This window comes from Polyergus mexicanus, unplaced genomic scaffold (genome assembly GCF_030449975.1).
Source record: "Polyergus mexicanus isolate NDT 795.1 unplaced genomic scaffold, iyPolMexi1.0 SCAF_15, whole genome shotgun sequence".
Lineage (NCBI taxonomy): Eukaryota > Metazoa > Arthropoda > Insecta > Hymenoptera > Formicidae > Polyergus > Polyergus mexicanus.
In genome coordinates, this window is record NW_027223335.1 from 4,110,389 (window position 1) to 4,377,829 (window position 267,441).

Genomic DNA, 267,441 nt, shown 5'->3' on the forward strand with positions numbered 1-267,441 from the left:
TCACACACACTCACACTCACTCACACACACTCACACTCACACACACTCACACACTCACACACACTCACACACACTCACACACACTCACACTCACTCACACACACTCACACACACTCACACACACTCACACTCACACACACTCACACACACTCCCACACACTCACACACACTCACACACACTCACACACACTCACACACTCACACACACTCACACACAATCACACACACTCACCCACTCACACACACTCACACACACTTACACTCACGCACACTCACGCACACTCACGCACACTCACGCACACTCACGCACAATCACGCACACTCACGCACACTCACACACACTCACACACACTCACACACACTCACACACTCACACACACTCACACACACTCACACACTCACACACACTCACACACACTCACACACACTCACACACACTCACACACACTCACATACACTCACACACTCACACACACTCACACACACTCACACTCACACTCACACACACACTCACACACACTCACGCACACTCACGCACACTCACGCACACTCACACACACTCACACACTCACACACTCACACACACTCACACACACACACTCACACACACTCACATACACTCACACACACTCACGCACACTAACGCACACTCACGCACACTCACGCACACTCACCCACACACTCACACACACTCACACACACTCACACACACTCACACACACTCACACACACTTACACACACTCACACACACTCACACACACTCACACACACTCTCACACTCACACACACTCACACACACACTCACACACACACACACACACTCACACACTCACGCACACTCACGCACACTCACGCACACTCACGCACACTCACGCACACTCACACACACTCACGCACACTCACACACACTCACACTCACACACACTCACACACACTCACACTCACTCACACACACTCACACTCACTCACACACACTCACACTCACACACACTCACACACTCACACACACTCACACACACTCACACACACTCACACTCACTCACACACACTCACACTCACTCACACTCACTCACACACACTTACACACACACTCACACACACACACACTTACACACTCACACACACTCACACACTCACACACACTCACACACTCACACACACACTCACACACACACTCACACACACTCACACACTCACACTCACACACACTCACGCTCACTCACTCTCACTCACACACACTCACACACTCACACACACTCACACACACTCACACACACTCACGCACACTCACGCACACTCACCCACACACTCACACACACTCACACACACACACACACTCACGCACACTCACACACACTCACACACTCACACAGACTCACACACACTCACACACACTCACACACACTCACACACACTCACACTCACACACACTCACACTCACTCACACACACTCACACTCACTCACACTCACTCACACACACTTACACACACACTCACACACACACTCACACACACTCACGCACACTCACACTCACACACACTCACACTCACACACACACACACTCACGCACACTCACGCACACTCACGCACACTCACGCACACTCACACACTCACACACTCACACACTCACACAGACTCACACACTCACACACACTCACACACACTCACACACACTCACACACACTCACACACTCACACACACCCACACACACTCACACACTCACACTCACGCACACTCACCCACACACTCACACACACTCACACACTCACACACACTCACACACACTCACACTCACACAGACTCACGCACACTCACGCACACTCACGCACACTCACACACACTCACACACTCACACACTCACACACTCACACAGACTCACAGACTCACACACTCACACACACACTCACGCACACTCACACACACTCACACACACTCACGCACACTCACGCACACTCACACACACTCACACACACTCACACACTCACACACACTCACACACACTCACACACACTCACACACACTCACACACACTCACACACACTCACACACACTCACACACACTCACACACACTCACACACACTCACACACACACTCACACACACTCACACACACACTCACACACACTCACGCACACTCACACACACTCACGCACACTCACGCACACTCACACACACTCACACACTCACACACTCACACACTCACACAGACTCACACACTCAAGCACACTCACACACACTCACACACACTCACACACACTCACACGCACTCACACACACTCACACACTCACACACACTCACTCACACTTACTTACACTCACTCACACACACTCACACACTCACACACACTCACACGCACTCACGCACACTCACACACACTCACACACACTCACACACACTCACACTCACACACACTCACGCACACTCACGCACACTCACGCACACTCACGCACACTCACACACTCACGCACTCACGCACTCACGCACTCACGCACACTCACGCACACTCACGCACACTCACGCACACTCACGCACACTCACCCACACTCACCCACACTCACACTCACGCACACTCACGCACACTCACGCACACTCACGCACACTCACGCACACTCACGCACACTCACGCACACTCACGCACACACACACACTCACACACACACTCACACACACTCACACACACACACACACTCACACACACGCACTCACACGCACTCACACACTCACACACACTCACTCACACTTACTTACACTCACTCACACACACTCACACACTCACACACACTCACACGCACTCACGCACACTCACACACACTCACACACACTCACACTCACACACACTCACACACTCACGCACACTCACGCACACTCACGCACACTCACACACACTCACACACACTCACGCACTCACGCACTCACGCACACTCACGCACACTCACGCACACTCACGCACACTCACGCACACTCACCCACACTCACACTCACACACACTCACACACACTCACACACACTCACACACACTCACACACTCACACACTCACACACTCACACACACTCACACACACTCACACACACTCACACACACTCACACTCACACTCACACACACTCACACACACTCACACACACTCACACACACTCACGCACACTCACGCTCACTCACGCACACTCACGCACACTCACGCACACTCACGCACACTCACACACTCACGCACACTCACGCACACTCACACACTCACGCACACTCACGCACACTCACGCACACTCACGCACAGTCACACACAGTCACACACACTCACACACACACACACTCACACACACTCACACACTCACACACTCACGCACACTCACACACACTCACGCACACTCACGCACACTCACGCACACTCACACACACTCACACACACTCACACACTCACGCACACACACACTCACGTACACTCACGCACACTCACGCACACTCACGCACACTCACGCACACTCACGCACACTCACGCACACTCACGCACACTCACCCACACTCACACTCACACACACTCACGCACACTCACGCACACTCACACACTCACACACACTCACACACACTCACACACTCACACACACTCACACACACTCACACACACTTACACACTCACACACTCACACTCATTCACACACTCACACGCACTCACACACTCACACGCACTCAGACACACTCACACACACTCACACACACTCACACACTCACACACACACTCACACACACACTCACACACACTCACACACTCACACTCACACACACTCACGCTCACTCACTCTCACTCACACACACTCACACACTCACACACACTCACACACACTCACGCACACTCACGCACACTCACGCACACTCACCCACACACTCACACACACTCACACACACACACACACTCACGCACACTCACACACACTCACACACTCACACAGACTCACACACACTCACACACACTCACACACACTCACACACACTCACACTCACACACACTCACACTCACTCACACACACTCACACTCACTCACACTCACTCACACACACTTACACACACACTCACACACACACTCACACACACTCACGCACACTCACACTCACACACACTCACACTCACACACACACACACTCACGCACACTCACGCACACTCACGCACACTCACGCACACTCACACACTCACACACTCACACACTCACACAGACTCACACACTCACACACACTCACACACACTCACACACACTCACACACACTCACACACTCACACACACCCACACACACTCACACACTCACACTCACGCACACTCACCCACACACTCACACACACTCACACACTCACACACACTCACACACACTCACACTCACACAGACTCACGCACACTCACGCACACTCACGCACACTCACACACACTCACACACTCACACACTCACACACTCACACAGACTCACAGACTCACACACTCACACACACACTCACGCACACTCACACACACTCACACACACTCACGCACACTCACGCACACTCACACACACTCACACACACTCACACACTCACACACACTCACACACACTCACACACACTCACACACACTCACACACACTCACACACACTCACACACACTCACACACACTCACACACACTCACACACACTCACACTCACACACACACTCACACACACTCACGCACACTCACGCACACTCACGCACACTCACACACACTCACACACTCACACACTCACACACACTCACACACACACACTCACACACACTCACACACACACACTCACACACACTCACCCACACTCACACACACTCACACACACACTCACACACACTCACGCACACTCACCCACACTACCACTCACACACACTCACACACACTCACGCACACTCACGCACACTCACACACACTCACACACTCACACACTCACACACTCACACAGACTCACACACTCACACACTCAAGCACACTCACACACACTCACACACACTCACACACACTCACACGCACTCACACACACTCACACACTCACACACACTCACTCACACTTACTTACACTCACTCACACACACTCACACACTCACACACACTCACACGCACTCACGCACACTCACACACACTCACACACACTCACACACACTCACACTCACACACACTCACGCACACTCACGCACACTCACGCACACTCACGCACACTCACACACTCACGCACTCACGCACTCACGCACTCACGCACACTCACGCACACTCACGCACACTCACGCACACTCACGCACACTCACCCACACTCACCCACACTCACACTCACGCACACTCACGCACACTCACGCACACTCACGCACACTCACGCACACTCACGCACACTCACGCACACTCACGCACACACACACACTCACACACACACTCACACACACTCACACACACACACACACTCACACACACGCACTCACACGCACTCACACACTCACACACACTCACTCACACTTACTTACACTCACTCACACACACTCACACACTCACACACACTCACACGCACTCACGCACACTCACACACACTCACACACACTCACACTCACACACACTCACACACTCACGCACACTCACGCACACTCACGCACACTCACACACACTCACACACACTCACGCACTCACGCACTCACGCACACTCACGCACACTCACGCACACTCACGCACACTCACGCACACTCACCCACACTCACACTCACACACACTCACACACACTCACACACACTCACACACACTCACACACTCACACACTCACACACTCACACACACTCACACACACTCACACACACTCACACACACTCACACTCACACTCACACACACTCACACACACTCACACACACTCACACACACTCACGCACACTCACGCTCACTCACGCACACTCACGCACACTCACGCACACTCACGCACACTCACACACTCACGCACACTCACGCACACTCACACACTCACGCACACTCACGCACACTCACGCACACTCACGCACAGTCACACACAGTCACACACACTCACACACACACACACTCACACACACTCACACACTCACACACTCACGCACACTCACACACACTCACGCACACTCACGCACACTCACGCACACTCACACACACTCACACACACTCACACACTCACGCACACACACACTCACGTACACTCACGCACACTCACGCACACTCACGCACACTCACGCACACTCACGCACACTCACGCACACTCACGCACACTCACCCACACTCACACTCACACACACTCACGCACACTCACGCACACTCACACACTCACACACACTCACACACACTCACACACTCACACACACTCACACACACTCACACACACTTACACACTCACACACTCACACTCATTCACACACTCACACGCACTCACACACTCACACGCACTCAGACACACTCACACACACTCACACACACTCACACACTCACACACACTCACACACTTATTAGTTGTCTTAAATTGAAATTTAGAAAATTGTATAATTTTATATTTGCTCTCTGTTTGTTGTATGGTTTTATTATAAAATACTATGAATACAATTATAATTTTCTGAAATATTAATTATTTTTAAAATATTAATCATTTTTGGTTCTGTTACAATTTAAATTCTTTTTATGTATATTACAGATCAACGTGTCGCGGCTTTACAACCTGAGATGAAGAAGAGACTTAGGGAAGAAAGGCATCGGATTCTGGGATAAGAATGGAAAAGAGTATTATTTATATATTAATTATATTAAATCGTGTATGCGTATTAATTTGGTTTGTATATTGGAATTGTTTAAACAAGAAAAAATGATAAAGTTTTTTATATAAATTCTCTAAAAGTTTTTATTTAAACAAACAAACAAAAATAATAATAATTTTTTTTTTTTTTTATTTATAAATTTGTATTATTATATATTTGTGCTTATTATTGCATGTATTAAATATAAAATTCAATAATTCTTTTTTTTAAATATAATCTCGAATCTTCCTTTATGTATTTATTATGCATGAAAACAGGAATTCCTTAACACTTGATTTTAGATGCACGTTAATGTACATGTATGTAAGAAAAGTGCATATATATTTTGATATATAAATAAATTCATGTAAGTTTTCTCTCTTCGTTTATATGTTCTTGTATAAGCGCTTCAAAATTACCATACCACTTATGAAGCAGTATATCCACGCAAATATATTTAAAATTAAAACATGCAAAAAACCGCTTATTTCTTTTTTTTTTCCTTTGCATATAAAATTCGAATAAAAATTCCGAGTGCAACTTTATTCGAATAATGTTTCCTTTGTGTATAGCATGCGCCGGTTCATCAATAATGAGAAAATGTTGGCCAAGTGGGAGCCGCAGGCCTTTGAAATAGGTTCCGGCCCGGCCCCGTCCACTTTTAACCCTCGTGAGATTTCAAGGCCTATGGTTGGCTCCAGCACACGTATAATTGGGCAGAAATTCGTCCGATCTGATTATTTCAATCTTGCGAGCTAAATGGGGCCCAAGGGCGCCAAAACAATTTAGATAAGGCCCGTTGAAGTACGCGTAACAGATGCTGTGCGATCTTAAAAGAAGGGCTTACGGCCTTTCAGGGCCGACCGATTGTTTACATCATTTGGGTTTTCGTAATGAAATAAGTCCTCGATGACACGGTGATAAACCGAAAGCCAAAATGATGCCACAGTATCTGCAGAGGAGGATATTCCATCAAGTAACTATTTGCATACTTTTATGTTTAAATATAATATTTAATATGTTTAAATATTCTATATCCTCTCTCTCTCTCTCTCTCTCTCTCTCTATATATATATATATATATATATATATATATATATATATATATATTTAAATGTTATAAAATAAATTGTTCTTTTTAAGATAAAATAAGAAGCATATTTTGTAAATCTCAGATTACATATCACGACGAAAAAAGAGATATAAATATGAAAGAGATTTATTGTGCTCCAAACGTGACATGTCAAATGCAATGGTCATAACTCATAGGCTGTTTAAAGATACAAAAGTGAACGAGATTGACAGAAATTAAGTTTCCATATTATCAATATACGGAATATCTGTCATCGGTCAGAAATTCCTTAGAAAACACTTGCTCTTTCATTTCGAATAGTAGCCGATCTGCCAAAGACGAACCATTTAATGAGAAACGAGAGAAGAAAGAATAAAAGAGAGAAAAAGACAAGGAAAGAAAATAACAAAAAAAAAGAAAGCCAAGAACGAGAGGAAATAAGTGGCAGGTGCTCAAGGTAGACACGGCATACCACCGCTGCGGATCTTTGTCGGCCAATACTTACCTCCCGCGTATTTTCAATCTTGCTGAAACATCTTTTCTTCGAAGTTTCTTACCTCGGTGACGTTAGAATGATTTTGTCGGGATATTTATGCTTTTTCAACATGTCGAAAAGACAATAAAAAATTTTATCACTGGGATTTTTTCAATGGATATCTTGTGGAGAATGAATATGGTAATACATATTCTTGAATTTTTTTGAATGATCTTGTATTAATATACAATAATAATCTTAAATAAAAATTTAATTAAGAAAATTTTAATCGAATAAAGATTACTGAAAAAAGATTAACTTTAAGAACATGCATAGTGTAAAATATAATTAACAAAAAAAAATAAACAGTTTAACTTTTTATTTCGCATACACATTACCTATTAAAAATTGAATAATTTGATGCGATAGCATGTCAAAATTCAATTTAAGATTTTATTTATTTATATTGTATAATATAATGCCGGTGCTTAATAATTGCAGTACCAAAAATAATTTTTTTTATATAGTTCAAATAATGACGGTAATACAATCACATGCGACAATAATGATGATGATGCAAGAATGATTGCAATTAGCCATTGTAAAAGCTTGAGTAAAAGCTAGTTGTATAATTAACCAACGATCTCTCGATGAGATTCGCGAAATCTACAAAGTAATTAATCGACTGATTCTGCAACAAAAATATTTTTTCAATCCCTTTAGCAATGATTATATTAAATATTTAGGTATATTTTCATCTCTTCTACACAGATAAAAGATTATTCTCTTATCTTTAGAGATTTATATTTTGATCCATTCAAAAACATTGTGAAATATATATGAAAATATATCAATACATTTAATATATAATTATATATATTGTTAAAACATTATTATACACGAATAAATTATTACCAATGTAAAATTTTTTAATAGAACGGATATATGTTTCAAAGACTATATATTCTATAAAGAATATATGTAACAACAGCCTTTAAAACGTAACATTTATTCTCGACTTACACAAATGATATTAGAAACTAATTTTCATAGATTTGTATTTGATTACGTTTACTTGGTTCAATAAAAGACAATACGTGTTGCAAAATCAAAGAACAATAGCTTTTTTTTTTTTTTTTGACAATAGCAGAACGAAGATAAAACCAGAACCAAAACAGAAACTATTAAGAGAAACACGATTTTTTACATCAAAGCTATAAAATTTTGTTTAGCTTGTGCAGATTTGAAGGTAAATGCAACACGAGAAACTGGAAATATTATAAGGGTTTATCCCTCGCAATAGAAAGGAAGGAATTGTATCGTGTTGGTCAACTCCGAAGAATGACATTCCAAGGAGACCATGCGTTCAATATTCAACAGCATTATTGCTCTTTGGCCTTTGGCAGTTAGTTCCGAGAGCAAGGAAGGATCGGCCACTGTTCGCTCTACAAATCTGTAACCTGCTACCGTAACCGTTAGGTGAGTTTCCAGTCTCCTGCCTTTTCTTACGAATCTCCAGCGCTTCGCATAAAGCATTTTGTAGTCTCGTCGGATTCCGTTGTCAGATCCGACTACGAGTAGAAGCAAGAAAATCAAGAAGGGAGAGAATCTAGATACGATACAGTTGTTGCTAAGTGTTACGGGATAAATAGCATGTAAATGCGAACATTTTTACAATTATTGAGATTATTACTTGATAAAATATTTTATTTTTTATTATAAATACAAAAAATTTCAATCTCCAATCCCCCACTTTTCTCTTTCTCTTTCTCTCTATTTCTGATAAATATCAGTTTTGAATTTAAATTTGGATAGTCGCGGTACCCAATTTCCCGTTGAATACTAATGAGAGAGATATATACCTCCCAAAAAATCTTTTCCAAGAAATATTTGAAAATTCTTCAACAAAGATGTTAATCTAAGAAAGACTTCTCAGTTTCGCGATAACATCTCGATTTATTCGATAAACTTATTATTTTTTTTCTTTAAGAAAGACATATAATATATCCTACTATGTAGAGCTATTTCGGATAAACTATAAGCTTTTACATTAGTATCGATGCTAATCTTAATACGAATTTCTACAAGTCATAAAATAATATTTAAATTATTTAAATACGTCAGAGACAATTTTAATAGAAATAATATTATTTATTTTTTGACATTTCATCATTACCAGAACAGAATTGCGAAGGAAATGTGATATGACAGTGCTCGATGAATTGCGGCAGGAAATCCTTTGCCTTTACGGATTCCAATCTTGTTGTTCATTTATGGCACAAGGCATATCGAAGGGGTTGAGAGAATGAGAATGGAACCGGGATGAGGGAATGGGAATGGAATCTGAAGCTCCCCGCCCATCCTTCCCCTGTCTCATACGGATACGTCCGGTACGTTCATTCACTGATCCTGTCCATTCATATTCTTCGTGTTCTACGCCCAACATTGTTGCATCTAAACTTACCTGAGCCATTCGATTCAACTTTCCATCGAGATGCTATAATAAGATAATTTTATATACATAATAACTATCCCCTTCAACCTATTATTTAAAAATATAAGAAAAAAATATAAATAAAAGATAAAAAATATAAGTAAAAGAATTTTACTTTTATTTCTATATCTGTACATATGTTATAAACGTATTTATATACTTATATTTTATTCTTGTCGATTAACGCGATATAAACTAACTAAATATATACAAGATATTTTATGCTTTAAATATTAATATTAATTTTTTTTTTTTATATTGCAGGAGAATGCGAATAAGATAAAAGACTTAGATTACAATTATTTTATTATTATATTATAAATACCATGCATAAATATTGCAATTATTGAATTTTTTATCGCTGAAAATTAGTTGGTCCGAAGCTGTTGTAAATATTTCTTTGTCGCTGGACTATCCTTTATCGACGAATATCATATTTTTTCTATATAATGTATATCGTGTATCGGTGAACTTTGTTTCGTACACATACCACATGATCAATCCTATTTTCCAAACCATTTCACGGAACCAATATATCGCCAGGCAGACTTTATTCAGGCGGAAGTTATAAATATAAATTGTATTTAGAAACTGAAAAATATTTTTAATTATAAAGAAAGAGTTTATTTATAATTGGCTATAATAAATTCCGCGATTCGAACAAACAGATAGCTTTGAAATAAAATATCTCTCTTAATAATGTAGTATATAATAATTAATAGATATAAAAATAGTAAAATTATAAATAGACGCACGCAATTATACGTATTTTTAAGGATTATATAAAAGTAATAATAATCCTATTAATTTTAATCACTTGAATCTCTTAATGATTATTAATGTCATTAATTACATTAAAAAAACATTTATTACAATGTATTAATCCTTATAGGCTACGGTTTTGATTTCCCATCACGCATCACAGTCTTCAACATGCAAAATGCGTATGAAAATCGGAGTGACATTGATTGTCGATTCAAGTTGTGGGCTGCGAAGTCCATCATTAATTATGTCATAATCTCTTACGCATATTCTTTAAACTCGTTCAGCATTTAATTCGACAGAAAAGCTGCATATAATCATAAACGGTATAATTATTTATATTTTTGATAATAATATAAGAGTTTTATTCTTGTAATTGTAAATTAGATTCAAAAGTGATAATTATATATAGTTTGCCTTAAAATATGTTTTATTTGAATTAGTTTATAGCTGTATACTTTGTGCGCGATTGTTAAAAGCGTGATAGAAAGATAAATAAACAGAAAAATAAATAGCGCTCTCTCTCTCTCTCTCTCTCTCTCTCTCTCTCTAAAGGCTTTGTTTTGTTATTGTTCATGGAAATTGTTCGCGTAATTTAACTCTTCGACTGTGGAATTTCTTTATCAGCGTTATTTTTTTTTTTAGTGTTGAAGACAAAGATTGTAAAGCTGATATAATCAAAGAGATAATACGTCCAAGAATTAAAATTGCAGCTTATCATTATTTGATAGTCAATAGCGATTATTTACATTCCGTTATCGTAATCTGAGTGATGTCAAATAATGTTTACATACTTGATTTTCAATATTTATCTCACGAAAAGAATATATTAATAGATTTATATATAAAATATATAACTTATAAAAATAATATATAACATATAAAACTTTATTTATTGTTACAATTAATTAAATGTACAATAATAATGTTTGATTAAACGTTCTAACAATATTTTATACACGTATATTCTCTCTCTTTCTCTATTTTCAGCGACAATGTTTGAGAATGACAAATTTCATCAGGTACAAAAGAACAGAAAAGAAAGAAGTTTTTCGGAAACATCGAACGAGAACCCTTGATCCCAGCACCGCGTCGACTCCAATTCAGACATAATTGATGCGTCGACCGCACACGCGCTCAGTGCACCGGGGAAGGGAGACGACGGAGTGGGGCGACGGAATCGCCTGCCGAAGGAAGAAGAGGAAAGGGGGATCAGTAGCGGCTAGCGGCACGCATGACGCGGAACTCGGAACTCGGAAGAGTCCCGTGCTCGCGCATTCATTCTCATTCGCCTGCGAGCCGCTGCGCCGTACGGTCGCGTTCTCTCTTTTACCCCCAGTAAACTGACAGCGTACGATAGGCAGGCAGTTAACTAACCGGCTTTTTGACAAGCGCCATCCTCCCCCGCGAGAGGGATCGATGATTTTCGCGCGTATGAGCCGACAGACGGCCTTTTCTTTTCCTCACGTCAACTATCGATAAAAAAAAAAAGGACGGGTTGCTATCAAGGAGACGATTCGAACTGACAGTCGTCGTTCCGTTATCGAGGGAAACTGGCGTGACGCTGCTCGTCGTCGGAACGATACCCTGCACGCTTCTGCACGGTGAAATTAGCGTGGAAAGTGCCTGCACGCTCCGTTTCATCTCGCGAAGATTGAGGATAAAAGAGAACGGAAAACGGAACGCTCGCAAGCTCCTAAACCGAAGCTTTCTCTCGAAATTCAAATTCCACGCGATATATCGCTGTGACATCTCGGCTGCGGTTATATTCGTCCTTTTGACTACTCGTCGTGTAGTGTTTGGGACTGAGACAGTGTGGGTTAAGTGTACTGTGACAGCTGCGGAAACACTTCTGGAGAAAATGGAGCCAACGAGAATCCTGCTGTTGATCGTCCTTCTGCATGCTGCCAGCTGTCAGAGTGAGTACCTTTTTCAATCTTTACGTATATGTATACACAAATCGCTGTTAAGTCGAATGTCACGTGCCGCCGAGGATTATTACATGATTAGCTTCATTCTGTAGCTTAATTCACGTGTAAGCTCGCATTACGGCGAATCGGGGACGATCAATGTTTAAAGCTCGAGTATTCCTACGATTAGTGAGATGAACTGACAAGTATATTCAGCGTTAATTCAGCGTCAAATTTAACGAGTGGTTATACGAGTCGACATAGTCAAAATAAAACGATCAAGGTATAATCGTACAATATATTATGAAATTTTTGGTTGGTTAAAATATTTAAAAGACGATTTATAATTGTGGGTGCGCGTTTTATTTTTGATCTCATATTTTGCCAAAGAAAAATAATTATATAAGTTTAAAAAAAAAAAAAGAGATTTACGCCAATATTTTTTTGTTTTTATCTCCTTTTTTTAATATAAGTTTGCATTGACATACAATATAATAATAATATAATAAATTTGCGGTTAATTGTACAAAAATAGGCATTATTATACGAAATTTATAGCAATGTTAAAATTAATTGGATTAATTGCATTTACGCGATGAGAGGAGAAAACTTGCTGTATATTATTATACTTTATTATATGTATACTTTCGGTTTTGTGATATACATAATAATCGTGTCATTCGACGAAAAGATTTCATTTTTCTTAGCTTTCCAAAATCCCTGTTTAATTTACGCTCCGAAAAGTATCTAGCGTAACGAGATCAGTATTCGGTTCGCGATATATCTCCGTATACATTTTTCTGCTGGCTGTCCATCGATTGACGCAAATTCACGGTAATTATCTCGAGGGACGTAGGATGCGTACGGAAGCGCCAGCATCGTAATTTGCGTGATAATGACACATTTTCGCTCGTGTCGCGGTTCAGTAAACCTTTTGTGAGAAGCATCGAGGGAGCCCCTCCCCCCTCCCCAACCCTCGATTTATTCCATCTACCGGCGCGCCACTCCCGTTGGGGTGGATTCGTTCCTTTCGGTTTCGAGATATATCTATCTATCCGCTTCTTCCTCATCGACCAAACAAATTTTTTTCATATAGGAACGACGCCATATCGGCGCATTCCTATCAACTTTTTTTATTTCGTCACTTCGAAATGCGCATTGCGACCAGCGCAATTGAATATCCTATCACTTAATTGAATTAGGAGTAGAATATCATGACGAAATTACTTAATTGTCTGGGTAAACAAAAATCATGATGATGCGCATCAGCATTTTATCAATGGAATAATTTAAACTTGAGCACAGAAGCGATATAACTGAATAAATTCTCTTTCGATTATACCTAACATTTAGAGGCATTAACGATAAGTAAAATATAATTTAGATATTCTGTCAAAGTACGCGAGAGAAACAAACTTTGTATATGAGATAATTTATATCTTTCTCTTTTATTCGAAATTTTTAATCTTTTAGAGATTTAATGATAACTGTTTTTTAAATAATACATATAGAGTAACGTTTTTTTAATCAATACTTACCATAACCCATAACATTTAAAAAATTGTTTTTTTTTTTTTTTTTCCCGTGTCAACAAACGGCGACAAGAGAATAATACATGCGGTGATAATATATTTGCTGTAAAGAAAAGTCTGTAATTATGTAAACATGAGCTAACGGTATTGTAATTATCGCACTTTCAACGAGAGGCTTTGCTTAGCGAGTTCTTATTCGTCCCGCGTGCGCCGTTAAAAGGAGACTAGGCGTAAAAGAACGGACATTGGTCGGAGTAGAAACGAAGTTACGAATACAGATTGCAAGTCACGATCGGAATGTCACGGTGCGCACGTGGGTTGCACCTTACGTTGCACCACAGCAGTCGATCGAGCCACGCCAGTCCAAGTCTAAAATCCGCTCAATCATTATCGTGTTTATTCCAATAGTTTCTATATTATTCCTTAAACATATATACAGACCGTTGTGAGCGATAAAAAATTGTTCTAACATTAGAAAAAGAAGTATAATTCTTATACAGAATATTTCTGAAACAAGTGGCTTTTAAAAATCTTCTACGTAATTTAAAGATAAAAATAATCACAGGTTTTTGAAAATTTCTTTTCTGAATTAACATTTTTTTTTTTCTCTATCTCTATCACATCACAGTTTTCAAACTATTTGCAATTTAATTTTCTATATTGTAACAATATGTATCATTGATACATACAATATAATATGTAGATGAATTATTATATTATTTGATCTGTTTGTGAGATAATACAATATTATTAACATCGAGAATTTTTTAATAAGTTTGATAGTCCGTAATAAGTTTTTTTTTAATGGTAACTCTAAAAATATTTATGATCTTTTCTAGTTCATGTACAATTATCATGTACGTTTAATTTTATAGATCTATTTATTCATTTTTTTTCTATCCACATAAATATATTATATATATATATATATATATATATATATATATATATATATAAAGCATGAAAGAGATAAATTTTCACATTTGTAGAGTCGGCAACTACTATAGTTTTACTATCAAAATATTTCGTGACTATTTAAGAGTTTATGAATTTCACGGTCTTGAATAATACGGAGATGTTAAAGTGTGTCAGAAAAATAGCGATAAAAGGAATATTATTGTATGTGTTCCAAATCCTCTCTTAAGAAATAGATTCATTGTCTCCCTTAAAAAATAGACCCATAAAAAGTGGCAAAGTGGAAAATCTCAAAGCTTAAACTTCATAAAGATTTGCGCGCTACGTTTTTTGGGGCGATCTGTGAAAGAAATATCACAAGTGATTATGCGGGAAGCGATTTATGGGCGAATTTATATATACTATGGAATTGTGAAATAACAATGGTGTTCATAAAACGACGAGGTATTTTTCTGAGCGAGCAAACCTGCGATGTAAACCTGCAAAAATTTTAAAGAGACCTTTAAAACGAGCTTCGTAGACTTCCCTCTCTCTCTCTCTTTCTGTCTTTCAGCACATTATGATCTTTAAAGAAATACGGCATGTTTTTACACCTTTGACACAGTTCAGGTAAAAGGTTCGTTTGGTAATTCTATAAAGCATACAGAAAATCCAGTGAGATGCTGGAAAACAGAGAAAAGCTGCTTTCTTTCGTCAACGACACGTTTCAGTGTCGCTATTATTATCCCGATGTTAAGAAAGTCAAGTGCACTTTTGAGTACAAAAATGCAATAATATTTTATTTATACAATGCAGTAATACAATACTTAATTTTTTGATCAATCATATAAGTGTATTATGCGTATTATATATGATTAATTTTATTTAAAGATTCAAAAATAAGAATATTAAAAACCAGTGTCTTTAAGTATTAATAGATATTTTAAAATATTTAATTATACACGCGTTTTGAAAATGTTAAAATTTTCTTTATATACAATAATTTTTTGTTTTATATTATAATATTTAATTATTGCATTACGCAATTAGAGTTTCAATGATATCCGCGGAAAAAACTGTCCGTATTTATCCGTTTTTATAAAAAGCGAGAAAAATTGACGCGTAAGTCAATCTTGCTTTTTTTCTTCGAATTCGTGGATCCGTGTATTGGAATAATTATAACTTGATTTAACTAACTAAATACTTTTCCGAGAATGAGGTTACGGTGAGAACACTACCTTGTCAATTCTTCATCGGATTAAGTTAACGAGTCACGATCGCGGCAGTCATTCTCATACACGGTGAATAATCTTGATTCATATAAGATCCTACCTTTGTGATCGTAACCGCCAAGGAAGGCAGGCAACACTTTAGAAAAAAAATGTATGATAAAAGAGAATGAACATCCTTGAGATAAACGTGTAAATTTTAATTAATTATTTTTACATGATTATTTTTATCTACCGTATATTTTTTGAATTTTTATGTACAGATAAGCTAATAAATTTTGGGGATTGATAATATTTAAATTTTTACGACATGATATTAATTATGATATTAATCTAAACAAAATATTTATTAATGCTATAATAGAGAGTGTGCTGCAAAGGAATTGAGAAAGTATCAAGAACATTACAAGCGTAGCTTCGTCTGCGCGAATATTAATAATTCTGTCGCCCGATTAATCATGCTTAAGACTCGTTTTCGCAGAACTCTCAGGTGATTCTGTACACAGTAAAGTCTTTATTGGCGCTCTTTAGCGGTCAATGTTTTCTAATTCAAGTTGTCTGATCTCATACCGTGGGGTGCTAAATTTACGCCTGAGTCGTCGATCACCATCGACGAGCTGCAGTTCAATGTTCAATATTAACAGCAATTCATCTGAGTCCATTTTAATCTTGAGTGTTTATGTTACGCTTTTAAATCAGAAGAGATGTAGAGAGATGTTTCAGAGAAATACCGTTCTATACTTAACTATTAAATACCTATAAATATATAATTTTTAAATAAATATTAATCGAAAAATAAAATCGATAGTGATATTCTTTCGGGGGAAATGCGATTCATATTTTAGAATTTATACATAAAAAATGATGACAATTATATAAATTTATATATTATTTTTTATTAAATGTTACGTTTCTTTCGTAAAATCATTTTATTTGAAGTTTTCGATTTTAATCGACCAGAATATATTATTGCCTATGAATAACATATACGATTATCACATAGATAAATGTATATGTATACCTTGTTTTATAAAATGAATAATGATTTATTTCGTTGTATATGAGAATAGAAATCGAAAAGATCATATTACATATTGTATCACTTCTTTAGAAAGCAATTCTTCTCTCAGCTATGAACAAATAGACGATGTAACGATAATTTATTTGTCACTTTTTTCCATGTAGCGTGATAACTTGATAAAAATATTCGTGATTATCATCGACACAAGGCAAAAGGCACTTGGCAAAGGTAACTTTTTTTTTTTTTTTTTTTATACGTTGAAACGAGGCGAGATTCTTGCTCGCCGCCGTCAACTCAATTTACACCTTCGTGTATCCAAACTCGGTAAAAAAGGGCTCTCGAGAAACCATTAAGATGAACCCGAAAATGTTGCTCTTCGCGCGCAGGGATCCGAGTCCACGCAGGTTATTTCGATCCTCTCCGATTCAAGGATGTATCAAGGGCGGCTGCAGCATGTTCGAGAGATAACGATTCGTTCTCTCGGCGATTGTCGACGATGACTCGTCGGCGAATCGGCAAAAGGGAAGAATAAAACTGTGCGACGTGTATATTTTAAGATTGTCGACATAGGATGATTCGCTTGAATATCGATAAAAATATAAGACAAATATTTATTTTTTTAATATTTAGTAATAATATATACAATATTTTCACTATCTGTTCTCATATATATCCGACGATTTGAAAGTAACAATCAAAATAAGAAAAGTCGAAACCGTCGAATAAAATAATTTTTGAGCGATTTTATAAAACAAGGCACATTTATTTAACCTATGAGTAATCGTACATTACTCATAGACGATAAGATAGTCTCGTCAATTAAAGAAAAAGTCGAAAATTTCAAACAAAACAATTTTATAAAACGAAACATTTAATTGTGTGGTAATTATAGATTGGTCATAGACGATAAGATAGAATTTTGTCGAGCGAAAACAATGATATTCCATCGATGCTCCTACCGTACGGTAGATGAGGATAAAAACACGCCTATCCGTAAAGTAATAATTATTCAAGGTCTGGAAAGGCCTTCCTTGTCGAGAGAAAGAACGAAACGATATCGTCGAATGATCTTAACCAAATATCTAACAAATGATGTAGTTATTGGCTGCTTGGCAAGAAAATTTTGACCACCCGGCTGTCTTCGAAGGCGCCTAATTTATTTTTAAATTGGATCAATTAAATAAGCCTTGTCAGAGAGGTTTGGTTTAATTGACTGTGTGTCAAAAGGCGATAGCATCTTCAGCCGCAGATTTATTTAATGAAGTATAGTCAAATTAGAAACTTTTAGACCTAAAAGTTTATCAGTCGAAATCTTTTTAAAAAAATAAATAAAGTATAATATATGATCAAAATACATATATATGCAAATTAATCCATTATATTTAAAAAATAATATTTTTATTTCTTTAACTGTATCTTTCTTAAAATTCCGAAGTTATATAAGAAAAATAATAAAAGAGATTATTGGGATAATAAGCTCTATAGCGCGGTAAACGGTGCGCAAGTCGATTGTTTATTTATGTCTTTGGTCTTGAAGTACGTTTCGGTTCTGAATTTGAACCATATTCTACAATATATAAGAAATATTTTTAAATGACAAAAGATGGATTATCTTGTATTCTTTAAATATAATAAAATAATTAATAATAAAACATAATTGAACTAATAGTAATGTAATAGAAAATAACAAATTCTTAAAATATTCTTCTTTTTAATTCTAAAATATATATATATATATATATATATATATATATATATATATATATATATATATATATTTACTCTAGTAGGCAAGTAAATTTTTTTGGCGAAAATATATCCGCGAATTTCGCGTTATAAAATGTTCATAAGATAAATCCCGTATAAGATCAAATTGGACCGGTTTTACAAGCGCGACACGATACAGCAATCAGACCAGGATAACACGGGACAAATCAAAAGTCGACAGTACGGCGGAGTCGCGGGTTTAATTTGCCCTTCGCTGCCTTAATAGCACCTGTCGTCTCCGGCCGACGGTGAGATGACTCGCGGCCACAATGTTACCGCCATTAATCACGATCGTCGGATGCATCGCGCGCCGTCTCGTCGTCGCCCGACGTGGTGGTTTCTCACCTTGACGAGCCGATGCCCCTTCCCTCGTCGTCGGACCCCCTCGTTCTTGCCGTGTGCTGCTGCCGTCATCCATCATCGCGCCGGCGACAGCCGCGCGGTATCAAAAGCTGCCTCGTTTCTGGTTGCGTACACGAAGAGTAAAGAGTCGGCTGGCGTAGAATTTTCGAGGTCCGCGGGTCCTGAAGGCAAAACGCGCGAGCCATTAGAATGGCGGTTCTCAAATGCTGAACCATTCAGGCTGTAATTCAGAAAAATATTTTTTTATAGAGCTTTCATAAATTTCTCATAATGTTTCAAATTATTTTTATAGTAACACACACAAGTGTGCTGCTCTTTAATGCCCAACTGAATATTAGTTGCATTTTCCACATGAAATATAAACTTGATATCGCCATGTAAAATTAAAAATTTTTGTTAGGGAAGCTGATATGATTTGCACAATTATTTCCGCATTAGTCTAAAAACTTAATCAAGCTTGAGCACCACTATATTAGGACGTATGCCAACCGAGCGGCCATTAAGGAAATGGACCAAGTTCCAACTCTGAATTGAGTTCCCACCCTACGCGTATCAAACCATTTCGCGAGAAGTGGCGCGGTGTAAATCCTTTGATCAGATGATGAGTTTCAACTTTTCGATATTTTTCAGACGCGAGATAAACATCTACTTGTGTTACATAAAATTTTAATATTAAAACGTTGAATATTATCTATTTATCGTTTTTTTTCTCGAATGCAATCACATCTTACATTTATAACAACGTGATTTGTATAATATTTGAGATATCTTATGGAAAAAATTTATTTTTTATAATAAGATAAAAATAAAGCAATACAGAAATCCTAAATAGAATAGATGATTGAAACATATAACTCGATAGAACCTGTTGTTCGTGCTTTAAATGAGATCTGCATACCGTCACGTTGCACGCGTGTAGCTAGTTGACTATTTATATGCAGTTTAGACGATGAAAAAGCAAAAATCGTGATCCGATCGATTAGGACGGATTAATATCAACGAAACAGATCAGAATGCAGACCGCCTGGTATTTCTCCACGCGGCCAGGAAATTAGAATCATTTCCAGGGCAATTTCCTGCCTTCTAGTATATATGCCCTCACTCCGCCCTTTTATTCTCGCACGACGAAAGGGCCATCGTAATACTAATCTAGCCGATCTTCAGGGTGGCGTGCGCGGAAACAGCAGATGCAACATGCAGCTTCTTTTTCGATCAATCGATATAAGTGCACCTCATTGAACGTGAAAGCGATACATTAATTTTTGTTATGTTTGCTTGTTCCCTTAAATATTGAATTTTTATTGAAATCTGATATAGATATTTTAAGATACTTAAATGGTTATAAATTATTGTAAATATTAAATCGGGATTTCTCATAATTATAATTGAATTTTAATTCAAATGAATTTAGCAGCTGTATTGATTTAATATATAATTTTTATCCATTTAATTTAATTGTTATTTCTATTCGACTTTATCTTTTACTGTATCTTTAATTTGACTTCGTTTTTTTTTTTATATCAGTACATTATTCATTACACATGTTATTTTTATTATATCTCGTTAAAATAAATATTTAATATACAATAGCGGTCGGGTATATTTCCATATGGTTTAGAATGGAGGGCCATCGTGGGCGGCCAAATTCTGGTTCGCGTATTATAGTGTACATCCCTACCTTGAAGAAGCTCGGATCGCGTATCAGGACTCTTCTTTGGAGAGTCAGCCCTTGAAAATTCTAAAGAATATCTCGCGCGGGAGGTCCTCCGTTTTCATTGGATCTCTAAAGTGGATCCTGTTTTGAATCGACTTGATATTTTTGAAGCGTTTAAGGAGTTTAAAAATAGAGATTGACTTTTTTATTTTGCATAAATTAATAAGATGAGATTTTTATGACATATGCCTGTGCATGCATATATCATTTTAAGACAATCAATTTCAATAATAATGATTATATATTGATTTCAAATTATATTAAAATAAAAAATATTTTAAAATTATTAGGTTTTTTAACTAAACTGATGAAATCATTTCTCTTCGATAATGATATTAAAGAGGCTGGAATGTTCTAGGTTTCATTTTATTAGAAACATCTACAATGTTTAGAAATTGTCGTGCGGTTTGATTATTAACATCTTATGTAGAGTTTCTTTCCGAGAATAGTTTCCGAGACTAGCTTTTATGACCCGCGAAAGCATTTATGTCTAGAAACATAACGTGATGAATCACGTTTGAATCGATGCCGAAGAAAAACGTGTATGCTTTAAGTGCCTCTTGTCGCTAATCATAGTTATTGGACAAAGTCGCTTTTATATACAAGCATAGCTTACAATTTTTAAATAAAATTTGTTAAATATTGTAAAAAGACATTATAAAAAGATTATAAAAATTTAGATATTATTTAAAAAAATTAAATAATTTGTCAATTCAATAAATCTATGATATTAAATAATAAAATTTATGTAATGATAATATTAATTAGTAATATATGTATTATAGTAATATAATTAATATTTTGCTTATTACAAAAGTTGTTAAGCAATCTCTTAACAATTGACAACAGGCGACAACGTTAAACGCGTGATAAGCGGAGAGATACTAAACAACATCTCGATATAATAATTGTAGGTTAAATTATAATTACGTTTACACAATGTATGTGATCATATAGTGACTCAACGACAAGAAACTTTTGAAGGAACTGTGAAGTTTATTGCGATAATCTCCGGGAAATTTCCAAACAAATATATATATATATATATATTATTATCAGCAGTATAAAATCGGAATAAAATGCTTTAAACGAATAATAAGAATGTTTTTTGACGAGATAGATAACGCAAATTATTAAGATAAATAGATTTTCTGTAGAAAAAATTCAAGTGATTTCTGACAAGCAAAACCGTTGCGGTTCGATCGATAATCGTAGGTGGAAAAAATTATCAGTGCACAATTTTCTAGCGAAGATCGGTATACGTTGTTGCGTCGCGAGTGGGCTGCGAAGGATTGATATGCAAATGCATCTTTTACGCCTCGTAGACTTCGTTGGGTTACGGGTTACGTGGTAAGTAGATCGCGTAGGAAAAGTAAAAATTTATTCTTTAAATGCGAAATTTATTTAATCGGAAAAACAACTTATATTTTTACCGTTTTTATTTAACTATGCGATACTGATTTAATTTAAGTTAAATTTTAGAATTATGAAGATAAAATTTGAAAATTTGAAATCTGCAAATACAAAATTAATTTATAATATTCATATAATGGAAAGTCCATATTTTATCTCTCTTAAAAATTTAAAATACTTTTAAAATATACAATAACAAAATTCCATATTACAAAAACTATATCTAAAAATAAAGTTCTTTGTACACAAATCATAGTTTTTTTTTTTTCAGATTAATCATTATTACAGTTTATTTCATTTAATATACATAGCGTACGTAAAACTGGTTGTGACTAGTATTGACAGTTTCGATTGGCTCTACCGTAATTACATTTCATTTACACTTAGACAAGTTTTTGCGAGTTCGTCTGATTCGTTTCCTAGAAGATCTCTATCTTTCTTTTTTTACGACTGGAAAGCGATTTAATTTTAAGTGTAACGTTTTGATAGACGTGGTCTTTCATTAGATACACTTGCGATGCAAATAACTTTGCGTGTGCGATGGTTTTTGTCGCTGGCTTATCGATCCTTAAATGGCATGATTTACGAGCGAAGATAGTGTCGTTAATTTCTTTCGACCTGTTTGTAACGCCGATAGACGGAACTGTAGGATCACGTGCGTATCGGCCCTATTTCCCCGCGCTCATTCCCTTCTCATATTTCTCATATGAATCACGCACGGATGTGAGGCGGGATTGATTTTCGTTGCGTGCAAAGGCGCGCGTCTTTCTCGACGACAGCTATTTGAGATTAAGATTATTATGTTGGATTCCGATGAACTTATTCTAAATAGAGAAAATCAATCAAATCTTTAATTACCTTTAAGTGTATTACATGGTACTTATAATTCCAGCTATAAAATAAAATAAAATTACATAAAATTATATATAAATTTAGTTTTAAATAAAATTTTATACCAACTTAAAGTAGAAATTAGATAAAATTGAATTATATTATATTAAACTACATGAGTGTTAAAATTTTTAATTATATATCACAAACTATAAATTTATATATGATTATTGAATTAAATTTCTCAACTTGATTTATTTCAATTACTAAATATATACTCGTGCCTTCTCTCGCGGAGGGGGGGGGGGGGGGATTCGAGGCATTCAAGCTCGATCGTGAAACAAATCCCCGCGTCCCGCCCTACTGCTCCCTTTGTCTCAGGGAATTCAATGGCTTCGTCATTTCGTATCCCGCGAGCAGCTGATAGCGAAGCCAACGACGGTTGCTTTCCCACAGTTGCCGCGGAGGTTCCCGTTCCCATCTTCTTCTCTCGTTCGTTTCGGGCAAATGTTCGATCGCTCGGAAAATAACGGATATACACTTCAACATCGTTTGTTGTCTCTTTCCGAACAATAATCTTTGAACGGAACGCGAGCGGAAAACCGCGAAGATTGGCATCTATTTGCGAGAAAATCGATGTAAAATCAATTCCGATATCGTTTCATAAAGAAGACACAAAGTCGAAATTCTGATTCTCCTTTATTGAGATTTGTATCGACATGTTACATATTTGATGCTTGCAATATGATTGATTCTATCATTGTTTTTATTATGCGAGAAATTAAATTTTAATCGTAAATATAAAACGCCAATTACCGCTATAAATAGCAGACTCTTTCTAATTATATAATTTAAATAATTCCATCTTTAAATTGTAAATAAAATAAGCCCTTCCGCCAATTTCTATAATAGATTTATCTAGTATTTGTATTTATATTAATGAAAAAAAGACCGAAGAAGGATCCTGAAAGGGGAAGTTTGGCTTACCTCGCATCATATCGCATCGCGTCTCTCGTGAGTCTCACAATCAGCAGAAGAACACGAATGAATGTTCTTAAGAATGAAACAGAATTGAATAATTCAGCAAATACTGGGGAGCGAGAATCCACAAGGAGAAGGTGTGCGTGAGCCTTAGAAAAAAAAGAAGAGAGAGAGAGAGAGAGAGAGAGAGAGACGCATTCATCTTCGAGAGCTTACGCTGGTGCAGCGCACGCAACCTCCGGCCGTGTCGCCCGGCCCCTGAAAGAGCATCAGACTTTAATGCCTCGGACTCGCACTTTGGGGAGCCTAAATCACTCCCCCAGGACTCTCGCGCAGCAATCGATAGAAACCTGCTTGTTCGAAGAGAGATGAGGGAGAGTAGGATGGGCACGATACGCGTTTCGAGAGTTGTAAGTGCGTTGTAGTATAATATCGCTTCGTTGAATGGCGGTTTCACTTTTCTCTGCCATTTATTTTTTATGCGTCTATGATCGATTTTCTTTGTTTGCTTATTTGTTTTAGCAGTTTGAATAGTCGAGCGGAAGTCGAGCAAGTCACAAAGTATAAATATAGGCGTGCCACATTTTTTTGTCTGTTATTGCTGAAGTAAACTCCGCACTCGGATTTCGTCTATAAATTAAAATATATAGAGTTGGCCTAGGAAAAGTCAATTTTACACTCCGAATATATTCTTTTTTTCGAAATTTTCATTTTTTCCTTCGGTTGATCTTGAAGAAGATACGCTTTTAATATTCTGAATCTCTAATTGATAAAAATATTATACAATATCTTTAGAACTGTAACAGAATAAAAAATATATCTTTCAAATTTAAATATCGATGGATCATCTCGAATAATTGATCTCTTCCTGTGCTCTCGCGACACGCTTCGAAACCGGAATACCTTCTTATATGTAATCTCGTGTATCGGTGCAGTTTTCGAAATTGCTCGAGTTGAATTTTTTCTCTTGTTTTCAAGACTTCAATATGTTTAATCTAACATTTTTAATATTTTAAGCAGTCAAATCATCATATTTTGAAATTATTTAATCTATAATTTTGCCGAAAGTTTCTCCTAAATTTCTAAGTGAGAAACTATTCGTTTACTATTTATTCGAGAGCTATAAAGTAGAAGCTTAATGTAATACAATTCCTATATATAAGTGAAACTTGTCGCAATCTTCCAAAATCTATAAACAACAAAAAAAGGTTGAAAATAAAAGCAAAATTTCGATTCGGGTTGTGGGTTGCGTATAGTTGATCCTTCTAAAGAGCTTACGCAATATAATGCGTTTCGTGGAAACGCGTATGGAACTTACATTTCGCAAGTGGGCCACGCACGCGTCTCTATGCTCGAGCGCTCATGGCCACGGGGATAGTCACTCCCATTATGGTAGCCAGCGATCGGGGTCGTATCGCACGCGTAATTACATCTCTTCGTGTATATACGCGGTTACTCTTCTCGATACGTGAAGGCTTTGTGTTTGCGTAAGCGCGATTTCTCGCGGAATCAGTCAGCTACGATTTGTTTTATGTATGTGACGAATCGTCTATTTTTATTTTGATGTGAAACTAGCAGCTGATATTTTTGAAAAAATATGATATATATATATATATATATATATATAATCCCATATATTCATAGTTAGAGCATATGTATTATAATATATCTTTAGACTATGCACACACGACTAAAATCTCAGAATCGAACAGCCGTATCGATGCTGAATATATGCGCGACCCTATATATTTTATACCCCGCATCTACTCCTTCGCGTGGCACGCGCATGCATTATTATATCTCATCTGCAGAAGGATTGAATGGCGCGGCAGATGTTCAATTCTTCTTTTGATCTGCTTATAATATCAGCCGCACGTGTTTATTGTCGTTGTAAAAATATTAGTACGGTAGAAATTTAATTATATGGCAAAAAATGAGGGATGGAAATGCTTCCATAGGACATAAACTTACATAATTTGAAAATTATGACCCGAGAAATATTATTACATAATTTCGCACACGCGAGAGAAAAAAAATATATTCCAAAAATTTGTTAATTATTTTATCAAAATTTATGACAATACTATTAATAATTTAATTTTATATCTCGTGTAACAGATTATAATCTTCAAAATAGCATAAAGATCTTCTTACAAGATTATTTTATAGAGAAATTTTGAAATGTAAATGTTAAAAATATTTTTATATCAAAATAATTTTCAAATTATTCTCTTCATCTCTTTATTCTTCGAAATAAGCGCCCTCGAAGCGGTTAAAAGAGATGCATTTTATTTTACTGTTAACTTCCTCAAACGCTAATACGTTCTAAGTGCACCTCGCGCTCACGCGAGTTCGTTGCCCTTCCACTCGACCATTTCTTCCTTAACAACTGAGCCAAGGACGAACTCGTTCCAGAGCGCAAAAAATTCTCCCAAAATTTCTGTTCAACGTGCGCGAAACCATGTACTGCGAAAGTCATCGTCGCGTCGCACAGAGGAGGGATCGACCGCACAATAGGGTTCTGCAGACTCCCAGGCTCCGCAGTAGACGCGGTCCGGTTCCTTCTCGTGAGAAGATAAAACCGGCGTCTATGCAGGATGAAAAAAAGAAGAAAGACTCGACCCTGTTCTATACGCGCGCGACAATAAACGCGTGCGCGTGTGCCAACGTATACGAGAATCAAGAACCATTCGCGAAACGAACATCTGTCACGCGTGCGAGGCGCGTACTTCCGATTTCGGCTTTTCTTATCCCTCGCTCTCTTGCGACGAGAGAAAGTTACTTACCTTTGAAATACCATCATCCTTCTAGCAAAGAAAAATTGGTCCATATTATGTACCATATATTGTATATTTGTTTCATTATTCTCTAATGCCATTGAACTTTACATGTGTCCTCGGATCGTCTAACAGTGTCTCGATTGAAACGTTAACTACATTTCTTTTAAAATTGCCGATTTCTTAATCAATCGTAAGTAAACTTTATTTACTACGAAAAAATATTAAGATATAAATAATTTTGATCTTATAAAATAAATGTTTCTAATATATTATAGAACAGAAAAGTGCTTGCATATTTTTTGCATTCGCGCGTGACTGACAGACACAAATACATATAAAATACCACGGGTTTGAAAGTTCGGCACGAGCTACTGCAAGACTGGTTTTTCATGCTTCGCGATTTTGGACAATACTCAAGTATTCGCATACGAGTGTATTGCGTGCGCGATACATCGTTATACGACGTTAAGCTCGTGCCATTCTTATATAGTGCCTTTTCCTAAATATAGCGAGTTTTATTCATTTGTTTCGTTTCGTTACGCCAGCATATCGTGATTGTATGTAAATATGTTCAATGTATGTAAATAAGTGACCACAGTTTAGGTTAATTATAATAATCAGAAATAATCTCATCTTTCGGCCAGAAATAATCTTTATTACATACTCTTTAATAATGTTAAAGCGATATATATATATATATATATATATATATATATATATATATATAATAAATAACTTATACATTACACTTTAATAATTTTAAAGTTTAAAATTTAATTCTTTTCTGTTACGATCTTATAAATAATGATAATAATCAGTTATTTTATATATTGTGTTAATATAACTTTTTTTTAATATTCAATTTAATTTATAAAGATTACATTCTAAAATATAATTTTAACATTATTCAATATTTCTAAAAGATTTGTTGCGTGATTGCTTCTTCTCGTAGAAGATATTGAATGAGGGATGTTGCAAACGGAAATGTGAAAAGCGCGTGTGTAACATGACAATAAGAAAAAGGAAGTAAATTCTCCATTATCGTTTGCTCACTCATTTCTCGGAACATTCTCGCATACGTCGATTACATGTGAAGCACGCGATAGGCTTTGCACGAGTAAAGTGACTCCACGGTGAAACCTTAATAACCACGCGGGACCCCCAACAAACCAAAACCATGACCCGTAACCGGATAGATATTATAATAAATGATAGCCTTAACTAGGGTTCGAACCACGAACGGTCTTCCTTTCCACGCTCAGATTGCGGAACAGAGAGATGTTGGAGCGTATATAGTTTATACCAAGAGACACTGTAAATATTTATGCGGATGTAAAGAGGATTCTCTGGATGGAGAAGCTAATATTTTTAATAAGCATTTATATGAGATATTACATTAAGCGAAAATAAAAATAAGAATAATGTTTTATGATTATATTTTAAATTTGATTGAAAGTTCTATCAAAAAAATCAAAAGTATTAAAGTGTTATCGTATGGAATATTAAATTATTAGAGAAAATTCGTGTGTCATAATTACGCAATCTCATGAATTTTCGAGTTTCTACAGCGCTTTAATTAACACTGGATATTCACAATCTATAGAAAATTAGTTTTGAAGATATAAGAGATGTTCTCTATAACTAAAATAATAAGAAATTGTCGTAATTTCTGATAAAAATAAAGCTACGTTACAAAAATTAGCTAACGAAAATATTGGTTTATATTTTCAACTTTTCAATGATGCAATTCAAAATCAGTCACGTATCCAATATAATAGAGAGAAACCGTCGCGGTTATGTTCACGCATTGCACGCGGAAATTACGAGTCACATCGGGGCATAAATTAAGGTTTATTGAGGTTCCGAAATAATATAGCCTTTGGTGGCATTATTGCAGACGACGACGCCGATAATGATAGTCAATATGGCCTTCTAAATACTATAGTCGTCGGAAAGAGGATTCATTCCGACTAGACTATCGAAAAAACGAAGAGAAGAGAGGGAACAGCGAAGAAACAAAGAGAGAAAGGAGATACGAAAATGTATGATATTTATAGAGGAGAATCTATTATTGAGAAATCCCATTGTCATTCTTCCCTTGCGAATTTGAAAATTATTAGTAATGACAGACGAGACGGCGGATCAAAGAGGATCCACAGAACTTTAATAGACTTGCGGTCTGATCGGGCCCGAAAAGAGTCGCGGTTTGTCACGCGAGATGTCTATTTGGAGCTCTCCATATGGATGACGAACTCGTCATAGAATTTCCGTTCGAAGCGTCGAAAATTCAGTGGAATTCCACATGATATATGTGTTATACACGGTGGCGTATCTCGCACGCGATCCGGAAGAGAGTCTGGCGTCGACCGCAAGAGAGTACCAGATGTTATCGCATTGAAAAAAGATCGCACTGTAATTTGTGATCCATTTCGTGACAACGTAAACAGTTTCTCGTAATAACTCGACATCCTCCGAAAATCCGCTTCTGCGAAACATGTCGCGCCCCAAACTCGCGAGGATTCGAGTTATTCCGGGCTCAACGAAGTGGAATTTCGCTGTAGCTCTTCAACCGGAAATGTCTTTCCGAGAAGGAAATTAAATTGCCAATATATTTCTTATTTTTATTGATATTAATTATTTAATTATGATATTAAAAATTAATATTATTATTATTATTATTATTATTATTATTATTATTATTAATCTTAAAGAGACTATTAGCATATCATACATTTCAGCATATTATTAAAAATTGTAAACAATAATGTGAGACTTGATTTTCTATAACTTGACTTGTTTAATAATTAACTTCATTAAATAATTGCGTAATCAACGCAATATCTCGCCGCTAAAAAAACCGCTACTATCCTTAGCCTCGGTCTCTCTTAGTTTTCATAGTTGAAAGAACATCCGGTATATATGCAAAACGAAACATAACGTCGACTATTTCGCATCGGCAATCGCTGTCTCCGCCCTGAATTTCAAGGCTTCACTTTTGTGCTGCCGGCTCGTTCTAGATATAAGAAGAGTCGCCGAGCTGCACACAGCAATGCAGGCATTCGCGGATTATAAGGAGCTTCCGGCCGACTCTCCTTCGCCTCGCTCATTCCACCGGTCATTGTTGCACCGCCACGCCGAGTGTGACGACCTGACAACCTCGATCCGGCCGCTTAGCATGCGCCTCGATTACGTTGTCGGACGTGAAGCTGCACACACCCGAAGGAGGACGCGTCACGTCAGCCAGCTCGATTCTTTCTCCTTCATTTTCTCAGCTGTTGATGAGATTACTAAACGCGCGAGCAACTGAGCGAGCGAACGCGCGATGGATTCTCGGTGTCGAGTGCTTATAACAAGTTTGTCGGGAAATTGACTCATGTCAACGCCACTCTGCTCCATTGGCGTGACAATGATTGCTGACCTAAACGCAAGAAATGGCGCTAGCATAGGGAGCTATTCTTGATATAAGATTTTTGATTTTAAATAATGTCTCTTTATTTACTATTTTAGAGATTTCTAAGATTTACAAATTACGTTTTAACACGTTTTAATACATATGATTGTAGGAAAGTCCGCAAATTTTTATTGCAAATCGTCTGCAATTTATTTTAATAAATAATTAATTTAATAATAATATTTTAATATTTGAGAAAAACTGCTTTTCTTTAAAAAAATCAAGATTTTAAATTTATATAAGTGAAAGAAATGGAATGTGTAATAATGTATAAGTATAATATTTTATGTACATTTCAAATGATTTTAAATTACCTTTTTTTATCGAGTATTATTATACGATAGTTAGTATGTCAAGAATTATGAAACTCTCCCAAACGATACAGACAGGATCGCGATGCTAATTTTTTTTCGTCGTGCTTCGCGTCATTCGCTTTCGCACAGATCGATCTTCTATGCAGATTATTCCAAGTGAAGAAGAACGGCGAGTCTCGTTACAAGAGCCAACTTCCGTCAAGACAATCTCGCTTTCAACACGCACCCTCTACACATTCGTCTAAAGTTGCTTATTCGCTACCTGGAAAAATGGAAATTAGTTCACACGCGATTAGCAGCAAGACAGTTGTAAGCGCGAGGGCCGATTCGCATTCAATACGCGCGGGCTGAGGAAAGCGACAGTTACGAAATGCGTCTTATCGCGAAAAAAGTCGCGTTGACATTTCACAAACAAATGCATATATTCGCGAATTAGTTTGCGAGACGTTGACGTATCTTATATTTTGATATTTTACATGATTACTGATATTTTGATATATAAAAATAGGAAAAAATGGGAAAAAATCATAAAGAACACAAAATTTGATAGAAATTATTTTATTATCCTTACACAAAGTTAGGATATTTAAAATGATCTTCAAATAATTTTCTATATATATTGTTGTCAGGTTTCTCTCTACTTTTTTCAATCTTTTCGATATTCTTTTCAATAGGAACATTTAAAAAAGAATCGATTATTTCTAATGGGAGACATGGATGAGACATCTGACACGTCACGCCGATCTTTTCTTGTCTGCTTTTCTTTCTTCCAGAAGAATACTTCTTATGACATAACAGCGTCTTTCGAATACGTTCTTCTTTCACTTTCTCGTAGGCGTTACGCGTTCTATCGAAATGCTATTCGCTCGTGCGTGGATGATGATTCACGTGGAAATCCGATGAGTTATTCACTAAAAGTAATAATAGAAAATTCATATTGATTACTATCTTAATAGAAGACAGGAGTCCTATTGAATTTGTTGCATAACGTTGATAATATTATTTGATGATCATACGATTACAATACAATTGTGGTATATAAATGCTTTTCTCAGAAAGAGACCGTGTTCTTCATTATATACAATGATTAGACAATGATTAATCTTGCAGTGCGTTTTTCTATTTCTAGAATATTATGAAATGAAGATCGGTATGAAAAACAGGGCAATAATAATTGTATTCAATCTTTAATAATTAATCGTGATTTGTGTTGTGCTATATAAATTACGATTAATTAAAGATTAATTAAAAAAATAGTATATATGCGTCTTTCAGGACAGATAATTATTATTTCTTCTCACTTCTGCGTGTGTTGTCCAAGCGTACTTGCATGCATAGTGCAAATTTCGCGTTGCACGTTCGTCCCAGCTGGCTGACAAATTTCCGTGTACCTCCTGGCGCGTCACACCATATGCGATCCGGATGCATATTCTCTTGCAAGATCGTGCGTTTAGCTGCTTCCTTCTTCCTGGCCGCGAGGAGCTTCGCGAGTATCCTTTTCCAATGATTCAAATGGCGCATATGGCGCACACGCGCGTAACCTCATGTGAATCCTGTAATTCTGCGATGCCATCTTGTCATTGTGACTGCGTTATGATAATATTTAATAAGCATTCTTGCGCAAAATTAAATTTACATTAGACCGAATTTATAATACATACAGACACAAAGACAATTGCACATGGCATTTCTTTTCGCAGGATCTAAGATTATACAAAAATAATGTACTTCAAAATTTTAATATTACACAAATTTCAGAGACAATTTTAATTTTGATTAATATATATATATATATATATGCATATAAGTTTTTATATTAAATATAATAGAGAAATCTTTTTCATGATTTTTTTCTGTTCTGGGAAATTAATTTCGCGGTGAGATTTGTATTCGCGCTGTGATAAATTTAATGTTCTCTTTCCTCTCTCCGATTTATTTTTTCTGCGGTGTATCTTTATGTTCTTAGACAAGAACGTCATTCATAATACTGACCGCTTAAAAGCACCATTACATCCACAGTTCTATTTTTGAAAGCCGACGCCTCAAGGCGATGTTTCGGAAATTTTAAAACATAAGCGGATGTGTTTTCGAGACGCATGGTATCGAATAACTAATAATTTTCGACATGAAAACAGGAAACGCGCTGTTTTTTCAATCTTTCCGTTGTTCAACGGACTTTTCATTACGCGTAGATGAATCTGTGTTGTATGAATATTAAAATCTATATTGTATGAATGTTAAAATCGTCATTCGGGAATAAAAAAAAAAAGAGATGGCAAGGACCAAGCAAGGATTTTTAACATTTATTATTAGCGTGTAGTAATTAATCCATGCGAAAACATAGATCGATGACCAATAATCATAATCGTTCTATTCGTATAATCTAATAAAAAAATCAGAACTTGGGAGATTCATTGTATTTTGCGAATACGTCTTATTTCGGTGTGGCGTCCTGAATCTCCTGAACTAAACAAACCGTACGGACTGCTGTGTTAAATAATCCGCGTGGAGTCATCGAGATATAGCCGATAATCGTGATCTTTCGATTTTCTATCCAATAAAATACTCGGCTTTCGTCGACTCGCGAAACATCTCGCGTTTTATCGATGCTCCGAACTTTTTTCTCGCATCCTTCTCGCATCCGCATTGCATCCTTCTCGGATTCTTATCTCTAATTCCTAAAAAGGCACGTCCGAGCGGGCACCGCTCGGCTTCCCCGAACTCGATACGCGGACAAAAACTAAAACAAAAAATATACCGATACTTTTTTCACAACTTTCAGCCGTTTAGATGTCGTGCATCACATCGAAAGTATGAAATAACATGTTTATTTACATGTCTACTTGTCATCGACTTTCTTAACGCGTACAAGTGATTTATGTCTCAATTTATAAATATTTACACAAATATTTATTTTATTTATTTACACACGCGCGCGATTATAACATCGATGTAGTTCGTATCGGACGTTTTCTTGAAAGCCAGTTTATTGAAAGCGCTTAATATATTATTGATATATATTGTAATTAAAGCAATCAACATTATTTGCATAACTCAGCTATAAAGTGACGTTATAATTAATGTATATATTAATCTTACAATTAATCCAGCGATGATTTCTATTTATTTAAAGTGTATTTAAAATATCTTCTCTAATTATATTCTCTAAAAAAATATTTATTTGGAGATTTAAAAACATATTTATATCTATTATAAATAATTTGCAAATAATGTTATAACATTTGACATACACGATACTCTCTTAAATGAAATCAGTATCGTTGTTTTAATCGGAGATATTTTTAACGATTCAGTTTAAGATGGCATGTTTTTATATTTAGATGTGTTTCTTATACAGGCTCCTTTTATACCGGCCGTGCACGCAAATGCGGAAATAAATAATAAATAGAAGAGTTAACGGCAGTTTATGTATTAACATCATTAACGTCATTAGAAAACTATAGATAGCAGTAATTATTATATATCAGTAATTTTCTCATTATCATTTATTATCGTAACATCTGTGTAAATTAGAATTTAATTTTCACTTAATTGAAGAAAAGAAGCGTCGTATATTATAACAAAAATTCTCTAATTGCAATTATATACTTTATTTTTAAAAAAGATAAGATAAATAAATATTTAAGATTTTTCTTTCCTAATTAAATTAATTTTAATATATACGATTTCAGACAATACTTTTTAGCTTGCGTTCCATATAATGCATCAGATAAAATTTTTGCCCCTTGAAGAACACCCACGATCAGATTGTTCTCTCAACGAGCTAAGATTGGCGAACGTAATTTTAAAGTATGTATTTACAAGCACGTTTTAATATTAAAGTAATGTAATGAGGATATTAATTTATGATACATCGTAGAGATTAGTACGCATTTTCTTATTATATTTAAAATTACAGTTGATTTTCAATATCCTTAATTATTACCACGCACATTATTGTCACGCCTACGATCTGGATGACTTCGTATTATCGGCTTTAAACCGATCGTGTCTATAAAATATATACATACATATTATTATGCTTGGCTAAAAGTAGAACATACATAATTCATTATACTTGCAATCACTTCACTAATTAAGTTTATCCAAACATTCGTTTATATTATAAGTTATTTAAAATTTAACATTTTGAACTCTCGTGACATCTGATAGTTTGATTTGCTAATAGATCGTTTCATGTTTTTAACCGAGATTATATATATTTCTTATTTAATAAAAGATTAAAAAATTAATATTAATTTGACAATCTAATGGTATATAGTCAGAGTTCATCATAATCTAATGTCTAGTTCATAAGATTCTCATTATAAAGATGTAAGCGGAAGTTCATTGGCGAAATAGATTGTTGTGGCTCCTTTCTAATACAACTTTCTGACAATTAGCCGTCATCGAGGTCGCAGGAAATTGTGGAAACGATTATCACTATTTCCTCGATTTTTAAAAATTGCCTTTATTTATACACTGAGATCTTTATAATAGAAAATTAATCTTCTGAAGACGATATTGTGAGTAAAAATTAATGTGCGATTATCGTTTCTTGTTGCTCCAGTAATTCAGGATTATCTTTATAGATCCTGATCAATTAAATCAAGTTTAAAGCAGCGAGTCGACTGAGAATTCTATCATGACAGATATTAACGGCGGAGCACAATCGATAGTCTCGGGATAGGACGTCCGGTGTGTAACGAGACGTGCGATAATATTGATACATATTTTTTGCATTTCCAACCATGAGAGGCTCACTAACGAGATCGCGCGTCACGGCGCGATACTATAACGAGGAAAGGAAAGTGAACGCGCGTTCCGCTCAAATTTATATCCCAGTAAAGAGGAAGCGTTGCAATCTACCTGCCTATCGCCGCTTGGCAGGATTTCCAATCTTGCATTATGTCCTGCCGCATCCTTATCATGCAATTTTCTCCTGCAGCAGCCGTCTCTGCGGGTTTTTTTTTTTTCAGAGCAATTGCCGTCGAAAATTCGTTCGAGAGAATTCGCAAATGTATAGAATTCTTTTACGCGAAAAATTAATGCGATTTGACTAATAATTATAATAAAAATTAAAACTATTTTAGCGCTTGATTAATACGATTTATTGGGAAACGCGACGGTACTGTAGCTGTAGACGGTCTTGTAACACCTTAAACGCCATGTTTCAACGATGATGTGTATCGAGATGGAAATTTATTTTCGTGATGCAAATCAATACGATTAATTCGACATTAGACATCTGATCGAAATTCCCAGGATGATCGAAACAGCATTTCAATTTTCGACACGCGTATTTATTCATCGACGACCACCACACGCGTGTACTACATGCGTTTACATTTCTACGTGCGTGTAACTTCCTGCGGTTACGCATGCTCAAACTCAGATATTTATAGTTAGTAGCTTCTGCCGTCTGCACGACGACCGGAAACGGGTCGATTATATTTAGAGAAAGACTTTACCGATCATAGTATAACTAATTCTGTTCATGTCCGCGGCCGATTGCTATTGTAAAGTGAATGATTCTCTTTTCGAACGAATCTTATTCATGATACACGCCATCGATGAATAGATTGATACAATGATTGTAATGGTTCAATATGCGATTATTTGACATAGACAACTATAGAGCTACACTTTAGCTAACAAAGGGATGACTTAGTAAGAAATACTCTGGCATCTTTGATTAAATATGGAATGTGCAACATTTTCTATTTGACAAAATTAATAATATGTTATAAATGATTGGAATTTTATCAAAGAAATTTGATCAACAATAATCGTCGATATTAAAAAAATAATATGTAAAGAATGATTGTCAAAGAATCATTTTTATAGGATTGAATAAAAAGAAAATAAAAATATATAGAATATAATAAGAAATTTATCTTTTTAATTAGCAACATTACTAGCTATTTTAAATTCTGAATGATTTTTTGAAAGTGAATTCTCACGAATATCTATAAGATATAATCTCTGCGTTAGTACCTGTACGTAAAACATTATATTGTTGACAGATTTGATTGCTTCGCGTATTCAAAAGTTTCCAAATTTATATTTCTCTATCGCAGATAAACCGAGATTTCAAAAAATAAAAATGTGAAATTTAAAATGTAATGTCCTTTAACATCGATAAATTAATCGTTACTCAACAACGGCTGTACGCGAATATAACACTCAATCAGATTGTCTTTACGCAAATCGTTTTGCCGACTCGCTACTTGGCCCGTGAAATGAACGTCGAATGTCGGTGCAGCTTCTCATCACGCGGACTATAATGAGCGCAGGTATACGGCACGATGATGAGCGGAGAAAATGAAGGAGCGAGGAGAAACAGTTGGAGGAAAGGGCATACAAAGGAAGAGAAAGAGGAAGAGAGAAAGAGAGTACACGCGCGTACACGCGTGCACGCTCTTTAATTGACTCGGAGATATCCACCCTATCCATAATGCATCCGGGGCTTCTAAACGACCCTAATCGCGGCGAAGAATGCCAAGGTGAGGCCTCCAACTGCTCTCAAGGCCTTCGCGCGTGACTATTCGTTTGCGCCGGTTGGGAACTGTATCGCGCTGCCCGATGATAATGGCGCGAAGAGAGACCTGCAACACGATGTGCATAATGCGTTTTTGCGCGCGCGCGTAGGTTTACTGCACGACTATATTGAGAGAATTGCATCCCAGAATCGCTCACGCGAGACGATCGCTTTTTTCCCTCTCTTTCTTTCTTTCCTTCTCTCTCTCTCTCTCTCAAGCCTCGATTCTCTTAAGCACGTCGAAAGGTGATGCGATTTCTGTTTGGTATAAGAGCTGGTCGCAAAGGAAACAATCTCGAGCGAAATAAGCTCGGTCTTGGCTTCGTTTTTTTTTTTTTTTTTTTTTTTTTTTTTTTTTTTTTTTTAATTTTAAAACAGTACGCAGCGCGTATTTTTTCGTATACAGATCAGCTTGTGAGTGAAAATATCGAATAATAATGTAAGAAGATGTGTGCGATCTTATAAAAAGAATTAGAAAAGCTCTGTGAGGCTACACACTTTTTTATTAAGCTGATGCGGATTCTGTGTAGGTTAGCGACAGAGAGTCGTTCTTGCAAACCTCTTTTCTCCCTATTTCGCTTCCCAAGCTGATCATGGTCTTTTAGGTTGACCGACTTCCGGTGAGGCTTCTTCATCCAGCTGAAAGGTTCGCGGGAAGATTTTTGTGGTAGCTCACTTTTCTCTCTCTCTCTCTCTCTCTCTCTCTCTCTCTCTCTCTCTCTCTCTCTCTCTCTCTCCTCTGTCTCTTTTTGTCTGTCTCTCTATTTCTTTCTTTTTCCCTGACGGTGCAGTCGACGTTCCACACTGTCATTTGAAATTTTAACTTTGTTGTCCGACATCGGAAGTGTCTCATTCTCTGCCTTTTGCTTTGTGCCGCAGTTAAATATTCCAAAGCAATCGTGAGAAATCGATTCTTTTTGTCACATTTCCGTTTCTTTAATTTGCAAAAAGCTTCTTTCTAATCTATCAATAACGTTTCGATAATTGCTCCATATTATAATATTTAAGTGTAAATAAACATTTCATTTTATCTAAAATATTTCTTGAGATAATTTATATAATATATTATTCAATCAGTTTAATTTCTTTTATTATTTTTAACGTAAAGACGTAAAGACCAGCATCAATTTATAAAATCTAAAAGAAGAAAAGAAAAATATATTATGTATGCAAATTTACATAAGTCTGCAGGCATACAGATAAAAAATTTCTGAAACGCGTATTGATACACTTTTTTTCAATTTATAATAAGATAAATAATATATATGTATACGCGTTAATACAATATTGTTGAGTTATAGATAAATCACTCGAGAATACGAGAAAAGAATCAGGTTTAATTTTTCGAGCTCAATACCGCTCAGATAATCATCGAGTGTTCGATCCGATTCGTGGAAGCGCAAACCACCATAATACCCGTGCTTTGTCCCACGGAAGCTCTTAATTCTGGATCCCGTCAGAGGCGATCGATAATTACAAGGAAGGAATCGAGAGGAGGTCGAGATGGGAAAAAAAAAGTTGTGTAAAGAGGGAATCAGGCATCTGCCAATGGTTGCCTCGTATTAACGGTGATGAGCCAACGGAAGGAGACCATGGGCAGACCATGGGCGTCCAGAGGAATCTTTATCCTCTCGGTGGAAGATTTTCGCATGCCGTATATTTGATCATGTCATGTATTTAAAGCACACTCTGTGACACATATCGTTAAAAAATAATTTACTGTAATTTAATTTTAATATTTATTTTCTTAATAATATAACATGAATAATGATATATTTAATTAACGTAACGCAATATCGTATTCAGTTTCCCGCGAGTAGAGGTGAATATAGGAATATATTGAAAGAATAGATAAATTCTGTTCATAACGTAATAGCACGCAAATTGCCTTTTAAATTAGTTCTATAATATTTTTGCTTTCATTCCTTTCTTAATTACAGCCATTTTAATTTTATTACTGTTAACTACAAGATATATTTTACGATCTTGTAATATAAAGATCATAATTTTATAAATGCAAAATAAAAGCTACAGAATGATATATTCCATGCGATCCCCGCGTGAAATAAAAAAAAAATGATCTCTATTCGAGTACTTATTGTTAGAGCTATCGCTCGTTAATGAAGCTATGTATATAAGTAAAAGGTTATTAAAGAAGCTATTTATTTTTTCCTACACTAACTCATTACGGAGATAATTATCGGGAAGGGACGACAAATATGAGCCCCTTTTGATGGGCGCCCATGAACGGCGATGGGCATGGTGTTTTTTCAGGCCATATGGCGCACAAAGTCTGGCCAATTCTAGCTAGTGAGGATGAAATCCGATGAGGATGTTGTCAGGATCGAGGAAGGTCGCTTTTTGCAAGCTCACCGACCTCGAAAAACGCGGCTCGGTAAGCGGCGAAACGAACGGGGGGAGAACGCTGCTGGACCACCGAATCTGGATCGTGATGATTGCTTCGATACACGAGGGAGCGGATTTTTATCGCGCGTCTCAAAAAATTCTTGACGGTCGGACAATGTTTTGTGATACACTTCAGTGAGCCTTCAAATGGGAACATTGTGGACAAGATAGGCGGTGGACATGGGGAAAGGAACGCGTCTGTTCGGATATAACTCTAATGAGAATGTCATAGCTATTCTTTTTTTATCGTTTCTTCATATTTGATGACGAATAGCAAGTGCAAAATACATTCGAGAAACGCGATTATTAATTATATATTTTATTATAATTATATATATATTCATTACTATTTCTTATAATTTCGAAAACTATCGAGCTAACATTGCTCGATTAAATATCGAGGTTACTTTATCAGGCAATTTTATCTTTCAGTTATTTGCAATAATCATTGAAAAAAATCGTTTTTTATGAATTTCTATATTTGAATGGCAATTAGTGAATTATTCTTTTACATTCCATGTAGCAGGATTTCTTTCGCGCATAGTGGGTGCTCGGCCGTTGATCAGAAGGAAACAAAAGATTCATTCTTCCCCGCGCTGCTGCTAGTTTTCGCCTCGTAGACCATCTTCAGAAAGCGTAGAGCCGCGCGCCATGCTTCGCTGCCATTAATTCCCCGTAATAGTTACTTAATAAACAAGAACGTACGGATCTCCCGCTGTTCCCTAATTACATATTAGTAGCCGTCATTAATTAAGATTTTTTTCGCCACTGATATAATCCATTAAAATCAAGCATATCTTAATTTAAAGTCTGAACCAAATAAAGAAATATAAAGTTGATTGAAAAAAGATAAAGGAGAAAATGTTTGGACGAATAATTATATTTTGTTATATATTTGAAAATTATTATAATAGTATTAAGTAAAGTATAATATAAAAGTTTTCGAATTATAAAGAGATATTTGCAGTCATATAATATGTCAAAAATAATCGAAAATAAATTTAGTTTAATTGTCTGTATTTTAAAACTTTCTGTTTAATCCGAGCGCGTTTTAAAATTATTTAAATCATACACACACACACACACACACACACACAGACACATGTGTATATGTATATACATATATACAATATGTAATACAATATGTCAAACTTAGTTTATAAATTAGACGTGCATTGCTACACGACTGTAAATCTCAATTTTACGGTATCGCATAATTATGAAATGAAATACTATTGCACGCTCTCTCGCCTTTTTTTTACGGCAAGAAATGTTTCTCGCCAACCGGAAACGAGAGTCGTTTGATTCTTTGCGCACGTCGCGGCGGTGATGAAACAAATCGTCATGCATCAAGCGGCCTAATATAATGACTCGGCAAAAAAAAGGAATATTCGTATATAAGGAGATTAATCAACTTTTTTACCAACACATCTATTATTGTTGCTTTTTCGAAAGTTGATTAATCCCGTTTGATTATTAATCTAATTCTACTTGAAAACGACAATTACACTTTAGCAGATTATAAAATAATTTCTCGTCTCGCGAGTGGATGTGAGCAAGTTTATACAAAAATTTAAGATGCGAGTTTAATTATTTCTTCGGATTTTTAATCTAAAGAAATACTAATAAAACTGCGCAAGTCATCGACCAGCAATTGTATTAATTATTAATTTGTGCGCGACATCCAGTCTCTTGTATATATATTTTTTTGGATTTTTTGAGAGACTTTGCTAGTTACATATTTATTAAACCATGATATTCCGTAAGAAATGAAAGACACGTCGCACATCTCTCGTACAAACAAAAATAAATAAAAATTCGAGCGAGAGAAATTGAAATATCGCCTTCCCATCACGTACATAGATATTTTTTATCTTGCCTCTTTCCGCTCGGAATTCACGACGGACGACAGGAAATGGGAGTCGGTTAAAGAAATAGACCGACTGAGACGAATCGGCGCAAATTAAACGGCACAATGGCAATCGAGCGATTCTTCTCTTCCAGAAATCACGTTATCAATGTTTCATCGTACAGCTCTCAGTTCAGCGTTGAACATAAAAAACTCAAGACGGTAACATCCAAAGACACGATCGCGGCGGAACAAGGTCCCGCGGAGTCTGTTAATAGCTCGCTTCCGTTTTTACCATGTATATGCGTAAATACCCATATTAAGTTAGCCCTCCCCACCAACGCCAAATTAAATCAAATACATCAAATAATTTAGTGCTAATTATGTGCTAATTAATTGCCGTAGTCCGAATTTTGTTGCTCAAACCGTTTAGCAGGAATTTACATTCAAAGTGGGGGGTGCTAGCTTGACATTAAGCCAGCCCCCCACCCCCCCTAGTGAAAAAAATATATATAAAGCTCGAATCAAAAAATAAAATACACTAGAATTTGTTGCTATTTTGTTGCTCTAAAATAACATAAAAATATTTTTAAAAAAGTATATAATTTAATTAATATCACTATATACTCAGTCTCGCCGCGCCGTACCATTCACTTGCGCGAAGTAAAAGTAAATAAAAAAATGTATCGCTCGCATGTATTTGGTACTGAAATAATCTGTGGACAATATACTGTCGAAATATATGAGAAACTGAATTTGTTGCTCGTCTTAAAGTATTAAAAATCGATACTTTGTTGCCGCGGACCCTATACGACGCGCTATTATATTATATAAACTAACTAAAAGAATTTGTTGCTCGCATGTTTTTGGTATTAAAATAATCTGTGGACGATGTACTATCGAAATATATAAGAAACTGAATTTGTTGCTCGTCTTAAAGTATTAAAAATCGATACTTTTTTTTCACTATGGGTGGGGGGGCTGGCTTAATGTCAAGCTAGCACCCCCCACTTTGAATGTAAATTCCTGCTAAACGGTTTGAGCAACAAAATTCGGACTACGGCAACTAATTAGCACATAATTAGCACTAAATTATTTGATGTATTTGATTTAATTTGGCGTTGGTGGGGGGGCTAACTTAATATGGGTCGCCCGAGGATCGTGCGAATCTCGGCCTAAGACGAAATTAGAGAAATCGTTGATGCACGGGAGTTCGCTGATTATCCGAGAGCATCAATGACGATATTCAAGTATCCGTGGATTACTGAGTAAACATATACCGAGATCGATCCCCCGACAATTTTACGCTAATAATAATTATTTTACGATTCTGAAATTCATTAGACGATGAAATGAGAATTGAATAATTAATTCGAGGAGATCATAATTTTTCCACGCGGCATTTCGATAACTTTTCGCGCGATGAGCTCTTTAATCACGCGAGCAAACGCGAGTTTTCGTTACGGATGAATAAAGCGCAAAGGGCCCGCGTGCGTTCATTCCCGACAAAAATGAGAATGAGAGAGGTAGTTACCCCCAAAATTCACTTTCGATGGATGAAAAGATGCGAGAGATACGGAACGCGACTGTAATACGTCTCGATAATCGCGCTTGTGCGAAGAGCGTTACGGAAAATTTAGGCTGGACGGATAGGTGGGGGGAGGGGAGGGGAATGTCGTCGAATATCTCTTCCAAGAACAGGAGCGAGCGAGTTTTTTGCGAGAAAAAAATCGTGCGCCAAAAAACCTTCGCGATACGAACAAGGATAAGATAACGAAGCTCGAGCGATACTTTTGCAATCTCGCGATTATTTTCTGGCGAAATTATACATATAATTGAAGAAGAATCATATATTTTAAAAGAATATTAAAGTATATTGAATTACGAAACGTGTGAAAAACGCGACGCGAAGCTTCACCAATTGTAAAATTTCTCATTTAGCTGTTGGTACTCGTGGTTTCTCGCGGCATTTCAGAGACATTGATTAACGTTGACACGTCACCCTTAATTGGATTTCAGTAACATCCATAGTTTTAAAACTAACCAATCACCAATCAAGAATCGAATGACCGTGATTGGTCAATTTTACAACCATGAATATTATTAAACCTGACGTGTAAAATTAGTCGACTAACTGTCGACTAACCGAACACATTTTTTTTTTCTCTTAAATAAGAATATTTTATTAGGAATGTTCATATGTGGTGTGTGAGCTGCTTTTCAGATATATTCCTCCTCGAATCTTACACATTCTATTCAACGATTATTCTCGTTGTATTATCGTTTCGCCATGAAAATTGATCGAGATTTTGTAATATAAGCTCTCTCTCTCTCTCTCTTTCTCTCGAGCCGCGCTTCTTTGTTTATATCTGAATGTTTACGATCAACTTTTTTGAACGCTTTTGTACCGAGACGTTCGGCGACGCGGTCCTCCCCTCTCCTCGCCTACCCGTCCAGCCTAAATTTTCCGTAATCGTGTCAGTCTCTTCGCACAAGCGCGAGTCTCAAGACGAATTACGGTCGCGCTCCGTGTTTCTCGCTCTCCGTCTTTTTATCCGTCGAAAGTGAGATCCGCGTACGAACGAGTGTCGGGGGGGTCTTGTATCGAATAACAGGCGATTATCCGAGTGTAATATATTAACCCGTGTAATCGTGATTAAGGCATCTTTCGATATATATATACTCGCAAACGACAAGATTTTTCCCACGCATCTTTTATCTATCGAAAATGAATTTCGCATCCGAACGAATATTCGAAATATCCGAATCGAGAGTAATTTGTAGTTTTGGTATATCGACTTTATAATACGATACAACGATCGATGAATACATTATTTAACATATTTTTAGGCGCTGAAATAATTTACTCGCTGTCGTATATAATAATATCGCGTTGAAAATATAAGCGCGTCGCGTTCCACACGTTTCTGCTTTAATATTCTTTAATATTGTTTAAAAATGTAATCCTTTTTTCAGAATTATATTCACAATTTCATAAATCGAGATCGCAAAAGAGCGTCGCTCGAGCTAGTTTGATTTATCTCGCGCAGGATTCTTCGCGTACGGTTTATTTCTTGGAAGAGACGCGCTCGCTCCTTTTCCTGGAACGACGACGCGTTCCCCCCTCCCCATCTACTACTACTCAACCTGCCTAAATTGTCCGTAACCGTTACAGTAACCGTCGTATTGCATTAGCGTGCGAGATTGAAATATTCTTTCCGTATTTCTCGCCTTTTTTTATCCATCACAAGTTTATCCCGTGTATAAAGTGGATGTCGTGAGTATCGGGAATGTCGATTAGAATCACGGAAAATCGTCTCCGTCCATTTATTAATACGCGATTATATGTTCTTTCGTGTTTATAATCGGCATGGAAATAATTTTCCGCGTCATTGCATATGGCGGATTTTGGACTACGAGTGAAATAGTGATTATGAGAATAGTGATTATGCATGAGTGGACAAATTGATAGACTGTCTCGTCTCAATTTGAAGCGAAGGGAGCAACCGGAAACGGAAGGGATCTCGTGATGACCAGATGCGGAAAGAAGTGAGACATGCAAGGGTGGTGCATCGGTCGGTCAGTAGAATTTATTATTAAACATTTAAAATTGTCAATATAATTTTTAGTTTATGGAAACAATAGTATTGAAAAATCGGGGGGTTTTTTTTTTATTAATGATTTATAGCTCATGTATAAATATTTAGAATTATAACTGACCATATTATCTTTGCCTTGATTATTTCTATTATTCGTCATTGATGATTACTGATGATTTCATAATTATAATCGTTGAGCGCATTAATTTTACTATTTTATTAGCATTCGAAATCATCATTAATACGATTACATTTTATTTAACTCTGATCACTCTGTAATCTTAACATCCTTAACGCGTCATTTTTAGAGAATGAAAATTATCAAACATGTGCATTAACGAAATTAACAATATGCATGTCAATTTATTTTTTAATTTATGGAAACGATGGTATTGAAAAATCGAGTTGTTTTTTGATTAATTATTTATAATCTGATAATCATATAAATATTTAGAATTAAAACTGACCATATTATCTTTGCCTTGATTATTTCTATTATTCATCATTGATGATTATTAATGATTTCATAATTATAATCGTTGAGCGCATTAATTTTACTATTTTATTAGCATTCGAAATCATCATTAATACGATTACATTTTATTTAACTCTGATCACTCTGTAATCTTAACATATATCTTTAACGCGTCATTCTTAAAAAAGCAAGAGGAGCAACAAATTCAGTTTCTTATATATTTCGATAGTATATTGTCCACAGATTATTTTAATACCAAAAACATGCGAGCAACAAATTCTTTTAGTTAATTTATATAATATAAGAGCGCGTCGTATAGGGTCCGCGGCAACAAAGTATCGATTTTTAATACTTTAAGACGAGCAACAAATTCAGTTTCTTATATATTTCGATAGTATATTGTCCATAGATTATTTTAATACCAAAAACATGCGAGCAACAAATTCTTTTAGTTAATTTATATAATATAAGAGCGCGTCGTATAGGGTTCTCGGCGACAAAGTATCGATTTTTAATACTTTAAGACGAGCAACAAATTCAGTTTCTTATATATTTCGATAGTACATCGTCCACAGATTATTTTAATACCAAAAACATGCGAGCAACAAATTCTTTTAGTTAGTTTATATAATATAATAGCGCGTCGTATAGGGTCCGCGGCAACAAAGTATCGATTTTTAATACTTTAAGACGAGCAACAAATTCAGTTTCTCATATATTTCGACAGTATATTGTCCACAGATTATTTCAGTACCAAATACATGCGAGCGATACATTTTTTTATTTACTTTTACTTCGCGCAAGTGAATGGTACGGCGCGGCGAGACTGAGTATATAGTGATATTAATTAAATTATATACTTTTTTTAAAATATTTTTATGTTATTTTAGAGCAACAAAATAGCAACAAATTCTAGTGTATTTTATTTTTTGATTCGAGCTTTATATATATTTTTTTCACTATGGGGGGGGGGGGCTGGCTTAATGTCAAGCTAGCACCCCCCACTTTGAATGTAAATTCCTGCTAAACGGTTTGAGCAACAAAATTCGGACTACGGCAACTAATGAGCACATAATTAGCACTAAATTATTTGATGTATTTGATTTAATTTGGCGTTGGTGGGGGGGCTAATTTAATATGGGTTGCGTAAATCGCTAAGGAACGCGGCGAGAGTATTGAAGAAGCCGCAGCTCGCTCGTAACGCGCTTCGCGGAGATCTTGTATATTCCTTCTCTCGGACACAAACCATGCACCGGCCTATTTTCCACAGTACCAAGTTGAAGCTCACCTCCGCGGCTCTCCGATCTGATGACTTGATAAGATGACGACAACTCGCTTTCGCGGAAACTCGTGTATTGTAAAACGCCGCGATTCTTCTCTGTACTCTCGACGCGCTCGCAATCAGCTCGCTCCTATCTACATCTCGCTTCTTAGCCGTGCAAATTTTGCATTGTTGTCAGCTTTCGTAACACAAATTGCCTTAGATTAAAGTGGCAAAGGAAATTTCAACGTTAACTGTATTGCGAAACGATTACTATTGCAGATTTACGTGAAAAATTATCTCAGCTCAACAGCTGAGATTGAAACGACTGACAATGAGAAGAATCTAAAACTTTTTCAAATCTCGTATAACATTTACAAGAGAAGTTAAACATTTTTTATCGTAACAATTTTTAAGAAAATAATTTCGTAATAATTATAATTAATTTTTATATAATTTTCTTAAAAAACTTTCTTCCTTTCCCTTTGTCTTTCTCATGGAACGAAGAGCTGGCTACCAGCGTGATACAGAGGTCCTTAAACCCGACTGACGGAACGCGCCCGCCCGCTCTCGCCTTCCTTCGTAAGGAAGGAAAGCGAGATACGCGAAGGTTACGTTTCCCATGGCTCGATAAACAGAGGACGCGGAACGAGAAAGGCGAGGCACCGTCGCCGCCGGAAACGCTCCTTTTCCAACGAAGATAGCAAATATCTACCACGTCGCGCGCGATCTCGACAGGTATAGCGGGTATTATATAGCGCTCTCTCTCTCTCTCTCTCTCTCTCTCTCTCTCTCTCTCGCTTCCGCAGGTCGGCGCTCCCTTAAGTAAGGAGGGCGTCGAGATAGCGTGACGGAGGTGCTGGTACCCGCGCGCAATCGGCCCGCTTGTGGTTTTAAGCAGATAATAGCGCCGTTACGACTTTGTTACACTGTTTACGCATTTACGTTCGCCAACGCCGGGAAAAAGAGGCGTGCACCTCTCTTCTCCCGTGAGAATTCTCACCGTGATTTATCCCAGTTACTACTCTACACGCGTTTCTCGCATTGTGGTCCACGACCTAATACCTGATCCTTAATCACTCACTTCGAAACTTATTGTTAGTATATTTGACAACACATTTTCGATGTCGAAACATTCTTAAAGTCTTTGCTTGCAATTACTTTTATTAAAATTAAATACAAATTTTACAGATTAGAAAAACGAATTAGAAAAGTGCGAAGCAATAATTATTGACACATATAAAAAGTCATAGATCGAATCTCTAATTATCGCGGAATTGTGTAGAATGTGTCCGTAATTATGAAGAAAATCGAACACTATATGCGCGATTGGGTATACGAAAGGGTATGTGTTCCCTCTCATCGAATTGCAATCGCAATTGCACAGACGAGCGAGTCCGTGCGCTACGTCGGTGCATCACCGGTGCATCCGTCTGTTATCCATCGATTGAGGAACAATGAATGAGAAATAATTTATGATAACCATGAGCCGTACATCCAACTGCGCATGGAGTCGTTATCGCGAAGGCTCGTTTATATATCACAGCATTTATATGCCGTTCTGGTCACGCGAATAATGCAACGACGAGAGAGAGAGAGAGACGACGATGAAGTCGCGCGGATGAATTTTAACGCGAGCGCAAGAGGCGAGATTTGTACAATAATTCACGCGTTAGCTCAAGCTCAGCATCTAGGAATTCTTGATGTAAATGCGTTTGCCGCAAATATGCACTTTTAATGTCTTTTGATAAAATGTCTATATATTTTTTCTTTTCAAAAGAAATTAAGTTAAAGTCTACATGTCTTTCGTGGCATAAATAATAAAAGCATTATTATATAATTTTCTGAGAAAATATTTATATAAATTATAACTATCATGTATTACGCAAAGTTAATCGTGGAAAAGAATATGTTCAAAAGAATTCGTTATGAAAATATTCAGAGAAATATGAGCATTATAAATTCATATAAATGTTAGCATATATAACGTTTGTTACTATTATCGTAATGTCGTAATTTATTGAATTTCGATATGAGAGGTTTGTGTATGCGATCGATTAAGAGCTTCTCTCGCTCGCTCTTACTTTCGATTTATTTTTGCTTGTAATGCGATTTATGTTCGAATTCCTCTCTATCAGTCCGATATCGGTTTACTCGGGCGGCTCTCCTTGTAAATATGCATCCAACACTGACACGAGATCCTTTTACATACACTCGGCCACAGGCACGCGAATATAATTGTACAGGGTGCTGCAGAACTGTCGGCTCTCGCAAAACAAATGTTTAACGAAGATGCATTGCAACGAAGATGCATTGCAACGAAGTAACATTGCATAACAACACGATATTATAGATTTTTTATGTTTTAGTAAAATCACCGTTAATGTTATAGCAGGAAAAGGAATAAGATTGTATTTTCATGATTTTAGTGCACTAGATTTTTTTACAAAACTTAAGCTTTTTTTGATGTATTAAAATGTAAACAATTTTTATTTATATTATGATTACACATTTAAATTATACAGTTTGTACCATCTCATAAATTAAATAGAATGATTTATTTTCTCTCACACGCAGAGAGAAACAATTTCGAAGTAATTGAATAAAAGTATCTATTGCCGTATACAAATGAATCAATTTCGAATCGGCCTGTATCTCTCCATATACATATACATAACTCTTTATCTGCGATACAGAGCTCTGATACGGACTCGTCAGAGGCTCAGGTGACTAACACCAGAGCGGTTCTGGAAGATCTCTTTAGCATTCTTTCTTAACAATAACCACAAGTCCAGATGATAAACGCAAATGCGAGGAGCCTCCCTCCCCTGTCTTCCCGCGCGATGACTCCGATTATTTATACTCATACCATTTTCTCCACACGCCTCCGTAATCGTATTCCTCTACGAATTACTTCGACACACGAGTATGTCTGAATTATATATATATATAATTCATGCCACTCGGAAGCTAGTTGCAGCAGTTTCAATTTTTAATTCGTACGAATTCTGATTTATCTCGCGTGGCATTTGCAAGAATTATTATTATTATTGTATTATCGAGATTTGTAAATTTTACGAGCTAATTGTTGAATAACAATTAGATATTCTCTTTTGCATGAACTGGATATAAAGAAGATGCGAAAGGACTTGGACACAAATTCGGTCAAAGTAATTGGAAAAAAAATTACACGATCCACGATCCTCATGTGTCACAGAAACTCTTTACGCGAAAATAATGGACTTAGCGATCACTTAGGTGCTCATTAACCGTTCCCAGGAATCTCAGAAATACCTCCCCGTAAGATTGGCGCTGTCGTTGCCAAACCGGTGATTAGTAACTGTACCTGGATTCGCGTACTTTCTTAAGTAAACGAGGCGTACAGGGACCACCATTAACGGGTCGCGAATCACGGTAGTGATCTCGCTATACGGTACGGTATACATATATATGCCGTTTATCCCGTGCATCTACGGCACAGCTCGACGAGTCTCGGGTGATCAACAAACATGAGACTCGATGCTTTGTAGCTTTCGCACTCGGCATTCTTACAATCGAGATAACCGACGACGCTGATGTCACCCGACATAAATGTGAGATTTACCGTCGAAGCAGCCGCTCGACTTCTTCCTTCCGTGATAACCTGCGGGATAAGAAATCGTGCTAGACATAATAAAACCTGTCGTGCCCGCGTTTGCATCATGTGACCTGGGAAGGCATATCTTCATTCATCGTTACTAAATAAAGCGTGATGTTATTCAAGCAAATTTCTCATTATGCTTCATTATACCTTCCATTTTGAGCGTTTAATTAAAAACGACAAGTCATACTCGTTCAATAGCGTTTAATTAAGAATAACTTGCGTTGTAATTACGTTCTCGCAAAAATTATTTTGGATTTAATTTGACACATGTTTGCCAATTACACGAGTTGTATAGAAGTTGGAAATTGGAAGTCGAATCGACAGTTAAAAATTTTCAATCGCCAATCGCAAGATGCAAGAGATTTAAAATTCTTTGAAAGCAATCTTTGATAATTTTAACTTTCATCGTGTAGATATATATATATATATATATACGATATAAAATATTATAATATTAGTGACTTATCGTGAAATATTTTCTTATGGATTTATGAAATATAATATAGCTGAAACAAAAAATGCTATAGAAGGCCGTTAAATTTATTACGATACGGTTTTCGTAGCGCGAAGATAAATGTCTCTTAGTTCACGCTCCTCCCTGCTTGTCACGCATAAACGAGATTACAGACAGGATTATAGTCTCTATAAGGGTGTTCGGTCGGGAATTGTCTTCTTCCTCAAAAAATTATTGGCGATATAAAATGCGGCCATGTTTGTCATTATATGTCGTCCTACCGCACTCATCGCAAGCAAGAATTATTACTTATTATATTCCCAAGTTTAATGTAACTTTTTCGAAGAAAATGAAAAAATTTTTATGCGATCCGAAGATCCTAAGGTTCTTTCTCAGAAGGTTCTTTCTTAGAGATTTCGAACCAGAAATGACAATTCCGCTTAGAACAATTCGCGTCGCAATCTGAGCAACGAAAGAGGTTGTCGAAATGCAAGTGATCAACGAGCGATCCTTGGTAAGACAAACAGAGACAGGCATGTGGAAGGAGGCTGTAAGGCGAGAATTGAAACAGGAGGAAGAGAAGGAGAGGAGAAAGAGAAGAAATTGGACTTTTCTTTTGCTCGCTCGCTTGTCGCTGCTCATCGCGCTTCCTCCGCGCTCTTCTCCATGCATTATATGTATATATATATATATATATACGATTGAACTCGGTGGTCTGGGGTTCCTGAGAAGCGAGAGGCCTCGTAACTCTAGGACCCCGTGCCGTATCGCGTGCCACACCTTTTGCGCGGCTTTGAAGTCACCAGCTAGCACGAGCGCCGGCCAGGTTCGAAGAACGTGTCTTCCTCGTCCCCCGGAACGTCGAGAATCGGCGGGGGCGCGATTATACGATGGAACCGGCGATGCCGGGGATTTATCGAAGTTGTCGCCGAGAGTTTAGTTTAGCGCAGCCCGTCTTTCCGTGTGCCTTTTTTGCCATAGATAATGGTGCGAGACGTGGGAGTAGACCGCGGGGCTGGTCGCCAAGCATCGTTTTAGCATATAATTTTAGTTCTTTCCGACAAGGGAGCAAGTATAAGAGCTGTGCGATACTAGTATAATAAAGTATGATATTTCACGATAGCGTATGTACATGGAGTAAATATTTTTATCACACATTCTTATAATGCAATGAAAGTATGTCTTGTAAGTCTTGTGTAAATCTATTATGAACTATTTTACTTTAATAATTTTAATTTCATTTTATATAGATATTTATAAAATATACAATGTACAACTATATGGTAATTTAAAGAATTATGTTATTGAATCGTGAAGAAAAATTTATTTCTAGAAATTTTCTAAAAATGTCATAATTAAATTAATGAGATCTATACTTAGGAAAAGTTTTGTTTTATTTTGCATTTGAAAGTTTAACTCTTATTATTATCTATATAAAGATATGAAATATTTGACGATCACATATCTATAAGTATTTAAATACAACCTAAGTGTTTTACATGTACAACTTTCCCTTATATGGTTTAGCGTATTATTGCTCCGAGCATTTCGATCATTGCGCGCTTTTGATAGTTTGAAAATGATAGACTCCGTTTACAATAAATCATCGTGAAATTGTGATAGCGGCGCGACATGCACACATACACAAATACAATTCGTGTCTCTCGAGCCGTTATTAAACAGCATTAACCGCAGCGGTGCACTCGATATAAGCGGGCCACACCTTTCGCACGGTTTTGAAGTCTGACCCCTCTCGATCTAATGGAAAGCGCCAGTGATCTTCTGACAGATATTACAACCGTAATTTCAAGACCTTTGTCTCTCTTTCTCTTTCTTTCTCTCTGTCTCTCCGAGTCGAGCTGTGCCGTGCGATGTAGATTTCGATGCTCGGGATAGGATCGAGCTTGGAGATGTCGGGTTAAACGCCGAGAAATCACTGATTCGCGCGTAAAGGTGAAATTCAACGATCGCTGATATTTCATAATCGAGACGGTCTTGGCCTCGCCGATTTCCATTACACGGTTTAAGATCGTCCAATCTTTGATCTATCCTTCTATCATTCATGATAAATGTTCGTGAAATCATTGCGTCCATCTTCGCGTCAAGTCAGTTTGTTCACCATTGATTTTCCAATATGAAAAAGAAGATTCGATGATTTCCCAATAATCCCTTAATCTCGTGATCGTTGATTTTTAATCTCCTCGAATGGATATATTTTATTGCTTGCGAACAGCATTTTATTTTACGATACAAATTTTTTTGTTTGATTATATTTTTATATCTGTGATAATTTATTACAAATTTGTAAAACTACATTACTAATAATTCTTTTACATTAATAATAAAATTAATTGGATCATAATATATTCCTTCTTCGTAATTAATAAATTTATAAGGTTACTCATATAGGAAAGAAACAATTAGTTTTTAAAAGAATGTTGCGTTGTTTTATCTTTTGATTCGAGAATCGTCGATATGAAGGTAGAGATATAGCGGAGGCAGGCCCGTTCTTAAAATAATGCGTGGTTGCATCCCGTACTCTCTAGACTCAAGCCTCTAATTTTCAGAGCGATCATTCGGCATATCGAGCCTGTTGCATTCATTAAGAATTCACCAGGAGTTACGGATTAAGGACCCTCCTGTGTACGCGAACACCTGGTATCTCTTTACGAGGATGGAACTTTAATCGTCCAGCGAAGGAATGCGTAGTGGCGAAGGAAAGGTTGAAAAAGAAATGTCGGGTAATCATCGCGGAGAGATGAAGGGCACACGAATGGAAAGAAAACTTGACGAGAGAGAGCGAGAGATACACAGAGAGAGAGAGAGAGAGAGAGAGAGAGAGAGAACAATACGATAGTTTGTCTAGTTTTCGTAATCGAAACAATCTTATAATTGAGATATTTTTCAAATATATTGTTGCCATGAAATTGCTCAATTTTTATCATATTGCTCTAAAAAATCTTTTGATGAACTTTCCTGACTGAGAGAAAGATCATTAAAGCTAATTTAATATATTTAAAATATCTAATATTTCTCTAAAATAAAAAAATTTCATTTTTTCTCTAAATAAAAATCTTAATAATAATCTTCTAAATAAAAATCTCAAATTCCTCAAAGTATATTTTTAGAAGTCATAATTCATACAATATTTAAACAAAAAAAAAAAAAACTTTTTGCGAAGCTGTTACATTAATCTTGCCGAGGATCTTAACGATCTGAAATCTTCCGAGAACTACAAATGTCAGTTATTTTCAGTATCTAATTAATTATCAATATTACATCATGGAAAACTAAATTTCCATTACCCGTAATTATGCAGATATCCACATAGGAATTTTTTCCCAACACCTTCAAGTATCTCGAAGTATGCTTCTCACGTAGGCCATAAGTGGAAGACATGACAGCGCGATGCATGACGCTCTCTAATTATAATGTACGATGATTCTTAGATAAGATTAAAGATTCATAAAGAGAGCAATGAAATATCGATTACACCAACTATCCACCGATAATCCCAACAAATGGCTATATATGCAAACACCCGATCCGAAGATGTGAGAGAAGATCGCCCGATGGTGGAGATTTTAAAGGAGCAAAAAGGAATAAGAGAGAGAGAGAGATTGAATAGGGAGGATGATGAGGGAATGAAGGTCACGTAAGAGGGGCAGTTGATCGTCCTTTATGCAGATGAAAGAGAGCGATAAGATGAAGCGCGGACGCATGCACGCGAGAAAGAATGAGAGAAACGCCTTCTACCGGAACCAAAAAGTCGTCCGAGTAATTGCGACGCATCGACCGACCGGCACCCATGGGCGATTGCGCGCGAGGAATGTACATCCCTGAGGGACGAAACTGCGCGCAAGACTTCGTCGTATCGTCTGGGGGATTACATCCCTCGAACATGCGAAGACATTGAATACGATCGAGATTGCGCCGATTTCCTCGCGCCTCTCTGCATATTGATGGTAGTCCATTAGAACGGAAATTACGCTTGGAGATAAATTAATGTTACGTACGCAAGTGTATTGCACTAACAGCGTACACATCCGCGGCAAGATCTCGACGAATGGAAGAAATTTATACAGATACAATTCCTTAGCAAAAGTTAAATTTATCAAATTTACCGTAATATAATTTTTAATTTCAATGTTGGCTCTTTATTTATCGACAGCCATTTCTTTCAATATTGAAAAAAGTTTTTAGTGAAATATAATCTATTTCAAAATATATAGCAAAATCTACAAATTTAAAATCTCATTAGGAATATCAAGAAATTACATGTTTTTGTAAAAGAGATTTAATTTTAGCGTTTTTTTTTTTTTTTTGTCAAAAATAAGATAAGAACGACTAAAGGATCGAGATGAGCGCGTTATTCGCACAGATTGTCGGAAGATACACGTGTGTACAAAGGTACGCCGCACTTAAGTGCTACTGGGTAAGGTTTGTGGTAAAAACTTGATCTCACTTCCGTCGCGTTTGTGGCCCTTAATAAGATGAACGTACCTAAGTCAATGATCGTCTTTTTATTCTGTATCGTTTATTTTTATGCACTGTATGATATACATATCGTGCCGAGGCTTTTGTGTCGCTATGCCGACTTTAATTATCTATCGGTCAATTAATAAGATCCGGAATCTCTACATGTTCGTGGAAAGAATTAAAAGATGCCGTTTTCGAGATTTTCTTATTTTACTATAACAATTTAGAATTAAAAGACTTGTATTTGGTTTTTTATTATATACGATTATCTCTCTATGTCAATCATCATGAAGAACTTGATATATATATTTAGAATTATGAAATTCTATTAAAATAACATTTCTATTTGAAGCTAAATAAGAAATAAGAAATTGCGATCTTCTTGTGCATCATTGAAACTTATTCGTAGGCTTTCTACCTACCATCAACTAACATTTAATCATTTAATCAACGACTCTTCCTATTTTCCTACCTATTTTATATTCTGACAAATACTGTCACTATGATTACACATTTGTGATTACGCTCCAACAGTTTTTGCAAATGCTATCTTCTTTTTATGCAATTTATGTATTTCCTCGAGCACGGAATATACATATCTTGCTGTCGTTCACCTCACGAGAAAGCTAATTATAGTTTGCAGGACAATAATAACTGAGAAGATACGTTTTTTTATTCATTATATACACTATACACATTACGTACACATTATATACACATCCTGTCTGCTAGAAATCTTTTGCGAGACCAGGTTTTCAAACCGTTACCTATTACAATGTTACACGATTTATCGGACGAAGGAGAATCTATTCGCAGTATAAAAAAATATATATATATATATATATATATATGTATAATATTCCTCGTTAATAATTACGATAAACGCGTGGACTGCGATAGCTTTGATCATGATTCGGCTTTTATTATGGCGTAGATCATGCATAAAGTAATTTACGATGGCGCTTTTTGCATGAATATTGATTGTAACGAGAAGAAGAGAAACATGAAAAAAAAAAAGACCGCCAGAGAGCCGTCTTGACTTTTGTTCGACTTCCAATTACACATGCATTTCAATGTTTTTCAATCAGCACTCTATCAGCATTAAAAGGATCTTACGAATATTTTTCTGACATAAATAGACGGAATGTCCATTGCAAAATAAATTTTCTCATAAAATCAAACTTATCAAATTAAAGTGGAAGAAAAGTAAATTTTGTTTGAAATTTTTATTGTTTTATTAAAACCAGCTTTGTGATCGAAAATAAAAAAAATTTTAGATTGCCCGAATATATAATAAAAAGAAAGTACTAGATAAAAATATTTCTAACGCTTTCAGATTTATTATTGAAAAAAATTAAAATTAAAATTAAAAGTTAAATAAAAATTATGCGTTACAATAATCCTGTATCTTTTTTTGCACATTAATGGCGCCAACTTTCATATCTTATAGATATGTATATGTAGAAAGAAGAAAGCATAATATTACTCGTCTCGCGAGTTTGATGGTAATCCCACCTGTCATCGTTACACCTGTCTCTCGCGATAACTTAGTGGTAACGTTAATGACCTTTCACGGATTGCTGAATGCAGGACACGTGAGTGTCCGAGCATGAATTTAGTTATCACTTTGAATGCCATAACTCTCTATACAGTTGCAGTATTATATCCATCTGATAAAATATGATGTTGTGTGTGTGATATATTATATTTATAATATAATTTCAAAATAAAAATTATATCTAAAATTATAATTTATGATATTTTATATTTTGTGTGATTAGAAATGACAAAATTATTTCGAGATAAATTATGCTTAAGATTTATTTTTCATTAAATGAATTATTTAATATTCTTTTTATTAAATTGTTTGTTTTAACGAAAGTGATATTTTATAAATAGATGCAAAAATTAGCGCTCAATTATATTCAATAAAATTTTGCATCTCTCGTGAAATTCAACATTCAAAAATTTACATAGCTAGCTCTAATAGAGATTCATCCTCTCTATTTCAGATGGCACCGTAATCATGAGCGAGATTCTCCAAAATTACAACCCCCAGTTCAACGTGGGCTGTTACTTTCCTGCGGAATTCCAGGGCGAATTCGTGATGCAGGTGAGCGGAAAGGGTGTCGGAAGCATGGCGAACGAGCCTATTCAGTATTCTACCATTAACATCACCTTCAACGCGATACCGGTGTGGGGCTATTGCCACAAGAAGATCGGCGATAATGTGCTGTTAATGGACAGGTCAGTTAATTCAACAAATTGCGAACATTTCCTACGTCAAAGGGAGTGTCGAGATTCCATTTAGCGATTAAATTCCGTTAATATTTAGAAAAGTCGTGCCTACAAACGATTTTATAGGATCTATTGTTAAATTAGCAAATTAGTGAATTAATGTAACAAGAATATAATACTTATAGCTCGATATACTTTCTTCGATGAAGAGTTAATTAATATGTGAAATTAATTTAATATGTAAAAAATTAAAGATGATATTCCCAAATTAAATTTCAAGTTCCGAATAAAATTTTGAAAATTTAATTTGGGATTTAATTAATAAAATATTTAAATGATAAAATATTTAATGGTAAATTCTTGCAATTTACGATAAATAATAATCTCTGATTACACATACACGCACGCAATTATCAATTCGATTTATTTGACAAGATATGTAATTTATTTTTATCACTATTTTTTAAAAATAATCTCTACATTACCATCATTTTTATTTCTCGTACATCTTTATTATTGTATTTTACAATACATTCTGTGTAACTAAAACAATAAGTTGTCAAGTGGCACATGACTATATTTTTAAATCTTTATCAACCTCGCGCGTTAAGATCTCCAAACTAAGGTGTTGAAGTCTTAAAAACCGCGAACGATCGTTGTGAAAGTTTACAGATACATAAAAAGTCTTGAAAGCGCGGCACCATAAACACATTAAAGTTCTGATTTATTGATAAAACAAGAAAGAAGTTTTGGTTGACGCGTTCGAAGAACGATGGTATACTCGGTTCAAAAGTAACGGTATATTCATAAAACGATGCATTTATAACTAGGATATATATCTGCGAAACTTGTCACACATGTAAATGCTGTTAAACGAGACAGCGAAATAGTGGTGAAAGAACGCAGTGCCCGTCGTTAAATATGTTTCTAACGATATCGAACTTTAGGATTATCTCGCGTCTCCTTATCAAGATTCGAAATGCTCTGATGCGTTTGCATTCTAAGGAATATTTAATGCTGAGATTATATATGAGAAAAACTGTAATGCATTTTGTATACATCCTAAAGTTATGTAGTTTGCATATGATTTTTCCGATTTGCCAAATGGATACTTGCTTTTCACAGAATTTATTTTGAATTGACAATTAATTTGACGAATAGATTACATCGTTACAACGTTAAACTTTATTTCTACTGAATTTTATATTTTAATAGAATTTTAATTAAACAATTTAATTACTAAGATATATAATATGATAAACGCAATTGAAACAATTAAACTTTCGTGAAAAATCGAAATTTATCGAAATATTTATAATCGAGAAGAAAAAAGTGCATAATTTTTATTGCTTTCTATATAAATCACTGCGGGTCTAGACGGGAGAATGTAGGCAGATCATTCGCGCTTAGAAAGGGGTAAGCTCTTTTTATCAAAAAGGCAGAGAATTCGACGACGACGACGACGACGACGAAGGGATATTGCCGTCGCGGAAAATGGAAAGGGTGTGAAGGGGTTAAATTTAAATTGGCTTGCTGATGTCTCTTGGGATGCCACGACGTCTGCGGTTCGTCTGAAACAAAAATAGCCGGTTTTCCAGACACTCGTGTCGCGTGCGTATCGCGAACCCGAGCTAATTCTAGAAAGAGGACGAAAGTCGTAAAACAAAAAAGAAATGATGAAACATCGAGTCGTCTTTGCGCCCTAAATCGACATAGCTTCAACATTGTTCCTTTGAAAGAAGAGAGGAGGAGGAGGGGAAGAAAGGGAAGAGATCTATTATCGGAGGATACATGGAGGAAGGCGAGACGCGATTAAATGTTAGATATTATTTATAAAACTGCGGTTACCATTCTTAGAAAGTCTGGAAAGTTTTTATTACAATTTTTATACATTTTTTTATTAATTCATAAGTATTTGATTAAAAAATATATATAGATCTTCGTTTATTATATATATTTTAAAAGAACGGAATGAGAAAATAGATAAAAATTGTCCAGCCATTTTGTTAATCAACAGATTCGCGGAGAATTTCAATGTTGCATAGAGATCCAAAGTTCGAGAACCTCGTCGCGCCAATCGATAGAGTTCTTCGATGCATCTGGACGATGCTCACGAAGCTATGTGGGTGTTGTCCGTTCAAGTATGCATAAATTGGCATATACGTGAGAGCCTACCCCTTTATATTCTTCTTTTTCTTCTCTAGACACGATCCTATACTTGGCGATTCACGTTGAATCGTTAACGAACTACCACGCTATGAATATTCCGAGAAATCATATTGGACTGTCTTTATTATCATCAACGTCGCGCATTTACGATCTGGAAAAGATCTTTTTCGAGTTTGCAATGTGATATTATATGCTCAGTGTTGCGAAAATAAATTTTATAAAAACGAAATATAAAAACAAAGATACGATAAATTTTTGATTTTTAAAATATTCGTTGTATTTGATATATAAATATAATATTTAATTCGTGACAATTATCATAAATTTGATTCTTTATTTCTCGTCATTGATTAATCGACTAATTCACTAATTCATCATAATATGGATATGGATAATGATAATAATATATCGCAAAATTTTCTTCGAAGGATTTGTTACACACGGACAGATAGGCTGTGATAGATGTAATTTGAATAATAAGTAAATGGCTCGCAATCACTATTACATATGTATCGCTCGAGGCAACTCGTTAATTGCTTGAGGTTTGATCGTGGTTTAATTGCCGTGCATCTTTTTATTCTTTTGCAAATCTTTCGCAACGTTCCGTTTAATGGATCGTCTGTCCTATGATTTTTACGAATCGTAGTCGTCACGTATTATTTAAATAACAGTGACGTTTATGCGTACATATGTCGCGTACGATAGTCCCTTAGGAGCAAGGCCGCAGCCATTAAGCGATAATCGCAGCTTGTAATTTGTAATAATAATTTACTGGAACGACGAGCAATACCCCGCGAAAATTGTGTGCAGAATTCGCGTAAATTGCCACGCCCGCGATTGTCGGCAATATTCTCACATAGATGATGATCGCTATATTCCACGTCTATCGCGAAAGTCTCCTCGGTAAAATTACCGACAAATATGCGACGAAATACGGTTGGTTTGTCTGTAAGAATTATAATGCACGCATCGAGCCTATATGATTATAAAACTATAAACATATTAATATTCAAAATATATGTATTATTATTATTAAACATAATATAATTATTAAAAATAAAGAAGATGTCAAAGTTATCTATATTGTTATCTCAAAAAGGAGAAAAGATAAAAATTGGATATTTTTTATTCTCACACACATTTATTTCTAGAATATTTATGAAAAATATTATTTATTTCTAGTCTTCTATTTATAAAAATATAATTTTTTTTTATTTTTTTTTTTTCCTTTTGTGGCATAAGAATCGTTCTAAAGCCCGTTGAAAAACGGCATCGGAAGAGAATACATCGTCGCCGGGGATGCTGCAAGCTCGCGCGCGCTCAATGAGCCCTACCTCCAGCGATTGGATAGAACAGAGGGCCTGTTGCATAACATCTTCTACCATTAATCTCCGTGAAGACGGAGGAGTGACTAGCCGAAGATGGTACGAGCGTCTCTCCTCCAGTTTCCGTGTATCCCGCCTCCGTATTCTTCAAGTTCGCGTTGACGACGCTACGAGTTGGCTCTCCGGGATCACCACGCCGAGAACAATAACGTGTCGCATATTTCTTAAGTTCTGGCTCAACACACGACTCATTTGTCATTCTAATTGTGAGACGTAGAGATCCGGATTCCGACTCCGTTGACAATCGGTTGAATCGTTCATTAATAAAAGCGTATATAACTCGCACAGATTCGTGAGAAATGAAATCTACAAGGAATGCTTTTTAATACGCTAACTTTATGATACAATATTATTATAGAAAGATATTAAATAAACATTTCTTTATGCTAAATTATAGAACTTTTGTACCATTACATTGCGTTTACGTGACGATTTGCCGCTCGTGCGAGCCTTACGGTGCGTGTACAGCTATGTAAATTTGATTCAAGTGCAATTTACATTTCGGGTCAGTGGGATATCGCAGTTGGATAATGATGATGATGATGACGATGATGACGACAGTCTCGCAGAGAGCGAACGCGATTTCAATTGTATGTAATTTGGATAGATAGCGTAGATAGCAAAATAAAATAGCGCTCAAACGCTTGTAAAATGTGAATTTTTCCAAAATAAATAACAAATGCGACGGAGAGCCGTTATTGATCTGTGTGTTGTGTGCATCGTGTCCTCCACTTTCGTGTTTCAAACTCGTTTCACAAGTTTGAAGCAGCGTGGCTTTTAACGTTCGGATTCGCGTGCGATCTAAATTGCATTTTGCTTTATACAAACTCTGTTGCATCGATCGCATGAAATAAAAAAGTCAGCGATAACGCGTTAATTATTCCGTTAACATTCCGTAGACTATTTATAACGGGAGAAATCTGAATATAGTTTATTATCTTGATAAGAAAGTATAGATCTAATTGTTCTAATCAGCAAAACAAATAATCATTATAAATGAAAGATAAAACATATTTTAATTGTCAAAGAAATAAAGGTCGACAAAAAAGATCAATAAAATTTTTTTTTGTATCAAATATAAACTCCAAACACATTCTTTAACAAAGAGAAATCAACTGTATAAGTAATTTTTGACACTTTATTATTAAAACTATAGAGAAAAGAAATGTAGAATTTCAGTTATAATTTAGAATTTGGTTTTCTTATATTCCGAAAAATTAATTAGTGAAAAACCGATTTCATAGAAATATGTTCGATAATTTAATTAGTTTAATTCATTAAGGTATTCATAGCAATGTACAACTGTGTACTGGAAATAAAAAGCTTGAAAGAATGACGCCATCAAGACGGATATCATACGGCAAATACTCCGAATTCAGACAAGAATGCTTGTCGTGCACTTGCATAGTTGTTGGTATGGACAGAACTTATCATGTAACATTCTCCAGTTGGCGAATATATCCGGAGGGTTCCCAAGCACGCGTTGCTCTCTTAAAAGTCGTTTATACGGGCGAGTCTAAGGATCCTATATACGGCTGAGAGATCGAGGTGACCATACGCGCGACCGCGAGCCCACACGCTCATTCCAAGTTGCATAATATCGACGCATTATAGGTATTGCCTCGGAGTTAACAATTATAAGCGCAGGTATGCATTGACGTCGTAAACACGTGTACATTTACGTTCGTCGGGAGGTACCACATTGTAATTTACACATCTTGGCATCGTTGCGACATTCTACACTCGCCATAATCGGAAAATCGATCGAGATATTTATGATTAATTATGTTATTATGTTAATTTGTAAATACGATTTTATATGCCCGCGCGTAAAGAAGGAAACGCACGTTTCACAAAAGAGAGAGAGAGAGAGAGAGAGAGAGAGAGACAAAGAGAGAAATTATAGAAAAATTTATTTAATTGAAAAATTTCAGAATCTAAATATCAAATCTTCGATATTTATTATATTATACAATTAAAACGAAAAATGATTAGATTAAATTATATATAACACTAACAATAAGTCAAATAAAATTCAACTCAATGCGTAACGTGAATGCGTGCTCTCGGATGCACGCGCCCCTATGTAGTTATCTTAATAACTCGCAATTATTTAAATAACATCTTTTTATCGCGATGGCGATTTTGTTGCGTGAACGCACAGTACACATCAGATACCGTTGAACAAATGACTCCGTTGCAACCATTATCATTTTCGTAATTGTTTGTGAAAAGGTATATCCAGATAGCGGCCGTGCTAGTGCGATAATAAAAAATGTATCTCTCTTCTTTTCTTTTACATATAATGTTGCGATAAAATTACTCGTCTTAATATTATAGAATGGATTTTCTCAGATATTTACAGTGTCTTGAACCAATATCATCTCATTTTCTCTTATTTTACTTTGTCTTTTTTATATCTTAATCTGCGTTCAAACACCATTTAAGAATCAATATCGTCGATATTTTTGACGTTATGCATGGTGTTTCAGAGTAATTTCTTTGGCCGTAGATACCTTGAAACCAATTAACAAAAATTTGAAGAAAAAATTCTCTCTCTCTCTCTCTCTCTCTCTCTCTCATCTTTTCACCTATTTAATTGTTAACATTTTCTCCGGTGAAATTTCTTACGTCTTTAATTTAGCTCGTCTCGAGAAATCGCATGCTGCTACATCAAGTCATTGGCACCGCACGGAATAAGAATGATCCTTGTTCTTATCCTTTTTTTTTCTTTTGCACTCGTCATTGTCCATTTCCTGTGTCGGATAAGTCGAGTGTTAATTCACGAGAGACTCGTCACGAGAGAGCTAATATCTATTCTAATCGAGACGCTATCGCGTCGCTATTATACAGCCATTAATGTCGTCTTATGTCTCAGTGTACCTTTATTTCATGAGAAAATTCGTAGAGAATATTCAAGGATAGGAAAAAGAGTCGGATATAAGATCCGATATTTTACGATGACAGTTCAAGGATCGATGTCATTTGCCCCGCAACATGTCACTCTTTTGCATTTTTTATTTGTATGAAAACAAAATATTTTTAATTTTTACAGTTTTAGTTTTATAGATATAAAGTTCTCGGTTTAATTAATATATCAAGGAGTTTTGAAGGCGCAAAAGAGTTTTTTTACCTTTGAGATTACGAAGACGAGATCTTTGATTTAATACAATATAAGCTTATGAGAACGACGTCGACATATACCTGAAATCCCAAGACTGTCAAAGCAGAATGTGCGAGTTCCAGACTGTACAGATTTTAATCAAAAGAGAGAAAGCAGAGTGAGAGAGAGAGAGAGGGAGGGGGGGGGGAGGGGAAGAAGGATTTATTATCTCTTGATATTATGGCGCGGATATCGTCGTTCCGATATTTTATAGTTGATATTAATGGCGTTCCCATCAGGATATCATTTTTTATGTTACTTTACAACCCGCAGTTAAGTTTTTCCTGCGGTTTTCAGCGCTTATTAATTTTCCAATCTCTCCCCTCGGCTTCGCGATTCGTGCATCATAAATTCCGTAAATAATATTGCATTTCCGTTTATGATCGTAAGTGTATAAGGCAACAAGGCTAGTGTATCATATTTATAAAGGATGTCTCTTAACTATGATTGTCTTCCGATTTTGTAATCAAATTAAAATTAATTTCAGAGAAATTTTTTCTGATTTAAACGCTTAAAAATGATGTTGAGAAATTATATTTCAAAATTATAAACAGAGCAAATAACAGAACTCTATCCCCCGGTTAATTTCAAGTGTTCCTTACTGCGGCAGAATCTTAATCTGAGACTTAAATATATCAAGATATTTAATGCTTATACTTAAAAACTGCAAATAAACAATGATATCTCATAAAAGAATAATTTTCTATCTGTTTTAATATCAAAAGATGTGGCATGTGAATATCATAACACCATATATTGTATCAATATTATGATTGTAATTTTGTAGCATTTGTTGTTGCACAGGTATGATGATAATAAGGACTGCATAAGGTGTTTCCGGTTATTGCGGAGGTCGCGAAATGTCATCGAAGTGTTCTCGGAAGCTCTCAACAAGTGTTATATATACGAGCCGACTGCCTTGGCCTCCTGCGACACACTGAACTCCACCTCGATCCTGTACCGTAAGTAGAAGCCGGATTTCTCTCGATAATCACGCATTTGCTCGTAAGACAGAGACCGCAACCTATGACGTACATCGGGCTAAATATGAGACATACTTATGGTAATGAACATGACTTTATGCTAGAAATGCAGAGCGTTTTGTCTCAATAACTGCCTTTTCTCACGGTTAAAGCAAGTTAAATTATTGCTAATGTGAATTACTGCGAGTTTTTGTATCTATCGAGCAAATTGCGATTTTTCTTAGGCAATCGTGAAGTTTATTTCGCTTACAGCCGAAGAAATAAAGCGAATATAGAACACGCGTATAGAAAAGTATATCAATGCTTGACAATAAATTAGAATTAGAGATAAGATTTATTAGCGATATTTTATTTAATGCTAATATTATTTCTAACAAACACAGAAGAAAGGAGCAAATAACTATTAAAGATATTAATAATGATAAAATATAGAAATATGAAATAATATGATTAAATGAAAAGATTTTACACACAAATTATGGTATATATAATATAATAAAACAATACGTACGCTCTTTTATATTTTTAATAATTTTTTAATCAAAGACATTTTTATATAACTTAATTTCGATTAAAAAGATATTTTCGCGAAATTTAGGAATCATGAATCACGTCTGTTTTATTTTTGCGTGCTTTCTTTTACCGAAGAAGAGTATTATGAAGCACATAGCGTGTCGCAAAATAACGTGCATTCACTTGACGCGAATTATTAATTAGCAGTCGCATTCTTATATACGTGGCGTGCGTATTAGCGTCCTCGAGGAATTTGCGGACTTCCGGTTTATCGAACAAACAAATTACAACGCGACCTCCGGAGGGAGGAAGCAGAGTTAAGTTCGGCGTACTCGCGCGTCGGCGAATTAATAGTTCTCAATAATTAGCGTTAATTGGCCGCGGTCCCTAGCGACCGAAAGGAAGTGATGAAGCTTGCGGGAACAATGGGCCACTGCGCCGTGCAAGAATGCACTATATGCACGTCGCGTGCAGAACGCGTACACGCGTGTACGTACCGTGATTTTCTCACATGCGTGATAATTAAAACGCTCTCAAAGATGATTGGAATGCATTTGTATAATCGTTTATATTATATCGCGGGCAAATCAAGTTAGCCCGAATGTCGTTGAATCTCGAAAAGGATGAAGGCGCTGAGACTGAAAATTATACAAAGCTTGCACGCAGTTTTGAAATAATTTACGACAAAATATTTTATTATTATTTTCCATGTATTGAGATGAATTATCGAATTATAACATAAAAAATTGAGTACGATAGTAATTTTGTCAAGAGTTAACGGAGAATAAAATGTGTATAAGAAACTTTCAAACGCGTAAGATTCGCACATATTAACATATAGAGGTATGCGCATAATCACGTACCATACATCGTTATTAGTTGCTTAATGAAGATTACTGATGAGCATTGATCCTCCTCGACTTCCGGTATATTATCACGTACGTTCACCTGTGGCGGCTCCCAAGAAGCTGCACCTGTCGCGAGATCGAGATAGCCAGGTCGATTCCCGCTTGTAATCTCGGTTTCACGCTTTGATCCGTGTCGTTGCACGCGAGAAACTTCACGGGAACCGAAAACCTGGATCGGTGGTCCGGCGGAAGAAACATAATCGAACATCCGTGCGTGAAGTCTTTCAACGAATCTCTCAATGGTGCCGCCGGTGAACTCAGGGACGTCTTGTCGCCTATAAAAAGACCAAAGCGACGACTTCGCAATCTCATAGATGTGCAAGGAATTCACATCCGGCAAATTTGCTCGCGAAAACATACCGTTCTCAGCTCTTTCAGGCTCAAAAAAGCTAAAAACGATCGATAGAAATTTATTCACTCAAAATAAAAAAAAAAGATACTAATAATAATAATAATTTTTAATAATAATTTAAAGATTAATGAAAGAAGTAAAAATTTAGAAGAAAAATGATAATTAATTTTTCGTTTGTTATATCTTTTGTCTTTTTGACAAACATTCTGGAGTATAAAAGAATGCTGGAAGAAAAAACGCCGAGATTTCGTCGAAACGACCTCCCGCGTTCCCATCCATTCTTTGTCATGTTCTATTCCTGTTTCCCTTTTTTTTTTCCTGAACCGTGATCCATGCAGCAACCAGGTAGGTATTCGTCGTCGGAAGCGTGGGAGTGGCCCAAGAAGGTCCTCGTCCTAATCGTCCTGCAATGAAATAAGCAAGGGAAACTACATGCGCCGATGGTCGGTCGCCAATAAAGAACGAGTATGTTGTGCGTTTCTTCGTTTCGCTAAATTATACCGTGTTGTCTGGCGTCTGGGAGGAAGAAATGTTTACACATTCCTAACTTGATAAAGACGATTCTGCCGTCGCGTTCCGCTATTCCTTTTCGTATCTCATCTCGCGAAATTATGATATACGTTTTCTAATATTCCCCCTTTTTCAATTGCAATACATATTTCATTTATTCAGTCGACGAATTTATATTTGTGTTGTAAAACGAATACTTGTATACATTGTAAACGACATATTTCAATTCCTATATAAAATACCTATATAAAAATTCCTATACAAAAATACTGGCAATAAGTGCGGAATCAAAAATTCACTGATAGCAATTGTGTAACTTATTTTGGCGTAAGATATTATTTTAAATCTTGTTTATTTATGAAATTATAAAAGATATACCAACAATAATAACTGGATTATTAATTGGAAAATATAACTAGATTATTAATCAGTTTCACATATCCTTTTTTTCTCTTTATATATTTTGAGAAAAAATTACTTATAGCTCTATTCTCCATTGTCTATTCCATACAATGCATCATACGTAAAAGCCGCTAAGACCAAATAAGGAGAACTCAATCGTAGAAGCCCCCAATTGCGATGCGACAGAAAGAAATAACATTTTGAAAAATAAATTTCTAAACATTTTATCTTTTGCTCGACAAACTGTATAGTCGTGAAAAAGTAGAATTTAAAAGAGAGAAAAAATGTTATGACTGAAAATGTTTGTTTATATGTATGCGGGAGTTATGATTTTAGCCGCCTAGGATCACAGTAATCTTTCTCTAAAGTCATTTTTTCGAAATTCTTGAAAGAAAATAAAGTTGTTGACATTTAAAGGATAAAAAAGGTTATTAACATATTTTCAAAATAAAGGCTATTGGTATTTACACAAATAAATATATCGCTAGCAAAAATTTGAGTAAGGTGCGCATTTTGAATATTGCAATGTTAAAATCCTTTAATAGGAGCTAATATACATAAAAGACCGTTAAAATCCAATTAAAATAAATTAAAAAATAATAACAAAGTGATATATGAAACATATTATATATCATTTAAATAATAATTATCTTTACACATGAAATCTACGCATTTCCAATAATTCTAAAGGCACCGCCGGTCCTTCCCTATTTTTTTCCTTTTGCATTACCGTCGCGAAGAAAAAAAGATGATATGACCAAGTGATTTGACAACAAGCGAAAAATGTCGAAGCTTTTAGATGAAAACGTGGTGTGGAATTTCAGTTACTTCCTGCTTATAGATCGGGTCTTATTGTAGCACCGATGAAAACCGCGGGAGAGCTATTTTTTGAGATTTTTGTGAATAAAGGATACCTGCGAATTTCATCCTTTCGGGATTCATGAAAATCCCGGCCACCTTATATGATCACGTCCAAATATATTTTAATAAAACTCACAACGGAAGGATCACATGTGAGTTGGAATTGTCAAAAATCGAGTGTAATTCTAAAAATATTAATGATTGTACTATTTTTCAGAAACTTAAGTTATATTTTCTAAGTAATAAATTTCAAAAGATTTTATTAAATGCACTGTATATCACTGTGTTTACGAAAAAATATATACACAAATTTATAAATTTGGAATATATATATATATATATTTAAAATATGCAGGAAATCATAAAAGTCACTTAATAATTTTTTTTTTCTTTTTGTTCGATAGGCACGAAAGAAATCGGCGGTGTGGCGATCCGGAATGAATACTGCCCTATTGCTGGTTTATATCACTTCAAATACAGCCTCAACAATAATTCTGCGATATCATTCGAGTGCAACGCATTCTCTTCCGAATTCAATAATTGCCCGGATGGCTCGATCTTACATTTGAACTTCAAACGATGCAACTTTGAAATGCACAGTAAGTTTTCCTTACAAAACTTCTTCGCGATTTTTAACATAAATATGACAGAAATGAAAAATAAACGTATTATTTTAAATATATTTATAGTGAATATATATTATTTTATACGTATATATTTGTATGTGAGAGAAACATTTCATTTTTTTTTTTTTTTTTTTTTTTTTTTTATGAGTCTTTAATTTGAATAGTAAATAACTAATAGCACGTTTGAGATTTTATAAATTAGATTCAACTAACAAATATTATTATCAGTAAAATAAAATGTGTTGTGTGTTAAATACAATGTATCATTATTGTTACCAACTGATTATCGTAACAGAAAAGTTGCGAATTCGGAATACATCATTATAATCTCGTTCTAGCAGATCTCACATACAATTGTTTGGGCAGTTGGCCTGGACCAAATGGTTCTAATTATCTGGCTCTCTGGAACAAAAATACTGATGATGGCAGGCCTCAATATAGATGCGGAGTACGTTACACGATAATTAATCATCTCATTTTATAAGACGGCATTTTAGTTTATTCATAAAGAAATATTTGAAGAATTATTTGTCTATTACATTGCAAAATGATAAATATAAAATATTTATTGTCAATAATTTAATGTAATAATTAATACTTGAAAAAATCTATATCATAAACTTGAAAAAAATCTATATCATATTATTATAAATTTTAAGTTTTATTATATGTGTATGCATATACGATTTGCATAAAAATTATCGATAAAAAAAAATGTGGTAAATAAAATATAATTTTTAGCTATTCCACGTTGATAATAAAAAAGGAAAGACTTATATGGCGTTTAGCAGTGACTCGAGCTGCACAGAAGATTTAAATAATTCAACTAGCGGATATGAAACTTTGATTTTAAGCAAAAGTCCAAATCAAAAGAAGGTGCCAGATTATGTGAAGACTCATGTTGCCACGTGAGTATTTTTCAATAATTATTTTGATATCGTTAGATATTTTGTTTTGTGATCAAATCACGACGCATTGGATCACAATGGATAAAATTATATATTTTACTAATAATATATTAACATAATTATAATAAAATAATTATAATAAAATCAGTATGCTCTCGTAAAATATCAGATTCCCAAAGTGGGCGCAAGGTGTGTGGGAGGAGTCCCTCATAGTTAATGGAACTATGACTTTCACCGATCTCAATGGCTACAATAGTTATACCTTCATTACGGTGGAGTCTAATGAGGAGACTGGTCGATATGTTGTATATTCGAAAGATCAGTGGTGAGTCAATTTGATTACTATTTTATATGCGCATTTTGTCGAAAAAAAAAAAATATATATGAAACTCTCTTCCTCCCTCCCCCTCTCTCTCTCTCTCTCTCTCTCTCTCTCTCTCTGAAATAAATTTGTTTTTATAGATATTCTCTAACATCTTCACATTCTAAAATATCGTCACTATTATTTTATTGATAGCAAAAGTTAAAAATGAAACGAAACATTTATTTTTAATTTCAGTGAGCAAGCTGCCTTTGTGTGCTTAATGATGAGACAACGCAGTGAAAATGTACTAGAATTTACGATAGGTAATTAACTTCCATTCTGTACAATTTTTCATTAAGCAGCAATTTTATTACCGTTAATTGTGATTTTTCAAGAACTTTCAATATTCAAGAATCCAAGAATATATAAGAATCTAAAATATCTATTGTAATAAAATTTTAATAAAATTGAAATAATATAAAATCCACAATAAGAAGATAAATTAAAATAACAATAAAAAACATATAAGTCTGGATATAAATAACTATACAATATCAACTGTAAAAGAAATCTTTTTCTACTTTTTATTAATCTTCTATTTTTGACGGATTTCCACTTGTCTCATATAATGTAACAAAAATAATATATTATTCAATACACATAGGGATGGTCTTTAGTCCAGTTCATCGCGAAAATTTATGCGACGATCCCAATCTGGATAAACTGGTATGGATGACTCAAGCACGTAAGTTAAAATATATATTACATCTTCATAAGTTACCCTTCTAGTAAGAATTTTTGCATTCTATACTTCCTAAACTTATATTCTAATATTAAATCGCATGTTTTTTAAATGCACAATTATTATCATTGAATGTGATAATATTTTGTAACAAGGTATCGAACGCGTAGTGGAGTCACCTTGTCCAATTACGGGTCAGTATACGGGGATGATAACGGATCTGTCAGGAATGTGTGCGGAATTAAGCAGCAACTGCAACACTCGCGAAATAATGTATTTTAAAGTGAGCGATTGCGAATCCGGAGAACTGTACGAAGGTATGTATACAATTATAAAATGTTGAAACACTAAATTTAAAAAAAAAAGATAAATTAAGACGCGTTAGACAAATATTGCTGTATCTAGAAATATTGTTGCAAAAATGTAACTTATATGTATAATCTGATAGAAATATTTATATTTCTTTTCAAAAATCAGTTATCATATTTTTCTCTTATAATTTCTCTAGCTCTCTGGATACATTTTAATAAAAATAAATCTTGTTTTGAGTAAAATCAGATTTTAAAATTTATACTTTTCTTTTTTTTTCTTTCCCCCCCCCCCCTAAAGTATTTCCAATGTATATAGCTTTTGCGCGTTACTTTTAGAGCGAACATATTTATGCTTGGGGCAGTGGGAGGAGAAAGGCGTAATGTATACTTACACCATGAGAAACGATACTAATACGAACGAATGCTTCGTGGGTCTGATCGTCAACGATGAAGAGATATATATCAAAGAAGCTGGCGATCATTGCATACGAAATATAGATCCCAAAAAGGAGGGTATGCGTCTCTACAAAAAGGGTAAATATCCTTATAAGCACTTATTGATGTATTCCGCTTATATTTTCATTTCATGATTTTTAATTTGTAATTGGATATTTATTATATTGTATATTCATGTAAAGTCAGTCATATAGGAAAATATCCTGAATGAATGAGATCATATGAATGAAATCATTTTTCCTTATAACTCTATCGTAGCAATGATAGAGATAGAGAATTTTTATGTTATGATAATGTTATTTAAGGACAATGTTATGGGAACTCGCCGAGTCCTGCACCTACTCCGTTGAAACCGATCCCTCATAATCCAATAATGAGGATTACGACAACTCCGCGATCGAGATTATCGGGTAAGAAAAGATTATATCATTCAGTTATATTTACAATCTATTCAGATTAAGATTAATTAAATAATATGTAATCAATTAAAAAGTTCATTTAATCTTGCTTATTATGATAAAAAGTTAAATATTATTGTTAAACAATGAGTGAATATTTGATCTTTTCTTTTGACAGGAACTACTCGAGTGCCAGGAAATGCAGTTTCCTCATCAGCTTCTTGCAGATTGAGAGCGTGCACGAATTTCGCACTCCTCATCGTCACCGTTTTCATCGCGTTCCTCGAAGTAGCTTCCTCGTATAAGCTTAAATAATGACATTCTCTTTTGGACTCGATAGTTACCGAGGTAGATAATGAATATTGATATTTCGATGCATATTTTTGTTATTTTTGTCTGGCGGATAATTGAGAGATGTGAAATCGGTTATTTATTACAAAGACCGACTTGAAACGATATTGTAGAAAGTGTAGAAAATTTTTGTATCCTGTTTACTCTTTATTTTCTCATCGCACACATATCATTCTGCATTTTGAGAAAGAAATTATTTTTTTCATAAAATTATAGAATTGAATGAGAACGTTTGCCATCGAGTAAGCTAGAAAATCTTACAAAGGAGAAAAATTTTATGAATTCAGATTTTTTTTATTGATTTTGGAGAAAACGCAAAAGAAATAGAGCTAAAACTGTATTATAAACTCTTTATCGACGATAAAGTTGTGATTGATCGCTGTCTTTTTTATGTACTGTGGTTTATTACTATTTATTTAACTAGTTTTTTAATAGATAAATACGGGAGATTAGATCTCGACAGTCATATTTTTATATATTGCTTTGTATGATGCAAGAAGTTTTACGCGAGACTTTCATTCACGAAAATCCAAAGAGCAGCTGCCTGCATACAAATAAATAATGATTCTTTTACGAAACAAACTCTCTCTCTCTATAAATTAAAATATAAATACGATAGTAAAAAAGTATTTGACTACAATTTTGTAAACAATTATGTAATAATAAATTTATTTTATTTTCTGAAAAAATGGATTCAAAGATAAAATTTTATAATAATTAACATTAAATTTTTTTAAATTAAATAAAACAGATCACGTATAGGTGTCTTTTATCACTTAGACTCTCGATAGTGATATCTTTTTTATGATAATGTAAGTGAAATGAGATATTTCTTAGAATTCTGTAGAACAGAGAAAAAAAACAAGCCATAAATAAAATAAATATAGCTTAACGAAAGAATATATGAATTACACAATTTCAAAGACTGACAAAGCTATTATTTTAATATGTTTCAATTTCTAGTTTCCTTTCTTCTCTATTAGAGATAAATGACTATTATATATATATATATATATATATATATATATATATAATATTAAGTATGAGAAGAGAAATGTATTATTGCGAAAAATACATATCATCGAATTCTATTAAGGAATAAAAAATTACAAACTCCGTGTAAGTACTAAGAAGATAAGTTAAAAAGACGAGTGAAAGCGTGCCTCATGCTTTGTATTAATTATGATTGAGATTTCAGAATTGAAATGTATTTTATCATATTCGCTTAGACAAATGTCCAAATGTGAAATTAAATATCTAATACTAAGAATGAAAATCTATACATAAAATATAATAATAAAAAGCAAAAGAAAAACTAATTTCTAATTATATGACAGAGCGATTTTAAAAAAATGTTTTTTAATGATAGGACATTTTTTATGTAAAAATGTAAATTACAAAATTAATATTACATAAAAATATAATATTTATCATAATCGCGTTTATAAAAGATTTTGATACTAAATTTATATCTATGCTATTCGTGATTCTAACTTGCTCTCATAGTTAAACTAATATAAAAATGAAGATAGATGTACATAATGTGTAAACTTATTAATTATTTATTAGTATATAATATTAATAGTGTAAAACATTTTACGAAAAATATACATTTATTACTTTTGCCTAATTACAAAATTGTACAAAAAATTATAACTAGTAATATAAACTTTATGTCACTGACAATTCAGTTTTACATTTTTATAAGTACGTTTCTTGGGTATGTAACTTGTATTTAATATAAATAATAGCAAAAAGAGTTTACTCATTGTAATTATTATGAAGGATGTATAGTTGTATAAATGAGACAAGCAAGCAATAATAAAATGTGAGATGTGTTACAGAATAAAAATTACTTAAAATAAGATTTAAAGATAAATCGCAATAGATACATATTACTGTTTCCGCGAAATATAACTCAAAAAATCATCAAAAACTATTAAGGTGCAGAAATATAATTTTTCATTAAAGTATGTGATTTGCGTAATGAAAAACTCAATTTCTATTTATATTTATATTTATAATTATGTATAAGTATTTAGCAGAATTATATAACTGGCCGACATATACAAGAAAATGTACTATAAATATATGTGACAATAATTGATATCTTTAAGAAATATTTGGCACCAAAAGAAGGATCTTTATAGGATATGCATGTGTATATTCATTGTATTTTATTATACTAACGAAAGGAATTTTGTACTTTTACATGAACTATTGTATGTAAGAAAAATTAATCTTTATCGCCAATATATATGTGCGATTTATATATTACATGTCTAAGATAAAAAAGAAGAACTTATGTAATATGTCTTTAATTGATTATGTATTATTCACATTTTTTTTTTTAAGATATTTGATAGCAGAGAGAATAAAAAGAAATCGTATGTATATGAATTGTACGAACTATCTACAGTTAAACATACATTGAATATAAGGGTAATGACAAAATAAAAATAAAAAGCTTTAGATGAATACAAATAAATGCAAAAATATGTATTATATATATGTATATATGAGAGTAGAAAATGATAAATATTTGTAATATTTTATGCTACATATGTGTTTGTTTTTATGTTCCAAGACAGTTTTCTTCCACTCTACTCCCTAGCCATTTTTACTGCTGCCATTCCTTCTGTTCATACCGGTAGCACTATCTACAGTTAAACATAAATTGGATATAAGATGATATTTTTAAGAAACATTAACTAATTACGAAATAGAAATGTATTATATTCACGTTCTTTTTTCATATTTGCTAGCAAAGAGAATGTAAAGAACTCATGTATACATATATAAATTGTACGACTGACTACCCTATAGTTAAACATAACTTGGATTTAAGAGTAATTACAAAATAAAAATAAAAAGCTTTAGAGTAATACAAATAAGTACAAAAATATGCATTATACATGGTGTCTGATAAAACAAAAAGAAAAGTCCTAGCAACCATGCACATATCAACGGGGCATCCTTTCTTGCCGCGCGTTAATACTCGCGCGAATTGATCGATCTTTTTTAATTAATTTTTCAATAATTATTACAAAAATCACGAAATGGTAAAGGACTTTTCTCCTCAGTTTCATCTATTCTACGAAAGGTGATACAGTCCATATCAGACATTCTGTTTATATATATTTATATTTATATGAGAATAGAAAATGATTAGATATATCTGTAATATTTCATACTATATATTTTGACTTTCATATTCCAGGATGGCTTCCTTTCTTTCTATTCCCCAAGCATATTTATTGCTACCATTCTTTCCTTTCACACGATGACATGGTACAATATATGCAATATAATTCTTAGAAGTTGCACTTCCTACTGCTATTGCGGCTTTAGGATTATCAATCGTCTGCGCAATCTTTTCATACGTAGTGATCGTTTCCTTAGGGATACTTATCAAAGATCTCCACACCTTAATTTGAAACTTTGTACCTTTCATTAGGACGCGAATAGAATGCAGGTGAGATGTGTCAGGATGAAAAATTTTCTCAATGACAGTCTTTGTTTTGTTTTCAGTATCTTTTAATGTTTTAGTCTTCGGCCATTTTTGCTTTAAAACTTCCAGAGCTTTGCTCTCGTCCTCGTCGACAAATCCTAAATAAATTACATCTTCATCGGTGTCAGTTATAGCAATGAGACATTTCCCGAAAGGTGTTTGGTGGAATGCATACAACTGTTGGAACGTCGTATATTTGTTTTTGTATTCGTCTATCGTTATACTTCGAAATAAAACCATGATTATGAAACAATTAAAGAATATCACTTATAGGTGTAATCGACAAATAACGTTAGATTTATCTTGAACGGTTCTGAACTGCGTCAATCGTTTATTTCATCACAATATTTGACGAAAGAATAGGCGCAAGCGCAATAGCAGAGTAGCATTGATTGGCCGAAAGTTGTACGTTATATTTACTTTATAGTCTTTCATTCACTAGTACAATTGATAAAAGAAAAATTTATTAATAGTAGCAATAGGCTCGGGGTAAGAACAATTAAATGGGAAATTGGCAAAAGAGCCAAGGCACGGATATCGTTGCGCGAACTCCATCCGCCTTGGCTCTTATCGGCTAGTTTCCCACTTGTCTGAAAAGTTATATATATATGAGAATATATAATAAAGGTAAAAATATGAAAAGTATTATAAATTAATATTCTCTTGGGATATTTATAATACATTTTTATTTAAAAGTAATGTATATTTAAATATGCAAATTAAGAGCTAGATATTCACAAGATGTATACAAAACATATAAAATATGACTTACATAATATTTTCAGTACATCAAAAAGCTTTATTACAATTTCCCTATTTAACGATGAATTGTTTGATGATAGCAGGTGTTGCATTAGCATTGACCCGACACAAAATCCCGCGGCTTTTTGCATCAGATAATAATGCATTCCACATTTTATCCTTCTGTAAAACAAAGATTCATTCGATTTAAATTGTAAAAAAAATATAGAAAAACAAAAAATTTCTAAAATTCAAGTTCAAGATTCTTCTTGTTTACCAAAAAGGTGTTAAAATTTCCACATAATATTAGGCTGTGTTTAGCTCTTGTGAGTGCTACACAGAGTCTTTGTTTGTCTGACAAAAATCCAATACCATGGCTTCTCACGCAAGACATTATTATAACATCTCGTTCTTGACCTTGAAAACTGTCAACCGTATTAACTTCAAAGTTAATTTTCTTTTTCAGATTATCCGATATAGAAGATATCCTGAAAGGTATCAGTCTCGTAATAAATTTGCAAATTTATCATAGTAAAGGAAAAAACAATCGTTGCTTTCACAACTTACTTTTCGTTTATTTTATACAATATAAGCGTCCTTTGATTGTTGTACGGTGTGATAACTCCGAGAGAAATAGTATCGCTCGTATTCTCCCAGTTTGCAAACATCAGCATAGCGAGAATAATATTTGCAACGAACTCTGCTTCGATGGTGTTGGAAAATTTGTCTTTGTTTTGCATGAAATCATGATCCAACACTCTATAGGAGTGAAATGGAAAATTCATTCTATGTTCAACAATGTTTTGCAATCTTCCATCATAGAAATATTTATTCGGCCAATACGAAATGGCGTAATCCATACGATATTGCATGTTCAACATTATTATAGGATTTTTCTGTTGCATCGCGAAAGTGTTCTGTATCCTCGAAAATACCGACTGATCTAATCCCAGTTTCTTCGCTTGCTGACTCAAGATAGTCGCGGGTAATTGATTTGGATCACCAACCAGGACCAGCGTTCTCACTCCCAACATCAATGGTATCAGGGTCTCCGCTTCGCAACTTTGTGTTGCTTCATCAACAATGCAGACAGATATTCTTCCCTTGTAGCCTCCAAAATTGGATTCCATCTGATTGGTGTAACAGGACGAAAGCGTACAAGCGATTATATCGGCGCCATCAAGAATTATGTTTTCCGACATACGCTGAAATTTAGCACGATCTTTTGCATTGAACTCATTAATAGGTTTGCCACGTTTCAGTATTTCATGTCTCGTCGACGTTTCCACTAGTTTTCTATTTAATTCTTTCTTCTTCTCTTCATCTTTATTTTGGCAACTTGCGAGCTCGGCTTTAAGCGAATTAATCCGTGCTTCTAATATCGCTATATCTTCGATATTATCCGACCTAACTGCTTCCTGCGTCATTTTCGTCAAGTGTCGCTTTGCCAATTCCGTCACGGAAATGGGTTTAGTCATTGGATGCATATATTCCAATCGGCCAATGCGTACCATATTGAAACGTTTCTTTTTTAACTTAGACCTGATGTCCAGAAGCCTTAATACAATTTCGTCGATGGCGGCATTAGACGGTGCACAAACTAGGATCCTCAAGGATTTCCGGTTTGTGTGCTCGCCGTGTAATATTTGAGTCACCAGGTTCACAATCACTTTAGACTTGCCAGTTCCTGGCGGTCCTTGAATAAAGCATAGTTTAGCCTCCTTTTTTAGCACAGTTTCTGTTACTCTGAATACAGCCTCCATCTGTTTCGAATTCAAATCGTCTCCCGTGACCAATGAAGAACATGTAAAGTGCTGATCCATCAACGGCAATTGATATTCTTCAATTTTTGGATTCAAAATTATTTTCGAGAGCGGTGACTGAGGAAGATATTGCAGTGCTTGTACCATTCTTATATTCGCTCGTAGATACATAACCGTTCGGACTCTTTGCACTCTATTCATAGGGATATTGTGCTGGAGAGGTCGCATGAACAAAGTATATGTTATCATAGCATATGGATTTTTGACATACTTCCTTAGATCTTGGTTGTAATGCGTGAAATCCCTGATAATTGTTTGTTGCATGTTGATAACATATGCGAATGTCCTGTTGACAATTGGTTTTCCATGTACATTTGTGACATACTCGAAGCACACTAAATCCCCATAAATGGGATGCAGTTTATTGAAATCCTCCTTTTTAACTAACACCTCAAGTTTCAGAGTTGTCAGGAATAAACTGGTCGATGGTATAGGAGTAGATGTAGGATTCTCGACTACAGAACACATCATTGTAGCACGCTGTTTATTCTTCTCAATCATTTCAAACTCTTTGGTCATTGCGCACCATATCTCAAGTAATAGGAGAGGCATCATGATTTCATAATACTGTTTATAGGAATCATAGCTTAATCTCATAATTTGAAGTTCGCATTGCGATACAATCGGTGGTTGCGTCTTCAAATATCGCTGCTCTTCGAGCCACACCGGATTCCACTTGAAAATGCATAGCAGAAATTCTTCCAATTTCGGACTCCATTCTGTACTGGCCATAGATGTTCTTAATTTATTCACAGGTATAGGTGCATCTTTCCCCACTAATTTCTTTAAAGAATTACATTGATCGATTTCGTATTCTCTTATTTCTGATTTTTCGAGAAAAGTCACAGTCTTCTTTTTTTTATATTTAAAGCTCGATTTCAAATTGTTTGATGAAAAATTTTCTGTTTGTACCACAGCATGTTCAGTTGATCTATCTCGTTCGGATATCTTTACATTGTTTTTTTTCATCTCCTTGCTATAGCTGCCTTTTTTCCCCCTACTATCTATCATTTTGGAGTCCTGTATGCTATTCTTAGGTGCTTGAATAGTATTCATATTATCCAATTGTAAAGACTGTTTTAACGATGTGGATATAGTGTTTATTGTATCTTTAGAAACGTCATCTTTTTGACATGATTTTTGTCTTCTGTTGTTAGAAGTTGAAGATTTCTTCAGCATATCAGTTTTATCCGTTAATCGTTCTTTAAATTGAATATTATTCGATTTTGGCAAGTTTATGGACTTATTTGAATGTGATTTAGATGTTGCGGGTTCTTGCTCATTGATGAGAAAATCGCCTCGATTTTTCAATGATACTTTAGCTATCGCTTTAGCAGCTCTGCGCTTAATATTCTTGTCACTATCGACGGACAGTTTCTTTTTCTCTTCAGCAATCTCTTTTAATCTCATTTTTCTCTTTTCGATTATCATTTTTTTTTCATCTTTAGAAATAGCTTTTGTTTCACTTGATGAATGGCAGTCAGCCATCGATTTAGATGTTTTTTCACGATGCTTATGTTTTTTAATGTAAAAGTTATCATTAATTTTTTCTCTTAATTTTGACATTTCCTTTTCTTTTCTTAACTTTGAGGGTGATTTCTCTTTAACCTTTTGTGCTTTATCTTTGCTACTATTGATTCGTCTTCTTATAGGTAAATTTAACGGTTCTATTACTGGAATTAATCGTTTTGTGACTGACTTTTTTGCAACTAACTTTTGTTTTGTACTCTCTACATGTAATGTTTCTTTATCTAATTCTGCGTTTATCTCTGTATCAGTTTTTCGTTTATTTGCATCATCAGTATATTTCGGACTAGGCTCGTTAGAAGGATCGACATCATCTATCGCTTTCATTTCTGTCGTCAGTAAGTTATTATTACTATTACTATCATCACTATTATTATCTATTACTGTCATGTTATTATTCCTATTACTGTCATTATTATTATTACTAATATTTTCTAATTTCTTAGACTCGTCGTCTACATTTGTATTTATATTAAAAATATCATCATCTTGTTTCCAAATTCTCAAATCGACTTCCTCTTTTACAACTGCATTATTAGAATCAAACTTTTTATCCTCGTTAGATAGTTGACTTCTAGATAATCTTTCCAACCATGGATTATCTTCATCTTCACTGTCTGTTAAAAAAATGACGTCATCCACATCGTCAATTTTTTCAATATTCTGATCATCATTGTTGATGTCCTCTTGTTTGCTTCCATTCTCTGTATTATCTTCATATTTGATATCAAATAATTGGGAACATGGAAACACTCCTTCTTCATCATCACTTAAATCAATAACATCAATCTCTGAAAATCGTGTCTTTGGTTCATATTTTATTTTTTTCAATTTTATCAATGATGTGTCACAAGTCATGTTAACAGATACTATAGATGCTTCTTCATCATCGTCTGTTATTTGTTCATCTTCCACTATAATAATTTGATCTTCGGATTGTACAAAGTTTGAATTCTTCGGGAGATTTAATGTATCATTTGTTTTATCAGTACTATTTGATTTTTCTTTTTCAACATCTGTTTTATTTGTGTTTTTATTACTATCATCACTTTTATCTTTATTATTCTCATCAATAATTATATCCATTTCTTCATTAAAATTCGATTTATTGATATTTAAACAGTTAGCAGATTTATTATCTTCAATATCTCGATTCTTTACTTCTTGTGCGAGAGATGTGTGAATTATTTCAATGTCATCTTCTATTTCCATAGCCACAATTTGAGATGTAGTTTCTGTTGAATTATTTGTAGTACTACTACTAGCTAAAATTTGGTTGTTACAAGAAAAATTTGAATTATTTTTTTCTGCAACAAAAATTTCATTAATTTCTTTAATTTAAGAATAGAATTGACTACATAGAATTTACATTACGAATAGAATCTTCCTTTTGATTATCTACTATTGGAAAAAATAAGAATTTACCTTTCAATAGAGTAGCTTCAAAACGATGTGTATTTCTATCTGTATTTTTTGATTTTTTATTTGGCACTTGAATATCACAATCTGAATTATATCCATGTTTTTTTCCTAAAATACGTTCTGCAGGAGAAGTAGATATTGCTGGCAGTACATTATCATTTAAAACTGTGCTTGATAAAGCACTAATTTCTACTTTTTTGTCAAGAGAGAATGACTAAAAAAATCAATAACAAAGTTTTAATAACACAGAAATATTTTTGCTACAAACATTAAATATTATTCCTAAAATATCCTACCTCAATAATGCAAACTTTGTAGGTATAGAATGTATTATTATTTGGATCAGCATCTGAACAACCAATTCCAATAATGTCATTCTCACATAGTTTGACCATCTGATGAGATTTTTGTACCACACCATTGATATAAACACCATTTGAGCTCTGATAAAACTCCAAAAGTTTTTTAATATTATTCAAAAAATTGATAATGTCAAAATGACTATGTTCTATACATACTTTTAAATCTGTGATATACAAATCATCATTGTTACGAATAAATATGCAATGTCTACGGGATACAAGTAGGCTAAGGCAAATAATCATATTCTCCTTGCTTCTACCACAACTATACTGAAAAAATTTAAACATAATTGTATTAAAAGAATTTGTAAGAAAAAAAAGTTTTTTATATATATATATATATATATAATAGAAAGAACATTTAAGTTAAATAAATAATGTTTCAGAATTAACTTTGCATCATATAATAAAGTTAATGTTTTTTCAAACAATAAATATTAAAGCAAAAAATTTAAATAAAAATTAAAATTTTATAATTACTTCAATGAAAATTTTACTTCTCTATGTATATGATACACATCTTTTTTTTGTTATATATTAATTATTTTTGTTATTAATATTTTACTTACAGATTGATTGGGCATACCGAAGACAAAGCGCGTTTTATCTACATTGTGCAGCCGTTCTATTGCAAAATCCATCCTGCGCAATTGCGTATTTAAAAAAAAAAAAATATATATCGTTTTTTATACAAGGGACACTCACAATCTCATGTTAACTTTGTGAACACGAAAATACTTTTATATGCTTTGCACATGTTTTCACACTTGTTTTTTTAATCGTTTTGACAAAAAGAAATGAAATATAGTAACAATTTTGTCCATCAGCCACGCTTTATCTAACATACAATTGAAAATTTTCAATTTAAAACATAACTTCCACTTTGTTTACTTATTTCAAAGAGAGAAACATGAATAATAAGAGATCCAGAAAATGCGAGCGCCACTGTTTTCATTCGTGAAAATATTGGTTAATCCGCAATCCGCATGGCTTTCGATTTACTAAATCAGCAATTTACTAGATGTAATACCGCCACCTACATCTATTTTAGAGACTAGAATTATGTAGTTATATTCATTTTCTCACCATTGGTAAAATCACCACTTGGTGCGTTCTTGTACCACATTTTAAAAATAAATTATGGATCGGACGTATATTCTTCATTAATGGCTTTAATTGCATATTTTATTAGCTACATGTAATTTTTTAAATTCTAATATACTATATAAATATCAATATATATATATATATTTTATTATTAAAATATTTATATGTGTATACCTATATAATAGTAAAATGTCGAAACAAAACTAGAAAATTAGAGGAAGATAAACGATAATTTTTGGACAATTATAAAACAAGAATCTGAAAAAAAAAAAGAAATAGTTTTAATAAATATATTTATATAGCAAGCCCAACATATATACGAAGAAACAAATAGAATATGAAGAGAATAAGCCTGAAAAATCTTCGCAACTATGAGATGATTAATATTCATTAATTATTATTTCATTTATAAATTTTTTTAATTTTTTACTTATTAAAAAATTAATTATTTATTTTTGTCTATTTAGATAATTTAAATAAAAGAATTCGAAGAAATCGATTTTTTATATTTATAAAATTTTATAAAAATCTATATTTAAAAAGAAATATCGTGCATTTTTTATTAATCAGAAAAAATTAAAAACAAGCCACTCTTAACAGAGGCATGTCTTAAAAATGATAAATCGACACTCAATTGTATCAAAGTTCTTTAAAAGTCTATTAAATGTCTCAAAGTTTATTGTTGCTTTTTTTTGGTCACGATGATTAGTTTTTCATTGTGAGCAACTGTCGAAATCACATATTTTGACAGTTCGGAAATAATCAATAATAGCAATGTAAGTAATATTATATTCGCATAAGTTTAATATACATCACACACACGCATATATACATATATATATATATATAAATTATTTTAAGCGTTGTAATAATTTTTGAATCTTATATTGGTATATTTCAACTCAAATCAACGTAGAACTTCGATACAACCCAATTCCTCTGTTGCATATCGACAAATTCGAAGAAACTGAGAAGAAAGAAGATAAAGAAAGACCATCATAGGGCGAGAAAGAGAGACAGATATGAGGAGAGAATACGTACGTATACGAGTAAATGAGAGAGTGGGTAATTGAAAGATTGGGAGAAAAGAGGGATAGAAAGGAGGGACGAATAAAGAAAGAGACAGATGAAACCGGACGATCGTGGAAGTGGTATCTCTTTGTGCAGACGATTCTCGAGCATCCGGTATTGCTGGAGCGCGCACAGAGTTGAAAGTTTGCTTCGTTTTTTTCGCGTTGATTTGTATGTACGTACATCGTAAAGGAATACGTATAAATGACAGTTTCAATCGCGTACTCACCTTCGCCGCATATAAGTTTCGCGAGTTGCGTCAATGTTACAATGAAATATACAAATGCGAGAGATAATTGCGTTAATAACGGCTTATCATAAAGGCTACATTATAAAATCGATTAGCCGAGATTGTTTTTGAAATTGTTTGCACAGACGTCTTTGTCTGTTGAAACAACACTAACACGATTGAACGCCGATGAAGAGATACACGGACGACTCGCTTTTTAACTTTGCTCGAGGAAGACAAAAGAATCGGAGAATAAAAAGAAAAAAATGATCCAGATCGCAATTTATAAATTGGGTGAGTGCTAAATATTAATGAACGAATTGCTAAAATGATTAATATGATCTTATATTTATTTATTCTATAATGAACTAAATAAAATTTTACCATAGATATTTTATTGTATAAAGAATAAATTAATTTGGGGATATATATATAAAATATTTATTTGCCAAAGGCTTATAAATATTTCAGATTTGATTTGAAAAATATGAATATTGAAAGATTTTTAATTTCTCTCTAAAGGATTTACTAATCCGATATTATTATATAATTACTCATATGATATTAGACATTATATAATACGTGCTAAAATTGTGGCGATGTAAATTTCGATATACGATGATTCAGTGCAAGGATAATTCAACACTGATAATTAAACATAACATTTATTTCCGTTCTATCCATATGTTGAATAGCATTCACGTGGACACCAGCTGTTCGAGATTTCAAATCAGCTGACCTAGACGTAATATAAGATGAGTCGGAAAGAAAACTTGGAAAGAAGAATCAGCAAGTAAAATTGATTACAAATGTAATAATTTAGTTGCATATAAAAATTATACGACTGTAAATCTGTAATGTAAGACAGATTATCCGAGTGAATTTAAAAAAGACTGACTTAAAATACAATCTAAGATAATGTAAACAAGAGAAAAAATTCTTCTTCCAAAATCATGCAAAGGAAAATAGCGATTGCGTATGTATCAAAATTAGTGACAGTGAATTATATTCCAGAAAAACTGAAATAAATACAAACGCGAGTATGGCGTATTAAAAAATAGTTTTCAAGTGTACTTGAAATGTAACGGAAGTGACAACCGGAGAGTAGTAATTTACGCGTAACGTCGAGCGATGGATCTAAAGAGGGGATAATTAAAAGAGATTGCTTGCGTACAGTAAAAAAATAATTGTATTTCTATGCCACACATCATGTTCGCGATAAGGTTCGTATTGCTCGGTACTCTGATGTTATCCTCGACAAAAGTGTCATCGGAATCGCATCTGGCAAAGTGTTGTCCGCCAGGAAAGATCTTCTCAGGGCATTCCACAGTGGAGTGTGTTTCGGTATCGAATAGCATGATAGAACTTTATGTTCTCCATCGAAATGTTCCTGCGGAATTCCAAGGACTTCCGCAATGCGATGAACCCGAAGACATTGTAACAACACCACTCGACGATTTCGATTCCAATTTCTTAGAGGTAAATCGTCAACAATTGATTGGATTAATCTTTTTATAGGATCTCATATGATCTTGATCTCTTATTTTAATATTCTTGCGTCGAGGTAAAAATCAAGTGCTCTTAATTTAATTAAAAAGAGAAACGCATTTATGATGAAATATATAATAAAGAATGGAAAATACAATACAATCTTTTTATTATAAAACTAAATAATATAAATTCCATTTCAATTATATGAGTTATGCTAATTCTTGATTCTGAAAAAAAGCCTCAATCTTTGAAGTGAAATATCAACTAGTCCCTTATAATTAGATATGAACCACGCTCCTTCAATTTACCCGAGTATATTTGAATGCGTTACGTTTTTCTATATTCTAATATAAAAATGTAAATACTATGTGATAAGAATACTAAATTTTCTTTCTAAAAATGCAGAGAATATTGAGAAAAACGGAATTAAATATATTTTTAATACCGTTTATACAATATATGTATACAATTTAGAAAAAAACAATAATTACATGTGTACTTAGGATCTTTTTAATAGTATTTTTCTTAAAATTAATATTGCCGCGCCATTTAATCAAATATTGTCCAATTTAAATTTTTATAAAAATAGATTATAGGAAACGCTATATTTAAATATAACAATGTTAAAAATGTATCGAATCTTTCTCCATAAATTTAATAAATTGTTCGCAGGTTCCAGCTTGTCTCGAGATACTTTACGAGCAAATAACTGGAGAAAAGACCGTAATAATTGTTTATTGTCAATCAAATAAAGATCGTCAAGTAAAAGCGATCGACACATCCTTTCCGCAGCTCGCGTATGTTAGAAAATGTTGCTCTCATAGTAGCATATTTGACAGCCGCACGAAAGCTTGCGTGCCTAGGCTAAACGAATCACAAAGTCTCTTAACATTTTTATCCAATGGATCGGTTGATGTAGATTTAGTGGTGATAGCTAACGAAGGTCCACCTACGTGCAAAGGTCCGATCGTAGATTACGAGATTGATAAAGACGATATTTTCTTGCGAAACGGAACTTACTCGGTGAGCGAGGCAGCTAAGATAGTTTCTAAGCTTTTTACGGTTGCATGTCCTTTCATTCATAAACAATTTTATCCCTATTATTATTATACATAGAGATTTAATCTTCTCAAGTGAACAAATTATCTTCAATTGTAAAAAAAATTTGCAGATAATTTAATCTTCAATCTTGAAAAGTAAATTTTAAGTCAGATTTTTATTATAAATTAATTATTTTCGTTCTCTAAATAGATTTTTTTTTTTATCGAGATGAATTTATTAATAATATTTTAATGCCATATTAAATTAACTTTTTGAGAATTCTGAGATGTAACGTATGTCATGTACGTCTAAAGAAGTTTAGAGATGTTATAATATTTCACATAATTATCATTATAGTTACATATTATAAGACTTTTTTAAAATAAAAAAAACTTTGTAAAATCTTTTGTATATTATTCATGATTTTATATAATATAGCAACAAAATTAACTGTTATTTATCTTTTGAATGCGCGAATTAAAATAACATTAAATGGCAAATAATTTGGCAGGTAATGGTTCCAGTGTCCAAAAATAATTATATCATCGAAGAGGAATTCTTTCTTATCGAGGATAACGCCTGCCTCGAAATGCTGCCAAATTCTATGTTTAATAGAAGATTAGTAGCCCGCGTTTGCAGAGATTCGAGATTCTGCGACAGAAACTCCTGCATTAGAAAGTGTTGCGCCGAGGACGAATTTTTTTATACTCGGGGATGTAATAAACTTACTACGCCCGAAGAACCAATTGAATTTCACCAGGCTTTAGCAAACGTCGTGAATCGAACGAAATCATCTACTTTTAACATAAGCAAAGGTTGCTCTAATAAAATCTAAATGTCTTATTGTTTTCTTGAAGAAAAAATTCATCTTTTTATATATATATACAAGGTATCCTGAAATTTGCGAATTGAAATACAATAACAAAAAAGTTTTTGAAACATTAAATAAAAAAAATTATTTGCGATTTCCGGAGAGAGAGAGAAGGAAACCTTATATATATATATATATATAATTATAAATAAAATGTGTGTGTATATACAATATATATATAAAGTTACTGACGCAAATTTTGTTCTGATTGCTTAGATTACGGAGTCTTGATTGGGAAGCCGTGTAAACATGGCATGTATCCCGTGGATCCAAGAGAAGAAGAATGGTCATTGACGACGGAAGGACATGTTCTCGCCGAAGGTTATCAGATCTTCGACCAGAACAACTATTGCATGGACATCTTTTATAACAAATCGGAATTCGATCATAATTTTCATTTGTTTATATGTTTCGAAGACCCAGAGATACCTCAAGACACTCCAACGAGGTACAAAACTTTTATTTTCTTTTAAACTTTAAATCGCATTATTTGATAATTATATAATAATCACATTTTTTTTTTTAGTTTATTTAATAATCATATATTTCTGTTACTCTATTCAACTTTATTTTTCATCGTCAATCATATTCTTTTTGGTAAACTTTACCGTAGAGAGAGAATGTGTTCTTAAAAATTATATTGAAACATGCTGAAACATTTTGAGATATGAAAGGAAAATTGTTTTAAAATAAATAAAAATTCATACGTATAAGTTCAAATGCTAAAGTGAATGCATTGTATTAAATTTGTATTGACATTACATTCATAACTATGAATTCAAGGCTCCTAACTCTCTCACCGTAAATTCTGTCATACTTGGCGAAACTCGACTGGCTTGATTTGTTTAAACTTCACAAAGTTCAAACAAACATAGCATGCTGCACAATACAGACGGTGCTCGATATTTGAAAGTTGTAAACGTTTCGTGGTATACTCGATTAAAGAGAAGCATTCATCAATGTCTGTCAAATTGACGAAAGCAACGGTGCTCAGCCATATGAACATTGAACAAACATGTCACGCGTGTTTACTGCGAAATATGTAATATGTAAAAATGTGAAATACATATTTTTCACTCGGCTTGATAGATACCAAATGAACACCGCCTTGGAAATCACTAGTTGCGCTTTTCTGCTGATGACTCTACTAGTATACGTGTGCCTTCCGAGTCTACAAAATCTTCACGGTAAAACGCTCATGTGTCACATAGGCAGCCTCTTCCTGGCTTTTACTTGTTTAGCCATCATACCCTGGATTATGCCCGCTAGTGTAATTGAAACAGAGGAGTTAAGAGCTACGACAGCATGCAAAGCTTTAGGTTGGTTATACGATACATTGTCATATATATCAGGAAATATGTATAATATATAAACAATGTTAAGGAAATAAGAAAATATTTTTTCAGCTTACATTATGCTTTTTTGCTTTCTATCGTCATTCTCCTGGCTCAACGTCATGTGCTTCGACATATGGTGGACTTTCGGGTAAGTCATTTGCGATAATACGATCGGATCAAACTGGATAATCGAGGCAATTGAATAGATGGGGCAGCGCGCGAGTATTTTCCGAGAATCAATAATCATTTTTCTTTGATAACCAACCCTTTAATACCAAATAAATGATAAGCCTTTTTTAATGATTTTATGACAATGATCGTTGATAGTCTATGATTACGAAAATTATTATTAGTTGTCTCATCTACCCGATAAAGCTTCATTAGCCTTCTACAGAATTGTCTCATCGCTATCACCGTTCTCATTAACCCTCCCATCATTCCGAATGCGTCTATAGATTCTGTGTACAAAATTGTTGTACTACGCGTATACCGATAGTTAAAAAAATATAAATACAACGCCAAATATTAAACAGTGAAATGACTCAACGCATTTTATATAGCGCCAACGTTATATGGATATAACACAGAAAGCAGAAAGTATATAGTTTCATACAGTAGTTTTAGCTTGCGTTTGTTTTGTAAAAATCATCGTTACAATTTATAGAAAATAATTAAATAGAAGATAATTTTTAATAGAATGAAAGAATGATATTTTGATTTATTTGATTATTAAGAAAAATCTCGTACATATTGTGCGATATAAAAAAGCAATCTAATGATTGCTTCAAATTGGAAAGTGTCTTGCCTCCGATCTCCCTCGACGGTTACGAACGTTTATATATTCAAGATGCTATTCTGGACGGGAGATTTGTAAATATACGAAGAAAATAGATCTCCATGTCTTGACGACGACGTATTTTAATACCGAAATCTCGATCGGGAATTCCACGAGTTCGTTTCCTATACATTCGCATTCTCATTCATTTTGCATTAAAAAGCAAATTACGTGTTATTCGTGCGATATTTGCGAAATTTTATGGTTGGATTTTTAATTAATAGATTTCTCGAATTAGAATTAGATCATCTGATCGAATTGTTCTGGATGACACAATTTTTATGACGTGATACGCCATGCACGTGTTCCGTTATTAGTTATTTTCAATTTTTTTCATCTATCTATTTGATTAATATTAAGAAAATATCAGCTCAAGAAAAATATACAGGGTGAATTTCGAAATTATCGCTCTTTTTAAAGATTAATGCGTTCTTTGATGTATTCAGATTTAATAAGTAAAATAATGATAGCTTATTTTTCGCAGAGTTTTACGTGGCAGTACGATTACAAAGGCCCGTGGACATAAAAAAAAATTTCTGTTATATTGCTTGTATGCATGGGGCCTCTCTCTGCTAGTATCAATCCTGGTGATCATTGTCGACTACACGGATATCCTGCCAGATTATTTGCGGCCCGATATTGGCAATACGAGCTGTTGGTTTACACGTGAGTCATCTGCTGGGACCAATTACTGCTGTTTGAGATGATGTAACGTAAATTTGTCAGTGCTAATTATAATGTTCGTGGAAAGATCGCTGGCCTTGTAACGAAAAGTTTGACTCAACGTTAAAGATTTCACATATACTCTCTTGTTATTATAATATATGCATTAAAGATAGATGGGTTTGAGAATATGGTACGAGTTTTAATCGGAAAATTTGTTCAAAGTTTATCGTATTGAAAAGAAGGCAAATAAAATCTTTTTCTTTGATAGTTTCTATCGCAATTATTATCCGATAATTAAAAAGTTTCTGAGTAACCATATTGATCGAGCTGGTACAGATTCAAGCCTCATTGCGCCTCAATATATAAAGTGCAAAGAAACTAACTACTCGCGTAAAAAGTATCGTTTATATCGCTGAAATAATGCTGAAAAAATTGCGTTCGGTAATGATCAAGAGAGATCCGCGACAAGTGATCGTTTACGATTTGAAATGAAGATAAAGATATGCATTACTGAATCGTTTTAATGTGGTTGCATTTCCTATTTGAATATGGTAAAAAATAATTATATCTTTTATTATAACAAATACTAATGATGTGAAAATAATTAAATATTAGCATCACTGCGGGTGTGTGTGTGTGTGTGTGTGTGTGTGTGTGTGTGTGTGTGTGTGTGTGTGTGTGTGTGTGTGTGTGTGTGTGTGTGTGTGTGTGTGTGTGTGTGTGTGTGTGTGTGTGTGTGTGTGTGTGTGTACGTAAGAGAGATACTACGTCATCCAATGCGAATATTTATATTTATGCGAAAAATACGTGCTCTCTATATTCTTTAATCAAATGTTACAGAAAATCCAGATTCGTTCAGCGAATTAACTTTCTTTATCGGCCCCATAGCGATTCAACTGATATCTAACGTCGTGTTTTTCGTTCTCACATCGGTACATTGCAATAAGGTGAAAGCGGAGATAAAAAGAGTAACTACGGATCCTATGGATTCTAGGAGCAAGCGATTTCATTCCGATAGAAGTAGGTGAGTTATTTTATTTTTTCGTCAACTTTCTCTCGGCTAGAGAAAAGCTCAATGATCTCTGTTTTGTCTTCAAATTACAATCATAAACAAGAAAAAGATACTTTAACAATAAATTCATGGTTAACGTACATAAATTCTGACATATGTGGTTTTGAGATTGGTTTTACCATCTTCGAGGGAGAGCATCTTCCCCGAAATCGCTTTAGTACTAATACAACTACGCGTAAAAAAAATGCAAGAATCATTCACTATTTAAAACTAGAAGCACGGTAATAAAAATCGTATGTGTTTGAAAATGCGTTTAGTTTATACACCATCGAATTCAGTGATGAGTTAGTCGAAATACTGTCGGTCTTTTTTTTTTTTTTTTTTTTTTTTTTAATGACCAATAGAGTTGAATTTTAGTTACATGTGAATAACTTTGTTTTTATAACAACCATAAGAGAATTTTAATTTTAACAGAAATTTTATCGAGTTTAATCTTTCTTCTATATGTAATTAATTTTTATTATTACTATAGTTTAAATTGTATTTCACGCAAGGATCTTTTCAATATCTATAATATTTTTTCCCAATAGATTTGTCATGAATATCAAACTGTTCATCGTTATGGGAATATCCTGGAGCTGCGAGGTGGTGTCGTTCTTCATGAAGAAATATTTAAATTACATTTACTGGCATTACACATTGTTCTACGTTAGTGACGTCTTCAATTGCCTCCAGGGCCTATCGATTTTTATTCTCTTTGTCTTGAAGAGCCGCGTTTACCTGGCCCTTCGCAGACGATTGGGATTAAATAGCAAGAATAAATCGAATCCAACGTGTAACGCGACCACGATTTTGCAAGATCCTTACAGAGTCAGGAAAAGTGCGAGCAGCAGTACGTTAATGACTACGTTTGCGATCAGTTCGGCGCCATAAGGTAATAATTCAATTGCTTAGTACAGATGAATAGTTTACGCTTAACTTTTTTTACATATATTCGATATCCCCGCTCCATCCGAATTATTTCAGACTATCCTCTACTTAACTCTTTTGTACATGTGCGTGTGTATGTGCGCGCGCGCGTTGTGTGTGTGTGTGTGTGTGTGTGTGTGTGTGTGTGTGTGTGTGTGTGTTAGATAAACCAAATACGTATATAAATAACTATTATCAATATTTTACTATATTCAACATGCCCAACGATTAATGCATTTTAATAAACTAATAAATTTATCATAATGAAAAAGAAAGAGAAAGAGAAAGAGAAACAGTTTATTGAAAGAGGTTTTATTGAGAGCCATTATGAATGGATTATGTTCCGAACAAGACCTCTTAATTTGCTATCTGGGATAATTTTATCACCCTCACAGAATACAAGGAGTGAATAATTGGCACAAGGGTAATTGCGTTTCATTGGACGTCATGCGAATAGTGTCATAAATAGAGCATAGGGCCATTGTAAGAAATTTGCTTTGATATTACCATGTATTGTATCGATATACTTACTAATAATTATCTTGGCTCTCAGAAATTTGTTAAGAAAGTTTATTAGAAAAATCTGAGAACGGTAGCGCGAGAGAAAGAGAAAGAATATTAATTTTATCTGCAATAATTTACTATGCCATAATGTTACCAAGAATATAAAAAAAATTAGATTATCACAAATTAAAAACGATATTGTATTGTTAGACAAGTACAATGTATAAGTAAGCATGATTTTGTGCGTGTGTGTGTGTGTGTAGTAGATTAAGTACAAAGTCATGTATGTATATAAAAAATCATCGTTTAAATTTTAATTGATTTCTGATATATTTTTGCGTTTTTAAGAATATCCTTTAATACAATTGACGAAAAGTGACTGACCTATTGGTAGTATTATATGATGCGTTTTTTATACAGCACAAACTATTTCTTTTAAAGGAGAACTATTTCTTTTTTCTTCAACTATTTCTTCCAATATCTCTTTACGCGGATAAAATTACGATCAACGACAAGCACAAATTAAAACCGCTATTTTTGAAACAATATTATCAAATAATTAAATACAGTAAAGCTTTTTAGGGAAGATTATAGGATGTCTCACTATACTTTTATTTCCGCGTATTGTATTACGATAATAAATTATTTTTCTAATTAGTAGTAATCCGCAGGAATAAAATAAATATCGAAAACTCCATAGATAGCAAAAAATTGCTTTTATTTTTAATATACTCAAATGGAGTTTAACGATAAAATAATTTTTTTTTTTTTTTTTTTTTTGTTTCGCAAAATAATATGTCTACTTGCACTAGGATGCATTCATCGGTTTTTACATTTCCATTTTAATATCAAAACGGCGGGTGAGAGCAAATTTTTTTGCCACTTCGAAACTAAAATCCACCGGTTCGGTCTTTCTTCTACTATTGAAATACTCCTTGAAGAAAAGACTAAGATGTATATCGCGGCTATAATTCTTTGACAAGTGATGCTAATATTAAATCTCGTCCAATTTATCTCTTTCTAGCATAAATGTATCGCTTAAAATCATAAAGTCTATTATAACACGGCCGCCACTTAGTCATCAATCACTCATCGAGCTTCTAAAATCAATACACGCTTAATAGTAGTACGGACCAGCGCACAAATTGATTGCGTTTCTTGCATACATTGCGTGTGTGTTATAACTTGTTACAAAAATATCTTTACACAATCTTGTGTCACAATCTTTAACCAATGATTTTCTTTCGCAGGAACAAACGATAATTCGTTTTAATAAAAATTAGCGTTGAATAACAAGTGAATCGCGATAAAATTATTATTACGCGTTATTTTACTTATTATTGATGTTATTGCCAGCACTATGTGGATATATCTCTTCCGCAACAAGTCTCTTTTCTTTTCATTTAAATACATAACAAAATCAGCAATTACAATACAAATCTATTAAAACAATATATGTACAATACATACATACATACATACATATAATAAAAGACGTTTGTAGCGTCTTGCTTATAGATTTCGTGCGTAAAGTATAATCGTCAAAAAAAAAAAAAAAATTATATTTGAACATTATTATAAATATATACATCTATAATATAATAGTTTCTAGAATAAAGTTTTCGGACGTATAAATTCCGAAATCTCCTAGAACCATGAAAACTTTAAATAAACGCATCCTTTCCTCGTAACATAGTATAAACATACAAGATTTTTCACGATCGTTTCCTCATTTTCTATAAAGAATGATCGCATTTATACTATAGAGTCATCACCGATCTAACAAGAATATCGATGATTTAGCATCAGATTGAATAAAGTTGAAAATCCATTTAAACGACTCAAGATAATTACAACTATGATATCCCTGCCATATCACTATTAATTATTTCATTTTCAATCGGTTATCATTAAACCTCGTCCTTGTAATAATTAATTAATATCTCGCCAATGATGATAGTTATATAAATATAACTTATAATCTTTAAGTAATACCTTGAATAACCAAAATAAGGGCACTTTTGGGTATGCCGGGAAATAAAGACGGACTCTTATGAGGTTGACTTTAAATGCGAATTAAACGAGATCGTCAGGGTTTTCTCTCGTTCGCGGTCTCCTCGAGGTCCGGATCCTCGTTGATGATCGAAATGTCGCGCATCGACGGCCTGCGCGCTTTCCAAGCTTCCGGTGGGGCGACCGGCGTGGTAGTCTTTGTCAGGAGCTTTGGTCCCGAGAGCGTGATGATGATGGCACTCGCCGGCGCTGTCAAAAGCACCGAGAGCACGCACAACGTCAGTATCATCTCAGCGTATTCGACCTCATGTTGGTTATCCTTGTCGACCTCGTCGAGAGTGACAGGAGCCAGGGCCGCCTGGACAGTCGCCTTGGCCATGCAGGACAGAGCGATGAATATTTTCTCCTTGAGATTGAGCTTGGAACCGATTCCGCATAACACCGTTATCCCGATCCGGATGACGATGCCGGCAATCAAACAGCCTAGCCCGAGATAGACGGTCTTTCCTTCTAGCTCATTGATCTTGATCTGCATGCCGGTAATGCCAAACAGGATCGGCTCGAATATCATCCAGAAGATCTCGAAAGATGTGGCCACCGGATTCTGCAACGAAAAAAAAAGCATACAGCCGCGACAGGATACATGTGATGATAGATGTGATAAGTAGGGAGAAAATTTTGTTTAATTTCAAAAATAATTAGAAATATAAGAAGAGAAATAATAAACAGAAGTTTATATTTATATTTGCCGACATACAGGCGCGTAAGATATGAAAACGCTACGACTTTTCGAGAGAAAATGATTTCCATAAAATAATGATTTTCCATCGAATTTCCTTTAAAGGATAACCGATTCTGTATTCGGCGATGATATCGCATCGCATTGTTCGTGAGCTCGATATCGGGATATGGAAATCTTCCAACGTTGCATGGAAATACAGAATATCCACAGTTCACGGGGTATGTGCAGGCTCGTATTTAGCGCTATTGTTTACACGCGCACGCGATGCGCGTGTAAACAATAGGAAATCTCGACGATATTGATTTATTTAATTTATTAATTACAATTTTCTGATAATGGCACGCGTCAGCCTCGCGGATACAAGAAAATAATAACATAATATATGCTCTCTCTAATATACGTTTTTTTTAACGTATTGTATTATTATATACTTCTAAGATAATATCAAATAGATGATATTAAACATTTTAAGGAATATGTATATACATATAATGATATATGAAATATTTTACAGAAAATAATACGATTGTATTTTTATTCGTATTAAACTATACATATCACCGTCTATCTATCTAATATTACATATACATATATACGTATGTGTGTGTGTGTGTGTGTGTGTGTGTGTGTGCGAAATTATATTTGCATTCTAATCCAATTATATATGCGCGTTTAGTCTCGTTTAATTGCGCGATATATCTGATGAGATTTAATCACATACGATATCGCATATATGCGGAAAACAATGTTTAAACTCGGGATAAATTACATCATTCATCATTATTTAAGACAAAAGGCATTGCCGTCGCCGCATCATCGTGCGATTGTTGCGTAGTAATTAATCCGACCGGGATATGTTATGGCCGATGGGCTTCGACGGGGACATACGAGACGCATATCGCATACGGGGGGGTGTAATATCGACAGATGTGCTGGTTACAGTCACGTCACGGAACGCGTGTGCGAAAGAACGCGTCGCCGCCACCGCCGTCGTCGACAGCGGGAATGCGACGCGAGATGCGGAAATAGGAACGAGCCGGTTGACTTCCAATCCGCACCCCCCTCCCCCCCCCCCTCCCCAGCCCGAATAGCGACGATACGTCGGCCTGAATATTTCACGAGATTCGAGTTATGGGGGTAGGAGAGTGAAGCGCCGCCGGCGCCTTCCGTCACCGATACCTCTTCCTTCCGCCAATAGATTAAATATTTAATATCTTGTATGTTTTTAGATGGAAATTTTGAAGAATTGATAAAAAGATATCTCGATACTTAACTCGCAATATTTCTAGGAATTGATTTAGCTATGGTTTCGTCTACGTTGTCTTTTTTCGAATCTTAACAAGGTTTACGAAAATAATTTACGAATTTAACATATAACAGTATGTATAACATGTATGTTAAATAGATTTATACGTAATTCTTACAAGTTATAAGAAATTCACAAATTTTCTATCTAATATCCGATATGTGAATAAGAAAAAAAAAAAGGATTGAGTAAAACACTTGAATAATAAATCTTTTATCAGCGATTTACTCAAACGTCAGAGAAAACAATATTAGATGGAAACTTTTTAAAACTTGTATATAAATCTGTACTTACGTCGTCCACTTCCCAACCTTCTTGTTGCCAAAAGTAACAGCTGACGAAAGCTGCAGCTACGACCGCAAGCGGTCCAGCACCGCCGAGCTCGATTGCCTCGCTGCCAAAAACCGCCAACAACCCACCTCCGAGTAACATCAGCACTCTAAGAGGCACCATAAACGGCTGCAACATTAGCGCATAAACGAAGCGTTAGGATCCAACGGAAGCACCGCATCATAATTACCAAGTGATTTATTGATCTCATTATGAAAGATAAGTTTCCAAATATGAGCGTCTCTCTCTCTCTCTCCCCTTGATATACACGCTCAAGACATATATACGCTCGATACGGTAAACGTAGACGATACACTTGAGTAATATCAGGAGGAGTTCAAGCTCGCCTCGTAATAGCGCATTTTCATTGTTCAAATAACGATTATTAAAAACATTTCGCGTTCTTGTGCTAAAATCCTTTCGCAAGAAGCCTACGGAAATAAGACAGACATATAAATTATAAAAATGAATTTTTTTATGTTCGAAGCAGGATAATCCTGGGCGCTATAAAGATGAAAAAGAGAAAGAAAGTAAATATAGTCTACGAAGTAATATAAACTTAGCGTGTGACAATAGCATATAAATAGGATTTATGAAGAAAGTAACAATTTTAAACACATTCTTCTCTACATTGTAGTTTAAGTTTATCCGAAATCGTTAAATCAGGTTGCAGCGTGCTAAGAATACTGCAACTATCGGCGCAGTGCCACGGCATTAATCCTTACGCGAATGATACTTCAGATACGATGAGGTGCCGATGCGGCGCCTAACCGAGTACTCGACATCTCCTTTGTCGAAACCATTTGCGCTTAAATATTTAATTTATCTAAATCGATGATCTTCGCAGATCTTCGACCAAATTGAATTAAATTTCCAATCTTTCGCGATCGATGAAGGAAACGCCGCAGTGTCGCGAAATCTTACAATGGTATCTTGTAATAAATAAAATTATATAGATATTGTTAAAAGGCAATCGTGTCATTAAATGTATATTTAATAGAAGATACATTATATTATTTCATGTTATCTTCTAGAGACGAAAACGGAATCTAAATTGTCTATTTTGTCTATTTTGAGTATCATTACTCGCTTAAAACTTATCGGGGGCGGATCTATTTTCGCAAGACGCTTGCGTTAACTATAAACTTCCTGTCGATTTCTATATAAAATATGAACGCGCGTTCCTCGATAGATAAAAGTCTTAAATAACTTGGATATGTAAGAAGAGCAAATGCCACGCGTTAAATGGGAAAAGGCACACGACAAAGATGTGTCTAAAAGATATCCTATTTTTCTTTTATGAAGCTTCTCAGAATTCTTTGACGGAATGACTAACGGAATTTCCAAATGTGCTTAAATTCATCGGAGATCTCATCGAGAGTGAGAGAATATGAGCGTTTATGTGTCGGCGAAAGTGCCCTCGCGACGATACTCGGCGGTTTACGAATGTGGCAGCCTGATTGTACACAATCCATAAAGTGTTTACAGAGGATTTTCACGGCAAAATGGTAACTACTCTAAGTGGATTTATCCGGCGATAGTAGATTTATTCGGATTTGCGAGTGTGCTCTATCCTCGCGAGTGCTGCTTTGGCGGTATGCAGCGGAATCTACCGCGGGGAGATTCACCGTGCGGCGCGATGTGGGGTGAACGACACGACGACCCGCCGGTTGACCCTATTTTCGCCCCTTTATTCTTGTATCTCGATCTGGAATATCGTCGATTTCGTATTATCCGACTAACCGCGTGTAACGAAGAAAATGACGCAAAATGAGCCAATTTTATGCAAATTATATTTACACGAATGAAAATAATTAAAATGGCATCCTTGAAAGCTTCTTCTTGTGAGAAAGGCGCGATATTATTATTTAATGCGGCATTGTTTCATATCTTTCGCGTGTATTTCAGGATCGAAAGGTGGGAAAACTCTGAAAATAGCGATATATATATATATATATATATATATATATAGTTGCTATGTTACGTATACTTTGTACTTTATATCGTTTCTTCTCGAAGCCACGGTTTTCCCAAACACCGGCTGACATAATTTATGAATGGAAGCTATTCTCTCTTAAAGAGAAAGATCAAAACACATCTACGCACATCGTGTCAACTCCGCTTCGTTCGACGCGGAGTGTCCAAGTACGAGAGAGATGAGGAAAGTAATATCTCACCCTTGTACATTTTCTAATATAACTCGCATATTAGATCGAAAACGCAGTTCACAATTGTAATTTCTATCGCGCGATTTAGTAAGTACTAACGATTTAGAAAGTACTTACGTCGCCTCTTTCCGGCACGTATTTGGCCAACCAGCCCCACATGATACCGAATCCCAGACCGCCGATAATAGCGATGGGCCCCTGAAGGATCTGGTACCATAGCGCGTCGTGGGAAAACATGATGCTCTTTATAATACCGTAAACCGCCACTGATGCCGCATCATCAATCCCGGAAACCGCGATAATCAACGTCGGAATGCCCTGGAAATATATTACAAACTCATTAATTCCATGAAAATCAAGATTTTACATCAGAATTTCATTTTCTGTACTAATATGTCGCTACATATCAACCGTATCAATACATAACAACGTATATACATCGATGTATGCGTACATCATATTTCTCATCAATATATTATAATAATCGTATTTATGAATAAAAAACTTAACGTTACATATAGATTCTGATATCGTGCAGTAATATAATATCGCGTGCAATCGTATAAAGCGGGAGTTGTAAATATGCATTGACCATTTATACGTCATGTCAGCAAATGTATAATATATATTCCGAGTTTATTATTTAGCTCTATTGCGACATTATATTACAGATTTTCAGATAACATGCCCGCAGAGATATCGTGTAAACATTCTTTCACGTAACAATTATGGAAGAGAAAAAGAGGAAAACCATAGAAAACTATTTTAAAGAGTAAACTACGAGTACTCTTTGATACAGGATTCGATTTACATGTAGTTCGTTAATGAAGATTTTTTTTATTGCCACGCTTGTGAAACGAGCAGATTTTGAACGAGTTCAAAGGGATTAAAAGATTACACGAGCCCATAAATAAATTAGAAGAAATCTTTTCCAAAATCGAATCCTTTAAGACGAGAGATAGAACGATGCCCGCGAGGCTAGCGAAAAAGGAAAACTATAAAGAGGAAAGAAAAATCAGTCCTTTCGAACTTGGTATTGGTTGGAACGAATACAACTCTCTCTCATTTATTTCTAATGATATAGTTTCGGAAATGCATTTAATAATGTTGTGTTATTTCATTAATATAAAACTTTTTATATTTATTTCGTATCGTGTTTGAAATGGTTTAATACATATCTCGCGATTTTCATGTAGAATAATAAATAGAGGAATAAAGAGAGAAGAAATTTTTATGTATTTTCAATAATCTTGTTTTAATTAAAATGTGAAAATGAAATTAAAATTAAATATTACAAATCAAAATACTTTCGATTTAAGATATCATCGAGAATAATACATCAAAAACTTTTTAAAAAATGCTTAAAAATATTAGTTATAAAAATATTTAATGACAAATCATTTCTCTCTTAAGAAATAAAAAGATTCTGATCTGATGAGGCAGAGAAAGAAAGAGAAAGAAAACCAGATGAGGTGCTATTGAGAGTAGTCGACGATACTCGAGCACGATCCTTATAGTGTCAGGGCAGCGTTATCGGTGTCACGATAGCTCGCTCGGGATTTAAGTCTGCCGACTATCGTGATTCTCGGAGTCGGACTACGAAAAGACTGAAAGAGAAAGAAGGAAGACATGTAATAGATCGCGGCACACGATCACTACGTCAAGATCAGCGGAGGAGGTCAGCGTTCCGAGTTTCCTTTCGCTCGTCATAAGCTTGCGTTCGTGAGTCCTTACGAATACTCTTGTAGGTACTCGTAGGGCTCTTACGGCGACGATCGGTCAATGTCTCGTGGTAAAATTTTCCATCGCGACGCGATAAGAATCCTTGATATATCTCGCAACCGACGAGTATCAAGAGCCTGGCGTGGATCACGTCGGTACGTCTCGCCCTTCCGGCCCGGTTGCATTACATTCCGCCAAATGAAGAAGTATTGTCTGGATCTTTTTCGACTCATGAATATCACATTCACTGCAATAGTCTTTGTACTCTTCGAGCAACTTTCACTCCATTTCCCAAACTGAATTATTTAAGTCCGGTACGTTTCTTCTTCCATTTTGTCTTTTTGTTCCACTGCAGCTTTTGTATAATATCGGATCCTTACGCTGCCGCATTGCAAACTTTTGCAAATTTCCTCCGATACAATTCTTCCAGCGTGATTATATAATTAAATTGGGAAGAAAATCGCGATTGTATACCGTACGATGCGCCTGAGTTTCGGCTGATTTCCGATTCGTACAACAAAGAATTTCAATGAAGCGTCCAAAATGTCGCGCAATGCATAAATTAGATTTCGCGAGAATGATATTCCATTGCCCGTGAAATCGTTATCGCGCTCGGTTATCGTGTTCCTGCATAATAAGACGAAAGAAATTTAATTATTCTCGCGCGCTTATTAACACGGAAACTCCTCTAATGCGCCAATGTTGAGCGCGTCAAACATAGCGCTCGCATACCCGCATGCTGTTATTCGCTTTGCAAGGACATTCAATTAATGTAAAATATATGAGCCGCGATGTAATCAATTACTCGGGCGCTAACAATTAAATATTAATTTAGTAACACTTATAATAACCACCATCTGCACCGTGTAATCTATTCATTTCTCTTTGTTGAAAGTTTGCAAAGCTCTGCTCTCTTTAGTTTCGTTTACATAATTTATTTAATTATATAAATTGCAAAATTGCGAATAAAATAATTATTTCAAACGTGAAAAGAGAAAAAGCAAAAAAAAAAAGAAAAAAGAAAAAAGAAGATCAAAAGAAAAAGTGATAGAAAAATATATCGTATACATATCCGTATTATAAAAAAAATAACTGCCTGTCAATAAATATTAATATTTAAACAATGGTGTAATTATTCTTAAAGAAAAATCTTACGAGATTAATCTTACTGTTTATTATGAGCTTAAAGTCTAGATTTAAATCTATTTCATTACTCGGTGTGTACAAAAGTCGGGCAAAATTAAATCCAGAAAACTCACGACTAATTTTTTTTTTAAATGAGAGATGAAATCTCGCGATGAGTGAACATTCGACAAAGGACTGATTAAACGGTTTTACCTTGGCAACTCCGTAACCCTTGGCACGTAACCTGAAGAGACAAGCCACCACAACGGCTGGCGAGACGGCCGCTATGATACTTCCAAGGAGGAAACCCCATATCCAGGGTAAATCCAAGAGGTATTTCGTCAACGCTGCCACGACCGTTGCTTCCACCGCCCATGGTATCAAACTCATCTTCGGCACCGTGATCTTTAATCTTTTCAGAGCGGTTGGATCGAGATCCAAGCCCGCTCTGGTAAGTATGATAACCAAGGCGATTTTCCTGCAAAAAAGGAAAAGAGAAAAGTCACATTTCGAGAGAAATATGTAATAATTTTTTCAGGAGTGCGCGGTATTAGTAAGTAACTGGGAGCGCATTATGATTTGATCACTACGGAAAGAATATCCGCTATCAAAAGTCAACTCTCCTGGAAGAAAGAAAGTTATTCTTTTCGTTAAAAAAAAAGTTGCGTTAGAGAAAAAGTTCACTACACGTGGTTTTGACCACGTTACGCATATTTTCAAGTTCGATAACACGTTCAAAAGAAAAGGAGTTAACCAACTTTCCTATAATAGAACGTAGAGAAGGTTGACATATCCCTTTTCTGCAATTCATGCGTCTTCGAAGCCTTCGAATCCGCCAAATCGAAAACGGGCGACAAAAGTTTCGGAGAGGCGCTCTCATCACACACACGCCGAGCGCGGCTTTACGATGAAAATTCAGATGCGGACGATCGTTAAAGCCTTGGTTGTCTCGAACTTTCGGAAACCCGTTTAGGAAAGGCACACCTTAGGAAAGTTATCCTATTATGAGTTTCCCGGCGAGAGAAAAGGTTTACGAAGTCGCGCTGTATTTTGCACGGCGTGACGCGACGTCGGCGTCGCTCTCCGATCGCAGGGAAACGCGTCGAATTTACACCGACATAACATATGCTGCGTTAGTTTCTCACTAGAATATTACGAAATGCGCGCTACACCATGCATGCATCGTTAATTCTTTTTATTTATTGTGTTATTTAATGTTATTTAATTGTTTTGTTTAATAAGCCACAATTTTTTTTAAAATCCTAACTTTAAACAGAGAAATATCTTCTCGGAATATAAAAATTTGGCGTAAAATAATAATATTTATTTAATTTACGCAAATAGTTTCTTAATCAAACTAAAATAGTTTATATTTTTTAAATGGACATTAGATTTTATATACGGTATTGGCCAAATTATCGAAATTAATTTGGAATGTAAAAAAGCACAGAAAATATTCAGCCAAAAATTATAATATGTTACAAGATGTTATAAAATTTCTTTTCAAAACGCGATTGCGACAAATGTCGGAAAGTAATTCTTTGTAATTATTACAATTAACCAACTTAATGAACTTTCGAGAAAAGATGCGTAAAAATACCGCAATAATAAATATAATAATAAACAAAGGGCAAATGGGAGTTGCAATAATAGCTTTTTATCAAAGCGCATATCTCGCGCAATTTATTTATTTATTTTATTCCAAGTAAAATATACTACATCAAATAATAATCATAAAAATTATAAATTAACAAACTTTTTGTCACACAATTCCCTTATCGAAATAATTACGCGAGCGATAACCCTATATAAATTACTTAATAAATAATTAATTTAAGATTTAAAAAAAACCAAATATTTAGCACAAATTAATTTTATTTTACGTATTGCATATTAAATGTGTTGCGGCAACGATAAATTAATTTATTTAACAATTTTTAGCGCTCACCTTTTTCTCCGGTATATAAGATATTATTATTTATCCGAGAATCATTGAATCAAAATTTATCATGTAAATACAATCGGCAAATTTAATTATATTTTCGAATATTTTAATATCCGCAAATATTTATCTTTACTTTTAACTTTATATTTATTCACTTATGTAAAAATGTATAATCTCTGTAATTATGAAATAAATTACAAATTATATAAATAAATCTTCCTAATAGGTACGCCTTGACGTTGGTGAGAATGCTTTTACAGCATTGTCACGAGTCGCAAATAACTCATATATAGTAGGCGTATTTAAGCGCGCATTAGTGCGCATCGATTTTTAGTGTTTCGCGAATGTTAGTAGCATCTTTGCGTGATATTTCGATTTCACTCCTATAGGCGCTTCGATTTAAATCGGTTAAAATTCCATCAATTGTTCGATAAGGACGGGATGGAAGTATCTTCCATCGGATTTAATTCCGTTTCGTCTCTTGTCTAATACATTATATGATATCGTCATATCATGTCTTTATATGTAAATAGCCGAACACCATGGCCTTTTTTCCATTACATTTTGAAAATATATATCTACTCTGACAAGAATCGAAGCGAATATTAATCGCATTCCCATCAATCAATTTTGTCTTTTTCCGTTTCGGATTTAACTCTTAGTCCAAATTATCTCGTCGATTCGAGATACGGTCCTCGCCTGAAACTGGATATTATTTTGCGATCAAAATTCGAAAGTTTTATTCAAAGTGTTAGGCATCTGTTTTTATCGTGAATTTGATAAAAATGGAAATAAAAATTATTTTTAGAAAGAAAAACTTGTTTGTTTAAAAAAAAATTAATAAGCTCAATAAATTAATTCTCATTATTAATGATCCAAAGTGTATCAAAACAACGGATATTTATTAGAATAAATTTTCATTTTTTGAGAGGAATATAATAGTTATGTGATAACAGTTACTCATATCGAAAGAACCAATCACAGAAAAGAAATAACGATAAATTTCGAGACTTTGAAGAGGACATTCGAGTATCGACCTAACGTGCCTTTTTGAATGTATATATATATATATATATATATATATATATATATATATATACAGAAAATATTCTATTAAATATTATTATATATCTTTAGAGCGTGCATCATACAATATATTCCACATGTAGAACGCGTACTGTAAAATGATATTTTGCAAACTTTAAATGAGTTTTGTATTTGATTTTAGTTATCTAAAAGAAAAATTACACGTATAAGAAGATTAGCATCATTATTGCATTTTGCACATTGTTATATTATACGCTACGTAAAATAGCGCGCGAGATTCTCCAATCGTGTTTTAATATCGAACAAATAATTTTCCTCTCATATGCACGTATACGATACGTATAATAATAATAATAAGATAACAAAAGATATTTATTTTTAATTAAAATATGGTGGGGAAAATTGCTCTTCCGTTAATTTTATTCTTTTCTTGTGTGATTGTAGTAGGGTTAAACATTTCATGAGATGATTAACCCGTAAGACTACGGTCCACTTGTGTAATAAAAATATAATAGAGACAGTAAACACCGATGTGAAGCATACGATAGATCGATAATTGATAATATCGAATACGTTTGCATAACGTTTCGTGAAACATGAATGCGCGTCTCGATGTTTGCTTAATTGTCGCGTAATATAACGCGGCCACGCGGTGAATATATAAAACATACGAACGATCCATGACTTCATGATTATGTAAACGAAAATGAATATTGGATTATAATTTAGTAGCGCGAAAACCCTCTCTTGCCGCCGTTTCATTTAAATTGCAAAGTGCAGTTGTTTGGCACGTTGGATTAGCACGCCAAAATTTTAATCTTCCATATTCAAACTTCCGGCATTAGATCCTTATATCTGATTTCCGAAGAGTTTCTTCTTGTTATAATACAATAATTTCGCAATCGACGTTACGCGTTCTACATTCAATTTTGTACACGTGTATCATCCATCAAAAATTTGCATATCATCGAAAAGGCGATCAATTCTGAGCAATCATCGAAATCCATTGCTCGCGGAGTCGTGTAACATCGCTGCTCTGGTTATCCTTGTAGATTAAAGTGATCTAATGTCGAAGGCGGCTCCATTCTCATGTGTTGTATAATTTACGATCCGTATAATCAATAAGTCCGCATCCGTAAATAAGTCTATGTCAACGAACTCGTTGCAGCGATCTGCATACAGTGATGTAGCAGAGAAATTTTACAAATAAAATAACTCTCGCAATCTTTTCATTACATCGAGAGAGAAAGCAATAATATATAATGTAAACATACATATACAATATTTATACATTGATAATTATATAAATAATTATCTGAAAAATATGATATCGAGTTTCACACACATTGCTAATAGATATTATATTATTATAAAGTGAATTGCGAAGTTCTAAACGTGTAAAAATTGAGATATTTGTCCATATTATATTGTATAAGCGTCACGAAAGAATAGATGCGGAGGAGAGAAAATAAACACCCGTTATGTTTCTTGTAAATATCACGTCACTTCAATCTCGCAGGATCAAAGGAATTTTTTCCTTAATAAGAAAATAAGCGCACCTAGAAGGATACGTTCTAGTGCGTCGTGCAAATTGCGCGGTAAATGGCATATGTCGCAAGAATATTTACGGCCATCCATGCTCGTACATCTTATCGATGTGGAAGCGTGAGATTCCTCGGAAGAAAAAAATACACGAAGAAACGCGACTGATACGACTTGCATTACTGAGATATCGCTGAGATATATAAGTGGAAAGTTCTGAACAAGTGGAGGAATCAAACGTGAGAAGAACCTTTCTCCCTCCTTGATGATCGATATCGAAAAACTGTATTATTCACATATCGTAGTACAAATAACACAGATTCTATTGTAGACTATTATCGAGACTTATCAAGTTATTTTGCAATTTTTGAATATTATTGCATATCCACTTAAGATTCATAAACTCGCAACAAGATTGCATTTCTAATCATTTGGAAATTAAATCACAAAATGTTTTCGATTGCATTTCAAAAATTATATCGAATATATGATTTTCCTCTATTCGAATTTGCAACTATCGCTAACTATTTCGATAATTTTCTCATGATTAATGATAAAAAAAAAAAAAAAAAAATTTACACAAGTCAATAAGTAAATCCGTGATTTAATCACTTATTAGTTTTGGGGTGTTGCGATGTTTACGCTAATATATAAAGGGTAACTTCACTCCAAATTTAAACGTGCATGCAAATCACTGCATAATCTCTATGTTTGTTCGTTTTTAGCTGCATTTAGCTTAGTACACGGCCTTCTAACGCGTATGCGCTTGCTAAAGCTATGTATGTCACATTTAACTTCAACATATAACAGAGTTCTAGTTAGAGATAACTTTTCCTCTCTCTCTCCCCTTAAAAAAACATAAACATAGAATATATTCCCTGTCAAAAATGAAACCGCCAGTTCTGTTTAATATTGCGCTCAACGCGGAATCTACGTAACGCAAAAGTTTAAAAGATCATCTCAAAGACAATCCAAAGTCTGACGGTATAAAAGATTAGAAAATAATTAGAAGCATTTACAATGTCGTTTCGTTTCGCAACTTTGGAATTATCTTCCAAGCTTAATGGAATTTTGTTAGGTTTCCTCGAAACGTATAATGTTTTTTAATGATCCTTTAAATGCAACCTTTTTTGTCGCATAATGTTGACAGATGTTAAATCATCTTTATTTTTAAATTGTTGTCAACTAATTCATAAGTTGCATTATTTTATATAGACAAATTCTCATTCTTTCTATGTGTATATATTTTCCCTTTAAATAAATTGCGATTCTTATCAATAAATCTGAATATATCGATATAAAAATAGATTAACAGATTACGGAGACAGCCTTGTAATATTGAGGAAAAAAAAATCACATTACATGATAAAATACCGAATATATTATGTTGCGATAATGAGTAGACTACACGGAGTGTCATGTGCTTGAAGTACATATTGTGTTTGTGAATACTTGTTTGTGTGTGTGTGTGTGTGTGTGAATAAATAAATTCCGAAAATATCGATAATTATCGATCTGTAATCGCGATTCGCGTAATCTTTATATAAACTTGCATACAAGTTATGAAACTTGCACACAGTTTGAATTCAAGATAAATAATCCAATAGTTTTCTTATCGGTGATTTCTCGATAATTAATATCTGAGAAAATTGATATGAGATACACTTAGTACGATTTATATAGCGCAAGCTTTTATTATAAGAAATATAAAAAGAACTATTGTTATATACTTTTCTTTCCATTTAATCAGTATTTAGAATTTGTCAGAATTCATCAAAAAAATTAGATTTTTTTTATGGCAGAAAGAAGATATTATCATAAGAAACTGAATATAAAATAATTATATTTCTTAAGGGAAGAAAGAGCAATATTTCGCCAATTATCGGTAACCGATAAAACTGTTTTCGCGTCGATTAAATTCCTAGCAAGGTCAAGCATAGCATTTCCTACGATCGACGATGGCTCGACATTTGCGATTCTAGCTGCGCTTCGTCGCAGCCGTTGTCATTAGTAAGCCGCTCAGGTCATAAGGTGAATTTGAGCAATTGGAAGGGCGATGATCGGGCGAATCCAGGCACAATTGCAGGAAATCTATTTCGAAACGAAAAGGCGGCAGGCTTTTAGGAATCTTGGTGGCATATCAAAGATATAATTGGTATAATAAAAGTAATTATTGAAATTCCATTTAAAAATATTCATTTACACAAATATGTTATTACATGTACAAAGACTTTTTATATAGGCAATTTTTTTTTAGCAAAAAATATTCAAGATGTTAAAATAATTTAAAATTATTCTTAGTATCTTATTTTATAATATTCACAATAATGAAGTAAGATACGCGTGACAATTAATATGTTATTTCTGTATTAATATATATCAAATCTGCAAATTAAAAATTCTAATTGTATGAAGAAATAAAGATTACCGAATGTAGAACCAGTTCATCAATCTCAATCTTTATTATAATATCAATTAAGAAGAAGTAGAAAACTATCAAGTATATTGAAAAGTTTAATTTGCTTAATTATTTTTTATATTAAATAGATTTAAAAAATTTTATATTTACATCAAATGGAAATAAAAAAGACAGATACCGGTTTTTTTTTTTTTTAATATACGATTGACTGTGTGATAATCAAAGATTCACGCAGCCTGCGTAGGATACGGATATAAATCTATAGCATATTCTCCTGTTATAAAATGAAGAAGCCTTGAGAAACTATCGCACGCGAAGAGAAGGCAGCTGATTGCGGGAAACTCAACGAATCTTATCCGATGTTCTTGTCAGCGGCATTCGTTAGTGAGGATGCAACTTGAATTTGATTGCTGCTAAAGCCGCACTTGTTATGCCACGCATAGAACGCATTGTCGTGCGTGTCCGCGACGATTCATCGTTGTTGGGCCTCGACCTTAAAAAGCGGCTACCTCGCAATCGCGATTGTTACCTCGAAACTTTCGAGGACCTTCGAGTAATCTTGCTGTTCTTAATACAATACTTTTCAATAATGATACATAAGTGAAAATAACGACTGTTTGCGATAAAAAAAATGATTTGATTTAATCTCGAATTTACATAACAAGTCTCGACCGAAAAATATTGGACTATGTTTTTCTATGTCGCTGTTCTCTCTATTTATCAAATAAATTTTGATACATATGATTTAAATTGACGATTGATTCTATTTAAAATTAGGCATATATTTGTCAATAAGCCTTTCTTTAATTTTAATATTTTTATTAAACAAAAAAGTTTTCCAAACATTTCATTTTTTATTTTTTAACGTTTTCTATTTTATGAGATGCGCGAGATAAACAGAAAAGAAAATCCTCATCCAGTTTCATCATTTTATACGTTGACAGAATCATCTGTATATATAACTATGTATTTCATCTTTAAAGAACATCATTTTTCATATAATTGTTATTTTATGTCCCTCGTCAAAATGTTCACCTTTCATCTTTCGATTCTGAGATAAAAATTACTAATCTAATTGATCGCTTCAAATACCCTTTCTAGACATTAATTAAATAAATCTCTAAAGGTTTATATGTGACTTCTTATAATTAAAAATTAATCGATTATTCTCTTTTATCAATTAATGTAAAAGAAATAATTTCGCGCAAATATATATATATATAATATATAAAATATAATAAACACCAAATTAAAATTTTAAAGATCATTTAGTAAAATTAAATAATCATATCATAAATTGCATTATTTCTCTGCATAATTATCGCGTTATTGTCATTTTTATATAACAATCTCTAAATTAGATTAATTAAAAAATAATTCTCTTACTATTTTTTAAAATCTTCTCGCGGCTAAAAGTAACCTGATATTCAAAGAGAGAGTTTTACAAAATAGATTGTTCTTTGGGAATCCCACGTAAAATGACTCACCGTAGATTGGCAATCACCACAGTATATTGTCCGTCGATCTTGACAAGTCCAATGTTCTGCAGTATCATCCCGGTGATCAGCATACCGATTAAAGCCGGAAGGGTAGTCAGAGATATCAGCCAACCTCCGAAATACGCGGCGATGCACAGGGCGGCCAATCCGAACAGTTGACCACCCGGGGCCGCGTCATCGCCCATTACCGAGTAGACGACTCCCCAGAGTAGCAGACCCAAAAGGAAGAGGCACAGTACCCGTGCAAATTTCCTGTACGTTGGACAGAACGGCTGTGGACATGCTTTCCTCCAGCCCGATGGCTCCCATGATGGCGTATCGTCGCGACCGTGACATCGCGCGCAAAATAGATACAGCCACGACCTAGAAGAGACGTAAATGAAATAAATGATGTGGACATTGTGTGCGAAATGCGGTCAATAGAGAGTATTCCTTCCCTTTTCCAACGCATTTCTTCTAATATGTGATTCAGGAGTTGAAAGTGATATAATCTTCATAAAGTTAATTTTCTCTATTTTCAAGATATTACAAACAATTACATAACACGCAAACAAAATGCATCAAATGGATTTTTAACTGACATAAATAAGGATTCGTCGATATATCGGGATTATGCCTGATAAAATTTAAATCCTTTAGAATGTGATGGAGATGTACCATAATATCATGTTAGAGCAAACTTTAAAGAGAAGTGCTTGCCTCTTTGCGATAAGAATAAAGATTTCTTTATACATCGTTTAAAAGAAATTTGTTCGGATTAATGTCTTTATCATGAGTATAATCATCAATAATTACAGTCTACTAATTATTAATATATATTAGCTTATTTGCAACAGACAATTTGTAACCGATAAACTACGATAGCTGAAATTTCAAAGTGTGATACTGACGGTTATTAATATACATTGTCTGTATACTTCTATCAGGTAATACGATATAACGGTTAGGTTAATTTTATTTGTGGTTTTACACGGTAGTCTATTACGCCATATTATGTCTGCGTACAATAATAATTTCGAGTAAACAAATTTATTATAAAATTGAAAGTGTATATTATAATTCATATTATACACTCACTCTCAGTTATCAAGAATTAATAATTCATAAGTTATCTGATCAATAATTTATCAGCCGCATATTTCAAGGAAATTCTTCGCTTACTCTCTTCTCTTTTCTCTTTCTTTTGCTTATCATTCTTGAATAACTCTGTACTTGAATTTTAAATTAAATTTTCAACGATTTGATGTAAAATTTGCAGGATTAATGAAAAAAGGATGCTATGATTTTGAAACACAGTGTAAATTGATACAAAATATATCGTAAAGTAAACACTAATGTTAGAATACATTTCGAATACATTCTTTTATTTTGATATAATTTAATTTAATTAGATTTTTTTAAGAAATTTCTCTTGCAAAAGTATAGTTTTATGCGGAGCTTGCGATTACTCCTGACGTATTTCACAAAAATTATATTATTTGAACAACGACATAATGTAATCGTATAAAGTCGTAAAAGAATGTACAAACTTTAGAAACTAAAATCGCGCAAACTATAATCAAGTCCTTAGAAGACAGACGTAAGAAGCGCTTTATATTCTTGCGGATAATCACTATCCGCAAAGTGAATATAAGCCGATAGGCATAAAATAGAATAATTTATGATGCTAAATGTCGCATTAATAATACAAAAAATTTTAATGGTCTTGTTTCGACATATGAGATAACTAGAAATCGTCTAATAAATTACAAAAATATTTACATTGGACTATAAATTATGTAGCAGAAAGTGGAGAACTTGGACGATAGCTAAAAGAATATTTTTTTTTTTTTTTTTTTTAATTTGATTATATTTAATGATATTAAAACTATGTAAGAGATTAAAAAAAAAAGAAATATTTTAATATATTTTTTCTTATCGTTAATTATTAATATATTTACAAATATATTACTCGTCATATTAGCTCGAAAAAATATTAGAGGAAAACATAAGAAATAAGATCTTGACTGAAAAATTCATTTAATTGTTTTCTTGAAGAGATCTCTGATAAAAGACAAAATATTGATGAAAAAATATAATTGTTATTTACAAAAAAATTATATAAAATTTACGATAAGATGATAACTAAAGTACGTAGTAATTATGACCTATTATCGCTTGTCGAGAAATTGGTTTATTTATTTATTCATCCAACGTGATTTATTAACACGTTGCTCGTGCTAGTGTCTCTATAATTCTTTATCGATTAGTTGTATTATTGCTCTATATGTGTTTGTATAATTTTACGAAAGGCAACGATTATGGATCGTCATCCCGATTGATAAAAGTTATCAAGAGATAAGCCGATTCAGATCGATCTCTCTGGATCTAGAAAAATATCAAAAGTAAAGTCGAAAGTATCGACGGATAGACTTTGCGAAGCTTATCGAGATAATCGAGTCTCACCTCTCGAGCTCTTCGGAATACTCGATCTTGTCTCTGATCGAGCTGGACAGGCTATACGCCGATTTTTTTCTATTACCGTTGATCCTGCCATTCTCCAGATCAAACTTGTATTGCGGATTTATATTTTCCACGCTGTCGCAATGACTGCTACCATGATGCAGGATCGATTTCCGTCTGCCTTGATCGGAATTGTGCTCTGAACTCGCGCTGATGCGCCGATGATGCTCGAAGGCAGGATTATCAAGACCCAAAACTTGATCGCTAATCGACACCCGTCTCTTCGCCATTTCCTCGCTGGGTTTATTCGTCCTCCCGCTCATGTCGATCTCCATCTCTTTGGCTGATCTTCGATCGCTAAGAATCTCGTCGATGCTAATCGATTAACGATCTGACAGATTTTAAAGATCTAACAAAGTCCAAAATTCGAGCTTCCTCGCTTCGAAAATTTTCTCGAACCGATCGACCGATCGTCTACGCGACGAGGAACCGTTAAGTGGCCGATAAGCGATTTGTGTTCGAGCACGATCGAAACCGCTTCATCGACCGCGACACACCTGTCGATTCGGATACACTGGCGCTATTGATCGTGAAAAGCCGAAGCCGTGCACGGTCGCTGAACGTACTGCGACGGATCGCGCGTTCGCCACGTTAGCGGCGATCGTTAGCGGATGGAGTCTCGTGATGGGAGTCGACCGTCGCGACGGGGACGAAGACGATGATCGGTGAACGGCAATGCTAATGCGTTGTGACGATTGACGTCTTTGACACCTTGGATCACTTTTACCAGATGATCTCCTCTTTCTACGCGCGTTTCCCGGATTCGTTCTCCGCACGGAGATACAGCTTTGTCCATCTCATTAGCGTTAGCGTTAGCGCGCCTCTCAGGGTCGACATCGACGCGTTTGTCCACGGGAGCAAACTTTTCCGCTGACGTTTCATGTGTCGCGAACTGATATCCGTGCGGCTTCGCGCTCTTGACGAAGAACAGACGACGACGACGACGAAGACTTTATCGGCTCGACAAGTGCGCTGTTATTCGTTTCGATGTGGAAAAGCGGTCGCGGACAGCTCGCGCGATATCGGTCGGGCTGTATGCGACCGGTGCATCTCGCATGCTTTAGCGTAATTTAGGCTTTCGCATAAACGGTGTCCCCTTCGCGCGAGGACGGTGAGAAGAGTCTACTGCCGGTCGGTCCCCGTCGTTACGATGGCGCGAGCGCGACGGCAGACGGCACGGTTAACGAGCGACTAAAAGCGACAAAGTGCGCGGCAAGCGGTGGTGTTTTATGCGAATGGGTAGTGGGGTTCTCTCGTAAAAAGTGCTCGAACCGTGGACGAACGAGCACGGACAGTCACGGCGGCCCGTGACGATAATTGTCGCGCGATGCACACAGGATGGGCACAGCTGGTCACCTCATTGACAAACCGGCAACGGTCCGTTGCGTTTCTGTCGTCGCCCCCGTCCCGAGCTTCGATCCGGAAGATCGACGGATTAAATCGAATATTTCAGCCGCGCTTTGAATTTCGCTGGATAATCTCGCAATCGAAATACGAGAGATAAATTGCTGGGATATTTTAATGCGTGCATGTTCTCGAGGTATTAGTCAGAGACGATGGATATACATATCATCTAATTAGCGTATTAATTTCCATTTTACAATATTCGTTAACGCTCCTAATGATCGATTATTTTCACAGCACACAAATATTTCCAACTTCTCGATATTAAAACTTATTTTAAAACAACATAGAGAAATATTATTATTTTAAATTATTACGAATGTTACTGATAATTTAATATCGTATCACGTATCATTCAATGAGCATTTCACTGTCTAATACCGAGAATTATTACGGAATTGGAATATAAATTTTTAATCCCAGGCTTATCCCTCGTCAAAATTCTTGACAATCCTCCAGTAGCAATCCTTTCTGACAGTTTTAGTATAACAGTTGCTACAGTCGTGCTTGTATCTTAGCACGAATTTTGCTCGTTTTGCTACGCTTAAGGCCTGGTAAGCAAAAGCGAAGAAAGAAAAAAAAAAAAAACACTTGGACGCTGCGTTGATTTGCCGTGCGTTTCAATAATACCCAAATGATAAAATAAAGCAATACACTCACGTACATTCGATAACGTCATCAAATTATCAAATTATCACACGTTTCGATAATGTCATTATGTCAGGTACAGTATTACATACAATGTGAGGTATATCTCAAATCACATAGTTTCGACACACGTGATCTTTAATCTTTCTTCTTTACGGACGCTTTGTAATGAAATTCAAAATTGAAATTAACAATCTTAGGATATTTATAGTCATTATTTTACGAGAGTAATCATAGTTTCATAAATCCCCGATTATTCATCAATCTACATTGAATTTTTACAAGAATTTGTAGTCTTCGAATAATGTTTCATTCATGAAATATCGATTCGTGTTATTTCGCCGATCTCAGATTCATAAATGGTAGATTTTCAATCGTTGTTTAATCAAGAAAATTATTATTAAAATTATTAAAAGATAAATTCTATATTACGGAGACGAAGACATGAAGAAAGTGTCTTTTTATATTTAATACTATAATTTTTTTTATACTTAAATGTATACAACTGAAAATTTGAAATTATATTTATTATAATATTAATTATATCACAACATGACAATCGGAATATCCATTTAATATATTAATTACTATTAATATCAATATTTTACCATTATATTAATTATTAGCGTTAACAAATAATTTAATAACACGATAACAATAAAAAGCATCTTTAATTTTGACATTTCAAAAATTGAAAATTATTTACGACTGTAAATACTGATACATTCAATCGAGGCTCGCTTTCTATCTTTTATCGATCGCTCTGATTTTCCGATATCTCTTCGATTTAATCTACAACGTAAATAACAACAAATGCGATATACTTTTTTAATTATAGACACTTATAACGTGATTCTACTAATCGTGATAGTACGATCAACAATATTACTATGGAATTATCGTAACCTCCTACGTCGAACATCTTATCACTCTATTTCATATCTATATTATATTTCATCATCTATTGATCGATTCTTGTTAATATTATTGTCATATTTCGTCGTCGTATTGATTTGTGCTTGTACGATTGTACGTAATTCTATTTAGAACTCTATTCAACGAAATTCGGTTTATCAACTTCTCCAACTTTGGATCGATAACATGAACTTCCGCTTTCGCATAGTGATATTGTTACCCGAAACTTCAGTAACTTCAAATATGTGAAGATTGAAAGAATGAAATTCGAGAAATCTTACATTTCTTAAATCGTAAAATTTGAAATTCAATTCGATATATTGTCAATATTAATATAATATTTTTTAGCTAAATAAAAGAGAGAATGGGAGAATTAAATAATTAACATTTCAGTAGTTTATTCCAAGAAATCTGTAGCTGCTATTATTCCGCTTCATTTTTATTCGTTAGCGTTTTGTAAAATTATTAAAGTTTACTTTTACATTAAAGGCCGGCGAAAATTGAATCGGCGAAAATCAAGCGAATAGAATTGAGCGCAACAAATTGTACGTGCGCGTGTGTATGTGTGTATGTGCAAATTTCTATTTTAATTTATTTCTCGTCTGGTGAACGAGAAAATACAGAAGGAAGGAGGAGTCCACGGATCCTAGACGGAGAAGGAAATGAAATATGTTGGAGAGATGGTTGGCGGTTGGAATACGCATGCGGAAAACAGGAAGAATTTATAGCAGCTCCTTGTACATGTATTTATCGACAAAGTTCCATCGTTAAGACAAGATATCGCAACCAAGTTTAATGAAGAAAAAGGAATAAATAGACAGGGAATTATAAAACTGTTGAAACACAATTTTAAATCCACATACCTAACTTTCTAAAATCAAGAAATTTTAACAAAATCATAAATCTCAGTAATAATTTAAAGTATAGAGACGGGTATATACATATAATATATAAGAATTTTGATATTTCCCTTTTTAAAAGAAAATATCTTTTTTAATATAATGCCATATAATATGTAATATATATCAAATAGTATGTATTGTATTTTATATTAGATTTCATATGATTTTTATATGTGTATTATAAAATGAAAGACAATGAAACACAAAATATTCACATACACAATGCGCTGATCATTATTCATTCGAAACATATTTTTTGCGAATAGACAAAACAAATAATTTCACCTTCCTCTGAGTTCCGTCGACACATCGTGAATCAAATTTCTACCAATGATGAAATCGTACGCTTCTCGGACACGCTTGCGGAAGTCGAGCATTGTCGTCCCTCGTTAACGCAGTATTCTTATACGGCTCCATGCGTCGTATATAGATAATGCTCGTCCTGTAATCTGCAATACTACTTAACTCACAACGGAAATAAATTTCTCATCTTTTATGCGCAATAAAATTCTCATATGGAAAATTGAATTACATTAATTGTCACATTAAAGCTTCATTCAAGAATCATACATATTGTACAATAGAAGCCATCGGACTAAAAAATTTTTGGTTTTAAAATGGCAACTCTGTGTAAATTTCTAAAAAGAATATAAAATATATTAAATATTATATCGATTAATGAAAATTTTAATATCAAACTCATTTCTTCCGCGTAACTAACGCGTAAGCTTACGATATGCTCGCCAAGAATACGTCATCAATTTATTTCCTTAATAGATAGTTGTAGAGAAAAAATATATGTTAAATATATGTGAAAAACATATATGCCAAATATAAAATATTTAAATCGATAGTACACATACATACTTTTCTTAGAACAATCTATTTTTTCCGAATTATTGTTGCTGACGTTTAAACTAATCGTGCCGAGTTTTACTTTTTTGATACATTTATCGGCATTATAATTAATTAAAATAGAAGGATACCCAATACTTTAATTACTAAGCAAATTGTGAACAATTCGAGAACGGAAATGAAAGAGGCTCGTTTCTCGCGTACTGTTTTTATCTGTCCATGCGGGGAAAGTCGCGAAAAATTGGCGATGTGTTTTGTCTCGACAGGCAGTGATGTATAGAAATTTAGCGAACATGTCGCCTCGCTTCTGCATCCGTCCATCGTTGAACATTCCGCGGCCGACCAAGTCACGCGAGAAACGTCTACGTCCCTCGTAAGTGTGTGTAGGAGAAAGGAGGGATGGAGGTTGCGCGAGAGACGAGGTCGAAGATGGGATTGGAATTGCAAATATCCCTCTTCTCTATCTCTCCGAGTCTCTCTAGTCTCTGCGATCTATCTCTTCTCTCCTCCATCGACCGCCCGTCTCTCCCATACTTCGCCCTAACTCCAGATCGTGTACGAGGTGCATATCGCGGAGCGTGTTCTACGGAATCCTCGCTGGGCGACAAATCGCCAGATTTTGTCCCCATCAAAGCCGGATTTAAATTTAGTAGCCTGTGATAAGCGAATAAGGCGCTATTCTTATATCATTGTCGTATCATCAACATCATCTCGGGAAAAAAAAAAAAAAAAAAAAAAAAATGTATCTTTTAAATTGAACCGAGCTCTCTCACGTAAATGTGATACGTTAATATGTATGCGTTAATTAATACTTTTATTTAGCTATACAGCTCTTATAATATTATTATTTTTTTGTAAGGTCGTTTATTTTAATTTCTGATTTATTTAATTTATACATCTGCCCTTTTTAGATACTAAAATGAAAAATTTTCGTTTATCCGCGTTACATGTACATAAATCTCACTTTTTTGTTTGTCAGTATCTCGTTCCATAGAATAGATGGGGAGGGGAATAATAATTGACAAACAAACGATGAACCAAATGTAAGAACGCAAAGACGAGTTGCGCGCAGAAAATGACCGCGTGATACGCGCGCTGCGTCAAATTAGCTTAAAAGCCTCGGAGAGGCAACACGGGATCCTACAACGCATTCTGCAACATGGGCCAACACACAATGTCCAACGCGCGGAGAGAAGCCCTATTCGCCCTCATATATCACCCGAAGATAAAAGGCTGCCAGACAACGACGGAAAGTATAGTGGTTTCGGCGACACGCCGGATAGGCGGTTCGTTGCGCAGCTGCACCCCGTGCCCTGTAATAATTCGGCGCTAGAAACGAAGAGAAATTGTACGTCACGTGCCGGTATCTATTTACCTCTTCTGCTAAATGAAAATATGTACTTTGGAATGCTTCCGTTTCGATTTACGGTTTCATAGAAGGAGCAAAACTTTTCCCGCAAACACGCAAAAAGAATATCAAATAAAAGTTATACAATTTTTTTATACAAAATAGACTCGATATAATTATACCTTAACTTTATCTTTGACAAAAACCGCGATAAAATATATTTTTATTATAATTGGTCATTTCTTTAACATAAAGAAATAAATAGAATGAATATCGTTATGTATTATCCGATAACAGTTACTCCAATCTGTAATAATCTCGCGGAGCGAACCTCTCCCTTTATAGCTTTACATAGAGCAAGAAGAGCCTGCATGTAATCGATGCGGTTGACTTTTTTTCCAATACATCAAAATATATTCTTACACAAACCCCCTGCTCCAATTTTTTTGCATCGCAGGAATTTTTATCGAGAACTACCGCGCTGATTATTATTCGTCCCATTTTCGATCTTTGTGCTTGTTTTTTACGTTCCCAGGCAACGTTGATCACGGTCAAATGTCGTAGTTTTTTTGTAGTGATCGGAATAATATTGGCAACCTGTAAGAGCGAACGAGAAAGCTCCTCCATTCCTTTTTCGAATAGAATCGTACATCAATATAGTTTCGTTTTCTTGCCGATAATGATTCTTCAAGTATGGCTACCTACCTATGGCTGGCGACATTAAAGATTTCTTGCGATAGCTTCGGATACGGTAAATCCTCAAGTCCTCGCGTTAAAGCGAATTGCGGATGCAAGTCCGCGATGGGAATGGCCGTGAGACTGAGATGGAAATTACAATGGCTGCATGGTTAGTTTGCGTGAAATATAAGATTTTTCGCATTTGTCGTATCTATAACAAAATATCTCAAAGTTCTCTCCCCCCCCCCCCTCCTCTCTCTTCCTTCTCTCTCCCATTACTATATACGCATCCTTTGATGCACTAACATGCGAGTTATCTTTTTCCTTCATCTTCTTCATCAATGAACTTCAGCGCGTATTCTCGGCATAAATTTTGCACTAAATTTACCTCTTTCCATTCTCGTTTCATCTTTATATAAATGGCATCTTCGTATTAAATAAATAGCAATGTAAGTCAAATCTATATTTATTTTCACACATTAGATCCATTTTTTAAAAACTTTAATATCAAATCTCTACGAAATTTAAAATCATTATGAACTATATGTTAAATAAAATATATGCAGCAAGAATATGAATCATTATCGTTTGCATTATTCACACGCGCGGTAGATCATCTATAACTACAATTTGGACATATTTCATTTAAAAGGAATTTTTATAAAAAATATATATTACATTGTAAAAGAATATACGAGATGCGACATCTGTAACACGACTAGAATCTAGGTAAGTAATTCAAGGTACAGCTGCTGCATCGTCCTACCCATACATATAAACATCTTGGCGATAGAGACGAATGCCGGATGGAAGGACAGAAAGAAATTGCGAGTTCTTTCGTTGAATGCTAGTCGGTTCGCTTCCGCGGGCTTAAATATTAAGTTGGTAACATGAAAAATGCCATTTATCATAATGTCAATATAACATATATATAAATGCATTCTTTCCCTGTGTGAAATAAAACAAACGTCAATAATCTCTCTAAAGTTGAATGTTTTATATTGCATTTTTCTAGCCTATTATTCGTCACATATTTATGGTAAAATATTACATTCATAGATACGAAACATTGCAACTCAGTATCAGACATGTTTATAATGCTTTCACGTAATTGTATCACATTACGGTGCCACAGATTCGCAATGCATTTTAATGCGTTTCAATTTTCTGCATCTGCTGCTCTGGTAGAATGGAACGAACCGGAATGTTTTCATATTGCCTCTTACAAAGCGACCGCATGACGCGACAGATTGCGTTCATCTGTCGTAGAATAAAACTGGGCCAAAAATAAAAATTCGAGTTTTTGCTTAGTCAAGAATTTTCGGGAAATCATTTACGGCACGAAAAGATTTCCTGCGTAACTTAACCCACGAGAAAGAGAGAGAGAGAGAGAAAGAGAATAATATTCTCTCAATTTAAAATGACACAGTTTAATTTAAATTATGATATTAAAGAGAAGGAGATTGATAAAACTTAAACTATAGAATAAAACATACGAGTTGATCATTATTTTTTACTTTTTGTAAAATACGCCCGTTTACTTTTATAAACGCAGACAGCATTTTTTGAACTGCCTCTCGAGCGCGTTACGCGGTAAATTAATTAGTGCCGCATTATGGCGAACATAATCGCGACATGCTGATAATCGTTGGAGCGGATTACGTTCCCCAGGATTGTGCTGTGACGGATTTCCGCTGACTACTGCCGATTATTAGCTCTTGTTATGGCAGTTGTGAAAATTGTCACGGGTAGAACTGTTTCCCGTTCGCATAAATTTTGTACAACCTATGCACATACCTCGTTTGCAAATATCATGCATTGTTGAACCATTCCGAAAAAGAAAAACAAGAATTCGCGAGTTATTTCTTCGTCCGTCAGAACAGATGTTGCCTTTCGTAACCCTTCTCGCCCTTTCCCTTTAAAGCTAATAATTTTTTAAGAAGTTTTAAAGGGAACGTATCTTCTTCTATCCCACACGTGTCGCGTAACTTTAAGAAACTAACAAATTTATTTTCGTATAAAATAAATTCGTTTTTGCTAATCATATTTTTTAGCTGTTTCGATAAAAACAAAATGTAGAAAACAACAGATGGATAAAGCACCGTATAATCTACAATATATATAATAAGAAATTTTCTTTTTTTTCTAAAGACTTCTCTAATTAGGACTTGAAAAAAAAAAGTAAATATACAATTAGAGAAAAATAAACCAAGAATCACGGGTGAATGAATTTCTTCTTGCGAGACGAATTGTATAAGTCCACGCGCGAACGGTCTCCGTCGTGTTCAATTAGCCCTCGTTATCGCGGCTTCTGACTCGTGCAGGAAGAAGGCGTGATGTGTCGCATAACATAGAGGAGAAGGAGGAAGGGATAACATTGACTTAAATGCAGCTGAGATTTTTTCGACGCGCGCGGAACACTCGGTACATTCGTCTTCGCGTGTCGGTCTTACGGTGTATCGCGACGCATAATTGCATTTGATACGTTCCGCTACCGCAGCTCGCAATCGTAACTCAGGACGCAACACGGAGCGCGAGAATTCCCACGTGTACTTGCAAAATATTCCAATTTTCAGACACCGCTGGTGAAATCGGGATAATTGAATAGTCGAAACGCTAATTTAGATAAAACAGATTGTCGGAGTTCATTTTGGACGTAGACACTTCCCCACAATTATAACGCGTTCGATAGAACTATACATTTTCAAATCGCTTAATTAACCGCAGAATTTCTGTAACTCGTATATATTTCTACCTCGATTTTTATAAAGATACAAAAATGTTCTTACACTTTCAACGATACGTTTCAGTTCCTATCTATATTAGCGCAGAATTTTTTTGCATGGTATTATATTTTGTTTTATTATAAAAATTAATATAATATATTACAAGTAGACGTATTTATAAATCGGCCACACAAGAAGTGCTTCAGGTTCCAAATTGACACATGTGCTTATTTAAAGATTAATTACAGGATTATATGTGCAGACATAGCTAGCAAATCGCTAGTCCATACCTTTATAGATCGATATGAATGTACATAATTATGTTTGAATGTAGAATTACCGTTAGATTGATCCGATGTAATATAGGATCGAAATAATATAGAATTCAGATACATTCGAATATTCGGAATATTTTGATGCTACTAACATACTCTAATCAAAAGTTTTATACTTTAATTTGATATAAAAATATTTACATTTCAAATTTTTCCCATTTAAAAGAAGATAAAGAAAAATGATAATATCCTAAATTAAATTTTAATGTGAAAATCAATCTACATCGTTTTATTTATCGTAACTTACGTCTTTTTAAAATATAATAGTTGCCATTTCGAAACAATTTTGAAAACAATGAAAATAAAACATAATAACGAGCCAATACTTTATATTTTTAAGATATTGGAGCTTTTGGAACAAAATAGCGATATAAATCATTTTTTTTCATTTTGAAAAACATAAAAGTTTTCGTCAGAAATATACCTGTTGTAAAATTCAATCGCTTTATTGCAATACTATTTTTATAATTCAACAAAGCAAACAATCCACCATTTTATACCATTCCAGAAACACGTTCAACGGAATGTCGAACTTTTATTTTTACCGCCTTACGCCACGCTATTTCGTCCAATGTGCCTCGTACGCTATACAGCTTCGTAAAATATTAAAATTTCTTTGACGTGAAACATGAGAACGCGAACACGACTGTATGCTATTCGAGATGCTAAATAATAAGTAACGTTGTTACGCACCTTTGTACGTGGATGAAGTTTAAGCCGCGAAACAGTCAACTGTGCGATTTCGCTATTAACGCGTCTTTATATCTCCGTTGTCTCCAAGGTTTTAACTTACAATTCAATGTCTAATCGATAGGTAGATTGTATGTTTCGAAAGAGTCTTGTGTCCGGTAATCCTTCAAAATTACTATTATTTTAAAATTAAAAGATACGAACCGCTAAATATCCACTACACAATTTACTACAAGTTTAACATAAGTCCATCTAGCGCCATTGCAAGCGTACGACTGACTTGCCATAGCATGGATTATGGCTTATATAACGAATGCTAAGGGTGAGGATATAGTCTCTCTATCGATTTCTTAAAGAATGAAAAATGATCGCTAACGTTGACAACTGGTCGAGTGTCAAGGTACAAACAATGGTAACTTCCGAGGTAACATGACCTATACAAGAGTCGTTTAAAGCACAGTGAGAATAAAGCTAGAGGTTCGTAGTAAAAGGGCACATCTCTGCAGCATCGCGTCAGCGCCCATTTATCGCGAGACACTGTATGTCATCTGCAAAACACGTCCCACTCTATCGCCAGAACATCCCACGTCGGAATGCATGCTGATAGCGAAAAGACAACGGACTGCATTAACGTATAAAGATTTAGAAAAACCGCAATAAGAAAAAATGTAAAAAAAAAAATTTCTATCCTCTAAGATCAATCGTAATAAAAAATTCACATATTCTACAGCTTAAAGCTAAAACAGCTTAATAAATGTCAAGCCTTTTATTTCCAAGATATAATCATTTTATTCTCTATCGCTCTATTTTCCTCCCCTTGATATAGTAGAAGAGAGAGTTAAAATTTATTGTATGTGTGGAACGCGCGTCAATCATTTAACTGCATTCGTTACACGTCCCGCGTTATAATTCTGAGTTTAACTTTCATTATTGAAAGTAAGTTTGGCTAAAACTAGCCTTCGTTAATATTAATCATCGGAGAAAGTAAACGGACATTTCAATTTAATACCTCTATCTATTCAAGCCCTATACACTAGCTGCTCTTACGCGTAACGTCATCGTGTATTACGCCCTTATCGATTTTCTTTCAACTGGAATAACTCGCGCTTGCCATTTAGTTGCAACGGCTGTTTAAAAATAGCATCAAATTATTAATTGGCGTCTATAAACCGTAATAACCCACATTCACCCGCAGGAAGCAAGAATCTAGCGTTTCGATTTTTCCGCTCTGATTAGCGTCTCCTGGGTATACGGCCCGATCTTTTTTTTGCTTCCATACGTCCCGATTATTTTGTTCTTTTAAAGATTTTCCTTCAACCCGAAATGATTTAATCGTATTATTCACGCAATCCTTTTGCTTCGAGTGCAATGCTCGTTAAACGAAAGATCACGTTACTTTATCGCTTTGTAAAACGGAGAGAGAGATTTATTTATTCTTTTGCTTTTCCCTTTTTTTTTTTTTTTTACAACCGCGAGAAGGGAATGCCTGTGCATTTCGAGGAACGTAACGAGCTTATTCTATCTCTGAAACGGGGAAAAAAAAATATCTTCGTGGATCATCGCGTTTGACAAAAAAATGTAAAAAATCGCGTGTTTATATGCATCAGCCGCGACGATCAAACGGCTAAAGCGATTGAAGCAACGTGTACGGTCGCTACATTTGTACCCATTTGATATCAAACGTTTGCTTTTCCGTTCCGCGAAATTGTGGAAACCCAAGCTGATTTAATTCTTCCGCGGATATATAAAAAAAATTTTCTTTAATAAAATATAAAAGAAGATCTTTAATACAGAAATTATCATAATTTAAAAGTTTACGCAATATTGTTTCAACCGTCAGAAAATCAATGAAAAGGGATAAACATAATTCGAATTTTTTGAAAGAGTAACTTTAGAGATCGATATCTTTATTAATAGACGGTGAAAATACGAATTTTATATTGTCATAGACAGTTACCAGCATCGATATCGATATTGACATCAATATCAAACCGTTTACAATAACAATAAAGAAATTTTAAAACTACTACAACGTATACTTGATCCATTTTTCACCGAAATTACATTTAACACGAATCGCTCCGTTAAGCCCTTGATATACGATATATTGCAATAAAACATATATTATTGTTTTTGCAAGTGTATTTTATATGCAAAAGGGGAAATCATTTTTCATTAGTTTGCGTGCGCGCGTATAAATGGAAATGTAATTTAATAAAACTTGAAAAATCCGAAATTTTTCTCTGCCACATTCCGTAGGATTAATTTGAGGTATTTTTCACGTTTCGCTAGATCGCGAAGAATGGTCGGCTTTTTGGTTGTATCAGCAATTACCAAACACTCCGCGCACCCGTTGCAGCACACGCAACATATATATATATATGCAATAAGTACAACGAATATATATGTATATATGTGTATATATATATATATATATATATATATATACCAGTATACCATAGTTATGCACTCAGTTTCTCTATATGCCACTACTATTGTACAGCATGACTAATTATACTTTAGCCCGCGGCAGATCTCGTTGCACGGCTTCACAAGAGGCGGAAAGCACCCTATTAAACCTCAGGCTTCGGCTACCCTCCGCGCGAACGAGAAAACCGCGAGACGTCAGTACGATTACGCCGGGCATAAGAAAGGGGCGTTCGTGCACTCTAATCCTCGATCTTTCTACTTTGTTTTCTTATTCTTAGTGGTTGGTTTAGTCTATATTTGGCATCCTTTTCAAAAACGAGATATACTTAATACTTGCAGCAATTAATATTTAATATTTCTCACATGATGAAATATGTTTGATAATTTAAAAAAAAAACACACAAAATAATAAATAAAAAGATATTTTTAATCGCCATTTTCTAATTAGAGCTACCTTGAATAAAGAATGAGATTTCAAATCAAACAACGTGATATTATGTATAATGTAATAACTTAAAAAAAAAGTTATAGAAGTAATTCTTTTTATCTTATGTGTGAAGCGCTATAGGAAGCGATAGGAATGGCATAGGATATGCGAAAAATTAGGACGCCGTCAGTTACGCTTTTAATCTTTTAGGTATTTATTTAAACAAATCCCAACATTCCAAACATTGATAGATGTATATACGTGTGGGTGCGTTTTTGTGTTTGCGCTTTTCATAAACATAATATAGATCATGGCAGCATAGTCGGATATCCCTTTGGCTATCTATATTATGTCCATAGCGTCTCCTTACTTTTTTCGCTTGTTAATTCTGTATATATACCCACTGTCACAAAAGTACCGCCATTTCTTTCATCTACGGATCCTCTAATTAAGTTGCTTTCTCTCATAAAGGACTTAATTGAATGTCTTCAAATCTTTTATATCATTTTCTAAATATCCTGAAAGGTAAGAGGCTTTCTTCGTCATTAGTAGTTTTGCTAATTAGCAGCTCGATACTCCAAAAAAATCATCCCTTTTCGATCATTGAAAACTCAACGATGGCTTGAATTTCAACATTTCCATCGAGAAAGAATCGATTTCCGATCGACTGAAGAATTTGCAAACGAAAGGAACAGCGGTAGTAAACAGCTTTGACGAGGCTCGATCATCACCTTTGCCTGTCGCGCAAATGACAATGAAACTTTACCATCTCCATGGGGAGGTACGATGCAAATGAAGCTAATTTAACGATCGAATCCAAATTCGACGAAGAGCTATCTGTTTACGTAGTACTTCTCGGATCGATCGCAAACGGTTTCTCGATTTATATAAAGAGCGTTTCAATACTCGCTCTCAATTATCTTTATATACGCGATATACACACATACCTTAACATTGTCAGCGTTTCGCCGTTAGACGATGATGCACGCTAGTGCAATCGAATTAATTATGGCAAGATTCCCCGTGACTAAGTTAATTAGGAGTTAGGTTACTTACGGTGTGGCCCCTCGCGCGATTTCTCTTCCTCATTTGCTCGAAAAGTCTTACGGTCGCAGGGGTGCTTACGACGATAACGCTTTTGTCCGTCTTCTTTATTTGATGCTTTTGCGATGGGCATATTTTTTTCGAGTCGTAATTCAATGCTTGTTCTGATTTCCGATTACATTATTCCATCAAGAAGTATTGTGTGTTCCATTACATGCGTAACGCGACAAATTAAAATCAAAATTTGCCCGAATCCAAAAACTGTTTTTTTTTTTTTTTCCCCATATAAAATGCGTTTCTCCAGTTTATATATAGTATTTTAAGATTAGAATCTTTGGAAAAATTTTGCATCGATATTTAATACTAACTTCTTAATATTAATCTTTAAAATATTGCTTGGTAAATTTGGACTTTAGATGCCACTTATCTGTAACAGTTTTGAAAGATGAAGAAAAGATAAAATAATTAAATCGAAATCGATAATTAAATCGGAAATAATAACATCGTGTGTGTGTGTGTGTGTGTGTGTGTGTGTGTGTGTGTGTGTGTATTAGTAACCAGTTTGACACGTCTAAGCACCCCAGAAAGAAACATAAATTAGAATGGATCCGAATACTTTTCGCCTTCAAACTATCATATTTCCAATATTGCGTAAAATTTACAATGTACAGGTGACTCTCAAAGGGTTGAAACTTTAACTCGTCCTTTATACTAAGCTTCATTATTATTTAATTATGTAATTATTTAATTATTTAATTATTTAATTATTAAAAGCTGAAAGTAAACTGTATTGTTACGAAGAAAATACAATTCTTGTTATAAAAAATAAATCTGTTGTAGAATCTGTTGTGGAATTCACTAAAATGGAAAGATACTTTTAAATCAATTTGACCAAGTAAAAACTTAAATAAATATTTAATGGAATAAATTAACTTTAAGCGTCTGCACGAGTAAGTTCATCTACAACTAGGAATTCATTTATATTATAGGACAATCTCCAATTGGTCGAAAGTAGGAACTCTTTATCTAAATGCTTTTCTTTCAAGAAAAGTCGTCAAAAAGTTGTAGCAAATTTATAACTTTCTAAAACAGCGCAACTTTCTCTTTCTCTTTCCAGCCCATAGGTGAATATTAAAGTTAGAGAAAACTTGTACAGCAATACTTTCTGACAAATGTATATGTCATAAAGATATTTGAGTATATAACGTATAACACAGATATATATATATATATAGTCTTTTTTAACAAAATGCTAAAACTTCGCGTATCGAATTTTTCTCCACAAATGCAATTTTACGTTACACAGCGGCAATTGTTAAAACAAATATGGAGAGTCACCTGCATCCTCTCAAGTACTCCCCGTTGCCATTAAACCGTTTATACCTATCTCGTCTCATACGTGTTCTAATTCCTTGTATAAGATTACACACGTACATTCATACACAAACATTTGCCCAATTACACCATTACAAGAGTCATCATTTTATAGAATTCATTTTCTTTCCCATCCTTTCTTGCTTGCTCTTTTTTCTCCATCTTTTTATTCTCTTTACTATATCATGCATTTCTTCACACACATACGTATCGATAGCTAGTCATTCTCGTCGTTTTATGAATCTAAAAGTTAAAGTCCAAGACTACCAATTCCTCAATTAATTCCATTTAGTGTTATGGCAAATCCGGACCGAATTAGCCCGAGTTGGCACCACGACAGGTACCGTATATATCCTGCCGTGAGATGTGTGTGTGTGTGTGTGTGTGTGTGTTTTATGCCCTTTGCATTTTTTTTTTATTCCTGAGATTATATGAATCCCCCATTTTACACAACAACCACCGGATCGAAAAGTCAACGAACGAACGTCAGACAATCCGTGAATTTCAAGTGTCAGACGTTACCGTCCTCGATGGACGGACGAAGATTCACGTCTCGGAAGGGACTATTACGAATCTCCCGTCTGTTCCGTAGTATTCGCATTCATCGAATCGTGTTGCAAGATGCGGATCACAACCCGGAAACCTCATTAAGAAACTTCTCGAAACAAAGCACACTTCCCTAACACTTACACACGACACACTGTACAATGTTCGATTTGTAACGAGTAAAAATTGTTTCGATTTCTCTTCAAGATGTACACACTCGTAGCGAAGATCACGCGAGTAACATTAAGTTTGATCGTAAGCTAAACGCACTTGTTAGAGTGAGTAACGCGGAATACAAGCTTTGAGAAGAAGAACGCGCGGGTATTGGAAAGAGAATTATGTTCGCACGCGATAACGACAGAAAGCATCAACGCGAAAGCGATGGCGTTTTTATCTTGTACAACAAGTCAACCGATGCGAATCACAATACATGCTATATTTATTCATTTTGAAACGCGAAAATAATGTGAGAAAACGATAAAATTTCATTAGAGAAACGAAATTCGCTTTGACAGTGATTGAGAGAGCGTACCTTCTCGCGCTTCGAGTATCCGATTATAATCCGAGTTCAAAGACGCCCTTCGCTACACTTGATCTCGATCGACATCCTCTCTCATTGCACCCTCGTGCTCTCGACAAACCGCCTACTCTTCAACATCAAAGTTCTCAAGAGACCGAAACCCCCTCTTCCTCTTCCCCGTCTATCACACGGAGATCTCTTGAATCTGCACGCGCTTCTTCGCGCTACCGGGTGTCCCAGGCTGCCGGAGGATACCGGGGCACGTGAGACCGACGTTGGGTGCCGGAGCCTTGGGCGGAGGTGGCGGTTCCGGCAATTCCTCGTTCTCGTCCTCGCTGTCGTGATGGCGAACGCCGCCGCCGCCAACATCGCTGACCTCGTCCATCCGGGCGATAGTAGCATCTACGCAGGGCGATGGAGTGCGAGTACGCTGGATGCACGGACTCTTGCTGTACGACGGCGGTTCCAGAATTCGCTTACCGCCACCGGGCGGCGGCGAGCACTGGAATTCCTGCAGCTGCAGCTCGAGCTCTTGCACGAGTTTTGCCTTGTGCGGCGGCAGCATCGACGACGGCGGGTCTATCGGATTCATAGAGGACGATAGTCGCTGTTTCCCCGAGGTGTTCATGCCTGAACAACCGGCCTCCAATAGCTCCTCCTTCTTCTTGTTGCCGAAGGCGCTGCCGCCAGACACGTTCCGGTCGCGCTGATGGTAGATCCCCGCGAAAATAAGGATGTTGAGCAACAGCAAAAATACACCCACCGCGATGGTGACTGTAAGGGCCGTGGTGTAACTCTGATAGTGACTGGACGCCAGCTTGCGCAGAAGATTATTGGGAGCCGGGCCCAGATTTGAGTGCTGCAACGTTCGCGAGGTTGTAGGCGTTATGGTCGTAGCGACGGTCGCGTTCGGGGTGCATTCCGTGGTCGATAGCGCGGTAAGTATCGAGGACGGTTCCGTGGGGGATGGCATGGGTAGCGGGGGTGCAGGTAGAGGCACGGCCGTGCTCTGCGGACGCACCGGACCTTCGTAAAGGTTGGAACCATCCGCGAGATGATGATGTCGCATGTTGATCTCGTAGCCCGGCCGATGCAGCTGCGGCAGCAGGTTCAGCCAAAGGGACATCTTATGGCCTCTATAGTGCGAGCGCATTTCCGGGCTATGGCCGGCCTCCAAATATAACTGGTTTATAGAATCGTACGAATCCCAAAACGGCGGACTCGTCGTCAAACCGTTCTCCAGTCCGGAGGACAAAGGACTCGCGCCGTTTGGATCCCTAGAACAACGAGCGTAACCGCGACCCTTTGACAAGTGGACAGATATCTATCGCGCGATTAATTCGACATTCTCTCCCGTTATTCATATGTTGCCTTATTTTAATTTACGAAAAATTTTACACGAAGAATGTTTTCCAAAACAAAATAAAATAATAATAATAATTTATTTTTTATAATAATTAGTTTTTAACGATAATTCTTATAAAATAATTAATAAATATTGTTACGTTATCACAACTAATTATTCATAATAATTAAGAAAGCTTCTAGATAAAGAGATAAAAAATTAGAAAGTTTTGCGTTGCGCGATCGTCTAAGCGAACGTCTCGCGTCTCTGTGCGATGATTGATTCGCTATTGATAAAATTCCGGTGAGAAAATCCACCGTGTCGATGACAGACAGGGTAATCATCTAGAATCTAGATAGCCACCGATTCGCAATTAGAGAAGCCAAAATCACTTCGCGTCTTCTCAGCTAACAACTCTACTCTACTTCGAGATTGCGAGCTTTCGCTGAGCGCGTTAACGGCCTTTGCGGGAGTTTGGCTCCAAAATCCTTTCACAGCTGTAACTTTACTCTACTACCGCTACCAGCCTGCAGATTCTCCTCGCGGAGAAGGTAATCCAAGTATACGCGATGCTTAAGTTCTGAAGAACTTTGAACTGGGTGAATTAACGAGCGAGGTTCACTTATCCGATTAACCCTTTCGCACCTTGTTATTTCGTTCGCCGTGTCACCGATTAATGACAATTAATAGTCCTATATAATATTTTATTTTAAAAAATATTAATTAGATAATACTTGAAATTTTTTGCGAGATTTTCGCAAACTTCATCATAATTAAAAAAATATGAAATATTTACATGTTTTTATATTTCTTACGAAACTTTTGAACTTTGTTTCCAAATATCGATACATATATTAATTAATGATATCAATTTAATAGCCGGAGAGAACAATAGGGAAGAGAACTTACCCGCGTTTCACAAAGTTAACCAAGTAATGCACGAGTAGCTTGGACAGATTCTCGTCGGCGAGAGTGTAGTTGCCAAAAAGGGTAGGTAGCGCGGACGTGACTTCCCCGCGGAGAAGAGGTATACCCAGGAGATAGGGTACTTCCTCGCCCCTTTGACTCGGTCGTTCGGCGGGCTGAAAGTGCAGGAAATAGCCCCGTCCCTCCGAGGCAGAGTGAAGTAGAGCCAGTCTGAGGAGCGGCGCGGCGACTTGGCCGTCTCCGAGGAGAGATAAGAGGCCATCGCAGATCGCCACGGGACTCTGCTCGCCCCGCTCCCAGTCGGTGTACTCGTTCCGAAGAGTCGAATAGATTTCATGCAGATGATACCGATAGGTGTTCCGGACGTAAGTGCGCAATATACGATCCCTCCTAGTTTCGTTGAAGCCGTTCTGCGAATGAGTTGCTTGTCTTTACGACGCGGAAATATTGTAGTAGCGAATCGTACAAATGTTGATCCCGCAAGAAACAACTTTTTTTTTCTTTTTCTTTTTTTTTTACCACAGATTTATCTTACAGTATAAAACAATTTCTTTTTATTTGCTAATTATTATGAGAATAATTATCGGCAGATTTCACTAGTGCAAATAAACAAATCACGTTTTGCTGCATCTGCGTATGGATTATTGATTCAAATACCATTGTAGAGTAGGAAGATGCATGTCATATACATATAATGCGACTCAGTGACCGTGACCATCGGAGAGTCAATAATATCCGGGACTATCGGAGAGATTCATAATGCGATGGTGTAAAGCTCATCAATTTGTCAAATTATATCCCATTGATGTCAATTACATATTATGCACATGAAGAGTCGATCATTAATCGCAAAGAAATCACTTCCGCTCAAATACAATTTTCTCGATAAAATCGATACAAAAATAAAAGAGCGTACGCAAATAATAATATCAGAAGAAAAAAGAAACAGATTAAAAAGTTCTCAACTTTTCATTTCTTTTTTTCTTAAACAGATATTATGAAATACTTTGTAAAAAATGATCCTTCAGCAAGAAGAAATGTAAAAGCGAGCACAATACACGATACAGAGAGTTAACGTATTATCATACGTATTTTGTATATATTTTTTTATCCGATGCTTTCCACAAATCAATTCACGCTGATGTAAAAATATGTACCTGTAAATCTTCCTCGGTGAAATTTACCCAGGCTTCCTCGGACGTCAAACCAAAGAGTAAATCACGATTGCCAAAGTCCGCGAACTCAGCGCCGGGCCCGGGTACGATCGGCATTAGTCCCGAAGAAGAGGCAGTGGGCTGAAAGTTCTGATCAAACGATTCTTTTGACGTTTAAGAATAAACGCGCGTATCGATGAACTTCACACGCAACACTTTCATTTTAAATCCTCCCCGTTTGTTCTCTCTCTCTCTCTCCATCCACCTCGTCGTTGCGCTAAATAAATCTCTATCAATCGGGAAATGTAATAAAAATATTGCGCGTTGCAATTTTATTTCCTCGTAATATCGGATATTGTATTTAGCTATTGTATGTTTGATCGTAGATAAAAAACGAAGACAATGAGATTTTCGATAGAAACATTTGATTTTTTTCTCTTTTTTTTACACATCTTCAATAAAGTTTACGCGCGTTCGTTCATTCGTCTTTTCCCATCCGCGTTTACCGGATCATGATATGCGCGACGGGTGCGAGTAACCAGATAGACTATCAACGGATGAGTTAACGGAGCATGTACGAGGTACTAGCTGTTACGAATTCTCGAATCCGTCATCCGTCAACCGGCTGCCCGTTCAATTAGCAGATTCATCGTTTACTTGTCGTCTCGTTCGCTCTTGCGCAAAATCAATACGCCGGCCGTCGACGTCAGGCTAATATCCGCATACTATTGCAACATTTGCGAATTCCGTAATATCTAAACGAAACGTGCATCGATGTCAATCGATTGTCTGTTTGTTTAGCCCTATTATATTTAATTACGTCGCGTATCAAGCGATATAGAAATCCCACGCGTAATTTGCGTTTGAACAGCCAACGCTAAACGACATATGTATATCTCCACGGAATGCGGAGAATGTAAATGCAAATTTTATGAAAAATGATTTAACATCCAAAGCGACGCGAAACTGAAACGCTGCGTTGGACGTCCCGAAACGACAGACAGCATTAGCGATGTCACGTACAAAAAAAAAAAAAAAAAAAACGCTAGAAAAATATTATTATGATATTTTTATTTATATATATTTTCGACAAGATATCAACTTTAATCTCAGTTTATAACTGATTCACGGTCTCCTTCCAATACCAATTCAAAAATAGATAAACATTCAATTAAAAGTGCAATAAAAATTAATAATAATTTAAAAAACCGAACAACCGAAACAATCAGCCGAGCAAGGTATTATTTATAGATCATAAAATAAGCGGAAACGGTTCATGACGTATTACTTTTCTTATCTCGAGACTATCGAGATTATCGAGGCAAATAGTCTCACCTGATTGATCGTGGGTGGTAGAACGGCCCCGTCGATAAAGGGTGCGAATCCGGAAGTGAATCTCGGCGGATTCAACTCCACCTTCAGTAGTTCATCCACGTTTCTCAAACGAAGGCACGATGCGATATCGTCGGCTTCGACGTCGCCGGGACATCCGATTTCTTCGGCGACTCGTCGCTTCACCGTCAACGGATCTCGCTGGACTGCCCATGGCGAGAGAGCCGAACCACCGAGTAAGATCACCCTCCCGATCAATTCTGCAATGTGTTCGAAAAGACTGGCGCTCTAATCACGACATAACTAATAAAAAATTTCAAGAATGCCTGATGAATCTCTAATCATATTTTACGAGCAGCAATTTATATTTAATATATTTTATATTAGCGTTTCATTATTTTAAAATCCAATATTTTGTAAAAACAGATTAGTCTTTTATTATTTCGCGATACAAAAGCTTCCGGATTTTAGATATATATTATTAAATTTTCCCTCTATATATAACGAGCTTAAACGCGAAGCGAATGAACCAATTCCAATTAGCATATTTCTCTTTACAGACGGTTGCGCCAACGTCGGTCAAAGTGTTTAAACATAATCAAATCAATTTTTCTCCTTTGTAAGCAAGACTACAATTTATGAGAGAACTGCGACTCGGAACATTCTGTCTCGTAATCTTATCCATAATACGGATAAGAAGAAGGAATGTTATCAATCTCTCTTCTCGGGGGATAACGGAGGATAACGTATTCATAAAATGTAAAGCATAATGTAAAGCGCATAATGTAATATCGCTTTTACCTGAATCAATAAAAAACTAAAAAAATCAAGTCTACGGACACACGTTGTAAAAAAAAAAAAAAAAAAAAAACTTGTGACATATGTTTACACAGTTTGCGCTTCTATATGTATAAAATGTGTAACGGATATATGCAAACGTCAGCTGCAAATGCAACCGACGCGACGGCGTGTTAACTACCGTTGATCGACATACGCGCAATCCGCTGTTGGCCGCGAAATGATTAAAAAACGCCTTACCTTTCGCCATAGGGGAGACGGCTAAAAAATTGGCGAGAGCCGCACCGGTACCGTGGCCCAGCAACGCCAGTCGCTCAGGATCACCGCCGAAAGCGCCGAGATTCTCGCGCAGCCAATGAAGTCCTGCCACCAAATCCATCAATCCATAATTACCTTGCGCGCTCCCCTTCGTTCCGGTTTTCAGAAAGCCTGTTAATGTCAATGCGCGTCTAAATTAGAAGGGCGACTCATTTACACTCGCTAGACGAATCGCGTCGATACGCGCACCGCTACTTTCTATGGTATACTTTACTACTCGACGAGATATACGTACTATTGTTATCGCGAGGAAATGGAAATTATCATTGAAAAAGCTTTGGAGATTCCTTCCTATTTCGAGAAGGCTACTTTTCTCATACCTCTCAATCTTTCCGATACGAATACAATAGAACGATTGAATCTTGCACTAATTGCGAATTTCCATTAAACTCGAATCTAATTACTTCTAGTAGTTATTTTAATAGAAAGAAATACTTGATCTATTTAATTATTATCAAGTTAGTTATCATTGTAGAGCGAGAGAAAAAGCCAAGATATCTACGTATGTACGTATAAACGTAGTTATTGTCATGACGAATGAGGGAAATCGGAGGGCAAAACCGGATTAAAATTAAACATTTGCTCGTCAGCACTCAATACCGCTTGTTTCAATTTGCTATATCGACTCTCCTACAGACTTGTCACTCTGATTCGCCATCTGCCTGGGAGGCGAGTTTTTCATTCCACGCCGATTCGCCTTTTAATCCCATTTACATATTCGTTGGTATACTAGTGCCAAATCTTAATTACATTCGTATTTAATACCAGAGAGAAATATCGTCGAGTGATATCAAATCACATTGTAAATAATACGAAATAAATGTTTCTACTGTTATATTAATAAAAAATACATTTTATGAGAAATACAAAAGCAGATGGTTTGTCTCGACAATTATCATGTATTTAATTATTTATTTATTTATTCTATCGCGATGCAGCGATGCGGAATCGATTAAAAGTATATTTAATATTTTCAAAGAAGCTATCAGTATTAATGGAATGGATGTTAACATAAATATAAAAGTAAATGGCACCAAACAATAAAAAAGCACGACTAAACGAAATAGCAAGAAAAAAAACGGAAGAAATCGGCTGACCGCGCACAATATTGGATAACGCTACAAGCATTGTTTCGCTTCAATGTTGAACAAAACGCATACGGAACTGCAGCATACTGACAAAGAGGAACGCGAAACCCCAACTCCGGTATAGCGAAAATACGGCGTATCGATATCGAAAATCGTTCCACTGAATGCCTTGGGCTTCTTTCATGAATGGGAAAACGGTGTTGTAAACACATCTGCATATCTTTCGAATAATATCGTTGTTTATCGTTTTATACATGATTAGACACACACACTCGAACCTTTAAACATTGCACACCTACAAAAATACCGTGTAAAAATAGACACAGATATACACTATTGTAATGTGCAAAAGATGCGATATAAAAATCGTAAAACTGCAAAATAAAGGTATAAATTTTTTAGATAAGTTAACGCAAAATTGTAGTTCTTTTAATTTTTCACCGTATTATAGAATATTTATTTATATCGAAAAAAAAGAACGATATCCAAATAAATTCCGTTTACGGATTAATTAAAAAATGAGAATCTGGAAGTGGGGAATCTGGCAGCTAACAATAAGAACCAAGGCGGGATTATTGATGCGGAGACTCTTTGTTGTTAAATTTCATTGCCAAGTATGCATTAAAAATATATGTTTTCAACCGTATTTCGTTTCATCTTAAGCATAGATAACAGAATATAAAAATCAATTATACATTAAAAACTTTAATCTGTGCAATACAATGAAAAATCCAATGAAATGAAATGAATAAATGACAAGTAACACTGAAAAACGACTTAGGATAAAACTCAGGATAAAATTTTTAATACAAAATTAATTTTTATATTTTGTTATCTATACACGTTATATATGAAGATAGACAAAAAAAAACAGTCCGAAACGTATATACTTGTCAATGAAATTTAACAACAAAAAGTTTGCGCGCTAATAAACGCGCCTTGACTCTTATTTGCCAATCTCGCCACTTGCAATTAGTATCGTTAGTACATTGAACCAATTGCTGATATTATTAAAAAATGACATTTATTGAAAAATCAGATAAATTCGAGCGAGACTAAATTCGTTTAATTTTTTTCGCTGCACGAATGTCAATAATATTTCACACGGTCATTCTTGCAACGCAGCGCGGTTCAAATTACGCGCATGATATTTAACAGACGCTCAAAAAGCCGTGCGACCATGCGAAACGAGCGCGAAAATCTACTCGTACGGAAACACCCGGACCTTACGTATCCCCTTCTTCATCCTCATTAAACTCCCTTTGTTTCTTCCCCTTTGTTCCCATTTTTAATTTTGGCACACGCACACGCACGACTGCCTTGAAAATGCGCCTTATAACTCATTGCTGTTATCCATATTCGAAAGGCGGATATTCGTCGCGTTTTTAAAGTCTCAACTAACGCGCGCACAGATAACAACCCTCGAAGGAAAGAATTCCTCTATACAACCGCGCGGAAAGTAATCTGGTAAAATTTCGATAAAACTTTTTTCCCTCGACTGCCGCGAGTAATGAGATCATTCTTTTAAATCTGTGAAAGAACAAAAGAGCTAGTTGCGCGCACGTGATAAACAAAGCAAGGTAAACTTGGCGTATTTTACAATATAATCCGAAAACTTTCTATAAGCTCATTCTCTTGCATACAAAATGGAGAGTGTTATCCGATTTTCGCGGATTGTTCGCCATTGTTGTACGCTTAAGACAATAATTTCTTGGCACATCGCGAATACTGATTAAAGTATCAATTTGTTAATCGTCGAGAGATGCTTTCGTCGACTTAAGAAAATGGTCGCTCCAATCTTGTGATTTTTTGCGTAAACGAAAGACAAGATTAAAGTCATATATGTATATATATTTCATTATTATTATTATTATAACGTTAGCCATTATTATTCTTAAATATTTATAAATTTTTATAAATAACGGATAAGAAAAAAATCTCATTTTCTGACAAAGCGACATAAGCAACAATTCTTTCAGAGACGTTGTTTTGTCTTTTCGCAAACGATTGTAGTAAACGTAGAACGGTTGCAAACGATCAAATCAAATAACCGCAAACGTTTGCAAGGCGTAGTTTGTATTCTGAAACGGCAGAAAATTGAGAAAGTTTGTCTCAATGAATAAATGCTACCAGCTTACCAAGCACACCAAGACGAAAATTGATGGAGACGACAATAAGACGTCCGTGAGCGGCCAGGGCGGTTCCGTCGAACAAATTTCCCGCACCCCAAGAATAGGAATCGCCATGAATGAGAAGGAGAACTGGCAGCGAGTCCGCGACACTACCTGCAACACCAGAAAACATTCTACCACAACATCTGTCTACGAATATTCATGATAAATGTATAAAAAAATAGCTAAATATAATAAATGTAAAAAGTTTTTTGTTCTTTATAAAGTAATAAATAATATGTTTTATCCGACATTAATTGTGCAAAATTATGCATCGATTCTCTTCATCTCAGATAACAGAATATTCAACAAACAAATACTCGTCGTCAAAGTTAATAAATATCATATTGTCTGAGTCGTGTAATTCATATTGAATTAAAATCTACTCTTTTGATTTCGGCGGTATATATATTTTCAGAATCTTCTTCATTAATCTAACGTCAAAAAAAAAATATTTGATGGCAATTTAAGTTACAATCTGTGAATACAATCCTCTTCGATCTTAAAATATTCTCTGTCAAACAATATTAGGCCAGCTGAAAATATGAACGAAAATATGACACAACTATAATATAATATAATGAGTGACAATTACGTTTCTTAAAAACTAGGTACCGTCAGATAAAAATGTTGAAGCACTTAATCAAAGAGCGGCTTTCCTAAACGCGAGAAATGTGTCTTATAGATTAAACTTATATAACTTTATAAGTCCATTGCTTATCAATATTAATACGATATCGTTATCTAATTCTGAACTTTTCGATCATACATACATATTACCTATCATTAATTACGTTACAAAAAATAGATCACATGGAAAATATCTTCCGCTTCCTATATGATTCAAATAATTATAATAGCGTGTTTTTGATAAGTACTATAAGTCCAATCCATTTTCAATATTGCATTTACATAAAAGAATGTAAATTTTACGATACATATATGCAAATATGGTTGAGCGATTGAAATATTATAAATTATGAATTAAAAATTTAGCTATATATTCAAATGAGAAATATTGATTTATACATAAATAAATATTGAAAAAAAAATTTTATGAAATTATTCTCGTGCAAAATCTCTCTAGCAAATCAATATCTTTCTCTCTCTCTCTCTCTCTCTCTCTCTTTCCTCTCTGTCGATCACGATGTCCGTAACGCAATCGCAATCAAAATATAATCATTCCGGGAACAAACTATCATGTGCCGAGTTAGGTGATGGCAGACGAGACACCTGTTGCGATTCTGATAGCGCACGCTAAACGACAGATAGTTAAGTAGGTGAACGAGGCAACGACCTTCGTGATTTCGCACTGTGCATGTTTTTCCATTGAAAACTGTGAAAATGTGCATTCCTGTTCGCGATTGTCGCATCGTATCTCGAAACTTTTACGAGCGACTCGGTATTTTTATCGCTTCCTGAGTGCCGATTCATCTTTGTTGCGCCCAAAACGCTTTAAACTTATAAAATATAGATTTTTTTTACGGATAGTAAAGTGTGAGATATCTCTTTTAAATAATTTTTTAAATAATCTTGGATCTTTACTGCGCTGTATCTTTTTTAATCTGTTCGGAGAAATAATAATATCTCGATGATTACTTTAATTTAAAAAAATGTATAAAAGAGTTGTACCATATAACTAGGGTTGCTAGATTTGAAAATCCCCAATGGAGGATACAAAGCAGTTTTGCTAAAAAAAAATAGAGAGGCGATGGAATGGGCAGACAGATGAAAATGAATAAATATTATAGTCCCAATTTTATATTTATATATACAGGACGTATCTGAAATGATGCACTAAACTTTAGGAGCATATTCTAAAGGTCAAAATAAGACAAATAGGAAAAATTTATAGGAAAAATTTTACTAAATTGGAAGACGTCTGGCAACTCTACATATAACTGAATATAATTTAATAATTTTAATGATAAGATTATCTCAATCTGATTTTCTATAGATATTTGTTGAATAAAAAAGAATAATTTGTTCTTCTTTATTCAAGAAAACTATGGCTCGCATAGAGATAAATATCTCGTTAAACTTTTACCAACGTTTATCTATTAAATTATTTTACGTGTATTTTCCTGTATGTCGGTCAAACTTTCAGGAAAAGTATCTGCTTCTTATTTTCATGTCTTTCTCGGAACTCCAACTGGAATCGTAACAAGATTATAATTTTATATTACAAGCAAAATGGTTGAAATTCTCTACATTCTAACTCGGCGTATAATATGATTATATTATACATGTTGAGAAGGGAAGGTAAAGATACGCGGACCAATAAATTCATAAGGACGTTAGCGGAGATTCGGAAACAAGGAAGTTTTTTGAACAACTCAACATATATTAGTACCAAAGTTTGCTCCTAATGCGAAAAGGTCGTTATCTCGAAGTCTTAACGAGAGATCGCAAAGTCGTTATCGTGAACTAAAAGCAATTTCAAGACATTCCGCGGCGTTCAATCGTGAAGTAAAAAATGGCAAGCCGTTATGTATGTCCGTTAATTGGCTTCTATATTACGCGAGATGTCACGGAACAACGATATTCTTTCCGCTTTTTCGATTTTTGATTTCCTGATTTTCTTTTTTGATTTTCTTAGCTAAATTTTCATATAAAAGTCCGAATTACAAGAATATTTGGAATTGTGATGTTCATCGAAACCGGTCCTGTTCTAAAACTCTTTCGCTAAAGGAGGAGAGATTCAAATGTTTACATTTAAAAAGTCTTGTAAAGTTAAATAGAATTAATTAAAGATTTTCATAAACTTTTTTCGATTCTATTCTTAGATGCTAACGCTATCTATCACGGATAACAATCGATCTTTGATTGTAAGCTTATGTCGATAGGTAACGAGAGAATCGATCCACCCGCATAAACGTCGGGATACTTGTAAAGTCCTCTTCGTTGTCTCTCCTGTCTAGATTAATGTCGCAGTAGCCAGTGGAGGAGAACGTCGATCCGATACGAAGCCACCTCACTCCCGCGGTGCTTGCAGGTTCTCTCACGTGAATCGAATAATCGACTGCAATGCACTACGGAATTGAGGATGCAACGCATCTTTACGCTTGCGTTCCTTTTTTCTCTCACTCTCTCTCTCTCTCTCTCTCTTTCTTTCTCTAGAACATTTTCCTTCTCTATTTCTCTATCTCTTTTCGTCATCGCTTTATCTTATTCTTCCAATACCTATAGGTGCTTCAAATTCCTTTGGTCCGTTTCATTTCTTCTCGTATGCAGCATCTATCTCGCCATTGTGCGGGCAAGGCATCCTGGTTTCTCATCATTTTCTAGATAAAAGTACGCTTTATTCTTTCATTCTTTACAGCAACGGAATCCTTATACGAGGCACGCGAGTACGCACAAAGGCAAGGGTTACTCGATCGGGGAAACGACAAGCGCGATGAATTCGATGCTCCTCTCTCGCCTCATATCCCGAATATTATTTTCACTGACTTATATTCACGCTCTCCAAGTGCCACCCCCCTCCCCCCCCCTCTCTCTCTCTCTCTCTTTCTCTCTTTGTATATCGCCATGATACATTATATTAAACCTATCTACGTCGAATTTTTTCGCGAGTAATCGCGTTACAAAGAATAACGGTTGCATGCGCGACCGCCGCAGGTGCTGATATAAACGAAAAATAATCGACAGATACGAGGCGTAAACAAATTTAACGATACAGAGAATAAAATCTCACATCCGTAAGATTACACAAATACAATACATGAGTACGTTATAATTTATAAATAATAAAGCGAGATATTTTCGTTGTTTTTTCTATATAAATTTGTGTAAAGAAATACGACACGTTAATATAGTCCCTCGAAATTTAGTAAAACTATATACTCTTATGCGGTACAAGTATGGTGATTTTATTTTCATCTCATATACCTAATATATTAAGTAAAAAATACTCGTATTAGTTATATTTACGCGTAAACATTAATCGCAAATTATAACTATTTTCCTGTTCACGAAATAACTCTATTCCTGGATGATATATAGGTGACAATATAGATGAACGATACAAATGGTATGCATTTAGGATGAGCTATCGTCCAGGATTACGAGCTTTCGTTGTCGCGTTGTGTAATAACAGATGTAGGATGTAACCATAAAAGTAATTTCTGCGACGATGATCCAAGAAACGAAAAAGTTCTCTGTCCGCCGAACAAACGCAATACCGTTAAAATAAGCACGAATTTCGCACGATATACGACGTATTACGCATTCCTCCTTGCACAATCTATGTTTTATTCGTAATTGCGTATGATTCCATATTTCATCCGAAACGAAACTCTTATTCCAGTTTATGTGTTTATGGAGATTACGCTTTCAACGTAAGATCAAAGTTTTTTAATGCAAATAAAACCGAGATTTTTAAATCTCCATAAAATCGTCGCGCGTCTCGTTCTTCTCATCCATCGTGTACGATAATTTTTCTTTGAATTAAATTAAAGAAATTTTATATATCGCTTCTGTAATTCTAAGTTTTCCCAATTCTAAGTTGTCCATATTAATGTCCGGATTCGATCAGAATTAAGAAGAGTTTCGCTCATATTTAAATTTCAAAAAGATATTAAGCTCGCAAACAGCATTTCGATAACGTGTTCCATCCACGCTTAAACTTTATCGATGACATCCAAGAAGATCGAAAACTAAGCTGCTTACGTGCAAGTAACGGTGACGGTTGCAACCTCCTGCACGTAGCTGGTGAGAGACAAGCGACGAGAAAAAGTCGCGAGGAAAAAGCGTTCACTCCCATAAAAAGTAGCAAAAGAATTCAACGTGCGATAGCGAAGGAAGCAACGACGGATCGTTCTCTTTAATCCGGCTGAAACGTCGGATAGTTACGGCTTTTTATTCGACGACATAATAGCGGGCGGGCCCTCTACGCAAAAGATCACGTGGAACAAAACCGAAATATCGTCGATCACGCGCAAACTTGCGTCCCGTACGTGCGCAATCTCCGCTCAATCACGCTTTGTGAAAATAACGGGTCTTTTTGCGCGATATTAATTTTAAGTAACCTTTTATCCGATCGATCCCTCGCCAGCGTTTATCTTTCATCAAGGCCTATATTCCATTTGTCAATATACATATATTCAAGGCGTGTTTTTTTTTTTTTCACAAAAAAATTCTCTTCGCCGAATATCTACATTTTCCTAATGAAAATTTAAATATATATCGTTCTCCGAAGATACAATAAAGTCAAATTATTTGAAAACTGAAATAGGTCAGTCAGATCCATGCGCGCAAGCGAGAATATTACGAAACTGTTCGGCAAATCCGGTCAAATCCCCGTCCAAAATTTATCACAGGATGCGCTCCTCTGCTGATCTTGATTTCCATATCTATGATCCGTACATTGGTTCAACGCATCTAGTAAGTCTCGCTGTAGGTATTTGCAATCAGGAAACGCCGTCTCCATCAACCGATCGATCCGTTCTTTTGTTCTCTCGCTCTCGCTTCAGCCCTACGTTAAAAGCTGAGAGAAAAGATGGCCCGTGGAAAGGGGATGAAGAGAAGGCGGGAGAGAAGTAGTTTTCTCGCGAAGGAAACCTTGGCGTCGCGACAGCGCGAGATCTCGACCATAATCGCCGCATAAAGCATCATATCGTTGCGATATTTTTTTCTCTCTTTTTCTCCTGCTTCGATGCCGTATTAAATAAAATTAGCGAAATTAATTGTAACCATCTACCATCGCCAACGAGACAAATGGTTCGCGGGCTTTAATATTTTAACGGTATTAAATGAATGTCTGCGAAAGAGAGAATGCGAGAGAATGAAAGATACGTATGATTATTAATTATCATGATATCACGTAATGTATCGCTGATTCTTCGAAGATACTTCTATATTTTTCAATTAAGGTTAATCAAGGGCATCGGCACTTGAAAAGTTCATTCAAATTGCAAATGCGCGACCGATAATACTTAAGTTTTCGCAAATGATGCAATGGGATATAAGGAGAGATAATAATTTTTGGATAAATAATTCTACAATTTTAAGAATTTATTACGTCTCGTTATTCGCTTCCTCTTTAGCCAGATTATTAACGTCACTATATAAGGACACAAAGATATAATTTCACGTCTACAGAGAAATGATAGATTATATAATACGTGCCCGTATGACTCGTATGGCTAACGTAATTTCAAAGGAAATGGAATGTCATTCATAAAATGGAAAAAAAATTTTGCGAACATACGCATGTCTACTTGTCGTGTAGAATTATAACGAGCGATGCCATTGCCACGTGTCGCAAACGCACACAACGCTAGCGTTCCCGAATGCTTCGATAATCAGATTATCGCGGAATGAAATTGGACCTATTCGCTCGCGATGCTCAACCAAGTTGAGCAATCTCTCTAAAATTGGACGACACATGTTTCGAAACAGAGTATTTCGCGGAAATATCGCCAAACTTTGCATCGAGAAGGTACATTTCGAAAAGTTCGATTTACGTTTTAACGAAGAATTTTGCGCTTGACATTCGTACGATGCATATTTTCAACTAGTGTATCACGAGTACTTAACGAATTTGTTGCGATAATCTAGGAGATTTCTAGGAGATTTAGAAGATATAGTCTTGAATTTTAAATAAACAGAAATTAAATTTTTTTTCTATATAAAACCGCTTTTAAATTATATCGCTATAATTTCTTGGAGAATCGTTAAATATTTTGTTGAAAAAAAATTCAACATCAAATATTGACATCGCGATGTCAATTTGTAAATATTGTATTTTTACATATAAGACATTCTTTTAATCTCTGTTAATCTTTAATCGGCGATATCAAAATGTGTGAAGCCGTACAATTTTATAAAATTGCATTTTACTACCTCAACTACCTCTATTACTGCATCTATGCTTTAATAATATTCATATAAAAAAAAAGACACCGCGTTAAGTTTAAAATTCATATTTGACATTTCTAAAATACAGTAAGCGATTCATTAACGAAGGGTTAAACGCGAGGATTCATTTTGCTTTTTACCGAGCAATATCTTTTTCCTATAGTATAGTACTATCTTTAGAGGAATAACCATCGGTGACTTACCGTGAGGAGGTTTGGGCACGTAGAGGTTCAGATACAGGCAGTCTTCGTTCTGGTTCGCCAGGATGGATCCCAGCCTCTTGAAATAGGCGCGTCTCTGCCGCGGCAGTTTCTCGTCCGGCACCGGCGGACGCTGGGGACAGACCGGCGGTATGGTGTCGGCGATTTTGATACCACGCCACGGCGTCGGGGTGACCGGGGGCATGTAACGCAACGCGCCGAGCGGCGGCGTCGCGTATGGAACCCCGTAGTAGGTCTCGACGGCGTTCGACGATCTGGCCTCGATGCCGCGCAGGATGCCGTATCGCGTCTTGACCGTCCTGGTGCAGTACTTTTGCGTGCCGGCCAGGGCCTCGGTGCCCGCCAGACAACACTGGGCGCAGAGAAGCGCCAGCAGAAGGACGCTTTTGGCGATGGTGCCGTCGAATGAGACACTATCTCGAGAATTCTTCTTACTCGCGATATCCTGCGCGCTATGTCGTCGCTTATCTCGCCTCTCGTCGTTGCTTCCGTCGCTTTTGTCTTCCGTTCGGCTCTCCCGCTTCCAGCAACGTTCACCGGGAGCCCGACTCGTCTGATGAGACTTTGGCTTCCCCGGAACCTTGCGATACGCCGAAGGACCATCTCGTCCTCGGTGAAGAATGTCGCGTCGCTCTCGACGCGATGCGATAATAGCGGAGAATCGCGAAGAACACTGCTGTCGACCGGCATGTCTAACTGACGGCCGCCAGTCGTCGGCGAGGAGGACGGTATCGAGAGGCGAGAGGTCTTTCCTCTTCCTCTTCCTCGGCAAAGAGGAGGAGGACGTCCGCATCGCGTCACGCCGCCGCGGACTGCGCGCCCCTGCGGGCCCCGCATCTGTGGGGCCCTCCTGCCGATGGACGACCCCCTTCTTCCTCCTCCTCCTCTTCCGCTTTCGATTTCCGCTTTCCTTTCCCGTTCGCCGCCGCTTCGCCCGTCCTTCGCCCTTCCGTCGCCGCAGCCGCTTTTTTGCGTCCGCTCTCCTGCACCCTTATCCCGTCGCCGCTGTCCGCCCACTTCCACTGCTTCCGGTACGACTTGCCGCCACCTCCAGTCTCGCGCCCTCCGTGCGGCTCTCGCTCCCCGTTCGCCGTCTCGAATTCAAAATAGCGACTCGGTGCTGTTATCACTCTGCCGCTGCTGCCGCTGCTGCTGCTGCTGCTGCTGCCGCTGCTGCTGCTGCCGCTGCTGCTGCTGCTGCTGCTGCTGCTGCTGCTGATATGCTCCGAGCGGACTCTTACTTCCATTCTCAGGTGCGTGCGTTGCCCGCGCTGACGCTGAGCTGCCAAGCTGGCGACTGATCGTCGTTAGCGCGCGGTACGCGCGTATACACGACGCTCTGATGACGGTCGACGGACTCGGATCGTCGACAGTGAATGATCCTGACGGAATCATCGGCGCCCGGGGTACGATGGTTCGATCCACCACCCCTCGGAATCGCCGATAGAGTCGCCGAATTCTCAGCGTGAACGTCCTCGTCGCACCGTGCTACGACTCGTTTGCGAAAGGGGATTCATGCGGGGCGGAATAATTTTTCGATTCTCGATTCGTTTCTCTCGTCTCACGTCGGTATCTCTCGGCTTTTCCGCTTTACAGTCGCCGCAACACGCCCCAACATGCTACAACAATACATAAGAGTAGCGCAGCTTCTCCGGAAACGAATCTCACGAGATTCGACTAACTAGATGGTAATCACGCGGGTATAATAAGTTTATAAACTTGTTACATTTCCACCACACGCGCGCGCGTACAATTTCAAAATTCTACGAAAGCCCCCCAATGTGACAGATGTTGCTCGTACTCAAGAATAATAGCGAAAAATAGCGCGAAAATGGCTGCTTCTATCTGCACAATGAACGGAAAAATGTATGCTCGATATACCATACTTCCGAGGGGACAGTCGTGCGTGAAACTATTTTTATTTTATTGGCTTAAATATTTTTTTAATATATATATATTCATATATATTTACGTTTAATAAATAATATGCTCTGTGTTTTTAATTTATTGATTTCTATTCAATTATGAATTCTTCGTAATTTTTCTTCGCACTGAAAAACAGCTCTTTTTTTATTCATAGTAAAGTAATAAAAAATGAAATAGATTCTAAAAAATATGTTAATATATATTTTTACATATTTTATTGCAGTGGGGTGAATTGACCCCATTGTGTTAATAGTGCAAATTTAATCGTTCTTATTGCGTATTAATATGCAAATGTATTCATCGATCCTTTGTATCAAATTTTCGTAAATTCAACAGCGCCCCGGAATAAAAATTTTATGTTTGATAAATCGATAATTATTGTATATTATCGAAACTATAAAGAAGAATCGAGTTACGCGATTGGTTGCCCGACACATAAAACCTAATTAATTGCAATGACAATCCAGTTTAATTTGAACGAGTTGCTCAAGCTGCTCGAATAACGCGAAATCTGAAATCCGATAGCATTGAACCGTGGCTAGGCGAGAATTTCCAATTTTCAAGTTGAGGTAAACTGTGCTTTCTGATCTTTAGGGCAGTCGGTTTCGGCTTCGGCAACGTTTCGACCCCGGGAGGATGTAGTCTGTGTTTAAATTACAACACAGAGCTTCGGTTACATGCCTTTGTAATATATATATGTATATTTTTTTTTCCAGGTACGAAGCAACAAAGTAATCGACCCGTACTTTTCTGCAAAGTCGTCCCATCTGCGCAAAACGATGTAATGGTCTCATATTTAGGTAAGCATGCGATTTATAAAATAAGTCGCGTAAAAACGCATGCGACTTTTCCTCGTTACTTTTACTTTCTTAAACTTTTGATGAATCTGTTGAAGCAGGAAGCGCATCGATTTCATAATTTCTTAACAAAGTATATGACATAATAATTTGTGTGTGTGTAAGTGATCGCTGGAGCGAAAGACAAGTAAGCGTATTAAAAATAAAAATTAAGAATCTCTTTGCAACTTCTTTGTGTAAAAAAAAAAACTTTCGTATATAATTAAGTTTAAAAAAATACAGAAACTTGCGTCATGTTTGTCTATCAAAGATTAAATCGCATTTTCATAAATAATATCATTTATACATGCCATTCAACCTTATTTGCGAAGATAAATTCAGAATTATAAAAGTAGAGTCCACTTAAATGTAAATAACATGTAAATAACTCTATTTGAAAGTTTACATATATTATTTATGATTTATATTTGCAATTTTTATTTAAAGCAAAACTTGATTAATTCGAAGCCTTTTTGACGCAGTAACTCACAAGCTAATTATGACGATTACAAAATTCTATCCTATTAAAATTCCGTCGCACTTTCGTCGCATTCAAAGGGAATGTGTCATCGCTACAAAGGCGAGTATCTTGAGTTAGACCGACTTGTCTTTTAAGTACTTCGCAGATCGGATTCTCCGGAGTCTTCCGTCGATGAAGCTGCGCACTGCCGATGCAGCTTCGTAAGTTCGAAAGAGGAGCAAACTAAAGTCGGATTACGTTCCGATTCCGCGCCATTCAACCAACGGGCGAAAACGAGATGCCGAATCATGGGCGCGAGAATCTCATCCGATGAGCGAAATTAAATTCCGGTCTCGCGCTAATTGCGGGGGACTACTAGATGATTAATAATTCGCCGACGGGAGTGATAAATTCAAAGTTTTCGGAGAAAAATCCGTAAGGAATTATCGAGGCAGAAACGGCGTCCAGGGAGAAAGAACGACTCTTCGAACGTTTCGCGAAAAAACGCCGATATATATTATCAGGGAAATTGCGCGAGCGTCAAGGGTGACATTTTTGCACGGATCAACGAGAGTGCATCCTACAAGAAATGGATGAATCAAAGAGAATCGACGGTGATCCATTTTGTTAAATTACAGAGAGCCCTCAATCATCGAGATCGGGGATTAACTAGAAAATCGTTCATTTTTATTCTTATATAATAATTTTAATCGATCCGCGCTATTTTATTAAATAGATTTGAAATATTGGAAATGAGAACTATTAATTTTGAAGATAACTCCTAATTTCGAACTTTTAATAATTTCAAAAAAATACACTCTTATAAATTTACATAAATGTTGTAACTGCATTTGTTTATTAAATCATTTCATATCTTATGTATCGTACAAATTTCAAAGTGATAATATTGCAAATGAATAAAATAGTGATGAATTGGTAATGAGATATATAGAAATAATTAGAATATAATACTATTATTATTACACATTATGAGAAAGTTGGCTTTGTAGCTAAATACAATATATTTTAACGTACAAGACTAGTTAAAGTTCGAAACATTTACGCGTAATTTCATAACAATACAGACTCGAAAGCTTTATAACTATTGTAATTATCTACAGAAATGATTAAACTGAAATGAAACGTTAAAGCAGTAGAAACGAATAAATAGATATATCGTGTGAGATAAAGTAGACGAATATAATACTTTTAATATTAAGAAAATAATTAATATTTAACAAAACATTTACTCACAAGTTATATTTAATAGAAAGATATTTTTTCCGATATAATCGCGATATTTAATAAAGTAATTTATAAATTCTCTGGAAATGCTAAACATTTCTTTTATATGATTTATTTTTATTAATGTAACTCCTTTATTATTATTAGTATTATTAGTATAATTTATTATTATTAATGCAACCCCTCTTTTTCTATGGGAGAAAGTATATGACTCATATACTTTCTATTATTGATCGAAGAAGCGCACGGATTTATCTAAATCTTCCATTATCGACGATATTTGTCGATGCCATATGTTGCAAATTTGAAACAAATATTCAGTAAACTAGAATGTCGATGTTTATAAAAGCAGACTCAATTTAATTATTATTAAGTAACACGCTCTTCGTCTCGAGATACGAGTTCTTCGTCATGAAACATCGCATCCCCGCATTGGCAGAATACTCTGAAAAAAAAAATGTGATAAAACGCACCGTGAGCCAAACGTAACATCCAACTCCTTATCTAGCGTCGTCTTCTCGTACCACATAGTCCATCCCGGAATTTATTCGGTATTCTTTCGGTCAGATAACTTCCGTATCAGTCCATATAATTTCAATTCTACCGCTCCGACACCACACGCACCAACACGAAGCGCTTCGATCCATTCGATGCGTCTCGCATCGCGAGTTAAGAGTCCGAGATAACGACGATTACGCTCGAGAACGTTACGATGCGGTCCAGATCGCTCGGAGAAGCTCATCAAACGGAAAGATACGGATGTTTAGCAGTCTCTTCGAATCGACATCCCACTCGAAAACACCTTCTCTACCAGCTGTTGAATCGTACTGGGCGACAGGGTGTCACGCGAACGGTCTACACGCGAGAACCGCGCGGGAATGAAAGTCGCGAGCTGACAAATCAGCGATAAACCGACCAAATCGGAACTGGAACAATCAAATACCCCCAGGACGATCCGCACCCTCCGTGTGCGCGATCGACTGTCCGTCCCGGGCTTTACTGACGCGCCGAGGGCCAGCAGCCGTGCGACCTCCGCGGAGGTGGCGGTGCTGGTGCTACTGCTCTTGTCGTTGGTGGTGGTAGTCGTAGTAGTGGCAATGATAGCGGTGGTGGTGATGGAGGTGGAGAATGGTCCGGCACTCGAGGAAGCCGGGACAGCCACGGCGCCGACGCCTGGTTTGATACCGACCAGCAGCGGCCCGGTCGATAACGCCACGGCAACCCCCGGGTCGTTCCGGCTTCTCCTCTCCCACTCCCTCTCTCTTTCTCTTGTCCTTCTTCGCTGCCCTTTTCTCTCTATCTCCGCCACCCCCGCGTCGGGCCTTCTATCCTGCTTCTTCCTCGTGCACGCGCAGCATCTTTTCTCCGGCCGTCGCCGCCGCCGCCGCCGCCGGCTCGTGCCCCACATCCTCGCGGCCGCCGCCGCCGCTGCGCCTTCGGCACCCACAGCATCTCTCTACACCCTCGCATCTCATATACGCCACCCTTCTCTCTTGCCAGTCCTCTCTCGCATACGAGGATGAAAAGAGCGCGGACATTGCCGAGAGAGAGAGAGACTACCTGGAATGCGGAGGGATTCTCTCTCTCTTTCTCTCTCTCTCTCTTCTTTCCCCTTTTATCTCTCGCTTTCCATTCCTCCATGGCGAGGATACCGGAGGCAGCAGACATCACCCACGCGACTCGTCTCGCGAAATAAGCGACTGGCGTTTGTGCGGCTGCGTTTCCGCCGGAGTGGAATCGTCGATCGCCCAGCTAATTCCTCAGACTCCCCGTATGTGCAGTCAAATGAACCTATCGACTCTTTGAAGCGCACAGATTCTGTGCGCGCACAAAAAGTTGATGACTAATACTGTGTAGAGAAGTATCTCCGTCTTGTGAAAAAATTGAAAAAAGAATCTTTCTTTTTTTATTTTTTGTTTTTATGGATTTCTTTTTTATTCGTTCATGAAATGATACGAGTTATTGTGCTTTTTCATATTGTTTCAAGGACAATATGTTTTTCGCACCACCGTATCTTAGGGTTGATACTCGAATGGTCATTTTAAAAGCATCAATATTTTTTCGCATATTATACCTTTTTTCTTTTCAAAGTACTCTAATTTTTCATCATTCTGTATACATATTAAGCATTGTCTCTATTCTTTTTTTAATTTTTAATTAATATCAGTAATGCAGATATTAGTAGAGCGCGAGAAAAGATCATGTTTCTTTTCAAAATATCATTTTTTCAGTCTGCTTAAAAAAACGCAAGTTTGTAATGTGTAACGTTGCATGAATCACTCTAGCAAGTTAACACCTGGAACTCTTTCTTATTCTTAGGGTTTTCCATCATTTTGAAACTTAAATGGTTCATATCTCTGTTCTACTTCCTAAGAAATTGAGTGCCTTGCTCTAGGGAGTATAAACGAGCGAACCATTAGCGAACGAAACACCCGCATGTCGTAACCATATGGCCATTCTAAATATTAACAGAACTGATATTTATTAAAGGAGTTGATATTTGAATTTATACACTTAAATAATCGAATTTATAATTGATGTCTTTTTATTCAAAAAGATTATCAAAATCAGCTCAAAACCATCACAGAATATTTCATATCTAATCATTTCGATGATGGCAATCTTAAAAATTTATTAAAGTATTTCAATTATTTTATTACGCAATCTTTATGATCCTATAAATCGATAATTTTTAAATTCTGAAATTTTATGTTACATATAATTAATTGTATACAAAGTGCGATACATATTAAAGTTTTATTTTTATCAATCAACATTCGTGCATCTTGACTAATTAAAGAGGAAAATTGCAATCCTATATCTTATGCTAAATATATTTGTCAAATATCTTGTTGTGAAATATTTTTATATTTTAATCGAATGTCGATCGCGGCTTTTATTCTGACTGACCTCCACCATTATGTTTCGTGTGACAAAATACTCGTACATTATTCCGCTATTATATAATTCACTCGTCGATCGAGCGACAAAAAGTCCTTTATCGTTCGATGAGTTACCAAGTGTGCCGCGCGTAAAGATCACAAATTCACGAAAAATTCAAATTGCCTCGACGGACGTCGAAGCTAAAACGTGCGCAAGAGCGTGCCCGTAAATTGCCTCGTTATCGTCGCCATCGCCATTATTTACGACCCTTAACGAGGGAAACCTCATACTCTCCATAGCTGTCAGACTCGCGCAAGAGACTCGCTTATACGCGGACGCCCGGCCACTTCTGCTGTTCTTCGATTTTTTCGCTTTTTCACGCCTTCTGTCCTCCTCTCCCTCTCTCTCTCTCTCTCTACCATTCGCCCATCATTTACCTGTCTCTCGATTGAAACATCATTCCGATTAATTAAAATCAACCAAGCTAGGAATACATCAATTCAACCAACTCGTTAAACTGCAGCTGCGTTCCTGCCCGTGCAAAACCGTCGCTTTTGGTTGCAGTAGACGCGATCGATTAGACGCGACAACATTGACAAACTTTGAAAATATTTCCGACCAACATTGACAAAGTTTAAAAATTACCTTTTTCATTCGAATACCGCTTGAAATTCTGCGAGAAACTCTCGGTAAAGTGATTCCAGTATTAATAGTTGAAAGCTAATTGAAGAGTACTACAAAAAATCATTGAAGAGTAAATCGATAAATTGTGCGATACACGATACATTTAATTAATGTATGTGAAAAAGTCGCAGTTGTTGCATTAATGAACGTAGAGTATGTACGATACAAGTATAATAGAATCAAATCAAAGGACGGAATTATTTTTATTCGATTCATAAATTCTATATTCAGGATGTACTGAACAAATTGTGGTATTAGTATTCATTCATATATATACAAAGAATTTTTTCCAATTTTCCACGCATCTGGCAGATTCATCGACGCACAATAAAATACAGCATAACAGAAATAACTTTGGAAGGGAGGCTGCCCTAAAAAAAAATAGAGAGACGAGATTTTTTTGCGGATGGTTTCAGAAAATCGAAAAGTACACGATTTTTCTCGAGCGAGGATGCAACGAGAGTACTCCACGAGAGACATTCGCGCAGTAGCCGTGAATTACGTCTTAACCGACGAGGGAAATAAAAAAGAGAGACGGGAAATGAAATTGGCTACTCCCAGCTCGCCCGCTAAGAAAGCGCCGTTAATTAGCCGGCTGTATTCAGGGAATCGTAAAGTGGCAGGACAAAGTTAGATAGGAATAAAGTCGCACGCGCGGAGAGGAAGTTCCTTCTTCTTTCCTCGCGACCGATTCTCCAAAGGCGCCCCAATTTCCGCGGCGGCTACGAAGGCGGCGTTCTCGATCGATTTCGCGGTCGTTTCGCGGCGGCCAGATTAATGAATCGAATTCCCAGCTCGACGCCGAGCTTTTATCTACGACGGGACAAAGTAAAGTCTTAAAACACACGGCCTCAGAATGGATCCTCCTTACGAGGCGGTGACGCTTCTTCGCGCATAACTATGCAAAATGCGAATATAACGAGCCACCTGGTGTACTCGCATCTCAGTGTTAATCCAATGTTACGTTAATCCAATACTAAACGTTAATCCGATACATGAACGTGAAATATTATGCGGACGATGCGCCCGCGTTTCGCATAAACGAGCGTATATTAATGTTAATACTGCACAAAAATAAAAAAGAGATACGCTGTTATAATAGACATCAAGAGCACGAAGAATGGATGAAGGGGTACATTTTACAACATGCTGTTAATTACGCCGCGTACGTGCCTGCAGCTAATCATTTTAAAAATAATTGTTAAATAGCTACAGCTCTCTTTCGTAAATTTTCAAATTGTAAATATTTTATGTCATAAAATATTTCATGTCATGTCTGTTATTAATAATTATTTATGTATATATACTGGATATAATAATACACATTTTCAATATGTGGATATGACAATAATCCCAAGCAACAGAAAAATATACATGACATTATTGTATGTAAAGAAAAGGGAATTTTATTCCCTTCAGATACGTAAAGCGTTATTATGGTCATGACAAATTAGCAGTTGAAGATTACAAATAGCGATTCGCGAGGAAGCGATATCTGCGGGTGATAAAATTTATCTCCGAGACGCGACTGTCGCATGATACGCCGTAGAACGAAGATGGTCATCATTTCTGTAGCGTCTGGGAGTGACAGCAGTTTTAGAATAACCACACTGTGAGAAATATAATAATGAAACCGACATTCGTCATAACGAATAGCCCAGAGTGCATCGCTATATCGTAACAAAGTTACACTATAAAGGATAACAACCGGAAATATATCTGGAAATATGAAAAATTGCGTGGACTCTCTCACGTATTTATAATCTGACAAAGCCGGTGGAATAGTTAAATAAAATGTTTCGATAAACTTTCGCACATAGATATTTAAATCTAACATTGATACATGCAAATGAATCAAACACTAACTGAATTTAATCGCTCGATACTTTAGACAAATGCCAAAATCCTTGTTTAAAAAAAATTTATATACATTATACATATATTTCTAATTACTTAGCGTTATAAAAATATAATCAATTTATCTAATCTTTAACTCATTTCTCTCTCTCTCTCTCTCTCTCTCTCTATTACAATTTATTTAATAATATTTTGAAATTAATCTGAAAAAATTACATATAGCGAAACTTCTGAGTTTATAATGTTGTAATCGCAAAGGTCATTTTGTAAATTTTTCATTTTGATACGTGAAATAAAAACCGGCAGAAACAAGTTTCAAGAAAATTGAAAACTGTCCAATATTTTTCGTTTATCATCGATCCCAACTCGTCTGCGAAACTTTCGTTAGCGTCCGGTTGTCAGAGTTTTTAAACGCCTTCAGAAAATGTCGATACGATGCGAGATATGCCAGAAAGATCTCGTTATTAGAGATAACTTGGGCAGGAATTTACAAAATGCCACGGCCACGGACTTCTCAATCCGCTTCGCGTTTAGCGACGACCGCGTCTTTCAAACATTGTTATCAGATCGCTCCGGATACGATCGAAAATCCAATCTCGTTCCATCGTATTTGTAATCAGGAGTGTCACCGTAATCGTGAATTTCGGAAGGTGCAATGGAAAATTTAGGCAAACGCGATCGACGATACGAAAGTAGCGAACGAGAAAGCAGCTTAGCGACTTCGCTCACGTAACATCGTTTTTTACTCTCTTTCCGAACGGAGCTCCCCGGTTCGCTGCTTGTCATTCAGTTAAAATTCGTACGGTTGGAATTTAAGAGCTAATTTATGTACGTCCTTCATATTAAAGAATCTAAAAACTTTAACCTGAATATTCTCCGCTGCGTTAAAAACCATTATAAGCTATGTATATTTACGGTTAAAGCTTTTAAATAATTTAATTCTATTAATCTTCATATATAAATAAAAAAAATAAGAATTGAGTACTTGTTTACATTTCAAACTCTGTTTTTAGATATAAACAATAACGACATACGTAATTGGAAAAATTGAAGAGAGAGAGAGAGAGAGAGAGAGAAATCATGTTTCTATACCAATTTATAAAAATAACAAAGCGATAAATCAATTAAAATTTAAACAATATCGAAAATTCACGATTATCGCTCGTAATGCTTACTTTGGCAATAAAAGGAGAGTTAAATGCGCCAACAGCTGGTAAAAAATGATTTGGTCATCGCGAAAAAGCCAGTGCTCCAATTATTCTGTTCTCGTTTCGTAATTGACGTTCCACAAGAGTATCCTCACCCAACCATCATCTCCGCCCTGTAGTATCTGTGCACTACTCCAACGAGAATTGCCGGTCAGGTTTGCCCTGGACGAGTGGATGTCGATGTAACTGTCGGACGCAAGACAAAGTGGAGTGTTGCGAGGATAGGTAGATAATAAACGGAAAGCACGAGACAGAAAGAAGAGACGAGAAAAGAAGAGCGGAAAGGTAGTTAGATAGATAGATAAGTAGATATGTAGTATAGGTGGCGAAATGGAGAGAAGCAGCTATCGCTTTCTCGTCGTTGTTTCGGGGGGGTTAAGAGGATCTAACATAAGATCTCCAAGAGTGCGGTTACGTGAATCATCCCCGGCACTGCTTCCTCCCCCCGATTTTCTATTACGTATACGTGTATATATATATATTCGAAAAAGTGGGACGAAGAAAGAGAGAGAGAGAGAGAGAGAAAGAAGAGCCAAGCGACGAGAATAAGTAGAAAAAGGCGCGGTGAGAAGAAATAAAAAAAAAAGATGCACAGGATGAGGAACATGTAATTTAACCCCTTCGCACTCACGGACGAGTTATCGCGCGCGCAACCCGACCTCTGCTTTAAATTTATGAAGTTTTATAAATCTCTCTTTTTTTATTAGTAAATATACCGCGATAATTTAGTTTTTTTTTTTTTTTTTTTAAGTCTTTAAAAGAATCGTTCGCGTTCAAACAATTTTATATACGAGAAAAACTTAATAATAACATTTCAAATGCGGAGGATTACAAAAACAGTAGAGGATAAATAAAAATGCATAAAATATAAAACCCCTTCTGAAAATAATGTCGCTTGCATTAATGTTGCTTCATCTTTATTGCTTTCAAGGACTTTAATTAATTGTTAAATCGCAAAAAGCGGAAATCACGGTACGTAATTTCAGTTGTAAAGGGAAAGGAAGAAAACGTACGAAACAAGAAAGGTTGCAAAATAGTTTTCACTGTTAATTAACGCCTTTAGTTCATGGCAAACAAGAAGAGGGCAAATAAAACGGTGAATCATTGACGAGTAAAGATCCGATTCGTTAGTTGGTTACTTGGCCAAGTACGACTAAGGAAAAAAACATTAATCACTCCTATTAAAACTCACACAATGATTCAGTTTCAAAATGATCGTACAGTTTGTTATCTTTTTACTTTCTTTTATTTTCTAAAATATCAGGGGATATATATTTAAAATTATATTTACATTTGATACCTACACTGTATCGTTATTATTTTTTGTTTTGTGTGATGCAAATGCTTTTTCAGAATATAAAATGAGAAATACTATCTTTCTATTAGTGTTTAATACTTATTTCTCCGAGGGAAATCAGTAAATTTTTTTCTATAATACGCGACGAAACACGAATTATTACAAAGGATCTTTGTTAACGTACTTAATAGAAATCTTGGGAATAAAGTTTACAAGGTTTTCAACTTCTTTTCGCGCTTAAAACTTTTCTTCAATTAATTAAACAATGATGATAGTTCGTGTACACAAGAATAATATCTCTTTTTATTACTTCTCCCGTTCTGCGCTCTTTGACAACAGCCGTTCAGCTGCTCCCGTTTTCGCTTCTTCAAGACAGAGGAAAAGTTCGTCGTTTCCCCTTCGTGTACATTGCGTCAAATTTATGTATATGTATTTATTCTTTCAATAAATAATCTTTAAATCGTTCTATGCCGGAGATAATTCTTGAATTCCCCTCGAGGTGACCCGTGTTAACACCATTCGAGGAATGATGTTAGGAATGCAACCTGCTCATCGCCATCATCCTTGTGTGTGTGTTTCTTACTATGAGAAAACCCGTTAACTTTGCGTGCAGGAAAGAGATAGCAAAAAAGAGGGACATATAACCTATAGAAGATACGAAAAGGAGAAAGGGAAAGAGAGAGAGAGAGAGAGAGAGAGAGAGAGAGAGAAAGAGCGGGGGCAGATTACGCACGGCAAATTGCTTTATGCATTTTTGGCTAATTGTCACGGATAGATATAGCGGGGTCCCTGTCGTATAAACCAGTCAGTCTACCATTTAGTGTTACAAGAGGAAAATCTCCATCCCGAATATATTCGATGTGGGATTCTCTTGTTTTGCGAAATTTTTATATAATTTAACGAATCTGATTATACCCTCCCCCTTTTTTCACGTGCGCCTTTTCTATTCGTTATGCAACAAAACGCATATTTTTTTTCTCCGCACCCGTTCGTTATCGCCAGCAATTTTGAATATCATATAATATAAAAAGATATATTTTTCATTCATAATTCTAGTGAACATCAGTGATGGCAGTTTAATATAAAACGCACCAGGTATTTTTATATTCTTTTTAATCCTGTAATTCGTGAGATTAACCGATTTTTTAGTTCCTGTTTTTATCATGCATAAAGCAGAATTTAATAAATTTATCTTTATATAATCTTTATAAAATACAAATGTTTAATAAAGAAATTTTTTTTAATTCGATTGAAAATTATATTAATACAATTTCCTATTCGGAGAGAGTAAATTTTCCAAGTTATAAAATCAATACACTCTTATTTCAAACGTCTTAATTTTAATTTTTATTTTGTATGCGTAGAGTAAACCATTTTTATGAATAACCACCAATTCTCTCACAATCGTCTTAAAAATATGGAGCGTACCGAGTTTTCCATTCTGACAAGATTCAATCGATTTATGCGCATGTCTGAAAAAATGATCGTTCGTATCTATTTCTGTCCTTTCCAGAAACACGGAGACGCGAATCGATGTCGCCCACGATTCCGATACTTTCCGCTCTGCTGCTTTCGTTGATATCAGGATCAACGGAAGACGGACGGAGGACGGATTCCGTTACGCTGTTTCGACAAACTCTTCGATATTGGCGGAAAATATACAAGACGTATCACGAGGAGGTAGCTCTGGGTTACTGTTGGGCGGACTATTTGCTCGAGATAAGCGACGAATTGTCGACGAATCTATCTGCACCGTCGCTCGCCGCAACAAGAGATTGCAACACGACGGTCAAGGCGACGAAACGCCAGGAAAATCTATTTCCGCAAAATGCGATGGATACGATGATGCCGCTTATTTTTAGAAAAACACGGAAAGGAAAACATTTGCGAGAAAAACTTTCGCATACAACGGCGAGATCCGCTATTTCGAGATTCACGAACGATTCCGACCAACATCGAATCGTTTCAAAAGTGAAAATGATTCAAAAGGAATGGACGATGAATAAAGTTTTACCAATTATACCGAATAATGAGGAAAGTAGCAAAATTGATGGAATTAACAGGATTACATCAATGATTGATCTTCACATCCAGAAAAAGTGAGAATCATACCTTTTCTCACACGTGAGCTGTTCTCCCTTTTTTTTTTTTTTTTTTTTTTTTTTTGTTTTTACGCGATGTAAAATATAATTCTGCGATAAAGATCGATTAAATTAAAAAATTTTTTCTATTACTTTACGATACGTATCTTGTTTTATTTAAATTATTTATTTCTCTAAACAATTATAGCGTGAATAAAAAATTCAATGTATTATTTATATATGTATTTAATGTAACATTATCTTTTGTTATTTCTCTTTCTCTCTTTCTTAAGCCTTTAAACTGAAAATATAATATTATTGATATTAGTTTAATCCTTTTAACTGCAAAATGACCGGCGTGCAAAAATTTCAGGCGACAAGCATTCTCGATCGTGCCGGAATTTTTCGACAACCAACGAGAAGTTCTGCGCGATCATGAATTTTCATCTTGCGTGATGTGTTCGGACACTGTTAATCCGACACCTAATCCCAAGGATGATGAAAGAATCGGTTTTGAATTGACGGATCTCGAAGAGGATACGCGTCGTAAAGTTTTATATTCGCATCTGACTAATCATCACAATTCTTTTATTCGAGATAATTCTAGGACTGTGCTAGGAAATTTATCTTTACTCGCAGTCTCCCGAGAAAAATCGCTCAGCAATCATCGATTTCCCTTTCGACTTTATTCGCAGTCACGAAAAAGAAATTCGAAAGTCGACGAATTGTTCGAATCCGATCCCTGGACACCGGAGAAAGATCGCGGAATGAAAAGAGTTCCCAAAGGAGACCGCATCTCTTTGAACAACTGCGGAAGCTCCTTGTCGTCGCGTTTACAGTTACGGCGAATAAATGCGGTCGCAGTGCGTTGTACGGGTATCGTAAAGTTGACGAATTCCGTCGGAAATTCACCGTGCAATCCAGAAAGAGCGATAAATTCAGAGGTGTCCCACCGAAAGCCTGAGCAATTATCTCGCGATTCATTTTTATTGCCTCGCGGAAAAAGAGTCGACGTCGCTGAGCGATCGCCTCTTGAATCTCGAGGAAGCGGAAGAGAAGCTGTTAAAAGGAACGCTATCTCGCGATTTGGTGAAATAGCTAGAGGAAGCAACACGAAAGAACGGCGCTACCAGCAGCCAAGAGTAGAAAAAAGATCACGGATCGAGAGGGATGTTTCAGTGGCACCGGAAAGGATACATCCGTTCTTTTTGTCGGGGCAAAATTTCAAGCAATCGCACCAACAAATGCTTTACAAAAATCGCGTACTTCTCCCCATCCTAACAATTCCAGAGGGATCGAGACAGGATAACGACCATATCCGAGCCGTGAAAGCTACGCCTTTATTATCTCGCGTCAGGCGATTTATAGAGAATTACGAGAACACGACAAGCGGATCTGTTAAAGATTCAAGATTCACCGCTTTACAAGTTCGTCAATTATCTCTGCGTTCAGTTATTATCACTGTTCTTAGGACATTAGGAATATTCGTTCATGTGGGTCGACAGATTATGGATGTCGTTGAATCGAATGCAATCCTAGCATGTACAAAGGAATACTTATGGATCAAAATCATTAAATGGATTGATGAGTAAACTGAACAAGTTTTGAGCTATTTTTTTTTTTTTCAAAAAAAATCGAATTATTGAAAGAAATGTTGTGATATGTCATTATATTATGTTGAAAAAATATGTGAAAGTAATGAATATTCCATTATTTCATAATATTTGCTCGAATGGTTTTATAGAGGAGAAAGCCTGAAACTTTTTTTTATGTTCGTTGAAAATATATAAAATACATGTATGTTGGTGGAATGTAAAACTTTTTAATTTTTTTTCTTTTTTTTACGGTAAAGCACTATTTTTTTGTCCAATTTACTGAAATATTTTTATATATCTCTTCATTTTTATTATTGTATAAAATCAACAAGAGAGAAAGAAAATCACGAAGATCATTCTATTCGAATTTTTTAGGCGAACTTTACGCGTATTTTTTACGCTAATCAATACATACACGCAAACACATATATATGCAGAATAATAATAAATATAATAATAAATTATTTTTATGAAAAAGAATTTTTTTTCCATATTACGATTTAATATACATACGTTCCTCGATTTTCCACCTAGCCTCATACATTACTTTTGATTAATATTAAAAAAGCATTCTCGATTTCGAAGTTGAGCAAGAGAGAACGCTTTATCTCGCAATATTTTCATAGCGTTCTTTACGATGAAACGTTTATCAATTATTCGCATTTAAATCTTATATGTCTACATTACCTTAATGATACACCTGCGATGTCCTATCAACATTAATTACATTCCGGAATCATAATTAAGAAGGTCGAGTGATCCCCAGAAACAAATGTCCTCTGCTGATGGAGAGCCATCACGAATAAATTTTTTATGCCACCTGTTGCTATCGTTGTCTTTCTCAAGGCTCAAAGTCCTCTCTTCTCTTCACGATCGACGTGCTACAACTAATACAAAGATTATTATGTTTAATTAGATTATAATTGCAGTGCGCAATCAATAAAACATATCGAATATCATGGATATACGTGAAAAAAATCCTGATTTATTATTGAATATAAATTATATATATATATATATAAAATTTATACTCATTCGTTCAATAATTATTAAAATAACAGTGATATTAAAATACTTTAATAGAGAGATGTTGCTGCAAAAAAAAAGAGATAAACTTATGATGAAAATTATTACAAAATATTCAGATTTCCTTTTCTTGTAATAAGTAGAGACTCGTCGAAGGGTTAAAAAACTGTGAACAAAAGCGAAGATAGGTCAATTGTAAGCGGTCGTAAGAAAAAGCGTGGATATAAAAGATCCTGGACGATGCGCTGCAAAATGAAAACGGTTAATTATGTAGGTGACCGAAATACACGAGAAATGCGTTCTTTTAATTCTTTCTTCAGCTTTATACGTTGGCACTGGCGAATCTATGAAAGATCGTCAATTTGAACGAACGTTTGATTAAACGTAACTGGAATTTGTTCCCGCCGAGTTTGTTTCTCGTCAGCATTCAGCTCGTCTACGAGCGTACTTACATCGTGCGATGACACGGCAAGTCATTCATAGAGAAATTCATTATTAAGGAGTTCCTTGAGCGTCCTCACAAAGGATCGTCTTTACATTACGAGGGAAGACTGCACCGCGAATTGTAGGAAGAGGCGAAAGAGAGTAAACACGCCGACGAAAGCCTATTTTCGTCCGCTTTCAGCATGCTCCGGTATCTCGTCGCTCTATTCATAACAGGAGTGCGCTATCAACGTGAAGTCCTGAAGAAAGCTCGATGTAGTCGTCGACATAGAGAAGTCTCTCTTCTCTATCTCTCTCTCTCTCTCTCTCTCTCTCTCATAAATATTTAATTCTTAATCACGCTGAATAGCGCGTACGCCATACGAGGCTGTGATGCCTCTTTTTGTATAGATGGATAGAAGCTCCTCCGGCTGGATGACAAGGATGAAAACATCCTCCCCCTCCCCTTCTCACCCTTATCCCTGATCGTCTACTTATTCTCGCATTCTAGCATTACTTCTAGCATAACTTATTCTAGCATTCATTAGCATTCTTGCGAAAATGGAGCACGCTTTATTATTATGCGAAAGAATCGAAAAATTTTGAAATTATATAATATCTTTTGCGCATCGTGAAATTTATAAACAGCTTGCCTGTATAAACAAACTTAAATGTATGCGTAAATGTAAGCTTAATGAAGCGTGCTTCTCATAGCGATTATACTCGACGTTCCATGATGCGCTCCTATTATTCTCATGTAAAATAGTTTTAAGTTCTCGCGGGACTCGGATCACTTTCATAACGTTATTGAGCTCGATTATTGGGTAAGATAATAATTTTTTTCAAATTGATTTTTTTTTTTTTTTTTTTTTTTTTTTTTTTTTTTTTCCCTCCTATTACGTAAAATTAGATATACGCGAGCTTATATAACACGCTCGAAACGAACGAAATACGTTCAAAGTGCTTTTCAGCCTTCAAACGTTTTAGATTTAGATTAAAGTCACATTTTATTTATACCCTAAATACATTTTCTCGTGTATTCTCGTCATATGCATATTATTGAACTATGAATAATGAGACGAGTATTGAAATCTACAATACTTTCTCCTATAATCGAATAAGCCATGTATTTACTTTTCCTGCCTATGATGAAAAATACATCTAAAAACACAAACATTGTTAGTATTACGCAAAATGGATATTGGGAAATCCGATAAGCTGTGAAATCTTAAATCAATAAAGTCTATCGTTGATAACGTCATCCTGCACGACATCTTCGAATATAATTTTCCCTGTAAGGAAGAAAACAACTAGTGTCTATTGTAAGCAGAGAGAGAGAGAGAGAGAGAAGCGAGGAAGAAGATAATTCGATCCGATGAGTGGATATATCCCCATGCCGCCTAACTACGTGACGATTTAATCCTATATCGGATTCTCCTATCCGTATCGACAAATATATTCTAGTATACAGTCACTGCTAAAGCAGGCTTGAGGATGTAGCTATAGAAGATTATAAATATGTAAACGTACATTTTCGAGATTTAGGAAGACGCAAATCGTATATATGCCACACGAAAAACTCTTACCTGAGGAAAAGTAAAAAAAACTTGAAGTCCTGTAATATTTTGAAAACTGAAATATTCCTTGTTCCGTACGTGTATACCTATACTTATTTCTTTTTTATTTCCAATATTTTGTAACGTATACTTTAAATTATTGTATAAATTAAATATAAAAATATAATTAATTGGAAATTTTGTATATATGTATTAATGATTATTGAAGCGAAATATAATGAAAAATATAATCTATCTACAAAATTTCACATATCGCAATATTATAAATTTTATATCTGATATTTACAAAAGTATTGGATTTCTTTTCACACACATTTATCTTCAATATTGCAAAAAATTTATATTCAATATTATTTACAAATATAAAACTATTTCACGTAAAATTTTGCTAAAATTTACAGATGTATATAAATAAAATAAAACAAAACATATTGAATGTTTCAGAATGCATGCATGAATATTAAAAATTCTTTAAAAAGTGAAATTTATTGCAACGGACTCGATTGCGAAACTATACATTAAAGTACGCTTTCTTCGTTCTCGCGTATTCGACGATTAGCTCTTATACGCGTTGCAAATTCAATATTCCCTCCCGCTGAAGCCATAATTATCCAATACAGAGAACGCGGAACAGAGTGTGGTAGGTGCCGGGTTAGTGCCCTGGCATGAGCATAACATCCCTTTCCCCTTCACCGGTAACGTCCGCTAGTAATTTACCTGCAATTTTGCCGGGGCCCGCGCGGAACTTCGTTTCGCGGTTAAATCGCTTCGTAATACCATCAACAAGTATTAAACGTGCAGGCTTCGTTAAGTCCTTCAGAACACCTCGCGGGATTTCTTCGCTTTTGCAGTATCCAGAAGGATAGGGTGGTAAAGTTTAAGACCCGCAGACCGTAAAATTGACCAAAGTTGCCGAACCGTCGATATATACATATATTGTATATATATATTCGTATATCGTTATTTTAGCATAACGGCCGTAATCTCTTACTAAAATCGTATGGTTTCTGCTTTGAGAACAAGAGATTGCTTGTGTATATATATAGCGTAAGAAGGATGAGTATGAGGTGCGGCGAAGAGAGGATAAGGCTGCAAGAGTAAGATGCACTTAGACGTTGTATGTAGCGGATATACTTTCACTTAATTACGTCTCTATGTAAATTATACGGGTATTGTTACTCAAGAGGGTATTTGCGCTCTGCATTAAATCGCATAAATCGAGCAGACGAGGATGGAATTTCTTGATTCTCTCGATGTATAATACAAATACATCATATAATTAAAATTTTTATTAGCTAAATTCAATAACAATACTTACTTACGTTAAAGTATATAAGTAGTAGAAAAGTGTTTCTCTTCTTGATTATACATAGCATATATCTCCAACAAAATTGCCAACATGATCAAATAAAATGGAACAATTGAGGTCTCTATGGATAAATACATGTATAAAACGCGCAACACAATAATCTTTTTCCTTTGAAATTACAATGTCATAGCTATCAATATTAACACTCAAAAATCGTTGCGTCGACACATTTATCCGATGGCCTCAATTGTCCCGTTTTATCTCGTGTCAACAAAAATAAGCTCTGCATAAATAACGATGTAGCATAAAAAATTGCGTCAGCCATGTTTCCCAGGACCGATGTTCTTTCGTATCAACCACGCCGGGTCGATGACAGACAAACCGCGAAGGTAACATCTTCCGGTGGCTACAACTTCTGTGAACAGCAGCAACGGCAGCTTTGTACCATGCAACGTCGAAGAAGGATGTATGGTTACCGGCTGCTTCGAGTACACCTATATTGAATGCGTAATACAGTTAAGAGAAATTCTCTTGCCGAAATTTCGTTGTAGGAACCTCGAGCGAGACAGAGATACTGGCAAAAGCTAATGAAGAAGAATGTGGAAGCAAAAATGACTTGATATAATTGTGATGTACATACATGCATATGCGCGTCGTATATCCATGTCTTTCTTAAATCTTTAGGAAAGAAGCAAACAGATTATAAAATGTTAGTAAAGGAGGAAATAACGATCAATTTCTAACTTAATTTTAATTGCTAATTAAAATTCATTAAAATGTCTCAGGGCACAATGTGAAAAATAAATGAATACATGCAAGAGCCTCAAAAAATATATATTAATACGATAAAAGAGATTTGCTCGCATAACAAAATCACTTTTAAGTATACCTGCATAGAATTAATTCAATCATAAAATCAATCGAGTAAAGACAAAGCTTAGCTTAGCCTTAGCTCGACAGTTTTATTATAGATGTTTACACAGTATTATAAAATTGCACTACAAATAAAATAAATTCTAAATGAGACAGGGAAAAGGGTTAATATTTGACGCAATACTATAATAGAAGAACAACACATACAACAATTAGGAAAATGTAGAATGAAAATATAGAAATGTTGTGGGCAACATTACTTACCGTGACGTACGTCTGATCCCTCTGCAACTCTGCGAGGTTCTCGTAAAGTCCCTCGAGAAAAGCTTTTCTTAGCTGCTTCGTATTCGTTCCGCAGCTCGCCTTTTCCAAATTCGCACGTTCCGCCAACGCCGCAAGCTGTTGCCTTACTTCCGACGCGTACTCCAGATTTCGATGGTGCAAAAAGTTCTCGTGGCACCACACCTTTTTCTGTGTAGCACTTCGGTATGCTCGAAACACATTCAACAGCATTACGTGATCTCCCTCAGGCGAACCAAATCTGAAAATCCCCAATGAATTGACAACATTAAACAATAATTTATTTAGCCAACTTAACAAACTGTAAAGGAAAATGCATTTTATTATATACGTATTCTCTGTAAGGAATAGTCATAAATTTTTCATCTTGATTTTATTTTCCCTTTAGGCAATAAATAGATTATGCAAGCAAGAGCCGTACCGTGAGCGTGCATTGTGAGCTTGTTCCCTTTTTGTAGGTGGATCCATAAAAATCGATTCTCCCGATAGTAAAGAAACAACGGTCAGTGCTTCCTCCAGACACCTGTGTTCCACCGACGCAAGGATCACTTTGGTAAATCGAGGATCTAATGGGAATAGTGACATCGTACGGCCGAGTGTAGTCAGCTGCGGTGGAGATCCTTTTAAAAAGGATATAAGAATGTTTATTATATATCTTGATTAGAGAACGATTCTCGTTATTCGCATCACGTTCAATACAATGGGACAAAGATATTACGCAAACAATCGCTAATTAATAATTTTTTTATATTCTGTCTCAATTTCAATATGAAAAAAATGTCTATTATACTTTTTATTTTGTTTATTAAATAATAAAAAAAAAATCAATCATTTTGTGAAAATTATGTAAACAAAATTTAATGCATTATTTTATATATGTATCTAATAATAGAAATCTCTTATTTTGTTTAACAAATAATATTTAAATATCTTCTATAACAAATAAATATACAAATATAAAAATAATTCGTACCTTTAACCGCACCTAGCTTCTCTAAACATTTCACAGCCACATCTACGCCTTCCTTAGGTGGTTTATCCATGAAATCAAAGGTAGTAATATCAACGCCAATAGCGAGCAGTTGAAGAGCAACTCCCGCGAGCGAACATCTTTGAATTTCTGGCACCGGCATGTTCTTCATTTTCTCGAATTCTTCTCGGGTGTAAGCTCTGTAACACCTACCCGGCGATTCGCGAGCGGCTCTGCCCGCTCTTTGCCAGGCTTGAGCTTGTGAAATTTTTTCAATCCTTAACATGTCTAATCCCGTCGTTGGATGATGAGTTCGCGCTTTGACAACACCGGTATCGATCACATGACGAATTCCTATATTTAATTACCTTGTCAATTTCTTAAATCAGAGATTTCAAACAATAAGTTCAATAATCGCAAACGTTATGAATTAAAGCAAATGTAATAATTTATAACATAGTTAATATCGCAATATATGTATACTCATTTCCGTTATCCCTAATAAAAATTTTCAAAAATAAATTTTCTTTATAACCTTAATAACCTTTATAACCCTATTTTATAACCTTATAATTTTTGATTTCGTTTTTATAAAAAACTTCAGCGCTAATAAAAATATTTATTATTATTTTCCATATTTTATCAAAAAATAAAATAATGAGAGCTAAACGAAGCATATATACATACCACCAATCGTGACAGATGTCTCGGCGACGTTTGTCGACAATACTAATTTCCGCATTCCCGGTGCCGAAGGTTTAAAAGCCTCTAACTGTTGGTGAGTGGGCAATGCTGCGTATAAGGGAAAAACTTTTAGCGGTGGATACTTTTGTTCATCCAATTGTTTAGCCACTTGTCGGGCGGCTATCACGGCTGCTTCTATTTCTTCTTGACCAGTCAAGAAAATCAGAATATCCTCACTGGAAAACGAAAGTCAAAGACCAAATGATATTAACAATATTGTTGTACAATAACATATTCTTGGATTCTCACACAAGATCCTAGTCCTGATTTATTTTAGAATAGACAGTTCACTTTCATGTACATAATGTAAACACATTTCATATTCCGTATTAGAATTACAAGTGTAATACTTACTTTGCAGGTACCTGACGATGAATTTGAAACGCCGTAACTAATGCGGCGAATGCATAGTCCTGTTGAGTGGAAACTGCATGAAAAATTCTCACGGGATGTTGACGGCCCTCCAGATACAACGCTGGTGCCTGGAAGTACTCTTTGAATTTATTAGGATCCATCGTGGCTGACATAATCAGAAGTTTCAAGGGCGGTAGGTTCTTTAACTTTCGCAAATTCTGCGCTCGTCTCGTCACTCCGAATAGAACGTCGGTCTGTACAGATCGCTCGTGAGCTTCGTCGAGTATCACTACCTGTCGTAAATTTATAAACTTTATTGTTCCATATAATAAAATTGTAATTACACAATTAGATAGCAGAAAAAAAATGGCATAAAAATACTGAAAGAGAGATGTAAAAATTCTTTAATGTATTTTTAATTTTTTTTCCATAAATATTTAATTAAAAGTTATCGTTAAACTTCTAAAGAAATAATAATAATTTCAATTTTATCATTTATTAAAAATATTAAAACATTTAAATATTTTATCTTTAAGTATATTGAATATTAGATAAACTGACTATATCGATTTCCGATTTTCTGAGAAAATTAAAGAAAATTTATAACATTAACATATATTTATAAAATGTAATAGTAGTCTAAAATGTCTCATATACAATTAGTAAAGAATTTCAGATCTTTCCGAAAAAAGATCGCAATCAAGCTGTTTATTTATCACTGTCTCCTGATATACAATATATTTGCGTCTTTTTTAATAATGTTATCTTAGTAATAATTATATATAATGTACCGAATAATCTGACAGGATCTCATCAGTCATTGCCTCTCGCACCATCATGCCGTCCGTCAGATATTTTATCTTCGTATGAGAGGAGGTGCAATCCTCGAAACGTACGCAGTAACCCACCAATTTTCCCAGCTTCACTCCCTGTTCTTGAGCAACTCGGCGCGCTATACTGACGGCCGCTATCCTGCGTGGTTGCGTGATGCCGATGCAGCCAGACATGCCGGCTATACCGGTCTGGAGCAACAACTGCGGGATCTGCGTGGTCTTACCGCTGCCGGTTTCGCCTATTATAATTAGAGTAGTGTGCCGGCGTATCTCTTCCAATAATCTGAAAATCCACAAGCGCGATCGCTCCATTTAAACAATGATTCGAAGACAAATAAATGATAATATTATAAATAATAATATTGTATATAATATTAGAATATATATATATATATATATATATATATATATATATATATATATATATATATATATATACTATAATACACATAAAATGTATTTTGTATTCATTAATAAAATATTTATTATTATTTTTACTGCAGAAAAACACAATCATTGGCGCTTTATATGTGTATAAATAAATTAGGCAATGTTTTCACATAAATAGATTCTGTAAAAAAATAAAAAAATAAATAAAAAATATATACACACAATAGTTTCCCCTAAGAATAAATACCGCTTGCTCAAATGAGATATATTCATAAGAGTGAATGAAAAACTCTAATGTTATTCCGTTTTTGCTTACGGAATTATAAATTGTTTCATATGCGCAATACATTACTAGATATGATATTGTCAAAAATTTTAAAAACTTCAGAATTTTAAAATTAACCGGCGAAGTTAACGATTTTTTAAAAGCTAGTTCTTAAATTTTTTTTACAGATTGCATCAATGAATCGAATTATTTGATAAACAAAATTATCAGTGCTCGTGTGCGAGTATCTACCTTATCGAACAGGAATATATATATATATATCAGAGTTTCCCCTTCTCTCTCTTTTTCTCTCTATTGACTAAACATTTGTAAAGCTTGTATGTACATTGTATTCCTCCATTTTGAAACATCCTGTATACACTGCGTGTATACAAATAAACGTCATTGTTTTATATATTTATATCGACGCATATGACAGTATGACACGTGAAAGGTATATAAAAGAAAGGAACGTGGTCTTACCTTTTACGATGCATGTAGACGGGCAATGATTTTCTCCGCTGATGCATACTAACGTTCACCTTATCGTTGGTCTGTATTGCGTTCGTAGAATTGTTGCACTGGTTATTTTCATTCATTTTTTGCACTTTGTTGGATTTTTCATGAAACACGACAGTATTGGGCCGTTTGAGGGCCATCTTGGACGACTTCCCCATCACGTTGTACTTGGAATCTGCGTCGTCGTGGACCCTCATCTCGTAAACTCCTCGTGCGCGAATATGCGAAATATCGTTCGCAGCACGATCAGTAGAGTAGCATCAAACACGTGTTGCACACTACAGCTGTTTCTGGTTTCTTCATCGCTGCTTGAACTTGAACGCCCTCTCGGCAAATATGGCAGTAGCACTGCAGCAATCATGGGACTTTTGCATACTGTATGTTGGATGCAATGATGGGCAGAAAAAAAGCGGGAAATTTTGATTAATTATACTTTTAGAATAAACGAAACCATCTGTATAAAAGAGACAATGACTGCGTTCCGGAATTCATTGGCAGTAATTCCAGAACGTATACACAGCTATAATATGACAGCAAATAATTATACGATATATATTTTGTAAATATAACATCTTTTAAAATAATCTTTTCTAAGAAAAATATCAATTATTTTGTAATACTTAAAAAATATAATACTGATCATAATATCGAATTTCTCTGTAAAAAATGATCCATATAAAAATTATACAAGAAGCCTCTATTTCACGAGGTTATAAATTCTTGCAATTTTCAGGATTAGGGATTTAGCTTCGCACAATTATTGTTTCAATACATTATTTTCTTTTTTTACAGAGCTTCTATATATATATATATGAATTATAAAATGACATATATATATTAAGTTTACTAAAAATTAGACAAAAAATCTATTACAGTTGAAAAGGAGGTGACAGTTTAGGACTATCAAATTTTATTTTTCATTAGTTCATTTAATATGAGGAATATATACATATTTTTAAAGGTAAATTAAGACTTTTTTTTTTTTTTTTAAGAGAACGATATTCTAATTTTATTTTACTAACATTATAAAGTTAGTTGAGATATTTCAAAGAATATGGATTAAATTTTCTTGATATAATCAGAGAGATCGGACATTTATTTATTACAATATTACATCAAGTTATATTATATATGACAAGATATATGTAACATTATCTTATAAATTAAGATTAAGTAATCCCGTAACGCTTCTAAAAAATAAAGATAGGGAATGACTCAATAGTTCTTAATATTCAATGGTAACTGTGACACTTAATCATATGTCATTGTTTTATATAAAATATATAAATTGATATTAATTAAAAAAATATTTCGACAGATTGTTAAAACAGAATTTCGATTTAATTGCATTACGGAATTATCACAGATCAAGCTGTGTATAATAGGAAGACACAGTGAACAAACACTTTAACGAGATTTAAAAACTCTTTTACATATCTATTTATACATAAATTTTCAACTAGATTGTGCGTATCATCGTAATGCTCGATGAATCGGTGTTACTGCATGTGGTGGTACCTACAATTTAGAAAGGTTATTTAATATTAAAATAAAAATTTATATTTTCGAGTTATTAGTTATATGATATCAACGTAATACAAAAAATATACTTTTTGTAACATTAAATAATATTAGTAAAATAAAATTAGGATATCGTTTTCTTTTTAAAAAAATACCTTAATTTACCTTTAAAAATATGTATATATTCCTCATATAAATTAAAAATATATATAATATCTTAAAAATATATATGTCTTAAAATAGATTTACCATTGCACCAATGCGAGATAAATAACGGTTTCGTATACTGATATCAGATTGTGGTTGCATAAGACTATCCGCTGAGAAATCCGATGTACACTCCGACGACAATAATTTTTCTCGTTCTAAACTCTCAGGCGTACATCGAAGTGTCTCATATCGTTCTCTTTGTCCTGGTGTCATATTGAGATAACCACCGCTTGTTGCTATGTCCGATACCCAGATTGCACCAGCGGTTATCAACGAAACTGATTGCAATAAGTGAAATATGTTGTTTGTAAAATTTTGCATTACAACATGCGAAAACGCGCGCTAACTATTTGGATTTCAAGTTTACAAAAATGCTCACCCCAAAGCCAACCGAGGAAGAACATCTCGAGCATTAAATATCCTCCTTTGTCGACAATTATGCCAGCTACAATTGATACTACAGCAAGACCTAAATTTTGTACAGACTGCGCTCTGCAAGAAAGCAAATTATATATCAATATTTTCTTCACTATTAAACATTATTTCGCTAAAATGAGCAATAAAAATTGTGCTTACATTCCATAAGCAGTACCAAGTTGATGCTCTGGTGTGACAAGAGCGATTAAAGGCCATAAACTGCTAGCGAGCATGGAATATGCCAATCCCATGAGAACCATACACACATAAGGATTCAAATAGGTAAATGCGAGTAATCCATGTGCAAGGATAGTCACACAGATACTAATAAACACCCATAATACATTTTTCCCTGTTCTATCTACTAAGTAACCTAACACAGGTGACCATACCGCTGATATAGAATAAACGAGAGAATTCACCGTGTTTGCAGCAGATGGATCGTATTTGTATTTCCGTTCAAAAAATACTCTAAAAAAAATTAATGAAATATTAACTTGTTTTCTAATATGTATAATTATAAATGAAGAGTAAGAATAAGTTAGTTTCTACTCATATGGAATGAATCGCGTAATATAATATCGTTATCAACATTATTCTGAAAAATATTTTATACGCTTGATTGATACGATTATAAAATCGTTTTATATAATAAGTGTTTACGCTATCATGCACTTACTTTCCTAAAGCGATAAAGGGGAATATTGCAACGTAGTAAGCAATGCAAATGAGCGCAATCAACCAAAAGATCGGCTTAAAATCCTTGACGTCCTTTAGACTAACAACTTGTGGTTCTTGTCCCTCTCCTCGTCGGAGCAATCTTTCAGCGCGTTTGTCCATGAAGCCTAATATACACGCGCATATCATCGACATCACGCAAGTTCCAGCAGCGAGAAAGAGAACTACGCCGATGCACTCTGGGCCCTTATAATATTTAGATACATAATTGTATATTGGCTCCATTACTAAAAAGTTTACGGTCGATCCTACTCGCGCAAAGCTCAACTGCAATCCAAACACCATGTTTAATTCTTTACCTTTGAACCAAAGGACTGCATAACTGTTCTGGGCAACTGCCAATGATTCTGCACCGATTCTGGAAGGAAAGAAAAAAATAGTTCTTGATTCTATGATTTATAAATGGATACGCAATAATTGTAATATTTAAATAGACACATACCCAAAGACAAATCGGCCGAGCATCATTAGCCAAAAAGCATCAAAAAAGGCACCGCTTGCAAAAATGATTTGGCCAATCAACGTGAGTCCCATATATATCACAGTACCTAACCGAATTCCAAAGACACTGTCCAATAAAAATCCACCAATGAAGCACAAAATGACATTCGGCCAGGAATATATAGAATATAGCAAAACAAATGTGCTAGTTGACATATGTAAGTCAGTTTTAAAATTATCCTGTAATGCTCCAGGATTATCAAAACAAAAGTACGATCCTAAAATAAAGGATAAATATCTATTAAAGTATTTGCTAGAGCTAGAGCATAATCTTGTAAAGAGAGAGAAACACATTTCTTAAAAAGAAATTTATACATTAATCTTCTACAATTAGACGAATTAAAATTTACTAAAAGATTTACAGTTCATTAAATGAAAGTAGTATTATCATATATGCATAATTTCATTATGTGTCATAAATTCTAATATCACACAATATATGGCAAATACTGAGAAAAGCATGATAAATCATACAAAGAGAGCATTCATGATATGCCTTATCTAAGCAGTGTGTTAAATTTTGCTCTATAATTAATAACGCATTTAAGAAAGCATATAAGAGAGAATGCAAACAATTTCAATTGCATTCCAACTAATTTTTTTTTATTGTTTGATGTCTCTATTTTTAATTTTAACTATTAAATTGCAACTAAAAATTTTCTTATAAATATTTAAAAAAAAAAGCATTAAATAAATATTATTATGTACTATGTTTTTCTTTATAAATGTGGCTAAAAGAGGCTATCTATATTCCCATGAAATATTAGAAATCTTAATATTAAATAAGTGCAACATATATAAAAATCAATATTAAAAAATGTGTATTGCACACAAATAAAACAATAAGAATTAGATAGTTTCATTTAAAATAAAATGCATTTTTAAATAAAGATATGTCCCAAGTAATATATAAATACAAAGATCGCGATCGTCGTTATCGACGCGATAGCAATTCGCTCTTTTGACAGTGACACCGTTTCAGCTGTAAAATCACAGATAAAGAAGCGACGCGTTGCGTAGAGTAAACAACGCATCCGCGAAGTCAATTCATACCGAATCCGAGTAGACACATGAGCGCCAGGCCCAAAAATCGGTAGGGCATTTTCTTGGGACTGCAACATCCTTGTAGGGCTACCTCGTCCTCGGACCTGTTCATTTCAGTGCTAACAGAGTTTTCCGTTACACCTCCCTCCATGCTTCGTTGTTATGGTCTGTTGCTTTGTTGTCGTCCAATATCGAAAGAGCTTATACGTTACATATGTCAAATTCAGATAATCTGATGCACGTGGCAGTTTCGTCCTTTTTCTTTCACATCGCACGATTATCGAGATCGGCGGCACTGTGATCGAAGAACAACACCGACGGATTACTGCCAGTGCATCCCGCAACAGCCCAGTACCACGATTGTTGATTAATTTGTCAGTCGACGCGCGTATGCGTCATCCTACCAAAGCCCGAGACTCCGAGATATATCATATATCAGATGCAGGCTAGCGGGCTAGATTTTACGCGCATGTACGACAAAATCCCTATAAGGTGGAAGAAAAACGCGTACCAATGGAACGAAAGGAAATAACTAATTTTCCTTGCGCCAACGTATTCTTGACAGTATGACAAAAATAATTATAATTTATCGCACAATTTTTATAGTATAATGTTTCGATTATGTGATTCGATAAAAATTATATGCAGAGCGTTTTCAGAGCGATTCTTCTACATTTTTTTATTAAATTACCGAATTATTGCTCAATTGTATTTGCAATGATTCGCACATGTGGAGATTTCAATTAATAGCAGAAACAAATCTGTAATAAATTTTATCAAATATTATCTCAATCCATAAGAATTTTAATCATTATATTTTACGATTATTGCAAGTCTTACTTTCCATTTCTAAATATTGTAAATTGCACTTATTTTTCCAAACAAACAGACTTCCTATAATCGAAATTACATTAGAAGATGAATAAGTTTTTCATATATTCGAAAACAATAACATTAAATTAGATTTTCATACATTTATTGTAAAAAGGTAACTTATGAGCTTATATGCGATCGAGATACTTAAAACTAGTTAAAATTCGAACCATCAATGAACAATCAGATGATAGAAAACCTTGGTATCGTCAAGTCCTTAGTTATTTACTCAGTTAACTTAATTAATAAGTTAACTATATAGAGCTAACCAGTAACTTCCTCGGTAGCGCCTTCCTCGAATTCAAGTTTCACTTGACATTCCTCGGGAAGTCCCTCGACATCCACTTCCGTCTCAGGTGCGTTCAGCATATTGAGCGTTACTTCCGCTGATTTTCCTATTAGACTTTGATTTCCCGATGTGGACTGCTGTTTAACGACCTGTTGCTGAACTAATGTCGATTGTTGTGCTTGCTGAGGAAGAATCTGTTGTTGCCTGACGGATATTCCGGCTTCTTCGAACGCCTTTTTCTTCAGGGTGGTCCGTATCTGAGAACTGGAAAAGAGAGCAATACGTTTGCTGTTCAATTCAGGCATACCTCAATGGCAGCCTTTGAAAACTTACACCGTCCGACTCTTGATGTGCTCGCTTATTCTGTTCAACTCTTCGCTGAAAGCCCTTACTGAGTGACGGAGCATCTCAATGTCCTCCTCAGTCCATTTACTATTGAGGGGGATAGGAAATTATGAAAAGAGCATGGGGTCTATAATAGTTATACAGAATAATACTCTGATAGTGTACATTGCATATTTGTTGAAAACATGAAAAGCTACTTTGTGATTATCTTGGGCCGTGTTCCGATATTACTGCCAGTACTGAAAATCTATAATGTACGTTACGTAAACTATAGATTTTCAATACTGGCCGTAATATCGGAACGCAATATTGGATACATTGAAAATAACATATTCGCGCGATATAATAAACAAAATTAATTATTTAAATAAACAAGAGCGTGTTAAAATAGGAACTAATCTTTTTTTATAACATTACAAAAATATATTCGATTATGCAATTTATAGAATAATAAACAAAAAGCAAAAAATTCCCCTCCCCCCCCCCAAAAAAAAATCAAAAACTTAATTCAATAACATCTGCTTATTTATTCTCATAAACATCTGTGATCAGTTTTCTAATTCAAATTGTAAAAACATAATGAAAACAAAATTTAATAATAATATGATTTTCGTGAAAAATTATCAGATATCTCGCTTTGCCCTCTGCAAATGTCATGCTAAACTCTCTCTTACTTTCTATCTTTTGTCATCCTCAAACAAAGTTTAATGTACACTACCAAAAAATCATTCTGCACTATAAACATCGTCATAATAATCGTGACAAAATCATAAATATTTCATGTCACTTTTGCTTGTTATATTAGAGACGATTGTTATTTTCGGACATCCTGATAAGATTAGAAACTTATATTTTTCCATCACTAAACAATATTCCATTTTATAGATCGCAATAATATTTTCATATTTAACTTACCCTGCCAGTGAGTCGGATGTTGGATGCAGCTGCATTGTGAGTTCACCCAGCTTGTTAAAGGCCACACCAGCTGCGGTGAAGATTTCACCCACCTAAAAACAAATAGATTAAATTTTTTTTTTCTAGCTGTTATGTGTATTCGTTGTTAATGATAACTACATTAAAATTTCTCTCATCATCCGTTATATTATAGTTAATATCATATTAATACAAGGTTAGATAAAAGTTATCTAAAAATGAACCGCGAATTAAATATAAAAGTTATGAACAGAAAGCAGCACATAAATAGGGGAAAAAAAAAAACTTTTTTTTTTTTTTTAAATCAGAGTGTAAGCATCACCGGCATATAATTGCTTAACCTAACGGCACGATATTTATTACTTTTTTTTTTATACAAACTATATATAATATATTTTAAATACAGTACGATCTCCGCGCAAATATCAAATTTATTAATTAAAATATTTTTACAAAAAAAGTACAAAATTGAAGAATAAATCAAAGAAAACCCTTCAACATAACATCGATCTAAAAATCTGCGATTTCCTCGAGTTGGAGGCTTTATTTGAAACATCTCTTTTATTCCTGGATTTCTTCAGCATCGCACACGACTCGCGAAAAAGATTTGAAACACGAAATACAAAGGAACTGATCAAAATCATCAACAACGGCTTTTATATTCACCTTGCTCGCAGAGTTCATGTTGTTGTTATTGTTGTTACATTCGATTACAACCGTTCCAACGATAGTGACATGGCGGCGACATTGGTACCCCATTACTGCCATCTCGTGTCTCCTTTGCGAATCTCGTTCGCAAATTTTGTTCTGTTTTACCATTACTCGCTGTGTCAAAAATCTTTACATCCTATGTTGACTATATTGATTCGATAAAAGATTATACCTCGTATAAATATTTATACATTGTGTATTAATATTTAAAATTGGGAGTTTAGGCAGTATTTTTTTTTTAGATATCCTATTTTCTTAAAAAATGCATCTCGTTTATAATAGAAATTATAATTGTATACGAAACACAAGTTATTTATTCACACACATGTACATTATTTTTTTATCTTCTTCTTTAATAAATCTCTTTTTACTTTTTTAATCATAATATAAAAAATGCAGCAACTTTCTTTCTTAAAGGGAGTCGATCCCTTTCATAAAACGAGTTGATTTTACGATCGCTACTTTCTTTCGTAAATCAAAAGCGTGCGTCCCCAATCGTTACCCGCGGTGACGGCGATTTTTCGAAAATCGCACAGCCTAATCAAAATATCCTCGATATGCTGCGTCGGATTGCCGGTGTACTTTAGTTCCTTCAGCAACGGAAAGTCCTCCGATTTCACTCTTCGCAGCCTTCTCGACGCGTTTCTGTAACATTTCCAAGGCTGCGGCTCGATAACAATCATTTCCGATAGATCGCAAGCTTTTCGTAGAAATTCCTCCAGACCGTCGTCGCCATAATTTAGATGAATCCACATAGTGATCGAGAAGCAGAATACCACATCGAATCGCGTCTTGCGAAGCTGCGCCAGATGCTTCCTCAACGTCTCGCCGCAATCATCGGACAAAAAATCCAGACACTCGAAGGTAAGGCGATCCGGGCGTCGATTACCTTCGCGCGCTCTCTCGATCAGAATCGGATCGAGATCCACACCGATTAAAGAGATCTCGGGACACTGATCTTGGGACATAGTCTTCTCGAGGAAGTCGTATAACATGTATGTGAGATTCTGCAAAACACGTCGTTAATTAAGCAGAATTAAATATAAATATACAAGATATATTTAAATGCATTCTTTCAATTACAGATTGCAAAGTCAAATTTAAAATTTATATTTATTTAGCAAAAATTTTGTGGAACATTCGTCGTAATTTTTTTTATTGTCATTATTGAATAAATTTAAAAGTTATATTTAAATCTTTTAGACTGACTTTTGCTTTCTTAAAATAAAATAAAAAGCTAATATTAACTGAAGAAGAGAAAAAAGAATTGTTATTAATATAATAAAGCCAGCACTTATAAAATATCATAAATTAATGGCTTATACGTATGTATTAGTTAATGGCGATTCTTCTTAATAGGATTTTCGTCTCAAATTATCTGAAATGGGAAAGAAAACACGATATTTGCGATCCGTATAATTGGAAAGACACTTTAATGGAAAGAAAAACGAGCAGACATGCAGGAAATTTCTAGAACAAGGACACAAAAGATACAAATTCCGGAAGCGGATGACGCGCGACCGCTACCTAAAAAGGGATAACTCGACTCAAAATTAGACGCGCCGTTTGTAGTTTCAGATCACGAAGGCCAAGTCTCATCCCGTTTTGGATCCCCGACAGATGTGCCGTTCTTACCCCGGCGTTACAGCCGACGTCTAGACCTATGTATTTCCGGGCCGGATGAGCGTCCCGTCGTCGCTGCCACACGCCACGCGGAAGTTGCCGCACGCGCTCTTCCGCAGGATGGAATTGGTAATAATTTATGAAGTTCCCGTGTCTGATAGCGCCCGGATCCGTTTTCTCGCCGCTACTCCCGTCGCCGCTCATTGTGTGTTTAAAATTTAAAAAAAAAAAAGAGAGAGAGACAATCTGAAACATACAATAAATGTGTGGAAATATTATTACGCACGGGCTAAGCGACTTTACTTGTCTTTATATAAATATGATGATGAGCGTATTAAATGACTCCGAATATGTTTACGCGATATAATTTATTACGTTTATCAATATAGATCCATCAATATATTAATATTAAAACTTGGAAATAGTAAAACATATATATGCACATATTTTACTAAGGAATTATTAATAAAATTTTTAAGTAATTTTATTTTCGACTGTATAAAACGGAGAGAAACTCGCAGAGATTTTAAAGTGTATATATGCGTGATTTCGAAAATCAAAGTAAAGATCGAATAGGAGAATGGATTTCTATCACAACTCAATTCTTTTTCAACTCTCAGTTTAATGTATGACAGAAATGAGTGCAATATTGCGTATAATACTGCAATAGTATGTATACGATCGTGGGTGACGACGGCAATGACGACGTTAACAAGCGACAAAGAGACAGAAAGAGTATTAGAGGAGTAGAGAAGAAGAGGAGAAGAGGAGAAAAGAGAGAGAGAGAGAGAGAGAGAGAGGGGGGGGGGGGAGGAAGAGGAAGGGAGAGAGAAAAGAGAACAGAGATTACGAGAGAAGGTCAGGGGGACCAAGAGCGGAAGGATTGAACGGTTAATTCGTGTCCGCGACCTAAATAATTGTAACCTTCGATTAAGAAACGACGGCGACCATGGAAGATTATCGATAGATTATTTTAACTATGAATAATCTGTCATTGATGACTCTGAAAAGGAACTAAAAAGCAATATTAAAGAAATACTGAAAAAAATTATCAAAATTTGACAAGATATTAAAAGATACCAAAGATTATATAGAGCAAACTAAAATAATTTAAAATAATAAAAAAATGTATTGCGTAAAACACAAATCAAATATTCTTTTTTTATCCATTATTAAAGATTGAGAAGCTTCGTTTAGAAAAAAAAGATATAAGCAAGCATAATTTAAAATCTAATTTCAAAAAGTAGTGATCGATTAAAATTATTTTTGCATCGATAGAGATTTTATATGTCAAATTTAAAAAGATGTGGATCTTTTATTTATAGGATTATTTACGGTACATAAAAAATAACATTACCCGGAACATTTCACTGAACAACCGAAATATATATTTGTACCGCCTAGAGAAACAACTCGTATTGAAATTTTTAGTCTTCGCAATTTTATTTGTCACTTTTGCGCTTTATCCTTGATCCTATTCGTTTTATCCTCTATTTTCTAACGATGTCAAAAGAGAGAGAACAATCCAAAAGGCCAATCCAAAAAGCGTCCATCCAGCAAAAAATCACTTTTGTCTATTCTTGCAAAGTCACACGACGGACAATATAATACCTTTCCAGGAGACGCCTTTCCGCCGAAGATTCGGTAAATATTGAATCCGGCGCGGCACGACAGGGAGGCGCGCGGTCCATCGATCTTTCATCGCGTTGCCAAATCCTTTCGAGGCATATATACGGATTGCTAAATCCGAGCCGAGATCGTGAGGGCACGGTACCCACGTGCCCATATGTGTGCTCACGATTGTGTACCAACACATTATCGCACATTGCCTGGCGCGGTAAAATTTATCGAATTAAGAAAGCGATTGGATTCCAGGCTCCTCTTGCCTTCGTGAGAACGCATAGGCGAGCCCTCGTTGTCTTATGCGTTTCGATTCGTGAAGGAATTGCTCGTTACTTGCGTAATCGTTTTGTCAGTGTTAATCGTAATCATTATAGCGAGGAAAACGATACACAACTTGCTTGGTATCTAATTACCTCGCGTCGTGCGTCCGCGATTATAGCTCAACGTAATTAGCCGAATAATTCCGGACTTGTATGGCGATTTAGCGCGGAATTTCTTGCGGGAGAGTATATAATGATTGTCTCTATACTATATTGTCGATCGCAACGAGTATTATGATCTGCCTGTTGTATACATCTGCGCGTGGATTGCATCAGTTACATTGGCGCTGATACGACCTCATTTGCGTCGCAGATGCATATGTTCGTTGAAAAAAAGCACCTAAGCGAAAATTCAATTTCTCAACTGTCGTCGAACTGTTTCAAATTTGTTCAAATATTAATTAATCATTATTGCAATCATTATTATTATACAAATAAAATAAACGAGAAATCAATAAGGATGCTCTGTGTGTATTTTTTCAAATAGATGTACGTAAATATATGGATGTTTATGACAAAAGTGACAAACATTTTTTTTTTTTTTTTTTAATTCGTATAAGAAATATATCGTTTAAGACGGCAAAATAAAAAATTTTGCGACAAGAATATATATATAAAAAATTTTATATTACAAATATATACAATATTACATAATTACATACGTGAACATGCGAAGTGGATTTAATGTTGCTCGCTTGCATTCCTACGAGTGTTCGGTAGAAGCATCTCACGACACGGGACATTGAACTCACGTGTGTCGTCACAAGTGCCACATAAATGACACGATCGCGATTAGTCATCTGAAATCAACATCGTCTTCGATCTCAAAAGGGAACGCCTAAGGGCATTCTCTGTCGTAACAAGCTATCATGTTGGGCAACGCGCGCATAATAATCCCGAGACGATTCGTCTCACTCGTGAGATCAGTTTCTTCTTAACGCATAATTTTCATAATGGTCTTTTCGTCATCAAATTCCAAGATTGATTTATATCTAAAAAATTAATTCCAAGATTGATTTATATCTAAATGATTAATAAACAATTCGTCAATTATGTCTATAATTTAGAAACAACTAGATATAGAAACAGCGGATGCACAATTCAAATGTTTCTTTTAACGAATAAAGATTCAAATACGAAAAAATTATAATAGCAATGACAAAAAAATCTCACGATCTCCTATCCTAACGCGAGATTGCCTATATATATATATATAAACTACTATGTGGCTTTCGCGAGAGAAAAAAACGAAGGGGTATAAGCGCGTCTTCTCGTAGCGTGTGGTCGTCGATCGGAAAGCGGTCAATGGCATGGGAGAGGGGGCAGCTGCATGGACCTTTTTGCTCTGCGATCCCTTCTTTCCTGTATCGAAAAATCGTGATGTTAGCCAGAGGTTCGCTCGGAGAAGATAAAGTAAAATATGTCCCGGAAGTCGTTCGTAAAGCGATCCATTACCGCGTACATCCGGCGCATTCATTCGTCGTTTTTTCCGCGGTCCATTCATAGTAAATCCGCTTTTTCCGGATTTTCGTGTCCTATGTCGGCTATGACAAACAAATCGACGCTGACAATCTCCCGACGACAATGCGCACGACAAAAGGCGGACACCTTGTTTAAGCCGCTTCGAAAGAGGCGTTCCGGGGTGTGTACGGTTACCTTGAAAAATATCGGTATTACCTCCGAAAGAACAAGCCGATTGCCGTCACGTGCGTGCGTCTTTCGATTCTCCGCACGAGGGATCGACCGTGCAGTTAACCGCGCAAACGACTTAATCCTTCATCGAAGGTTGTGTTTTCTTTTTTCTCCACTTTCCGCGATCTAAGATATTCCTTTCAAAAATACTGTTCGCTACACTGTCAAAAGATATTTAAACACAAAACTATTTTACAAAAATAAAATCCATAGATGCAAACGTATATACTTAAATCTTTTTTATTATAGGAAATATTATTATATGTAATATTATTTCTCTTTTAATTAATAGATTGAATTACAAGAGAATATATAAAAAAAAATAATAATAATTAATAAATAAATGCTGCATCTTTTTAAAACTCCTTATCTCTCAAATATTGCACTATATAAAAAAAAAAACGACATACATAATATGTATGTTATCTATTTCCTGTTTACATTAGCCGAAAACACGAAGGCTATAGCATTTATCACTTTACGTAACAAAATTTCGCAAAGCCGACTAGTATGTTTTTGATATATTAAATATTTCCTTGAAACAATGATATTTTTTCGAATTTTCTGATGAATCAGGATTTTTTTATATATATATATAATATTCGTCGCGAGATATAAATTGAGTAAAAGAATTTTGATATATATATATATATACACACACACACACACAGAATGCTTAATTATATATACAAGTATATAAAGGTATTAATAATAAATATCTTTCTCGAGCTAATCGCAATTTTTTAGAAACGGTTAGACATCTCCCTGGAATTCATTTATGCGAACGTTGCAACGTACCGTACCGGAAGCGTATCATATAGGCGGATGACGCGACTTCCGGGACGCGACCTTAAGAATTCCAATTCTCATCGCTCGGTATCATCGAAATCCGTTTACTCAGCTGCTTCCACTATTTTCATTGCTCATTGTCAGTCCGGTTTAAACCCCGGTATTGTTGTCATTTTACCGTTTTCGCTTTTATCGGAGAACGTTCTCGCACGTCCTAAAACTTATCTGTGTATATAACTCGACGAAATTGTTCATCATCGCGATAAAAGCAAAATAAATAACGCTACAGTTGATACTTTCGCACTATATTCAAGGCTTAAAGTTATAATTTCTCCTCGATTGTGAGTATCAATATTTTTTCGAAGAGAAACAATTTGTATTTGAAAGTATAAAGTAACGTTATATAAATGTTAAATAAAATCGTCAAATCTTGTTACGCGTAGAATTATAATGAGATAAATGTTCCCGCTCTTTTGTAAAAAAGAAAAAAAAATTATTAAAGAGGAAACAAACTAAAAAGAGAATTTCACAAAATCAATATATAACGTGACATAAGTTATTTACGCAAATAGTATGTTTTTCTCTTACGTTTGTATGCTTAAAAACTTATCCTCATTAACGGGATAAAAATACTTGTAAACCTTGAAGATTTTTAATGGCACATCGCGAAACTAAGTCGATCTCTTGCACGTTTCATTAACAATTACTTTTCATTAACGAAGAAGATAAGCGCAGAGATATTCTTCGCAGTAAAAATTTTTCTTTCTAGAAACCAACTAATTTTCCAGCCACATCGATCCCGCTAACGGAATATATCGATTACGATGCATCATATCGACGAGGATTCGCTCATCGACCTTCGGTTATTCTCGTTAAATACCCGTACGTTCGACTTCGAGGGATTTAAACGTGTAACTAGGTCAAGCAAGGATAAACGTCGCGACAAAGATTTATGATTATGCATGTGCTGCAACCGAGGGAAACCTCGGACGATGTCAAGTTCGATTCATGCCTGTTTGATAAAAAAAAAATTATCGCAGAACGAAACATTCGTTAGAATACTTTGATAAAAAAATTAATATATGATCCTTTAATAAAAATCGATGACATAAGGAAGGAAACATGGAAAAATTAATTTACAATAGAGAATCAAAGATGGAAACTATATTGAACACCCTATATAGAACATGTCAGAAACCAGGGACACTCTTCGTATATATCTTGATTGTAAATAAATTTTTCAATATTTTTTATGACTTTACTTCTTGTTTAAAATATAATTAATATAATCTACTTAATTCTATCAAAAACAACTAAATAATATCAAAACAAATAAGAAATTTCTTCGAGATCTTAACCTGAATTTCTGTAGATTAAGTATTTTTATAAGAGTGTGATTTATCGAAGAAATGTCCCCGTTTCTGATGTCATAATATAATGTATATAACAAACTCAAGTGGCACACCGTTTTTAATTGAACTGGAAATGTACCACTTATCACAACTCTTTTCCCCTTTTGACATTAAATATATAAACTTCAAATGAAATATCTGTAACTATAGGAATAATACATTGCTTGAGGGAAAACATGACTTACAGTGAAGCGAAGAACACACAAATTTGTATGTGTCACCTATTAATATTCTTGAAACTTGATTAACCTTAATTCGTGACGTTTGCGTAGAATTAATCACCAATTAGATGAAAACTACTCCTTCTCTGAACAGGAAACTCTTACTCTCCATCAACTAGTGATTGATCTTTACAAAGAATATTATTAGCAACTTGTCCGTGTAAATCAATCATTTTAAATAGGGAATATATAAAATATATTCTGAAGTATATTCTCGATTCGCACGCAAATAAAATTAAATGTAAACTATATATGAAAATATGAATATTTATTTTTATGACGAAGTTGTGCCAATTGCCTAGAGTCTAGAACATTTATTGCCTTTTTTTTTTTTTTTTTTTTTAAACCATCTTATACAATATATTTTTTATATATTCGGTGAATGTGAGAGAATATACGAGGAAATAATTGTTAAAAGATGATTATACCATTTTACAATTTATTCCATTAGTATGTTGTAACATTCAACGCGTATATATTGCGTGCTTGCGTAAAGTTGCATTATATCAGCAGCTCTCGTTACCTTGCTACGGACATACGTGTAAAAAAATGATGTAAACCGAGACGCGGATAAGAAGAGCTTCGCACTTGCAAAACATTTTACTATGCAAATGGTTTACAAAGTACGTCAGAAAAAGTTGCGTCAACATTTCAAGGTGCAAATCTAGATCACGGTGTAAGAGAAAAATATTACTTAAGTAAAGATGACACTTTAGCAGTTCATAAAGAAAAAGATCATACGTAAAATTTTCATAAGAGATAGATTTCAAAGATTTAAAAATATTCAGAGAAAAATTTTTTCATATATGGTGCGCTTATTTCGAATATATTGTATTTAGCCACAAATTAATCTTTCATTATAAATTCGTCTTTGATTAATCGCATCAAAGATTACGCGATCAAAAGGAAATAAAGACGTCTATATTTTTTCGCGAACGTTCGAGAAGCATCTTATCATCTGGTATTTCTCCACGCCTTCGAACGTGTGATCGAGAAAAACACACCTACGTCACTGATTAACACCTGTCAGAAAGTTCCTTGACGGATCGCGTTTCACAATTCGTATAGATTGCGCTTTATTTTCTGCTGTCCACTGACGCAATCGTCGATACACTACGCATTTACCGATACGTAAATACGTGAGGATATCATGCGCGTGTCGCGTTATCTATCACAGTGCTTCGATCGCGCCCACGCTTCTACATGATTCTTATCGCATGTATACGCATACCAATATGCAATCCGGAACCACAAAGAGATATGTCATATTCATTTAAATATGTCATTTTATTTTTAAAATTCGAAATTATAGCGACGAAATTATGATATCACTAAAGTCATCACGCGCTGTTGCATTATAACTCTTGTAATAAAAACAATATTAACTCTATTTTTCCCGACCTTTTTATATAAATCATGAAATATTGCAGTAATTGATTTTTCGATCTAGATTGTCTAGATTCATCGTATCAAGTCGGAAAACGAAACAATGTATTTCTATTTAATTCCCATATAATTTTAATATCTCGAATGTAAAATAAAAATTTATTTTCTATTAATAGCAAAAAAAAGACAAAGGGAATCACTGCGCTGAAATAAATAACGCATAAGTGAAAGACAGATGCAATTCTTTCGATGTTATAAAAAATATAAATAAATTTTTTCTGAACGAGAAAAATATAGTTTAATGCAACAGTGGATGAAAACAAGACTTTTAACGTAAAATTGTTATAAGATTATATGAAATTTATTTATTTCGAACATAAGAGCGTCGACATTGTCAAGATATTTTAGTTACGTATCTTGCACTAACGGAATTTCGTGTCGTTCCGCTTGGCATAATTTGCATTAATTAGATTTAGTCAATATCTTACAATTGACCAAGCACTAGACTCGAATAAGAATGAAATAAAATATATTCTCGCCTTTCTCCTTCTCTAAATTGAGAACGACAGTGAGAACGTAAATTTAAATCGAAAGTTAACCGTTTAAAGCTCGCACCCGCATTATAATTAATCACATGCAACATTTTCCATGAAAATTATCGCCAAACCATTTCTCAAGTTACTTTAACAAAAACTTAGCAGAGAAAAAGAGAGACTTTCACAAACATAAAAAGTCTATATAAGCCGGAAATAAAATTAATTAAACGCACGTTTCTTTATACTATCTAACTGTCTTGTCTAATTATCCACATTTTTCCACACTGTTACGCCTATTTTCTTAAATTGATTTTAAAAAATTGGCTACACATATAAATGTATGACTTCCGCAAAATGATAAAAGATCAGATATGTACAATATTATAATCGCAGCGAAAATAAAGCATCTTTTCATTCATGTCCCGCTCTATATTAACCGCATCCTGTGCCTATATTTAATTCTACCTCTCTTTGTGCTTTGTGTATTCTGCTCGGAATTAGTCGGTCATGTATTTGTGTGAAGGAGCAATAACGGACTGTCGCTCGGGTCGCAGCGGGTCGGTACATGGTCAGGTAAGATGTTTTTCAGGACTAAAATCGGAGAAAGGATACGCATCCTGTCGTAGTGTTCCCCGCGTAGTTTTCTCGTGTTTTCGACGGGCAGCTGCTATGGGTATGGACCGGATGCGAGAGAATACTTCTCAAGAAGAAATCTAATTCTATTATTTCGACTTTATCTTACCGTAATCATATGCGAAAACGTAGATACGTAAACTCTATATAAAAAAAAAAGGTTATTGTAACACTTCTAATATGCTATGTTAACGAATGATAACGAGACATAATAAAGATAACGATTAGCAAAGATAAAAGTCGCGTGACACAATTTGAGCACACATATCGCAGATGATATTAATTAATAATCTAAATAAGAACTATGTCACGTTGACGTTTAGAGTATGTCTAGAACATGTTTTACGTATCCAATTTGTATTTGATCTTTAAATCTACTAACTCTTTTATAATTCGCTAGTTCTTTTAAACGCTTTGTGAAAAAAGATTTAAACCCTTTAGAAACTTAATTTCTTTAAATTAACTTCTTAATTAAGCTCTTTAAAAACTTTATTTTTTAATTATTACATATCCATAAAAGAGCTTAACAATTCTATAAATTTAAAATTTCTTTTATACCCACGAATTATTACATTTAATAATCTGAAATTAAGTTAAAGATTTCCTCGATAATAATATCGTTCGATCATTACGATCAAGTTTATATCATCGTACTTTTATATACTTTATCATCTCGCGCATCTTCTATAAACGTGAGACGTCGTTTTCACTTTTCAGAACGTGTTTGACAACGAGGCAAGTCCGTACTCTTCTCTATAACTCATTCATCTCCCTTCTACTTCCTTCCATTATGTCGTTTCCGTGCAGTTCGCGTAGGAGGATCGTCTCGATTCGCAGGACTTGAACGTTTCAGGGTCCATCTCTCTAAGCTGATTTTTCTCCCTCGTCCCTCTCCTCACGAGACATCCGAGGCGTGAAAACGAAACAGCCGGCGAACCGGTTCAAGAATTTTTCGTCGGTTTCTCGTCCCGGACTTTAAACCGGTATCTCGTCGCAAGCGCACGGCGCGCAAAGCGCAACGCGTAGGCAGACAGTTCTGCAAGCCGCGTGCACGCGTTCCACGCAAGGCTGGCTCGATACTTGTCTCATGACAAGTCCGATTCAATCGTACTAGATGTATCATAAAATGCCAAGTCGGCACCAATTTTGTTTTTTTATATAAATTCGCCAGAGAGAGAGAGAGAGAGAGAGAGAGAGAGAGAGAGAGAGAGAGAAATATAAGAAATATTCTACCACAAGAATTCATGTTCATATAATATGCCTGCAAAAACTTATGATTTCAACAAAATTCTCTCTTTTTTTTTTCATTGCTCTTTCTATTTTCATTTATGTATACATACATTATTTATTAAAAAACAGATTTATAACGTCATTACTTCTACTCTAAAAGTATTTGTTCGCCTACGCGACACAAAATAAAAATATTTAATTAGTTTATCGTTTCCCGAGAATACTTCTGTAGGCTTACAAAGTTTATAAAATTCATTTATAAAGTTCTTCGACAAAGAAACGTACATCAGTACGTGTGAATTACGAGGGAAAAAAAAAAAAAAAAAAAAAAAAGAGCAGAATTAGAAAAGTTAAGGAAATTGATAAACATTACATAGCAGAATCGTGCACGATGCATGGCAATTGTATTTTAACAATGAATTATGTTAATCGAACAAGAAAAATTTCTATTTGCATTTGAATATATGTATAAACAGAGCATTATAAATTATATTTTTTATATACTAGCTATATTATAAATTGAAAATAGCATATAAGTAAGACTAATGTAATAAAAAGAAATTATAATTATGTATGTTTTTATATTACACAGTATGCGTCAACATTACATAATATTGCCATAATTTGCCGCTAATTGCATGATTTCGAAGAAAACGACCTAAACTAATCATCGGCTAGTTAAACTGTGCACAAAAAGCGCGATGAGTAACAATCATCTCTGATTATATCGACATCCGCTTTCTTGACGAAACGATAATTTCACGACAACGCGAAATGAGACAATTTTGTACGATTGCATTTCCCTGACTGTTTATTGCACATCGCGCAGTAACTGGACTGTGCCACATAATAGAAAGTTACATTAAATCGTGCAATATATTATGACAACAGCATAACGGCACATGCGCAATTTACAAAAGACGATGCTTGCACGGTAAAGCTTCAATCGCCGTAACTGACCGCCGATTGATGAGATGAGATTACAAAAGTCTGCGTACGTATCTCAACGTGAGACTTAAATGACGTGCGAGGTGAAATGGAGTATTTATTCTTAAGTAAGTGTGAATCAATATAATAATTTTACCCGATACTAAAATTAGGACTTATGATGAAATCGTTAGTGAATGTATATTTAATAATATTTAATAACTAGAAAAAAAATTAATGAAAAATATCAATTAATACAATGATTTTATTGTAATAAAATACTTTAATTGCGACAGTGGGTCGTTTCACACGACATATTTAGAAACGTTTAAGACCGTAATCCGAAAATATTTTAAATTCGCGAAAATTAATATCCATCTTACGCGCGCAATAATTACATATTATATCGAAATCATCGAAATTATTGCGTAAAAGATCTATTGGTAAAAAATGATTTTTATTTCTAAAGTAAATAAAATAATTTTTCTTGCAATTGCATCGATAGACTAAGTTTTGATGAACCTCAAGCAATTTTAAACACAATTTAAATTTCTCATTTATATTAACGACGTGAGACGTGACATTTATATCATCGATATGCGTCCACCATGTATTTACACTTTTACGCGAGATGATGTAATTTAGCGAAACTATAATGTTTTTTAATGCCCTTTTCGGTAAAAATATGAAAAAGATCAAAATGATGAAAAAGCGAAAAATCTTTAGAAAAATTTGTAATTGACACAAATGATACGTATGATATATAAAATATTGTTATGTATATTTAATCATTTATATGATAGTACGAAAATCGAAATAAGCTCCATTAAATATAATGTCTCTTTCTCTTTTTCTTTATTTCGTCTGTTCTAGAGAGATTCGGCAAAAATACTTTTCGTTTTATTTATATCTGTCTCTTTATATATTTAATCTCTCTCTCTCTCTCTCTCTCTCTCTCTCTCTCTCTCTCTCCCGTATTTTTCAATTTATTCTTATCAAGTACAACAAGACAAAGTCGAAATGCCTAATAAATTTTGAGCGTCAAGGTTTTGGTTCTTAAAAAATTTCGCAAAATAATTTTGCTCAAAATTATTTATTAATCTTTCAATTACGTAGAATGCAAAATTATGCAAAATCGCTAATCTTTTAATTCACGATTCTTTGGTAAATTTGAAATAAACATTTTTTCCTTTAACATCTTGCTTGAATTATATTTTTCCGTAAGAAAATTCTATTCTTCAAGAAATTATTAAAAATATAGAAATTATTTGTGCCCCGATGAGCCATTATCCACTGAGAGAAATACAAAGTATTGATCGGTAAAGAATGTTCAATGCGTGACAATGATACAACACGTGCGAGAAAGACGAAAGGATCTCCACGCTCTTTCGCCAGTCTCTCCCATTGTTTTCCAATCATCGAGCAGGATTCTCGTATATTTCTCGATGACTAATTTATCCGTAATCATGACACGTAAATAACCACTGACCGAATCGGTAGAGATGAGATGATCACTGCATGCGTAATAGATAATAAGCACCCGCTATCTCATCGTTTGTTCATTATCGAAAATTTTTAGGAACGTGACACGTAACACGTATTGCCACAGCAATGTAAATACACGCGTTAAATACAATATATGTACATTTTAGCATAGTTTCGACAGTACGTGTAATACATATAGGTACATTGTGATTTTCGAAACGGATCTGTATTTCTCAAGTTGAAAATTTCACACACATTCTTCGACGATAATAAATTGAATAAAAGAAAATTACTTTAGCCTTAAAAATTAAATTTAACCATTAATTAGACAAAGAATGTTTCTATTATTTATTGACTTTGGTATGACGAAAGTCATATGTCGTTGATGTAAGAAAGTTAACAAAGGAATGAATCATTTGCAGTTAGTCTTATATATTTGTACACCCACGTCGACGATCAAGAAACTATTTCAGGAACGGAAATATTTAAAACGCATAACACGCCGGAAATTGCATTAATTAAGCAAAAATGTAATTAATAATCAGACTATCTTGATAAAACTTTACAGGCGCTTTTCAGTACTTCTTTAATTAAAGAATAAATTCAAAATTAACATTCTTTTTATAACAAAAACTCTGAAAACATTATTCGTTGATAGATCTTGCTAATCATTTAATAACTCGTTGAGAGAGTAATTTATTGTTAAAAAAAAAAAAAAAAAAAAAAATCCTTCGAATAAAACCAAGACACTTTCGGCATCGTACTGCATAATCAATCCGGATGCTCGCAATCGTGAAGAAATAAATTTAAAGATAAATATTCAAAAATCGTTAAAAAAGAAATATGCTTAAATCATATGGCTGTTTACCAAGAGCAAACTCCGCTTCCGAATAAATTTCGTCCGATAATACATGTCGCTAATCAATGAACCGTCAACAGCGCACCGTTGACAAAATCAATCGCGTGTTGTATGACGAAATATCACGAATGACATCAAGCGCCGAAAAAGAAAAAAAGGAACGTATTTCGGAATATATAAAAATCTTACTAAAAATACTGGCGTAATAAAGGATACTGTGGTGTCGTCATCCCTAACGAAAAAACGAAACCAGTTTTATAGATCGTCACCTAGTGATAATTTCGTTCATGTTTCGAACATGAGACGAAATGTATGCTGAGACAAAGGTTATTGTTATTCACACGGGAACTCTTTTATACGATCCATTGTCAAATTCCTGGGAAAAGGATAAGAATTCGATTCCTCTAATTCCTTGTACATTTATTATCGTAAATCAGTATCTGATCGCTCCGATCGAACAAATTAAGCATTATCACGTTTTATCAATGGTAAAATACATATAATATATAATAATCCATTGAACTTTTCTTCAAACGACACAATCGATTGGATCGCGCGATGGAACGCGTAGTAATATATGCATTTCGCGAATATTATAATTCCTTTTTTGTGCTAGAATATTGTTAGTGAGAGAATAACTTTGTAATCCTATGCAACGTATGTTAATAACAATTAAAAACAAAAATAAAACCGCCGCAATAAATTTCCCAAGTGATTCTAGACAAGAGCGGAAATATCTCGATCGCGCGAGCGTATTATATATTTTAAATCGAATTTAAATTGTTTTATATATCGCAAAGGCAAGTCGCGACAAGGCCCGCGATGATATACGGCGTTGTCGAAACGAAAAAACGACGATAACGGCGCGAATCACCCGTGACTTTCCGGATCTCTTTTGTAACGATACCCGTCGCGTTGCAACAAGATACGCAGAGTGCTCAGTTTCCACGAACCGTATCGATCATCGCCGATGTAATCCACCTTCTTTTTCTTTTTTTTTTCTTTTCTTTTTTCTTTCCGTGCTCTATCGCACCTGCTCCGCAATCTTCGCGCCAGCTAATCATCACGAGCCAGCCACCCACGTAAGGCTGCGTTCGGAAACGTCACCCGTGTGCACACGAGTGTCGCGTTCTATCTTTGTTATTAACTAAAAGTTGAAATGTTATTTACTGAAAGATAGAACGATGCTCGGGTGCTGTTTTCGAACGTACCGTAAGTAGAATGGCGCGGGATAAAAAAGGTGGTCGGGTTGACCAATATCCGGTGGTCGGAACGCGCGCGGGTACGTTTGGAAACGTCGTTTACGAAGGCCTGGTCTGACTCGAGCGTGATCCAGGCACCACGCAATCGTCGTCTTATCTCTTCCCCCCCCCCCTCTCTCTCTCTCTCTCTCTCTTTCAAGCATGTACGTGGCCGCGTAGTAACCAGAGTCGATTTCTGCGTGCATATGCACCCTACAGTACGTATGCCATTAAGTCGTAATAAAATATATCGATGATTTTAATACGCGCGGCAAACATACCAGAATCAAGCGCTCATTTATACATGTTTCAAAAAATAGATTTGAATGTTGTAGAGTTCTTCGAATATAGATGTAAATTATATGATGTAATTTTGCTTCCATGTGAATATATTTTAAATTAAACTTTATATTTGTACTATTCTTATGTATATATATAACAAATGTGTGATTATATAAAAATTTATTTAAATTTTTAATCTATTTTTAATCTTTGTTTTATTTGAATTTTTTTGCTGCATTATTTTCGCTGTTTTAAATGATATAATAATATTTAACAGTTTTTTATTTGACAATAAAAAAATCTGATTTATTCGTCAAGGATTTAGGCGAAATTCTATGTTATTCGTCGTCGCGTTAGGAAAAACTGAATAATCGAAGGTAGGAAAGATCCGTCAGGGTCACACGTGGGTGAAGTTACAAGTTACATGCCCTTATACGCACAATTGTTTGCAGCCTAATACCTCCCGTACTTGAGGAGCGTTAAGGTAGGTGGATCAAGGGCACGTTGCGCTGGGCAAGTCTGCAAAGATCTCGCTTCTCGCAAAGATCCATGTAGATACATTTTTACAAAGATATATACATATACTGGACGACACAGACTCTAATTTTTTTGTACATCATCCATTTCTCCTCGTAATTCCAAAAATTTCTCAAATAAATGCTTAAAATAGAACACGATGATAATTTATTCAAACTAGTCGATATATTTTATATATAATTTTTGTGATTTTAATATAATTAAAATTAGAATAAAGACAATGTAAATTGCGATAAATTTGCACACGATTATTTTCTGAGGGTAACAATTTATTGTAGAGAGAAAATATAATTTCACCACTATGTATAGCTGTACACGTTACACATGCTAAGACGTTTTGTAATATAGCTGATAAAAGCTTGACATGTATACGGCCGCGTGTTGCGGTTCAAAGAGTCCACGTATACATACCGCCAGTATATGTATATATATTAAAGTAATCAATAGCACTTTTCTCGCTGCAAGATGTTTCCGATCAATCGATCGTTTTTATCATTATCATTTTTTCAAAGAGATACAGGTAAAATACATACCTCTTACCACGATGCTCGCATATATAATAGAACGTTCGTTACTTCCGCGAACATCTGCTTTCTCGTGACGAATTTAACGGATCGCCTTCTCCTAGTACGCGACAACGGGAACGATCATCCGCGTGCGCAATCGTAGCACGTGTTACGATAGCAGCAGCGTATGATGTAATATGCTTCCGGTGATTCGGGGAATTCACGCGTGCTTTTCTATATCTTGTTATGATATCTCACTGACCTTTGGAAGGTAACGAATTTTTTAGGATCGATAAGTATGAATATTGTATTGAAAATATCATTAACAAATATCCATAGGTACAGAGACACAAGCTTTTTATAAATATATGTTACATTTCTAGCATAACTTTATATATTTGAGACAATCTTAATGTTTATCAACAAATCCAATATAATATGTGTGTTAGTACTTTGAGTATCTAATTTGATAAAACTTTTATATATATAAAATCATTAATAAAATATATGCTGTAAATTCCGTTTACTGTACTTTCTTAGAAAATATTAAGAAAGAATTGGAAAGATGCATTAAAATGTATTTATGTATGTATATCCTTTGTTAGTATATTTGACTTGTAATATCTCATTTATATATTCAACGGAATATGTGAAAAAAACATACATAACATCATAAAATATCGTCCGATAATATAAAGTTCGGATAAGGTTAAGTTACACCGACACGCGAAAGAATAAACTCCCCAGGCGGTCTTGACGGAACTGGCGGTTGGCCGAGTAGTGGGGCGGCCAAAGCGAAGTTAGCCGTTAGCCGAACGCGCCTTCCCCCACCCGGCGGCCACGATCGCGGCCGAAGATTGCCGAAGCGCGGTGCGTCTGGGTCTGGGTTACGTCCGCGTTCGCCTGTCCGCCAGCTCAGTTGTCAACTGCACGATGGCATCGTCGGTCTGTGCTCTCTCGTCTCGTTGCTGCCGCCGTCGTTTCTGAGCGGTGGGCCGGCCCAAAACGTTGGACCGTCCGTCGCGCGGATACCACGAGTCTTCTCTCTCGTGTACACGCGCGCGCTCTCTCTGTCCTCTCTCTTACTCTTTGTTCTCGTCTCGGAAGCTGATCGCGGGAGACGAAAAATCATTCCAGCCGTGTTTCGGAAACGAGATACAACAATCAACGCGCCGCGTCCGTCAACGTGACGCAGCAGCCGATGTAAGAAGTCGAGAAGAAGAAGAAGAAGACTCTGACGAGGTCGATCGCGGTGCCGCCCGCGGACGTCCAATCGTCTTAAGCAACCCACCGATTCAGGAACGACGCACGGCAAAAACGACGAAGGAAAACACGAAGGTAATGTTCCGTCTCGAGACGCGATGTTCTGTCTCTTTCTCTCGTAAAGTGTAAATCGCGCGCGGAACGATGGGAATTTAGTCGGCGCGTGTGCACCTTCCCCTAATTCGCAGGAAACGCATTATCGACCGTGAAATACTTACTCGGAGGATTACTCGTTTCGGGGGTGGAAACGATAATAACGCGACACCCGATCATTGCCGCCGAGTGCTTTTGTACGTCGTCGTCATCGTCGTCGTCGTCATCGTCATCGTCATCGTCATCGTCATCGTCATCGTCATCGTATATTATGTCGCGCGGCTCTAGTGTAGTGCAGTGCTTATTGCATTGACGCTATTATCATCGTAAGATTGTTTTCGGCTTATCTGCTGGTTGCAATCAAACTGACCTGATCACGCAATTCATTAAATTTTCTTCGCTCGAGACAGAGCAATTATGACTTTAATTTTCTATGCAATAGGAGAGTATATTTTACGCTGCACAAGTTGCACGTTTCGATCACATTGTTTTTTTAAATTATAACGATCTCCATTCCTAATAAAATTGTAACTACCGGTAGGAAACGGTGTTATCCTCTAGATTTTGGATCACTTTTTGCACTGCCGAAATATCGATCGTTTATCGTCGCATGTATCAAGAAGAAGAAGGAAAGAAAAAAAAAAGCTGGATGACGCCGAACAAGTGCTGCGTCATAAGCATCTGCATTTCGTAATGATTTCGCGGATCTGGATCGTAATCCTTTTTTGATAAAGCCGACCGGATGCAACGATATCATTAAAGAAACATTCGCGAGATTCATGTCAAGAAAATCACAGATGTCTTTGCACTGTGATATTTCAAATGTATGAACAACATTTTGAAATTGAGCTTCCTCATTTTATTAAAAATATAATTCTATTAAACATCTCTTTTGAGCTTTTCAAAATTTTTGTAATAACTCGCAACACATTCGAATTCATAATTGGTCCTTGTTTAAAAACATTTAGGTTATATTGTATTGTAGTTTATACTGTACGTGAAAAGACACGCATCGAGATGGATTCTTGCTTATTTCTATCGAGTCAGCGTGTTTACATTGAATGAATGATTTGACGCAGGCACTAAAAACCGGTATGATCTCAGTGAGTTTACGTTAATGTCCACCGACGAAAACTAAATTTTTTTTTTTTTTTTTTTTTCCTGAGACAAAGGAAACGCGACAACCGGTGATAAGATCCATCTTTCCTAATCTTCACCGGAACTAATACCCGGCGAGATCAGTGCGGTTTCGATCCTATGTTGCGAAATGTTGAAATGAGAAAGAGAGAGAAAGAGAAAGAGGATGCTGCGCGATAAGAGTTGAATTTCTCGATTTTTCGAAAAATCAGGTCGGCTTTAATCGGACTGGATATTTTCACAGTATATAAACGGTGGACGTGACAAAATGGTATCAGGTCATTTATTTCGCGAACTTGCGTCACGTTTTGGTTGCACGCGCTATTAATGCAAACGGTGCCCGCAATATCGCGCGCGCGCGCGCGCTCGCACGCGTGTCAGACAATCGTGGAGCTCTCCGCCATTTTGACCTTACCGAAGGATATCTCTCTCTCTCTCTCTCTGGTAAAACGAACATACAAACTGCCGGTTGCACGCGTGCGCGTATCGTTTCGACACACACGGCGGCGACGGCGGCGACGACGACAACGACAACGCAACACTTTACTAATTCCGAACTCGCGATTTCGTCAGATACGCGCGTTTCATTGAGGGAACGCACGTGGAGGGGTGGATAAGACCTCGACAGTGTCCTGGGTTCACGCACCTGCCGGCTACATCGGTGGCCACGAAATCGGGCACCGTCTTGACTCCTCACGACTCCATAACTGTAATTCTTTCATAATTGGATTAAAATTTTAATTATGTTACAATTAATTACACTCCCTTCGTTCTGCATTAAAAAAGAAATATGCATAAAAATTACGCGATACTTATTCAAAGATTTATTCATGTGTAGGAAAAGAAATTTAATATTATGAGGAAAGTTATTAAAAAGATTAGCATTTTTATTAATGCATAATGAATTTAAACTCTATATAGCTTAATACGCGATTAAGATTTCATCATTTCTTTTGAAATATTGATCTTTTACAAGGTATCTTTCATACTCTTCATATGATTGATATATAAACATAAATCTTTTTTGTAGTGAGTATTGCATATACCTTTGACTCGTGTTTGATTTACATATTTTGCATTTAAAATACATATTCCTTTTTTTATCTGACGCATGTGCAGGACTGAATATGAGATCAGTTGGTTGCATCTATAGTTCCATCTTTTATTATTTCCATCTCTTTAAGTGCGCGATATACAGATATCAGTGTATCTGAAATGATGCAAACTCAGAAGCATATTCTAGAGGTCAAAATAAGACTTTTTTTTTCCTATGAACATGGGTCCGCAAATGAACCCTCCGTCGAGCTAGAGACCCCTAAAGTTTGGGGAAAAAATTGAGAATTGTATTTTAGAGAAAAAAAATGGCACAAGATTGAAATTTGGTATAGCCCAGTAAATTATGAAGTAAAGTATGCCACGAAAATAAAAAAATAAAAACGTATATTATAAAAAGATTTTCGAATTTTAGCTCGGAGGGGGGCCCATCGTTTGCGGACCCATGTTCATAAGAAAAAAAAAGTCTTATTTTGACCTCCAGAATACGCTCCTAAAGTTTATTGCATCATTTCAGATACACCCTGTATAATTATCGATCTAACTATTTCAAAATATTCGTGATAGTAAAAAAAAAAAAAAAAAAAAAAAAAAAAAAAAAAAAACACGTTATAGTCAGATTGGAATGTCGTTGCCGTGTTAAGTCATCGGCGAATAATATCTCGAGGATGCCAATAATCGACTCGACTCTGGGCCTATTCACCTGTCGATACGGCTCTGACCTCGCGATTATCATGACATCCACGTGATCGGTGATAAAGCCGCTTTCCGCCTTGGAAAGACCTCTACTGTGATAAAAACATGTTGCGATTATTCGCCGTCTCGTTCGTATCGCGCAACGAAGAGGAAACTCGGTGACGGGTGATGCGGTGAGGGACGGAGAGGGGGGGGGGGTGGAGATCGCGTTGCACAGGCCCTGATCTTTGGAGCCGCTGGAGACTCGTTCGTTGTTGCGTCGGTGTTGTCGACTTTTGCGCAAGTGCGTAGATATCGTAATGGAGGAGGTCCCGCGAGTATCATCAGTCAGCATCTGCCATGCGAATGATATATGATTTTTAAACGATACGATACAATGTTCGTAAACAATCAGGATTGAGTATATCCAATTATCGATCGCTAAAATTACCACGAATGCTAAGACTCTGATAATAATATAAGCCGTTAACAATGATGATGTGCTAATACAATATAAATATCATATTAATCCCTCATAAAAGCTTTTGCCGTAAAAAAATATAGAACTTTTCTTCGTAATTATAGAAAAGAAAAAGATAATACATAAGAGAGGCCGGATTTTACGTTAATTTTACCTTCAATTATATATGTTGCGTAGAGGAGAGATTGCGATTTATCCATTCCGCTTCGAGTCTCGATATTCTGTTTCATCGGATTCTTCGTTTCGCATACTCAAGGTCTGCATAGTATTTCGTCACGTTTATCGGCAATTTACTCGATGAAATGCCGGTCTTCGCGTTCGACTCTGTCGTTCATTATCGTCGAGTTGTTAATTATTGTCGTTAACTCGCTACTCGCAATCAGTTTAAACAAGAACAATGATCTACTAATCCTAACTTTTAATTAACCTAATTGAAAATAAATGTTAACATTATATATATATTTTTTTTTCTGTGCTTCTAGAAAGTAATAATTTAATTGTACGCGAACGAGATCTGCAGTTTTTTTATTCATTCGTGAATCAAAAGGAAAGTCGCGGGTATATTTTATAAATTTTATTTCTCTCTATTAAATATTAATTGTGTTGTGTGTGTGAAAAAATACTACAATACAATACTCCGATATGTTATAAAACACGATGAAAATGTATAATGCGCTTACTCGCGAAAAGGGCGATATCGTCCGCGGAAGCAACTTTCAGCATAAAAATTAGTTTTAATTGTTTAATTTTGCTACGATGCAGTTGCTAAACTTTATCGCAGCTGATTAAAGCTTTTGTATAAATCGTCGGGAAAAAACTGCAGTGGAGAGAGATATTCTGTTTATAATTTGAGGAGAAATTCCTAAATTTCTTCATGATAAGCCGAGTAATGTTTATACGAGTAATCTTCATTTACTCTACACAATTCAGTTACGTAGATTTATGATATATTCGTCGATAATTCGACGAATATTTGAAACATATATATATATTTTTATGGAAAATTCAAATATAACATCAATCGATGTGTATTTTACTGTAAAAAACGGAATGTAATTTTGATATCGGAAATTGAGACGCTCGATTGACACAAAATTGAATATTCCCATTTAATTTTTTACGCTTTCAGCTATAATAAATTTATATTTATTTCCATTCGTTGGTGCAATTCAATCGTGAAATCATGGAGTTCGATGATGAGGCGAACAGTTGAATTGTTTTGTAAACATCGTGGATCAACAGCGTGTCATCGACATTTATCCGGGGCGGCGGGGGAGAATAAGGGGACGGGGGGAAGCGGAGTATTTACGATAAAATTACGCGCGTGAGTCATGATGCGAGTGGGATCATCGCAGCCGTTACTATTTCAGGCGATCTCGGATAAATTCGGCAGTATCCCTCTCCCTGAAAAGGGGGAGAATCTTTCCTTCCGCAAATAATATCGCGATGTCTTTCGCGTCTATTACCGCCGATCACGTGTACGTCTCCTCTTTGCGTTCGATCATTCATAAAACTATCGCGTAATATCCTTTCATCGCTTCGGATATCTTCGATCGCGGTCAGTGCCGGCTCTAAGCTTTAAGCAGAGCCGTATCGATACTTTTGTAACAGGAACAATCTATGCAGTTTTATAACATAAACGTTACCAAAGTTCATTATGCATAATCTTTTCGTTCTTGGGTATAATTAAACGCAATGCAATTTCTATTCTGCGAATGAAGTAAGCATTTGGGCAAAACGATGTTACGTCCATTGACTTTCACTCGCAACTTTTGCAAAATTTACATTTGCACTTTGCTTGATATTTATGAAAGACGATTAACACATTGTGAATTCACACAACATTCACATATTTTTCTACTTGTATTTATTCTGTAAAAAAAAAAAAAAAAAAAAAAAAATATTTACACCTATGTGACGAATTAAACAATTAAACGAATGATTAATATTCATAACGCGGTCGCGTCGCGAAGATTGGCTCGAGATACCATAATTCGAGTCGCCGTTGTCCCTGCGTCCTGACGATATCTCCCTGACCTTACCAAGCCCCCTTTCTCGATCGTAGAAATTGCGCACGAGGCAGGAATGTCGAAACGTCGCTCATTTTGAAATTGTCCGTGAATCACATTATGGACTTTGCGAACGGAACTATTGTCATCGTCGAATCATGCACACGCGTACAGGCGTGTAACATGTAGGCGTAATTGTGGTGTAGGTGCGCCCATGCCTCTTCTGCTATTTTGGCCAGGGCCAGCATTGCACGGATTACTTACAAGAGAGAATAAAATATTCTTTCTTTTTATATCTCGCGAAAGATACGACGGCGAATCAGGGAGCAAAACGTAAAATTAAACGCCGGTTTATCGTGATTCGCATTTGTACTCGCAATCGTTACGATCTGCTATAAACGCGATCGCGTTTTTAATTTGACTTTTCTAATATAAAGATAGCTGTGCGATTAAAATATTAAGCCACTGAATATATTATACTTTATTTTTAATTAAAGATTGAAAGATTAAAGAGGTAATATATATCGAGATAAACTCATACGTAACTCTGTGTAATATTCTATTTCTAATACTCTCGTTCCTTTTGTATTGCAGAATCAGTTCTCGACAGCGACCGACTGATTATCCACGAAGATCTCTCTCCGTCCAAGAACCCGGCGCAGCGACATTTGCGAAACAGCACTGCACGGGTTTCACTCGCCCCCTCCCCCCCCCCCCTCTCGCCAAAAGCACAAGTGATATTTCTAATTAATAGCTTAACTCGTTAGACCTTATAGAAAAGCGAAATCCGTCGTGAAACCGAATCCGTATTGCGCTCTTTGTACATATAAATGCCGGTATTCGGACTGTAACACATTGCGACTAAATCCAAGTGACGAAGTGTGTTCAACGCATTTTACCATAATCCACGATCGCTGTGCGTGAACCAGGACAATATAATAGGAACTCTGTCTGTGCGCGAGCGATATACCGTGTGTGCGCGCGGGACGCAACATGAGGAGAGTGGCCAGGCAGCATCCACTGCATCTGCAAGTACCGACCCGTACCAACAATACCAAGTTCCTGGTCGGTCTTAACGGCAGTCAGGATGTCGTTCATCAGCAGCCGTCGTCGCAGCAACAGCCGGCCAGCGACGAGAACAGCGCGGTGGTGCCGCCGAGTTGCGTCTTCCCGACCTGCGAGTCTGTGCCCACCGACCTTCACGGGGGGCCGACTATACTCGGGGATCGATTCTTGCTTCTTGGTCCGGCCGAGGGTAGCGCTCTTTATCGATGCGTCGACGTGCACAGCGGTCAGCAACTCGTTGCAAAGGTCAATATCCAGATTTTTTTTTTTCACAAATTTTCAAGCGTTTTAAAGTCGCTCGTCGACGCGTAAGTCGTTTGGCTAGGGATTTGCAGACGTTACGTCATTATCGATTTAAATCTGCAGTATTTATTTTCTAATATCTAAACTTCTTCTCCATTAGTAATATGCAATCGTATACTATTGAATGAATAATACATGTGATCTTTTACAATATATTCTTTTAAACGGATTGTCTTAAATATTTTCGTAAAATGTTGGGAGAGTTAAAAATTAAATCACGCTATTAATATAAAATTATTCTAATAAACGAATAACGTAATAAATAACGAAGGTTTTCGCAATATATCGCGATAACAACGCTATTATGAGTTAGTTATCTTTTGCATAATAAGTCCGATGAAGCGTATATATTGGCGGTGGCATGGCATCGCACGTGGATTCTTTTACAGCGCATTGCAGCTGCCGAGTTTCCATCCAACCATTGTGGCATTATATAATAGAGTACACACGGACGTAACGGTCCGCTAATGTTCGGGTCGATCGAAGCTTCCACTCGTTGCGAGATCGACGACGATATAACTGAGCGTATTTATCTGATTTTTTACGATTTTCTCGAGGAAGATTCAATTAATTCCTATCTAGTCGATCGGTTTCTTCTTTAGTTAAACGAAAAGGCCATTTCCGTCGAGATATTTATTCGATAAAATTCGTTCGCTATTCAAATATGAAATATTTTTGACGTATCAAAATTCAGATAAATCAATAAATAAAATGAATCTAACATTTTTCTTTACATATACAATATATTGATAACTAAATCGAATGTTTAAATTCGTATGTAAAGAAAAAGAAGATTCCAATGTCGGATTTCAATATTTTATATTGATATAGAAATGGATTAATTGATACAGGGAACGTTATGATTACGTTGTTTAATTGAACTGCGAAATCGGCTATTTAGCAAAAATTCGTAAGATCAGTATGCAAATTTACACGTACACGCACGTCATTTCCTGTTTATTGAATACATGTTTATTTGTGTTTATTTACGCCGCATTGTATTTACAGTTCGGAATTTCGATTTCACGATCGTTCAAAAGAATTCATGTATCTACGTCACTTTTTTTTTTTAAATATATATATATATATATATATAACGTAGATAGAAATCACTCGAATAGAGACTAATAAATAGCCATGTAATACGTTTATTGCGTGGACCCTCCCGCCGCGTTTCCATTAACATTTTACAATCGCCGCGCGTTATACAATGAACGAGCCGGCTTACATCATCTGGCTACGAACAAATACAAGGTTGTGTCACCTCGCGTCCCGTCTCACCTCTCACCTCGCGTATCCGTCGCATATCGCCGGCGTATCGTCCGTTATTCATAATCGCGGACTAAAACCACGGCCGTTTAATTTAATCGACGATTACACGAGAGCGTCGCGTGACACACGCTTTCGCAAACATGTCCGCTTTGCAAATCACCAGAGTTTGCGATTTCGAAAAAAAAATAGGGGTCATAGCTATTTCGGAGAATAGAGATCGCGCGATCACCGTTCTAAGCTAATGCCATTAAACTCCTTACAAGGGTTCAAGGTTGATGACGTATGAATAGAGCGCATCGGTTTATCAATAATACTAGATATATATATATATATTTTTTTTTTGCGGTTTTTCTTCTTTATTTTATATATTATATCATGTTTGATGAAAATTGTGTTAAATACTTGAATGCAATAATTTTTCAAGTTTGTCTGAAGTTTGACCTTTTTTTCTCTACATCCATTTTTCAAATTTATCGAATAAGAGCGAGCGAAAAAGTTTTCGGAGTATCTTCGCGAGTTTACAAAAGCCGGCAATCGATGACCAATCGGCTCGATTTCGTAAAGAACGCACAGTGCTCTTATTAAATTAATGGGACTCGAATGTCGAAATGGTGTCAGGTTTCAACACGAGCCAGAGATGAACAGCTGTGGACGAGGAGAATTTCAAAAGTAATCGATAATTTTGTTCGCTGCGTTAAGTTTTCATAATGTGAAAGATTTTCATCGATACATAAAATCGGCAACAAATATTATTCACAAATAAATAAATATATGTATATGTAAAATTATATATATATAGATAATATTGATTAGATTTATCCATTTCCTTCTATTCTTTATCGCGTAAATGCATCGAAGATTAATCTTAATTAAAGCTTAATACGTATGATTCTCTTAAATTATTTGGTATGTATCTGAAACCCGAATCCAATCGGTAACTTGGGAAATAATTAAGAAAATTAGAACGGATGTAATTTTATCAATTTTAAACATTGTGTTCGATGTCGTATGACAAAACGAAGAATCATGGCCACATATCTTTCTAATTATCATTTAAATTCGTGAAATTAAATCGTTTTTTCAAGGATATCCGCTTGGAATAATTCAAGCTCGTTGAACGATAATTTATTTCGTCCGAATTAAAATTGAACGATCGAAAATAGAATTTCCGTGAAAAATTTGTTAAAGAGGAAATGATCTTTTGCCCTTTTTTTTTAAATAAAATATGTCTTGCAGTATACCAAAAATAGATTGTTTATCAAAAATAAATTGTGTATTTAAATTGTGTAAAATTAAGAAAACGAATCTTTCAATTCCTAATGAATAGTATAAAAACATACCTTTGCAGTTCACTTCCGATCCGTTTTTAATCGACGAATGCATTCGAATTGACTCAGGCGCTGACCGTGGGCGACAAAGGTTGCGAGGCATTGCTGCAGGCCCACCTTCGTCTGGAGGGCACCGGCGCGGCGAGCGGCGTGGCGGGCGTGGTGGAAGCACCTGGAGGTCGGCGCTATCTCCTTTTGGAGGGCCATCACGGTGACCTGCACGCCTACGTAAGGGCGCGCAGGAGACTGCGCGAGCCCGAGGCGAGACGGCTCTTCCGGCAAGCGGCCAGGGCTGTTGCGACTTGTCATGAGTACGGGGTCGTGCTGAGGGACCTTAAGCTCCGGAAGTTTGTCTTCGCCGACGAAGCGAGGTAGGAACTCCTACAATCATCATAATTAACTCAGCTTTGCTGATTTTTTATTTATATCACAAGCCTGTTTCTTGTTTTGATTTTCTCTCTCTCTCTCTCTCTCTCTCTCTCTCTCTCTCTCTCTCTCTTTATTGTCGTGAATGTAAACCAAATATTTGCTAATCTTTTTACACTCTATTCTAAAACGTTACATCATTAATAAAACGACAATTTTTCTTTTTATCTCTCATTCTTCAGAATTTTTTGTGTCAATTTTGTATTGTGTATTTTTATATATTTGATATTATTGTGTATTTATATTACGATATGAATTATTTTCACAAATAATGCATACTGAGTTACACACAGAGCGATCGAAAGTGTCTTTCCCAACAATTCATTGAAAATTGATAAATGACATTCGTCATCCCTAGATCAAAGCGAAGATATCTATAATGTAAAGTTCGCTTTCGCTTTTCCGAGTGAAGGGGAAATCGATTGCTGTGGGTGTGTTTTTCTCGTGTGAGAGTCACCTCTCTGTTCTCGATGTTGGAAAAAAATACGAGTGAATATGGAAATGAAATAAATACAAAGCAATTCGTCGAAGATCCGTGACATTCGCTCGAAAGAAGGAGAGCGCGTTTCGCTTACGTTGAAATGTTCGTTTTGCATGTAGATGTATCGACACACCATTCGTGAATGTGAATCAAATTCCAGTCCCTAAATAATCATTTATTTTACAAATTTTTCATAGATTAATATTTTCTTCAGATTCGGCGCAAACAATTATATTATATTTGAGGAAAAGAAATATTATACATGTATATAAATTTAATTTCAAGCTAAATTTAAGCAGGTAGTAGGTCGAAACCACCTAGTTAATAACAAACGATTACAAATCCTCCTCTGGATTGCGAGCAACGTGATGACGTGGTGTCCGCTATCGCATTTATTATGCCTCTATTGAATTCTCGTTGGACCGCGAGTCCGTGATTGAGGGTGTGTACGCGACGCTATCTCGGCGTGACTATCCACGATACGACGACGCACCCACGTGTCGCTGTGACAGAGGCAAGCGCATAAGAGCTACAACCAGCCGAGCTAGGCCAGGCCGGGTGTATCGGCGATGGGTGGGAGATCGACTCATATGTCGGTCCGTTGTTGGCTAATCGCATTCCTGCCGCTCGGCGGGTTGTTGCTACTGCTGTTGCTGCTGCTGCTGTTGCTGTTGCTCCCGCGCGCGCACGTAAAATAAGGAGAGTCCGGGGAATGTTGCAAGTCAGAAAAGCATATTGGTTCATCGGCTGCTGGTTTTGAAACGTCGGTATAATTAGGAAACGCGTGCCTCGTTCGTTCCACCAGCGCGGTCGACGTCCAATACGGCGTGTAGTATCCTTTCCTCCCTTTCTCGCCTTCCCCGAATAAACGCGAACGCTTAGGAAGCAAGCGTGAGATTACCGTAACGCATGCGGTTACGATATGTCGTTGACGAAATTTTAGATAATTATGAGCTAAGTAAGAATTAGAAATTTAAATTGACATATTAAATATTTAGTCGAGTGTTTAATATATCGTCTGTCTATTATATATATATATAGATTCTGAGATAAAAAATTTAAAAATTTGTTAATCGATTTTAAGAGGAAACGACTTGAAGTTCGTGAACGTGTCCCTTACCTTTAAAATTTATAGCAACTTTGCACGTGAGTTTTTAGTTCCGGATCTTTCGCGGTGATTTATTTCTCTTTCATCGATCATCTACAATGGACGGATTAAAACGATCAAATCACTCTTTTCCCGGATGCTGCGTGTACGGAGTTGGACCTATGGTAATTGCTGAATACGTCACGCGCACGTCTCGCGGTAAAACACACACGTCGTTGTCGAGTATATAATGTTAGTTCGCACTCTCAGTGAAAAGCATGATTCGGTCTCGTGACCGGATTTCTCTCTGCCACGCACCTTTCGCAACGGCACGTTGGTCCGATTCGACGCCGAATTTAATCAGCAGGATCGTCATTCGCGAGATTAATGATCCATGCGACTAAATCGTCGGTCTCGATTCTTCGCACGCGTGTACGAGGCACTCTCTATTCTTGAAACTGTAAATTCGTGATGTTGACTTGAAACGTGAATTTGCCTTTATTTTTGCGTACATCCGGAAATATTCGTGAATATTTACGAAGAATTAAAATTGAAGAATTAAAATAGAATTAAAATATGTTCATCGCTCGCAGTTATAAATCGTGTCTTAAAACTTTAATTTTAAAATCGCTATTTTAGAATAAAAACATGAGAAGTGATTCTTATATTTAAAGAATTATTATTATTCTGTTTCATATTCAAAATAAATATAACATGTCATGTAAAATAATTTTTCCAAGTATTCATATATGGGATTCATGTTTCAACCCTCGTGCGACGTTATTTAGTTCCGTATTTTCCTTATCCAATATAAAGATCGCTGTAATCGCAGGAAAAAAAATTATCTTAAAGTCAATTTTGCTATCTAGAAACATTAATTCACGATCGCCTCCGCGAGCGTAGCTAAATGATCCTGATTAATGACTCTCATGATTTTCCTTATTTGTTTTTTTCCCTTTTAACTCCACAGTTATAATATCAACGGAGAAACAAGAGTAAATTAATCATATTTAGATAACTATTGGTCGGTAAGATCGACAAACGTTTCGGGTTTGTAAATTTCACGGACTGTCCAAGAAATCGCATCGCGTCTAGAATCCGCCAAGAGGTTCTTGAACCCGGAGTGATATCGTGTCGTTCTGTGCGCGGTTGGCGGTGAAAGTTTGCGAAGAAAGCTGCGGCCTCTCTCTCTCTCTCTCTCGTTCCGCGACCGCGTTTGGTTCATCATAAACAGTCTAGCGTGCCATCGCGCTGGTTCGATTCATTTGCTCGTGAGAGAGGCCATTGACACTCGTACGGATTGTCAAGATCGTGTAACGATTCTCTCGCGTGACATGTGTGTTCATCAAAGACACTCGAATGAATCTTCCGAAATAATGATAAATCTCAATCGCGACAATTTCATTAAAATATGTCTTCGAAATGTACAATTTGATAAATTTTATAAATTATATTTGTATAAATTAATACAATTTTTATTTTAATCGCTTAGTAAATAAATATTTTTACCCTATTATAAATTTTTTAAATTTATATTTATGAAAAAGAATATATAAAAATGTACATATATTGAGATAGTGTATAACAGTTGAAATTAAAATAATACAATACATTTTTTTACTAGCGAATTTGATTTCTCGAGAAACATACATTTTATTCCCGATATTATGGAAATAATTATTTGACAACTTTAGGGACTGGGAACTCGTCTCTTTCGATCATTTGCCTTTTACCCTATATTATGTTACTAATTGTAAATGTGCACAGAAATATATTTTGTACACAAAATTTTAAAATAAATAAATAAAATTAATAAATGAGTTATTATCATCCAATAAGTAAAATAGTTTAAAGATAACGCTCTAAAATATATTTATATATCAGATCTTGTAAATGATTTAAAAATAATATACCAAATAGAACCGAAGAAATATTCTTGTAGAAGCATATTTTTTATGTGTAATTTGTAGCGCTTTCTCGAATTGGCTACGCCACTGTGTCTCGACCGAATATCGTGGGCGAGACTACGAGAACTCACATCGAAGGAGAGTTCAGAAGTTACCCAAGAGCCAAGAATATTACGTACACGCGCGACTTCCGCGTTGCAGGTTGATCAACGCAGCGGGAACCGCGAGCGACCAGCTGCGCTTTCCTCTCCTTTCCTTCTCCTGTCGTTGCGCCTTATTCCATCACTACCGACGACGGACTGAGAACAGCGACGGCGATGGCTCAATCGCCGTGTCCTCTTGCTAAATTGAAATACCTTGCCTTCGGGCACGCGCGCGCATAAAAGGTTGCACGATTAGAGATTCTCGATTTCGCTTCGCAAACTCGCAGCCAGATCATAGCCAGGTCAATAATAAATGCAAGACTTGGCGCAACGCATGCTCGAGACACGCGGAACAAATTTCGCACGACGACGAATCGGAAGGATCGTAAATCTTTAGCAAGATTTAATACTCTGTTCTCTGTAGCTTGGGCTTTAATTTTCTCGATACTAGGTGTCATTTATTATACGTCCTCGTCAGCTTTTGAATCGCTCTCGTGTATCCGAAAATTTAAATAAATAAAGATTAACGAAAGGAGAAAAAGGAATCCAGATAAAATTCGCTTGTTTTGAAAGTGACATTTGTCTTGAAAAATTTCACATACTTTGATGAATTCTAATTTCTTTTTTTTTTTTTTTGTCTTTACAGAACGCGGCTTCGCTTGGAGAGCCTCGAGGACGCGGTGATCGTAGAGAACGACGACGACAAGCTGACTGACCGACGCGGATGCCCGGCGTATGTCGCGCCGGAAGTGCTGCGCTCCGGACGTGCCTATTCCGGCAAAGCAGCAGACATATGGTCGCTGGGCGTGTTGCTCTACACGATGCTGGTCGGTCGTTATCCGTTCAATGACGCCGAGCACGCGTCCCTCTTCGCCAAGATCTCGCGCGGCCAGTTCGCGGTGCCGGAGGGCCTGAGCCCGCGTGCCAAGTGCCTGATCCGTTCGTTGCTGCGGAAGGAGCCGTCCGAACGACCGTACGCCGAGGACGTGCCACTGCATCCATGGCTATCAAAGCCGCTACGCTTATACTCGCTGACAGCTTCCGGTAACAGATCCTCGTGTCAGGACCAACTCGTACCAGAGCTACCTACCAATCCTCAACAAGACTGACTCTCCTTCGGGAGAAGAATCACTAACCTGCGCGCGACGGCGTCACATTCGCATCCTAGTGCTTCTCTCGCGCCGATAACCGGGTCGAATTATCAGGCCGAGAGAAAAGAGTTAGCGCAATCAAAAGAAGAATGAAGGAGAAAAATAACTTTCTTTTAACACATTGGCTGTGTCCGTAGGGAATATAGCGATAAGTTTCGATAAGTAAAACGTTCTTCGATCTGTTTGATATAGCGCATTCGGAAAAGATATAAACATGTAAAGGATTAAACGAAACTATTATCAAAAGAGAGCAATGTGTGGTAAAAGATTCTATTCTCACAAAAAAAAAATAAAATAAAAAATAAAAATAAAAAAAAAGTTGGGGAATATATACCTTGGCAGTCAATGTGTTAATGGCAGCTGAATCACGCTTCACTCACTCACGTTCAAGTCGCGCAATCTCCAACTTGTATTGAAAAATTGTATCGATCTTTATGTCTCAGAGACGCGCGGCTAAACACGGCTAAAGATGCCGGATCCTCTTTTTTTCGCCGACAAAGAACGGCCTAGAATAAGTTTCGAAATATACTAACAAAGAACGAAAGAGTAACGTTCTCGGTGGAAATTTTTATATAAAGGAGAGTAACCAAAGTCTATTCTAAATTCTCATTCCTCTGAATTGTTTCCTTCGTTTAGTGCTGTAACACTTTGGAGTTGAATGGTCGAAGCTGGAACTTTGAACGCAAGATGATATTATGTCTCATTAAAGGTAAGCTCATTCTAGTCCCGAAATAACTCACGGTTCAAGCACTGAACAACGAAAATAATTAAAGGGATCCTCTGTAAAATAGCGTCTCGATTTTGGTCATTCTCCGCTTACAATTTCGGAGGCAACGTGACGCAAGTGATTACAAAAGTCTCTATTGGCTAAAGAATCTTAGATTCATTGAAACATTGCCATTACTTGGTCCAAGAAATCATTCGCCTTGTTGCTTACAAGTATATTCGCGCGCGCGCGCGAATCCTTTGTGATAAAATCTTACGGATTCTAAGCGACGTATGTGATACAAAATATACAGATTGTTAAGCGAACGGTTACTTGCGATCATCTGTGTCTCTGAAGTCCATGTATATTAATTATTGTAAACGATCGAGTTCGATGTTTGTGCGTTAGATACACTCGAGTACATACTCGATTTTCTCGATATTTCGCATTAAGCATCTATATGGGATGGTTTTTACGCTATACTGGTTGATCCATGAAAAAATAGCTATGTATAAATTCGAACGAGCTACTGGAACGTAATGTAAATTCGAATACAACTCTAGTGAGCTTTGTATAATATAGTATAGTATATACATAGTATAAAGCGATGAATAAGGATTACAGATTGAGTTGGATTCAAATTAAAAATTCGTATAAAAAATATATATTGTATATAAAATAATAGCACGCGAGAGTAATTGCTTAATAATGCTCAAAATTGTTACCAGAGCAAAATTGAAGAAATTATTGAACGAGTTTCTAATCTAACATCCGGCTCATTCTTCGTATATCCGTTTACTTATTATCATTATATCACAGAGTCAATCAAATTTACTAGACGGAAATAAAAAAAGAGATATTTCTTATTTAGACACGATAAAACCCCGTTCTCTGACCTAGAAACATTGCCCGAAAAGTTCAAGACTGCTTGAACATGTGGCCTATACAATTAACTTTATTAGAGAAAACGCGAAATACATGTTGATCAGTGAATTTCTAACTTAAGAACAATAAAAATACGCTTCTGGATTACTCAAACGACGAGTATCTATGAATATATAAATGTGTTCATCGAGGGCAATGTTTTCAGGTAGAATTCTTTCTAGTTAATCAAAGACACGAGAGTTATCCTCTTTTGACTCAAACCTTGGAAGTTTGAAGTCATCGCTTGCGCGATATATATATATGTTCAGCTCACTAGATAAAATTGTTTCGAATTTAAAAACGAAACAAAGTAAACGATCGACGATCTTGTATCAGTTTAGCACATGAGGCTGCACACCCTATTTTGAAAAATTTTCTCAAGTATGACTCGTCACGATAGGATTTTCCGACGAAATATTAAAAGTAAATAATAATAACTTTGGATTGTCGATGAAATTTAGCCTCATGTGATTCAAAGCTTATAATCTGTATGTCAGGTGACGACGAAGCATTCTCGTTCGTAGAACTATCGGCTTAGCATTGAAGTTCGAGAGGAAAACGCAGGGACGACGAGATTGTCGATCGAGACTGCGACTCGATTCTTATCTTGATCCCTCATGTTTGACGAAAGTACCATGTGTTCTTGTATTTAAAATACATACTTACCTACCCGAACTCTTTTCTAACTTTCGCGGAAGTAAGTAAAAGAGAGACAAACCTTTTTTCCTTGTTATTTTATAATTCCCGTCCGGGACAACGTCGGTCCCGACTTTACAATTCCTCTGGTATCATCTTAAGTCAGGGTACAAAGGCCACACGCGTCCATCAACTTTTAATTGTCCTAAGACACGATTAATCATTAAATCATTATCTAGGTGCGACAAGGGAATTTCCTCTTTCTGTATATAGGCAAAATAAAATTGCGTTTATGAAGATCGTCGTGTTCTCTTTCTCTATTTTGTTCAGTGGCCAGTTAACGGCGAATTATCACACATACGAATTTTCGATATTACAATATATATTTGGAAGAGTTAAATTTTAATTTGAAATAAATAAGTTAACTAAAAATAGAAAATGGAATTTAGAAATCAAATTTGCGCATATAAACATGATGTGTACGATAAATTTTATCTTGCATTTTAAAGATCCGCTTTTTCAGTTATAATAAAGAAAAGATACGTATTGCACAATTTTTTGTGTAACTCCATGAAGAATTAGCAAGACATGGATTTCATATAATGATCATAAAAGAAAGAATTATATTTAAATAAAAAAGAAAAATTTTAAACTTTAAGATTTTAAAGAATATAAAAGATTATATATATTGAAAGAGTCTCGAGGAGAAAAGATTTAAATCTTCAATAATGTAATATCTCTAAAATTAGATATATCGAAACAGTCTGGAGAAAGTAGATTATTTTTGTTACTTACTCAAACTTCATAAAACTTTTTCTAGGATTCGAATATAGATTAAAGAGATCGCACGATTGATAAGTTTTAATATCAAAGAAACAGAATCGCACACATAGATACAGCGATATATATGCCACTGATTAACACTGCGTTACAGTATCAAATTTGTAACGGATAATAAATTTGAAAGCGGCTTGAAGTTTGAAATTTGCGCTGTCATAATCTGAAATGACGTCGGCTGGCGCAGCGAGCCGCGACGAATGAAAAATGGCCGCGAACGTGAGAACAGGTGAGTGATGAATGTAACGAATTGTTAGTGTACCACGGTCGCATTTCCGTTTGCGATGTCGGAGTCGTAGGCGTTCCCGTATACCCGGAAACCCGGAGGGATGACGCGTTTTCCACGTACGTTTAATCGTTTGTCGCCGATAAAGCCGACCGAGCACGATGTAGCGAGCGCGTCGAACTCTCGATCTCTCCGCGTGTGATTCCGCGAATTTTCCCTGCGATTATCAGCGGACGTGATAAGACACACCACGACGCTCCGTGTTCCGTTTATCTGCACCGTGATATCTGCCTTGACATGTAGTGGGCGTACATCGCGCGGCGACACGAGCACGCGAGTCGCATCGACGACATTCATCGTGGCATCTGTCAGAGCGTGCGCTTTGTTTTGGAGAATTTTTCGCAGTTATCTGAGATCACACACGAATTTCGTGTGTGTATGTGTGTATGTGTGTGTTTGTGCGCGCGTACGAGAGCGTGTGTGCGTGCGTACCAGCGTGTGCGAGGAACGGATTGCGTCAAAGCTCACAATCAATTGCGTCTCGTTTGATCTCATCTGAGGTTGTCGTTGTCGCTTTCAGAGATGCGAATACCAACGCGCGCGGCTCCTCGTCCTCCTGGCCAAAGTACGACGCAGAGAGATCCGATCTGGAGCAGCAGGTATGTTAATCTTATCATTTATATAATTCTGACCGAAAATTGCCAGATAATGCTCCTGGCAAGTCCTATTGGAGTCTATATATTCTTATATATTCTTATATATTCTTATTATGCTTCTAGTAATGACATTTTTGGAAGTAGCCTGATGACGCAATCTGTACAAAAGAAAAAGCCACCTCCTCGACCTCCACCTCCGAAATTTAATCAGAATCATATACAGTATCAGAAGGATCAGAAATCAAGGAGGCCGGTAAGAATTGCGATTGATAAAATTTGCTTATAGTTCTTAATATGTACAATCTATTGTCATCGCAAAAACATTTTTAAGAAATAGTTTGTATCAATAAAACACATGCTTCTCTTATAATAGCAGTGCATCGAAACAATACTGAAAAATATATTGCATCTGCAGTTTTGAATACAAAACAAGTAAAAGCGTGTTCAGAAATGTTTCTGTTCAAATTGTAATCTGCATTATATAGCAATTCAATTTATTTGTCAGCTGCAACGTATATTAAATTAACAAACTCAGTTTTTAAATCTTACACATATATTTTATTTTGTGCACATTAGGCCAGACCAACAGAGCTACTGACTAATTTCTTTGGACGAAAGAAGCAAGAGAATCCTCCTTCATCACGTCCTACCAGTCAGATGCAGAATCCGATATTACAATCCACAAACTCTATCGCAACAGTATCTTTGATAGATCTGAGTCCACCTGGATCACCAACGTTCACAACTCGTTCTAGTGATGGGGTCAGCATCGACAGTTTTGGTAGCGATGGAAATTCCAATCCATCTGTGTTTACGAGTAGTGGAAATACATCGCAAACAGAAAGTGCCTTTGAAGATGACTTTGATTTTTTTGGTATATCCGCCAAGAAAATTGCGCAAAATGATCCATGGCAAACTAAGACAACAATGCAGGATCCGTTTGGACTTCTGGAAGAAACATGCTCGAATTTGCCTCAAGGCGCTGGTGGCACGTGCCTCTTTCCTCCTAATTCCAACAATCGTATAGCGAATAGTGTGCCTTCCAATCTGATTGCTTCTAAACCTTTCGTCACGTCGATGCCTACGATAATCCGAGCAAGACCTCCTAAGCCTCCAGCGCCAAGAATATCATTTAAAAAGCTTGAACCGATACCTAAGGAAGCGTGTACCAATTTTAAAATTTCAAATAGTATGGTTTCAAGCAGTATGGTGAATAAATCATTGGCGATAGATTTTTCTGACGCCTGGTCAAATGACTACAAAGAAAGTAATAGTCCATCACCACCCATGCCTACGATTCCGCCACCAGCACCACCTGCGGATTATTTGGCAGAATTGAACGGCAAGCTTAGCGTAAGTATTATAAACTTGAAGTTACATAGTATGTGTTTAAGAGAACAAATGTTTGTCAATACGTACAATAAGTACAATTTACAGGGAGATCTCGAAATTAAACCTTATGGTATTGCGTTGTATGACTTCCCAGCAACGCATCCAGATGACTTACTTTTAAAAGAGGGCGATATTGTGCAATTAATAAAAAAGATCAACGATGATTGGTTGGAAGGAAGAATAGGAAATCGTCAAGGAATCTTTCCATTTAATTTCATTGACATTAAAATACCTCTGCCAGGTTTACCGGACAACATAGTTACAGCACTTTATACTTTTGTAGGAGAAACCAGTGACGACTTGTCGTTTGAAGTATGAAAATTTTGCAACAAGGCAGTTGAATGAAAGGATCTATTGTATTCCTAATATATGTGTCTAATATGTTACAGGAAGGTGCAAAAATTACAGTCATATCGAGGATATCAGAGGATTGGTTGTATGGTGAGTACAATGATAGAAAGGGACAATTTCCAGCAAATTATGTTAATAGACTTCCGCATAATATCTAAATATATTCTCAATATTTATAGTATATATCTAAATATATTCTCAATATTTTGTATTAAATCTATTAACAGTTTACTGTTTAACGAGATTCTGGAAACCTCCGTATTGCAAGCATTATTTAGAATTATCAATTGTATCTTTATAAATCAATATTAAGGATAATGGAAAAAAGGAATTGTAAAAATGATTTTTTTATGATCGTGTACAAATTACTTACAAAAGAATGCACATTTGAAAAAATTTTATCAACGGAAAGACTGAATTACACATACGATTTTTATTGTTGTATTTCAGTAAAAATAATCATTGAAAGTATAATTCGCGATACATTATCTTTAGAAATTAAAAGATAACAAACTTCTGCGATATATTGATAAAATATGTACAATTCGTTTAGTCTTTCTAAAAGTTTTGCATCTTATACTGTTTGCAATATTTTATAAAGATTACTGTTGAAGCAAATCACATATAAAGTTTCTATATTTCTTATTTTTGAGACTTTATATGAATCTGTATTGATAATTTTTTCATCAAATATCTTTTTCATATATGTGCCTTATCTGTCTTTAATTATACACAAAAAAATCAAAAACATTTATTTCTCATTTTCTTCTTACACATATATTTTGTATGAGATTGTTTAAGATTTTCTTTATACTGTATATCTGATTTTCAAGAATTTATTTTAGTTTATTTCAAAACTCATTTTAAATATTTCAAAAAATTTTCTGAGAATTTTTTACTTATGAAGACATCTTTGCAAGAATATATTTGAAAGTTTATTTTTTTTTTGTGTATACAAAAAATAATCATTTAAAATTTAAACTTTAATTTCATATAAGGTATAAAATGGCTGATCTGCCAAGGTTTAAAAATAATTGTAATGAGAATAATCCATTTTAGTTCAAATATTTGCTTCCAGTGTGTTAATTGAAAAGTTAATTTTTGATAGTTGGTTTTACAAACAATCAAATAAAAAAATAATATACTTTATTAAAGTTTACTATATATTCTAGAATATATTTAGCCAAATTTAGCACGCAAATACAGAGTTGTAACTTTTGTATTGTACATATTATTTGAATTTAATATATCTCTAAAGGTAGAACATTATTTTATCTTCCCATATATGCGCTCTATATATATATATAAATTTCATTTTAAGAATAAATCATAAATGATAAAAATGGTTATCCCTGTATAAGTAAATATGTTTTATATTTATACTGTCACATTTATCATGTATTTTGAATTAATCTAGAATTTATTTCAGTTAAGAGTTACCAATAAAAAAAAACATAATTGATAATACAGTTATAAATATATATTACACGAGTGCATAATGGGGAATAAAAACATATAGCTTAAGTAACTATTCATCTACCCTACCTTTAAGATGAGTAAACTCCTTATGTATTTTTAATTATATCTATGTGAATTGTGTGTGTATAATTACATGCGACAAAATTGATTCGGTAGGGCGCATTGAAATATATTAGAATATTACATTTTGTGTGCAGAAATTTGTCAAGTCACTGGCTAAATTTTATAAAGAAAAAAAATCAAAATTATTTATTCTCTATATCCTACCGAGAAAAATGTAAATCTGAATTGTATATATTAATTTATCCGAGAAATTCTCATTATATATAGTACAGTATTAGCATATTTTTTTCTAGTTATATCAAAGGTCTGCATTGGGACCAGTATCTTAGCATATAAGATGAGATTAGGAAAGGCGAGTGATAATAGCAAAATTGATAGTTATATTTAAAATGTAATAACAAATCTTTACCATGTAATTAAAATACTAATTAATTCTTAAAAACTATGCTGTTCTGCAAGGAATGCCTAATATGCAATGTGATATTTTGCAATGTTTGATGTATAAACATTTCACATATGTGTATGCAAAATAAACTAGAGAAAATAAATAAATTTTTCTGTATCTATTTGAATAAATTCCAGAATTATTTAAAAAAGTCTAGACGTATGTGTATATGAAAAAAGAAATAATTATTTATAAATTTTGAGTTGAATGTATTTATCTTTTTTTTTTCAACAAAGAATAAGTATGAGTTGTATGCAACATTTTTATCGAAGGGATTTTCTTTTTATAAAATATATTTTGTATTTATAACTGAGCAATATTGCTATTTCTTTCGTTAGCATTATTTTCCATATTATTGTCGATAAATTGTTTACTTTGCATAAAAGTTCTTGTCAACAATGTATTAGAAGATCGTACCGTCGGTGTCGCAAAATGTTTATGACAAAAGTTACTCCATGTGTTACATTTTAAAATGTTTTTATAACACAAGTGTGAATTCGTATAATTTTTCAACGTTTGCGTTACGACATTTCGGAACTTCTTTCCTGCAAGATAATACAGAAAGAAGTTTATTGCAAAATTCCAGTGGTATATGTGAAAGAACAAACCACGGCACCATTTGAGTAACATCTTCTCTTGCAACCTGAAAAGATAACCATTACGCCGTCTTCAAATATATATATGATATTTTGACGCAATATTTTTTACGATATAAATATCTCAAGTAGAAGAAATTTCATTTCGGCATAGTTTAGTGCAACATTAGAATATATTTTTAATATTCATATTCATAATCTGTCATTTACCAGTGTATATAATGTTCATTTTCTTCTACATTTCTAGCAGGATATTTAATTAAAATTACATCCCAATAAAGCTCCAGTGTTTCGACGATTCCAAGTGGCAGCATTAAAATTAAATGTACTATCGATACTGCAAGCAACATCCTACTGGAATTGTGGCTTCTGTTACTTTTATATCTGAAATTATCTAAAGCAAAAATTGCATTCTTAAATCTCTTGTCATAACGTTATATATCGTAATAATCATGATGATGACTTACGAGTTAATTCGTTGTGAATTTTATAAGACTTTCTCATGCGAATAATCAATAACAAGTTACCGATGGATATAAAAAGCAATGGTAGCCATGTGGATAGGGCGATGTAAAGGTACATAGTGTTACCCCATGGTTTTATTTTCTCCTGACATGGTACAAATTCGAAAACGCTGTCTGTCTCGTATCCTATAATTTATAATTCGACGATAGAAATAATAGCGCATAATAATAATAATAATAATAATAATAATAATATAACTGAATTGTAAATAGTAAAAAAATAATACGATTATGCGAATACACTTTACCGCCAGAGTACAACTTTGTTAAAGATATTATAAAGCTTATGCAAATTAAAGTTGTGATAATTATAACTGCAGAACAATTTTGGCAACCGCGAGCTCCAAATGGAAACATTATTGCGATAACGCGCGTCCACGTGAGAGCAACGATCAACCAAGTTGACGTAAATTGGAAAAGCTCCATGCTCACGGAATTCGTTCCGCATAAGAATCTGCTGTTCTGAAGAAATATATCCCGAGTATTATATAATTATACCTGTTTATAACTCTTCTGCTGTCAATGAGTATCTTCCTTTAACATGCTATTCAATTACTTGACACTATTTTAGAGGCACGATATTACAAATGCGCATACTGCACATTGAGAAAATTTAATAATTTGAATAAAATTAAAATATAAAGATTTAATCGACAAAATTTCTTCTTATAGCAGAAAGATTAAATGAAGTTTGATCGAAGTTTTTTAAGGAGACTTGTGCAATTACGAAATCATATGACAAAATTATCTGTTTTTATATTCCTTTTTCTCAACTGGATTAACATTCAAATAATTTTTGTTCACTTCTTTTTTCTTATATATTTCACTACATTTTGATCGGTGCTTTTTGTATGAGATCAATTTTTTGGCAACTTTAATTTTTTGTAATTTTTGATAAATTTACATTTTCTTCTCTCTTAAATCGAACGATCAAATCCTATTTATTTCTAAACAGATTTTTAAAAAATAACGATGGGACCAATAATTTCTAAGGAAAAGGTACATACAAACATCGAAAAACACGATTGTAGCAAAAGATTTTTAAGTCTTTGACAGAGCATTTTTATATGTTAAATATTTTTTTACGCTCTTAGATATATCCAAAAATTATTTTATGTATCTTAAAAAATGTTCAAGGAATCATTCATTCAAAAAAATAATTAGAATTTTTATATTTTATTCATTGCACCCGCCTCAAAACGCAAAATGAACATGAGAATATTTACCATAAAAAGATCATTAACGTATGTCGAGTGCGATTTTGCGACGCTTACAGCGTAATTGAAAATTAATGCTCCATTATCCGATATAGCGAGCGCACTTAGATAAAGTGACAAATTGGAGTCACATAAGACTGGTATGCTCAACATACTAAAAGATACAGTATTTAGCAATACACCTATACGAAGTATACGAGTTACAACTTTATATGAGAACGGTCAAAGATTGTGCACAGTACGCAGCAAGAGCATTAATTCCTTACCGAGTATTATTATAAACGGCGTTATATAGCGAAGCAAGAAACGGACGAATCTGACGAAAGGCTGCAACGATAGCCAGTAAGAACGTACTTCGCAGGGCCATTTAATTTCTAGATCGGGTTGCGTAGAATTACGAATGAAATCTAAAACTGTTATGGGCAAGGGACACGTTGAAACGGTGCTGAAAATTAGAAAATACAGCATATATACGTCATTCAATATTCGTAATTAGAAAGAAACGATAAAGTAGTATACATCTAGTTTTCTTCGCATAGCTTTTTGTAACATTTGATTGTCATGTTTTCAAGTGTATATAGAATAGGAAAAGAAATAACATATTTAATATCGGCATATATATTTCCTTACCTGAAAGTATACGTAGAGGAGAGCTCGTTAGAATCCACCGATTGCGATAGCATATTTGCGACAAATATCAACGCTTGAATATTTCTATTATGTAGCAATATCATTTTGCACTAACGATAAGCATGTAACATTCAATCCTAATCGAGAACCTTAAATTCAAGTCTAGTCTGACGCTATACGTGAAGAAGTATTATCTGTCTTGTAGAACAGACATGACTAACAATGGACTCCTTTTAATTAGAAGCTGCAAAGCATCTGTTGTCAATTATCATAATGTAATGTACTGATTAATGTAATGTTCTGATTAACATTTCGAAATGAGCAGTTGTATTCTACATTGTTATGTTTAGAGTGCATTAACACAGATATCAAAATATATGTCTATTACTATCACTATTTGATCAAAATAAGATTGCGATTAAAGCTAAACTGCATTTAACCTGCACAGTTAATAAAAAATAATTTGTATTAGATCGATAATTAGTATTATATTAGATCAGATTATATAAAAAAATAATAATCTGATTAATTTTCAATTACTAGAAGATACCTTTTGATAAGAACAGCAAGCTTAAAATATATTTGGCAATATTATATTGTATTATATATTTGATAAAACTTTTTATAATAATTGTTTTCAAAGTTTATTTTCAAAGCGAAAAAACACAGTTAACATAATACACAAATTTACATGGTTAACAAAAGGCATACGAGAAATATATAATCATAGCAGAAAATTAGTTGTTGTATAATAAATTGCATATTATTTCAATTGTTAGAATTAAAAGCTTGCCTTTAATAATATATTTGTGTACATTTCTCGTATCTCACATTGTCGCATCAATGAACATTATAATCCTCTAAAAGGACAATTTCTATCCGTCGCAAATTGATGATATGCTATTTCGATTCGTCATGTAATCTTATGCAACGATTTCACGAGTTTGCGGATATTGTTATTTTATTTATGCGCAATATATATATATATATATATATATATATATATATATATTGGGAACCACTCTCATTCTATACAAATATATTTCTTAACATATGTTATTAACATATAATATTTACATTTATGATTCACACAAATTTACGAGTGAAAGGCACATGTTGAAACCACGATAGCTTGATAATAATTTTGCTACTTGTTAGCCACTTTTGCGCTAAGAATATCTTACAACTATAATTCTCCTCTATATTGGCTTTAAAATGTAATATAAATAAATGCTTGGCAAGTTACAAATCTAATATAACTAAACTATAGTGCATGTAATGCATGTATACGATATGCGATGTTCTACAATTTTTTTATTCTTTCTAATCTGCTGTTAATGATACTTTTCAATGCGATATATTTAATTTGCGCAAAAAAATATTCAATCTGAAACATAACTTTACTATATTCAATACCAAATCGTAAATTCTTTTCAAATTTTTGTCGATAATTGTTATTCATTGCACTTTCCACATTTCTCTTGTATCTATCAAAAATATATTCTTTTCCTCCAATGTTCTGCAATTTAATCTTCGATCTATAAATCTTGCTATACTATACATCCCACAGATTCATCGTATCTTATTTATTATCATAGTTATTATTACACTTCTACACATTGTCACATAAGACCGATATTATCATTTAAAAAATCCAACTCCTGTCCTAAAAAAAAAAAAAATATTTCCAATCTTTCGGATGATATTTCGATCTCTTAAGTAATAATAAACGAAACAGATCTGAGATGTAAACCAATTTCGGATAATTGATTTCCATGCGATATAACATTTGTTTGTATAGTTCGATATAAATATCTGTCTGTATATTTATATGTAGCTTATTGAATGATATGAACAAATGAAAGAATCTTTTTTTCGAGTGATGCTTTGATATTTCTTTCCATTCACACATCCAACATACAATATTAGCTGAGCTCTATAAAACAATGTAAGTTGAAAAATAGTTTCAAATTACAGAAGTATATTCGTTTAAAAAGCGTAGTTTCTAAAGTGAATGAACTAATAAATTGTTATCAAACTAATTATCTGATAAGCTACGCATAAACATCGATAGCCTATAGGCCTATATCTACATTTAAACTATGTAAACTATGTAAACTATGTGTCGTCATGTGTGTTATTTACATGAATAATTTACGCAGTTTACGCTTATAATTCGCTTTTCTTTTTGTTTTAAAAATAAGATCTTTCCTCAAAACATATAAATTTATATTTTCTTGACGTTACAATGCTATTATTTTATTTAGGTTGAAGATCATTCGTATTGCTGTATTTAATTATTAATTTATATGGAAAGATGAAACACTAATGAGAAACAATCGTTTGTTTTGTTTATAAAGTTTACATAGTTTATAATCTACGCGAAGAAAAGATTATATAAATTTTCATATAGACATCATGTACATATAAGTCATATAAAGACTTAATTAATTTTTTAGTATTTATATATTGCCCATAATTATATACCAAAAAAATTAATAAATTAATAAGCTAAGTGCAATTGTATTACTTATATTTTCCTGATATTTGGTATATGTATTTCAAGAAAACATAATTAGACCGTATTTGATATTGAAATAGAAACGCGAGCAACAGAGAATAAAGTTTGCTTCTTTGTCAGTAAGTTAAGTAATGTTTATTCCTAAAAAAGTATGTGAGAATTGTTTTTAAACATGGTTTAAAATCATACTCTGTCTCTCTCTTTGCCCAATTTTGTAACACAGCCTTATTTTTATTACATACTATCAAGAAAATTCTGATATCCAGTTTAGAAAGCACATATGTACGGTTCTATATTACACAGTACATCTCGGTCTATATATATATATATATATATATATATATATATAATTGAATGTTTGTTCGATAAATCGATTAGAGGGACATTACATATAGAAATACTGATACTTTACTCGCTTTGTAGAGTTATCGGAAAAATAATATTTGCGTAACAATTCGATCGTACAGCCGCTCGAAAATATAATAACGTGATTTTTATGAGATCACGATTTCTAACGATCTTATTATTTGATGTATCATTAACTATTCAACAGATCATAGAGAGTATAATCGTTTCACATTATCTCCATTGAGTGTAATGAGAAATCTGTATAAATAATTCTATTTGCTTCATTTTTCAAGATACTAATGATAAATGGATTATGTCGTACGATTTGTGATTGAAATCAGATATGGCAATATATCATTCTTATTAATCTATATGACACGGACGCCTCTACTGATGCAACGTTTTTTACTTTGTCTTAATTACTCTATAGAATAAGTACAAATATTAGAGAAACAGAGTAAATCTGGGTATTCTGTAAAAGGCTTTAATGTAGAGAACTTCATGAGATAAAGCACGAGCGTTATGTGTAATTGTTTGCAATACACATTTGAATTCAAAACTAGTCTTTTGTTCTCGATCACAGCCACTGAACAGTAACAGAAACATTTTGTAGTATTTTTACATGCATTTACATACTTTCCTACAACTTTTTTTTCCTTTTGCAGGCGCCTGGTGACGAGTAATTTTATTCGGTTAGCGTGAATCCAACATATAGCTGATAACAGCCGCATTATTACGTGTTAAACAAGTTGTTAATGGAGAAATATCCGTGCGGAATCATATTAAGTTGTAATATAAAATAGTGCCTACACAACCAAGTTCCTTGATGCTTTACATGTCATCCTGATATTCTATCCCGTTTTATACAGGTAATGATATATCATTAACAATAATAGAGTAAACAGTACTATGATAGCAGTGTCATTTATAAATAAATTGAGATATATTATTACTTACAAAATTAAAATTTATTGATGACAATTTTCTCACCTTTCTTAAGATATATAATTTAAACATTAACTTAAAGAAATGATACAGTGACAGAAATGTCCCTGCAGCAAGTTTTACTATTGACCTAAAATCACACGGACAAAAATCACGGCGATATAACGTTGGCTTTTTTTATCACGAAACAAGAGCAAATAAGCTTCAAGGTAATCTTTCCTACGATATTTCCTATGTCCTTCAGGGTAACTATAATCGTGTTACTTGATAGTTGTACTGTTTATCCTATTATTAGATTGCTGCATCTCCCAACTAAATTTGTTTTTATCTTCATTTTATATTTTTATCAAGGAGTTTGCTATCTACATTTTTTGAAATCTACATTAATCATCTTAATTGCATATAACAACGCGCGTTTTCTCACTTCGAATGTTTCGTTCATGTTAAAAATATCTTGTCAAATTTGTATCAGAAAGTAAAGCTGCGCTTTACATATCATACTTTCTAATATCACTATGGTAAGAAATTAACATATAGTTAAAATAAGTTTCTATATATTTACATGTACGCATGTACAACGTGCATGTGTTGTATTACGTACAATTAGACAGATTTATTAGCGAGATTTTTTCATTTTCACTTTAATATCTGTATTTTAATATGTTCGTTGTACTGAATCAGATTAATTTCTCACCTGAATGCTTAAATTCTAGTTGATGAGTACAGATTTCTGTACATTACAAGGAACTCAGTAAGCATTATCCGAGATTATTACGTTCACGCAATTAAAAAAAAAAGTGACAAATAAATTATCGAGCGTTGTTCTCAGTGCGAAACATATTTAGTAAGAATAAAGAAAATGATGAAAAACTAAGATGGCAATTCAATTCACAAAATTTCAAACTGATATAAAGAATATAAAATAAATAATAACCAGATTTTTCTAAATAGCTGTCTCTTTTTCTTTCGATAATTTAAATTTCATCAATTCGTTATTATGTCGAATTATTGTACTGTGCATTTCTACCGATGGTATTTACAAAAATATACATTGGATAAGTACCAGAAAGAGTACCTGTATCATTGAAGCGCGGCACTTTATCTGCTTTGGATTTCTCTGCATGTAAATGTTGCATTGCACAAGATTTATATTGATGCATTATTAATTGCACAATTTAAATGTACTTTATATTATTTATATACTTAGTCGGGCTTATAGATTGGAATCTTTGGAATAAATTCGATTAGAAGAACCTGTAATGTCAAGAAAGAAAAAAAGAAAATAATATTAGTCAATATATATATATATATATATATATATATATATATATATATATATATATATATAATAGCTTATCCTAGATTCTAATATAATTTTGTAATATCTTACATATTCCATCATAGAAGAGCTATCGCATCTCTGTTTTGCCAATCTCCAATGTAATCCAAGTTTATGGTAAAGTCTACTGTTTTCCCATTCTAACAATTTGTTTAACGAGTGTTGAGTCTATAAAAGAAGATATATATATATATATATATATATATATATTTAAATATTACATATTTATTTCACAAATGCTAAAAATCTCAAATTTCACTTAATAATTATATCTTACCCTTTTACTCAAACAAATGACAGGCCACAAAGAACATCCTAGGGTACAGCAGCAGCATACACAACCGCAGAATAACCATTTAACATTAACAGGTAAAGTCTTTTTCAGTACACTATTTATTCTCATAACGGTTGCCTTAAATTCTTCTGGTGCTACCCGGGATATGAGGCCATTAGGAAACTCCGATTCAAAACGATTACTAAGACCGAATCTAAAACAAAAAGAAAAAAGAAAAAAAAATTACTAGATTAATAATCTTCTTCCAACATATGAATAATCATACAAACATCAATGGCATTAGATAAGACTTTAAATTGAAAACATTTCAAATAAAGCTATATATAAGACAGTGTATGCTTTTTTACGTATGAATTATTGTTATAGATTTATTAGATCTTAAAAGTTAAGGAATTTTGAAAAACTTTGATTTATGTTAATATAGCTAATGAAATTTTTATTCAAAGTTTCACAAGAGAATAACTTTTATTATATGTGTATATATTAAAATAATAATAATGTTATTTTATATTATATACAAATCAGATATTTAAGAAATATTGTTTATTAATTACATATTACAGAAACATTTATGCTAAATAAACAATATCTATAAATATCTTTTTATCAGAAATGAGTAATAATTTATCACACAAACATTTACATATTACATGCAATTAAAAATGCGAATGAACATGATACAGATAATGCACAGATCTTTATCGACACATCATATATATTTTATAATCATATGTATGTATGTATGTACATGTAAAACATGTTTCATTTTCCTCATTTATCGATTAAAATAATATTCATTCAACTTGAAGATTGATGATATAATGATTTCATTATATGTACATATCTACATACAAATAAACAATTCGCGCGATCGCGCTGAATATGCATTTCGTGATTAAGGAAAAAATTGCCTCGTCAATCCGCGATGTCAATAACAAGGACGACGAATCGCGGGTTGCGAGACGTCGGAAATTGACCGAAATCAGGTGATCCATTGTTTGCCTCCCTTTGTGAAAGAGCGCGCGAGTCCTCCTCCTCCTCCTCCTCCCCCCATGCTTCCGAGACAACAAAGAACTCTCTCGTACGTTTTGATTAGAGACGCGCATACATTTTTCAACTGATTTCAACTTACACCGTCATATTGCCAGCCCCGCGAATCACGATCGGATCCGGCACCATCGCGACGTAGTGCTCCTCGAAATTCTGCTCGTTCTCCTCCTCCTCCTCCTCGTAAATCGCGTCGAAATCCGCCATCGCCGCTACGAATCCGCCGTTTCCCGCGAACGTGTAGAGCGTCCTACGGCATATAAAGCTGCGACCACGCGACGTCCGTGTCCGCGTCCCTTCCTCTCCAACTGGGCCAGGCGGCCAGGTCGACGACGCGCGGACGCGATGCTCTCGCGAAGCGCGTTTCCTCGCTCACATTCCCGCCGCGATCAGCTTCCGGCTCGTCGTCGCGCTCGTCCCGTCGCGACGATCCTCACGAGCGACGATCATCTCCGCGACTACGAGTCTAGGCTAGGTCAACAATTGCTAGGCTCTCGCTCGTCGACAACGATCGTGATACTCTCCGCCAGTGTTCGCTCGCTGCACCTGGCACAACAACGCACAACGCGCACTGCGGATATACGCGATGATACGTTCACAGCTCATCAATTTTTTTACTCGCTGCGATTCCAGGCCTACCAACACGCGAGTGGTGCGCGCGCGCGCGCGTCGTGTCAGCCAGCGCTGCTTCTCATTTGAATGGCGTAAACCGTAAACGGAGTGTCGTCGACGAGAACCGTGTGACGGGATTTTCTCCTTCATCTCCCCTCCTCTCCTCTTTTCCATCAGGTATTTCCATTCAGAATCTGTAACATAATTAATGCAGCAGTTTAGCTTTGCTAAATTAATCTTTCGTAATCTTTTACTTGATCTTGCAATCTAATAAGACATATATATAAATACAATGTCTTCAAATTGCGATTCTGTTTTCTCCCACATAAATCGAGTTATCTCTCTTCCTTTCCTCATCGCAAAAATACATATTTAACTTAATTCTTTTCGTAATTAAGCCAGACAATAATTACGAATAGTTCTTTGATAATCTCTTTAAATTCATCATCTTAAATTCTTCGTCTACTGTTGACTTATTATCTGTTGAGCAATTTACTCGTAAGATAATTTTCTCTTTCAAGTAAAGAGATAATGTAATAAAAATTGAATATTTTGTAGAATAATAAAATAAAATAAAATAAAATTCCTATGGCCAAGTATTATGTGTGATTTTTTTTTTTTATGTCAAAATGTAAAATCAAATATCTGTACCGACTGTTAAACTTTTACAATGAATTCATTAATAGTTCTCGAATCGAACATACGATGGCGATAGTATTTCGATATGCCATTTGCATCGACACGCGCGCAATATCATGGTGTATATTACTAATTAATTTATAGTAAACGAAGTAATCGCATCGTTGCTTTGTAAGTACCATGTGTATGCGATTATGTATTTATTGGTTTATTAGTTATCTGTTTTTATTAGTTTAGATTATATATAATCTTATCAAATACAAATATAATACAATAACGTAAGAGAGAAAGAGAAAGAGAGGAAATAGGAAATATTAGCAATTTCGAAATCAGTATGTGTCTGCAAGCTGTGAAATGATACGATGATTTGCAAGAAAATTGAATGACGCGAATTATTCGCAGAAGTATCATTGTTTCGTATTACTCGCAATTACGTTGTATTTCTTCACGTACAATCTCGCCGATTTGTGAGGATAGCGCGTATATGGAAATATTTCTCTTTTAATCGATCCTCTTTAATCGATATTTTACTCTATCGGAAAATATCAATTAAAGGGGAGGCCGATTAAAAGAAAAGTATTCGCGTATGCGTTATTCTTACAAGTCGCATGGTGACATATGTACAATATAATATACGAAATATAATGTAATTGCAAATAATATGAAGCGACGATTGATAATTTGCAAATAATTCGGGTCGTTCGACTTTCTTGCGGATCATCGTATCGCATTATTTAACAGCGTGCATATCGTGCTTGGAGCTGGTAACTGTGCTCTCCTCGAACGTGTGTATACATTGTAATCATGGACGGTCGGTACAGTTAAAATGTGATTAAAGCGGTTACGGATGAGAGTCGCCGGCGTGATTGCGACGCCGATAAAAATCACGGCGAAACAGAGGCGAGGAGGAAAGGTGATGAGATACGATTTATAATTGTCCGACGTAAATGCAGAACGGAGAGTTAGTTGCCCGTTCCGACAGCTATTATCGTGAAGCTATAGCGGAATACGCGGCAAGTGTTTCTTCTCTCGGATTTCAACCGTCTTTGCCTCGGTGACGATCCGCCGTCGTGATCGCAGCTTCCCGAATGCACCGGCGCGATTTGCGACACGCGAAAATGTCGAGAAATTGCGAGACACACTTTAAGCTATTAATCGCGCCGAAAAAAATCGTGTAACTGATACGGTAATGGGAGAGGAGATTGTAAATCGATGAAATTCAAAGATTTCTCTTTTTTCAAACTTCGTGAATTAAAATACAAAAATTCAATAAACGAAGGAAAAGTGATGAAATGGATGGAGCGATTTCGCACGGAAAAAAATTCTTGATATTTTTTTTTTTTTTTTTTTTTTTATCGGATAAATGTCAATAAAACTGACAAGATTATCAGTTAAAGACTTCTTACGAGCTCATTTTTATCGCGATAAATTTCAGAATGACGTACCGCATAGTTGCATACTTTTCGATTACAAATAATTTTTTATTATCATTTCTTATTAGCAAATTGAGGAAATTATAATTAAAACTTTACCCCCTATGTATCGTCATTTTGTCCTGGATTCTCACAAATAACTCGGTGTGTAATTTGTGATAATTTTGAGCTCTGGTGTAATTTAGCACAAAGAGTGGATCTTCTTTCTTAATACAAAGGGTTTCGTTGCTTTATGCTTGCGAAGAATTGTTCCAGCCGAACACTAGGTTAATTCAACTGATAATAAGCGCGCTTTTATGTACCGGCAGACGTACCATTTTTATACATTTTTACACGGCAATTTTACGGTCTGCTGAAGCGGCTATATACGGAGAGAGAGAGAGAGAGAGATAGATGCAGCCGTGGCATCCTTCGACTCTCTTTCACGTATATAACTCGTACGAAAATTTAAGAGTCGTGAGAATTTACAATATTATTTGTCGCGTTGTGTAAAATTATATCTAAAAAAATGATCGACATTTTTTTTATTAATTGTATTAAAAATCTTTATGAATTATGTTGCTTTTTATTAATTTATATATTATATTTGTTTGGAAAATGAATTAATTTGCCCAAACGTGCATGATACGCGTTCAAAAATATTATTGCGTCGGTTAATAATAAATATATCCAGATGTATGTTATACATAAACACGTTCTCGCGGCGAAAGAAGCCGGTCACGATTTAACATCGCTCATTAACCTCGCTAATAAACACACATCATCGGGAAAACGATTTCATCTTAATCTTAACACTATATTTACCTCGAGAGATACAATTTTGTATTTTAGAAACAAATTATATGGAATAATTAAATCGGCGACTGAACATTATATTGACCGTATATCGTGCATTAACGTGTAAATATATGAAAAATGTGTTAATTTTAATCAATTCTTCTGATTTAATCAATAGAAATTAAAACTAACGTAAAAGAAATTATAAATATAGACTATAAATATATTTTAGAGTATTTTAAAATAATTTTTCTTTTCGTAGTGATTTTTATGCGATCAACGTGCAAAATCGCGAGAAAAGCGTACAGAAATTCAAAGAGTCACACACCACGTCTTGAAAAGAACGGATCTCAAGATTAAGATAACTCTCGAAATCAGGTAAATGAACCATCAATTCTCGACAATTTTAAGCGAAATGACAATTTATTTTTGGCATTTGCAACCCTGTGTATGCCTCGAGTCTTCAAATATTGATACTACCGTCGACCGTTGCGCACGACAGTTGATTCAAGCCTGTCGTAGATAAACACGAGAACATTTTACACGCGGAGCACGACGTCTTCCTTTCCCTTCACGTCCTAGAGGGGATTAAAAAGACGGCGATTAGTCAAGCGAAATCGTCCATCGCGTCTGAACATACGAAGAACACATGCGATTTGAGTTACGCGGCACCTCTCGAAATAGAGAAAGAGAGAGTGAGAGAGAAAAAGAGGAGCGGGGGGAGAGAGAGAGGAGAAGGAAAAGAGAAAAGGTAGCGGCAGGGGAAGTCGACGAGACCGAAAGTACCGACTCGACATTCTTTTCGGCTAACCGCCTACTTAATTAAAACAACATTAAGCCGGCCGGCTTGCGCCGAGAACGATGCTGTCCATGCACCGTGCAACAGACAGATGAAACGAGAAAGAGTTGCGGTAGAACGCGAATGGGTGGGAGGAAGGTTAGTTGCAAAGCGGCTTTTAAATCTCGACTGCAACTGCTGCCGCTACTGCTGCTGCGGCTGCTGAATCGGCTCGTAAAGTCCGCGCTGCTTATTAAATTAGCTATGTCGAATCGATTGGTGAATTTTCTGGAATCACAAATTCGGAGATCGAGAGAGGCGGGATAGTTGTTGGAAGAATTTCTTAATACGTTTCTCCTAATAAGAATGTCACAGGAGAGATAGAGAGACGAGAAATTTCTTTTTTTCTCCTCGCGATATCATCCAATTTATATGCAGCGCGGCTTATTAATTTACGCGCACCTGTCGGATGGATTGAGCAACCGTGACGCATTTGTTACTGGAATTTGGCAACGTTTTGCGCCATGTGTCACGACGCCTCTACACTTTGGTTAGTTGCCGACTATTAACAACCACTAGTTACTTAACGCGAAACGCACGCCAAGGAAACACGTAAAAATGACGGGAAAGCAAGTTTGTTAAATCGTGTGTCTGCAATTTATTTATTATTTGGCATTCGTTCAAAGATTTTTTGTCAGAGGCCTTGTATTTAATCAAATAATTATTAGACGTAGGTAAGAGTGACAGAAAAAATTCTTCCCGATATATAATCAATTGAAATTATTTATACAGCTAAATAAAATAATTGGATATCCATGCTCCATATTTAAGATTAAAAAAAAATATAGCCGTCTAATTTTCTCAAGTTTTATTTGTTTTATAAGAATACCGATGTGTATTAACTTAAACTAAGAATGAAAAGGCTTCATTTAGTGTTAAAAGTAGAAGATGACATAGATGGCTACGAAGCACGCGTTAAATATATATTTTTGCAACATCTATTCGAAAGCGGCCTACGCGCCGCCTCGACGTTTCATAAATTTCTTTGTCCGCTTATACCTCGAGCGGTTAAATTCGTATCTAATTTACGCGCGCGCGTTTCGTCTTTCGATGGTAGATTTGCCGTTCAGGTGGCACACGTGGATATATTTTCGCGAAATCGACCCGGTCTCGCGCGCCACATCGCGTTTATCGCGGTTGTAAGCGGCTGGTAGGTAATGGGTTAACAACTCCGCTCGCTAGAAATAGCGAGCGTATGAGACTAGCCAATTAAATGAAACGGCAAGAGGCTCCTCTTCACGGCCGTGACACTTAGCGGGCTTAAGTAGCGAGATTTAGAGGCGGCAGGTGCTCTGTTCGATACCTACCACCCTCCGTCCTCATCCTCCTTTTTCCCCATCTCCTACGCCTCCTTCATTCGCAGAGTTTCATCCCGTTTCCCTGCCGGGCGCCCCGAGGAAAAACACGTGAATGCTTGCCCGCTCTAGCACAAGCACCGCCTCGCGTATTAATAATGAGCAGCGCTTGACGCCGCGCCAGAGTCAGCTTTTGCATCTCCGAAAGAGCCGGGAGAGACGAGCCGGATGAGGAATCTCGTTGGAGGAGCTCGGAGCCACGCGATGCCGATGCGATGGAAAGCACACGCACGCGCGCGCGTACAAATCCTTGTCATTTTATTCCGTGGGAGAATCGCGTTCTCGTTAATCGAAGGGACAGATAATGGCTTGCGCGCCCCACCGCATTCTTACGAAAATTGAATTGACTCTGAAAAACGAATTATTATCGTTCCATTATTGTCTCGTATATACCATATATCGGCGATCTAATAGCCTGGTACGCGCTTAGAGAGATTGACGAATGACATATGGGATTAGGTCAGACTACTATGGCCGTTAAACTTTACAGTTTGATAACCGCAAGGTGTCATAAATCCGTCTAACACCTAGGTTCATCTGTGGTTCGTTACATCAAGTAAATAGATATACCGATGTTAGAATTTATTAAATGATTAGAATTTATTATATAAGGGATTGAGAAAAATAAAAAATTTCGAGACTTTTCACCCAATCTTAAGTAATAGAAAGAAAAGTACTTGAGAAAATTTAAATTCGAAAATCTCGAAGATATCGAGATGAAGAGCTAGGATATTTGATATAGAGTCATTTCAATTAAAAGTATTTTATAGTTTTGTTACCAATATATTTTGCAATAAATTTGCAATATTTTTTTACATCTAAATGTATAATTTATTATGGATAGCTCAACTTGTAATAATACGTTAAAAATATATTATGACAATATTATAATATGATAATATATGTTTAAATGTTTTTACTAACAAAAAAATCGCTCTATGAAATAAAAAAATCACACTTTACAGTTTCCACAACAAATTTGCAAAAAATATTTTCTCCTCTTTTCTAAACCTTTTTTCTCCACGAATATTTATAAAGAACATAGCGTAGAACGAGGTCTAACTTCGCTTTAGCATTATTATATTATTCTTTGTTTCTATATCTCGATCGTCGTGGTTTTTTTCAACATAATAATTTAAGTAAATCAATTTTGTCGGGTGGAGAGAAAAAAATATAAAGACGCAACGAAGAGAGTGAGAGGTCCTAATTGCGTGTCAGCTTACGGATAGTCGTGTATATGCAAAAGAGAGCACCCTCGTGTACACTCGTATCAAAGATGGCGAAAAAATACAAGGCGGTCTCTCTTCTCCTAATATCAGTGGAAAAATAACCGCCTACAAGTACGTACTTAGCGAGTCGTTACGTCGCGCAGCGGAGCGTAGCTCCTTCGGGAACTCGCTACGTTCATTCGCCACAGTCGTGCTCCGTGTACATTGCGCCCAATCGTTTCGTTATCCAACATGCCTGACGTGCACGTATAATATACGTGTCTCTTTATTGCGCAAAAGAGAAGAAAAGAGAAGATAGAAAAAGAAATGATCGTGTCTTCATCGATCGATTCGTCGTCCATTGCAATCAGACTTTAGCAACGTGATATATCGCACCCGGGCCGAGAAAAATATATATGTATCGATAAAACTATACTTATACTGTTAAAGAATGTCTCGACTTAATAATAACAGCCAAAAAGATGAAGTTTATTTTTAACGCATACTTGTCTCATTATGTATAAAATATAGCTAAATGATAGACAGATAGAGAATACTGATGTAAAAAATTATCAATCGATTACCATCTAGAATTTTTTATCTCGAAAGTCTTTTCATACAAATAATAACTTTTTCAATTCAATACTAATAATGCTTTATCAAAATTTTATTTTAATATTTAATTATAAAGATAATTTTATTTAAAGTCAAAAATTATGAGATGTTCAAAAACATTATGCGCTGTCAAGTTCTCAAAACTCTACTTAAAGTTCATCTCAAAGAATCCGTAGATAAAAGATAATTAAATAGTTACTTTGTATTAATAGATTTTGGCCATCCTATAATATATTACAAATAGCCATTTTTGCAGATTTCAACACTAATTTTGATGAAAATATCATCTCCCTAGCAAAATTATTATATTCAATATAACACAATACTTTTATATTAAAAAAAAAAATTCAAAAGTACAATTTCCCCCTTTTTTTTTTAATTTGCTATTTCCTATTTTCGAATTTCGTGCAACGTGCAATATGCGATCCATTTTTTTTTTTTTTTTGTTCGCCGCAATCAATCGAACAGGCGGTATTTTCGTGGCAATTTTCGCCACACGCTATTGGCCGTCGAAGAAGCATCCAATGCTCTTGCGGTCGTATTCTCGTTTCCCTCTCAAGGTTTTCATTGGACAATGATCAGCTGCGTCTGTCAGGTGTCTCAATAAAGGCGCGGATATAGATTCTTCCCCCTTATTTTCGACGGATGGATCACGAGTTGAGTTCCTCAAGATCTTTCGTTTCGTTCGCTGTTCTTAAAGTAACGTTAATTCGAAGCGAGAGGTAGAAGAAGGAGTAAACAGGTGGCTGGCACAGTTGTAACATATAATAAAGACATAATTCCATCGAAAAGATTCTCATTGATATTTCAGGGGTATAGATGGATACGAGAGCTCTTTTGCTTTGTATATTAATTAATTTAATCCTATGTATCGATCAACAAAACAAAAATATGCCGTCCCGATATATAAGCGATTTGCCTGTTTCTCATTGATTGGCTCGGCATATATGTAAAATTATTATCTTAAAGTCTTAAACGGAAAAAATGCTACGTAAGAATATAAAGAACCTTTGAGAGAAAGTTCTCTATTTATATGATAAAAAGTAGATTACTCAGATATATATATATATATATATATATATATATATATATATATATATATATAGATCGTTTGAAAAATTATAGATTTCTTTATTAAAATATATAAAAATATCTATATCTCCACCGTTAACCAGTTTGGTGTTTCTAGTGAATTGTTGTCACGCTTTGGCGCTTCTTTAATATTTACGCAAATTTGGTGAAAACTCCAACGCTATTTCGAATGAACTCTAGCGAGAACAAATGTACAGTGAGCAATTAAACTTCGTTGTTAACAACTCGCGGTCTCGTTATCCAACGAAGGCTCGGATGCGATGTCTGGGGTAGATAGGCGAACGTATGCACGCGGCAAATTAAATGTTTGGCATAAACCAACGAGGGGTTGATACTTGCAATTAGTGCATACTCGGAGAATTTTCTCTTTCTTTTCCGTTCGTTACACGCGCACGACGTGTAAATTTTATTCGTTCTGTTTAATGCTAAATGCACATTGATAAATCGAAAACTATCTGCTGCAATAGAGACTTTATTTAATCTGTATTTTTGAAAATATAATAATTCCTAAAAAAATATAATCCGCGAACGCGTTAACGAGTTCCAGGACATTTTGACAGAACGCTGTGTGCTTCGGTTTATCATTATTGCGACAGTCGAGTGCCGTCGCAGTGCGAGTCACACTTACATTCTGTATACGTCGCAAAAAATATCGTTTTTTAGCCGCATCTCGTCCGCGACTGCGGCAGAAGTGCGAAAAAGAGGGAGGGGGGGGGGGTTATAAGCGTTAAAATTGCAAAATAGCATCGCCATTGTGCGGTGATCGCGCGTACCGAACTGTCTCGAAGGTTTTTGACATTTATGACGGCGCATGATTTACGATTTATTTATGCCGCGGACTCCTCTTTGTAATAATAATACCAGGCGCGGGAGAAAGATGAAGAGAGACAGAGACAATCCTGACGCAGAAAAGGAAGCTACCCCTCTTACGAGCAAACGACAGCCATTTTAAGAGACACTTAACTCTCTTTAGTGCTCCTGGGAACAACGGCAATCTCCATATAAAATTCGATTCTCGGCGTTGAGTGCCCGTAGACAGATGATGACTCGTCTCGGACCGAATGCGCGGGCGTGTCTCCCTTTACGGATGCATAAGAGTTGTATTAAGTAACGCCGTAACAACGTGTTTAGAGTTGCTTGTTTCTCGCGATACCGGAATTGTTATTTGTAAATTTTAAATCCACTCTTTCTACGTGTAAATCGCTAATTTTCTTCACCTTGATATATGCATCTGTTTAAATGTAGAAAATATAGAATAGTATAAAGAAGTGTGAAAAAAGATAAAACATATTAATTTTCTTTTTAATTTTCTTTTCTGATTGTTTTTTGAATAAATATTTAACGCATTTTTGCTGCTATATAATAGGAAATTACACGCACAAAAGTTAGATGAAAAGGAGACAACTTTAAATTCCAATTTTCTTTCATAAATTCATGATATCTTAATATCTTAATGAAACAGTAATCGTCTTGCGCAATTTAAATCCTCATTTATCTGGCAAATTATACTTTCTTATTTTTATAAGATCCAGGTGAGGTTTATAAATCAATATTGCATAGTTGATAAATGATACGCCATTTGGTGAAGGAAGGGAAAGCAGCCGAGTGTCGAGATACGCAAGGAGACCGCGTTGTCTCAGTCTGTGTGTCTCAAAATAAGAACAGAACAGCTCGGGGGCACAATTAATCACGCCGAAAAGAGCGCGGCCTTCCGGGGTTTTATTAACCAATTACTCGGGATGTAGTATATTCGATGCTTCGAATAAATAGCCGGCAAACAGCGTCCGGAATTCATTAGCGGGTTGTTCGGCCACCAACGCAAACTTCATTACTCATACTACGTATTTACGCGTCTATCAATTAGAGTGCCCAATTTGGGGAACGATGCGAAACAAGATTATTTTTCGCTGCGCTGTATCAATTTGCGAATAGTCGCCTATTGCGCGCGTTTATGTTTGTACGTTTGCATTTGCATTTCGGTAAAAATCACGCTCGAGTGATGCAAGAGAGAATTAAAATGATTTAACGCTGCGGATCAACGCGAAACATTAATTGTACTTTCATGAGGATTGTGACACACCTATCAATTTTCGCACAAGTTATCCTGTCTTTTGAATATTTCTTTTTGCGCTGTTTGTATCTTGTTATAATAATAGAAAGAAATATATATATATAATTAAATATATCTTTTATTTAAAAAAGGAGAAAAAAGTTCTGTTATATTTACAATTAGGATAAAGTAGACAAATTAAAAATCGAATGCTATAACTTTGCAAAGTTATATCTTGGAATTAAAAACAATCATTTATATTTATTGCGCCATTTGGAAATAAAAATATCGATAAAGGCACACATTCTTTTTGTCTCTTTTACTCAAGCCTTCTGTTTCAACCGGGTATACGGTGCTTTTGTGAAATCATCGTCATTCGAATCAAAATTTTGCCAAACTATGGTCAGCCTGAGGAACCTTGGACGTATTCTTGCGTGTAAAAGCCACCGTTATTACTAACTTCTGAATGGTAATTCGACCGCTAAGGCCAGTTTTCTTTCGTGTCTCTGTTAACGCACAAGATGAAGCATACAATGTTGGCATTGTTCGCGTTGATTACCCCGCATTGGACGCAATGCTCGTGTCTCTAATTCGTTTATCCTTAGGTATTATTAATTCTCCTCGCTTACTTTATTCATACGGTATCGTTTCCGCGGAAATTTCTTGCGCCGGCGAAGATTTATAAAAATAATCCTGTAATATGTAATTCGAATTTTATTTACGGCGCGCGAAACGACTTAAAAACGGAAGGAAGAACGGGGCCCGAGGTAAAGGCGAAAAGGCCGATAATGAAGGATACTTACTGGCGTTACAGTAGCGGCAAATATTATTATGATCATTATGAAGGCAGCACGCAGCATCGAATATGTTATTCGAGAAACCTTCCAGATAAACGAGGCACTTCCTTTCTCACCGTTCTCACTTATCTTCGTTAAGCGTGTCAGCTTGACAGGCTAGCATCGAACGCAGCAAGCCCGTGCCGCAGGTACATAAATGAGAGCACACATACGAAAACACGCAAGTATCGATGCCTGCGCAAGCTATCGAGAGTACATCCGTATAAATGATCTGTGTAAATTGTTGAGAAATTCCCTCTTTAGATAGATGCCTATATTTTACGAAGTTTATATATATATATATATTTCATATCTTTTTCAAAAATAAATGTACTTACGACACATGAAATACGTTTACTCAGATATACGTGTGTTTCACTGCTAGAGAAAATATTATATTTCATATAAATAAGAATTATAGAAATTATATAAACGATTGCATATTGGAAAATTTGTGCTCTATAGAATATTAAGGTACTTGTCGAATGAATTGTAATGTAATGTATTTTATATAATACATTTTTCGATCTCTCATTTTCTATTTCTACCTTTCATTATTTTTTGTGAAATAATCTTTCATTTGACACGTAGCGAGATATCAGAGGCAACGAAACATCGGGCGAGCGAATATTACATGTGGTAGCCAGTATGTATATCCACAGTCGGGCTGTATCGTAAAGCGTTAGCGTGGTTAGCACGCGGGGCCTTAGTAACTCGCGCCGCGAGCGAGCGGCGAGCTTAGCGTGCGGCGCGCATACCATCGCGCGCGCGATGCGCGCGATGTGTGGCGCGGTGTTGTGTTGTGTGTCTCGTCTCTACGATCCTCTCTCTTTCTCGCTCCCTTCGCGCCTCTCTTACCTCCACTCGTTGGCGCTGGGTGGTGGAGGCACCGGCGGCGGCACCCTTTGATCTCCCTGGCCACGCCCCCTTTTTTCATTTTTTTCACTCCTTAAAAGGCAGATGGACAAAGTGTATTGTAAAGTGGGCAGCGCGCTCGGAAAGACAGCGCAGGTGAGAAGGAGAGAGAGAGAGAATACGCGGGGAGAACGAGAGAGGAGATGCGAACGAGGTAAGGAATAGGATGTGAGAGAGCGAGAGGAGACGAGCTCGACGCTGTAGGTGAAGCTGCTGGCTCCGTGTCCAGTTACAATTATTAAGGACTCTCCGCGCCGCGCAGGAAGAAAGAGGACGGAGGAAGAAGGAGGCAAGGATCGGGCGAATGCTTCGCTAATTATCCGATCCCCGCGTCTCGGGGCTAATGGGCCGGGAGGTGAAGAGGGCGAGAGGAAGTGAGAGAAAGGGAGAGGGAGAGGGAGAGGGAGAGAAGGAGAAAGTAAGAAATAAGAGCGACTGGCCAGCAATATCCAATTGATCATCCGACAAACCTTCCTGATGAACGAGGAACTTCCTATCCCACCATCGTCGCTCACATCTCGGCACGAACTCGCTACTCCAAGATAGGAGATGCTTCTTCGGACAGGTTGATTTCCGTAATTTTAATTTCATTCGAATCGCAAAATTTTTCCAACACCAGTTGTTGATTTACTGATACACAATTGCTAAACTATATACATCATTAATTAATTGCATTACGGAATTAGAGGATACGTATCTTGAATATATTGTGAATTTTCATAATCTAATTGACCTTTTTCATGAACAAATAAAATAAAAATCATCTAAAAATCTGCCCCAGACATTTAAATTAAGCGATGTAGAGGAAACTATCTATGCATATCCAATAAAAGACAAAGTCGCGTGCAATTTACTGGTAAAACGAACGAACGAACGAACGAACGAATCGACAATGCACGTCTACTAACGTTCGCTTCATCGATTGAATCATGTACGAATTATTGATGGCCGAGAACGCGCAGACATGGCAATTTCATCGGGAATACCAGCCAATGGCGGATAGTTCTCCGTACACCATAATTAGTTTTCAACTACGAAGCTAACGACGAGCACAACGTAACTCGGAAGACGTGCGATTAAAGGTCGCGACGAAGGAAAGTTCGGAACTGCTCGATCGAAGAAAGACGAGGGAGAGAAAAACAAGGAAAGGGAAGAGAGAGAGAGAGAGAGAGAGAGAGAAGCCACCTTATTAATAATATGAAATTTGCTCAGGAATGTTAAAAAAGTTGAAAATAAAGTAGTTTTCCCGCGCACACACGGCCATATTATCTATTATAATAATATAAGAGACATCAACGGCTCTAATATGCAATAAGCTAAGTATGTGATTCGGATGCTTACGCAGTAGAGCTGGCTACTTTCGTGTATCCTGTCGATTACATTTCGATTCGAGTATAATCGCGTTTCTCCTTTAGTCAGAGCAAGAAAATTTCGTTAGCGAAATTTTTAGTGTTCGTAAGAGCTCTACATTGAGGGATACATGTTCTCGTTACACTAACCGCAAACCATCTGAATCTGAATTGTGTTTGCTTAATTATTAAAGATTTGATGCAAACATATGATAAGAATCAAATAGACACGCTTAGTACTAAACCATTTAAATGATCGATGAACGTATTATCGGGATTTATAGCTCGGTTTTATCAAGAACTATATATAGAAATTTAATTAAATTGCCTACATAAGAAGACTCGACAATAGATGAGATGATAAGAAACTAGAATGGACGAAATCAATTGTCGATAAGAGATTCGAAGTAATTTAAATTCTATGATGCAATTTTTATATTCGTTAATAAATGTTATACATAAATCACACTCTTAAGAAATACTTAAATTGATCATGTCGATATTTCTTTATTTGTTATGAAAATTCAATATTTAATTATTAATTATTAATTGTTCGAATTAATCTATAATTAATCCACAAATGTGCAAAGGTATCGTCTATTTTTATGACTTATCACTTTAATTTCCATATTTATTTTCGGCAATATTATAATGACGTAGTTAATTGAACTAATATACTTATTCTCTTTTCATTGTTATATTTTTTCCAAGACACGTTATATCAACCGAAATCATAACTTATAAATTTCAACAAGTTGATCAAGAACGTGATTTCATATGCAATCCTGTACTGTCTTGTGTCGATTGCATTAACTACCTGACTTCCGTGCAACGAATACGAGTTCCATGTAACAGTTATACAGCGTAATCACAGAAAATTTAAATTAACTGACTTGAAACATAGTCTTTTACTTTTTATGTATATCATCGTCTGTGTCACTGTTACGATTGTGGGAGTCTCTTTATTAAAACTTTTTTTTTTTTTTTTAACAATTGTAATTCGCGTAAACTCGCGTTCAAAGCTCTTGGACATAACAATATCTGTCGGATCTGTCTTTGTAAAATATCTATATTATTCGCTTTATCTCTTTGATATAGCAAGTTCTATAGAATGGCAAATTAAATGAGAAATAAAAAGTAGTAGAAAATGTTAATTCTTTATTTTAATTTCTATCTCAATTTTTCAATTAGATAAACAATATTCGTGCACGATATAAATATGTTTTTTTTATGTGCTCTCTGAATCTTTCTCTTATTATTATCACTTTCACCATCGAAGCGATCTTTTCGATACAGAAGTTTACCACCGCCGTATCCTTTTCAAGCCGCGACGTTTTCGTAATTACATCATTGGGGATGTTACGTAATACAGACAGGAAAATTCAATCACGTTATCGACGTTGACATGTAACAGCTGCGCGCAAACCGCCGACTCATTCCGCAATTTCTGTCACAGTGAGTGGGATCGAAACAAGACGGCAATTAGGCAGCAAAGAGCTTTATTGATACGAGAAAATTTAGGTCTTCTTCATATGCGTACCGATATTAAGCGACACTCTGTTACACGCGATACAAATGTTGGCACAAATAAATTATACGAAATTTATACGCGCATCACAAATTTAATTAATCCATTAGCCGTTCAAACTTAAGAATAATATAATTCTAAGAATTGAGAGTGTGCAAGTAAAAATAGGAGAGATGAGATTTAATTTATGCATTAAACATTACAGAATTCTAGTATGAAGACGATCAAATATAATATATTCATTAGAATATATTGCGATAATCATGATACGATTTATCTTATTTACGATAGTATATAGAAAATGGAATATATGATTTTACAAATCATTCTCAATTGTAATGTAATTAGTCGATAATTGCGTTAGCTCGTAATCATCAATCTAGGCTCGAACAACGTAATATTACCGATTATTATATAGCACTAAGTCTCTAAACGCACATTATCTCATATCAACGGATCTCTTTAATAATTACCACTGTGTTTTGTAACTACTTAATTAAACGGGAAACACATCGTGGTTTAACACGAGCTCACGTAAATCCTGTCCCTCGATCGCGTAAATACAATTTACATCATTCCAGTCCTTGAAACACACGTTTCACGAGGCACACGTTTGAATTTTATTTTGTGCACCTTATGTGACATACAGGGATAATGTGAGATTAACCAATCGCTCGTCTTTATACGTTTGACATTAATTATCAACGAAACGTAATTTGTCATCGATCGCCGGTGCGAAGTTCAGATGACGTAACATGGCAAAACATATGTCTCTCTCTCTCTCTCTCTCTCTCTCTCTCTCTCTCTCTCTCTTACGAGTAACGAGTAACCTTTGGTAGAATGATCAGAAAAAGAAACGAGAAGGATCGCGCCTTCGATGTTGACTCGCCATCTTCTTATCCAATGGCTGAATAATGTGGTTATTAAAATTGCAGGGGAGGAACGAACCACCGACCGGACTTCCTCGAGGTAACGAGTGTGTGTGCGCGAGCTCGAACGGGATGACGACTTCTCTTCATCGTCGTCGTTCTACGCGTCGTCGTTCGTGGAACGGAGTGAGGTGAGTCTCAGCTTGTTGACACAGAAAAATTTGCATGCACACGCGGCGGCGTACGGTTGACCGTACGCACCGCCTCGCGTACGTACACGACGACGACGTCGTGCACATGAACCGTCGGCTCGTATCCATCGTTACACGCATGTAGCCTCTTTCAGTGTCTCACCGTGTCATTAGCCCGGAGACACAAAATGGAGCGCAAAAGTGTACAAAAGTCGTGAGAGACGCGCTCCGCTCCGGAGCGCGCGCGGTCATTTCCCCCTTTTCCTCCTCCTCTTTTTCTCTACAAACCAACCGCTGCTTCGTCACGAAACAGCGTTCTCCTCTCTCGTCGGCCGTTTTACGTGTTTATACAAACTAAAAACGAGCATACAAATTGCTCGCGGCGCGCATTCACACAAACACACCACCTCGCACCTCTGGCGACAAATAAAAATTACCGCGCATGGACTTTAAAACACGTTAACTACCATCTTCGAGTTGACGAGACGACGTACAGGTACAAGAGAGATGACCACAAAGAGAAGAAGGGGCGGATTTTTAATATTAACCATCAGTGTTTCCTCTAAATATTCACGAATGAATAAAGAAAAATAAGATTACGAATAAAAAAAGATTTAGCTAAGAATGCCGAGAATGTATATTTCTAAAATATGCTTGCGCGGGAAAAAAAGCAGCTATTTCTTTTTCTCTCTTATTTTTTTTTTAAATAGATCGCTAAAATGAATCATTCTGATGAGATTGAATGAAAATTCGATTGATTATAAGAAACATAAGAAACGGTGAATGAGATTCTAATTTAATTGGGATGCAAAAGTAGTAAATAATGAATAATACGGAGAAAAAAGAAACGGATGCACTTAGCCGTAGGAAATGTTATTAGCGTGGCATAAAGTGATGCGCGTGTTGCTGCAAAAGTCATGTGAGAAATCTCATGCAACGTGCACTCGCTCATTTTTCAATGCAAACACATGAATTACGAACGAGAAAATTGCCGAAGCGCAAATTCTGCTTACTGTAACGATTTAAGCGGAACAAAAATATTTTTTTGACATTGTAATCTCGCGTTAAAAAGAAATATAACCATCTTGTAACGTATTAAAACTAAACTCCTAAATTATAATAATATTATTATTACAATATAGTAAAGTATATTGAGATAATCCTATCAGAAAATTCGACAGAATTTTCGCGATAAATTTAGTCTCAATATAAATTTTACATATCGCATGAAAGATTCTACTATTTTTCATTTGCATTGCATATGCACACTAGAAACGCAACAATTTTATACTTATGAATATTTATGTCGTTTATGTCACATTTATGCTATAATCGCGCCAAGTGTCATTCAGTAAGGTAGAAATAAATGTCTCCGCATAAATGTCACGCGTATACAGTAATTTCCCGTACAAAGAGACCCCCGGTGCCTTGTGTCTTGTGTGTCGTCCACGGACAAGAGTCCGTTGGCCGATAGAATCTATAATAGTAAAAGTATCCCCGGACTTTTCTATAGTTATACTTTTATTATACACGGGTTATTAACCTTGCGCCTTTGTACGTTATACTCGAATTTGCAGAAAGTTAGTAGGCCGTAAGTGTATACTATGTACACGGTATTCTATAAGAAAAGTTTTACATTCACTATATGTATAATTTATTAATGTAACTGCACTACTTATTAATGCGTTACTGTACTTATATACGAGAACTACCATATATGCTGTCGATGCATAGCGTCATATAAAACATTTAAGTTTGTCAATCATCATGATATACAAATACGTGAGCATAAATTTTTGATTCGTTTAAGTAAAAATTAAATATTTTAACAAATATAGAATTATTTTTTCCCTTAACGAAAAATTCATACAGATATCATGCATCGTCCACTTAAATCTATAATTAAAATGCATGCGTTAAAATGCATTTAATAATTAAAATCTTTAAATTCTTAAATAATTAAAAATTCTGACATTGTTTTAAAAATATAATATATTTTATCGTCAACTAGTAATTTTCGCTTAATTTGTCTGAAATCTATTCTAATGTCGAATCGCTAATAAAGTTATTCGCGTGTTTCGATTTTCGAGCAATTGCCTCCTAATTTTTATCATATTTTTAAATCGTGTCTATGGCTCGGAAATAGATTTCTAATGCACACGATCATAGTTTGCTCTGAAAAGCTCCGATGTCGCATGAAAAAATCGTTGTTGCTTATTGCATGATGCACACTCGGCCTAGTCTCGAGATTGCATCCGCGACCGTGACGGCTGTGCTAGAACGCAGCTCCGTCTGATTGACGGAGTGCGCAGAGATACGTGACTTATATACGCGCTGCTGTTAATGATACTAGAGAACGATTACCGGTGCGCACGCGAAATCCTCGTAAGCTCGTAAACGCCATACGTGTTTCGTCCCGTGACAGAGGTATGTGATAAGACCCTCCAACACAATTCGTACACTCTTGAAAATTATACTTTAACGAGAGAGTCATTGCGCGCGCGATTACGTGTGTGTGGAGAAGCAAATCGATTTTTATGCGAATCGAATTAACCGTAAGTTATAAGAGCATTGCCTTTCTAAGAAAAGCCGTTCAAGTCTACTCCACTCGTGCGAAAGTTGCCATCTATACAACCTGCTTCAGGAGAAATTTAATTTCAGAGAATATTTACGCAAGTTTTTATTCTAAAGAGAAAAAGTTTAGAATTTAGATCTAGAGAGGATAGGAAGTTGTAAATAGCAATGCCGTTCAGTTATTGTCAATCGTTATCCCCGCTTTATATATTGTATTATGCAAGTACGATAAAAAAACTCTCTAAATCCATCTTTCGATCTCTCTGTGCGAAATGTAAATTAATGTTGACAAGAATGCAAATGTTCACAAATTCACAAGTAATCTATGAATCTATGAATATGTACACACATAATAGATTTTCCCCATCGTAGAATCGACATTTATAGATCTAGAAAATCCTCTTTCTGCCGCAAAAATAAACTGGCGATGGTTTTTCTTATATACAGGGCGTCCGGTAATAACCGTATTACCTCTCGTGTGCAAGTAGAGTGGGTGAAATCGAGAAAAATCCTTTATCATTTTGCGATTTTCGTAATAATTATTGAAAAATTAATTAAAGAAGATTGGTCAATATTCGCGCGAATATGAGCGAGAAGAGACCGTTGAAAGATACGCGGTCGCTAGACGTGTAACAAAACTTTGGGCGGAAAGCTTTATAAATGACAACCGTTATGTACGAGCGATACATAACGCTGGATTTTCGCGTCCTAGCAACCGCATATCAATGAGACGTCCCTTCTTACTGCACTCCCTTATACTCACGCGAATTGACTCATCCTTTTAAAATTTAAATGAATTTCTTAATAATTATTGCGAAAATTGCAAAACGATACGAGGACTTTTCTCCTCAGTTTCACCTGCTCTATCTGCATACGAGAGGTGATACGGTTATTACCAAACACTCTTTTGACAAAGAAATAAAGCGAGGCTGAAATATCTGCTTTCGGAAATCCTCGAAAACGAAATACAAAAGATGCCAAAAAAATTGCACATACAATACATACACATGCAGACTGTTTGACAGACTATTGTCATAAAGAGAGTCTCAACAAAGAGACGTATTACAACTCTTGCTGCTTCTTATCGAAATATATTCTTCTGATAATTTTAATATATCGCTTACTTGCTTAATTACTCATAAAATAAAATATTATTTTAATAATTTTTATGATTTTTCGAAAAAATTGCCAAAGATCAATCTTTTTTATAATAAATAGCATACAGTTTGTACAAAACTAATCGGTAAACATTTTACTATTTGTAAAAAATCAAGAAGATTATATTGGTTGTACTCATATGTGCACACAGAGTGAATCATCAAGCTAATATTTCTGAAACTGAACGAGATATGAAATCTTTATTTTCCACTGTTTGGTATCAAAGCGGGCATTGTGTGATAAAGTTAAGATTTTTTAAGCAAAGTCGTTAAGGTTTAAAGACACCTGATTTTTTTACCTGACACTTTCATATCTACATACGCGAACATTAATTTCGCGTATGTGTTAACTGCAGTGCAATGTTTCATTTTTGCATCGAATGTCCACTTCGATACTAAACTATCGCTGGAAAATAAGAATTTTATATATCTCGTTCAATTTCAGAAATATTAGCCTGTAACATCTTAGTGATTTACTCTGTATATCTACAATACCATATATCGAATATGTCGATTCTTGAAGAGAGGATTTCTTGTGAGGAAAAAGCCACGAGAGCGCGTCCGGCAGCGCGCGGTGTCGAGGTGCAATCTGTTACGAAACCGGAAATTAAATAGCATCGAAAATAATGATACCACGAGGCTGGTGCCGAGTAAAACATGACAGGGTTTGGGATACGATGGTGCGGGGGTGCAACGCGCGACGCCGACTGCTAATATAGTCTATCATTTTCCGTAATTCGTTTCCGGCTACCCCGCGCGTCACCTCGCTTCGCCGTCGTTGAATATTCCTCTCTCTCGATACTTTGTAGCCGCGTTAACGGTTCTCACTTCTCGCGCCAATAACAAAAGACCCGATGTGTTTCCTGGGTGTCGCGTGATGAACAATTTCGTCGAGGGGCATAATTTTTAACTAACATAGTACGCTTTTTTTTAACGACTTTGGAAGGATATCCGCTCACTCGGACGTGGTGTGAACTTTTTCAGGCGTGAAGTTATATAATATCGATTGAACAATTATATTCTATTAAGAATGAAGTTTTGCAAATGAGAAGAGCCCGAAGATATTCAGTTGATTGTAAAAGAGTTAATATTGTGAATCATAAAATTTTGTCGTACAATTTCTTTTTAAATATTATTCATCATATAAAATAAGCAAAGATGTCGTAAAAACGTTGTAAATATATATATAAAAGTATTAATATCTCTTTTTATATCATTACATCATTCTACGAATCGAAATACTTCAAATTGCGGAAGATAACTTATTTGAAAACAGGAAAATTTTTTTTTTATTCTGCTGATATACTTATAGATACTTTATAGTAAAATATAAAAATATATATATATATATAACTAACGCATATGAAATATACAGAGAAAACATTATAGAGATATTACGGTGAGCGTATAAAGCGCGAAAAGGGGAACGCGAGGCGACGTTAAAGTAGCAAAGATGCGACACTGGTGATTTTTTTATTAAAATTGTGGGAAGAGTAGTTGGAAACTGATAGCTTAGCCGTTAGCCATATCAACGATCATCGCGGGATTATATAATGAGCTTCGATTTCTTGAATATTTGATACATTTACGGCGACGACCATTTTATCCGCTGTGCCGTGAAGCGTTAAACAACAAGAGTTGTTAGTCTCCTTATTCTATAGCCTCGATCGACCTTAGTCCTTTGTCCGAGGGCGCGCGTCTTCTAAGAACGGCAATGATGCGTAACTTGAACTTTTCGTACGATATATTATTGCTGAATGACGATGGCAGATCTTATACGCTTATCTGTAAAATAATATGTCTTTTATAAAAAAATATTTGAAACTTTTATATATATATATATATATACGATATATTTAGAGTAATGTAGTTTTTCTCAGTCATGTCCTTTTAGAGAACAAAATTTTTTGAAAAGAAAATTTGTATAAATGATAGTGTAAACACCATGCCGTGAAACGCGAAGAATAATTTCAATTTATGAAAGACGAAAGATAGAAAGACCGCTTCTTTCTAAACGCTTGTGCTAAAATCGATAGTCTCTAAAAAATTTGCTACTGTGTTGCTACTCGTTTGAAGAATATTTTATGATGGAGTAAAAGAACCAACGTGTTGCAGCTCTTATGATTATACCCTTTACACCCTACGTTCACTAGTGGATAATATGAGGGAAGACAAGAAATTGCCTCGTTGAAACTAAACTTTGCCGTTTGCTTCCAAAGACTCGATGGCGATATTGTACGGCGGCAAGAGAGAATTCGCTTCTCGAACAAAATACATACAATATAAGGATAAAATCGATATGCCGTTTATATGCCACTACACGTTATAAACGATAATAATTCTCTCTTTCTCTCTAATTTCTTATAAATCAATATATGAATATAAATTAATTAATCTAAAGGCGCAAAAAAGTAATTCTAGCTTCTCGTAAATTCTTCAGATATGAAATTCAGAAGGAAAACGTAGCATAATTCCACGTCACATGTGGCACTAAATCAGTTGAAGTTTTTAATTACAAATTCAACTGTGTTAAATTCGATGTAATATGTAATACAATTTGGATGCCGCGATACGATACGTCGCAATTACGTTTAGAATCAGCGCATTTCGCGCATTATGCGCGCGTCCTCAAGTGTATTATTTCGCGACGACTTTCTCCTTCGATATCTAGATTTCAATGCGACGTAATTGCACGTTATCGTCGTGTACTAGAATTCGTATTTATGGCCGCTGAAAGCAGCTCCGGTCTTTCATAAGATTAAGATTGCCGCCAATGCGGCCTCCGCGAAATGCGCCGTTTCACATAAATCATCGGGTGCTTTCTTTCGCCGAAATGAGTAACTACCAGCGATCGCCATTATTGAGATTTATGCGTGCGTGTCTTATGTGCTTTTTATTCTAAAAATAATCAGAAACTTTATCCTGATAGTGCGTCACAATTTATCTTTATCTTTACCTATGTCGCTATCTACTTGGTACTTTAACACATCTTCAGTGATGGAATTTATTTTTTAATTAAATATGAGCGCTTAATACAAGATGGTTAATATTATTTTTTATGTCAAATAACATATAAATTATAAATAGCGAGAATATTTTTAAAAGATGTTTCTTGATAAGGCCAAGACAATATCTCGGCAAATTCTTCTCCATGTCTCGATTATATTTTTCAACATACGTGTTTTCGCATTATAAATATTTTGGAATCTGATAAAAGAATTTTTACGTAAAATATTTTATACTCATTGAAACTATACAAATATTAAATTCTAGCACCTCAAGATCTTTTCAATCTAGACATTCTCAGTATCGCGATGAGTAAACGGTTCGTCGAAAGGTATACGTGATCAAAGCAACTTTGTCATAACGGCGGGATTCCCACGAAATTGGATGGTTAAACACGATTGACCTGCTCTCGTGACGGTACCCAGTAAAATTTGAAGTGCAAATAGAATCGCCGCGTGGTCGGAGTCGCTCGCGGGAAAATTGCAGCTCTCGAGGTAACGCTTCGGTAAATCGAAAGAGTCCCGAGGTGTCGACCATCAACATTAGAAACTCATCTGCATCGTCGGAATTCGTTTCTGACATGAACAAGAGGAGTTATTTGAATGCCAATTTCTTCCCCCTTCTTTGCTTTACGATTATTTTAGGGAATATTCAACGAAGTAAAAAATCTATATATGTAGAAAAAGACTATATATGAGATTTTCTGTCCATGTAAATTATATTTTATAAGAAAAAAAAAAAAATATATATATATATATATTTTTACATCTTTATTAAAATGCAGTTTATAATTGTATGTTATAAATAAAATGTAATACTATGTCTCAACGTGAAAATACAATTTTCCATATACGATCGCTCCGTTTCCCAATATCGACGAATTTTTAACGCACGATCGACATGTCGCACAATTCCACCGATGAGAGAGAGCCGAAAAAAGACGATGACAAGATGATATAAAGGAAAACCGACGAAAGAAGAAAGGGAACGTTGTAATCGACGGCGGCGCAACGTGAGTCTCTATGGTCTTCCCTGATTTTTTCGCCAGATTAATTGCCGTCGACGCGGCGCTTTTTCGTCATTAAAATGATATTATACCTGCTCCTGGAAACGCGCGGCGGACAATTTACATGCGGGGTAGCGGGCGCCATAATGAAGAGGGATGGTGGGAAAGGAAAGAGAAGGGCGAGGAGGGGGACGGATTGAGGGAGCGAGTGTACGGGACATTACGGTATTTCGTTGATTGCCTCGAATCGCCCGCGCACCGTCCCATCCGCGCGGAATTGCCGTGCCGTCAACGGCAGCACGTATAACCGCGCCGGATCGAGACTGTTTGATCGTTTTAATTACACCCGTGGTCCCGACACACACACACACACACACACACACACACGAGGAAGCCGCGCGCAAATTAGTCTTTTCGCGGATTTTTTCGCGGCTCAACGTTCCGCGTGCCTCTCGGGCGCCGCGAGCTAATCGACTTTTTACCGATTTCTCAATTTGACTACCCACAAACGCTTGATTAATCGAGCATTTTTTAAATGCTTTTCAGATTGTACCGGATTATTAGCTCCGCTTAGCTTATTTTTATTCGTTTATTTTTAATATATATCTATATTTTCCATTATTTATTGTTGAACGAGGACGCAAATTATATTTAGTCCCGAATACACGGTAAAAGCGACGTTTTTTTTTTTTTGTTCTCCATAGGAAACGTAAGTAGCTTTGCATGTAAGTAAATACGACACTACATGCTCAATATTACAATGTTGTAATTAATCGTGAAGTAGGAATTAAAGCGCTGAGAAAAACGCAGCTGCTATGCAGCTGTTTTGTTTCCTCTGGCGATTTCGCTTGCTGTCCCGCAGCGACAGAAATTTGCGTCACCCCCACAAAATCTGATACTACATTATGCGAATATATTCGCGAGATATTTCCATTACAAACCGAATTATATATCGATCGCGACTTTTCTTTGTTAGCAATAGAACTATCTCTTGCGGCTTCTGTACATGATTATGCAAAAAGAATTATTGAAACTAACGATAAACTAAAAATATTAGTATACGATGTTGTATTTAACATCATGTCCGCTTGTATAAACAATTTTATAATTTATTACTAATAATTAATATCCGATCATTCTTATGTTGTGTCACTGATATCACACGTATATATATCTATAATCTATATGTATGATGTGAATAATTTATAATAATAAATTTTGATCATACAAACCACATATATCTTTGTAAATGAATAAATAAGATTATTCAAAATAAAATTTTTAATCATCCCGCTTTAAATTATCTCTACAAAGAATTCATTTTTCAGCTCATACATAAAGAAGAAAATGCGTACGCGAGTCTTGTTATCAGTTTCGTTCCTCTAATTCATGAGTTTGAAATCGTATTTTCTTTTCCACGTAATTTCCACGTAAAATGATGCAGTGACAAGTGACAAACTTCTATTTCCCAGATATCGCGTCGACGATGAGTATCGTGCGAGTAATAATTGGAAGATGATACACCGTCGCCTTGAGCGAGCGGGGTAATTGCTTGTGTAATTCTTAATTTCACGTTACGCTGGAATTCCGATTGTAACGTTCCTTTACATACGGTATCTCGCATCTCGTGTTAAGCCGTGTGACGATGCACGTGCACTTCGCACGTTGCAACGCGAGGCCACGTTGCGTTGCACGATAGACAAACGCTGACACGCTTCGTCAACATACGCGCGAGCGCGCTAATTAATTCGTAGATAACTTTTGATTTCGCGCCTGTATAATACTGTACGGGTGATTTATGACGACGTGTTCGCCTCGATCGTTAATCGAATTTCCACGTGCGATGATTGAGAAAAATAATTGCTGCGCGAGATCCTCGATTCGATCCAATACAACGATAACTCGGATAAATAATATTCGCGAGCGAATAAATAATCACTCAAATGTTTTTTTTTTTTAATTATTATTATTATTATTATTATTATAGAAAAGACGAGATTTCGAAGGGATAAAATCATCGACGGTTTTCGATATATCGTAAGACAATATAATCGATCGCCTTCTCTTTTCATAATTATTAGGTTGTGCATTCAATAGATCGCATAAACAATCTTTCTCAAATATAAATTTCCTTAAAAATGAGATTTTATCAACGTTGGTTAACCGATTAAAAAAAAAAAAAAAAAAAAAAAAAAAAAAAAAAAAAAACACTAGATTATATCAATTTCTCTCTTTGAATATTATTCTTGCTCAGTATTTATGGAAATTTACTGTCACATGTGCGTTATTAATCATGCCTGAATTAGGATAGAATTTAGATTCAAATATTAAATAGGAAAAATCAATTAATAAAGCTTAAACGATTGCTGTCCAGCGGAATGTAAACGAATATGTATGATAATAGGCATACGCATATATATGTCTTAAAATAGATTGTTGGACATTCTGAAAGAGCTGCGCTGCGTGTGATAACGCTTTAGCAATTTGTAACAGCTCCGCAGATTATCGAAAGCTATTAAACTATTCACTATAGCAATATTAATATATTCGCAGCTAATAATTGCGTACTTTCTAATAGGAGTTATTAACACGTTACGCTTACCGCTCGAACTGTTTAACGCGATGCTGGCTGCGATAACGCGCGCTGCAATTGACGGAGCGCGCCTCTTTTCACGATTCGCTATCGTCGCCATTTCTCGCGCTCGTGAACTATAGCGATCACGATATTATCTGTCCGATTAATTATTTCTCTCTTTCGCATCGCATAGAGGGTATTATTAACGCAATTATTATTATCATAATTAGCGACGATCGTCGGTTCAACTTGCATGCATAATTCGCAGAATGGGCGGATGGTGGTGACTTTTCGGGCCCTGAAGTTAATAATCCTTGAGAGAATATAACATATAACGAAACGAAAAAATGTCAAAAGGAATTCTTTTCATTCCGTATGTAATATATATAATTTAAGAACAAAAAATGACATTTATTCTTCTCAACAAAATGATTTAGCGGGCTTCTTTAACATGGGTTCCGAAGCTTAAATCATGTTTCAGGCAATCATTGATTGTGAAATGCGAATTGAAAAAGACACGAATACGATATTAAAGGGTTCAATTTCATCAATTTTCGTACAGATACGCCCTTGGTAATTGGTAAAATGGCCGATGGAGAAAATGTATCGCGGGGAACGGGGGGAGGGGGAGGGGGAAAAGGGTCCGGTCCCCGTAGCGCAGGAAAGGGCGAGAGAGGACGAAGCTTGCACGGCGAGCGAGGGGCCTCTCGCTCGGTGAAGGGGAGGACGGGTGAGGCAGAAGACGGTAGAGAGAAGTGACTCCCACCCAGGCGCGGGTAGGCGCAACATCAAAGGGAACCGACTTCTCGTTCGCGAGGTGAAGAACCGGCCATCTCCGGGCCACACACGAATTGCTTTATATACTTACTTTACGTTCTGTACCACTAAAGTGCGTAATACCTTTTCGGTGAGCCGCACCGCACCGCACCGCACCGCACCGCGCCGCACCGCGTGGCGGTGGAAACGCACACGCGGGATTACGCAAATTTCGTCTACCAACAAGAGTGATTAAAATATTTTCGGTATCTTTTATCTCGTGCTTTTTCTGTTTATCCTCTATGCCTTTATGCTTTTGATCCTTTTGCATCATAGGAAAGAGAGAGAAGTCTTTAGCTTAATTTATGCCACTTATTCACTTATTATCAATATATTGCATTGTAAAAGGTTATATCGTTGCAGTCTTGAAAAAATATGCATTTATTTAAAATTGATAATAAAAACATCTTTCAAAATTAATTCTCAAAAGTCATGACTTTCTAAATTCTTAAGGATTAAAACCTTCAAATTATCTTTTATTTCTCGCTAATCTTTTTATTTCCTTTACATAATGTTTTCTTAACTTTTAATTATTTTAAAAGAAAACTAAACAATTTTATTTTAAACAAATTGTTTGATATTTTTATTAAACTTTTGATATACCAGAAATAGAGAGAGAGAGAGAGAGAGAGAGAGAGAGAGAGAGAGGGGGGGAGAATAGTTATTTTTAAATCGGTATTTTTAAAATTTTTTTCATACTAAAAAAATCTATAGAAAACTTGCAGAGAGAAATCTCTTAGTTCTAAAATTGCAATTATATTAATTCATGACTATATTGATCTTCCAAGCAAACTTTAATCAGCATCATGCTAATGTATTGATGACGCAATAACCGTCCGCAAAAAAGTTAAAAATACATCGAAGGCTTTAATTTATTTACGTACAAAGTTTGCAGCTACTTCAACAACATAACAATAATTGTGATTCGTTCATTTTCAATTCGATTAGATTATTATTAAATTATTTGTCATCGCTAACTCGTTGCAGTCAAAAAACCGATATTTTATGTTAATTTTCGAATGACAATTGTCCAGGCTCTAACTGGAGTACTTCTATAGAAAATTATATACGTATATATAAAGGAGAGAGAGCGCGTTGCGGCGCCACAACAGCTCGCCGTTCCGGCTTCCATGCCATTCGTATGCCGAGTATCAAGTCATCAGCGACTATTCAGACACGACTATTCGTCCAACGACGAATCGCATTCTACGGGCGTGACGAATCCATACGGGATCCTTCATTCCCGGTCGAGTTTTAAGAGGTCACACGACGCGCGCGCCAGGATGGGCGCGGTCCCAAATGTCATTACGATCAAACGAACAGCCGGGGCCCCGTGCGAGGTGTGTCAAATTATACGACACGGGACGAGGTAGGCGCGAGCGGGGATGGAAAATTGATGGAACTGACAAGCCGCTTTTCAAAGAGATCACTTTTACTTCCCTACGCGCACGGGGCACCAGTTCGACATTTCACGAAAATCCACAACGTCGCTCGGCTCTTGGATGGCCGCGGGGAACCCTCGGCTTTTTCCCCTCCGGGTCGAGAGATTGGGGGAAAGATGGTTAGTGAAACTGATTCGAGTTAAATGGAGCCTAAATGGTACTCGAATTGACTGCTAGAGCCGTGCCGCGCTTTTGTGTAAAACGACATCGGCGAGATGTTTCGTAACCACCGTGAAGCTAGCTCGACCGCTTGAATGATCTCGAGCGGTCACGAGTTTTAGAGAACTTGAAAGATGGAAAAATTTGCCTCAAGGAAAATTCATCTAATTTAATATCTTTCTTATTAAAATTAAATATTATTTCAGAGTTGTATGGGGTAAAACTAAATAAAAGTTAATTTTTTTTTTAAATTCGCAAAAATTATCATGTATATAATATTTCAAATACAGGAGTATATGAGAATACAAATACGATATGTAAATATATCGCAATTATTAACTTTGTTGCTATAATAATTTTTAATCGATGCTTCATCTATATTTTTTGTTTCTTGTCAATATGAAAGAAGCTAATGTAGAGCTTGCCTTGTTGGAGTATGAAAGAAGCAAATATAAAGCTTGAATTATCGGAGTCTTCAAAAGTCAAATTGGACTCTGGATTTTCCACGCACGCGTATGGAATTTCCCAAACAACTTTTTATCGCGCAGTCAATAGAAGCAAGGTGCAGCGCAATTAAATTCAAGTTCGAAGGTCGGGGACCGTTCCGAGCGTGCGTGCGAGACGCTATCGAGGTTAGTGTTTTCGACATGCACGAGAATGACAATAGCAATAGGCGATTCGAATAGGCTGTAATAAACCCTCCTTCGTACGGCCTAGCATTATGCTAAGCAAAAATAGACTCACGAAGCACTTGGAAGCAGCTCTAAAAGTTTCTTATCGGCTGACCCCGCAAGGCTATGCACGATGGCAGTCGTTTGTTAGATTCTAAACCATGACACTATCGCTATGATTTTAAATAACAAATATGGCCGAGATGCGTAAAACAGCATTCTCGTTGCAAGACGATAAAATATTTAACGATGCATAATCATTGAAACCGTCGACAACACCAACTTTTAACGCTTCAGAAAACAAAGCTCTGATTTTAAATAATCCTTAAACAAATATAATTCTAAAAAAAAAAAAAAAAAAAAAATCATCTCGAAAAGATATCGCAGAGAATAATCCAAATTTTTTTGATGTATTATATTTTTAAATGGACATTTCCTTAATTAAAGGCAACTTGATTGAGCGATTTTACTACTCATTCTCTAACTTTTAAAATAGTAGTATAATAATATATTGATAATATTATAAGAAAATATTATTTATTATACGTTGTTTTAAGTCTTACATATACATATGTCAAAATTGCGATAAAATAGATTTTATCTTATATTTTTATAAAAATCGTTATTCTGATTTGCCGATAATTCGAAAATTATACATACTTCGATGTCGTTATTAAAGAAAAAAAATCGATATATTGAGATATGTATCGTGGTACGTATTGAGATATATTGTGGCGCGTATCGACAATAGCGTTCTAATCTTGAAGGGATTTGAAATGGCACAAACGATTGTGATGAAAGTACCTTTCCCATATGTATTACGGAAAGTGCCGACTCGAAACAACGATACGCCCGAGGCTTCGACGAACGGCTCTGCGAAGTGCTCTTCGATACTAAGCGCGGTTCACCGCGCGCTCGATGCACGGTCGCCGTACAACGTCGTCATAAATTGCTTATGTATTTCCTGTCGCGGTTACCGGCGCATTTTCAGACAAGGCAGTTGCAACCGAGCCAGCATGGCGACGCGTATGGCGATCTCGCTAATCGATCCCGAGTCGCATAGGATATGCGAAATTACCCTTTCAACGGAGGATGCTCGTAAAGACGGGCGATAAATATTTTTTTAGAGACCAACCGCTCGCATGCGTGAGTCTCTCTTATATGAGGGAACTTACGTCGGGAGCGTGGCAGCTCCTTCCGCCGCAACATTTAATTAATCTTGCATATCACCGATTATGCGCGATCCGGGGCAAGCTGCGATGCGATTGGATCGACAAACTTGAATTCTTCCGCCTGATTTTTAGACATTCAAACTAGAAAATTGCATATTCGCTTTAATACCTAACTACTCGAGCAGTCGCGTGAATTTTCATTTACGATCTAATAAACGCGAATGCGCATCGAGAGTAGAAACCTCTCTGTGAGTGGAATCTGAATAAAGATCTAAAAATATGCCATAATATTACGAGGCTGAAAATACACTTAGTAACGCGGTTGCCCTTTTTCGCGCGGATCGAATACATGTCCGATATCAAGATCCTGAAAAGATTAACTTAATCGAATTCAAGTATCACGCCATAATAAGTAACCGCTCTCGCAAAAGCGGATCGAGACAGTTGGATCGCGCCTCGGAGAGGGAACGGATTACCCCCGCACATCACCCGCCACCCGCCACACCGAGAGCCCTGCAACGACTTACCCGGCCGCGGCGGATCTGTCGTGCGGTCGTATTGATGTGATAAATAAATTATTGACTGTGTGGTTTGCCGAGCTCTTCCTCACGGACGGTATCCGCTCCTTCTCTCTCACCGCGAGCGAAATAAGATATTCCATCACGGTGAGTTACATAAATCTCCTCATTCAATGGGCCTAATTATTGCCGGAGGGTCGCCGAGCCGAGGGGACAGATCGCTCGCTCTTCCGGGGACTTATTGTCAGTCTAGTTTAGGGCAGGTCCGCCGCGCGAAGGGCGTGTATGTACCCTTAAGGGCATCACCCCTCCCCTCTTACTCATTCCTGTGCCCCCCCCCCCCCCATGTAGAGATGCTCGTCGTAACGACGCGCGTTCCTCGACAATGACTACCCAGAAGAACCAAGTAGCTCTCGCGCACGCCCCTAATCGAAAACACTATCATGTTAATACGTCGCTGCGAGCGCTCTTGCATAATAATTTTTTTGTATTTTTTTTTTCTTCCCTTGATACATGCTATCAGCGTAGAGTCTAGCGTTATATTCTGAGATCAAAATGCAAGCGGCTTCTATTTCAGATATTTTAATGAACAATTGATTACATCAATCTTTTTGTCACGTATAAAATCTTTACGACACAAACATCTTCGGCAAAGATATGCGTTTATTGATTTGCATAATATTGTATTTTACATTTATAGCGGCAAGATATTTATATCGTGAAGACTAATGTTATCAGAATTGTATCAGTTATATCGCTCAAACGTCAGATAAATAAAAGAGCGTGCGTTGTTTATCAAGATGAAATGGGGAAAGAGCGTAGATTCATATAACGTACATTTAACATGATGTGCGATAAAATAATAATAATAATAATAATAAAAATAGTAAGAATTTGGAAAATATATCAATGAGGATCGAATGTAACAGGTTTATCGCGATCGCGACAAGATGGCAAACGCCACGGTGTGCGAAATCGTCAGCATCGCGGCAAGATTGGCGATAGACAGGATGGAGAGAAACGCTTCGTCGTCCGAGTATCGCGAATCGATCGGACTCGGAGTTACGCCTCGCAAATGAATGCCTCCGGAGGGCCGAAGGAAGGCCTCGTCGTCATCAGTGCGCCACAATGTTACTAGGCAAAAGACGGGCGTTCGCGAGCATCGAACAGTTTCCGATTCGTCCGTTCGATGGACCGTCGTCGAGCCCACCCGTAGATATAAAGTAGACAAAGTAGGCAAGCGTGTCTAACGTTTATCTAGTCGACAGATGAAGCGAGTCTCGCTCTCTGAAAATAAAAAGAGCACAGATATTCGGGGGACACCCTTGTAACAACACTCGTCGATTTGACATTTACATAGTCACGAGCCCAAGCGATTTGTCGCGCACAGGTCGGTCCTGCGAGCGGACAAAAACCAAAGGAAATCGGCACAGAAAAGCTCCGATAGACTCGTCCGATTCTCAGACGAGTGAAAGAGCGTTGATTGCTATGTGAATAGTCGGATCGATGGCAGTATATTCATGCTTGTCCGTTAGCGGGTTCGAATTAATGTACGGAAGCGAATTGGTAACGATATTTCTTATCCACAGAAAATACAAATAAATTATTTATGGAAATATAGGAAATTATTTTCTGCCTTTTTACGTAATTTATTCTAAAAAGATTATAGCGTGAATTTATATATATTTATATTCTCAAAATGGTAAATTTGAAAATGTTAAGCCCCTTTGTTAAATGTAATTATTTATATTTAATCGCTGTGTAAACGAAAAATAATATTTTATCTAAACGGAGGAGCTTATATTGTAGAAAGATTATATTTAATATATTTGATATCGTGTACACTGAGCTTTATATCTCGTATTTCAAGATTGAACTCGTAAACTGAGGAAACTGCTCTTATCGATCCTAATGCTACTAGCCGATAAAATTTTGCAGTATCTGTGACGAAGGCGACATTCAATTTGTCACCACCCTAGCTGTTCTTCCATCAGACGTTCTTAGGTTACATCGAATCACTTCCGGACGATGAAGCACAACCCCTCCATTCTCCCTCGCTTTTTTCTACTAGTAGCAAGAAACCCAGACTAAGAGACACTCGCCCTTTCAATAACCAATATTATCTCTACTATCTATTATTCAATATTGAAGCAAAAGATGAAAAGTGTGAAATAAACACGAAATTAAAAATGAACGAGCTGCGTAAAATATCAAGATTGTAATTATGTATATTTGCGTTAAAGACAAGACTAATTTATTTATTTAAAATATTTACAAAAAAATTTACTTAAAAATCTCTACAGTTAAGTGATGTATGATATTAACAACACTCGATGTTAAAGTTAAAAATATATCAATCTTTTCAGAATAAATCATCTAAGCGGATAATAATTTATTCAAAATTTAAAATTTCGTACATGTAAGAGATTATCGCATCGTTAATGAGAGGTAGCGAACATATCAAATCACCTCTATTAAGCTAGCAGGACCAAATCAGCAGAATCAAACTGGACCTATCAGATTATTTAGTACCCATTTTGTACTAATTTGTACCAATAATAATAATTTTGTACCTCGTGCCATTTTCAAAAAAACCGTGGCGATGCTACCATCAAATTAAGCTAGCAGGACCAAACTAAAACAAAACAAAAAAATAAAAATAAGACCAGAAATAGAAAGGGATGAATTTGTACTAATTTGTACCACCCAAATAAACTCAATATATTTAGCCCTTATGCTTAAAACAACCCCCAATTGAATTTAGCCCTATTAAGCTCAAGAGTAAAGTACTCTTTCCAATCAGCAGAATCAATCGCTACTTACACACTGGACGCGGCATAATTTGTACCGCCAAAATGTGAAGTTTCAAATTTTGTACCCCCGCCGTTCCTTCGAAAACTACCCCCGACCCATCTCAATCTCAAGAGTAAAGTACCTTTCGCCACGAGCAGAATCAATCGCTACTTGTACACACAACGCGACATAATTTGTACCATCAAAATCTAAAGTTACAGATTTTGTACCCCCGCCGTTCATTCGAAAACTACCCCCGACCCATCTCAATCTCAAGAGTAAAGTACCTTTCGCCACGAGCAGAATCAATCGCTACTTGTACACTCGGCGCGACATAATTTGTACCGCCAAAATGTGAAGTTTCAAATTTTGTACCCCCGGCGTTCCTTCGTAAACTACCCCCGACTTCTATCCGTCTTAAGAGTAAAGTACCCTTCGCGACGAGCAGAATCAATCGCTACTTGTACACACAACGCGACATAATTTGTACCATCAAAATCTGAAGTTACAGATTTTGTACCCCCGCCGTTCATTCGAAAATTACCCCCGACCCATCTCAATCTCAAGAGTAAAGTACCTTTGGCCACGAGCAGAATCAATCGCTACTTGTACACTCGGCGCGACATAATTTGTACCGCCAAAATGTGAAGTTTCAAATTTTGTACCCCCGCCGTTCCTTCGAAAACTACCCCCGACCCATCTCAGTCTCAAGAGTAAAATACCTATCGCCACGAGCAGAATCAATCGTTACTTGTACACACAACGCGACATAATTCGTACCATCAAAATCTAAAGTTTCAGATTTTGTACCCTGTTTTTTTTTTATTATGTTTTTCAGTAATGAATTTATTCTAAATTTTTTTAATGATTCTACGTATAAAGGTATTGAAATAAACATACGTACTTGCATGTATACGGGTATGCATGAGGATGTGTATGTATGTGTTTGTGAACGAAAAACTACATGAAAAACACAATAAAAAAAAAAACGGGGTACAAAATCTGAAACTTTAGATTTTGATGGTACGAATTATGTCGCGTTGTGTGTACAAGTAGTGATTGATTCTGCTCGTCGCGAAGGGTATTTTACTTTTGAGACAGATAGAAGTCGGGGGTAGTTTTCGAAGGAACGGCGGGGGTACAAAATTTGAGACTTCACATTTTGGCGGTACAAATTATGTCCCGCCGAGTGTACAAGTAGCGATTGATTCTGCTCGTGGCGAAAGGTACTTTACTCTTAAGATTGAGATGGGTCGGGGGTAGTTTTCGAAGGAACGGCGGGGGTACAAAATTTGAGACTTCACATTTTGGCGGTACAAATTATGCCGCGCCGAGTGTACAAGTTGCGATTGATTCTGCTCGTGGCGAAAGGTACTTTACTCTTGAGACTGAGATGGGTCGGGGGTAGTTTTCGAATGAACGGCGGGGGTACAAAATCTGTAACTTTAGATTTTGATGGTACAAATTATGTCGCATTGTGTGTACAAGTAGCGATTGATTCTGCTCGTGGCGAAAGGTACTTTACTCTTGAGATTGAGATGGGTCGGGGGTAGTTTTCGAATGAACGGCGGGGGTACAAAATCTGTAACTTTAGATTTTGATGGTACAAATTATGTCGCATTGTGTGTACAAGTAGCGATTGATTCTGCTCGTGGCGAAAGAT

General features: G+C 35.6%; 15 protein-coding genes and 1 long non-coding RNA gene across 37 annotated transcripts in view; 5 read left to right on the top strand and 11 right to left on the bottom strand.

Annotated features, from left to right (window-relative positions):
- Nucleotides 1-13,343: 13,343 nt before the first annotated feature.
- Nucleotides 13,344-74,805, top strand: LOC138939674 (uncharacterized). 5 transcript variants are annotated; one of them, XM_070307721.1, is made up of 14 exons: nt 45,066-45,197; nt 45,744-46,147; nt 58,492-58,726; nt 66,239-66,396; nt 70,368-70,562; nt 70,928-71,037; nt 71,331-71,497; nt 71,667-71,822; nt 72,057-72,124; nt 72,466-72,546; nt 72,699-72,860; nt 73,191-73,388; nt 73,616-73,720; nt 73,887-74,805. In XM_070307721.1, exons 3-14 carry the CDS (start codon nt 58,506-58,508, stop codon nt 74,021-74,023), a joined length of 1,758 nt encoding a protein of 585 aa, XP_070163822.1. In that variant the 5' UTR covers nt 45,066-45,197; nt 45,744-46,147; nt 58,492-58,505; the 3' UTR covers nt 74,024-74,805. The 5 variants fall into 5 exon arrangements, with proteins under 5 accessions (XP_070163819.1, XP_070163820.1, XP_070163822.1 ...); XM_070307722.1 differs by having other exon boundaries at nt 45,997-46,147; XM_070307718.1 differs by lacking the exons at nt 45,066-45,197; nt 45,744-46,147 and adding an exon at nt 13,344-13,491.
- Agt (O-6-alkylguanine-DNA alkyltransferase) lies at nt 66,163-77,901 on the bottom strand. 3 transcript variants are annotated; one of them, XR_011447882.1, is made up of 3 exons: nt 77,254-77,901; nt 67,794-68,113; nt 66,163-66,458 (listed from the first exon to the last, which is right to left on the bottom strand). XR_011447882.1 is itself a non-coding variant. In XM_070307724.1 (2 exons), coding segments are annotated over exons 1-2 (558 nt in total). In that variant the 5' UTR covers nt 77,811-77,901; the 3' UTR covers nt 67,663-68,112. The 3 variants fall into 3 exon arrangements, 2 of the variants coding, with proteins under 2 accessions (XP_070163825.1, XP_070163824.1); XM_070307724.1 differs by lacking the exon at nt 66,163-66,458 and having other exon boundaries at nt 67,663-68,113; XM_070307723.1 differs by lacking the exons at nt 66,163-66,458; nt 67,794-68,113 and adding an exon at nt 70,779-70,991.
- LOC138939673 (uncharacterized) lies at nt 75,774-84,381 on the bottom strand. 4 transcript variants are annotated; one of them, XM_070307716.1, is made up of 8 exons: nt 84,015-84,381; nt 83,602-83,715; nt 83,380-83,526; nt 83,087-83,297; nt 78,879-82,926; nt 78,589-78,799; nt 78,343-78,494; nt 75,774-76,719 (listed from the first exon to the last, which is right to left on the bottom strand). In XM_070307716.1, the coding sequence occupies exons 1-7, from the start codon at nt 84,084-84,086 to the stop codon at nt 78,384-78,386; spliced, it is 4,914 nt and encodes a 1,637-aa protein (XP_070163817.1). In that variant the 5' UTR covers nt 84,087-84,381; the 3' UTR covers nt 75,774-76,719; nt 78,343-78,383. The 4 variants fall into 4 exon arrangements, with proteins under 4 accessions (XP_070163817.1, XP_070163814.1, XP_070163816.1 ...); XM_070307713.1 differs by having other exon boundaries at nt 78,879-82,968; XM_070307715.1 differs by lacking the exon at nt 75,774-76,719 and adding an exon at nt 77,966-78,008 and having other exon boundaries at nt 78,879-82,968.
- Nucleotides 84,382-85,251: 870 nt separating this feature from the next.
- Nucleotides 85,252-96,040, top strand: LOC138939743 (G-protein coupled receptor Mth2). 4 transcript variants are annotated; one of them, XM_070307852.1, is made up of 12 exons: nt 85,252-85,328; nt 85,469-86,146; nt 86,548-87,331; nt 88,016-88,366; nt 88,896-89,199; nt 89,472-89,703; nt 90,345-90,574; nt 90,662-90,740; nt 91,912-92,093; nt 92,934-93,117; nt 93,696-94,039; nt 95,829-96,040. In XM_070307852.1, exons 3-11 carry the CDS (start codon nt 87,050-87,052, stop codon nt 94,036-94,038), a joined length of 2,187 nt encoding a protein of 728 aa, XP_070163953.1. In that variant the 5' UTR covers nt 85,252-85,328; nt 85,469-86,146; nt 86,548-87,049; the 3' UTR covers nt 94,039; nt 95,829-96,040. The 4 variants fall into 4 exon arrangements, with proteins under 4 accessions (XP_070163953.1, XP_070163952.1, XP_070163951.1 ...); XM_070307851.1 differs by lacking the exon at nt 95,829-96,040 and having other exon boundaries at nt 86,548-86,663; nt 86,867-87,331; nt 93,696-95,039; XM_070307850.1 differs by lacking the exon at nt 95,829-96,040 and having other exon boundaries at nt 93,696-95,039.
- Nha1 (Na[+]/H[+] hydrogen antiporter 1) lies at nt 95,999-125,707 on the bottom strand. 5 transcript variants are annotated; one of them, XM_070307857.1, is made up of 7 exons: nt 125,644-125,707; nt 119,093-119,256; nt 112,425-112,799; nt 104,198-104,462; nt 101,255-101,455; nt 98,934-99,098; nt 95,999-97,195 (listed from the first exon to the last, which is right to left on the bottom strand). In XM_070307857.1, the coding sequence occupies exons 2-7, from the start codon at nt 119,182-119,184 to the stop codon at nt 96,668-96,670; spliced, it is 1,626 nt and encodes a 541-aa protein (XP_070163958.1). In that variant the 5' UTR covers nt 119,185-119,256; nt 125,644-125,707; the 3' UTR covers nt 95,999-96,667. The 5 variants fall into 5 exon arrangements, with proteins under 5 accessions (XP_070163958.1, XP_070163956.1, XP_070163957.1 ...); XM_070307855.1 differs by having other exon boundaries at nt 125,443-125,694; XM_070307856.1 differs by having other exon boundaries at nt 119,093-119,264; nt 125,443-125,694.
- Nucleotides 125,708-128,471: 2,764 nt separating this feature from the next.
- On the bottom strand, nt 128,472-164,946 carry LOC138940015 (neuroligin-1). Of its 3 annotated transcripts, none has more exons than XM_070308469.1 (8): nt 164,752-164,946; nt 147,975-149,611; nt 140,881-141,027; nt 137,577-137,765; nt 136,542-136,798; nt 135,210-135,356; nt 134,035-134,462; nt 128,472-133,057 (listed from the first exon to the last, which is right to left on the bottom strand). In XM_070308469.1, exons 2-8 carry the CDS (start codon nt 148,783-148,785, stop codon nt 131,965-131,967), a joined length of 3,072 nt encoding a protein of 1,023 aa, XP_070164570.1. In that variant the 5' UTR covers nt 148,786-149,611; nt 164,752-164,946; the 3' UTR covers nt 128,472-131,964. The 3 variants fall into 3 exon arrangements, with proteins under 3 accessions (XP_070164570.1, XP_070164571.1, XP_070164568.1); XM_070308470.1 differs by lacking the exon at nt 164,752-164,946 and adding an exon at nt 152,987-154,315; XM_070308467.1 differs by lacking the exon at nt 164,752-164,946 and adding an exon at nt 152,933-154,315.
- LOC138940008 (uncharacterized) lies at nt 154,205-164,061 on the top strand. Its single transcript, XM_070308456.1, has 3 exons — nt 154,205-154,230; nt 161,902-162,487; nt 162,843-164,061. Exons 2-3 carry the CDS (start codon nt 161,922-161,924, stop codon nt 164,059-164,061), a joined length of 1,785 nt encoding a protein of 594 aa, XP_070164557.1. The 5' UTR covers nt 154,205-154,230; nt 161,902-161,921.
- A 3,464-nt stretch (nt 164,947-168,410) lies between the features above and the next one.
- Nucleotides 168,411-174,017, bottom strand: Ath (ATP-dependent RNA helicase DHX33). Its single transcript, XM_070308471.1, is given in 9 exon segments — nt 168,411-168,893; nt 169,537-169,813; nt 169,994-170,192; nt 170,546-170,896; nt 171,230-171,462; nt 171,641-171,933; nt 172,432-172,756; nt 173,612-173,903; nt 173,906-174,017. Coding segments are annotated over 9 exon segments (2,250 nt in total). The 5' UTR covers nt 174,009-174,017; the 3' UTR covers nt 168,411-168,716.
- A 724-nt stretch (nt 174,018-174,741) lies between these two features.
- Nucleotides 174,742-178,556, bottom strand: LOC138939688 (lysosomal dipeptide transporter MFSD1). Its single transcript, XM_070307747.1, has 7 exons — nt 178,088-178,556; nt 176,976-177,252; nt 176,475-176,891; nt 175,955-176,266; nt 175,758-175,870; nt 175,418-175,656; nt 174,742-175,165 (listed from the first exon to the last, which is right to left on the bottom strand). Exons 1-7 carry the CDS (start codon nt 178,227-178,229, stop codon nt 175,121-175,123), a joined length of 1,545 nt encoding a protein of 514 aa, XP_070163848.1. The 5' UTR covers nt 178,230-178,556; the 3' UTR covers nt 174,742-175,120.
- Nucleotides 178,557-179,057: 501 nt separating this feature from the next.
- LOC138939828 (chromatin complexes subunit BAP18) lies at nt 179,058-181,409 on the bottom strand. The gene is made up of 4 exons (XM_070308032.1): nt 181,185-181,409; nt 180,501-180,592; nt 179,574-179,672; nt 179,058-179,504 (listed from the first exon to the last, which is right to left on the bottom strand). Exons 1-4 carry the CDS (start codon nt 181,335-181,337, stop codon nt 179,216-179,218), a joined length of 633 nt encoding a protein of 210 aa, XP_070164133.1. The 5' UTR covers nt 181,338-181,409; the 3' UTR covers nt 179,058-179,215.
- A 100-nt stretch (nt 181,410-181,509) lies between these two features.
- LOC138939827 (probable RNA methyltransferase CG11342) lies at nt 181,510-185,787 on the bottom strand. The gene is made up of 3 exons (XM_070308031.1): nt 185,458-185,787; nt 182,865-183,098; nt 181,510-182,236 (listed from the first exon to the last, which is right to left on the bottom strand). Exons 1-3 carry the CDS (start codon nt 185,593-185,595, stop codon nt 181,688-181,690), a joined length of 921 nt encoding a protein of 306 aa, XP_070164132.1. The 5' UTR covers nt 185,596-185,787; the 3' UTR covers nt 181,510-181,687.
- A 13,991-nt stretch (nt 185,788-199,778) lies between these two features.
- Nucleotides 199,779-216,968, top strand: Trbl (tribbles pseudokinase 2). Its single transcript, XM_070308483.1, has 4 exons — nt 199,779-199,869; nt 205,837-206,553; nt 209,280-209,581; nt 213,901-216,968. Exons 2-4 carry the CDS (start codon nt 206,236-206,238, stop codon nt 214,361-214,363), a joined length of 1,083 nt encoding a protein of 360 aa, XP_070164584.1. The 5' UTR covers nt 199,779-199,869; nt 205,837-206,235; the 3' UTR covers nt 214,364-216,968.
- A 676-nt stretch (nt 216,969-217,644) lies between these two features.
- Nucleotides 217,645-228,770, top strand: L(3)05822 (lethal (3) 05822). 4 transcript variants are annotated; one of them, XM_070307673.1, is made up of 7 exons: nt 217,680-217,737; nt 218,315-218,393; nt 218,514-218,643; nt 218,967-219,743; nt 219,828-220,094; nt 220,172-220,223; nt 228,622-228,770. In XM_070307673.1, exons 1-7 carry the CDS (start codon nt 217,716-217,718, stop codon nt 228,630-228,632), a joined length of 1,338 nt encoding a protein of 445 aa, XP_070163774.1. In that variant the 5' UTR covers nt 217,680-217,715; the 3' UTR covers nt 228,633-228,770. The 4 variants fall into 4 exon arrangements, with proteins under 4 accessions (XP_070163771.1, XP_070163774.1, XP_070163772.1 ...); XM_070307671.1 differs by lacking the exon at nt 228,622-228,770 and having other exon boundaries at nt 220,172-222,241; XM_070307672.1 differs by lacking the exons at nt 217,680-217,737; nt 228,622-228,770 and adding an exon at nt 217,744-217,853 and having other exon boundaries at nt 220,172-222,241.
- On the bottom strand, nt 222,424-225,351 carry LOC138939995 (FMRFamide peptide receptor frpr-18). Its single transcript, XM_070308443.1, has 7 exons — nt 225,088-225,351; nt 224,724-224,902; nt 224,467-224,639; nt 223,489-223,702; nt 223,184-223,366; nt 222,927-223,110; nt 222,424-222,763 (listed from the first exon to the last, which is right to left on the bottom strand). Exons 1-7 carry the CDS (start codon nt 225,189-225,191, stop codon nt 222,424-222,426), a joined length of 1,377 nt encoding a protein of 458 aa, XP_070164544.1. The 5' UTR covers nt 225,192-225,351.
- Nucleotides 225,720-232,305, bottom strand: LOC138939662 (cysteine-rich hydrophobic domain-containing protein 2). The gene is made up of 4 exons (XM_070307674.1): nt 231,668-232,305; nt 230,518-230,728; nt 230,292-230,408; nt 225,720-230,155 (listed from the first exon to the last, which is right to left on the bottom strand). Exons 1-4 carry the CDS (start codon nt 231,787-231,789, stop codon nt 230,105-230,107), a joined length of 501 nt encoding a protein of 166 aa, XP_070163775.1. The 5' UTR covers nt 231,790-232,305; the 3' UTR covers nt 225,720-230,104.
- A 2-nt stretch (nt 232,306-232,307) lies between these two features.
- Nucleotides 232,308-267,441, bottom strand: part of LOC138939663 (uncharacterized) — a 173,246-nt gene continuing 138,112 nt past the window's right edge. The window contains exon 3 of the long non-coding RNA XR_011447881.1: nt 232,308-232,388. This is a non-coding gene — a long non-coding RNA (uncharacterized lncRNA). The remainder of the gene's footprint in view (nt 232,389-267,441) is intronic.

Excerpts from the sequence above, each read along its gene's own strand:
- LOC138939674 (XM_070307718.1), top strand. The coding sequence starts at position 13,434 with ATGGAGCCAACGAGAATCCTGCTGTTGATCGTCCTTCTGCATGCTGCC. Across the intron at positions 71,038-71,330 it reads GGCCTCAATATAGATGCGGA|CTATTCCACGTTGATAATAA; the intron begins GTACGTTACACG and ends TATAATTTTTAG. Across the intron at positions 73,389-73,615 it reads TATGCGTCTCTACAAAAAGG|GACAATGTTATGGGAACTCG; the intron begins GTAAATATCCTT and ends ATGTTATTTAAG.
- Agt (XM_070307724.1), bottom strand. The coding sequence starts at position 77,810 with ATGGTTTTATTTCGAAGTATAACGATAGACGAATACAAAAACAAATAT.
- LOC138939673 (XM_070307713.1), bottom strand. The coding sequence starts at position 84,086 with ATGGATTTTGCAATAGAACGGCTGCACAATGTAGATAAAACGCGCTTT. Across the intron at positions 83,716-84,014 it reads TCGGTATGCCCAATCAATCT|TATAGTTGTGGTAGAAGCAA; the intron begins GTAAGTAAAATA and ends AAATTTTTTCAG. Across the intron at positions 83,527-83,601 it reads TGTATATCACAGATTTAAAA|AGCTCAAATGGTGTTTATAT; the intron begins GTATGTATAGAA and ends GAGTTTTATCAG.
- LOC138939743 (XM_070307852.1), top strand. The coding sequence starts at position 87,050 with ATGCCACACATCATGTTCGCGATAAGGTTCGTATTGCTCGGTACTCTG. Across the intron at positions 90,575-90,661 it reads GACAGCATGCAAAGCTTTAG|CTTACATTATGCTTTTTTGC; the intron begins GTTGGTTATACG and ends ATATTTTTTCAG. Across the intron at positions 93,118-93,695 it reads TTTCATTCCGATAGAAGTAG|ATTTGTCATGAATATCAAAC; the intron begins GTGAGTTATTTT and ends TTTTCCCAATAG.
- Nha1 (XM_070307854.1), bottom strand. The coding sequence starts at position 115,213 with ATGGAGATCGACATGAGCGGGAGGACGAATAAACCCAGCGAGGAAATG. Across the intron at positions 99,099-101,254 it reads ACGTGCCGGAAAGAGGCGAC|CCGTTTATGGTGCCTCTTAG; the intron begins GTAAGTACTTTC and ends CTAATGTTGCAG. Across the intron at positions 97,196-98,933 it reads AAGGTTGGGAAGTGGACGAC|AATCCGGTGGCCACATCTTT; the intron begins GTAAGTACAGAT and ends TTTTCGTTGCAG.
- LOC138940015 (XM_070308469.1), bottom strand. The coding sequence starts at position 148,785 with ATGCGGACGTCCTCCTCCTCTTTGCCGAGGAAGAGGAAGAGGAAAGAC. Across the intron at positions 136,799-137,576 it reads CGTCTCCCCTATGGCGAAAG|AATTGATCGGGAGGGTGATC; the intron begins GTAAGGCGTTTT and ends AACACATTGCAG. Across the intron at positions 134,463-135,209 it reads TCACCGAGGAAGATTTACAG|AACGGCTTCAACGAAACTAG; the intron begins GTACATATTTTT and ends ACTCATTCGCAG.
- LOC138940008 (XM_070308456.1), top strand. The coding sequence starts at position 161,922 with ATGTCGCCCACGATTCCGATACTTTCCGCTCTGCTGCTTTCGTTGATA. Across the intron at positions 162,488-162,842 it reads GATCTTCACATCCAGAAAAA|GCGACAAGCATTCTCGATCG; the intron begins GTGAGAATCATA and ends CAAAAATTTCAG.
- LOC138939688 (XM_070307747.1), bottom strand. The coding sequence starts at position 178,229 with ATGGAGGGAGGTGTAACGGAAAACTCTGTTAGCACTGAAATGAACAGG. Across the intron at positions 177,253-178,087 it reads CATGTGTCTACTCGGATTCG|GATCGTACTTTTGTTTTGAT; the intron begins GTATGAATTGAC and ends CCTTTATTTTAG. Across the intron at positions 175,657-175,757 it reads CTTCCTCGGTTGGCTTTGGG|TTTCGTTGATAACCGCTGGT; the intron begins GTGAGCATTTTT and ends TATTGCAATCAG.
- LOC138939828 (XM_070308032.1), bottom strand. The coding sequence starts at position 181,337 with ATGGTAAAACAGAACAAAATTTGCGAACGAGATTCGCAAAGGAGACAC. Across the intron at positions 180,593-181,184 it reads ACATGAACTCTGCGAGCAAG|GTGGGTGAAATCTTCACCGC; the intron begins GTGAATATAAAA and ends ATTTGTTTTTAG. Across the intron at positions 179,673-180,500 it reads ACATCCGACTCACTGGCAGG|TAAATGGACTGAGGAGGACA; the intron begins GTAAGTTAAATA and ends CCCCCTCAATAG.
- LOC138939827 (XM_070308031.1), bottom strand. The coding sequence starts at position 185,595 with ATGACTAATCGCGATCGTGTCATTTATGTGGCACTTGTGACGACACAC. Across the intron at positions 183,099-185,457 it reads AATCCACTTCGCATGTTCAC|ATTGTCTCTCTCTCTTTTTT; the intron begins GTATGTAATTAT and ends TGTATGTTTCAG. Across the intron at positions 182,237-182,864 it reads ACGTCGGCTGTAACGCCGGG|AATCTCACATACATGTTATA; the intron begins GTAAGAACGGCA and ends CGTGTTTTGCAG.
- Trbl (XM_070308483.1), top strand. The coding sequence starts at position 206,236 with ATGAGGAGAGTGGCCAGGCAGCATCCACTGCATCTGCAAGTACCGACC. Across the intron at positions 206,554-209,279 it reads GTCAGCAACTCGTTGCAAAG|GCGCTGACCGTGGGCGACAA; the intron begins GTCAATATCCAG and ends GAATTGACTCAG. Across the intron at positions 209,582-213,900 it reads GTCTTCGCCGACGAAGCGAG|AACGCGGCTTCGCTTGGAGA; the intron begins GTAGGAACTCCT and ends TTGTCTTTACAG.
- LOC138939995 (XM_070308443.1), bottom strand. The coding sequence starts at position 225,191 with ATGATATTGCTACATAATAGAAATATTCAAGCGTTGATATTTGTCGCA. Across the intron at positions 223,367-223,488 it reads AACAAAGTTGTACTCTGGCG|GATACGAGACAGACAGCGTT; the intron begins GTAAAGTGTATT and ends TATAAATTATAG. Across the intron at positions 222,764-222,926 it reads AATGAACATTATATACACTG|GTTGCAAGAGAAGATGTTAC; the intron begins GTAAATGACAGA and ends TTATCTTTTCAG.
- LOC138939662 (XM_070307674.1), bottom strand. The coding sequence starts at position 231,789 with ATGGCGGATTTCGACGCGATTTACGAGGAGGAGGAGGAGGAGAACGAG. Across the intron at positions 230,729-231,667 it reads GGGGCTGGCAATATGACGGT|ATTCGGTCTTAGTAATCGTT; the intron begins GTAAGTTGAAAT and ends TTTTTGTTTTAG. Across the intron at positions 230,409-230,517 it reads TCATTTGTTTGAGTAAAAGG|ACTCAACACTCGTTAAACAA; the intron begins GTAAGATATAAT and ends CTTCTTTTATAG.